Source organism: Drosophila sechellia, chromosome 3L (assembly GCF_004382195.2).
Source record: "Drosophila sechellia strain sech25 chromosome 3L, ASM438219v1, whole genome shotgun sequence".
Lineage (NCBI taxonomy): Eukaryota > Metazoa > Arthropoda > Insecta > Diptera > Drosophilidae > Drosophila > Drosophila sechellia.
The window spans coordinates 5528818-5757501 of record NC_045951.1 but is presented as its reverse complement, the minus strand read 5'-3'; the positions used below and the strand labels follow the sequence as shown (position 1 = coordinate 5757501).

The 228684-nt window shown below is 44.9% G+C and overlaps 25 protein-coding genes and 1 long non-coding RNA gene across 52 annotated transcripts; 12 read left to right on the top strand and 14 right to left on the bottom strand.

Annotated features, from left to right (window-relative positions):
* Positions 1 to 278: 278 nt before the first annotated feature.
* LOC6610925 (protein vein) lies at positions 279 to 31492 on the top strand. 6 transcript variants are annotated; one of them, XM_032718572.1, is made up of 6 exons: positions 279 to 2898; positions 26515 to 26692; positions 26777 to 26904; positions 27150 to 27258; positions 28144 to 28193; positions 31354 to 31492. In XM_032718572.1, exons 1-6 carry the CDS (start codon positions 1572 to 1574, stop codon positions 31392 to 31394), a joined length of 1833 nt encoding a protein of 610 aa, XP_032574463.1. In that variant the 5' UTR covers positions 279 to 1571; the 3' UTR covers positions 31395 to 31492. The 6 variants fall into 6 exon arrangements, with proteins under 6 accessions (XP_032574463.1, XP_032574465.1, XP_032574464.1 ...); XM_032718574.1 differs by having other exon boundaries at positions 28144 to 28197; XM_032718573.1 differs by lacking the exon at positions 31354 to 31492 and adding an exon at positions 29977 to 30146.
* A 234-nt stretch (positions 31493 to 31726) lies between these two features.
* Positions 31727 to 32698, top strand: LOC6610924 (mitotic spindle assembly checkpoint protein MAD2A). The gene is made up of 3 exons (XM_002035445.2): positions 31727 to 31887; positions 31969 to 32115; positions 32177 to 32698. The coding sequence occupies exons 1-3, from the start codon at positions 31815 to 31817 to the stop codon at positions 32578 to 32580; spliced, it is 624 nt and encodes a 207-aa protein (XP_002035481.1). The 5' UTR covers positions 31727 to 31814; the 3' UTR covers positions 32581 to 32698.
* Positions 32601 to 33870, bottom strand: LOC6610923 (uracil phosphoribosyltransferase homolog). Of its 2 annotated transcripts, XR_004361936.1 has the most exons (3): positions 33505 to 33870; positions 32846 to 33439; positions 32601 to 32765 (listed from the first exon to the last, which is right to left on the bottom strand). XR_004361936.1 is itself a non-coding variant. In XM_002035444.2 (2 exons), exons 1-2 carry the CDS (start codon positions 33744 to 33746, stop codon positions 32896 to 32898), a joined length of 786 nt encoding a protein of 261 aa, XP_002035480.1. In that variant the 5' UTR covers positions 33747 to 33870; the 3' UTR covers positions 32601 to 32895. The 2 variants fall into 2 exon arrangements, 1 of the variants encoding a protein (XP_002035480.1); XM_002035444.2 differs by having other exon boundaries at positions 32601 to 33439.
* A 38-nt stretch (positions 33871 to 33908) lies between these two features.
* Positions 33909 to 46211, top strand: LOC6610921 (ribosomal protein S6 kinase beta-2). Of its 2 annotated transcripts, none has more exons than XM_032720157.1 (10): positions 33909 to 34520; positions 36827 to 36867; positions 37536 to 37662; positions 37719 to 37850; positions 37915 to 38048; positions 38111 to 38302; positions 38391 to 38481; positions 38540 to 38788; positions 38851 to 38958; positions 43214 to 44043. In XM_032720157.1, exons 1-10 carry the CDS (start codon positions 34410 to 34412, stop codon positions 43262 to 43264), a joined length of 1236 nt encoding a protein of 411 aa, XP_032576048.1. In that variant the 5' UTR covers positions 33909 to 34409; the 3' UTR covers positions 43265 to 44043. The 2 variants fall into 2 exon arrangements, with proteins under 2 accessions (XP_032576048.1, XP_002035478.1); XM_002035442.2 differs by lacking the exon at positions 43214 to 44043 and adding an exon at positions 44074 to 46211 and having other exon boundaries at positions 34410 to 34520.
* On the bottom strand, positions 36091 to 37227 carry LOC116801312. Its single transcript, XR_004361937.1, has 3 exons — positions 36597 to 37227; positions 36299 to 36410; positions 36091 to 36236 (listed from the first exon to the last, which is right to left on the bottom strand). It is a non-coding gene; the product is annotated as an uncharacterized LOC116801312 (long non-coding RNA).
* On the bottom strand, positions 39110 to 42815 carry LOC6610922. The gene is made up of 3 exons (XM_002035443.2): positions 41467 to 42815; positions 39420 to 40613; positions 39110 to 39360 (listed from the first exon to the last, which is right to left on the bottom strand). Exons 1-3 carry the CDS (start codon positions 41822 to 41824, stop codon positions 39191 to 39193), a joined length of 1722 nt encoding a protein of 573 aa, XP_002035479.1. The 5' UTR covers positions 41825 to 42815; the 3' UTR covers positions 39110 to 39190.
* Positions 46212 to 48202: 1991 nt separating the features above from the next.
* On the top strand, positions 48203 to 50342 carry LOC6610920 (tektin-1). Of its 2 annotated transcripts, none has more exons than XM_032719246.1 (4): positions 48203 to 48321; positions 48435 to 48615; positions 48684 to 49196; positions 49600 to 50342. In XM_032719246.1, the coding sequence occupies exons 2-4, from the start codon at positions 48443 to 48445 to the stop codon at positions 50177 to 50179; spliced, it is 1266 nt and encodes a 421-aa protein (XP_032575137.1). In that variant the 5' UTR covers positions 48203 to 48321; positions 48435 to 48442; the 3' UTR covers positions 50180 to 50342. The 2 variants fall into 2 exon arrangements, with proteins under 2 accessions (XP_032575137.1, XP_002035477.1); XM_002035441.2 differs by having other exon boundaries at positions 48216 to 48321; positions 48439 to 48615.
* Positions 50343 to 50563: 221 nt separating this feature from the next.
* Positions 50564 to 54597, top strand: LOC6610919 (E3 ubiquitin-protein ligase Bre1). Its single transcript, XM_002035440.2, has 4 exons — positions 50564 to 50672; positions 50889 to 52041; positions 52155 to 53044; positions 53097 to 54597. Exons 2-4 carry the CDS (start codon positions 50896 to 50898, stop codon positions 54193 to 54195), a joined length of 3135 nt encoding a protein of 1044 aa, XP_002035476.2. The 5' UTR covers positions 50564 to 50672; positions 50889 to 50895; the 3' UTR covers positions 54196 to 54597.
* A 3537-nt stretch (positions 54598 to 58134) lies between these two features.
* LOC6610918 (alpha-tocopherol transfer protein-like) lies at positions 58135 to 61506 on the top strand. Its single transcript, XM_002035439.2, has 2 exons — positions 58135 to 58346; positions 60228 to 61506. Exon 2 carries the CDS (start codon positions 60310 to 60312, stop codon positions 61282 to 61284), a length of 975 nt encoding a protein of 324 aa, XP_002035475.1. The 5' UTR covers positions 58135 to 58346; positions 60228 to 60309; the 3' UTR covers positions 61285 to 61506.
* LOC6610917 (peptidoglycan-recognition protein LD) lies at positions 61484 to 63177 on the bottom strand. 2 transcript variants are annotated; one of them, XM_002035438.2, is made up of 4 exons: positions 62984 to 63177; positions 62406 to 62717; positions 61911 to 62089; positions 61484 to 61846 (listed from the first exon to the last, which is right to left on the bottom strand). In XM_002035438.2, the coding sequence occupies exons 1-4, from the start codon at positions 63012 to 63014 to the stop codon at positions 61520 to 61522; spliced, it is 849 nt and encodes a 282-aa protein (XP_002035474.1). In that variant the 5' UTR covers positions 63015 to 63177; the 3' UTR covers positions 61484 to 61519. The 2 variants fall into 2 exon arrangements, with proteins under 2 accessions (XP_002035474.1, XP_032575142.1); XM_032719251.1 differs by lacking the exon at positions 62984 to 63177 and having other exon boundaries at positions 62406 to 62962.
* A 105-nt stretch (positions 63178 to 63282) lies between these two features.
* On the bottom strand, positions 63283 to 64645 carry LOC6610916 (transmembrane protein 11 homolog, mitochondrial). The gene is made up of 4 exons (XM_032719253.1): positions 64551 to 64645; positions 64152 to 64300; positions 63913 to 64097; positions 63283 to 63850 (listed from the first exon to the last, which is right to left on the bottom strand). Exons 1-4 carry the CDS (start codon positions 64571 to 64573, stop codon positions 63686 to 63688), a joined length of 522 nt encoding a protein of 173 aa, XP_032575144.1. The 5' UTR covers positions 64574 to 64645; the 3' UTR covers positions 63283 to 63685.
* Positions 64646 to 65114: 469 nt separating this feature from the next.
* Positions 65115 to 67227, top strand: LOC6610915 (membrane-associated tyrosine- and threonine-specific cdc2-inhibitory kinase). Its single transcript, XM_032719250.1, has 4 exons — positions 65115 to 66118; positions 66180 to 66325; positions 66382 to 66746; positions 66803 to 67227. Exons 1-4 carry the CDS (start codon positions 65164 to 65166, stop codon positions 66936 to 66938), a joined length of 1602 nt encoding a protein of 533 aa, XP_032575141.1. The 5' UTR covers positions 65115 to 65163; the 3' UTR covers positions 66939 to 67227.
* Positions 67228 to 67379: 152 nt separating this feature from the next.
* On the top strand, positions 67380 to 68394 carry LOC6610914 (nucleolar protein 12). Its single transcript, XM_002035435.2, has 2 exons — positions 67380 to 67498; positions 67558 to 68394. Exons 1-2 carry the CDS (start codon positions 67437 to 67439, stop codon positions 68285 to 68287), a joined length of 792 nt encoding a protein of 263 aa, XP_002035471.1. The 5' UTR covers positions 67380 to 67436; the 3' UTR covers positions 68288 to 68394.
* A 654-nt stretch (positions 68395 to 69048) lies between these two features.
* Positions 69049 to 75570, bottom strand: LOC6610913 (ubiquitin carboxyl-terminal hydrolase 36). 2 transcript variants are annotated; one of them, XR_004361806.1, is made up of 5 exons: positions 74748 to 75570; positions 72331 to 73076; positions 70638 to 72272; positions 69874 to 70302; positions 69439 to 69529 (listed from the first exon to the last, which is right to left on the bottom strand). XR_004361806.1 is itself a non-coding variant. In XM_032719249.1 (4 exons), the coding sequence occupies exons 1-4, from the start codon at positions 75076 to 75078 to the stop codon at positions 69146 to 69148; spliced, it is 3096 nt and encodes a 1031-aa protein (XP_032575140.1). In that variant the 5' UTR covers positions 75079 to 75567; the 3' UTR covers positions 69049 to 69145. The 2 variants fall into 2 exon arrangements, 1 of the variants encoding a protein (XP_032575140.1); XM_032719249.1 differs by lacking the exon at positions 69874 to 70302 and having other exon boundaries at positions 69049 to 69529; positions 74748 to 75567.
* A 276-nt stretch (positions 75571 to 75846) lies between these two features.
* On the top strand, positions 75847 to 77678 carry LOC6610912 (bifunctional coenzyme A synthase). Its single transcript, XM_002035433.2, has 2 exons — positions 75847 to 76491; positions 76559 to 77678. Exons 1-2 carry the CDS (start codon positions 75933 to 75935, stop codon positions 77554 to 77556), a joined length of 1557 nt encoding a protein of 518 aa, XP_002035469.1. The 5' UTR covers positions 75847 to 75932; the 3' UTR covers positions 77557 to 77678.
* On the bottom strand, positions 77589 to 78842 carry LOC6610911 (thioredoxin-like protein 1). The gene is made up of 3 exons (XM_002035432.2): positions 78328 to 78842; positions 77987 to 78270; positions 77589 to 77927 (listed from the first exon to the last, which is right to left on the bottom strand). Exons 1-3 carry the CDS (start codon positions 78691 to 78693, stop codon positions 77714 to 77716), a joined length of 864 nt encoding a protein of 287 aa, XP_002035468.1. The 5' UTR covers positions 78694 to 78842; the 3' UTR covers positions 77589 to 77713.
* A 367-nt stretch (positions 78843 to 79209) lies between these two features.
* On the top strand, positions 79210 to 82694 carry LOC6610905 (proliferation-associated protein 2G4). Its single transcript, XM_002035431.2, has 8 exons — positions 79210 to 79370; positions 79527 to 79624; positions 79917 to 80053; positions 80116 to 80278; positions 80866 to 81087; positions 81375 to 81600; positions 81938 to 82065; positions 82129 to 82694. The coding sequence occupies exons 1-8, from the start codon at positions 79283 to 79285 to the stop codon at positions 82240 to 82242; spliced, it is 1176 nt and encodes a 391-aa protein (XP_002035467.1). The 5' UTR covers positions 79210 to 79282; the 3' UTR covers positions 82243 to 82694.
* Positions 82695 to 83153: 459 nt separating this feature from the next.
* Positions 83154 to 91623, bottom strand: LOC6610904 (ubiquitin carboxyl-terminal hydrolase 47). 3 transcript variants are annotated; one of them, XM_032720101.1, is made up of 11 exons: positions 91374 to 91623; positions 88241 to 88469; positions 87554 to 88178; positions 86524 to 87499; positions 86071 to 86458; positions 85094 to 86011; positions 84056 to 85036; positions 83865 to 83991; positions 83736 to 83806; positions 83542 to 83675; positions 83154 to 83479 (listed from the first exon to the last, which is right to left on the bottom strand). In XM_032720101.1, the coding sequence occupies exons 2-11, from the start codon at positions 88427 to 88429 to the stop codon at positions 83269 to 83271; spliced, it is 4620 nt and encodes a 1539-aa protein (XP_032575992.1). In that variant the 5' UTR covers positions 88430 to 88469; positions 91374 to 91623; the 3' UTR covers positions 83154 to 83268. The 3 variants fall into 3 exon arrangements, with proteins under 3 accessions (XP_032575992.1, XP_002035466.1, XP_032575991.1); XM_002035430.2 differs by having other exon boundaries at positions 86524 to 88178; XM_032720100.1 differs by lacking the exon at positions 91374 to 91623 and adding an exon at positions 90373 to 90451 and having other exon boundaries at positions 86524 to 88178.
* Positions 91624 to 92451: 828 nt separating this feature from the next.
* On the top strand, positions 92452 to 94479 carry LOC6610903 (dnaJ protein homolog 1). Its single transcript, XM_032719605.1, has 2 exons — positions 92452 to 92737; positions 92989 to 94479. The coding sequence occupies exon 2, from the start codon at positions 92996 to 92998 to the stop codon at positions 94052 to 94054; it is 1059 nt and encodes a 352-aa protein (XP_032575496.1). The 5' UTR covers positions 92452 to 92737; positions 92989 to 92995; the 3' UTR covers positions 94055 to 94479.
* Positions 94480 to 95004: 525 nt separating this feature from the next.
* LOC6610901 lies at positions 95005 to 176003 on the bottom strand. Of its 12 annotated transcripts, XM_032719602.1 has the most exons (33): positions 175875 to 176003; positions 175147 to 175340; positions 174949 to 175067; positions 170772 to 170943; positions 170351 to 170506; positions 169984 to 170288; positions 169347 to 169693; positions 168860 to 169278; positions 168011 to 168067; positions 167636 to 167804; positions 167323 to 167571; positions 167136 to 167265; positions 140373 to 140518; positions 139219 to 139498; positions 137865 to 137996; positions 128135 to 128317; positions 126722 to 126922; positions 123337 to 123564; positions 121808 to 121994; positions 117771 to 117885; positions 115781 to 115932; positions 112779 to 112975; positions 109734 to 109904; positions 108451 to 108645; positions 108277 to 108385; positions 106242 to 106421; positions 106044 to 106181; positions 105834 to 105991; positions 105388 to 105765; positions 105103 to 105331; positions 104717 to 104993; positions 104231 to 104334; positions 95005 to 98117 (listed from the first exon to the last, which is right to left on the bottom strand). In XM_032719602.1, exons 1-33 carry the CDS (start codon positions 175979 to 175981, stop codon positions 98032 to 98034), a joined length of 6270 nt encoding a protein of 2089 aa, XP_032575493.1. In that variant the 5' UTR covers positions 175982 to 176003; the 3' UTR covers positions 95005 to 98031. The 12 variants fall into 12 exon arrangements, with proteins under 12 accessions (XP_032575493.1, XP_032575494.1, XP_032575495.1 ...); XM_032719603.1 differs by lacking the exon at positions 168011 to 168067 and having other exon boundaries at positions 170772 to 170970; XM_032719604.1 differs by lacking the exon at positions 168011 to 168067 and having other exon boundaries at positions 109734 to 109877; positions 170772 to 170970.
* On the bottom strand, positions 130194 to 131058 carry LOC116801259. The gene has a single exon (XM_032719607.1). The coding sequence runs from the start codon at positions 130964 to 130966 to the stop codon at positions 130688 to 130690; it is 279 nt and encodes a 92-aa protein (XP_032575498.1). The 5' UTR covers positions 130967 to 131058; the 3' UTR covers positions 130194 to 130687.
* Positions 148299 to 152917, bottom strand: LOC116801258. Its single transcript, XM_032719606.1, has 2 exons — positions 152588 to 152917; positions 148299 to 148941 (listed from the first exon to the last, which is right to left on the bottom strand). Exon 2 carries the CDS (start codon positions 148699 to 148701, stop codon positions 148309 to 148311), a length of 393 nt encoding a protein of 130 aa, XP_032575497.1. The 5' UTR covers positions 148702 to 148941; positions 152588 to 152917; the 3' UTR covers positions 148299 to 148308.
* Positions 176004 to 176078: 75 nt separating the features above from the next.
* On the bottom strand, positions 176079 to 179076 carry LOC6610900. Its single transcript, XM_002035427.2, has 2 exons — positions 177942 to 179076; positions 176079 to 176194 (listed from the first exon to the last, which is right to left on the bottom strand). Exons 1-2 carry the CDS (start codon positions 178005 to 178007, stop codon positions 176096 to 176098), a joined length of 165 nt encoding a protein of 54 aa, XP_002035463.1. The 5' UTR covers positions 178008 to 179076; the 3' UTR covers positions 176079 to 176095.
* A 2646-nt stretch (positions 179077 to 181722) lies between these two features.
* LOC6610899 lies at positions 181723 to 184244 on the top strand. Its single transcript, XM_002035426.2, has 7 exons — positions 181723 to 181885; positions 181963 to 182158; positions 182211 to 182682; positions 182741 to 183100; positions 183155 to 183453; positions 183511 to 183836; positions 183899 to 184244. The coding sequence occupies exons 1-7, from the start codon at positions 181813 to 181815 to the stop codon at positions 184075 to 184077; spliced, it is 1905 nt and encodes a 634-aa protein (XP_002035462.1). The 5' UTR covers positions 181723 to 181812; the 3' UTR covers positions 184078 to 184244.
* Positions 184245 to 186556: 2312 nt separating this feature from the next.
* On the bottom strand, positions 186557 to 189140 carry LOC116801038 (protein lin-28 homolog). The gene is made up of 5 exons (XM_032718360.1): positions 188819 to 189140; positions 187422 to 187558; positions 187188 to 187336; positions 186968 to 187118; positions 186557 to 186905 (listed from the first exon to the last, which is right to left on the bottom strand). Exons 1-5 carry the CDS (start codon positions 188883 to 188885, stop codon positions 186822 to 186824), a joined length of 588 nt encoding a protein of 195 aa, XP_032574251.1. The 5' UTR covers positions 188886 to 189140; the 3' UTR covers positions 186557 to 186821.
* A 4042-nt stretch (positions 189141 to 193182) lies between these two features.
* LOC6610898 lies at positions 193183 to 212640 on the bottom strand. Of its 4 annotated transcripts, XM_032717889.1 has the most exons (7): positions 201542 to 202145; positions 200173 to 201192; positions 199259 to 199802; positions 199038 to 199154; positions 198595 to 198633; positions 195665 to 198227; positions 193183 to 195599 (listed from the first exon to the last, which is right to left on the bottom strand). In XM_032717889.1, exons 3-7 carry the CDS (start codon positions 199676 to 199678, stop codon positions 195094 to 195096), a joined length of 3645 nt encoding a protein of 1214 aa, XP_032573780.1. In that variant the 5' UTR covers positions 199679 to 199802; positions 200173 to 201192; positions 201542 to 202145; the 3' UTR covers positions 193183 to 195093. The 4 variants fall into 4 exon arrangements, with proteins under 4 accessions (XP_032573780.1, XP_032573781.1, XP_032573782.1 ...); XM_032717890.1 differs by lacking the exons at positions 200173 to 201192; positions 201542 to 202145 and adding an exon at positions 212130 to 212640; XM_032717891.1 differs by lacking the exon at positions 200173 to 201192.
* Between the last annotated feature and the right edge of the window lie 16044 nt (positions 212641 to 228684).

Genomic DNA, 228684 nt, shown 5'->3' with positions numbered 1-228684 from the left:
AGCAGTGGCAACTATAACAATAAAAACAACAACAGTGCAACAACAGCCGGGGCATCTTCATAGATCTTGGCTCTCCTGAAGCAACAACTTCTGCCTGCACTTGGTATATGTACTTATCACATAGACATATATACGCACAGATATATAAAACAAAAACGATCGATTCTCGTGCCAGCGCGTGTGATTGTGTGCGTTCCCATGTTGCATATAGTATATATGCACAAAAATATATATATACCTAGAGCCGACTGTTGCGACGACTTTTCTATATAATCGGCTAGTGAGCACGCAGACATCGAAAAGGTGCACAAATACATCAGCAGATGCGGGTATATATGTATTGCACATATATCTAGCCAAAGCCAAAGTAGAAGATATATATGCGTATAAGCTGAACGCGGCGCACTCTGCTCTGTTTTTTCTTTTATAATTACTTTTGTCTAAAATTAGAAGACGTGTGTGTTGTGTGTGCCCCGTCCGTGTATCCGTATCCGTGAGATACGCGTGAGTGTCCGCGTCTGCTATATCGCACATCATCATCGCCGTACACCATCCGCCGTCCAACATCCACCATCACCATCACCATCATCATCATCATCGCCATCCCCATCATCATCGTCGTCTTCGTCGTCGTCGTCATCAGAGATCAGAGATCTGCAGCGGTGTGTGTGCCAGAAAAGACGACTCGTGAATCAGACTACGGCTACGACTACGGGTGCGACTACGGCTATATAGGCGAGAGATCGCGTATACGGCCAGACAAACATTATAGTATATCTGGCGCCGAGGATTACAATTACAAGAGCAGCAAACGCACCAGCAGCATCAGGAGCGGCAGCCGAAGCTAAAGCCGAATACGAGTACGAATACGAGTACGAATATCCGAGCCCCACAAACGAATACGAATACAAATACGAATCCGAACCCGAATCGAGGCGATACGAAACGATCGCGCGCGTGAAAAGCCTCGTGAAGAAAAGCGCTACGAAAAAAGTGGGGGAAAAATCAAACGCCACGCGACCTTAGGCCCGTCCAATTTGGGGAGGGCGTGCAGCGGGGCGTGGCCGTGCGTCGACTCCTAGCGATCGCTCAAGTGAAACGCGGCGAAATTCTGTTCAGATAACAAAAATGAGTCACCAAAATAAGCAGCAACAGCAGCAGCAGCAACATCAAAAGAAACAGCAACTATCGAGTGCGGCCAAGTGTTCATAAATTAATGCTAGGCATACAGTGTGTTAGACCAGTCCGAAAGACACTATCCCCCTCTCTCTCACTCTCGAACAGTCCGTCTCTCTCTTGCCCCTGCTGTCGCTCAAAATGCTACGAAACTATCGAAAGTATTTGCAGGATAAACGGAAATACGACAAGCCACAACGACGAGGCAGCGAATTTTACATTTGTCACGTTTAGGCAAATTGCAAGGACACAGGACACACCAACCCCCCAGCAGCAGCAGCAGCATCACGCAGCAGTACGCAGCAGCAGCAGCAGCAAAGCGCAGCAGCAACACTCGCTATCGAGATTTTGTACATAAAGTCGGGGCAATAGCAGCAACAACTTTGGAGGACGCCATGTATGCGCAACATTTGCGCAAATGGAGTCTAAAAACAAAAAAGCAACTAATGCCATTGATATTGCTAATTATCAGCTACATGTTGCTACTAAACACATGTGTGTTGTCGTCGTCGGCGACGACGCAGCAGCAACAACAGCAGCAGAAGCATCTTTCAAGATTATGGGAAGGCAGTGCCGAAGAAAGCAGCTACTATATACCACTGAGTTCGGATAATGGCAGCGGGAGCAGTGAAAGCTCCGCCGAGAGCGGTAGCAGCAGCAGTAGAAGCAGCAGCAACATCGACAACAATATCTTAAGTAGGCTGCTCAGCCTCAACAGCAATAGTCTTAGTAGCCGTAGCAATGTTAAGTTAAAGCCAGCAACAGTATTCGATGCCGGCAGCAGTACACCCGCTCAGCAGGAGCAACATGTGGCTGCCGTGCCAGAGCAGCAGCAACAGCAGCAGCAGTCAATGCAAAAAGTTCCAAATACGTTAATCAATAGTCAAATATATAATTTATTATACAATGGCATGCCCAGCGAGGCGGCGAGCAGCAAAATGCGTCGCCACATTCAACCATCACAGCTGCCACATCAGCCAGAGAGCATAGCGCAATTGCCGAGCAATTACAGCATTCGGCCGGCGGTGCGGAGCTATCTCATCGAGTCCTACGAGATGCCAGAGAGCCAGTTGGAGGATCGCAGTCCGGAGCAGGCGGCGCGAAGTCGTCGGGATGGCAGCAACACCAACGGCAGCCGGCAGCAACAGCGCACCGGCCACCGGCAACAGATGCAGCAGGACAAGCGCGATCATCGCCGGCAGCGGCAGGATCAGCAGAAGGAGCAGCGCCAGCAGCAGCAGCATCAGCACCAGAGCGGCAACAAGCACCACCAGCAGCAGCAGCAGCGCAGGAAGCACCAGCGGAAGCACCAGCGATACAACCGCTACTGCTCCGCCCGGGATCCCGCCCAGTTGGCCTTTGCGGCGCCCACCGTTTTCCAGGGTGTCTTCAAGTCGATGTCCGCCGATCGGCGAGTGAACTTCTCGGCCACCATGAAGGTGGAGAAGGTGTATAAGCAGCAGCACGACCTGCAACTGCCCACTCTGGTGCGATTGCAGTTCGCGCTGAGCAACTCCACCGGCGAGTGCGACATCTACAGGGAGCGACTGATGCCGCGGGGCATGCTCCGCTCCGGGAACGATCTGCAGCAGGCGTCGGATATATCCTACATGATGTTCGTGCAGCAGACGAATCCAGGCAACTTCACCATCCTCGGCCAGCCCATGAGGGTCACACATTTAGTGGTGGAAGCGGTCGAAACGGCTGTGAGCGAAAATTATAGTGAGTGGATTTCGATTTTTAACCTAAAGGGTGGGCCTAGAATAAGTTTTTAAAAAACAGTATTATTCAAATGAATTCGAATCGATATATTCGTTGGGTTTGATAAGAAAAGTTAGCCAACGATCATTGAACCCACTATGAGTATGATGGTCTGCAAATCTCGGAAATATTGCATTCAACTAAAAGTCATGATATGAAAATCTCCCGAAATCTCCCTTTCTCTCGCCACCTTTCTTTCGGCTTCCTCCCATTACCTTTCTTTCTTACCGTCTCTTTCGCGCCGTGTCAGCTGCCTCTTTCTACTCTCCACGTTGCTGGTTGTTGTTTAATGAAATTTAGCTGCTTTTTGCAGCTGAATTTCTTATTTGCCAACTTCACGCTCTGCTAATATTCACCAGACCGAAATAATTTTATGCAATACACTCACACCACTGCCACACACACACACACTCACATGCAGGGAAACGTTGCACATGCGCCTGTGCGATTGCAGTTTTGTTGTTGTTGTTTTTTTTTTTTGCCAGTCTAGGCTCTGGTCTTCTTCGGATTCTTCTACTGGATTCTTTTCTTTGTGCCCGGCACAATTTGGTTGCTGTGCAACAAAAATGCTCACATCTAGAATTTATTATTGCCGCTGCCTCGGCTGTTGCTAGTTGCACATTTTAATTAAATTCGCATTAACTTTGCTCGCTGCTCCCGGCTTCTTCTCCCTATCTCCCCTAATCCCCTACTCCCTTACCATCCTCCTGAAAAGTGGGAAAAACTTTGAAAACTCATTTCTGTCCGCCCGTCTTTTTAGCTCCAATGTGCAACTCACAACGTCATCGTCATCGTGGTGGTTTGTTGTTCTTGTTCTTGTTCTTCTCGCTGATGTTGCTGTTGTTGTTGTCTGCATTCGACCTTTGCGGTTGGCAGACCCAACCAAACCCTACGTTCTTCTCCCACTGCTGTTGTTGTAATTATTCTTGCGTCGCGGTTCATGGAGTTTTGCGTCTGTAATGCGACTAAGTGCGATCACCCGGTCCCGCCCCCTGCCGCCTCCCCCGCCTTTGACATGGGTTCTCTTCACACCCTCGAAGGGGGTATTCCAATTTTGGCTAGCAACAAAGGTAGAAATTTGTTTTTCGAAACTTCAATGGACTTTTTAAATATGGTATATAAAATTTGAAATTATGTTATAATTTCACATTATATAGAATATTATAGTTCTTGAACCCTAGGAAGGGCATATAAACTTCGACTACCTTGAGCTAACTTCCTTTCCTTTTATTTATTTATGTTTGTTGCTGTTGTCTTTATTGTCTTCTCCCTCTCGGATTGTGTGCTTTGTTTCATCGCGGGCGCAATTAGATTTTTAATTCATTTTCTCTCTCCACATCGCTCCTTAGCTGCTGTTTCAGCTTCTGGCTCTTCCGTCATGGCTCCCGCACACGGAGTGGGAGAAAAAGAAACCCCCCTCCGGTATTCCCAAGATCCCCAGATATATGGTCACATATAGATACAAACATACATGCATATGTATACCCCTTTGAAGACCCAACCCTTTTCGGAGCTCCCCCCGCATCGAAATCAGCTGCAATCAGCTGTTCTCTCGCGCTTTGTCTTTTTGGGTTTATTATCTGGTGTTTATTTACTTTCTGGCATTTGCTTCCTTCTCTCTCCTTCTGTTTCTCCCTCTCTTTCTCTCTCTCTCTTTTCGCCGACTTCACAGACCTCATCAATGAACATATAGCATTAACAGGATATTTACTTTTTGCCCCGACTGATTTATTTTGACTGCGAACGCAGCAAATGCCTGGGAATCGATTCGCAACTGGTAGCTGGCAGTTCTACAAGCAAATGTATGGTATATTAAAAATCGATTACTCATCGAAATGCATACTAATCAATCCACCCACACAGCAGCAGACCGAATTTTGCCAACTCCTTTCACTTTGCCAATTTCCTCAATGGCCAAGAGCTGGCCAATTTGCATATGAGGTCATAAAGCCTGAAGATCGTTAAAATCTATAGTCCAATCAAAGCCGAGAAATGGAATCAAATCGTTCAGATCAATCAAAATCTGACTCGGATCGGTAATTTTACAACCTGAACTATTTTCGGTGGCTCAAAGACGAGATTAGCGCGGGGGAAGCGAAGGGATTTATTATTATGCATACGCCCCGTGTGACGACGCAGCTTGCGCTCTGCTTGAAACCAATTAAAATGCCTTCGAACCTGACTGAATCGGTAGTATCATGAATTAACTGGTCGCATTTTATGCCCAATTTACACCCACGCCGTGAACGTCAGTCGCCGCCAGCAAGAGTGTGACTTGAATATGCGAAAAAAAAAAAACAAAATTTGTGGCAGGGAAAACACAAAGAAGAGGCCATGTGAAAAGTAAATAAAGTCAGATATTTTGTATTTAGCTGCGGGGCTACTACGGTTTGTTCTTCGCCTGTGCTGGCCATTGTTGTTGTCGAGGTGTTAAGTAAATTAGCTGCTCATAAAACATGATTTGATCTGGCAGCAGTTGGAGTCGCGAAGCAGAATCATCGGCTTAGCTCATGATGTTTGTTGTTTGCTGGTTTGGTTTGGTTTATTTGCTTACTGGTTTGCTTGGTCATCCGAAAGCGGAGACAAACTGGCAGTGGCTGACACAAAACTAATTATATGGCTTACTAAAAGTATACGTATATACTTAAATGTTTGCCGCTGCATTATGTAATAATATAGATATTTGTCACTGCACGCAGCATTGAATATTCATTTTCTCATTGCGGTCTGTAGTTTGTCACCTTGCCAAAGCACCACCAATAATCTCGAAAAGATTTTTCATTGAGAAAAGCAATACCTGGTGTGTGTTCGAAACTGAGAAAAAAGCAAGAAACACCGCAGAGAACCTTGACTGCTGGGATTCCATTACTTGAGTCGACATGGATAACCTGCGACTCTGGTTTCGGTTTCTCTTCTGGGTTCTCCACTCCGGTTGCACTTGCTAGAAAATGGGAAATGTGTTTTGTTGTGTGGTGTTTGGCAAGCGATTACAAAACGGAAAACAGAAAGAAAACGCCAGAGCGGAAAATGCTTTTCAGCAGCATAGCGACACAGCGCAGTTCGCATATTTAGGTCAACGCCTACGAGTGGAAGCGACAAACTTACCCAACGGCACCCACAATTCATCATTTCTCAGCTCATCTCCTTATCTCATCTTTTCTTTTTTTGTGGGGGGTGTCTGGTCTACCTGGTCATAAGATTTTCCACGTCGGTGGGTGGGGGGGGGTTGCTTATTTAGCGTCACGCCAGAGAAAAGACAAGTTTTCGTTAGTCTTCTTGTCTTGTCTGCGATGGCTCTAGTTGATTTTGTTTTTCTTTTTTTATTTCATTTTTTTGGTAATTAAGTATGAATGGCGGCGCTAGATGACGAACCTTGGTTCGTTTAGGTAGTAAGTGTAAAGGGGTTGACTCAGCTCCCTGACCAGACCAGCCCAGCCCGCCCCCTTTTCGACTACTCAGTAGTGTCTGGCACTCGAAAAAATCGTTTTCCAAATAAATTTTATCAATCTAGAAGCCTTGTCTATGTAGAAAAAACAAGATCTATTTGAATTATGTCCATAATTTAACTATGAAGACTTGCTTAACCAATTTTTTTATTCCAATCTGAGATTTTCCTAAGTATCTCATCTAGAACATAAGGGCAAACATTTGCCGCAGGCACCCCCAATTCTTAGGGCCACTGGTGGGTATTTTCTGCGAGTGTAGGGGCCCCTTGGGACTTGGCTGGCGGGCCGTTTGGCATGCGGGAAATAGAAAATTATAACGAAATGAAATTTTCAAATGGCATGCCATGTTTCCTTGCCTTGCCTCGCGACTCGACTCGCTTGCCTCGTTTATGAGTTTTATGCTATTTCTGGCCGCGCCGACAGCAGAGCAGCAACAGCAACATCGGCAGCAGCAACATCACGCAGCTGAAAGCCATTCGAGAGTAGGAAGACATCTTGGTCGCCATAGGCTTGCCAAAAAAACAAAACGCCCCAGTCCCCCTCCCCGGCAACCGAAAAAAAGTAAATTCGAAAAATCAAGCAACTAGAAAATCTGCCCGCTTGTTAGCCCTGCCTGCAATTTGCATTTGCAGTTGCACCGGCAGTCGGGTTTTTCTGGTCCATCTTCCCAAGTGGCGCTAATGGAGCAATCTTGGCCAGATAGGAAAATCGAGAAAAAATCGGAAACTTGGCGATCAATGAGCCCCTCTGTTGTTCCGATCCATCCACATCCACTCGAGCACTCGAGCAGCGGATGTGACATAATCTGATTGCCGGTTGCATTGCCTATGCAACGTACCGCCGAAATGGATAAACCGAATGCCATTCATAAGGTCTCTCAATGGGTCCATCCAGATCTGTGTCGGCGCGATATCAAAGGCCCCCTCAGGTGGCGCTTCCTCAAGCGGCTGATCTACATAATTAGACCAGGGCGAATATGAAATGCCCTACCATAAATAATGCCAAGACTTATGATAATTTGTCACAGCATGACTCTCCGAAGTTCGGTTTCTATTTATAAGTATCTATATATAGTATAGTATAGTATGGTATACCCCCCGTTTGGCAAACTTCACCTCAATTAGCCATTCAGCATTTGCGTTAATTTGCGCGGCACTTGCGGCACATTCCCCAATACCAAAAATAAAAACAAAACGAAACGCCATTCGTAAAAAGATAAATGATAAGAGATGAGTTCGGACGGACTAATTGTTTTGGTTGGCTGTTAATTTCTGCCCGCATAATCGCACTGCCCTCGGCCACCTTCTGCTCCACAAAAACAAAAAAGCGCTTCAACAGTTGCGCACGCGGCCAAGATTAATGGCCAAAAAGTCGGCGACCAACCGATCGACCGTCCGAATGATCGACCGGCCAAGTCGACCGACGCACAGATAGATATTGAAATTGATTGATATTTGAAAAATCATTTCGGTTCGTACGGCTTGGACTCATTATTAGTTTCCCATGGATCATTTTCACAGCTAATGGTTGGCTTGGGAGCACGAGCTTCCCAGCAAGTCGCATTCCAAATTTGTTTTTTTTTTTCGGCTGCCAAGTCAAATCAATTTGCGTTGGCGGCTCTGGCGCTTTGAACTCGGGAGGCAAAAAAAAATCTTAAAACGGTGGGAGGAGTTGGCCAAAATCGTTTACCACTAGTGTTTGAAAAACTAGGCTAGTAACTAGCCGCTAAAACAAGAGGAGTTCAAGATCGCTGACCGTTCTGACCACGGATCCCTTGTCCTTTCCTCGACTGGCTATCTTAATTACGCATTAATTACATCAAACATTAATAATTCCACATGCCAGCCGACCGAGCGGCTGCTCATCTATCTACTTCAGTGGCAGCAACACCTCCTCCTCGATCTGGGGATCAGGATGGGGATCAGGTTGGGGATCGGGTATCAAGGCGGGCACCTCCTCTGTATCTGTATATTAAACTGTCTGCCTGCATCAAATTGCAAGCCATCCTGGTCGTCGTCGTCGTTGAGTCGGATCTTTGGATCGTTGGATCGCCATCGCCGGATCGCTCTGTTCTCTGTCTGCCTTCTGAATTCGCGATGGCAAGTTGAGAAATTTGCCTTTGATATCGACCACATGTGTGCACATCGAACAAATACTAGGTGGAAAGTCGAAAATGTTCCGAATTATTCACAATCTCATCTGCAGGCTTCTGATTTTTAAGACCTTCTGGTATTACAAACACAATATCTTTGTTGTAAATACTTAACTGAATTTGTGTAATTTTTCTGCGTGCAAATATGCAGCCAGTTCTGAATCTTCCGAATCACCCTGCCTCCGCGTCTTGCCCCCCTTCGCTTTTCTTTTTAGCCGACGATTTAGTCCATTTCCCGCTCATAATCGCATGAAGTTGTTTGCCTCCACCGAATGGCTTAATCCGCCAGATCGACGCGCCTGTGTTGACTCAATAATTCCCTAACACCTCTTTTTACGCATTTTATTGAAAGTTAGCGGGCATTTTACTTACCTGCGTGGGAAAATCGACTAATCTGCCACCGCCCCGAGGAGTCAGTTTTTGTTATTAGAGCGGTAACGGACAGGTAACGGGCCACATGTCTGGCCGGAAATTCCCCGTTGACCCCCGACCCCGTGTCCTTATGACGAATTCGTCACTTGGCGTGAGAGCACACCTGGATTTCCCAGCGCTTAGCCAGCGGAAATTCCAGAACACCTCCGGCCCACTGGCCCTCAAAATTGATGTATGCTCTGCTACGAAGAAGCAGAAGCAGCAGTGTTTTATTAGCGGAAGCATCCGCCAAATTGCACCCAATCTGCAGTTTGAAGTGCTTAAAACCCCCCGCCTCCCTGTGAATTTCCGCCGGCCGGCAAGGTGACCGTGTGCTAAAACAAAATTTTTATATCGAAATTGCCGCCGGTCAACGCGCGCGCCTGCCCAATGGCCACTTTAACCACGTTTCAGCGCGTGTTGGCCTTTTTGGTTCCCAAGCTTTGTTTGGCCCACACAGACAGACACTCTACTCTGTTCGCGTATTGGTATGTGTGCTCTTACACTCACTCACACACACAAAGGCACACACAAAAGCCATTTCGGACAAGTTGGAGTTGCATTTTTAGCAGCATTTTTGTTTTTGTGCGGCATTTTATTCATCGCCGCTGGCTACAAATTTGTGGCTGCTGTGGCAGGCTTCTCGCATCTGGGATCTCGACTCTCGAGTCGCCACTGCCACCGGTTGGCCACCAATTCCAGCCTCTCGGCTTCACCTTGTGCACCAAAAGCTATTTAAATGGTATTTAAATGTGTCTAAAAGTAATTTTTTGCGCATTTAATTCGCATTTTTTGTTCGACGAGTATTTGGCAAAGCACTTAACGACATTTATGAGTATATTTCATTAAAAATGAAAACAGCATCGAGTGCCTGACATAATGCGTCATAATTGAGGCGGTTTTTGTTCACTTTTTTGCATTGTTGATGGTCAAACGCGTTGCAAGAATTCAGTTGACAGGCGGCTTGGCTGCAAACGATGGAATCTAGGGGGTTAATTAAAGAGCCTTTTGGAAAACTCAGCCTACGATGAACCGAAAACTATATACCCTTGCTGTGATTTTGGTTAATTTACGTTTAAGATTAAAGAATTCTCAAAAGGGAAAAATATTCGTTAGACCTTATAGCGCATGTTGCATGTGCAGCCAGAATTCAAAATGTTGCTATTCTGCCGCAAAATATTTTCACACACACGAAAATGATTTCAACTTGCCACCAGCAACCATAATAACAGCTAACAGCGGCAACAAGTGGCCAAGTAGTCGCTGCATGCCACACACAGCAAACAAACAGCAACTGTTTTTGCTGCTGCTGTTGCTGCTGCAATTGCTGCTGCTGCTGCCTCCTGCAACAAAGAAGGCAACTAGAAACTATCCAATGGCCACCAGCAGCAATAGCAACTGCAACTGCAACATCAGCATCGCCACATGCTTGACCAGCCGACGAGACCAAAGCGAGCGCATAAAGCATAAAAAAGCGCAAAGCCACAAGAAGTTGCAAGTCGAAAAAGTCATTATATGCGACAACCAAGTCGTCGATATTGGCAGCGACGCCAGCAGCACACTGAGAGTAATGCGTCCTAGAATCTGGACCGACAATATATCTACTGCAATGTAATGTAAATGAAGATTCATATTCTTTCAGATGTTTTCTCATCAAGATAATTTTACACTTTATTTTGCCATCTCATATTAAGATTCTTGGCTGTTTTGCAAACTGCAAGTTTTCTCTCTGTGCAGCTGGCATCAAACGGCGACTTTGGCTTTGGCTGCGACACATTTGCTTAAATAGCAACAGCAACAGTTGCTGCCGCTGTTTGTTGCTTGTTTGGGTGCTGCGGCGCAACAGCGGCAGCAGCAACAACAACAGCAGTGCCCATTTTTTTTATTGCCGCAGTTGGAAAATGCAAGGCGGACGCAATCGGGGGTATCTTGGATTTCCAGTTTTCGGTTCCCACAATGCAAAATTAGGTACGAAGCGTCGTCCCCATGACGTAATTAGCATAGAGCAGTCGTTGTTGTTGCCGTTGTCGGGAGCCCATAAAGCGTATTTACCGCACAACGCGCCAGACGCACTGCATCTGGAATGGCAGGGGGGCGAAGTGGCGGCGAACTGGGGATGTGGAAGAGGGAGGGGGGAAGAGGGGAAAGGGGTCAGGTGGCCAGGTTGGAGGGGCTGTGTTGCCTTTCAGTCAGGTGAGCCATTGCCATTGCGCATGTGTGGCGGCGGGAGAAGGTGGAGCAGGCGGAGCAGCTGGACGAGGACGTTGCCATAACTCATATATGTGGCCTGCTCGCCGGCAATTGTCGTGGCAGTCGGGGCCAGAAATAAAAACATTTCGTTTAACGATCTTTATCGATGCGATTATTGATTGTGTGTTCATGGCCTGGCTGTTGTGGCAGCAACATTGCGGCTGCAGCAACATGTTGCCGGCGCAGCAGCAACATCGCGCTGATCGCAGACAATTTGGTTATAACTTTCAGAGGCAGGATGTGGCTTTATCTATGAAAAGACCATGTCCTCCGTTCTCTCTTTAACCATCAATAATATTTTATTACAATTCAAATTACTATATCAACCATGTTCTATTTGATTTTCTTGGCTTGTGTCATAATATAATGGTGCCAATGACGAACATAATTTAATTCGAATTTGTACTATGCGTGAGATAGTTTTCAGTTAAGTAGAATCCGTCTACTTTTAGATTGACTTAAGTTATTAGATAATTGGTCTGGCAATTTCCATCAGCGAGTTACTCAGCTAGTGGTTTATCTCTTGAGATGTCAGATCGCCAAGTTCCTTTGCCCCACCTTATTGTTCCCGCAACCAGCTTTCAATTATTAGATTAACTTTGAGGCGGCTCACAAGCAGGCTGCACGCTCATCTCAGTTCATTTTCACCTGGCGATGCAGCACCACCACACTCCGCTCGCTCCCCATTGGAAATTCTTGGCATACTTTGGCTGACAGCCGGGCAATTGTCGGCCATCCGAGTGCTCCTGCCTTGGCCACTATCCATGGAGCGGCTGCCTCCTGCCAACCACTTATTACGTAATTATTTAGCCACATCGAGCTGCAGCAGCAGGAGGAGCTGAAGTGCCAGATGCAGCATCGCCCTGGGCACGTGTTGCCAACTGACTTGGGCACCTGTTTCACCCGAGTTCGAGCCCGAATCTCTTAGCTATTTATGCTATAATTTCTGGCATGCAGCCGACGAGAAACTGAGATGTTGCAGCAGCATCAATTCAATTTGCATGCCATGCCCTCGGGCTGGCTGCTCATCCAAGTTCGCCACTGCTGATCCTGATAAGCCATCGCCATCGATTCGGAATTGGATGGCAGATACAGTGAGGCGGCGATCTTAAGTACCAGCCAATTTAGTTGCAGTCGAGCGGTCACGTGGGCAGTGAGCAGTTAACGGCATTTGATAACTGTTTCACGCTTTTGCGTTTGCAATTAAGCCGGATGGCATAGAAACTTTTGATCATTTCATAGACCATAAAGTTGGCTCGACACGCTCTCACCCAATGAAACCGTCAAACGGTGGCTACGACACCTCGACGCGGGCAACAGTGCGTATGAGCAATGCAGCAGGTGGATTTTCGGAAAATATTTAGACATCCTTTTACAACTTATACATATTCATAGTAGAGAAAGGATTAAAGTGAAGTTTTATCCTTAAAACTATCCCTCTCAGTTGTTGGATTGTTCTTCAGGGCGATTATTTTATGCTCGCTCATTGATCGTTCGACCAAGCCAAGACTTTCCAAAACATTTTTCGTTTGTTTATTTATTTCGACATTAGTTAATGCGTTTATAATGCGCAAAGGAAACACGGCGGCCGAATAGCAACAATGACCAGAGAATTTGTGCGCTGCTGCTGTTGGCGCCTGCTTAACAATTGAGGGGCAATTCCCACGCTGCGTATGAAATAAATTCCCCAGCTGAAATTGTGCGCACAACTCTTTACATTTTAATGATGCCACCGCGCACTGGGCGAAACTTTGAAGCAGCCGCGATTCGCTGCCGAGTCATTTACTTGTTGTCGAGCGCCCCATTATAAATCTGCTAGCCAGCCTATGACAGTTTTTTTTTTGTTTTTGTTATTGTTTCGCCTTACTTGCCGGTTTCTGTATCATTTTTCTTAGGCTTTTTCTCGTTTTTGGTTGACACAAGAAATAAACTCACAAAATCACACCAAAATGTGGTTTCTGGGGGCCATTGCTCGACCGGCTGACGCCTGATGTGATTGCAAATGAGCGGATCTGAATGTGGAAGACAAAATCGGAATCAGATAACCAGTATATACATATGTTTTAGCCGTGCACAGTGATATTTGTGTGCTGACGGAAAGAATATAGATAGATAGTTATCTTATCGTGACTATCACACGCAAATTTCCAAGAAATGTGCGAACTTACGCCCATGACGTAGTTATGTTTCGGATGCTCTTCCGACACAAAAACCCACTGAGTAATGCCTACTAGACATTCGTACTTTTTGCGGCAAATATAGTTTCCCTATTGGCAATGTTATAAATAGCAACGTGCAGTTTACAAGTGCGGAATTGGGGACAATTACGTGATTTAATATCATAAATTTATATACCAGTGGCACAATATAACTATTACCAGTTAACCTGGTAATAGTTAACTAGCCTGACTATTCAGTGACAACGAGTGTCGCATAATGATCGTAATTTTTGATGATAACCAAAGGTGCCTTCTGCTTATCCCCATCCGAAAATAACATACTTTTCCCCTCGACGATCTGCACTCGATCGCGGAACGATTACCCGATGTGAAGTGGCCACTTTCGAGCTGCGATTACCCAGGCAGGCAGCAACTACCGGGTTGCTGATGCAGTTGCTCTTGTTGCAGTTGCAGCTGCTGCTGCTGCAGTCGATGTTGCCAGACGCAAGGCATCTTTATTTAGACACAAAAATGTTGCATGTTTCGCGCTTTTCACCAAATGCGCTCGCCGATCCACATTATTATGCAAAGAGGGTTGCACTATTTACCCAAAAATGGCCATGGCTAATGATGATGATTGGCCGGCAAACGAAGAGGAGCGAAGCGGAGTTGCACTTGCCACTGGCAACCAGCAGCATCAACTGACAACTTGTTGCTGCCTCGCAGCAAATTGCGGGGCTGCAAATGTTGCCAGATATTGTTTATATGTCGCTGGCAATTAGTTCATTTATTGTTTACGGCACCCATTGGAGCTCTGTTTAGCTTCTGCTAAGGGGAAAATCTGTCTAAACATTTTGCTATTTTTGGCAATTTTCGGAATTTAATATTTCCATAGAAACTGCGTTGGATTGATGATTTGTAGAGGTGCGCAGTGGAAATCTATCAGATGAGAGGAAAGTTCTCACATGACGAAATATTTATTTGAAATCTTTCATGTTTCATAAATTTATGTGCAATTTATTTTTAAACAACAACCGTCGACGGCGCGACGACAACGTCTGACAAGCCGAAAAGGGGAGAAAGACCCTGATGGCACTCATCTCCCACTCTACTTCTGGCCCCCAAAAATTTCCCTCTAGACACAAAAGTGTGCCTAATTAGAGCTGCAACAACCAGAGGAAGATCTTTCCGTGGCGCCACGTTTGTTGGTTAGGCACTAGAAAAGGAGAGCGCGGCATATGGATGAGCATGAGAAGCGGGGAGCGAAGAGATCAAAGGGCCGCGATTTTCATTGGCGCCCTGTCGGCCTCGATTGCGAAAAAGCAAAACAAGCCAGACGACCGGAGGGTGGCAGAAAATGGAGTTAATGAAATCAAAGGGTAATTACCCAGCCGCCCACCCACACACCTGGATTTTCCCGCTTCGCCACCGAAAAACTTCCATCAGTGAGTCAGACTTTTGGCCAGTGATAATTACAGGTGTGGAGAACAAGCAACCATCTCTCGGGGGTGTCGTTATCAGAAAGAAGAATCTCTCTTAGGGGGGTTGGAAAGTCTGGAGAGTCTAGGGAGTCTGGAGAGTCTGGAGAGTCTGGAGCGTCCGGAGCGTCCGGGGGATTCAGCGGAGTCTGGGAAACTGATATGAAAGCAATTAGCAGCACCGACTTGGCAACCAGCTGGCTTTTTTCCACAGAATTTGTCAAGCTGTGACTTTGATCTGCGGAAATGTTCGGCAGCAACAACTTTGAATTTGATTTGAAAATGCAGCCGCACCTCCATCCAAAAAATAAAAAAAAATTTTAAGAGGAGAAAAAACCGAAAACAAGCAGCAGTAGCAGCAGCAGGGTCTTTTCTTATTTATAGCCACTATTTTTATGCTCCATTTCAATGGGCCTGCGGAGGAGGCGGCTGTGGAGGATTGGGAGGGGATCGGCTGAGCAGGCCGTCGTCGCCCCTTTGAAGATTGTGTGCTGGTGCTACCCCCTAGCCCTCTAACCACTTGATTGCACTTTTCGCAGCATAAAATATACATTTATGTGCGTCTGCAATCGGAGAAACAAGCAGACACACAGTGCCACAGAGTCGCACACTCCCTCACTTATTCAATTGCAGCGGGACTAGAAAACTATATAAAATTGATTTCCCCACCCGCACAATGGCCGATCGGGCCGACAATGAAGCGCCATTGAAGCGCAACCAAATTAATCTTTCAACGACAATTACAATTAATTATAAACGCCCCCGCCGGCTTCTCCGCACCAACAACATACACACTCTCGTCCAGCTCACAAAAGCCTTAGAATTTCCAAAATAAAAAACTGGGGGAAAAAAAAAGAGTCCAATTGGCTTGCTGAAAGTGCGTCTGTGTGCTTGCCACCGAGCATGTGTGTGTGTGTGTGTATCGACAGCTGGTGGCCACCACGTCTGGCGTTTGAATTTGGTTCAAACAGGCCACCTAGACGAAGCCTGAATGTTCTTACCAATTTTTTAAGCTTGACGATCTTCGATTTGCACCCATAAAAACACGTTTTAAAGCATTGCTTAGAAGTTATAAGCTTCTTACAACTAATTAAGGGGTTCCTAAAAAATCGAACAAGCCAATACAGGAGTGTTTTAATATTCTGCTATTTTTATATTATTTATATATATTATATATATATTATATTCATCATATATTATATTCATATATAATATATGATCATTCATTATATTCATATTATATTCATATATTATTGTCATCAAATAGTTGAAATCTAAAAATCAATTCTACCAAGACTCTATGAAATTAAGAAATACAAGTCAATGGATTGGCTGTTTGGGAGCGTATGTGTAAACATTTTCTCGGCTGGTGTTTTAATTTTCATCTGTCTAGCGCTCTGCCCCATAAACAAAGCACCATCGAGTCGGATCCGTATCTGTATCTGCAGCTGTAGCTGTAGCTGTATCTGTATCCATTCCATCCATCGGTCCATCTATCTTTTTATCTATCAGTCTCAGCGCTCGCCTAATTACGAAAAGATGAAAGCGCTGTTTGTGGGCCAGCATCCGTCCATGTGGGCCCACCCACCCATCCGAAGCATCCATCGAAAACAACACCTTGGTGGATCGATCGTCGGTTGGGTGGTTCGGTGGATCGGAGCGGCGGGATCTCTTGTCGGGGGCTGACCTACCGACTGCGCCGCTTGTTAACGGGAGCTACTTAATTTCGTATTAATAAACATCACAAATGTTGTAATAGTTTGGCACTTTATTTATTTATTTTCCATTTGTGGCCGGAAAGCCAACGATTGGCGGCAAACATTCTGATTTCTGAGATATCTTTTCATCGATGCCAGGCAATTTCTTTTCGCAACAACAAACTTTACACACTCAAATGATTGACGGGCAGCGATCGAGCAAAGTTGTTTAAACAAATTTCGTTGATTCTCTTGGCTAGTTGTGCAATTTGGATTTGGATTCGGATTCGTACGCTTCCATCAGTGAAATCGGGCAACAATGTTGATTCCGTTTCGAATTTGGATATTGACTTTGGTTGTTCGACTGGGTGTGGAAACCTTTTGGGACTGAACCTATTGAGGCGTTACTATTTCGAGTGGTTCTACATCAGTGTAAATTTGATTCAATTGAAAAGCTCGTTTTGGGTAGCCACTTTTCAACACATCGTTTAGCTTTGGTCATGGAAATGTATGAAAGACAGATATTTTTCAATTTCGAAGAAATTTTTGATGAGATTTGGCAGCCACAACAATTCTGCGAAGGCATGCGAAGGCATCAAGTATTTTGTTAGCAAATATAAACATAGAAATTTTCCAGGGGTTCCCCGGGCAATAATTATAAACTATTTCCTCCGACTAAACGCCTGCAAAAATCGAATTAAATAAATGTGCATCTAATCTAATGAGCTGTGATAACGAATGGCCTTGCCGCCTATTTATCGCCTGCAGTTAAATGAACTGCAAATAGGATTTCGCGGAAAATATACCCCAAAAGACAAGACAGAATGCAAAGGAACACAAGGCTGTCAGTGCCATAAATATTTCGACAGCCAAAACAGAGCCAAGCCGACTCTGTAAACAGAAAGTATTTCGAAAGATGAATTTATTAAGAGCTCGATAAGTAAATAAAGTAAATGGAAAATGCAGCACCACGAATGTGAATCGCATTTTCCGGCACTGCAATAATAGGACACACCAACACATTTAAATCCGCTGATTTTTCGCCCATTTAAACATATGTATATATATTTCGAGTGTATATATGTGGGATAAGTATAGATATTTGCACAGATTGTTGCCGTCTGCCGAATGGTTTTCCAAGAATTGTGGGCGTGGCTGTTGCCGCTGACGCCCGTTGATGATTGCTGATATTTTAGCTGGAAGAGCCAGCGAATCATGGCCAACAGAAAGCCGTTCTCGTTGCGTCATCGCTGTTCAATGGTGCGTATGATTAATTTCGGTTCGCGGTCTCTTTACCAACTGCAACTCTTTTTTTTTTTTTTTTTTTCCAACTTCAGTCGAGAAGTTCCCACAAATAGCTGAAGTTCACTTTTGGCTGCTCTTGCCTTGCTTTTCTCCAGGCATTTTCACATTTTCCACTCGCCGAGTGCTGTTGTTGCTTGCCGCAGTTGTTGCCCACTTTTGGACATTTAAGCCGCTTTTGGCGTGCGTACAACTTCAAAAGCTGCCAACTCTGGTCTGCAGCAGTTGCAGTTGCTGCTGCAGTTGCATTTGCTGCAGTTGCTGCAGTTGATGTTTTTGTTTTTCCTGCTCAGCTGATTTATGCGCCCGCTACGCGAGTGTAGGCGCTTTTCATGTAATCTGGCGGGTAATCCAAGTGGCCAAAGCGTGAGAACTTTACACATACCAAGTTGGCCCGGCCAGCAGCAACTTCCGTATCATTTGTGTTCAATCAGCGAACATGCACCAAATTTAACTGCCAGGTGCTGGATTGCCCTGGCTTTTTGCCCAGCTGACTGGGTGGGTAGTGGGTGTGAACCGTTAGGCCCGCTCGCTGAAGGTCGTCGATTTCTTGGGCCAGCTGCAGACCCACTCTCTCCCGTTTCCACCCGATGCTCCTCACGCCAGCAAAACAATGAGAAATAAAAAACGATTCTGGCACAGATTTTCTCACGCTGATAAAGCAAACAAAAAGAAGGCTGTGGAAAACTTTGAAGTTGTCGGCTCAGCAGATCAGCAGCTCCAAGCTGAAGGATTCACAGCGTTGACAAATGTCAGTCAGGCTCAAATCCCAGTACGTGTCCAAGATAAGCTCGTCATGAGGATGAGGATGTGGATGAGGAATCATCAGCCAACTGCAGTGGCAACTTTTCCTCCACTCGACACTCCACCACTCTGGCTACCTTTCTCTGTCTTGTGGTAATGTGCTCATTTTCCTTTTACGGCAATTCACCTGAAATTGGGTTAACTTCGGTTCGGTCAAGATTTTGCTCTAGATTCGTTTGGCTATCATAACCAGGATGATGCCGGCTGATGGTGGCTTATTATTGAGTTAGCCATTGCATAGCTTGAGTAATTCTTCAGCTATTTTTAGAGCCTCCAGGGCGCGTCTCCATCGCGATAAGCTGACAAAGACGGAGACAGTCGGACATGCAGACGGACGGACAGAGAGGCAGAGAGGGCCAGAGAACGCTTAGTCATTCCACTTGTTGGCCAAGCTCACCCACGTAACTCAAAATCCAGACGAGGCCCCGACTGCAACCTCGGAGTGCACTGTGAGAAATAATCAGATCGTTGTAATTGTCACGATTCTAATTGGTTTTAGGGATTTCAAAAGTATGGTGTTCTTTTCCCAGGAAGCTACTTCTTTGGCTTGAATACTAAATGTAGTATTGCTGCAATCTTAAACTAGATACTTGCCAAAATTTAAACAACTAAAAATGCTTTTTGTCCAGTGTGGGGATGGGCCAGCAGACATAAAAAATAATGTCGTCGAGGGAAATTGATCGATTTAAAAAGAATTAAGATCATCGGCCACGTTTTGCGTCCTCATCCTGACTCACTGACTTAGTGAACGACTAAGCCGCCAGCTCCATCTGCATCTGTGGCGAGTGCAACTTAATTATGGTTTGTTTATTCTGCAGCTGCCGCCCCCCCTCCCCCCTTTATAGTGCCGCCGTCTGGCAATCTTGGCCCGGCTGGGAGGTGCGCTTTGTCATTGCCAAACAATTGCAGTCAGTCGTCGCGCTCTTGGCCCGATGGCTTCGACCTGGCCCGTTGTCGTCCTTGTCTGCATGTCTCCGTGTCTCCGGGTATTGGGTCTTTCTGCTCTGGGGTCTGCCCTGATGGCTATCAGCAATCAGGCGCTTTGTGCGCCAACGATTCCCAATCCAATCGAAGTGCCTGATGAGCGAGCAGAAGCCCCAAAGCCTCCGGACAGCACGGGTGAATCGTTTTGAGGTGAACTTCTGCAAGTTGCAATTTTTCTCGATTTGCATTAATCAAACAAAGTCGTAAAAATAATACGAACAAAAATACCCACTGCAGACGATAGCAGATAAGAATGGGATTTTGATGACAGTGAGCGTGACAAAGAGTCAGGGGGAACAAAGCAAACTATCTTAACCTTGGGCGCATGTAGACACCCACTGGATTGCATTCGGAAAATATCACACGCTGTCAACATGAGCAGAAAATCCAGCCAAGCAGTTTGTTTATCAGCACTGAAAAGAATTTCTCAGAGTGTATCTTAGAATAGGCAAAAAAAAAATGCAGTATGGTTTTATTTTGTTAAATAATATATTCTTTGATAATAGCAGTAGTATGCATTCCTAAACTAGCTTATCAAAAAATTCCATAACTACCTAATCAGTGGCGCTTCTGTTCGACTTGCAGTCGAAGCATTTTCCAAATGTTAGTCATCTCAGTTTGTCAAAGATATCAGGTGACAATGCAATCTTCGAGCTGATATCACGTTTAGGTAATAGTAGTTAGTGATGATGCCATTGATAAATGAAGTGACTCACCGGCCAAGAACGCACTATTAGTTTAATTTGAGGAGCCCAGCATAACTGGTATGTTCAACCCTGAAGTCCGAGAACAAACACCGCAGTTTTCCTTATACCGCCCCCTTTCGGGCTTATCGGCTTTATCACTGCCGCATTGTTTGGATTCACACGCCCCCAACAAAAAGAGGGAAAACAACACAAACAACACAGGCAGCACAAACAAACAAACAAGCAAACGAAACAACAAGCTGAATTATGCACAGCGAGAAATATTTGGTGAGAGCGCAAAATGACTGTGGAAGATACCGGACAAATTTACATTGAATCGCTGCACAAATATTTGCATAACATTTTGACAGTTTCGTGAAAAACATGCCAAGAGGTGGTCCCAAACAATAACACCAACAATGGCAACAGCAGCGAGAGTAACAGCAATGGCAGTAACAGGAGCGGGAAAAGCGGTAGGTAACAGTAGTAGAACGTAGTGTCAACAGACCCCGGCTACGTCATCTGTCATCCTCTGTTGACGCATCTTCATCACGTGCATCGTGGAAAGTTTGTTACGTTATTATCGTAATGGAGCATTTATCAGTGATTATGGAGCCAGCGGATTGTAAATCGATAGATAAGGTGCAGATTGAATGAGGTTGCTACGGATACCCTTGAGATATCCTACAATGTTTGCTATACACACTGCTTGATAATGCACTTTCAGCTGATTTTAGGTACAATAATATACTGTATTTATAAAGATATAATATTTATCAAAAACATAAGCCAACTACTTAAACGTGAGCAAAATAAGCACAAATTTTAACGGAAAAATTATTTTTTTTTTTATGAAATAGCCCAACGGTAAAGAAAGGTTGTCGAAATGAAAAGATTTGTTGATTGCTCAGACATTATATGTAGGTAATAAAATAAATTCGCCATAAAATAAATCTGTTAAGAATCAAGCAAATTTTCGAAACGCTCGAAGATGTCTAGACTATTTATTTTGGGAAATCTGTGTGTGAACAGAAGATATATTTTTGTAAATTCGCTAAGCGCACGAGTATGCGGCAATTATTGGTGTTTTATTATAACCATAACGAATAAATATAGTTAGGCCCCATTTTGTGGCAATCAGGTTGACAATTATTTACTTAAGCAGCCATATAAACCTCAGACAATTAAAGCATCTATCTATCTAATAATCCGCAGCTTCCTCATATCTGCAAAAACAGCTACAGCATTAGCAGAGTCAACACCACCTGCAGTAGTCAAAAAAAGAAGCGCTGGCAACAGCTGACTTACTGATAAGACTTCGGGGGGCATTAGTCAGAGGAACGTGAGAAAGTGATAAGAAAGAAGTGGGAAGATATGGAGCAGTCGCAGTAGCGCTACGAGGTTGGAGATCGCAGATCTGGTTTTGTCCAACAGCTGGGCGCACAGAAACCGAAACGAGACTGGCAAAAAGATGGGTAAAGAAAATAGAGCAGCGGCAAACAATGAAACGCAGCCAAATAAACAAAACAAATGCGCTATAAAAGAGGTAGACAGAATAGAGCGAAGCGAATTTGTTGGCATTTAGCGGCTGAAACCGAGGCGAAAGACAATTGATGCCGATGGCGATGGCGATGCATGGTGCCAGCGATCTTCGCTCACTTGACTTAATTAAACGCTTCAGACAGCGGGTAAAAATACATGTGAAAGGGGAAGTTCAAATCGACCGCGAAAGGGGCGTGTGGGATATATAGCGCAGATCTGCGAGGGCAAGTGCTTATCGCTTATCTGGTCTAGAGATTACACTGCTCATCCTGCTTCATGAATATTGCGCTTCGTACTGGATCCCAGCAGATTCAGATTCATCTGTTTGTTGCCGTTGACGATCTGGATGTGGCTCCCCTTTCCTTTCACACAAGAACACACGAAATGCTTCTTGTTATTGCTGCTGTCTCTCTATTTGCTTGAGTTGTCAGCGCCAGCGACAAAAACGTGGAAAGTCGACGCTTCAAAGGAAATCACGTTGCGTATACGCAATGTGCAAATAAACAAGACGAGACAAAAATCGCAAACAAACATGGAAAAATCGACATCGACCAAATGGCGACAACGTAGCTGCTATTTCCCCAGTTTTATTAGTTTGGCCAGCATTTTAACCACACGTGCCAGCCATCCAAGCATTCAGCCATCTCCCATTTAGACCTATTCAGATTCAGATTCAGATTCCCCCATTCCCATTACCATCCATCTGCCTTTGCCGAGCTCACAGCTCGCGAAAATCTTTTCGCACTGCCTACATATTCTTTGATTTGCCTGTCTTGTGTCTGGCGAAAGCCAAAGACATCATTCGCCTGTTTGTTGCTGAATCGAAATATGTTTCCCATGTTTGCTTGGGTATTGAATATTGTGGTTAACTTAAACATATCTGCCGGCATATCGTATTTCCTATTGGAATGTTTTCAAAAATGCTTTTAAATGCTGGGAAAATTCACGCATGATAAGCCAAAGTAGATGCTAGTGCTAGAGTTCAAGTCGTAAGGCACCTTGTGCTATTGAGACTACAGTATCTTTTTTCCTGGAAGTCGGATGCAATGTATGAACATTAAAATACGTTTAATTATTTACTCACTCAACCCTATATACATTAACAATGAAAGTAAACAACTACCCCATTGTCGAATAATTATCCCACTGATAAGTTGCATTACACCCCAATGACAATTCTTAGCCAGTGCCTAGGACAACACGGCGTATGCGCAATATTAGTCGTCAGTATTGACACTACAGTGGTTCGCACTTATCTCTGCCTGGAAGCGTAATCATGCAAATATTATCAGAGCCTTAAGTGAAGTAAATTGAAGTGTCGCTCCGCGCCCCAGAAGAAGACGCGTGCTACAATTGTTAAGTTTTACCCAGACAAATAAGATAGTGATACATACATATGTACATGTATGTACATACATATGTGCCAGCGCACTCGTAGTATTTGTTTATGGCCCGATAAATCACTGACGTCGGGGACGAGTCTACGCAAGAGAATCCAGCAGTGACACAATGTCGCGAGCCAATAAAAATGAATCAAAAATAATCAAATAAATAACACTCGAACGCATTCGAGGAATCATAAATAATCGCGTCGGTTAAGGAGGGAAATTTATATGAATTTTATTTTTTGGAAAAACTTCCGCTGACAGCGGCAGCAACATCTCGGCATCTTCTTCTACCAAATGTGGGTCACTCGCCGGGCTGCCAAAATAAATCGCCTCCTTCGTTCGTTCAGTCAGCCACTCGCAGCCAGTATTGGTAGATTAAACAAAATAATATATATCCATATACATCGTCTGTATATATCGGCGACTTGACTTTTGAGGCAAAAATAATAAGCGAAAAGTGCAGTTCACATTGCACAATTGGGATAAACCCGAAGGGAACAATGATCGCCGTGGTAATGACTATGTAAATTGCAATCTCTTGAATGAATGAAGTGAATATTGCATGAATATAAAAGTCTATATGTATATACAGCAGCCAATTTGACCCGGTAGATGGCGCCAGTCGGCGTGTCGCATGCAATTCCGCTGATTAATTCAATGCAAAGCGACTTAATTTCATTTTCGCTCGACAATCTGAGCTGAGCTGAGGTAACCACATGTTGGCGCCCCATCGCCCCAAGTTTCCCGTTTTTTCCCCCTAATGTTAACCGCTTTTCTTGATGGATTTGCATGAATCATTGGCGGCGGCGTTACGCTCGAGAGGAAAAGCGCGTCGGCCCCGAAATGAAATGCAAAAAATATATTATTTGAAATATGAAAAGTTATTTTAATGCTCCCTGTCGCTGTGCTGTCTGTGTGCTAAATTGGGGAGCAGGCAGCGAGGCGACAGCGCCGACAGTTTTCCTCCGTTTTCTTTGGCAGCGCTTCCTTTTCCATAGTGGCACTTGTACTTTTGCCAGACTTTTCCGGAAGCGTCGCGACACACCAGCCTTTTTGACGTAGGCACTGGCCCAAAGTTGTTGACGCACTCAGCAAACGCACAAAAACAGGGCCACCCGAGAGGCCAATGCGCCCGGAACGCCTGCAGGATATCGGATTTCAGTTCGATTCCTTTATCCTTCATCCTTTGCCCCCCGCATCAATTGACATTGCCAAATCAAAAGTGCACGGAAAACAAAACCCGATAGGATGTTATTTTGAAGCAGATTGTTGAGTTGCCAAATCTTTCCTTTTAAACTATTTTATTTGGCAACTACGCGGTTAATACAAATTATTATAGTAGATACGTGTTTTATTTACATTCCAAACCAAACTGTGTTTTTTTGTTGAGTGTAGCCAAAAAGACCAATGGCCCGAACAGAGAGCACATATTTTTAAGCGCATAATTAAGTCATAATAAGATCGGCGGGGGCGGTGGGGGCGGCGGGGTCGAGGCAATATGATATGCCAATTTTTGGCCGAACCAAACACACGCAGAAGGCAAATAAAAATGTTCATCTTATTATTCTGGCTGGGATTTCTGGTTAAATCAAAGCGGGAACCGCTGAGGGGCATTCATATACCATATATGTGGTAGGAGTTGGGAGGGGTGCGAAGCGATCTGAAGTAGGAGCTATTCATGACAATTGTCAACTTGTTTTGCGTGTGCCGGTGTGTTGGGTGCCTTCAATACTTAATCGCCTTGTGTGCCGTGGACACTTGTGAGTTGACGTTTCGGAGCGCTGGCACACAGATACACTCGCGCACGCACACACACACACAGGCCCATGCGCACACACAGATACGCACGAACACACATGCAGCCTCACAATTTGGGAGCGTGAGAAAGTGGCGCGCACAATTAAAATGCTGCTTTATGGCCCGACGCTGGGCCAAACATAAATTATAAACAATAATTTATCTTTTAATATACTCAAAATGTTATAGAATAAATACACCTTTCGAATAATTACACTGGCAAGAAAAGCGTTGCCAAAATATGGGACTCCTTTATCAAACATAAATGCCGAAGACTGCAAAATGAAGCTTTGAATGCTTTTAAAGTGTTTGATTTATTCAAACACTTGAAATGCATTTAAGTATTTCTTTGTCTCGAAATCCATGCTTGCGTGTCGCTTTCTCACAGTGTACGTTTTCGAATTTAAAATCACATTATATGTACAATATACGTACGTATATCCATATGGACAGCTTCGTCTGGCCACGCGATCCTCATCGCATAAATTTACATTTGCCGGGCATTAAATCAGCGCAGACTTTGCAATTAGATATAGTATTAGATAGACTGCGAATATGTATTTCGTATTCCCTGCCAATTGCATAACGATCGGTGTGCTTCATTCGATGGATGTGCACTTTCGTACCGCCACCCACCCAAAACCAAAATAGATCCACCGATCGATGAATGATCACCATGATCACCGCCGCTTGTGAATCACTTGGACAGCGCACGCAGGTCTCAATTAGCATGTGACGAGCACTTAGACAGCACAGACCAGCCCCGCCCCCCATGCACCACGATGCCCGCCCCCGCCCACCAGACACGTGATATGCCGGCTAATTTAAGCATTCACCGGCGGGCGGGGGAGTGGCAAATCGCGCTGCGCAAGAAGAGACACAAGTTTCATTGCCAATTTGTCGGCATTGATGAGTCAGTCTGTTGTGACTCTTTTAATATGTAATTGGGTAACTTGCAAATGAATATATATTTAAACCGCAACTGGGGCCAAATCTATTTAATAAAAAGCGTAAAAGTAGAGACACACACGTGTTTCGAGGTTGCAATTGGTCAAAAGGAAGCCTTTAGATCACTGGATAAATCCCATAGGATATAAAGCTTGCATCTTCCTTGTCATCTGTGCACCGTAAAATTGTTCCACCTCTCGAAAGTGCCAGACAACTTTCAACTTATCGATCTCCAGGCAACTTTAGAATGAAAAAGACCAAACAGACGCGACGATCATAAAAACACAAGGGAAAATTCGCGAGGAATGCGAGTAATTTCTAATTTGCTATTTTGTTTACGGCTGTCTACGAAAATAATTTAAAGTTCAATGGGGTGGGCAGGTGGAAAATTCCGCATTTATCTACACACACACTCAGCCGTATTTGTTGATTTTCCCAAAACGTTTGAAGCTGGAAATCACAGAAATCGGAGAAAACATCGAAATCGGAATGCGAAATGCATGGCCTAATGGTTTGCCTGGTCTTTTTTACAGCACAGAACGCAGAGGTCACGAAGATCTTCTCGAAGCCGAGTAAAGCCATCATCAAGCATGGAAAGAAGCTGCGTATCGTCTGCGAGGTGTCGGGTCAGCCGCCGCCGAAGGTCACCTGGTTCAAGGACGACAAGTCCATCAATCGCAAGCGCAACATTTATCAATTCAAGCATCACAAGTGAGTATTAAGTGAGTGTCCGCGATCGAAGTGCACATATCTAACATCTCCCTCTATGGGTTCACCCACTCTCTCCCCTTGCAGAAGACGTTCCGAGCTAATAGTGCGCTCCTTCAATAGTTCCTCCGATGCGGGCAGGTACGAGTGCCGGGCCAAGAATAAAGCCAGCAAGGCGATCGCCAAGCGCCGCATCATGATCAAGGCCTCACCAGGTGAGTCTTATACATATGTACATATGTATGTTAGATGGTCGGTCCATTGCGAGTGATGCGTGGGTGTTGCAACAGGCATCAATGTATGTCGATGTTATGTTGCGGCCAATTCGGTATGCTCCAATTCACTTGTTATTTATGGCCACATATGTTATGTTTCACATCTTTGATTCAGCTAAATTTATATAAGAATACCTACGCCAAGTCCTTGTAAATCAAATAATCAAATCTCGCCTCCATTTCAGTTCACTTTCCGACGGACCGGTCAGCCTCGGGCATACCCTGCAACTTCGACTACTGCTTCCATAATGGCACCTGTAGGATGATCCCGGACATCAACGAGGTCTATTGTAGGTTAGTACTTCCCTGCTATCTAACTCTGCATAGGAACTTAACATATATAAACCCATCGGTCAACACTTTGTAGCATACATATATGTATGTGCATTCTTCTTGTTAAATATTTCATTAGTTTAATATTAGTTTATATGTTGCTCATTAAACTTGAAAATAACAATGAGACCATCTTAGTGCTTTGGATATTTTCTCGCTGTGCACTCGATACATCCTGCCGCACAGTCGAGCTAGACTCCTCGCAACTGATCCCAAAACTCAAGTGGTTCGCTTGATAAACCTCGCTCATGTGACAGCTGATAACACTGCATGTAAATATGTGTGTCTTGTAATATTTTGGCATCACATTACACGCTCGGCAACCGAGCAATCCGGAGGAGGGGGAGCGCAATTAAAAGGCCACAAAACTCGTGGCCGGAGTGGAGAACTCCACAAAGGCCCACTTGCCGGCGTGTGTGTATGCAATGTGAATAATGTCTTTCAGCGACTCGTTTTATCTGGCAGTGCGAGTGTGCACACGCAAAGCGATGAATCGATTCGATCCAATCGGATCCCAAAAAAGCGCATTTCACTCGCTATCTCGAATGGGTATTTTTTTCTCAGTATTTGATGAGACTTCCTAGGAGTAAGGGGGGAAATGAATTTCCATTTTGATCCCACTCCTTCCGCACTTTCCGTTTTTGCTGAAATTCGCTGTATGCCACACACTTAATTTGTTTGTTTTTTTGTTTATATTTGACCGGATCTTTGAGTGGTCAAGCAAATGCTGCACCGCAGTTCATGGCCATTTCGATTTCCCCCACTTGTGTATTCCTTAAATATAATAATGTTTTGAAAACAAAATACGATCTATACTAAATATGTGCAACCAATCTTGTCTTTCAGGTGCCCAACCGAATACTTCGGCAATCGTTGCGAGAACAAATGGCCCGACAGTAGGTACAGCTCTCCCGAATCATGCAAAAATTATCAGGGAGGTTATTACTGCTAAAATAGGCACTTCTATAGCATCGATTGTTTTGCGAGTCGAGTCAAACGCGAGTTATACACAATACCTAAACCGAATCCAATCAAATCAAATCAAATCAATCAAGCCGAACTCAGTGCCCATACCAAAATAACGAATAACATAAAATATTATAAAATGCAATACGATAACGTAACAGATCCATCTACATAGTACTACAACCTAAAATGGAAGAAAGGAAAATCCAACAAAATTCCCATTGCAAATTTCACAATTCTAGCACATTGAAACTTTCTGCCAAACATCCGAGAAAAGAGAAAGTGAAATAAACCAAATATAGTTGATAAAGCCACAAACACAGCCACACACAATCACACAGACAGAAAGTACAAAAACAGTATGCAGAATCTGACCAAAATCTAAACTCCAGACACCCAATCACAGACACTCCACACACAGAACCCCCAACTATCATCAGTCACTTTGTAAAACGACGAACTAAAAGTTTTATTAGAGAACACATTCCAAAAAGAAACAAAGTAAAGTCTTAGTAATGAAAACAAAGAGTAAACGAAATAAATAACTAACCAAGTTGTTCATAATATATATAATTTTATAAACTAAAAACCATATTAAGAGCAATCATTAAACACGAGAAGAATGCAAATAAATACGAATAAAAACAAAGGGTGCTATAGAAGGTTTATTTTAAATAGTGTTTACATAGGAACTTAATTTAATTTCAATTCACTCATCACACGAACCACACCAACCAAAACCACAAGTAAATGTAAAACAAAAAACAAAAACAGCAAAACAAAACAAAATAATCAAGCAACTCGGACATACGGACGGACAGCGGACGGACACCGGACAACAGGAAAATTTGACTAAGAAAGGACCTTTTCCCCACAAAGTACTGAGAAACTTGTCGAATCCCTTGGCTCAGCCCACATTTACTCAACCCCTCACACACAATATGAATATGAATATCCAGATTTACGATAAAAATCAACAGAGGCTCTCTTAGTTAGATACACGAATATCAACACGCATAAACGATGGCAAGTTAGTTACAAAAAACACTCACCCACAAAGGCATCGAACTGACTAAACATTTGAAACGGGAACTGAATTTTGTTTTGTTTTCAGTGTTATTATTTGTAGTTTGCAAATATTAAAAACAAACCACATTCGATAACCCATTAGAATTTATGATTTCCAATTAATTTTAGTTACTACTCGTTATTAGACATTAACACTTGGCTGTAGATTTTGACAAACCAAAAAAAATCCACCGGAAAGAACCCAATTCAAATCAAATCAAACAAACCAACAATTTCATTCTGCTCCTTGTTTTCTTTTATTTGGTGATTGTTTTTTTTTTTTTTTTGTATTTTTTCTTTTAACTAATCTCCTGCGTTTCCGATTTGGGTAACTCTGTTCACTATTACTTCCTTAGTTTGTGCTCGTTTCCTCCTTAAGTGTAAACTCCACGGCAAAGTGAAATCTTGAGCTCGAATGAACCAAAAAAATATATACATATATCGAATCACTAATTTTCAAGTAGTTCTTGCTAAAGACATTCTCTTCAATATCCTTCTGCATGGAATTTTTTCATTTGAGAGCGCAATTTGATGCTTGTAGTTGCCCCTAATTGTGGAAATGGTGTTAGCCAGCTTTTAGTTAGCAGTAAATGAAGAACTGAAAGATTAATTTTTAATTTTATTTATAATTTAATCTCTTCACAGATATTTTGTTGCAATCTACGGCCAAATACATACCTTAAATAACGACTATTAATGCATAGAATTTTGTTTCATTATTTTTATGATTTTATAAACAAAACGAAAAACAAAAAATCGAACTCCATGCACTCCAAAATGTGGACAATTGTAATTTTTTACGTTTATTAAAAAATTAGAGAATTTGTTGCACCAGCTGACCATGCCCAAAAACCCATCACCGTTCTCAAAGTTTGCAACTACAAAGAATACATATCCGAAAACAGAAAACATTTCAAAATTCGTACAATTCCCCTCGCCTAGAGTTCCTTCTTCCCGAGCGAAAAGATCCAGATCCAGACTGACTTTAGCTACGTTTGTTCTTGTGCACGGTGACAGAATATATTAAATGTATAAATCGGATGTATGAAAGCTGAGCAGAATTTTAAATTATTTATTTTACGAAATATATCACATATAACATCTAAGATCGAAGTTTGCGGTTCAAAGTTCGAGAGCAAAGCATTACCGATTCGACCCTGACTTTGACATTGTTGCGCTTTTGTTGTTGTATCATAGACAATAATTTTAAAATGATAACAAAGGTTGACGTAGCCGAGAACTTTGTAATAAATCCTGTAAATAGCTCTCGTTTTAACTAACGATAAGTTTTGTGTACATTTCAACTAAGGTAATGCAATCCCTTCTTTAACCGTAATTTATTGTATTTAATTACACCTAAATTAAACGTAATTCTAGCTATAAGCTCACACACACACAAACACCCCACACAGACACAGACACCATGGAGCTACTTAATTTCGAAATACTATTTTATTTGTCCTCGTTTTTTGATTTGCGCAATTTCAACACCAAAATATGTAAAATGGCAAATTAGTTTTTATTTTTTCACAATGTGTATGTTGACATCAGTTTGTATGGCTAGACGTAAAGCAAGAAAGTGCGTATAGATTATTTTTAGTTATTTTAAGTGGCAAATTTTTTATATATTTAATTATTGAAAGATTTATACCAAAAATACCATGTAAAGTTTAATTTTAATTTAAAACAAAACATTAAACAAACAAAAACGAAAAAAAAACAACAAAAACAAACAAAACGATGCGTAAGAAAAAAATTAATTAAAAACTTGCAAATAATTCACATTTTACAAAAAATCGATTGCTTTTTGATTTGGTCTAATATTCTGTTCTTGTTCTCTGTGGCTTCTTGTACTTCGTTTATGATTTGCTGATCTGCTTCTGCTGCTCTTTTCTGTTACACAACCAACAAACCAGAGGGCAGAGTAATCAAGGCTCTGACGAACCGAGCTAGGTTTTGGATATCATAGATTAACTGGGTCCTCTAATGTTGTGGCTTTATCAAAGTCTTGTCTTGTTTTAGTCTCTTGGCAGGAATACGATGAACCGGATGGAACCCATTAGGCCGAACCACGCGGAATTACTTTTGCGCTCAGAAATGGATCTCAAGCTTAGATTTAGTTTACACAAGGATGGCCAATAAAATTCCCAATTTGTTGCAATCAATAATTGTGTTTTGATTTTATTACGTTAGTAAATGGATAAATTCAAATTTCCCGCCCTTTGTGAATTTGCTTGGCAGCACTGGTCGGGGTTAGCCATCCCTGTTTCCATCATCAATGGTCGCATAGCCAGCACACACACCAAATATAAATATATACTGAATTTAGCTAACACACCCACCGATACTTATCGATGGATGACAGACGAACGCATCGAATGTATATCGAGCTTCTGTCATCTCTGTTAGTCAACAGCTTTCAAAAATAGCGGCAATTTAGCAAATTGTTAATTTCTCTCTCACTTAAATCGACTTTAATCAAAATGGCAACTGCCCAGGCGACCAAGAACTGCATCACACTCAAGGGCTCCGCTCAGATTATTGTGGAATACCTGAGTGAGTAGCTAGCTGCGCCACGAAAGCGTCTGTAAGTCCGCCTGTAATGGCGTCTGTGGTTCCTTTTTTTTTCCTAAATAGAGTACGGCATCAATTCGATCCTCTTCCAACGCGGAATTTACCCAGCCGAAGATTTTGACAACACGCAGCAGTATGGGCTGACCATTCTAATGTCCAAGGATCCCAAGATCAAGACCTTTCTGCAGAACGTGCTCAGCCAAACTGAAGGTAAGTGGTCTTTTGGGAAAAAGGCAAGCTTAAGATGACCACTGTTTGTATTCACCTATAGAATGGCTCTCGAAGAACATGATCAACAAGATCTCGATGGTCATTACGAACGCCCACACCAAGGAGGTGCTCGAGTGCTGGGACTTCAATATGCAGGCCGAGTTGGGCGATGGCGATATCAGTGATCCCACCAAGCTAACGACCACCAAGGAGCTGAGTCGCATACAGAACGAGATTCGCGACGTTATGCGCCAGATCTCGGCCACCGTGAGCTATCTGCCACTGCTCGATTGCATCTGCACCTTCGACGTAATGATTCACACGCTGCAGAACACCGAATTACCGGCCAAATGGGACGAAACGGGTGCCATTGTCATACAGAATCCGCAGGCCGTCCAGCTGCGCTCCTTTTCCACAGGACTGCACAAGGTGGACACCGTGGTCAACTACAAGATGAGCACTTAAAAGGCAATACCGCCTCATCCTAATGTTTAAATATTTATTTCGTTTCTATATTTACAATAGTGCGTAACGAACGTAACGTATTTGAGAGTTGCATTAAAAGCCAGTTGTGAAAAGCTAACAGTTGCTAAGTAGTAGTTTGGTTGGCCGCAGGGGTCGTCTATTTGTATTTGTATCTCAAATGCAATCTGGAGGACGAAACAGAGAGAGGGTAGCATTTGTTAGTGGAGCGGAACGCAGGAAGGGCGTTTGTCTGGGCGACAGCTACCTATCCTAAGCAGCGCTTAGTCGTCAAGTCTGCGAGATAGACCCAAGTATCTAGTCTGTACCGAAGTATTTCTGGCCAAAGTGATTGGGTGCCACGGGATGCAGCTCGGAGGTGAGGATCTTCAGCTTAGGGAAGGCATTCACTACGGTCCGAGCGGCCATGGGTGTGCAAAACAGATTCGACAGGATGATGCAGCTCTCGGGTACGCCGTGTTCCCGCAGCACATTCACCGCCTGCAGCACAGTGTTGCCCGTGGACATGATGGGATACATGAGTAGCACCTGCCTGCTGCCGATGTCATCGGGAAAGCGGGCATAGACCACGCGGGCCTCATGCGTATTGGCATCGGACTCGACCAGGATCTTCCCAATGCGAATGGAACGACAGCAGTCGCGCAGTCCCTGCTCCATGGCCTCTCCCGATCGGATGATGGACACGCCGCAGTTGCCGGAGCGATACTTCAGACCCTCGTAAATCGCACCGGTGGGCGTTTCCACATCGCAATGGGTGTAGGGCAGCTGGTTGAGCGACTCCTCAATGACCAGTCGGATGAGACGGTCGGCATAGAACTTGAAGTCGCTGCGCGTGGTGTTCCTGGGGGGTAGAATTTTGTAGTACGGCTAATACGCTGCTGACTCCTCCTCCCCAACGTCACCTACTTGTCGCGCAGTATGGTCAGCAGTTCGGCCACCTGGGAATTGCACTCGAGTAGCTTAAGGTTGCTGCCGTACTCCGCCAGGATCTCCTCCGATGTGGCAGCTGGCACCGCGGCATGTGCATGCGTGGGAGTATGCAGCTGTTGCTCCTGCTCCTGGGCTTCCTGCTGCGGCTGCTGGTGATCCGAGGAGCTGCTGCCCTCCTCCGACTGGGAGCCGTTGCTGCTGGGTGAGCCGTTGCGCATGACTCGGCTATTTGGTTCCTATTTTACTGGCTACATAAAATAAATAAATTAAAAGAATTGTACGTAGGTCTTTATTCTACTATCGCGTGCTTGGCTTGCTGCGGTCACACTTGTGACGGCATTGCCGTTCGTTGGGTCTCGGTAATTTCTAGCAATTGGCAGTTAGCGCCCGACTGGCCACACTCAGCAAATCACCTCGTGTTTCACTCGCAAACAAAGAAAAAAGTGCATTTTAATTACTGATTACTGCATTGCGATTAGGCGTTCGCGAACAACAACGTTTTCTTGCACATCAGCGGACTCAAAGGGCGCGCGTGGGCAGGGCATTGAGCACAGTGTCTGTGTGCGTGAGTGTGGGTGCGTTGTGCGTGCGTCGCAGTGTTGGTGCGTGTGCCCCATGTGTGTGTATTTGTATTGCCATTAACTAATAAACAATAACCTTCGGGCCACGACGAAAGCCACGAAATCGGCACCGCTGCTGATCTGTTCTGTACTGTTCCAGCTGAACAAGAGGACTCATAGCCAGAGACTAAAATAAATCGCCAACGCGCTTCCGCCCCCCCACAAGAGGAGCGCCCAGTTCAGGAGCGGACCAGCGGCGATCCACATCCCATATCCATATCCAAACAGAATCGCACTCGCCTACACACACACACGCACGCAATGGCGGACGTGAGCGATCCCAGCGAGCTGTTCGACCTGGAGCTGCACGACCTCGAACTGCAGGACGACAAGGCCAGGGACTCCGACGACGACAGGATCGAGCTGGACGACGTAAGACATAGCCCCATTCCATGCCATCCCGAGCCAATGCGTGCCGCACCATCCCCCGATGCAAACTGCGCAGCAACAATTTCCCTCTTTGTTTACCTTTTCTGCGCTTTGTCTGCCAGTTTTTCTTTCGCTCGTCTGGGCATCCCGATTCCACACCCCCGAGCCAGCATATCCACCAGCCGCACACCCTGCAAACTGGGTTTATCTGCTGCGCAAATGTCTGGCGTCATTCGGTTTCAGTCCAGTCGCCGATTATTCAGCGCATGTACACTAACTCATTGTACCATAAGTTCGACTCGATCAGAGAAAACCTCCTTATGAAACCACCTTCGCTTGATATGGGCCAATCGAAGCCAGTGGTGGTGTCCTTCAAACTAATCAGCCCCAATTGCCCGCCACACTCCATGACAGCCCCCTGCTTGCCCCGCCCCTGTCTCAGCTGATAATGCAACAACTGCAAGGGTGGTGTGCGAGGGAGAGGGAGACCCAAAACGATCGCCGACTCGCTCGCACCGTCGCAAGAGTCTTAGCTTCCACTTAGAAAACGAAATTCCTTATCAGCGTGCCATATAAAATTAGAAAATGAGGAAAACTTCACCGCGCCGATAAGGGAGCACAACAAAATGGAAGGAAAGGGCAGGCAGGCGATTGAGATCGAAATCGAGCGATCGGGCCAAAGCGTCGTTTTTGGGGTGGTGCTATACGGAACCAGTTGTAACTGCACCACAGTGCACTGGAAAAAAAATATTAGTTTGTTACATACATGCTAGAACCCATGAGGTCATTAAGTAATGACTCTTTTGTTGCTGGCACTTAAGGCTAGATCTATGTACCGAATTACTAATTACTAATTGTGCTAATGAGCGGTTCTTAAATTGATAAGTTTGTATTTAAACGCTTAAATTACTTCCCGTATCCAATACTAGTGGCAATAAATGCCATTATGCAAGTTGCTAAAACTCTTAATTCGAATATTAAAAGTTGCATATTGGCCTGAAATATAGTCAATTTAGCAATAATGTATGTATCCCGTCATCTTATGATGTCAATTGATTTATTTTTAGACAAATTGAGTAAAGTAATGGCTTAAAAGTACCGAAATACTCTACTAGAAAGTGAGAATAGCTCTTGGGTAATCATCATTTTCCTTCGTGTATAATTGGTTTTGTCTGCCCGGGGGAATTACCTAGGTGGAGAAGCCTTTTGGGTGTTGATAAGAACCTATCACTGCCATATCGCACACCTTTTCCAAGACCTCCCTTCGCCCATCCACTGACTTTGTATGAGCGCTATAAATTATGATGGATTTGTTAATTGGAATTCACCGCCAACGCTGACGAGGTGAACCAGTTTTTAATGTGCTGCGCGACGAGATGTCGAGATGCGGATTCCTATTCCGATGCCGCCATTCAATTGAACTTTAGTCAAATATGTTCTATACAAATTTTAGGCATGACGAGAACGACGGCGGCTGCGGCTGGTGCTGATTCTTCTGATTCTGCCGCCCCTAACTGTGGCCTTCCCCCGATTGGAGCAGCCGCGTCCGAGGGGGCGGCAGATGGACCCGAAGGGGACGAGGAACAGCGCCAGCATCGCCGGCAGATTATTTGGCATTGTTCCGAGTTCTAAATTTAGTTTGTCATTAAGCGAAAGGTGTGTGTGCGTGTGCGGAAAGTATACGAATGTACATCTGTGTGGATGCCACGCTCTTTCTCTCTGTGTAAATACCGAATAGCTCCGTGTGAGTAGTGGGCAGATCGAAGGGTGGAGAAACTCACTGGCGTCACAGACTCCAAAGACACGGATGCCATCCGAGATCCCAGAGCAAGCCCCTGTCTGCTCCGATGCGATCTCTCCATTCATCGGAATATCCCGCTGCTTAAAACGAAACTGAAAAGAGGGCAGCACCGAATGGGGATTAAGCATGCAACAAGAAAATATAGAAGCACAAAGTATACGATTTCCCATTTTAGAACTGATTTTTGAGCTATTTTTATTGAAAGTTTAGTTTAGATAGTGACTTATTATTTAAAAAAGCATATTAAAATTGTGGGTCAAGACCTCAGGGCAACCTACATAAATATTACTGCTGGCATATGCTGATTTTGAAGTATCTATAAGATTTAGGGCCTTTTGTCTTCGTTGATGCCCGCTGCTGTGTAACTTTCCCTTCCGCTGTTTGCTCCCAAGTTCGCAATAACTATGATTAATTGTTGATTTTTTCGCATGTATACCGCTGGCAGTTATGCTCGCAAGTAGACGCCATCTCACTCACACGCCTCTCCGTCTCTCTTTCGCATTTGCAGGTTGACCTAGAACCGGAATTGTGTATTAATCTGCACCAAGAGTGAGTAATGCCAGTGCTATGCCGCCACATCGGAGGACGTGACTGTGACGTGACTTTCTGAGAATGCGGGGTTGATAGGGAGCCAGATCGGATCGGACTTCCTCTCCAGCCAGCTGAGCAGCAGCTAAATGAACAGCCAAATTGCCAATTATCAGCTCAGACTTGTTTACACACTGCGAACGACGGCAGTGATAGCATATGATATGATTGATTTGGCTTACAGCCTGATCCCGGCCAAACGCAACTCAGCCTGGTCGACTCTGGACAAATCCAGATGATAAGGGACCAATAGACGGACTAACGGACGGACCCAGAAGTGTTTACAACTGCTATTGACTACCAACTAGCTGTCACTCGGCCCCTGGCCGCCGCCTCTTCAATGAGCCAGCTAGTTCGGTGTGTAAACAAGACTCACGGCAAACACTCGACGGCAATAATGCGAGAGCTGGTTGGGAATGGAAGTGCCAGTGCCAATGGATGGGGAGGGAGGAGCTGCACGGACCTGAATGGAGGTGACGATTGGCGCGTGCACGCCATGGGATTTATTTATAGCACGTGGTCTGCTCCTTTCCCACGCTAGACGACACAAACGCAAACACCATCGAACAGAACAGAAGACAACAATTAAATCAGTCCCCTAACCCCAATTCCCTATTCCCAATTAATAGCACTGAGGGCCAGGAGACCATACAGCTCTGCGAGGAAAATGTTAATCCAGGTAAAATCAAGCTGGGACCCAAGGACTTTGAGCTCAAGAAGGTCCTTGGCAAAGGCGGCTATGGCAAAGTATTTCAGGTAAGTAAATATACACTAATCCGGGTTACAGATCACTAATATTCTGGGTATTTCAGGTGCGCAAGACCGCTGGACGAGATGCCAACAAATATTTTGCCATGAAGGTGCTCAAAAAGGCATCCATTGTGACCAATCAAAAGGACACAGCACACACCCGCGCCGAGCGCAATATACTCGAGGCAGTCAAGGTGCGATCGGTCACGGCCTGTTGTCTTGCCATTCCTTTTAACAGCATTTCTCTACCTCCTTTAGCATCCCTTCATAGTGGAGCTAGTTTATGCCTTCCAGACAGACGGAAAACTATACCTTATACTTGAATATCTCAGCGGCGGAGAGCTGTTCATGCATTTGGAGCGCGAGGGCATCTTCTTGGAGGATACCACATGGTAGCTATTAATTGACTAACGACTATGCAGACAAATACTAACGTGCTCCCACTCTTTGGCAGCTTCTATCTAAGCGAAATTATTTTGGCCTTGGGCCATCTACACAAACTGGGCATCATCTACCGCGATCTGAAGCCCGAGAACATACTGCTCGATGCACAGGGACACGTGAAGCTCACGGACTTCGGACTGTGCAAGGAGCACATACAAGAGGGTATTGTCACCCACACCTTCTGCGGCACAATTGAGTACATGTGCGTGCGCCCGCAAGCCTCTTTTAATTTATCTCTCAATGGATTTACCGAATTTAAATTTAATGTATGATTGATGATTCGCTTGCAGGGCACCTGAAATCTTGACCAGAAGTGGCCATGGCAAAGCAGTCGACTGGTGGTCACTGGGCGCTCTCATGTTTGACATGCTCACAGGAGTCGTAAGTGAAAAACCGAATAGTGTTTGGTAATCCTTGTGTAATTGCTGAATTCGCTTAGCCACCATTCACCGCCGAGAATCGCAAGAAGACCATCGAGACCATTCTGAAAGCCAAGCTCAATCTGCCAGCCTACCTCACACCGGAAGCCAGGGATCTGGTGCGTCGCCTGATGAAGCGGCAGGAACCTCAGCGCCTTGGCAGTGGACCCGAGGATGCGGCGGCTGTCCAAATACACCCATTCTTCAAGCACGTCAACTGGGACGATGTGCTTGCCAGACGACTCGAACCGCCTATAAAACCGCTTTTGGTAAGTGGCTTTCAAATGAAATGAAATCAAATGTTAATTCTAGTGAATATTTAACACAACAGAGAAGCGAGGACGATGTCTCACAGTTCGATACACGATTCACAAGACAAATTCCAGTGGATTCACCTGATGATACGACGCTAAGCGAAAGTGCCAATTTAATTTTCCAAGTGAGTAGACAAATTAATTGGGGTATTGAAAAGGATTTAAAAGGGACCAACTATAGTGTATAAATTTTAAATTGTATTAGTAAGCCAGGGCTAAAATATTAAGAAAGCACTCCAAATTTTTATATTTTCTATTAATTTTTAATCTTTAAGGGATCTTTTTGGGTGGTTTTCACAATAAATACTTTTTTAAACATTAGACTAAGCCTAGGCAAGGGATTTTCCGACTGCGTCGCTAGCGATAATCAGCACCGCATTGAAAGTGGGGTTCCTTGAGTGGAATTCCCGTGGGTCCATCCGTAAACTCACAGAAATTCAAACCGATCCGCCGAAAGGGATGGCAATGGCTCTTGGGATTACCCCATTTGCCGCGATATGTCAGCCAATCCGGCACCAGCGATCGACCTTTTGGAATAGTTACAAATGCTTAGCAAAGAGGAAAATAAGTATAAAGGTTTTCCTACCATAGGATCTCAGGTTCTCGTAGCTTATGTCCACGGCCTTCCAAGTGTTCCATGGCGTTCCGAATCCATTAATATCATAAAGGCGTGCCACCTTAACAAAGCGATGCTTTCCTGGCGCGGTCCATAGACCATGTGAACCCTTGGCGGCAAACAGAACTGGATGGTTCTTGAAAGTTGTCACCGTTTTGGGGAAGTTGGGGCGCTGCAAGATACCCTTGCGCGTCTCCTGGCGTCGGAACTCGAAGGATCCCGTCAAACGGTTGTAGCTGTAATAGGCTCCCGCATCGTGGGCGGACACATACATGGCCTGCGGCTCGGCATCGCCGTTGAAATAGAGGCTCATGTGCTCCCAATCGCCCACGTGGCTGCCGATATCCTTACGATTGCCCAGACAATATCCATACACAGCCGGGAAGGGAATCCTTCCCAGAGGACCCAAGCTCACGGTACACATGGTCTTACCCTGACTGTAGGGATAAAACATCCAGTATGTCACATGGAAACCCGGCAGCTTGCCCTTTCCTGAGCCCTCCTCCTTTTCGGGCGGTTGGCCAATGCTGTTCTCCTCCAGATTGTCATCGGGATCTGTGCCGCCGCTGAACTTGACATTATCCGCCAGGTTGGCTATAAAATTGTTCACTGGTACTCCGTTTTCCGGATCTGGCTCGGAATCCTGCTGTACATTGGGCTTTTGTGTGGCTTCCATCACGAGTTCTTCGTACTCGTTGAGTTTATTGTACTGGGGCACGGTTGGTGACTCCCGTTTAACTCGCTGGAAGAGTGGGAACAGCCTGGACGATCTCCGAATAGTGTCATTGCGTTCCTCCAGCGGATCAATGGACACGGGAATGTAGACGCCTCGTGTGGTAGTGGGTGGCGGTGTGGGCACAACCGGCATGACCGGTGCCCTCGTCGAAGGGCACAAGTTGACCACTCCATAGATGGGCACAGCTTTCTCATTAGGATTTCGTCCGTACAGAAAGGATTTGTCGTCGCTCAGCAGCTCCTGGACTTCATTGTTCGTGACCAGGTGGGATTTCGTTGAATACTCTCGAAACGGAACTCCTGGCCGGAAGCTGCTATCCTTGTCCATGGGATGAACATACTGCAGAAACTCCTCCACGCCCAGCGGCATGAATTTCTCCTCCGGCGCCAGCCAGACGATCGGTGCCCACTGTTTGATCAGGCGCTCGACTGCAATGAGATGGAAAGGCCCCAGATAGGCACGGTTAGCACGGCTAGCTTGGCTTTTAATTAGCGCCCCTCGAACCGCATGGAATTAGCCAACCCGTTCGGCCATCGCCCCCTTTCCGCTGCTCTGTACTAGCTCTGATTTTCGTTTCTCAAATTCAAGTGTAATAAATTTCACTTTCACACTCGAAGTTCGGTCATCAAGTTGGCTTAGCTAGGTGCTGCTCCTCCACAAACCACTCCACTGCCCTTACTGCCGGCCCGAAAGCAAGATGGGCGGTAATGTTTGTTGTGGCTAATTCGCAACATTTAATGCCACCCGAGGTGGGCCGACCATTATTCGTCCGGCTACCTCTGTTCCATATAAATACTCACTTGCTGAGCCGCCTGATGGGGCGACTGCCAAACGATGAAGTCGTCCAACTAAATCGTGACGGAAATTTCTCTTGGTCACACAAAGAAAGCAAATTAGTGGGATGGGTAAACAGTGAATGAAAGTGGCATTACGCCGCCCTAAATGATATTTAATCGTTCTTATTATGTGGAGTGGTGGATATTATTTCAAGGTGGATCCATAAGCCAAGAAGTCTGTCTTCTGACTTTCAAAATAAAAAAAAAAAGAGAACATAAGAAATCTAAATATTGGAAGCTTTCGTTATGAATAATTTTCTACAGTTGATTCACATTGTTAATATTACTCCGTTTCCTTTGATTCTTAAGTTTTCAAGTCTTATCTGCACCCCAAATAATCCCTTGTTTGGCAAAAATATGACTACCCAAATATGTAATCCATGCACGGAACCACTTGGACACATAGCGATTGGTCACATCCACTGTTGTTTTGGTTGATGCATACCTACTTCTTTATCTAATGGCGATATATGTGCATATTGCACAGTAGCTTGTTGCTGCTCAAAGGAGGCGGGATTTTCATTGTTTTGGACCATGTGGTTGTTTCTGCTGGCATTGCTGCTGGTGTTGTCGATGAAAGTGGCGGCGACACCAGCTGAAGTCGCGTTCAAGAGTCTCATGTTGCTGCTGGCAGGCGATGTTGTGGCTGTCGTCGCTGCAACACCAGCTGGCAGTTGCTGTTGCTGCTGCTGCACTATTTGCTGCGCCTGTTGTGCCTGCAGCGCTGCCACACAAAACAGCAGCAGCAGCGCTGCCTGCCAATGCAGCAACGAAAGTGAATTTGTTTTCAACTGCTTGGACATTTCGCGAATGTTGCCCACTACGCTTTTCTTTTATATATTACTTTAGCTTGTTGTCTTATTGGTTTTTGTTGTAGCCCGTCTTGGCTAGTGCTTATTTATTGGCTAGCTGCGTTGTTTGATTTTCGGTTTTCGGTTTTTGGTTTTTTTACCCACGATTCGCGAACAAAGCGTGGCTTTTGTGTTATCGGCTGGACCGCGTTGTTATTATTTTCACACAACTCGAACGTTTGCCAATTTTACCCATGGGTTTCTTACACATTTTTCGTTTATTGTGTTTAGTTAGTTAGCGCATTCATGTGGCTGGTTATGTGATGCAATTGTCATTTGTTCAACCAACTTAACACTTCCGCGCACCCACAGTTTGAGCAGCATGTGGCCAAGTCTCGTTCTCGACCCAGTTTCTCCAGTTGGCCAACGGAAAGGCTCAAAGAGAAGACTCAATGGGCTTGAGTGACTTATGCACGTGGACGCATGCGCGCCGAGTTTCTCTCGGCGTTCAGCTGCTGGTCTCGTTGCCCTTCAACTGGTTTTTGGGTCCACCAACTGGTAATCCCGATAGCCCTGAACCAGCGATGACAATGCACGTTGGCCCCAAGAATCAATGTCACCGCATAATGAATAATAATCGGTAGTGAAATGTGGCCGTTTTGGTCTGTTGTGACTGCTGTGCGTGGCTTGCAAAAATGCAGATATGCTTATGTGCCGTGGGTCTACTAGGCCTTTCTCCAGCACGAAAGTCACTCCAAGTTGCCTTTTCTTCGGCGTGTTTTCTTTCTTATTTTGTTTGTTACTTTCTTGGCTGGATTGGCTGGGACTCCGCTTGGCTGGGCTGACCGAACGCTTTGAGCGCTTCTGTGAGACTGGCGATGAGTGCAGCCAGGTGGCCAAGTCGGTGGATTGGTTTGTTCGCTCTCTTTGCCGTGCTGCATTTCAAGCCAATTGCGCACCGAGCAGCAAGTGGTCTTTATCCCCACCGCCTCTCTTAGCCGCGTTTTGTTTTATTTGTTTACAAACATCTGAGTTGGCCCAGACCAGGCGAGTCGAACGACCCTTGAGCTGCTTTCGTTCGCTGTTTTGAAGCTCACTAAGCTGTGTAAAGTGTATTTTGCTTATGGTCTTATGGGATTAGTGGGCTAAATGTGACGCTAAATATTGCCTAATTAAGGTTTTCGAGTCTTTGGACAGCCGGAAACGTAGTTTTTTAGGAACAAGTTGGAAAAGAGGTGTAAGTAAAGTCAGAAGCTTTCTGGGATGCGAAAAATGGGAATGTAATTAGGTGCTAAAGAGTTAAACAAACAAATGTTTTGTCAAGTCATAACAGCGGCTTATATTACAACTATCTATAACATAACTGATTTTTGTGAAGATTAAAGAAAACCACTTTCTTAGATTTCGCTACAAAACGAAACTGGTTGCCATGGAGCTGACTGTTACCATTAGCAAGAACTGCCTTTCTGGTTATCACATCTCAAATTGGATAATTGCTCAATGATGCCTGGCCAATCATCGCGTGAGAGATCAAGCTCCAGGCTATAAAACCGTACCGAGAAGCGGATGGATTTATTTCGCACCAATTGGGATTCTATTAGAACATATTGCGGCTAATGGAAAACTTTCTCATCGCTTCGCGGCACACCTCGAATTATTATAACGCCTTAGTGGGTCAGCAGTCGGTCGCGGTTCCAATTAACGCGACTGTGCTCTTACGTACATTTCACCTGGCGGTGACAGGTGCAGCTCCAAGTCGCGGAGCTCAGCTTCTCCTCCTCTCGAAGCGGCGTCACGCATTTGTGTCCAGCCTCCGTGCCGGGGGAATTTACACAGATGAACGCACGGCAGCCGGCGGCTTTTAATTATTTTATTGCATTTGCCGGTGGATTTCGTCAAGGCATATATATTTAATGAATGTCTCTCGCTCCTCGGCGGGTCTGGAAAATTATGTAAAATGTGTGTTACATCGATGGAGCACAGCTCTGGCTCTGGCTCTGGCTTTGGCGGGCGGCTTGCATAATCCCTGCTCCGACAGCCAGTGGGGCGAGGGCATTATTAGTATTCAAGACGGGATTCGGATCGAATCGAGCTGGACTAGCGCGAGGGGCAGTAGTTGCCCGATCCAAATTCAATTGCGCACAAAAACGGCGGTGGAGCAAGTGGGTCAGGGATTTGGGGAGCTATCATCGAGTCACACTCTAAATGGCAAGCAACTCAAAGTGCTCATTGTGTTTTTTCTTCTTTCTCCTTATTCGCAGGGTTTCACCTACGTTGCACCCTCGATACTGGAGGACATGCATAGGGCCAACCGGATGCCGGCACGCTCCCCACGACGCACTCCTCGCCAGCTGCCGGACAGCAGCTTCCGGCTACAGTTCCCATCGGCCAATGTGGGCGCCAATGCGCCGTTGTCCATGCACGGTCATTCGCAGCGATCCGGGATGTTTGCACGGGCCACGCCGCCGCATCACATGCAGACATTCGCGCCGCGTCCCTCGCCGGCGCAGGACGAGATGATGGACGTGCAGGGTCTGCCGATGGTCTAAAGGCTGGAGCGATTGCTTCCCAACCAACCAACCCATCCCATCCCGTCCCGTTCCGCCGCAACCCAGCAACTGCATCATAAGCTTCCTCTCCCTACCCCGAAAAAAACAGCAAAAGATTACAGAAATTGACAGTTACTATTATGACGTATGTGGAGTGTGAACTTGGTTAAGGATACGGAATGAGCAGGACGATCATCAGGAGGTGGCAGAGGAGGAGGAGGAGGCTGAGCAGCACGAGGAGCACATGACCTCAGTGCGCGAAATTGTTTTTGTTAAAGAGAAGCGCGCTCGGATCGCGCTTTTCGATGTTTATGATTATGATTATGATTATGAGGCAGACGGAGAAGATGATTGTGCTACGCGAAGGAAAGCGTTCGTTTTTGGATACACCTAGATACTACAGTTAGAGACATCCACATAAGCATAAGCTATAGCAATTACTATATACATACACCTAGAGAGATGGTACCCGACCCGGATCCCCAGCCCCAAAACCTATCCGTGTTTATGTATAAAGATTATACTTACACTTATGTTTTATATAGGCAAAAAGGTTTACACAACTTAGTTCAAATGTACACGCAACACTTTATTTTCCTTTTACACTTATTTAACGCCAATCGAAACAGACAGCAGCAGACCATTAATATCGCGAAAAAGTTCTGTTCTTGCGAGATAGCTCTACCTAGAAATCTACACGCACTGATCGGGTGTAATAACTCCGGCTAGAAGCGTCGCGTTCTTCACAGCCTATTTTTTATTGTTGTCGAAGAGTTTTCCAATTGTTTTTGTCATTTCGAACACCTACGGTAGGCATATAGTGACGTTAGTTTTTAGGGACAACTGCAGCGTAGCCAACAACACAAACTTAAATGAATTGTAAATTATAAACTAAACTAGAGCATTACAGAGTAAACTATAATATATATTAAATAAAGTACATAACGTAAAGTAAAGGTTTCCCAGCTCGATTATAAGGAGTGGCCCAAAACTCCATTGGGCCAAACTCCAAACTTGCTCGCATAGCCAATTTGTATTCAATGACCTACCCCCCGAGGAACTCCGCCTCTGTTTTTAGTCAGCTCCATGCAATTGGTCTAATTCGATTCGATTTGAGTTGCATTTCTGGATTCAAGCTAATAGAATGGAACAAGTAAATACCGCGTACTGAAAAGCTAAACGCTGCCACCACAAAAAAAAAAACAAAAAAAAAAACAGAAATAAAACCCGAAACAAAATGGGTAGATATGAGAAATGTATACAATCGATTAAAGTACTTTGATTATATTCCGTTTCAGTTTGCAATCTGAATCATGTTTTTGTATTTGCCTAAGGAATGAGAGAATGTCAAATCTCTACAGAAATAAAAAATTAAGATGTGAAATATAATCAAAAGGTGCTTTGAATTGTTTAAAAAGACAAGACAACTACAGATTAAAAACGGAAACCGAAATAAAACGGAATAGGAAACATGAGAAACTATGAAAAACGAAAGCGACTAAAGCCTAAAACTAAAAACAGTTATGTGTATAAAAAATATATATATAAACAAAAAATAAATACCTCAGAAGCAATTATTTTTGTTACAAGCAGCTAAAAAAGTGTGCGATGCAAATAAAGAACTTAATAAAACGATAAACTACCAACTAAAGTACATAAAGAAGATACTATTAAAAAATAAATCGAGAAATTAGGAAACAGAATATATAACTACATATATTTTTTTCAATGTACACTTGTTTGTCCTTGTGTTTGGTCTTGTTTATTGCTAAATGTATTTTGTATTTAATTGAACAATCATTTCCTATATATAAGAAACGAAAAACAAAAACCCTAACAAAAACCAAAAATGAAACTGTTTTCATTTGTGGACGGAAATGTCTTATTTTTATTGTTAGTAGACCTAACAGAGACATGTGCTAAAGCCAAGAAATATGTAAAAACCAAAAATCTAAAACAAAACAAAGAAAAAAAAGGGGAACCGGAACCGGATGAGAGAATATCTATCGAACAAATAACCCATTATGAAAGAAACACTGCCTACACCCAAGAGGAAGCAAGAAGTAACGAAACGAGAAACTAGCAACAAATTATATTACCAACTACAATAAACAAACAAATCGCAAGTAAATGAATTTAAACCAGACCCAAGATCATGGGCGAAACCAAAACAGCAGAAACACTAAGTGCAGAGCGTTACACAATTTCGTAGATAGCCAAGTTAACCAATTGAAACAGATCCTCCAGCACAGACCATCTGCCGTTCAGAGCTCACATTGCCAGGGTGCAGCTGTGCAGCTCCTCCAAGAACCGAGTTCCGGTTCAGGCCAAGTGCCCCAAAAGTGTACAGTCCAGAGCTAGGCGGTGAACTAACTAATTACCTAAAAATCCCCAGTGAACTCATCCCCGAGATGAAGCTACACAACAGAATTCGAAGAGTTCCAAAGTTCACTGTTCATAAGCCATGAAAAACAAAAAAACCACACAGGCTTGATTATAGTTATTTTGAATTTCGTAGGCGGAAGTACTGTCCGAAGGGGGCGTGGCCAGATCTGTTGACAGCCCACTAAAGCGGCACTAAATGCGTACACACCAAAACAGCCCAGTCAATAAGAAGTTCTGGATGAGAGCTGCCACAAGCCATAAGATCGTTGAAGCCAAACGAAATACGAAACTCGAGAATCCGAAAGATACAAAGCGAGCATTACAACGTCGACAGCCAGAGATCCTAGTTAATTAAAATGTAAATTTCTATCGTTTAGCTGTAAGCGCAGTGCGTATATGCGACTATGTGGATATAAAAGATGTATATGGCAAATGTGTATCGTAATATATTAAAACTTAATTTTACAAAAAAAAAATATAAACAAAATGCTTGTTTTGGAGGTCTCGATGCGAAGCTTTGGGAGCTTTTAAGCGCCGTCAACCAAAATGGGGGCTCGTCAGCGGCTCTCAAACTGTGTCGAGGAGGTTTGAGAGCCTATGAAGACGGGAACTAATTAATAAATTTCCCTTTATTAACTCATACCTTTTAAGTTTTAAACATTTTATGAGTTTGTAAATGAAAGTGAAATGTAACTATTATTTGTTTGATTAGATTTTTCCCTTATTCAGTGGGTTCTATTTATGCTAGTGCCCTTCTTACCCTGCCATTTCAAATGGCAAAACCAATCATCGACGTTTCTTTATTTTTAGCCATTCCCACCTGGGCACGCAAATGGCAATTGATTAGCATAATTAATGGCAAAAACTTTGCAATAAAGTAAAAAGTTCGAAGGGCCGCCTGCAAGTCAAAAGACGGAGGCGCAAAAGCGAAAGTATGTTAGCATAAATCGATCAAGGAGGAGCAGCCGCCGGCCGAAAGGGGGAATCCCCCCGAGGTGGAAAACTATTTATAGACATGCCGTAAGACGGGACCGCAAGGTGCAGGAGCAGTTGGCGGCACCGCCGGCGGCTCCTTCGCCGGATTTGAGCGCTGTGTGCCCAATTGGACTGACTGCCAGGTGACACACGGCACAAGCGCATTGGACGAGCACATGCACACGGTCGTATGGCTTGGTACACTGAGAGAAAGGGAGGCTGGGAACTGAAAACATGTAGGATAATATATCGTTCTACAATTTGAAAAAGAGGGGCATTATGTGCGTTCTCAATAATCAATTTATCTTATCATGCTAAGATGTATCATTGTATTACGTTAAGAACCCCATTTTTGTGCAGTGTATGCTAAATTCTTGGGGGGTGGGAGCTGGGTCTAGTCAGCAACATAACAATAAATACCGCTAGGCAACCGTAAATTCCCTAGCATGAATCGATTTAACATGCCCGCGGGAGCGGAGGGCAGGCCACTCAGGTCGCCAGCGAAGCTCCTCCGTCCGACTCCGGCCGAGATTCCGAGCCAGGCAGCCAGCCAGCCAGGTACATACGATTTCCTGCCCGGTCTCCAGAGAAGTGTGCCAGGTGGGTACAATCGAGTGTAGAGATTTGCAGTGACAGTTCCACTTTTTGCTCAGCGCTCCTTGCATACATTTCTTATATACTTCTTATGCAATCTTAATCGCACCTAATCCAAGACAGAAACATGTTGCCCAACCTGAAGTCGCGCCGCATCAGCGGCCTGCAGCTGGCCGGGAAGCACCTGGGTCCTGTGGCCAAGTGTCCGCCCAGATATTCCGAGGAGGACTGGGACTATAACAACAAGATTAAGTTTCGGATCACCTGCGACCAGGAGAAGCTGGCCGAGCGGATCGTGGAGTGAGTATATCGGGCGGGTGGCGGATTCATTGGGAGCGGATTCAAGTTGGTGACCCTATTCTATGCAGGGAGTCGCGTCGCGTGGTGGACGAAACGAAGGACACCACCAAGAACTGGCAACGGGAGGTGGAGCACCATATGCGCGAACGGACGAGCGAGATCCGATTCCTGGTGGACGAGTTGAATCGCCAGAAGAAGACCGCCGCCCTGGAGGATGAGGCCTTGAACACCTATCGCAATCGCGTGCTGAACTGCATCGAGTTCCTGAAGGACAAGTCGCTGGCCATTTGCAAGCAGTGCCTGATCCTTCGCGAAGGTCGGATCGGTGTGGATCTGTGCGACGACGAGGTGGACCGCTCGCTGCGCCGTGAGCTCAAGGTGATCAAGGGCTGTCAGGGATTGGCCGATGCCGCCCTCAAGGAAGCCGAGGAGCAGATCCGCAAGCTGCGCGCCGCCATCTATCTGCTCGATCAGGATCTGGCCGCCAAGGATAAGTCACTGGCCATCGACGAGAAGAACCTGAAGCTCAAGGAGTTCCAGCACGACCTGGCTAAGGGACAGGATTTGTCCAAACAGCATTGGTAGGTGTTGGCAAACTGGGTTGCATGTCAATCACAAAGGTAGGGTTTCCTTTTTAGGGAATATTGAAGTAGGTCGTTTTTAAATATTTTTTCTTTCACTTTTAAGCGTTAGTTAGGGTATTTCAATTCGGTGTTCATCAGTACAAGAAGTTTAAAAGGATAAACATTGATTTGTACAAATTCCATTACAAAGTCAAGTAGCTGTTCCCCTTTTCAGTTAGGAATGGAATTGAGGAAGGTCAAACCTAACAATGAAACCGCAGTTTCCTAGGTGATATTGGAAAGAGTTGTCCTGGGACTATTTTAGTACATTGGAATTAAGTGATTTATTTGCAACCACTCAAATCGACCTGATAGTTGCCATGACTTCACCATGCCTTTACCCCTTCTCTTCCTTCCCCAGCCAATTTTCGCTGACCGAGTGGCAGGCGCAGACGTACGAGAATCTGGAGGCCAACGCCAAGGCGCTGGTGTCCGCCGGCCAGCTGCGGGCCTACATCGATCTGCTGCTGAAGCAGGTGTGCGAGGACATGCAGAACCAGACGGACAGGACCAACGAGGCCTTCGAGCGAAGGATCTCGGAGACGAAGCACGTGAAGCAGTGTTTGGAGAACAAGCACAAGGACACCATGGACCACATCCATCAGGTGCAGCGCAACATGACCGAGCTGGAGAAGGAGATGATGGACAAGCAGCGGGCCATTACCCTGTGCCAGACGCGGCTCAGCAATCGCGCCCACCGTCCTGGCCTGGAGCTGACCTGCGACATGGTCCAGGATGCGCTCTACAACGAACTGCAGGCGCTGAAGGCGTCCGTGTGCAAGCTGAACCAGAAGCTGAACGAGAACAAGGCATCCATGCGCTACCTGATGCACGTCCAGGTGATGCAGGAGGAGGAGATCAACATCAAGGCGAACACCTGCAAGATCGACGAGGTCGACTGCATGACCCTGCGACAGGCCCTGAAGTACCAAACATTTTAGTCGGGCAGCACTACATCCAGTACAGCACCAGTCCAGTAGTCGCCACACAGCCCAGCCACCAATAATCAAATTAAAATCTAATTATTAGATGCATGTGCATTTCGTGTTCGATTCCAAATTACTTAATAAATTGAAATTCACTTTCGATTTCCAGTTACCAAAACTATGCCTTTTTTATGCGTTATTAAATTGTTCATTTTATTCAAAATAGTTAATAATATATTTCTTCTGCATAAATTTCGTAAATTTAAATTTCCCGCTTTCAATCTAGTATTTTTAGTTTTAGCTGCCTCTATTCGACACAGACTTACAGTTATCGATAACGTGAACGCAATTGCGAGGGAGTATTGTGAATGGTGTTACCGTGCTGCTGTTTAAATTCCAGGTGTGACCGCAGCCCGCATTCGATATTGATGAAGCCAGGCAAAACGTAGAAAAGCAAAAGAAAACCTTAATTAATGTTAAGTTAAAAGTGTATAAACCCGAGATTAAGGTAAGTGGCCCACCATGTTCAAGATTTTGAGTACACCGAAGGCATGTCGATGCTAGCAGTGGCGGGAGCGTTACGCCTCTGCCGCCACCGCCTCCACCGCACACGATAAAAAAATGGAGTACAGCCACGAATGGGCAAATCAATAATTTTCAACACTCCAATTGTTTTTACAACTGTAATCAGTCCTATTCGACATCTCTGTCTTGTTTTCCGCAGTGCAAGGATGTCGAAACGGAGCGCCGACGACGCCACCGGCAGCAGCTGCTTGGTGGCCGCCGCAGCCGCCGGCCAGCCGCCCATCAAGAAGGTGCACTTCGAGCCCCATCTGATTGGGCCGGTGTCCACGCTGGAGGAGATGGACATCAAAGTGCTGGAGTTCCAGAACAAGAAGCTCGCACAGCGCATTGAACAGCGGATGCGAACGGAGGCGGAGCTGCGACATCGGATCGAGCAGCTGGAAAAGCGGCAAACGCAGGACGACGCCGTGCTAAACGTGGTCAATCGGTATTGGAATCAGCTGAACGAGGACATACGAGTCCTGCTGCAGCGCTTCGATGCCGAGACGGCCGACGAACTGGAGAACCGGAATGAGAACGAGGTGACCACCTCGTTTCTCGCCCAATTGTCCACCTGGGACAAGGAGGAGCTGGACGAAAAGCTGGCCAACCGCGTCCAAGTGTCCAAAAGGGCGGTGGCCAAGATCGTACAGGTTATTGATAGGTTAATGCAACGCAATGAAAAGATAACTCATGTCTTGAAAGGTGATAGTCTGACTTCAGCTGGCTCCGGTTCAGGAGCGGGGGCTGGCGGCGAGGAGGAGCAGCAGCAGGCCAGCGGCGATGCGGAGACGACAACGTCATCGGCCGGTGTCCATGCGCTAGAGGAAACTCTGAAGCAAACGCACATCGAGATCATGAGCGAAAACCACAAGCTGCAGAATCTGAATACCTCGCTACACGAGAAGTTCCACACCATGTCGCTGAAGATGAAGGAGTACCAGGACGCCCATACCGCCAAGGAGACGGAGAACGCCGAACTGAAGAACCAGATAGACGAACTGCAATATGACCTAGAGAAAATCCATTGCCGGAATGATAAGCTGGAGAACCACCTGGCCGAGGCCATTGAAAAGCTGAAGGCATACCACCAGATTTATGGTGATCCCAATAAGAGCACTAATAGTGCCAAGACACCCACTTCCACAGGCAGCGGCGGCGCCACCACCAGCGTTAATAGCCAGCTCTTGGAGGAGCTGCAAAAGGAGCTGGAGGAGTACCGCGAACTGGCCAACAACCGACTGCAGGAGCTGGATAAGCTCCACGCCACGCATCGCGAAACCCTCAAGGAGGTGGAGAAGCTCAAAATGGATGTAAGTTTTGAATGAATAATGTATTAGCTTATCTGCAGCTTTCCTAATTATAGTTAGTCATTTGGGTTATATTTATTTGTATTATACTGATTCATCCCTAAAATCCATTCCAGATACGACAGTTGCCGGAATCGGTAATTGTGGAAACCACGGAGTACAAGTGCCTGCAGAGCCAGTTTTCCGTGCTCTACAACGAGTCCATGCAGATAAAGACCATGCTGGACGAGACCCGAAACCAGCTGCAAACGAGCAAGAACCAGCATCTGCGACAAATCGAAGTGATGGAAAGCGAGGAACTTATCGCCCAGAAGAAGGTACGCAGCGAAATGATCCAGATGGAGGACGTTCTAGCCCTCATCCGCAAGGAATATGAAGCGCTACGCATTGAGTTCGAGCAGAACATGGCAGCCAACGAGCAGACGGCACCCATCAATCGCGAGATGCGCCACCTGATCACCTCTCTACAAAACCACAATGGCCAATTGAAGGGTGAAGTGCAGCGCTACAAGCGAAAGTACAAGGACACGTCCACGGACAACTTGAAGCTGCGTCAGGAGCTCGCCGATGCACTAGCAACACTCGAAGGCAACAAGTTACAAGCGGCGACTGGTGCGGCTGGCGAAGAAATCAAGCAGGAGAACTCTACAGGTGTGAAGGAGGAGAACTCGAACAACGTTTCTGCCAGTGGACAAACAAACCAAACGAATTCCGGCAACGATACCAACGTAGCCATCAAGGAGGAGAACCATATATCGGCTGAAGATGAAGCTGATGACGAGGCCAGTGGTAAGGACGTAAAGGACGGCATTAAGCAAGAGAAGCTTGGTTCTGGAGACGCGGCGGCAGCTGAGAAGAAGGATTCCCCTGGACCCGGAAACTCAACAAGTTCTGCTACCAATTCTGTTCCTGTCAAAAACGAAAAGGATTCCAAGGATGGTGTCAAGGCCAAGGATGTGAAGGCAGTGGAAAGTGAAGCGGTGCGGGATCTGAAGGCGCAACTAAAGTAAGTTTGTTCAGCAATTACGATTATCCATGTAACATTGTTTGATTTACAGAAAAGCGCTGAACGACCAGAAAGAAATGAAACTCCTGCTGGATATGTACAAAGGCGTATCGAAGGATCAGCGCGACAAGGTCCAGCTGATGGCAACCGAAAAGAAACTGCGCTCCGAGATCGAGGAGCTCCGCCAGCAGCTAAAGAAGCTGCAGGAAAGCAAGCGCGAGGAACGGAAGAAGCTGGCCGACGAGGAGGCGTTACGTAAGATTAAGCAACTGGAGGAGCAGAAGTACGAGCTGCAAAAACAGATGGCCAACCACAAGCCCACGGATAATTCTTGGGGCAGTGGAGCGCCCGGCACAGCGAACTACACGCGACCCTTTGTCGGTTCCCACGAAGAGGAGGCACTGCTGAACGAGATGGAGGTTACCGGCCAGGCGTTCGAGGACATGCAGGAGCAGAACTCCCGACTCATACAACAGCTGCGTGAAAAGGACGATGCGAACTTTAAGCTAATGTCGGAGCGCATCAAGGCCAACCAGCTGCACAAACTTCTGAGAGAGGAAAAGACGGTGCTGGAGGATCAGATGGCAACGGCGACCACGCAAATCGAAGCCATGCACATTGTGCTGCGAAAGCTCGAGGAGAAGGAACGCAGCCTGCAGGCCACAGTCGCGTCGATTGAGAAGGAGTTGATGCTGCGGCAGCAAGCCATGGAGATGCACAAACGCAAGGCGATTGAATCGGCGCAATCGGCAGCGGACCTCAAGCTGCATCTGGAAAAGTATCACGCGCAAATGAAGGAGGCGCAGCAAGTGGTGGCGGAGAAGACCAGTTCGCTGGAGGCGGAGGCCTACAAGACCAAGCGGCTGCAGGAGGAGCTGGCGCAGTTTAAACGCAAGGCGGAGCGCATGAAGAAGATGGAGATGTCGGGCACCACCATCGACGAGGTGATGATTGAGGAGATCCGCGAATACAAAGAAACGCTCACGTGTCCCTCGTGCAAGGTGAAGCGGAAGGATGCTGTCCTGTCAAAGTGTTTCCACGTCTTCTGCTACGACTGCCTGCGCACTAGGTATGAAACGCGGCAGCGGAAGTGTCCCAAATGCAACTGCGCCTTCGGCGCCAACGATTATCATAGGCTATATCTGCAGTAGATAAGCGATAGACCCCGTAACGATAATTTAGATACGTTCCGGTCATGTCCTATTCATACACAAATCCACCCACGGCACACACCACTCCCGCACACCCAAGCAGAGACAGTCAGTCACACACACCCAACATTCATGCCGGATTATTATTCATTATGCATATATTACATACGTACTAATATTTGGTTAAGTAGTCTCCGAATAACTTTCCTCCCAGATTCCTCATGGCAATTATTTGAATTTGTTCATTCTGGCGCCAAGTAAAAGCATCTCATTATGAGTGCCGCGAGATCGTCACGCGGTTTTGTAGCTTCTAGTTTTTGTAAATCAAACTATTTTTAAATGATTTAATTTGAAAACTAAATGTACGAACACTAATAAATGGCTAAAACCTATTGTTTAGCATGCCCCGAGTTATTCAGATACCCCATATACATAAGTGTAGGTTCTTTGTCTTGCATTCAGTTAGCATTAAGCATATTCTAATCTTAAGTTAACTATTACTATTGTAATGATCGAACGTAGCATAGATATCAAATGTATAAACTTGGCGGTGAATCCGTTTAAAAGTCGCGCTTTGCTTCGAAGGGCTGCTAACTTGGTTATAATTGATAAGTAATTGTAATAATGTATGATCGAAAATTGTTGTTCAGCTGAACAAAACGAGTTTTGATTGTTTTTTGTTTGTATGTAAATGTGTTCGTTCTTTATGTGTACTGTTTAACGAATAAATAAACTAATGATCAGAAATCGTGACTTTCAATTCATGTTATCTCTCTACATGAAATCCACCTGTTAGCGCTGTTAGCACCTACGCATTCATGTTATTAACCGTTGGCGCGCAACAGGTTATCGGGTTTTGAAAAGCTACGCTTGTATTTTGTTCTCTACAGAAAGTAGATATTGCGCATACGCGGTGTGGCAATAACTATATTTTTTTATATATACAGTTTGCTTACAGCAAAATACGATATTTAGCTACAAAAATACATAACTCCTATTGTATAATATTTTAAATTTCTATTTCTATTTTAAAAACATATTTATATGATTTAACTCAGTTAATTTAACTCAACTGGTATAAATTGGCAATTGTCGTTGCCTATTTTCTATTTATAAATATTTAATTGCGTTCAACTGGTCCAAAGTCTTTTGACCAATTGTCTTAAGTCTAATTTGCATCACACTTTTGCTGGCGAATCTAGTTTAAGTTTGCCGTGTTAGGTTCCAATTGGCCAGAACAGCCCAGTTGGCCATTCCCCAGTAATTATGCTACCTAGTATTTATTACAATGGCTCAAGAGCAGCGACATTGTCTTGTGCAATTATAATTAACAGCTGACGCAATTCGGCGACCAAAAGTGAGCCAAGAATTTATTTACCTTGGGCAAGTGGGCTCGTGGTAACTGCGCCAGTATCAACAAAGTGTGTATTGCGTATTGGCCAAATAGCCCCCTCATCGATGCCCTAAAAAAGCTTAGATGATAAATTATTGTTCTTTAAATCCCCAAAAATGATATGCAAATTTTTAACGAAATCAAACATCTGCCATTTTTGGCGGATCAAGAAAGACCCGAAAATAGCCAGCAGCCAGAAAGAGAATGTATGGATGGATAATGTGCGTGTGTATGCTGGAACTCGATTCATTTTCGAAACCTGTTAATTATGGCTAAGACCAAAATCACAAAAGCACCGTAAAATCTTGTGGGCCGAATATTTCGAAAAAAGGTTTTACCATTTACTGCCATATCAAAAAATTTACCCAATCCAGATGTACCAAATGTACCCTCTCGATTCACAGAAATTGCAAATTGTTTCGTCCGCTTTGCGCCATGTAATGTGTTTATTAAAAATTATTATTATTGTTCGCATCGAGAGGTGGCGGCATCTTTATGAGCGGGCTCCTGGTAGGTAACCAGCTATCAGCTGATGTGGAGCAATTGGACGGGTATTTGGGGCATCTGCGCCGTAAACTCGTTATGCGGCAAGCCAGGCTAAAAAAAAAAAACAAAAAAATGAGGAAAATGAAACGAACACGAAAAAATAAATGTAAAAAGAGTGAGGAATTAAAATCGTGCCAGCGATGAGTGAGCAACATTACACTGAGCACTTGGCGAAGCGAGTGCGGTTATTACCAACATAACGAATCCGTTTAAGATCTGCCTGCGCCGGCGGAGCGCTGGAGTAGGTCAATCCGTGCTGGTCAGGGGCACCAGCGAAGGTTATCGCTGCAATCGGGGAATAACCGAGTCGCAAGACTACAGGAGATACCAACACGGAAGTCTCCATAAAGGATGTAACCACTTTGGGTTATACTGATTGATTTAAATGCCTTTCATTTAGAGATTTCTATACTTTTTTGGGATGCAGCGAACAAGATTAAATTTAATTTATATTTAATATACAATTCTTTATAACTTAGAAGTCAATGAGCTCAAGTCATTAAGCCACAGCTTTAATTCATGAGCAACTAACTACTTTAAAACTTGCAGTTGAGATTTATACAGATTTTAGTAAGCATTTAATATTATAATCCTAGATACAAAACTTCATGTGTGGGTCAACTTTTTAAGCTCTTAAAAGAATGCATAAGATAATTGATAATTTAACAGAGAAGTTTCGAAGTTTTGCAACAATTGATGGTCCACCTATCCACATAGCCAAATGCTAATGAAACCACCAACCACCAAGGTTGCGAAGGGGAATCTATCTCAAGCGACCTTCTCTCCGCCATCAAGAAACGAATAAACGAAATTGTCATTGAATCAAGGCTCATAAATAGATCAACATTAATTATCATGGAACAAAGGCATTTTCACACTGCAGTTTAATGATTGTTTAGCACTCAGGGCAGGGCGTGCCATCCATCAATCCATCGGTTCATCCAATCAACTCGCCCACGGGCGAACGGAAACTAATCATTGTATTAGCATGCTGATGATCGCAGCTCAATGAATCCCCACATGCATTTGTGGACCTACGCCCTTCGGGTTGGAAATGCCGAAATGCCAACGCTACTCAGATGTCCAAATGTTCGAATGTCCACATTTCCAAGCCCACGTCATGGCCCTGGAGTCCGAAATAGCCGAAAGGGCCAACGCATTTCCCAGTCGCAATTCCAACTGGCACTGAAACTGGAACTGGAGAGCTGGGGAGCTGGATAAACATCGCCATATCACCCGATCGCCAGATGACGTATGCGCCGGGTGGTAATTAGGTGTTTGGACTATTAGCAATGGCGACAGCATCATTACGAATGGGGTATTGCATTTTCAAGGTTGGACACCATTCTCGCTTCACTGCCACCTCAAGTCGAGCCATGAAAATGCAAATTTTTTTTCAACCAGTCGCGTTTTTAAACAAACCTTATGAATGAAATGATGGGCGTGAAAATGAGTAGGAAATACAGTTATGAATTCACAAAGGTGAAGAAAACTGTGAAGAAAAGTCGAAAATAAACCGCTAGCGAACCTGATCCACAGCCACTGGTGCCAAGTGACCGAGTGAGCAAGTGACTAACTGCCCAACTGACATTGCCCAACAACAGCAGCTCTTTAATACTTTATGGCTGCCTTTGATGGCTGGGGGATCAGGCTTCCAGCCCACAAAAAACATGTTGCCAAAAGGTTCGTGTACTTCGTACTTTCAGTTTCGGCTGGCCAAAAACTTGTTCCCTCCATCTCCAGCTCCAACTCAATCTCCATGCAGCCGCAGCAGCAGCGGCAGCAGCATTTACCCAGCGAACAAACCGATCAGATTGCATTCGAATCCCGCGCTCAGCCACTCGGCTTAGTGGGCTATACACACATAGTGTTCGTCTGTAGTGGTGTGGCATGGCCATTATATAATCCAGTTAATTTCTTTAACAATTTTTGTTTCTCCTCGGGCCTTTTCGTTGTTTTGCTAGACGAGGCCTCTCCAGCCAGAGTCATTCGTTGTTTGGACCTCGCGTTGCTTGGACGTACATACATTTCGATCGGCGCGTCGTCTCTCGAAGATCGTCCGTCTGGCACAGCTAAATCCCAACGAGGTGCTCACATACAAGTCGTGGTCGGAGAACCCGTATCAAGGATTACGAAACGGGCGTCTGGCATTGCTCATACGCAGCGTGTGACGTGCTCGAAAACAACGATCAAAGGAATCGAAAAAAGGAGTGTAAGTGTCAATGTGTGTGTGTGTGTTTGTGATAATTTCGAGAGCAACTGAAAGAATGTAGTCAAAACTGAAACGGAAAGGATATATGAACAGGATAGCACAAGCATACAATGATTAATCAAATCATTTACAGCATTTCATTCAACATTTTTAATACTTTTCATAGCATAACAATATGAAGAAAAGCAAAGAGTGTTCATGCACAGCATTTACTAAAAATAAACAAGGATAACCATATGTTTTAGGATAATAATCCAAACTTATAAGCAAACGAAACGCCCTACTCCTACTCCTACTTGTAAGTTTTAAGCTTTTCATGCGCAATTCAATCGAATGGTAATCAACTACTGCAAGATGTATCAAAATCCAATTAACCTTTTTGCTCAAAAATGGACTTGCAATTGTGTGCTGCCTTTGAAAAACCAAACATGATCAGCCTGAAACCTTTTCGAAAATCAATCAGCGCGGGGAATAAAGGGGGCTGTGGAATAACAATTACCAAATAAGCCACGATTGCACCGCCTGTTGCATTATTGGCCTGTTCAGTTGGTCACACAAAAGCCACGCAAGCCACAACGAGCTCCTAATAAACATGTTGAAACATGTGGAAGAGCGGGCGAGCGAGAGAGAGAGAGGGGTAGCGAAAGAGATGGCAAACAGGATCCAACGGGCGCATTGCCCAATGAATGACATTTTGAAATCGCATTTCCAGTTGAGCGAGGGGAAAACCGACAAAACGAAAATTGAAAAGCCGACAAAAGAAAAAAAAAAAGCTAAACAAAAAATAAGCAAAATCGAATGCAAATTTTGGACCAAAATCGGAATCAATTAAATGGCACAGAGTTCGCAACGTTCGAACCCAAGACATATGTACGTATGTATGTATGTACATATGCAAATGGGTCGATGTCATGGGAAAACGGATTTCGATCTCGATTATCTGGCGGGGGGATTCGACGAGGTGCGCAGACACAAAGGGCCTTAAAACAATCAAAACCCATCCGCAGCTCGGATCACAAATTGTGTGCAAATATTGGTATAAATGGATGTTGGCACTTTGTTTATACGCAAAAGTCAAACAGTGGCATTGTTCGCTCGCTTTCCACATACTTTTCTTTGCTTTTCACGCTCTTTATTGTTATGCAATGAATGCTCGATGCTCAAACAGTGAAACTCTTTCTGGCTAATTACGAACATACATACATACATATATTTTTTTGACCCGCTTTCTGTAAACAGTTTTGAACTTGAACCAATTCGCCTGGTTTCTTTTTTTGGTTTTTTTTTGCCATACATATTTTATGTGCGGCCATAATGGCATTTGGTGGTCGCTTTATGGTTCCCCTAACAACAAAGAAGTGAATAATTTATACTTTTTTTTATTTCGTCGCTTTCGCAGCGCTGTTTTAACAAAAACGCGTCTCATACGCGAGTTTTAATTAGCAAATATTTGCAAATTACAGCGATCCGTGATCCGGTGGCGTTCGCCTTGAGATCACTGGGACCTTGAACTAATTTCGAGGGGATGACCACTAATAAATCTCATTGATAAACATATGCAGAATTATTAAACAATAAGTTTAGCTGTGGGTGATTCCCTACTGAGTTTTGCTTTTGATTAAACCAAAGGTTTGAGCTTGTATTGGTTACTTTTTATAAAGAAGTTGGAGCTTAACTTGGTTATAGATAATATATTCAGAATACTAAAGCTTTCTAAATCAAGAAGAAAAGTTATTCTTATTTTATTTAATTATAAGTATGTAAGTAAGTAAATCCAATCTCAACAACATATACATATATATTTATATATATATATTAATCATACAATGTGGATTTGAGAAAACCCTGACTAATCCGTGCACTTCTTATCATTCTTTGTAGTGACCGCAGTCCATGCCAATCGCGTGATCACAGAGCAGCCGCAACGAACCGCAGATCTTCCAGCGAAAAAGGAGAGCAGAATATGGTGCAGGATCAGGGGGAGACGACAGCCCTGCCGGAGGCACTGCTGAAGATTGCCAAGCGGGAGCTGCGCGAGGATCGATGCACGCGGGAGCAGTCGCTGGAGCAGCTGCGCAACTGGGTGGCCAAGAACGAGGATCTGCAGAATGTGCGATGCGACGATACCTTCCTGCTGCGCTTCCTGCGCGCCAAGAAGTTCAGTGTGCCGATGGCCGAGCAGACGCTGCTCAAGTACTTGAACATCAGGAGGACGTTCCCGCACATGAGCACCAAGCTGGACTATCTGGAGCCGCGACTCGGCGACCTCATCGATCAGGGATACATATTTGCGGTGCCACAGCGGGACAAGCACGGTCGCCGCGTGGTGGTCATCAATGCCAAGGGGTTAAATCCGAAGATCCACACCAGCTGCGACCAGGCCAAGGCGCATTTCCTCACCTACGAGTGCCTGATGGAGGATCAGGAGACGCAGATCACTGGGCTATCGCATGTGGGCGACTTCTCCGGCGTGACCACGGCGCATGTGACCAACTGGAATCCCACGGAGTTTGCCCGCATCTTCAAGTGGGGTGAGCAATCGCTGCCCATGCGTCACAAGGAGATCCACCTGATCAATGTGCCATCCACACTCAAGTGGCTCATTGATTTCGTGAAGAACCGCGTCAGTTCCAAGATGAAGAACCGCCTGATCATCTACGGCAGCGAGAATGAGCTGATGAAGAGAGTGGACCAGGGCTGTCTGCCGCTGGAAATGGGTGGCAAGGTGCCCATGCGCGAGATGATCGAGCTGTGGAAGCAGGAGCTGGCGAGCAAGCGCGACCTGATCCTCGGCCTGGACAAGAGCATACTGCTCTCCGATCGCGGCATCCAGCGGCGCAGCAGCTTCAATGCCGAAAAGGCCTCCACCGGCGGACCCAACTTCGTTTCACAAATCGAGTCCATCGAGGGTAGCTTTCGGAAACTGGAGTTCGACTAGCCGATCGCCAGTTGTAGTTTAAGTTTATAGTCCTTAGTCTTAGGCAACATCCAATTAATTAACCCAATGCGCAACGCTTCGCCGGTCCCCCGATCCTGGCCAGCGCCCGATCCTGGGGATCCCTGATTCGCTTATCGGTGGCAACCGCTTTACTCATCCTGCGCTTCTTTGTATACTGTTTGTGTTTGGCGTACAATAAACGAGAGGAATAATTTGAAATGATCTCTTTGTTGCTTCACTTGGACGTTTGGTGGCTCGCGTAGTGCGTCCAGTGCCTCAGTTCCCGCTGCAGTGCGTCCGTATAGCTGCCCAACACGAAGAGTTGGTACACTGGCTGCAGAATCCGACGCTTTAGAGATTCAAGGATCAGAGCCTGGGCGGCCATCAACTGGCAATCGATGGGTGGCCTTCCGCTGAAGTTACCCACAAACGCCATCACCAACGCGTCTATTCCAATTAGATCCCTTGGATACTGGCTCCGATAGTGCCAGCCTCGTGCCTCAAAGACCTGACAATCACCGGCGACCAGGAAGTTGTAGGGCAGCTCGCCAAGATGCGACCTCTATGGAGATGAATGAATTTAGCTTTGATTGCTATGTACACAAACTCATGTCCGATTAACTCACTTCCAGCTTATGCAATACATCCGGGCAATCATCGTGGCATTCATTGCTCCCAGTGTGGGTAAAAATCACTGTGTCGACACCGATCGGATCGGAAAGAGTTCCCCGACCCTGGATATCCATATCCGACCATATGCCATGACCCACGATACTGAGTCGGTAGCCAAAGTCCGGCGTTTGGGCTGCAAGCAGTGCAAAGTGATTGAGTCATTAAGTGGCTTTGTCCGCCTATAAAGGCGAATTTCCAAAAAATTTACAATGAGTCATGCATGCATACGAAATATGAAACGAATCTTAAGTTTGGTTTGCTTAAACTTAATGCCAGATACATTATCTCATGAGTATAGATTTCATAGATAGATTTTTGAGTACTTTCGCCTGCCCATCAAAACGCACATGAGCAGCTTATCATAACTCACAGCTAATTGAGATTTATTTATTATGCATATGTAACAATAACGATTTGAGCACGTACTCGTCATCAGCGGGCAAACTCACTTTGTCTCCAGAGCAAATAGGCGGCCAGTGCCAAGGCGGATGCACACATGACCAGCAGTCCCACCGAGCGCCAATTGAAGCAGTCTTCGTGGAGCGTCGGGTTCCTCCGGCAACTCGAAGGCGTCGAGGAGGAGGCGGAGACTGAGGCTGTGAGGGATGAGGACGTCTTGATGGACCGCTGAGCAGCTGCCAGCAGCGGAGTGGATTCGCTGGCAACGCCATCCCTGTCCACTCGAATGTGTATATCTTGGCTGGAACCCAGACTGCCGTACGACGACTGGGAGACGGCGGCCGGCGAGGGACTACGACGTGCTATCGTAGCGAAATATAGAGCAAACAACAAATTATGGAGTTTAGCCAAGATAAAGGCGACCAGATGATTAGTCAAGTGGCACAGTTTGTCCAGGCCACTCTGGTCTTGGTGGGCATAGTATTTGCTGATTGCACGCAGACTGTAGGCGCTAACAAAGATCGGCATCTTGCCACTAACTGGGCTGGGATATCCAGCCGAGATGTATATATCTCACCCCCTTAACTGTATCTTATCAAGACAAGGGCTTATCTATCGCCGGACTTACCCACTCGCACGGCTATGTGGCTGGAGTCCATGACTGCAGCCTCGGCATCAAGGTGGTGCTGTGGAGTGGGTCAGCTCCTTACCGGATCGCACTGGAACACACCACTCGATCGATCGGAGTCGCCGCTGCCAACCACTGGCAGCAGAATGCACAAAACGACTGAGACGAGAACAAGGGAGAGAACCAGCCCGCATGAAGCACAACATTTCCATAAATCATCAGCTACGAATTTTCAAGGGGTCTCTTATCGCACTCACTCTTCGACTCTCTTAGCTCTGGGTTAACTTTAAAGCCGGGAGTAACATTCGCATCGCGTTTATTTGACTTTCGTTTGCTGATATCTTCAACTAGACTCTAATAACAATCATAAATGGGTTTCGCTTTATACACAGAGGTTGGCTTTGCTTAATTTACAGTGCAGAGGCTGCTCCTCTCTTAAGACTAACTTGGGCTTGGGGACCGTAATAAGTTATGAGCATGCTAGCCACTGCAAGTGGCAGCCACGGGAACACTAGACATGGACACTGGTTTTGGGAACATTTAAAAGTTTCACGAAAGACAATACATTGTGTTAAAATCATTCGAAAATCTAAAAGAAATGCATTCGCCTATGTGCCTAAACTTAACTTCTTAGGTATTACGCCTCCGCAGGGGACAGGCCTAATCCAGCAGCTGGCCATATCAGGGGCTCCTTTGCGACCCCTACTTGTAGGACCTCCAAATCTGCCAGGCGCACAGGGCAGCCGAGAGAAAGGATACGCCACGGTGCAAGTATTTGGTTTTTGAGTTGGGCGAGTAGCCCAAAATCACAGGCGAGGAGACATCTGTCAGTGGCAGTTTCTCCAACACGGCGTCATTATTTTCCACCTGGAAAGCACAACCAAAGTGAGCTGCTCAATCGAGAATATCCAGAACTTTTCCTTTCATACCTGATATTGACAACAAGGATCATAGTTCCAGGAGACCGTGTACAGTCCTGTGCAAAAAATCGAGAGTGCACAAGCGGGAGCTGCAATGATGGGGCGATCCCGCCACAGCAAGCTGGCCACCAGGGAAACCACTCCAGTGGCCACCGCCGTCTTGTGCAGGCAATTGCCCACCCAAATCCAACGACCTGTGAAGATATGAAATCAATACTGTGCTTTCAAAGGAAGCTCTCCCTAATTACCAGTTTCGTCGCCCAGCCGAGGCGGCTCTATAACGATGAAGTCCACCTTGGCTTCCAGCGCCTTGTCCAGTTCAGCCTCGAATCTTTCGTGGGCATTGGAGCTGTCGTAGACCTCGCGAATGACATGGAAAGTGGGCACCTTACTGGTGCTGCACAAGTAGAACAACAATACACGAATCAATCATGGTTATCTTGATGTGGAGCTCAAGGTTAAGGTCAAGATCAAGCGCTCAGAACAACCGAAGCAGAGAAGCCATTGTCCGGACGAGATAAATGAAGAAGCCGCCTACTAAATTGCATAACCAGGGCAGGTGCACTTGGGAACTGCGATTTGGCTGCACGCAGATGGAATGCGTTGCGTAATCCCACTGCATCCGCGTAACTGGGCGCCGTATTTACCTTTCTATATTTCTGCTAACCATTTTGCTAATAAATTTGTTGTTTTCTATGTTGTTAATAAACTCAGTGCGGCCGCAGCTGGACCGTTAAAATATACCAAGTACCTAAGGGCATAATACTGAAAATACCATTTGTCTGTTGCAATGATCCAAAAAAATACCGCATTTGGGCGGCACACTTGAATTATATCGTATTCGCACATATCATAATTTCCTTGAAATAGCGGCCTATACATAAAGGTATGATTCCACTATATAGCTATTTAGGTAATTTTTCACCAATATTCATTAAGGAAATTAGATTAGATTCAAGTTTTTAAAACTAGTTCACTGCTTGTTTTGTTCAGTCACTTACTCATCTCTCCCATCTCTATTTACGATATATGATTATTCGAGGCATTTAAGAATCGTTTCAAGTGTTTGTAATAACTGTACACAATTACAGGAGCTGGAGTTAATTGAAACAAATAATTATACCCCAATAAAGATCATAATAATTAGATACATGTGAATTAGCCGGCTCTTATTGTCCCAAGCGAAGAAGCCAGGATTTCGCCGGCTGTCCGATATGGTCACACTTGCCCACTCATAAGAAAAGACACCCAAAATTGAAAATGGAAAAGCATCATCGACTGCCCCTCCCGGAATTGCACGACGACAAACACAGACACAAACAGTGCAATGGGGAGAACAGCAATCGCTTCCGGCCGCCCAAGTACAAGACGCGTGGCTACGTCGCCGTGGACAACAACAATCTGAACCGAAGCCAATCGCTGGGCTCCTGTAGCACCAACAGTTCCCAGATCGCGCACGCGATCTCCTTTCGTGACGCCGGGTGTTCGGATTCCAGTACGCTGCCCTCGTCGCCAGTCCAGGCCGAGCTGAGCACCCTGTCCCTGTCACACTTCGAGCAGTGCTTCGAAAGGGTGGCCAAACTGGGCGAAGGATCCTTCGGCGAGGTGTACCAGGTGCGCGATCGCACCGACGGCCGGTTGTATGCTGTCAAGATCTCCAAGCAGCTGTTCCGCGGCGAACAGTACCGCGCCGAGCGGCTGGAAGAGGTGAGGCGCTACGAGGAGTTCTCCGGCCATGAGAACTGCATCCGGTTTATCCGCGCCTGGGAGCAGTACGACCGGCTGTACATGCAAATGGAGCTGTGCCGCGAAAGCCTGGAGCAGTACTTGCTGCGCTGCCAAAGGATACCGGAGGAGCGCATCTGGCACATTCTGCTGGATCTGCTGCGAGGACTCAAGTCGCTGCACGACCGGAATCTCATCCATCTGGACATTAAACTGGACAACGTTCTGATCGGTGAGGACGACGAAACATGCAAGCTGGCAGACTTTGGACTGGTCATCGATGTGGACAGGGCCAACAGCCATCACGCCACGGAGGGAGATTCGAGGTATATGGCTCCAGAAATTCTGCAGGGTCACTTCTCCAAGGCTGCGGACATCTTCAGTCTGGGCATCGCCATGCTAGAGCTGGCGTGCTACATGGATCTTCCTTCCAATGGCCCACTGTGGCACGAACTGAGGCACGGCATCCTGCCCGAGGAGTTCATAAACAGTGAGTTGCGACTAGCTTCCTACTTAAATGGCAGGTTGCTAAAGCCTTTCTCTTCTCACAGAAAGATCACTGGAGCTACAGTCGGTAATTAAGTCCATGATGAAGCCCGATCCTGCGCAGAGGCCGACGGCCGAGCAGCTACTCTCACATCCCAAGCTGCAGTACCTGCAAAAGAAGCGCAAGTCGCTAATGAACTTCAGCATGCTGGTAAGCATTCCCAAGCACATCTTTGAGAATCAATCTTAACTCTTGACAACTTGCAGTCGCGTAGTTTTAGGCGATCTCGCCGTGCCGTTTGGGGAAGAATGTGCAATTGGAAAACAGCCGCCTTTCGCTACCTTCTATACTTCCTGGAGGTCCTGCATCTATGCAAGCCCATAACGGCCTCACAGCCCAACATTAACATAGTGCCATCCTCGCCTTCGTCAAAGGGAGTGCCTCTGGTGCCTCGGGTGGAGTTCCAGCTGGTAGGATCCACACCCATTGCCAATCGTGACTGCTATGCCTCCGACTTCCTTTCCGGCGAGGACCCGCTGGACCTCTCCAATCAGGGTAGCCCCAACGTAATAAATTCCACGCCATTGAACACAAACCAAGGCAAATCCCGTCTGGATTTGCTAAAGAATAAGTGAGTACCCTTAATCGCTTACCTCATGGACTAGCATGTAACCCATCCGCTTTCAGTGTGGATTCAATGGGCAGGTACGTTCAGGTACACGATTTCGAGAGTCCATGCTCCGCCCTGTCTTCCGCCAAGGTCCTGGAGACCTCATCGTTCCGACGCAAAAAGCTCTTCGTCCTGGAATATGACGACGAGTGAGTGAGTACGGTGCCAGCGAGCATCGTAAACCGAATGAATTTATGATAAACCCAATATATATCAGTTACGAAACGAATACCAGATACATATGGCAACAGAATATATCGTTAATTGTATTTTGATTAGTTCTAGATCGTAGTGTTGTACGAAGTTCCCTAGATATAGTCTTACGATTGTGTAATGTTAATGCTTCTTTAGAAGAACTTGTTGAACTTGAACATATAATCATGTGATATATATACGAAAAGCGATTTGAAAAGTTTAAAAATAAAACTAATTGAAATTAAAACCTGCACTGAATCCTTTCTATGACATATGATACCAACAAATTAAAGGTAAAAACCAAGAAACGCATCACTATAAAAATGGCTTTTAAAACATTTTTGAATTTTAACGCACCTTTCGATTCGGGGAAAAGTATTTTGCCCATCTGGTAACACTGGCCGCTCTCGCACATGTTGAAAACGTAAACAAAAACGAATAGCACAATTTTTGAAAATGACCAGGAAAAAGGCTCCCAAGAAGAAAACCGAGGTTGTCTTCGACAACAAAAAACGCATGTAAGTGAGTAGGCAAGGAATCCCCAGAGGATACTAATGCCCACATCCCAATCCCGCAGAGAGTTCCTCAGTGGTTTCCGGAAAAGAAAGAATGAGCGACGATCGCGTGCAAAGGCGGAGCTGGAAAGAAACCTCAAGAACGAGCGGAAGCGCATACGGCAGGAGGTAAAGGATGGCTTCAACCACCTAAAGAAGTCCTTTGAACCGCTGCGCGAACTCACCGAGGAGGACAAGGCCGAGGAGGCAGAGCAGCAGGAGGAGACCTACGAAGATGACGAAGTGCAAGTGAAGATCGTGGAGCTGACCACCAACGATCTGGCCGCCAAGCGCAATATGTTGGGTGCCAACACGGCAGAGGAAAGCGAACCGGAGGAGCAGCCTGCCCAGAGCGAGGAGGACGAGGCCGACCAGGCCAATAGGATACCCGGCATGGATTTCGATTCCAACGCCCGCAAACGTAAATCCAAGCCGGAGGACGAAGAGGAGCCGAAGGCCAGGAAGGGCAACAACTCCACGCTGCCAGACATCAAGAGCAAAAAGGATCTCGACCGCCTGATGAAGACCAAAACGCTGAAGAAAATGCACCAGAGCAAGCTGTTCAAGCAGAAGGAGCGCCTGGACAAGAAGAACAACCAGAAGAAGGCCAAACGGGACCGCAACAACACCATCAAGAGCGTTCCCAAGCACCAGCGCAAGCAGCTCAAGTACGGAAAGGCCAACCAGACCAAGTACCGAAAGGGTCGGATGGTCAACAAGAAGGAGCTGCGGCGCAAACGGAATGCCGACTAAGTTTAGCTTTTAGCATAGTTTGTTTTACGGTTTATTTACTATTACTCTAGTTGATCAAATAAACTGTATAATTCCTGGCTTGTACAATAATTTTGCTAATACGCTGATGCGCTCGATCTTTTCTTTCACCGCTCGCGTACACATTTCTCCGCCGTATTCATGGTACATATACATCCAACATACTTTATTTTTTTTGGGTTATTAACATTGGCAATATCGCTGCTCGCCGCCGTTCGGTTATGCTCTATAAATAAAAGGGGGTCGCCGCTAAAATTACAATAAATTTTTCATGGGTCCTAGGTCTAGTCTCGAAATCTATGTACAAATTTTGCTTGCATGCTGTTTAGGGATAGGTTCTTAACGTATTGGGTTGCTTTATTTCCATTCTGCGCAGTTGTGCAGACTGTTTAGTGTTTGCCTTTACGGGGTTAACATTTTTTAAAAATGAAACATTAGAGCGGTAACCTTGTTGCTTGATTATTGGCGCCATTAAAGCGGTATCCCCAGCACCCGATTGGTGCAAGGATACCGATCCAATGCAATAAAAACGAATTCAGCCAAACACAATCTTGCATTTCTTTTTATCGTACTTAATGATAGCCTTAGTTTCTAATGGGGCTGTGTGCTTGGGTGAAGGTTGGGGATGATTTTGGGGGCAACAATTATGCTCTAGCTTATAGCTTACAGTCCTACGCCTACTCCTACTTCTAATATGTTCATCATCAGCAGTTAAAAAACGTTTACAAAACTCATGCGAAATTGAAATCCAATAACAAATGCACACGCCGTAGTCGCATCGGCGTCTCCCTCTTCCGCTCCGTCTTCTCTTTCTCCTGACCCTTGCCTATCCGCATCCAGTTAGGTTTGCTGCTGCTGCTGCGCCGAAGGTTGTCGCCGACTGAAGCCACCGCCGGCGGACAAGTGTCGCTGCAGGGCTCGCTGCTGCTGGAACTTCGCGCTGCCTGCTCCTCCGAAGCGGTTGAATTTGAACTTGTTGCGCTGCTGGAAGTTCTGGCGATAGTTCTGATTGTAGAATCGCGAAAATCCTCCACCTCCGCCGTTCTTGTTCCAGCGCTTCTGGCCCTCGTACTCCTGGAATGGATTGTAGCCGGGCGTGCTGTTGCTGGCATTGTTTCCCTTAGCCGAACCGGACTTCACCTTCCGCTGACGTCCACGATCCATCTCGTTCTCTTCGTCGTCGTCGAGGTCCCGCTGCCGCTGCTCGCGCGCATCCACCAGTAGCTGCGGAAAACAGAATATCAAGCATTAGGCTAGAGTTCGGACCTTGTGAATGGGCAGGCTGGTTGGCTGGCTGGCTGGCATGCGCTAGGTAATGGAGCTTATGCAGATGAGTGCGGTACGCTCGCGAGCAAGCACTGGGAATATGCACAGTCTATTCGAAATGGGTGAGTGGCTTACGGTTTACGGTTCACGGTGACAGGTTATCAGGCAAAACGGTAACGGCACAACGGTTGAATTTATGGCGTATCAGGCGGGTGAAATGAAAGAAACAACGTGCCGGCCAGCAGTCAAATCATAAGCTTCATTGCACGGGGACACGGATGCGGAGTCATCGGGTCAATTACCTAGGCTCTGGTGCAGTCACTCTCTCCCGCAATGACTTTTGCAACTCTACACTTTTCACACTCGCTGAACGGAGGACGCGTTGTGGTGCCCGACCGGTTGGGAACGGATACCAGCAACGCAGTCATCACAGACTATTCGGGGTAATCGTATTGTTTGTATTTGTTTTGTGTGGTATGTGCTTAGTGGGGAAACAGAAGAAGCGTCGCCTCTGCCGCCGCAGCTTCTGCCTCCTACCGGCCGTTCGTGAGACGATCCGGATCGGGTGCGTCAGCGGTCGCGTCTGATACCGCCACTGCAATTACGACCACGTCGTTACTGTTACTGCTACTAGTCACTGCCGCGTCGACTGCCACCGAGCCCTCGACGATATCGCTGCCTTCCACACTGCCGTGACCAGCTATCCGTTTCGCACAAACCAACTCAAAAGGCTAAATGAATGGGGATAATGTGGAAACAAATGCAAATTACAAACAAGTTCGTTTAGTAAATCAACTCAATCGAATTGCATTTTATGCAACAGCTAAGCGAACGACATAGAAAACAAAAAAGAAGACCAAACAGCCAGTTAAAGAATAAAGATTTAGGTAAAACCGCAAAAGAGAACCAATTTATGTACGTTTCCATCGTATTAAACCCGCAACTTGTTATTTTTGAAGCACAGAGCCAAAGAAAGTGTTAACCATGCATAGATTTAGTATCAACGTTAGTGACATGGTTACAAGGGATAGATAAGCACTTCAAAAAAATGCCTCTCTGAACTCACCTCCTTTTCGAGCTCCGCGGGCTTGCCATTCCAACTGAGCACGGAGGCGCCGTATCCACGATACGATTGCTTCAGCAGCTCATTGACGGTGCTTCCATTCGAGGTGACATTGCTCTGGTAGCCATTGCCCACCCTTGGCTGCTGGTGCGACTTGAGCGCACTGCCGTTGAGCAACTTTTGGCGCTTGGCGCCTGGCGTTGCGGGCGAGTCCGTGGAGGGTTTGCTACTTGAGAAGGGATTGCGATGGGTCTTGTTGGGCGTCGGAATTTTCACTGGCGCTCCCTCCACTACCACGGCGTCATCATCATCGTCGATGGCATCGACCTCATCTTTACGCGTAACTTTCCAGATACCCGTCTTCGATTTGATGACCGCTGGCGAGGGCGGCGTCTTGGGCGATGGTGGTGCTTTGCTTTGAGACTGTGATTGCTTCTGTGGGTGCCAGCCATTTGTTAGCTGAATGCTGGGCTCCTCCTCATCGTCGTCCTCTTCACTGTCTGCGGACTTTTTCAGGCTCTTGAATATCTCGTCTATGGCATCAGTCTTTTGTTTGCTGTTGTTAACGTGAACCGATGACGAGGCTGAGCCGTTGGTGAGGCTGCCATTGGTTTTACTGTGACCATTGGTCTGGCCAGATTCTTGGTCCGACTCGCTAAAATCCTCCCCTCCTGGACTCTGGCGGGGATTCGGTAGAGGCGCCTCCTCCTCCTCAGAGGCGGATTCGTAGGGCACTAGACTTTTCAGTGGCGTTTTGACGGGAGTCTTTAAATGAATCTTTACAGGAGACTTTGCCTTAGGCTCCGTATTATCCTCCGTCATATTGGGCATGCTCGGTAGCTGGGCTGTCGTTGGCCCGGGCTTCATCTCATCATCGATGTCTTCATCGTCCGAGGAAATTGGCAGATATTGTTGCTGGTTTATTGATTTGTGGTTGCTGCTGCTGTTGCTGCTTGGGGAGGAACTCTTGTTACCATTTGCAGTGGGAGCTGAAGTAGCTTCGCCTTTAGCGTATGCGCCAACCAGTGGAGGCTTCGCAGTGTCCTGAAACTTTCCGGTCCCCAGCTGGAGTCCGTTCTGCTGGTTTTGCTGCTTAAACTGGATGGCGGTTTTCTGGGCATTGCCATTGGTGTAACCGTTTGCTCCACCCGGCGGCAGTTGAGGACCAATGAAACGCGTTGGTGAAGGCGAAGACACAGTCGCCGCCGGCACTGGCGTTGTGCTGTGTCCGTTGGTCAAACGCACTCCATTGGGCCTGTTGGCCGGCGGACTGGCAGCCTGTGAGAGATCCAATTCGAAAAACATAATATAGGCATTTGTGTTGCACACATTCTGCATTGTGATTGGCCGCACGTAGCTGTCGTCGAAGTTGTAAAAGCTGCCCGTATCCGTGGATCCAATGGCCGTGTAGTGACCGCAGTGCTGGGACGCTCCCAAGTGAGTGACCATCGACACCAGGCGATAGGTAAGCGGTTGAGCCTGAGCCGCTGGTGAACGGGCTGCGTATTTGCTCAAATCGATGCGTGGCTTGAAGGAGATCTGCTTGGTCAGTTTGTTGCCGATCATGGAGAATCGCTTCAGCTGTATACAAAGCGTGATTGGGGCACGCTCCAAAGAGAACTGCTTTGTGGCAGATACCTGCAAGCGATACGATTAAATAAAAATGAACTACAGAACAAAGGTCACAAAGACCTACCTTCTTCTTGCATCCCTCGCACTTGTAGCCCATATCCTCTAGCCGTTCGCGAGAGAAGTGTCCCTCGAAAGCATCCTCCAAGGAGTCTGCCTTGCGGATGTCGAGCAACAGATCCTGGAAGTGCTGAAACGTGATGGACACATGGTTGCAGCTCAGGCACCGCACCTCGCTGCGCAGATAGCCCCCAAAGATCTGTCCCAGCGGCGTAGTCTCCTTCACCAGCTGATCCAGCTCTTTGTAGTTGCGGAACCGCATTAGATACGCCCGCTCCATGGCCTCGACCAGGAAGCGCAGGAACTCGTGCGCATCCTCCTGTCGACCAACGACCATGTGTTTGCAGATCTGCTTTAGCTTCGAGTAGATGAGGAAGGGCCTGACGGCCGACTGATTGCTTTGGGTGGCCAAAAGTGTTTTGGCCATGGCGCAAATGATGCAACCGCTGCCAGGCTCGGCCACATTGCAGTCAGCCAGATGCGCCTGCTCCGAAACGAGCCAATTGGCCAGGGCGGGTATGTGTAGGAGCGCCTGAAGCGTTGAGTTGAGGTAGCAGGTGTTGCCCACATTGATCATGCCCGTGCCCACCTGCCATTTGCGCTCCGACTGCTTCCAGCCAATGCGTATGTTCTCCCGCGGATAGAGGACCCTCTTCGGCTTGGGCAACTCATTGGGATTGCTTGTCGGATGCGGATGATTGTGGTGCGACTGATTGTTCGGGTGCTCCGCTTGCTTGCGGGCGCCGTTATTGTCTGCAAAGGTAAAAAGGACGGTAGACAATTTAAGCACGTGCCACAGGAGAAGACAGCAGGGAGACAGGAACAGTTTGTAGAGCAGCCACAGGGCGAACCCGTCCATCATTATCACAGTCATAATGCATTTATTGGAAGGATTCCCTTCTGCAGATTAAGTCACTTGATCCGCGCTGCTATGAAATATAAATAAAACGAGCAGTGCTCGCTGTGGAAACTGCTGACACACAATCGCACTTCCATCACCTGTTCGCAGTGTTGGAAAGGGTACACATTTATTGTACCTAGGCACCAGACTGTGCAGCATTAAGATAGCTATTCTCAATAGAACAAAGAAACTTGAACACAAAGTCTATGCCGAAAAAAATGTCTAGTACTAAATTTTGAAATACAAATCCTTGAACATGTTTACAGAATGTGATATGACCAGATTTTATCTGAACATATTTTCACAGCAGTCATCTCAATCGTAAATTTATATTTACCCAAAATATGTATCTTGCAGCTTTGTTTGGGAAATTGTACCTATTCTGGTACACATATCTCAGATATTACCCAGCACTATCGAATCTTTGATAACAGCTAGCGTGTGAGCGGGATGGCGACTGGCAGAAGAAGAAAATTTAAGCTGATAACAGCAAGCGAATGAGAGGGATGACGAGTGGTGAAGCAGTCGAAGTGTCTTCTGCCGACGAATACAGTGTACTCACTCTGGCCTAGGGGGTTGGGGCGGCACAGTGTTGCCAACTGAATTTTTGGCGCGACCTAACAGTGGTTGTTGTTGGCCCAATGCTCCCCCCTTTTATTGTCTTTGTAACTGTGTTCGAGGCATTGACCAGGCCAAAAAAAGAAAAGAAAAGTCGAAACATCTTGTAACAGCTCCTGCTGCTGGGCTTTGTGTCCACTTCCTGCTCTGTGTGAATCACTTTTGCGAGTCTGGCCTTTGTTTGTGCTTTTTTTTATCACGCACAAGCAGATTGCGGCGCATTTACCGCATTTAAAAAATAAAACAAAGCCAGTAAAAGCACCGCTGGGGCTGGCCATGTGTGCGGGGGAAAGAGACGGAACTACGGAGGGGAGCCCTCGTGCTTTTTGTCTCTTTTTACATTTGCCGCTGGAAATACAGCACGTTTTTTTCCGCCACAACTTCTGTGAATCAGAAGTTCGGAAGAGGCGGCTTTGTTGTTGCTGCTGCTGCTGTCACTTTCCTAGCTTACTCTTTACGGCGTTGTACTTGTTTTGCTTTTTCCGCGTATTCCTTTGCATTCTGTTTACACGTACACCACCCAAAAACGCCGTCACACACGCACGCACACACATACAGAAGCGCCTAAAAAGTACAGGTATGCTGCGCTGCCGACGTCGACTGCACTGCCGACAAAATGCAGGCAGAGCAATAAAAAAAATATGTTTGCGGAAAAACATCACACGTGATTTGTGGAGGGATATTCCCAAAAAATCTGGCAAAAACAAATGGGACGAAACATATACATATATATATATATATATATATATATATATATATATATATACGAAGATATAGCACATGGAAAATTGCGCAAAAAGTGCCACACAAAGAAGAAACACAGACGAAGGCGCAGACGGAAAAAGCCACTTTTGAAAGCAACTTTTGGATTTTAAATTTGTTGTATCTTTACTCAGTGTACTCACCATGTCCATTTGCGCCCACAAGTTTGCCTGTATTGTTTTTGCCACTAAAGCCATTGATGGCGCCTGGATTTCCCGGCTTGATGACAATATATTTGGACTTGAGGTTCTCCAGCACCGATTCGTGGTAGTTGGGCACCTCCTCGTATTCGATTTTGGCCATCAGGATGCGCTTAGCATTGGCCACGATGTGATTTTGCAGGCTGCCGTTGGTGTCCTCGCCGCTCTTGGCCTGGTCAGTCGACGAGCCGGCGGAGGAGTTGCCGCCAAGGGATTCGCGCAGCGCTGCGTTGACTACATTCGCCGTTTCGCATACGGCCATCGAAACGGGCATGGCGATGCTCCGGCTGGGGATTTGCGGTGGAATTTTGAACGGGTGTGGGGGGCGTGGTGTGGCGTGTGTTGGTGGTTTTCGCCACCCAGTTAGCTAATGCACATGGGCGTGCGATCCAAAGCAGACTCTGGAGATCCTTCTGCCCTGTCCACACGTCCTTCAAAACTCTCCTACTGCTTGGTTGCTCTACGCTCACTTTTCTCCTCGCCCCGCTCTCGAACACTCTGCTTCTTGCTTCACACACCGACTGCGACACCGACACACGCACACAAACGCACTCGGGAGCACTCTTCTTTTTCTGGCTTTTTCGCGCTGCGATCTCGATGTGTTGGCCTACTGAGCATTACGATTAAGAAACGTTCACTCACAAATCGATCTGTTTCAATTTCGTGCGCGGCCAGGCATTTTAGAACGAAAAGTCTGCTTTCGAAAATAATGGCAATTCCTTCCCTCGTGTTTCTTCCGACTGCGGATTCTCTTTTCGCTTCATTTTCGTCGTTTGGGGCTGCCAACTCGCGAGCGGCCCAGTGACGCGGTAGGCCTGTCGAAATGTCCTAAAGCATTTCACGATATTTACTAAAATGTATTTCGATGTTTTCTTAACAATTATAAATTTTTTAAATTTAATAAGACATATATTACCTTGATAATGTAACCAATATCTTATTGAAAGGCTTGCAGCTACATTTTTTATTTATGCCTACTATTCGAGTTAAAAATTTTATTTTTATAACGGTATTTTTACACCTTATCAGAACGTATCGATAATTGTAATTGTGAACGACAACCCCTCGTCCAATGCTGATGCAATTGTTGAGCTAGCCTTCACAATTAGTCGCAATCAATCGAGCAGAATGGCCTCATCCACAGGTCTCCTGGTGGTGTCCAACATCAAGCACCTTGGCAAATCCCTGCGCGCCATCGAGAAGTACGTGAATTCACTGTACATCCACCTAAATGTGACGGGGTCAACGTCCACGACGTCACCAGTGCCACCGCCTCCGGTTTGGGGTCGTCTAGTCTCGCAGCTGTACGCCAACAGCAGCAGCTATGTGGGCAACCAGTTGGACCTGCGCGTCCTTGTCTCGCCCCTACGACCAGGTGCCAGTGGATCCTTGAAGTTGCGCCAGCCCGTCGACCTAATCTTCTCGGATGCACATCATCCGGAGCTGTGCGACAGGCTCCGGGCGGATCTTAACATCAGCAAGCCAACAATCTTCTTGGAGGACTCGATCATCTCAGATTTAGGGGCCCAGCAGGATGACACCCAGCCGCCGAAGGTGTATCCCTCGGTTGTCCTGGGCGGGACATTCGATCGCATTCATCTGGGGCACAAGATATTCCTTACCCAGGCTGTACTGCGCACCTGCAAGCGTTTGGTTGTGGGCGTAACCACCTCCGCCATGACGAAGGGTAAGAGGAGCATGAATTGGCAAAATAAAAAGCTTATCTTAACGGCCATTCTTATCGCTGTCTGCAGGAAAGACGCTGCCGGACTTGATTTTGCCCGTGGAAGAGCGCATCGCCCGGCTTAGGGAGTTCCTAATGGACATAGATGGTACGCTGCAGTACGAGATTGTGCCCATCAATGATCCCTTTGGTCCCACGCAAGTGGATCCCGACCTGGACCTGATTGTGGTCAGTGCGGAGACGTTGCGAGGAGGGCAGAAGGTCAACGAGGTACGCTCGGCCAAGAACCTGCGCGAACTCGAGATCTTTGTGATTGACATGGTTGAAAGCAACGTGCATGATGGCATCCACGAGACCAAGGTCAGCTCGAGTAACACACGCATCGATCTGTTGGGATCCCGCTGGAGAAGGCCGGAGCCACGACCACAGCTCCCTCCGCGCCCTTACATTATTGGACTCACTGGCGGCATCGCATCTGGCAAGAGCAAGATGGGCGAGAGATTGGCCAACATGGGCGCCCACGTCATCGACTGCGATAAGGTGGCGCACGATGTTTACGAACCTGGTCAGGTGTGCTACACCCGAATTGTGCAGCACTTCGGAAAGGGTATTGTTTCAGACGATGGCCGCATCGATCGGTCCAAGCTGGGACCCTTGGTGTTTGCCGATCCCAAGCAGTTGCAAGCACTCAACGGAATTGTCTGGCCGGAACTTATTGCGGAGGTTAACAGGCGTCTGGATGTACTGCGTTCCCAGGCTGATGTACCGCGTGTGGTGATCCTGGAGGCAGCGGTGCTGCTGCGAGCGGGCTGGGAGACCAATTGCCATGAGGTGTGGTCCATGATTGTGCCACCGGAGGAGGCTGTTCGGCGAATTATTGAGCGCAACAAGCTCAGCGAGGAGGAGGCCCAAAAGCGACTGGCCAGTCAGGTGCCCAATTCGGAGATCGTGGCCAAGTCGCATGTGATATTCAGTTCGCAGTGGGATCACGAATTCACACAGAAACAGGCGGAGCGTGCGTGGAAAATGCTCACCAAGGAACTGGACTATTACCAGAGCAGCCTTTAACCCGATGGATATTTAGATTTCTTTGTTGATCCTTATTTTGTATGATTCTTTATGCATTTGTTGTGTATTGTTTAGTTGTAAGTCCAAAGTTTAAAAGAAATGCTGCGACGTCATTGGGAAAATCGCTGAAAATTTCAATGGAATCCTAGTGGGTTACTTAGTGGCTCTCCCCCTTCTTGCCGGCCACTCTCTTGAAGTCGTTCATCTTGGTGGTCATGATAGGGGAACCGATGAAGCCGATATAGTCAATCTGCGTCACATCACCACCTGACTGATTGTTCTTCACGAAGATTTGGATGTTCTGCACATTCTGGAACTTGACATAGCGCAGATTCACGGGCACTCCGCTCTCCAGCTCCTTCTGAGCCAGGCTGCAAAATGTATTAAACAATGAGAAGAGCTGAGCAGCCATAGAGAAGGGAATATCCACCTCAGGTCCTGCACACTGGTCATAGACTCGGCCATGTCAAAGTCAATGGTGCGGGGCTGGTTGATGAACAGCTTGACATCCTTGGGACCCAGGTGCGAAGGTGCCTTGAACTTCAGGGAGTGGATCTTTACGGCCTGATTAAAGGTGATGGACAGGATGAGTTGCTCATCGCAGTCGGACTGCAGGTAGCCACCAGCGGAGGCCAGGGCGTGCTTTAAGTTGTGGTCATCGGCTTCGTTGAGGCACTCGCACTCCTGCTTCGAGATAAAGGTGTTCAGTTCCATCTGTAAGAAGGATTAGGGATTATTTTTGGAACATTTCAAAATGTTGCACTATTTTACCAATCCCTGCCCGTAATCCTCGCCTCCCTCATCACCACCGGAGGTGCCGATGTGCTCCTGGATCTTGGCCTCGAGCCCATTAACGTCCGCACCCTGGATGCGATCGATCTTGGTCCTGTTTCTGTAGAAGATGAACGTTGGCATGGCCGAAACGCCCTGTCCAGCAGCCGTGTCCTGGCACTTGTCCACATCCACCTTCAGGAAAATGGCCTTGGGGTACTTTGTCGGAAACGTCTCGAAGATGGGCGCAATCCGCTGGCAGGGACCACACCAAGCAGCTGTGAAGTCCACCACAACCAATTGGATGCCCGCTTGGGCCAACTCCGCCTGGAAGTGGGATTCGTCGTTGATCACGCGCACGGACATGGTGACAGGATTAGATTTCTTTTAGTTGAGTTTTTGTTTTGGTAGCCGAATTAGATTTACGCAGGTAAATGGTATTATTAACGTTCAGTGCGAATTTTTTTTTGTTAAAGATGACTTGTAATATGCATTTAGTCCAAATTCGTGCTCAGAAAAATACCGAATTCGGTATTCCAAAGGCGGTCACACTGCTATAGTATCGATAGCTCTTCGACTTCCTATTTTTAGAGTGACCATTAATATGTGACAGAAAAAATACTGAAACTTATTATTTGAATTTTTATTGAAACATAAATATTAATACATAAATATACAATATGTTAAATTATGAAATATTCTCATTAGACATATCTTAAAGTGTCATTCAAAATTCATTCGGCGTTTGCGACTAGCAATCTACGCCGTCACGCTCATCTTAAGTTTACCGCCCATTTGGCCAGGGTTGTCAAGGCGAATCAGCGATCCCACCGTCCACGCAACTGGAACTTTCGATACCTGCGCGGCGCCTGGCCACACTTTCATTACCTCGTGGTGTTTCAGTCGGTCGCATTTTCATTAAGTCGCCATTTTAAAATTATTATAGTCAAGTACAATGGCAGATGTGGAAAAGGAGCCCGAGAAGACCATCGCCGAGGATTTGGTGGTGACCAAGTATAAGTTGGCCGGCGAAATCGTCAACAGTGAGTATTCCTTGCCCGGAAACAGCGAACGCTGGCCGATTCCTGGAGTCGCTGCTACGTGGCGCTTACACAATGCACCGAATGCCGCTTTCCCTTGTGCGCCACGCGTTGGTTAATCCGCCTATTTCTGGACACCGTCTGCTCGTTTAATTTTAGAAACCCTCAAGGCGGTAATTGGGCTCTGCGTGGTTGATGCCTCCGTGCGGGAGATCTGCACCCAGGGTGACAATCAGCTCACCGAGGAGACCGGCAAAGTAAGTGGTTGCCACCTGGCGGTCATTGGCGCCAATTCCATGTCCAATGATTAAGACTTACACCTTTGAGGGTTTCCCTATGGCGAACCATGTGCTGTGCGGGCTGGGGATCACCTCGTGGTCGCCAGGCGCACGCGGGGATTTCAATGCTCCACGTGCCCGGCTTGTGTGCTCGCCAAAACGGTCCCGAGGATTTACAGATTATGAGATCTGAGGACAAACCGCGCACTATCATTGATATATCATAAAACGAACAAGCAATCTAATGCTTTTATCGATCTTTCACAAACAGGTATACAAAAAGGAGAAGGACCTGAAGAAGGGCATCGCCTTTCCCACCTGTCTGTCCGTCAACAACTGTGTCTGCCACTTCTCGCCAGCCAAAAATGATGCTGACTACACGTTAAAGGCCGGTGATGTGGTCAAAATGTAAGTTATACCTCTTATTCCACATATACCGCCACAAAATTCGTAACCATTCTTCTCTACAGTGATCTGGGAGCCCACATTGATGGTTTCATTGCCGTGGCCGCTCACACAATTGTGGTAGGCGCTACTGCGGATCAGAAGATCAGTGGTCGCCAGTCCGATGTCATCCTCGCCGCCTACTGGGCTGTCCAGGCTGCCTTGCGTTTGCTCAAGTCCGGCGCCAATGTGAGTCCTCCCTTACTTCTAAGTACTCCTCCGTTAATACCTGCAAGAAACGGATTGTCTGCCGCGATTTTCCAGCGACTGAACATCTCAACACTTGCATAGATCAACTGTGGCAGCTGGTAATTGCCCTGGCCCATTATTCAGGACTGGAGGCTTCTTGTCAGTTTGTCCACAAGGTTACTTCTTCTGCAGGCAACGGATTGACTGCGCTCAAACTCTGGCACAGCTCAGCTTAATACCTGCGGATAGAAAACGTGTCAATTTCGTGAACTGAACAAGTTCATTCCCTAGAAGTGTTAGGTCTTTAAAGTTGTCCACATCTCCAGAGTAAAGATAGGTCGGAATTGTAATTTGCAGGCAACGGATTGTCTGTTGCCTTAACTCGTGGCTCAGCACAGCTCAACGTCTGCAGAGATCAACTGTGTCGATTTCGTGAACTGAACAAGTTTAGATACTTGAAATGTTCGGTCTTTAAAGTTGTCCACAATAGCAATGATAATGCCGATTAGTTATTGTTTTATTTTTTCGTTATCTTTAGTATGCTATTTAATACTTAATGTTTATGTTTCAATCCTGTATCCTTACAGAACTACTCCCTCACCGATGCAGTGCAACAAATCAGCGAGTCGTACAAGTGCAAGCCCATTGAGGGCATGCTTAGTCACGAGCTAAAGCAGTTCAAAATTGACGGTGAGAAGACGATCATACAGAACCCCAGCGAGGCACAGCGCAAGGAGCATGAGAAGTGCACCTTCGAAACGTACGAGGTTTATGCCATCGATGTTATCGTCAGCACCGGGGAAGGAGTGGTTAGTAATTCATCAATTGACACTACATCTCCACTAATTTGTTCTATGATTAAAAACACGCGCTTGAGGATGACTTGGTTGGAATGCGGTGTTTGTTGCGAGAGTGAATTGTTTGCTCGGCGTTTTTTTTTTTTTTCACTGAAATGCGGCACGTGCAGACACCAAGTTCCGGCTGGCTGTTGTCCGAAGATTGCAAGATTATGAGATCTGAGAACGCCAAATATAAGCTGGATCCATATTCATCGCAGCCAGAAAATTATTGCTAACATTATTGGTATTCGTTGCAGGGACGCGAGAAGGACACCAAGGTCTCCATTTACAAGAAGTCTGAGGAGAACTACATGCTCAAGATGAAGGCATCCCGTGCTCTGCTGGCAGAGGTAAAAACGAAGTACGGAAACATGCCATTCAACATCCGCAGCTTCGAGGAGGAGACAAAGGCCCGCATGGGAGTTGTTGAGTGCGTCGGCCACAAGATGATTGAGCCCTTCCAAGTGCTGTACGAGAAGCCATGTAAGTATGATGCATATTATCCATCCTATTCCTATTATGCGAGTTGGCAGAACTTAATTCCGGACTTGGTACACCTTCGGGTGCTAAGTGCGGCCAGACATTTTGCCAGAACAAATCCCAGGCATTGTCGTCTTCAGCAGTTGCCTCAGTGTGGCCTCTGTCTGAACATGGCACTGTCACAATCGTGTCCAATCTATTAATCTGTTTTCCTATACTTATTAAAGTAAATGCATTAATTAAGAGACTAAACTAGTTTGAGCAACCTTTATAAAGTTCGCATTTTAGCCGGAAGTCATAGCAAAGTTAAAGCAAAGTTTCCTTATCATTTCCATTACAGCCGAGATTGTGGCGCAGTTTAAGCACACGGTTCTGCTCATGCCCAACGGCGTCAACTTGGTCACCGGCATCCCATTCGAGGCGGAGAGTTATGTGAGCGAGTACAGTGTTGCGCAGGAGGAGCTCAAGGTAAGTTGCAAAAATTTCATTGATTTCACGATGGGTACTCAACGAAATCCCAACTTTTTGCAGACTCTGCTCGCGCAGCCTTTGGGTCCCGTGAAGGGCAAGGGTAAGGGCAAGAAGGCAGCAGCTGGAGCGGCAACAAAGGTGGAAACGGCGCCGGCCGTGGAGACCAAGGCATAGGCCAGCCCGCTGATGATGATCCGCACCGCCAAGCCGACAACGGAAACAAAATGAACAATTGCGCTGCCTACCGCTGCCGCTCCACAGATTTTTACTATCGAATTCGTTGCGTATTAGAGGACCCCTTTGACAACAGAACAGGACAGAAGAGAAGACGGCAACAATTTGAGGATACGTTTCCCCAAAAATCCTCCATCCATCAACAGGGCGGGCGGTCGGTCGGTCGGTCAGTCCCGCGCCAACTTTACCTCTTTATTTCCGTTACTATAAGCTGCCTTCGTTTATCGGTCTGTTCAACATCATCGCAACGAAAAAGCAAAGCAAGAACTGTCATCAAATTGTAACAATTTTAACGCTAAATGATCTTAAAATATAATTCAAGTGAAACGTTATTAACACTGCGTAGTAGGTATTAAATAAAATTAACATTTTCTATAAAACAGCCGGATAAATGCCAAACGATTTTTCATTTATGCACACTTTCCGCTGGCGCCCAATTCTAATACGAATTCGATACGCTTCTCATTCTAATAAATGCACTTGAGAGTTGTGTTTATTTTATACGTTTAATTTAGTTTTGATGTTCACATTCACATTATACAATTTGTAATTTAGATTTCTTGCGTTTTTTATGTTAAATTTTACAGTCTCATCTTTGAACTCTTGTATTACGAAAGTTGCAAGAATAACTTCGTTATGTTAAACGTCACTTAGTGCTGCGCCCACTTGGCCACCCCAGTTGTCCATCCCAGATCCAAGACCAGACCAATTCGATGCCGTTTACGGCGTCTTTGCCCAACTCGCTGACCTCTTCCCTTGCGTCAAACAAAATAAAGAACAACAAAAAACGCAATTGCTGCGGATGAAGTATAGAAAACACGAGCAGCACTTGCAGACGACAAAGATATGTGTCCGCTGTTTAAATGAGGATCTGGGATTTAATGGTCTGCCGTTGCTTACATACATGGTTTGGTGTACTTTTTTTTTTTTTGTTATGATCGCCGCGACTGTTTCCTACTCGCCAGACTAATTATTGACATGCACATCCATCGGTGCGGAGGCGGTCACGTTGCTCGACTTCTCGGGGGAGTCCAGGTATATCTTCAAGGCACGTTCCCGGCGCTGCGCATACCGCGTGGTGGACACGCAGCCCACCCGATCCAGTCGTGCCTTCTCCTTGACGTTCATCAGGCGTCGCTCCTCCAGCGTCAGCTCTCGCGCAGGTACCGTCCTATCTCTGTTGAATGCATTAGTTAGTCTAGGAACTTAATATACCACTGCCGCTTGCTCCACGCTTACTTGTACAGGTAGATGTTTCCTGTCTGTGTGCTATTAAGCGGATATTTGTCCAGGGTGGTGGGCACGGAGTACCAACTGCTGGACTCGTTAACGCTTAACGCTGATATGCTTGTGCAGGGGAAGTTGCTGTTCAACTGCAGAAAAGACCAATGCAATTTAGATCAATATACCCAGTGGAACGCAATTTTACGAACCTTCATATAGCTCAGTTTGTCTATTGTAATGTCGCTGATCTGTGATAATGAAAGTCTGATTTCGCTGTCCTCTGCAAAAGATACGAGTTCGATTTACTGCTTACAGGTCAATATACAGATTAAACTTACGGTCCAAAGTGATTTCTTGGAACTTTCCAAACTCAAGTTTAGCCGGACACCACCGCCTTACAAATAAAGTCAGAGAATCGTCCTTGGGCTGCGGGTTCACTCCCTCCTCGCACTCTTGCACAATGAACTGAAATGGTGTGATATACATTCAAGTTAAGTTTTTTTCTTATCACAGAGACAGGGGAACCCACCTCTGCTGCTATGCTGGAGCGCATGTCGCAGTAGAGCGTTTCATCGTCGGACAGAATCTTGATGGGAATACGTCCGCCCTTCAGCCAGATGCGACAGTTTTGCACCAACAGTGTGGCGTACTTGGCGTCTATGCGATGCAGCTTGGCCACCAGTTCTTTCTTGGCCTGCTCCGCCGTGGTGTTGGCATTGTAGACCCACTCGCATACGCAAGGCAGTTTAGATGTCTCGTTATCAATGTCCGCCAGTCGCAGAAAGTGAATCTTGGCCTTGAACTCGTCCGCCTCCAGCGTCTTACCCAACTCAACCGTCAGTGTTTCGCCTTCTATGAGATGTACCAACGAGTTGTTCTGGTTGTTCGACAGATTATTATCGTGCTTCCGCTGCAGTTTAAAGTGGGCGGCGGGCACTTGGATCAGCTGCTCGATGTGTTTCTTAAAGGCCCCCATTCGCATGTGTGTGCCCACCAGCAGCTTATAGGCCCGCGTGGGCTTACGCAGCTGAGCCTCTTCGTCGGACTGGTGATCAGAACTGGAACCGGTGCCAACCACATCCACGCACTCGACCTTTGTAGCGTAGAAGAAGTGGTTGGTGCTGGTGGGCAGGAGCAGGGGATCCACCACATCGGCCGCCGCATAACTGCCGTTTCCATTGCAGTAGGCATGAACGCGCATCATGGCATCGTGTGAGGCGGCTTCGTCCTCCGGACTAGACAGCTGCGGCGAGTGACTGGTCGAACTGACTTGGCTGTCGCCTCCACCGCGATGTGCAATGTTGTCCGTCTCCACCAGAGTTCGGTCTCCGTCGCTCAGACTGCTGTCCTCCGAGTTGGACTCGTGGCCGTGGCTGGGACTGGGTTGGGACATGGGTTCCAATATATCTCGCTTGTAGCGCCTCCAATCGCAGTCGTTGCTGGATGACATGTGACCAGGTGCCACGCCATTCATCATTGCAGCATCCACTACATCACCTCCGCTGGCGCACTGAAAGGACCGCCAAAAATGAACCTTTGTTAGAAACCCAATAGCTGAAAAACCTACCTCGTTTGACTCAACGGTGGGCACACCCAGCATCTCAAGGGTGGCGGCGTCCGTGTTGGGCACGTTCAAGTAGAAGTATGTTATGGACTTAAACTGGGTGTTGGCCATGTTCTGGAGGTGTTGAAGGGCCTCCGGCGACGGATGGGGATCGTAGGCCACGAAAGCCTTCGGCACCGTGCCGCGCACCGTGGCGAGTAGGAACTGCTGCTCGCTAATGTGCAAACGGAGGGCGATCGAGCGGCGAAGGACGTCGCTGGCTTCCCGCTCCCGCGCTGCTGAGTAAACCAGGAAGGGACCGTCCATCGCCATGGTCGATAGATCTACCTTAAACACATACCACGTAATGCCGTCCGGCGGATAGACCTCAAACTCTTGGTCCTCAGCCCGGTACTCCAGCAGGAAGTCCAGACTGTAGTTCTGAGCCGCGCGCAGTTCGGTCAAAGCTGGGTCTGTGCAACTCTCCAGGGACTGGATAATCGTATCCATCGAGGAGTTGTAAGCCACCAAGCGACAGCGGGAAAGCGGCGCGAACTGTTCCACATTCAACATCTCATAGGCCGACATGAGAACCAGGTTGATGTTGAAACTCTGCGATACGTACACTCTCGTAATCTTCATCTTCTTCAGGGAGGGATTATAGAAGTAGACGCGTGGCTTGTACAAATCCGGTAGAGCCAAGTCCGTAACCGTGATATGCCTGCCCAGGCGGGACACGCGCGTCTCCTCCTCCGAGTGCAGCTTTGGTAGCAACGTTCTGATATGCTCAGGAAAGTCGGCCACCTTGGCGACCAGCTCGTTTCTTTTGGGATCCACCTGCCGGTACATCAACATGTATGCATTGGTGCTGGAGGTATAGGCACTGGAGTAATAGCTCCCGTTGGGTCCGCCAAACGAACGTTGGATGTCCTCTTGGGTGATCTACGGATAGATAGTCGTTCAATATTTTCATAAGTTATGAATGCATTGCAAACACCTACACTAGTCACGTTCTGATCGTTAAAACAGAACCACTCGTTGTTGTCGAAGTCCTTAATATAAGCATAGTAGTGGCCACCGGAAGCGCTGCCCGAATGGATCATGATGGCGAACAGTTCGTAGATATACGGACCGGATCCCTGCTTTGCGCTCTTGCTGGTGCTGCTGCTCATGTCGATGCCCTCATCCTCGTCGTTCAGATCGTTTTCGTGCTGACTAGAGCTCGCTGTGGTCACCACGCCGCTGCTCAAATTATCGTCCTCCATGGCGGATCCACTATCCGCCGTGCTGCAATCGTCCACGGTGCCGTTGAGCTGAGAGTTTTGCTCACCGCTGTTTCCACTTCGGTTAATGAACGTGTTCAGGTTGAGCGTCTGAGGGAAGGTCACTCTGAAATAGAGGGCCAGAATAGAATTAAATTTTTGTGGATTATGGATTATTGCAAAGAGACTCACCTGTCGTTTAATTTGATGCGGTGCATGGTCTGGTAGTCAAAGTCGAAGCGTTTAAGGTGCAGCGTGAGGATGTAGGGAAAGGACTTAAAGTGCAGTCCCTTGTGGGCGTCGCATTTCTTCTTGCACTTCTCACACAGATACTGGTTATTGCCATCGAGCGTTTCTGGCTGGACGAAGGCGCGCAGAGCTTCCTCGATGCTGCCGTATGCGGAGCTGCTTCCAAAGGGCCGCACAGGGAGCGGGATATCTAGGAAGGTGTCCTCGCGCGTCTTCTCAGTATTGCACTCCAAGCACTTGACGTAATCGTTCATCTTGCCCTCGTACAGGTTAGAGATGAGATTTGCCTGCTTAGTGTTCTTGAATTTGTGCTCCAGAGCGTCGAACATAACTCGGCACAGTTCCTGGATATCGTGCTGCTGCCAGGCCTCCGTCGAGTCCCACCCAAAGCTGCGGGTCAGGTCAGTGGTTTCTACCGCCGTTTTGGGCGAGGTCTGCAAGTTGAGGAAGAGCTTTTGCAGTTGGTATGGTATGTTCTTGGCCTCGTTGTCATTGTCGAACTCCCAGCGGTAAAGAGCATTTCTGAACTCGGGTGTCATAAAGAGTGCCTGCAGCAAGCTGTTTAGATAGCACGTCATGGCTTGGTTGACCAAACCAACATATCCCCTGGGACCCACGCTCGTTTGCCGTGCCTCTGCCTCAGTTTCTGTGGTGGCTGAGGACACGAAGTCCGCAGCCGGTGTGTTGACTCTCTCCCATGATCTCTGCCATGAATCGCCTCCATACTTTCGACGATAGAAGTTTGACAGAGCCGGGTACGTACCATCGTCTGTTCCAGTTGTAGATGGGTCTGCCACTCCGGTCCCACCCTCGGCGTCCGAGTCACCGGTCGGAGCTCCGTAATCGTATCCAGGTCCCAGCATTGTCGGACTAGCAGATGCTCCTAGTGCCAGGTCGTCGTCCGACAATTGTTCAGCATCTGAGATGAAAAGATCTGAAGGAGCATCGTCCACCGGTGAGATTAGGTTTCTACCTTGTGGATACAGCTGCAGTTGCTCAGAGAGCTGTTGCTTGCTTAGAGTGTCTACGGGTTCGCAGTCCAACTCTTTGATGGGTGATGCCGGCTTAATTGGACTCAGCAACTCTAGGGCCGGCTTGGAGGTGACCTTGGCCGTTTTTTTGGCCACAGGACTCTCAGAAGAAGGGTTTTTAGAGCTTATCTCTGTAGACAGCTCGGGGCATTCTTCAGGGCTAGCCCTGGGAGCTTTTTCCAAACCGGGCTTGGAAATCTGTGCTTCAGTAGTCTTGATCTTGGAAGTCTTTTCGGGACTTGATTCCGAACTGATGCTGGTCTTAGCCAAAGAGTCCTCACACGTCGTTTTTGTCTTGCTTGGAGAGGAAGCTCCCGAAGCTGGCTTCTTTTTCGTTTTCTCGCCAACTACGCGTTTCTTCTTCTCGCCGGTGGCAGGACTCTTGGCCTTCTCGCCGTCCGACTTCATAACCTTTTTGACTACCACTCTTTTAATGGGTAACTCAAAGCGTTTGGTCACGTCGCCATCCCAACTGTCGGAGGGCAGCAGGATCAAGTGATTCTTCAGCTGGGGCTCAAATCCAGCCACTTCGTACATCAGCTGAGATTCCAGGGCATTCAGATTGACCTAAAGAAGAAGGGTTTCCATTAGCATTTTATTAGAACCTCTATATGTACAGATCTTTTTACCAGATCCTTGTTATCGTGTGGCTGCAGCAACAGCTCGAACTTTCCGTACGAGAACTGCGTGCCGATAAGGTCAATCACGCGTTTCACAGTGAAGTGGGAGCGGACCACTACGTTGATCTTCTTTTGCTCCGAGCCGGGTGTCTGGTCAAAGACCGAGACGGTGCACTGCTCGCTCTCCTTGTCCGTCATGGCCAGGCTTCGGAATAATCAAGTGATGGTGGAGAAAACCCTGCAAATAGATTGTAAGCGAAACGTTGGCTTTACTTATGAATTTTGTCTGGAGTTTCCTTTTTTTTAATTTCCTTATTTTAGAATTAACAAGGTGACACGACACCTTTGACGTCTCCGGCGGGGCCAAGTTCCTGGACATGACGATGCTTCTTGCCCCATAGTAAATAAGGAAGAGATGCCCAGCCCCAAATTACTGCGAAATCTTCTTGTTTTCGACCCCATTCGCGAATAAAGCGGCAGAAACCAAGAAGATTCCGTCCGCCTCCCGCAGCCGCAGATATTGACGTGCTCCGGGTTTGCTTTTCGCGCCTTATTTGTACGGTCCAGCACCAGTTGCCGTACAAATATATATAGATAGATATACACATATAGCACGTACACACAATCGAGCATCGACTGCCCCCCGAAATCGACGTCGTGACTAACGCGCAGCGGAATTTCGTAAACAACCGACCATCAGTTGCCTCCGGAGGATGCTACGGGAATTATTATTTGCCTCCAATGGGCTACCAACGTCATCATCATCATCATGACCATAGCTATCACCGTCGGGCGTACCGAATGCATAAATTTCAGTGCAAATGTCGCTCCATGTTTCTTTCTGGCTGGCTTTCTTTGTGGCTCCCCGCAAGACTCTGTAACGGAAGTGGTGGCTATTATACGAACGAATATCTGGCGCCTCCAATTCGGCAGTGCGCATATTGCAAGTGGGCGGTGGACACATCCATATGTACAAATTTATACTTATCGGATATAAGCGAGAAACTGCGAATTATTCTAGAAACATTTGTAGAACTCGACAGATTTAAGGAAAGCAGATGCTGAATATTAGGCGAAAAGCGATTGATCTACTCCACAATATGCAGTCAAAAAAAGCATCGATTCGCCTGTCAATTGTATCTAACTATCTTGGCAATAATTTCTATCGATTCGTATTGCTCAGCATTTAATTGAGTGTCGCAAGCAATTGCGGCCGGGGTATTTGCAATGTTTTTCCAATTCGCTGCACCGAAATAACCACAAAACAGACAGCCAGCCAGCCAAGATATTTTGGGTCTCCTCCGAATGGAGGATGCACATCCACGGTGCGCGATGTGAATGCGCTGCAGTTGGCCGTTCAAACACATGTTGGATGGTCCAAACACAAACCGCATTGCCCGGCAAGGGAGCGAGTGAGATGCGGATCCAAAAATGCTAATACACGTCGGCCAGCACAAAATCAAAATAAGATGCTGCTAAAAATAAAAACTGTCGGCGGCGACACAACGACATATCGGAGCGGTCGGAAAAAGCACACAGGCGAGTGGAGGAGCAAGATATAAGACAGCTTTGGGAGCGTCTTGAATACGCGTATATCTGGCTATTTGTGAATGCGAAGGTTTTTGAGATATTCAGAGATTCAGAGAAGCGCACAGACTGGTCGAATGTGTCTATCATATTCATCAGAATGGTCAGGCACTTTCAACACATTGGCCCCATCCATTCCACTCAATATTTACATGATGACGATGATCTTTTGGTCAATGTTTGTGTTGGTCGGGTATTACAGAAACCGATATCGCGAGTTATCTATGCTATATACACAAACCAAAGGGGGACGGCGGGAGGGGCACAGTCATGCTCGCATATATTTGTGCTATTTTTGAACTATTTGGGTACTGCGAAATCTATGTGATCTACAAAAGCCATGAGATGACTGAGATATGACTGCTGCTGGGTGCCGGAAATTGTAGGATTCTCGATTCCCGATCATATAATGCATTCTCGAACACAAAATCTCCATTACGAAATGCCTTCTATTCTTAGGCGTCGCACAACTTTAATTGGAGCTTCCAATGTTGTGTGAATAAGTGTGTACATATCGGTGGTCTATATATGCAACGGATTTTGATGAGTTTTACCGTCTGTGTCTGATCTGAGTGTACCGAAATCTTTCCGAACTAGAAGACCGCACCGTCAACGCACGGCATAGTTCACGCGTGTACTGGCCGCTTAGGATGCCGATGCCGATGCCGATTGCGATCCGAAGATCCACCACCCGATCTGGCGCCCGATCTTTGTCGAAGCGAGCTACGTGCTAAGTTCTCGACGGGTTGCACTATAAAAATCCTATCTTCGATAGGAAAACATTACTTTTATATAGCCTCTATAGCTTCGGGATGCGATAAGAAATATACACCAACACTCTACGAACTTGAATAAAGATTGGAACAGCACCAAAGCCACTAGTTCTAAACAAATAACAGGATAATGGGGAGCAATTGACTGGGTTGCCATCAGGGGTCTAATAACAATTTAAGTTTGTGCAGTTGCCTTTTGCGAATATCAATGACCACTCACGAGTTGCAACTGATAACGATTATCGCCGCACAATGCAGTGGGCGGGTATTTCACTAGGGGGAACGTTTTAGGCCCGAGAACCTAGACGGATTACTCAATGAATATAGGCGATATGTTTGGGTTTACAGCGAAAGTGCTATTAATGTCGACCGTTTGCTCTCTTGGATGTGCCAGCTCTCTATTTGCGGGAATGAATGACTATTTTTATGGGTCTGCCGTCGCTGCTACAATGCTGCATTAATGCAGTAGGACATCCTTTGAACAGGCGCCATGCCAAAGGATATTCTTTGCGGAGGGGGGGAGGGCAAGGGTTAAGGGTCACATTCGTTTGCGCAATACTTCCAGCGATGGGGAGGTGAACGGTGGGCGGGGCGATCGGTCAAGGCTTTGACAGTAAAACGTGACACGCATATGTCGGCCGGAGTTTGGCCCAAAAAGTGGCCCCAAATGCATGTCCTTCGCGCTGGCAAATTAGTCCTTAGCGAGGCGCGTCCATATGTCGCAAAAATTCGTGGGGCGCCTTGTTTTCTTCTCTCTGTGTGTGTACCTCCGTCTCACTCACCTAAAGTGTGTGTGTGTGTATGGAAATACTGCGGTATACGGCTGCGTTTGTGTGTTAGTGTGGGTTGCGGCTCTGCTCGCCCGATGATCCTGCTGCTCCGGTCCTAATCCCGACCTGCTTGGCTGCTCCTGCGTCCTGACTGCGCTCGAAATTCGCTTACAACGAGCCTCGACGGGTCATTTTTACAATTGTTTTTTGTTGCTCCGTTCGGCTGTTTTGCCAGACTTGCTCGTTCCGGTGTGACTGCACGCCGCTGACTGCAAAATACTAAACGCCTTGCAGCGGCAATGGCCAAGTCTGCGTCCTACGGCCACACTGGCAGGGCTTAAAAAATTTTTTTATTTTTACTTTCAGTTACTTTTCTAAATTACTTATAAGTTGGCTTGAATATTAAACTAAGAATTCAAATAAATTGTTATTATTAAAATGTTAGCTTTTAAGTACATTTTTTAAACATCACATTATTCCACACCTGTCGTATGTATTATATTATATATCATATAAAGATTATTTATTATTATTTATTAATTTCTCCTGATCTTTCGATTATAAATTATTTAGTTGAACAATATAAGTGCAAATTTCTCCATCACTTTTCTATCTTTTTATAATATGCTTACCTCGTCAACGGTTTTTTTCTAGTTAAAATAAATATTTTATTTTGTTTATGTTTCTGAGTGTTTTTAAGCAATTGTAGAGAATCCCTTTAGGATATCAAAATATATATCCCCAAAAATAGATCGATCTATAACTAGGAATTCGAGGACTTTCACGAATCATTCCAGAACCGATAGTTTACTAACTTTTTCCCACGTCGTTTACAGTCACGCATTCGCAATCAAAGAAGCATATAAATAAGAGTCACCGCCATCAACATGCGCAAATTTATGTAAACGATGAGCGATTTAATAACAGTGCACAGTGCTTGAAACATCGCCAGCTATCGATAAGCATATCGATATTGACATTCGCAGTCAAACGTTTTCGAGATACAACCCTAAAAACCGAGAAGCATCCAGAAATTTCGACGGAGACGAGTGCGAACCTATAAAATGAGGTTGACGCACGAATCCCGCTCATTATCAAACAAAATTTTGAAGAGAAAGCAACTCGAAAGTAGAGTGTGTTTTTAGTGCGCAAGCCACATTCGGTGGATAAAGAAAAAAGCGAAAAAGAACAATTGAATCAATTGCGAGAAAGAGACGAAACTCATAAATATTTAAAGAACATTGCCCCGTGAAAATATAAATAGTGTGAATAAACAGTGAACAATACCAACAATTGCACATTGCCTCTGCATTTTGCACTTTTCCACTTGGATTTTTGGACTTTTACGGTTTCCCAGACAATCGCATACATTTGAGGTAAGTTTCGTTGGACATATTGCCACATGTGGGCGCATCGATCTGATCTGCTGAAGGCAGCACATCGGGTGAAAAGCTCTCTTTAGTGGGTGACTATATACGTCACTCGCATGAAAACACGGCAGTTGCACAACTGTGCTGTGCTTCTAGCACTTTCCATCGCCAACCCAACCCAGCAAGCTGGCAATCAGTATTCAGTATTCATTCTAATCTATAGCGTTCGTTCGTTCGCTTTTCCCCTATATTTTCAGCTGAGAGATGGGTAAAGACTTCTACAAGATTCTGGGCATCGACCGCAAGGCCAGCGACGATGAGATCAAGAAGGCCTACCGCAAACTGGCACTCAAATACCATCCCGACAAGAACAAGAGCCCGCAGGCGGAGGAGCGCTTCAAGGAGATCGCCGAGGCGTACGAGGTGCTGTCGGACAAAAAGAAGCGCGACATCTTCGACAAACACGGTGAGGATGGACTGAAGGGCGGACAGCCGGGACCAGATGGCGGCGTTCAGCCGGGAGCGTACACTTACCAGTTCCACGGCGATCCGAGGGCCACCTTTGCCCAGTTCTTTGGATCGTCGAATCCGTTTGAAGCCTTCTTTACCGGCGGCGATAACATGTTTGCTGGTCAGGGTCAGGGCGGCAATACCAACGAGATCTTCATGAACATTGGCGGCGACGATATGTTTGCCTCCTTCCCTGGCAATCCTATGGCTGGAGCCTTCCGTTCGCAGTCATTCAATGCACAGGCACCCAGTCGAAAGCGCCAGCAGCAACAGGATCCGCCCATCGAGCATGATCTGTACGTGTCGCTAGAGGAAGTGGACAAGGGATGTATAAAGAAGATGAAAATCTCACGCATGGCCACCGGAAGCAATGGACCGTTCAAGGAGGAGAAGGTGCTGAGAATCACAGTGAAGCCAGGCTGGAAGGCCGGCACCAAGATTACCTTCGCCCAAGAGGGTGATTCGGCGCCAAACAAGACGCCAGCCGACATCGTCTTCATCATACGCGACAAACCGCATGCGCTGTTCAAACGCGAGGGCATCGATCTAAAGTACACAGCCCAGATCAGTCTGAAGCAGGCCTTGTGCGGAGCACTGGTCAGTGTGCCCACGCTGCAGGGCAGCAGGATACAGGTGAACCCGAACCACGAGATCATCAAGCCCACCACAACGCGCCGGATCAACGGACTGGGTCTGCCCGTGCCCAAGGAGCCATCGAGGCGCGGCGATCTGATCGTGTCCTTCGACATCAAGTTTCCCGACGCACTGGCACCCAGCCTGCAGAATCAGCTGTCCGAGCTGCTGCCCAACTAGGCAGACACATACACTCACAAACACACACACACACACACACACACACACACATATAATTGTTATCACTTTAGTTAAGGCCTATATTTAGTTTACCGTACGTACTCGTAAGACACCTTAGCCTAACCAATTGTAGCCCCAAGTTAGTGAGTGTGCCAAGCGAACAGCTGTAGATATTGGCCGAGGATGCAAGCGTTGGAAAAGATTAGGAAAGAGAACAACACACACACACTTACACAAACAGCAGCCCGTGTAACCCGTTTCGTGTTGGAGACTGATCGACTATTAGCTATTTAACATTACCCTAGTATACACAAATTCCATAACTTGTTTTGTTTACCGCCACATGGATCGGTGCCTCAACATCTTATATTTAATAGTCCAAAAACAAACTATGAAATAAAAGAGGTATTATAAATTTAAAGTAACCAATCATTTTTCAAGCAAAGCACATGTTCGGCATTCCAACACGGGGAGGTTACATCAGTTAGAATAACAATTATAGATTTGTACGTCGTAGGACATAGTACGTTTTAGTACCAATTATATTATGTTTAACAATAAAACTTACTTATACACACATCAAGTGTCGTTTCTGGGTCAGTGGGTTGCAAGCATTGTGGAAATTGCTAGACTTCACGTGGTGGCGATCATGTGCAGCCAAAAACAACTTGTATTTCTGTCAATTTTTTTTATTTTAAAAATACTTGCTAGTTATGCGCGCCAAACAATTCAAAAGTCTCCGCATGTGTACAGTTCCAGAGGGCAACACGCCACCTATCGTGAATAGAACGTAACTTACATTTCACAAACCATCTGGCATCACTGGAAACGTATTTTTAAAACGTCGAGTGAAAAGATGAAATTCAAAATAAAATCGTAGCTTAAAATCGTTTTTCTAAACCTGAAATCCCCAAATGCCCAAAAGAGAACCAATGAAAAGCAATTCCATGTTGGTTTCATTTTAAATTTCACATTTTATTTTAATTTGTTTTCACTTCAAAAGGATTTCGTAATTTAATCATTTGTCACACATTTTCACTATCCTTAGGTTGAGTGTTAAGTTGCATTTGCAATTGTATAATCATTGTGTATTTCTTTTTACTTTCTTTACTGTTGCATATTTGTTTTTTTTCTCGTTCTCAAAAAGTATTAACATCCATTGCATGTTCGTTTTTGTTGTAATATATTTTTGTTCTTCTTGTTGCAGCTGCTAATTAGGTTTACAATAAAAATTGAATTTCAATGTTGCTGTCTGCGTTGTCCATTCGTAAATGGAAACATTTGTTTCCAATGCTGCTGCATTTTGCTATTAATTTCTGTTTCGAATTTGGTTTGAGTGTGTGTGTGTGGCTGACTTATAAATTGTATTTAATATGCAATTGTTACCCTCGTTTTTCCTGCTGCCTCGTTCGCTTGTCGAAAGGAAAGTTTGATAAGAGATACATGTACATATAACTAACAATACGCTCAAACAAATCAAATATCCGATAACAATTTGTTAAAAGAGATTCCAGTGCATTGTGTGCACGTGAACTTAATTAAATGAGTACATCGTTTGGCTCTCAAACATTCGTATAATAGTGACTATGTATGTATATATATTTAATAAAAATGCTTTAAAAATAGTCAAATGCGTACAAAAAGTTTCACGCCACCATTTCATTCGCCATCAAATGAGTTTCATAATTTAACTATTTCATTTCGCTAAAGTCTTCCAACTGACCGCTGGCTTTTATTGTTAATCATTATAATTATTATTTATGTACGTTGCCTCTGTCGAACTTATACAAACTGTAAAAATTATGTTAAAATGTTGTGATTTGGTATTTGGTAAATTTCTCCTTGTTTTGTCCCGTGTTTGATTAGCATTCATCCTCATAATCTTCCGCATCGACGATGCGATCGATAAAGATCTATCATTAGACTGTTGTATACATTTAGAATTTCTATTTACTCCACATCATATAGCTTTCTATGGTCTGTAGTTTCAATTATTACGTTTTTCTTAGTTTTTCTCATTGTTTAATTCGAGTTTATTTTTGTATATTTAATTCAATTTGATTGGAAACCTAAAAAATGTTTTCATTATGTTTCGATTTGTTGCTATATGGTTTAATGAGTTTATGACGTTTTTCTGAGGGGGGGTTGGGGGGTACAAAATGAATGAGTGTGAGCAATGCAACTGCAAGTACACTGAAAAAAAAAGAAAATCGCCACTCGCACGCACACTGCTGTGTGCGTGCAGAAGAATAAACAAACGTTCAGCAATTGGGGATTTCATTGTTCCTGAATCGAATTAACATCCAAGCTGCATTCACAACCAATTAATTATTATTTCGCATCTGGTAGAATTTTTTCATTGTATTCGACTATATATTTGCATCTTCTTGCTAAAAATTCGTCCTACTTTGAAAACCATAGGGTATTGAGACGTAGGAAAATCAAAAGTATCCTTTTAATCGAGTTCTCGAAAACTGTGCCTTTGTCTATGGGATTTTTTTGGGCTGGGAATAGGCTGCCCTTATCGATATATCGATATATCGATTAGCGTGTTCAAAGTGAAGTTCTTAATTGTTATTGTAATTCTGCTAGAAGGTGTTGTCTTTTTTTTTGGGTCTGTCTTGCTTTTTTATGCTTATGTACTTTCATTTATTTGGTTTTCTTTGCATAGCTTTATAGTTTAATTTAATGTTTGCCCGCTTTAACGTGTTGAGTTTGCTTTGAGTTAATTTTTTTTTGCTTGTATTTGCTGATTGGATTCTTTGTGGAGGCTGGGAGCCCAATTTAATTGCATGGAATCGTTTGCTTCGTTATTATTATTTTGGTTTCTTTTAGTTTACCATTTAACATTTTGACTAAATTTTTGCTATTTTTCGTTTATGTGTATGTGGATTTTGTATGGTATCTTTATGTATTTTTTCAGTGTACTTCCTACGAACTAAACATTTTCATTGCTGTGTTTTCATTTAAATTTTCTCATTACGATTACGAGTGTGTTGATTTGCTTCAGTTTGTGTGTGTGTGTGTGGCTTAATTGGCTAAAATGTTTTTCATTCAACCCTTTGGTTTTGCTTACTTTGCATTTGACTTTTGTTTCTTCTGTTTTCTTATATTTTGTTGCAATTATCTGGGGTCTTCGTTTGTTTTTTGTTTTTTGTGTTTTGTTTTCTTTTATAATTTAAATTCTCTAAGCCTAAATACTATGGTTGCAATTTGTTTACGGGTTTCCCTCCTCGTCGCTTTGACAGCTGCTTCTTCGTCTTGTCCTCAATAAATGTATTTAAATCGAAATTTACTTTCAAGTCTTTTCAGCGACAAATGCATTTGAATTTGTTCTCGTATTTCTTAATCTTGTTAAATCTGTTCACTTAGTTCATATTAAATCTGCTCAAAATCCTTTGCTTTAATTATGCTTTTATTATATGTTTTGCACTTTAAATACAATCAATATAAATGAAAGTCTTCTCTTTTGGTTTTCATTTATGCTTTAGGTTTTGTTCCGTTTCTTTTTTCGTTTCTCTCTTTCTAAAAAGGATCTGTGACATCCTTTTCGTGGTGCTTTTCCCGTTTAAAAAACGCAAACGTAAAAAATGACAAAAACTCTTCGATGTTTTATCCATTAAAAAAGAGCGAAAGCAAACCGAAGCCAAGCATTCTTCAAAAAACAATCACATCCATTCACCAAACACTGGTGATTCAATGCATCTTCATGTCGCAGAATTGAGCTTGAAAAATGCTTTTGGGTTCGCCTGCTCGCCTGCTTTGAACTTTGAACTGTTGCTTCTGCTGTTTGCATTCTGCTTTTGCTTTCTGCTTTCTGCTTTTGCTTTGCTTTTGCTTTTAGCTGTTTCTGTTGCCGTTGCCTTACACTTGATTAGGTAAAACTGAGAAATCGAACAGAGGATTTGAAGTTGTGGATTAAGAGTTCTTATGCTTGCTTAGCTTGATACTAAATGTTTTGCTTTGCTTTTTCTGATTTAATTTTTCACATCGTCTTTGCGGGTTGTTGACTGTGGATCTGTGCCTAAATTTATCATGTCTCGTGGTTTCCACACCGGGGACCCTACAATTAAATGAAAGAAAAGAAAAGATACAATGGAAACCATATATGAAAAATTATGAAATATTTTCTTTTCGGTTTTGCAGAACTTAATTTGTAGTTTTGGTTTTTATTTTTCTTCTTTTTTTTGTCAGATAGAAAATATAGATTTAGAGATCGAAAGAGTTAGAAAGAGCAAGTGGGCGGAGGGTAGCGCCTCCATTTGGTTATATACAATTGTGTCGAACAGATTTGAATAAGTAAATGGTGGCCAATTCGGATTTAAAAAGCATGCAAGCAAAATTTGTCGGTTAAAAAATATAAGCAAAACTAATTATTGTATAATGTATAATGAGCACTACTTCAAGCGGCTGGTTTCTCTACTTGATATAGTTTTTGGGAGACGGGGACTGGGTAGTGGGAGTGATTAACAGCTAATCCAACTAATAACTAATATTTGCGATTGGGGGTTCTTTGAATAGAGAGGGAGTTGTGTTGGCTAAAATGTTGACATCGCTTGGTTCATTTTCTCGTTTGCAGAGTTTAGCTTCTTGTTTTTTTGTAAAGAGCTTCAGTTAAGACTAGGCAATTTTTCCAATTTTCGATCAAAAGTTTTGCATTTTATGCCAACATTTTCCGTTCTGCCTCTTCTGTTTCTCGTGTGTGTCTTCATTAAAGGAGTCCAATTTTATTTGCAAAATGATAGCGAGAATTTGGTGTACATATTTATGCGGGTGGAGAATGGGGTGTTTATAATTTGGAAAATTATGGTAGTGTAAGTGGTGAAATTGAAATTGTTTCGCATTTCAGTTAACCCACTTGCTAATTTGGAAATTAGTTTTCCAGATGCAAAAGTCAAGAGCGTGATTCAAAAATGATGGATAAAGTTGTGCATAGATGAGAGTTTCATAAAATTCAATTCAATTTCATTTTGTTTAGCTTTGGCACACAAAAAGTTGTACGGAAAACAGAAAATTAAATTTCTGGAAAATAATTGCGTTTCAATGTGTGAAAAAATGCCGAATAAATTCTGAATACTGGATTCTGGATTTTTGGGGGGTGGTGAGGAGTTGAATTGAGTTGAGTTGAGTTGAGTTGGTGGGGCTGGTGTGTGTAACCATAAGACATATATAGTTAGATAAATATATATATATACATAGATCGATTATAATGGACTTGGCATTGCTCTCTTTCGGTTGGCATGGCATTCAGCAGTACAAGATTTGGCATTAGATCTTCGGCACACTCTGTCCATTAGTCGTGATATTGATAGAGAAAATGCAAAACGTTCAAATTGAAGTGGGGGAAACTTGCAAAGTTCATTGATTTCGATTCGAATTTCGGTTGGTTAGTTGTTTGTTAATCAAGCGATGCCAACTAATAATATCAAGTGTTTGTAACAGACACAACAGATACACAGATACGCTATAAAGAGATACACACAAATGCATCGAATGGGCGGGTAGTAATACCTATTAACTTAACATGCCTAATACTTATATCTCCAACTCCATCTCCGACTTAAGAGTTACGACTAAGTGTATGTGCTATGTCTAACTGAGTTCAACATTATTCGAGTCAATTTTCCATGTTTTTTTTGGGGATTTTAGTTATCTTTGAGATAATTGTGTGTAGACAAAATGAAATATCACCCGTTAAATTGTTTAATTACTAATTCAATTCAAGTACTCATCGTTCGTGTGCCTAATTACAAATTAATATCGCACTTACCTGCTAAGCAACTACTAAACGAACTTAAATGCATAACTAATCGAGGGTATGTTTTCTTGAATCGAGAGAGGATTTTCTTTGGATGGGCCAGGAAATCGGTGCATAGACTACATAGTGTATGTATGGGTGTCCTCTACTTGTCGCTGTTCTTTTATACTTATTTACTTTTGCGTACTTTATGTATTTACTTTAAACTCATGGGGCAGTTCGTTAATTGCGTTGGTTTAGTTAGCTTAGTTTTAGTTAGTTGCCAATATTAGTTATGTACGTAGGGGCTCGCTTTAGTTTTGGTTTTTACGAATTTGATTTTGAAGTTTGCATTTAGTGTGTTGATTTTTCGATTATTTGTTTAGTGGATTTCAGTGTGTTTGGCCGTGTGTGGGTTGTGCACACACAGGGATTATCGGTTAAATTTGATGTTTGTTTTATCTTTATTTAGTTTGCATTTATTTTCGCGTATTTTTTGGATTTCGAGAGCTCCAGTTTTTAGTTTCGTTTAACATTTATGCTGTCCGTATATGCTGCTGTATATATGTATGTATATGCCACATTTACGATGAATATTTGTTATCATTTCTTGTTTTGATTTTGCTGCTGTGAAGCCCAGTGTAAACTGTAAACTGTAAATGTTCTTGTAGCTTAAACTTAGATATTCTGATTCTGACTTCGCTTTTTCTATACTGCTTTGAATTCTCGTTACAACAACCTGAAATTTGTTTGATCTTAACCGTTTTCTATATATTTAGTCGAGAGTTGGCGGCTTGGATCGGAAAATCGAATAGGATTTTCCGACCAGCGCCTCGAAAAGGGAGGATATATATATATATATATGCGTATTTCCAGAGCTACCTAAGTGTACATATATGTATAATATGATTACCCATTACTGAACATTGAGGTACGACTTACGATTATCATTCTCTGAATACATTCCCATTTTGATTTGTATCCCTTTTATTGTATGCTTTAAATATGCTGATTTAATTGGAATGTGAAACGGAAGTGGTGGAAAATCCATGCGGAAAATGCTTCATTCGATTTGCCCGTCGAGTTTGTATATGCATGTATATTTGTTTATATCTATAAAAAACCTATAAAAATCATATAAAAACCATATGCATATATGCAAATTATTTGTCACAACATTATTGGTACACACACCGATGCCCGATATAGCACAAACGTGCAAATTGGCACAATTTTCTAACTAACTAATGTTTGATTTTGTTTTCTGCTAGTTGTCCTTTTTGTCCTTTATGTAAATAATCCCCATATCGATAGGTAAACTCTTGTTAGGTATATTTTATGTTAACCCCTGGAATGTTGGCCTTCGATTCGACCCAAAGCCCAGCTCAGTAGCAGATCCATGTCGCCAGATGGGTAATTAAAAATTTTTGATTTCATTTACGGAAGTGACACAGTTTCCACATAGCTAATAGTTAGTTAGCTGGCGAACTTTTTGCCGAACTTTTTAGCTGTGCTCGGTGTCTTTTCGTTTTGAATCTGCTCCTGGCTCTTGGCTGTCTTATTTCCCCATCTATATGTGTTTCAAGTTGAGTTTGCCATTTGTTTGTCTGCCTGTCTCTTAGTACATAGTTTACTTGAGTGCGAGTATGAATTTCAACTTTAGTTTTAGTTGTTGCTGCTGCTGCTGCTTCTGCCCTAGCTACTACTGCTCTTTTCTGTTGTTTGCCCTCGTAATTACGGCACTTGAGTATTGTGTGTGCAACGCGGCGTATACGTAATATTTCTACTTGCCACCCGAGGCGAGCGGAACTTCCGCCATTTTGTTCGTTAATGCGTGTGGGTGGGTGGGTGGTTGGCTTGAGTGAGTGAATGTGGGCGAGTGTGTAAATCACGCCGAAATGTTCGCGCCCAACTCGGCTGCAACTTAAATAATTAACTGCAAAACGGTGGCACACACCCATTATGCAACCTTTCGCCACCTTTCGTTTTAACCTTTGATTAGTTTTCGGTATGAACTACATATGCTGCGCTAAAAGAGCTAGCTACGCTCAGGTTCGGTGACTTACGGCTAACACTTACACAACAAATACGAGGAATGGGGACTTCGATTGGTTATGGTAACGTTGGAGCTATTTTCATCTAGTTTCAAGAGTGCCTTGCTTCTATTACCTATGCTCGTGGTTTTCTAGTAAGTAGATTGTATATAACCTGTAGGGTAGGTCTTTATTTTGATTTCAATCCCTTGTGTTGGAAGTTCGTGTTCGGTATTTGATTACTTTCGTTTATAGTTTGCATTGTGAGTTTACGTATATGTGAGCTGAGTTCGGTTAAAATTAGTTTGTTTGAGGCATTTCGGGTTGTTCGTCTGTTATCTTTGGTTTCAAAATAGTGGAGGTCTTTTAGTGGAGGTCCTTGAGTGGCGGAGTTCCCTTACACATGGATCTCGAAGTAGTCGTGACAGTCCACACAACCGCCGGGTGCCTCGGAGGAGCCCATCTCGGGCACGAATCCTATTCCCCCGGTGGCCGTCGGCTGCGCACTGACCACCACCATTCCGCGTGGCGTCTTCTTCCGCGTGCGACTCTGCCGCACGCGGGACTTATGCTAGGAGGGTCTCTTCTGGTACAGACAGTCGATGCATGTGGTGTACTCCGGTGCCGACGAGCTGAGCTGGTAGCCACCCTGCGGATCGTGCTGGCAGCCAGTGTATCCTCCCATCTCGGGGACATAGCTCATATATTGCTGTTGCTGCTGCTGCTGTTGTTGGTGGTGCATCGGCGGCTGATGCAGTGGTTGTGGTGGATGACGGGGCAAGGGATCGTATATGGGCTGCGAGGAGAAGGTATTCTCAGCGGACTGCGATCGCAGTGGCCCGGAACTGAAGACCACGTAGTTACGGTCCGGGGAAACCCCATATGCTCTGTGACCATAGGAGCTGCTAGTGGTGGTGCTATCCCTGGAAGTAGAACGCTCCAGGGATTTGCTTAGCCTGCTCCTGCTACTAGGGCCGCCACCATATCGCCCAGTTGGTGCGGCAGCCACATAGTGATCACTGCAGGTCTGGTTGTCATACACTGGATAATACTGATAGGTTTCCTGGGCCCTTGGCCGGGTGCCCGTCTCAAAGCTGCCGTGGGCAGACATACTCCTCTTACGACTGCCATGTGGCACATCCAAGTTGTGATCCGACTCACCGTGGCTATCGAAGCTGCTGCGAGGGGAGTGGCGCAGACAGGAACTGCTGGTCATACCGCGATCGGACGACAGGTGATCCATACTGCCTCTGGGTGAAGCCCTTGGCGATAGAGTCTCCACGCTGCAAACATGCGATGGTCCGCCCTTTTTGAGGCAGCTCCGATCCGGACTCTTCGACTTGGCTGGACTGGATGGTGGCTTCAGGATACCAGAAGCCGGTCCTGTGGTGTGCTTCAATATGCCACCGCCTTCGGAGGAGCGGCGAGGACTCGGTGTCCGTCGGCCGGCCGACAGGCGATCCTGTGAGTTGTCCCTGGAGGAGCATACACTCAACCGTTTGCCCTGGTCACTCAAACTGGTGCGAGGTGACTTAATCTTAATAATCCTTACTGGGGAACTACCCTGAGACTTGCACCGATCTGGCGATATATATATCTGCCTTCTACCACCTTTGACTTTGGTGGAAGCTGGACGCTCTGGTGACTTGGCCTTGAAGATCTTGTCCACCTTCTTGTCAATCACCACGATATGCGAGGCCAACGAACTGGTGGTGGCCTCCTCCTCCGTTTCATCTCCCGATCTTTCCGAGGGCCCGGTTGTGTTGCCAGTGCTATCTGATTCAGTGGCTGGCCGAGAGGGCGACTCAATATCCACCACCACGGTCTGCTGTGTATTCTCCACTATGGTCTGTGGCTCCGGCGAGAGGCTAGAGTCATTCTGCTGCTGATCGCCAGTATCTTCGGCCAGATCCTGCGGATCGAAGGCCTTCTCGCGCAGGCTCTCCATGTAGGCCACAATGTCACAGGTGCCATCGGCCAAGTTCTCCTGCTCGAGGTCACTCAAATGCTTGTCCATAAACCGGGCTGTGGCGTCCGTCTCAGTTGGGTTACGGTCTCGGTCACGTCGCTGTTTATGCCCGGATTCCCTGGCCTGGTCCGCCGGGTGCTGGTGGACGACGGCCACCTGCTGGGAAGCGGCCAGTCGTTCCGCCTCGCTCTCGAAGATCTCAATCACCTCGATATCCTGCTTGGGGGACTGTCGCGGCGATTGACGCGGCGACTGACGAGGTGAGGGATGCAGGGAGTGGGTTTGGGATTGGGTGCGGGACTGTGTCTGATTATCTCTGGCATCAGAGGCGAATAAGCTACCACTACTACCTAGACTTAAGTTAAAGGAGGCCGCCACCTGGGCGGCATGCACCTCCGACTCCGACTCGAGCTCCGATTCATCCGGGCTGGGCTTACCTAGGTCCTTCATCAGCACCGGCTGGTAACTGGCCGGCGGATGCGACGATTGAATGAGGCGCGCCTGGCTGCCGGTGCTGCCCACCGAGAGCGTCGATGTGGTGCTGCAGGATTGCACATATCGTGTGTCAGAGATGCGGGTCGAGCAGTAAGAGAAAGGGATAAGTTCACAGGGTCAAGCAATAGTCGAGCATACTCCGAGAAACTATCACTTTCGGTGTATATTCTCAGACTGACTGGATTAAACGCAAGTTATGAATAAGAATTTAAGTCCCCTTTTCAATGCCAAACCATAATATTATTAATATTAAATAGAATTGTTAATTTTAAAGTTTATAGAGCTGGCTAGGAATGAAATAAACCAGCTAAAGTAAATGCAAATATTTTATATAGCAGTAACGATTATTAGTTGCATTGGCTAAATCCAGTTAGTCAGCAGAATACCAGTTAGCAGGGGTTATCAGTGGGAGGATTAGCCGGACTCACCTCAGCGTCAGGTGATTGGGCGTTCGACCCAGTGTGGCCTTGGGCCTGATTGTGCCCTGCTGCGAGTCCTCCTCGCCCTCCGATTTCGTTCCAGGATCGATCCTTTCGATGTCCGAGCTGTGGTGGTGCAGATGTGGCTGCCTGATCGGAGGCGGCGGTGGCTCCCTTGGATGCGGATGGGGATGTGGGTGGGCATGGGCGTGTCCCTGCTGCATCAGCTGTTGCTGTTGTTGCTGCTGCTGCTGCTGATGGGGTTCTGGGGAAGAGCAGGTGATTTCTTTATGGTACGGCGTGGGATGTCAATGATGTCAATGATGATAACAATGATGCATTGTTAGCAATCTTCTCGACAAAAGCAGAATCATCTGGAATGCACATCAACTCACCTGTAACATCGCCCACCGTCTTGCTGCGACCACGGAATCCAGCTGGCTGCATCTGCTGGCCGTGGGCGTGGCCGGAGGCGTAGTGGACCACGCCCACACTGGGTGGCAGGTCGTCTGCCTCCTGGCTGCCCGACAAATTGTCGTAGTCAATGTTGCCAGCCGAGTGGCGCTGCGAACCGGACTTCTTCTTCGGTTTGCCCAGAGTGTGCGAGCCATGAACGATGGTGATCTGTGGAGCAAGGTGGCATAGTAATTGGGACTTCTAATATAAGCTTTATTGCTTACCTGCTGCTTGGGACGTTCCAGCGTCTGAGAGTTGCCCGCATAGCCCATGCTGCCCATGCCCTGCGAGGAATGGCCGCAGACGGAGCCGGAGCTGCCGCCAAAGTTCTTCATCGGAATTGACATGTTCCGGACGCTCTCGCGGATGATCTGGCGAATGGTCTTCAGGAAGGCGTTGCGGAAGTCGGCAGTGCTGTTCGACAGCACGTAGACCTTCTCGGAGCGGCGTTGCAATTGGGAACGCAGATGGATGAGCTCCCACAGGAAGTGGGAGTCCATGTCCTTGGCCGAGCTGGCGCGGACTTGCACCTCGGTTACGGGTATGAGCACCTGGTAGCGAATGATCTCGACCTCATTGGTGGCATTCTTGCTGGAAACGCCCTGTGATATGCGTACATATAAATTGAGTTAAGATTTGCGAATGATTTAGTAGGTTCTTTCTTTCTTACCATCAACTTCTTCTTTTGACGCAGTCGCTCCTTGCACAGGAACACCACTGCCGACTTGAACACAAAGCACATGGCGTGCAGTTCCAGTCCCTTCTTGATCTTGCCCAGAAAGTCCGAGATGTTAAGCCATTCCACTCCGCCATAATACAGAAGATCTCCTAAAGATTTAAGTAAGTAGAAAGTCACAATAGTTGTGAACTATGTATTTACCTGGACTTAGATCAATGGGTTGTTTGCATGACTTCTGGTGCTGCCGGAACAGGTGATCGAATATGGCACCGTACTCCTCATGGATGCGCTGCATCTCGTTGATGTGCTCGGCGACCTTTTCCATGCCCTTGAGTGCCTCTGTTCGAGTTGCAATCCATGAGTTCATATGCCAAATGGATACATTTGCCAAATACATACCACAAAGATGCACATGCTCATCGGCCCGGGTGTCGGTGAGGTTGCGCATCTGCTGCAGGAGCAGTGGATACTTGAGGATGCGCTGAATGGGCTTGATCAGATAGGATTCCAGGGTGCTGCTATGCTGCTGCTTGGGATTCCTGGCTGCGAGGAACTCCTGCAGGGCGTGATTGCCCTCGTCTGTTTGAATGGTGGACAGAGATGGAGATGGGTAAAAAAATTGAAATGCAAATTGACACATTTGCCAAATGATTCGATTTCAATGGACGCTCGTTCGAGTCGGTTTAATTAATTGCAACGTTGGCCCATTAGAGTCAATGGTAGAGATTGGGTGGGACATTCGGGAGGGTATTGTTCCGTTGCAGGGCGCACAAGGATATTACAGTTACAGCGTCACAACGTCGACAAGAAAATGTCATTAACTTGTTCTTATTGTCAGCCGAGCAGCTTTTGATAAAGGCAAAGTCAAAGCCTGTCTGCAGCAGGAAAGGCAGCTGGATGGAGATGGAGCTTCAGCCGGAGCAGATTTACGTCTAATAGCGTCTGTCGTTGGCTGCTTGTCCTTCTGCCTGCCTGCCCGTCATCCAGCCATCCATCCAGCCCTCCAATCCGCAAACGGGATTCTCCTGCTCTTGCACGTAACGAAGGCACTTAAGTGCACTTCTTGCTATAATTAATTATCCTTTCAACTTTTTGCATAAAATTTCATGCAACAGCCGGGCGTAATGCCACCACCCAACCCCTTGGAGTGGATGATGCTTGCAGGACTCCTACCCCCTCACTGGTTACCTTGACTACACCTTCCCTCATTGATTGTAAATATTGCGCATACATTTTTTTACCTCTAACGCTTTTGATTAGCTGCAAATCCCAACCCATCATCGTGGCACCAATCAATGTGCTGCCTGCGCCCAACTTCCATCTGGCCATCTAGCCATCTGTTTGCTCGAGTGTTTTTAAGCTTAGACTAAGTCTAATTTAATTATGACATGTTGTCGCGCCACAGTAGCCTTTTATCCGGCTCACTGCAAGGCGGGCTTAGTGGAAGTGGTGGTAGTGGAGCACCCAAGTTCCACCACCTCCAACTCTTCGCACCCCAAAGGACAGAAGTTCTGAAGCCCTGGCATAGTTTTGGGTCGCCATTTGTAAGCGTGTCATAATTCTACAAGTTTAATTAACAAAAGATACTTGACAGTTGCCGCTGCTGCTGCCACTGCTGCTGCTACTGGCTGCCTTGGCATGAATATGAATATGCTGCTGCCACCACCACATCACACCCTTTTTTGGCCCGGGAGTTTGCCTTCAGTTTGCGGTTTCCACTTTGGGGGTGTCACCATCTCCGTCGTCGTCGGCATTTGCGGTTGTAATTATTCATTTAACTTGCAAATCATTTTAAAGTGGGCGTGTGGGCATGGGGCGCAGGGCGTGGGGCGTGGCACAATTGAAGCGAATAGTTTGCCAATTGTTCGCTCTGTGGGTTCGGATGGGTTCGCTTCGGTTATTTGACTTTTACAAGTTTCTTGCTCAACTGAAACTCAAATAGACTTTGACGCTTGACGCTGATTGCAATAGTTCCGTAGTATGTGTGCTCGAAAAAGGCTAAACACACATGTACAGTGCGTTTCATGAGGGTAACGCACTTGCTAATTTGATAGAGCAAAACTTTCGGGTTCAACCTTTGAACCTTACATTTCCATTTTACTAGAAAAATACTCCGCTTAAATTACTCAATTGTTTCAATTTAAAAATACAAATATATATTCCCTGGTCACTAACATTGTTACTTCTGGTCAAGGATACATGCTAATTTGTTTCTTCAATCTTCAATCTTGTAATATGCAAATACACATCTTGTGATGCGACTAATAAAAGTTGTAATTTAATTTTCTCAACATTTCCCTGCATCTTGTGGACTGCCTTCTTTTGCCCTGCTGATGTATGTAAGTGAATGTCCATACTTTGCGAGTTTGATTTGTCCGGGGGATTGGGATTGGGATTCGGCGGGTAATGCCGAATGCTAGAGGGAAATACTCACTCGGATGCAGGACTTTCTGCGCCTTACTGTGACTGGCACAGAACGAGGAGTAGAGCTTGAAGTGGTTGACGTAGTACAGGAAGGCCGAGCCAATCGCGAAGAGCACATTCTGCGAATCGCAATGAAATGCCATTACTATAATGCAACACTTAAATTACCATTTGCGAAACGCACTCTGAACTGGCCGCAGAGCTCGAACTTGTTGAAATCCGGCTCCAGGTCCAAGGACTCCTCGAGATTCTGCAGGAACTGGCGCTGGAATGTGACGATCTCGTGTATGTTGCCGAACAGAGCGTTGATCTCGGCATTGGACAGGAATGTCTCGCGTTTCATGGGCTCCAGATAGTGCTCCAGCAGGTTGTTCAGGTGCTGCAAGGTGAATCGAGAAGCGGACGGTTCAATAAAGTCCAAATGATAATACAGAAATTAAGGCAAAGTATTTCAATTTTTTTTCGCTTTTTAGGGACAAAAGCGAAAATGCATAAATTAAATTAAAAAATCAACGACCGACGACGACTCTGCGCCTTTGCCATCGCCACTGCCACATTGCTACCACACCGCCCTTTTTGGCCACAACAATTCCCGGCGGAGTTGGCCAGCAGTTATGCTTGGTTGGAGGAAACTTTTTAGTTTTGCCAACTGGCGCAAAACATGAAACAAAAAAGAGCGGAGAAATACTGTAGCATAGCCACAGGCGCGCGCTTTCATTTGGAACAATACTTCCGGGCAGCGGGGGTGCGGTGGTCGGCGGGCGGTAGGCGGTAGGGCGGAGCAGGCTATGGGCGGGGCAGCAGTCTGGTCGCTCGCCACAGATAAGACCCGGAGCCTCCGTCGTTGCCGCAGCGGCGCTTTACATAATTTCTAAATTATAATAATTATTTGTATACTTCCTAGCCCAGACCAACGAAAACCAGACTTGAAGCTGGCTTAAAGCAAACACTGGCAAGTAGATTGGGATTGGGAACAGAAGTAGAAGCAGAAACAGAAACAGAGAATCCCAAACAGAAGCCGAGCGACACAGTTAAAGGATTAAAATTTGCATTTTTAATTGCAGGCGAACTTTTTGCCGCCCCACTCTAATGAACACAGGTCGGTTTGGTCGATTCTGGGATTTGCATTTAAGTTGGATCTGGGCACACTGAACAAACAGAAGTACTTTTCCGATAGGATCAGAAATATTTCATTATGCTACGAAGCAATTATGAAAACCAAATTAAAATCGAGATATACGAGTTCGTTTTAATGTGGAAATACAAATCTTTTAAACTTACTTAACCTTTGAGAGATATTTAAAAATGTTTGGCTTAAAATAAGACTCGCTTTCGTATTTTTGTTACAAATAAGATATTATATATGGAAACCAACAAAGTTGTCTAATAGTGTGCCACAATGCCCTAAAGCCTTTGAGGCTTCTATCCTACAGATATCATAGACATTTTTTCGCTGTGTAGACTTACCTTCACATAGGTGCGTTCCGTGTCCACCAGCTCCATGACGACTTTGCGCAGTTTCTCCGCATCGGTCAGCTGGCGTGATGGTGTTAATGCCGTGGTCGACACCGATGAGGTGACCGAGCCGGTTGGGCTCGATTTCCGCGTTTCCTGGGGTGAACGACAAAATCCGGTAACCTTAACACGGTTCACAGGTCAGGTTCAAGTTGTAGTTGTTGTAACAGTGGTGTTGTGTGGTTGTTGTTGTAGTTGTTGAGTTGTTGTTGAGTTGTTGTTGTAGTTGTTGAGTTGTTGTTGAGTTGTTATATTGGTGTTGTGTTGATTGTTGCATGATGAGGAGGAACAAACCCAAAGGAAGAACAGAACGAAAAGAGATGCGAGCGCGTGAAAAGGAGACACCAAATAAATGACAATAAAAAAAAATGAAGTTAGCCATGACAGAGATAGACAAGAACAGTGATAGTTTATAACACCAAGGGGGTTGGATCTAGTGGGTGGTGCCAAATGGGTGGGTTATTCAAAAGGGGTTTGCACTGGGTTTTGGGCGTGGCAACAAGCCCGCGGCCACTTTAAGGAGACACGGAGACAGCTGCGGTTCTAAATGACTGTCACGTCCTTGTCCGAGTTGTTGGTGTTTTGTTCTTTGTCCTCCAAGGGTGTTCGCGTTGTTGGTGTTGCGGGCAAAGTGTTTGTGGGTCTCAATCTCAAGTCCCACCATTCCCCCATCCCGAGATAGTAACTATCTGTTGGCCGTGCCACCCACAACCTTCGCCCTTTCTCTGTGTGTTTGCGGTTACAAGCACATTTGGCACTGACAGTTGACGCTTGACATACACAAAATACATACGGACATGTCGTTGCCCCATCCCATGTGCTCTGCCCCCCATAAAGCACCCTACTTTTGCATTAAGACTTAGTGGCGGCAGAGACTTTCTTCGTGGCTCTTTCTCTTGGCTTTTCTCCTATTTGCTTAGCTCTTCAGCTTCACCTACTTGTGTCTTTGAAACAGTACGAGAAAAAAATGTTAAATGAATCATTCCTGATAAATTGACTTAGCAAAAGGAGCGGCAAATGAATTTGCATTGTAAATACCTAAACAAACAGAGCTCCGAGCTCAAGACCTTGTAACTTGCAGAACAAAGGATAATGCATGTTAAAACTAAGGATTAAAAAACGAGGTAGTTATAGGTAAATAGGAGTACAATTTGAGTGAAGCCGCATAAAAGGACGTACGAAGAAGTATATAACAGAAACTATAATTTGATTGATTTATAAAAACTCGGAATCCTAAATCCTGCTGAAATATCCATTTGTCACGTTGTCATCACTAGGTCTTAGTGCCGTCTCTTTCCCTTCCCCCCATTTGCCTCTCTTTCTGACCTGCTGCAATTGCAGTTGTCATTGTTTGGCGCTCTTGTTGCCCGGCATTGTGGAGACGTTTCACTTTTATGCAGTTGCACTTTGTGTATTGTTAGTGCCCTCTCTTTCCTCGGCACTATGCCCCTCTCTTTCTGCCTTGGTTCCCTTGGCTGTTGCAGCTTGTTCTTGCCTACTTTTAACTGTTTTATTGTTCTGCATTCTGGGGCTGAGCTGAGCTGCGCTTCTGATTTGCATAAGCGACGCCGACCCAAAAGCCAAAACGGCAGACAGGAGGCAGAGAAAAAAAATGAAGTGGGTGGTTGGTTGGGGCTGGGTGCCTTGCGGCAGGTGAAACAGGTGCAACAACAATGGCAACATCTGCGGCAGCTTCTGGCGCTGAGTGCCCACATTGTTGCCGCTGGCCTGGCTCAAAGATGAAAAATTTGAAAATGTCTTGAATTTTGCGCCCAGCCTCTTCGTTTCGTCCTGTGCGAAATGTCAACTTGAATTAAAAGGATTCCTTATATAACACAACACAACACCTCCCCGCACAAAAGTCCTTCGCCCTCAACCTCTTTTGGCTCCCCTCAGTGTGTTTGTGTGTCACAGTGTTCAAGTATCATTAAATGAAGTGGGTTTCTGCCAGTTTCGAGCACACTTGGGGAAAGCATATCCAGAAAACAAAGTGCATTCTGTGGCATCTTTGCTTGTTGTTCTATCTGTCCCGTCGCGCCCCTTGCCTCAACCCCATCGTCTGGCCACCCACTGAAAAAAATTATATACTCATTACGATAGGGAACATATTAAGATAATGCTCAATGTGCTTAACGCGGCATCAGATATGCATGGCATATGAACTTCCGAATTAAAATAAAGTGGCACATTATTGTTCCATACTCTGTTCCACTTTTCTTTCTCTGTAGGCATATCTCTTGTCCTGTGTGTATATATATAGAGATATCCTTGATATTTTTATGCCTGGCACATTGCTATCCGTGACGTTTTTTTGTTTGCTGCCTGGAGGAGAAGGAAGCGGCGCAGCGTCGGAGGATCTCGTCCTCTTGGCGGCAGTGGCGACCCAATAGGCCAAATTTGCCATGACATCTTGAGATGTGTCGAGACACGCCCTGGGGCATAGAGCTCTCGGAGATCTCGCTTCCTGCTACGAGTGTTTCTTGCCACATCTTTTTGTGCAAATTTCAATTTGTGCACATTTCAATCACAAGTGCTCATTGGGGAATGGAGGAAGTCGGCCTTCCGAAAGCCACGCCACATCAACTACTGTATACAACCCATTCATATAGTCCAGCCCCATCCCCATTCTCATCCACACCCAACACAACCACTACACCCGCCCACCCACTGAATGTCGTGTTTGGCGCTCGTTTTAATAGTTTCCGTTTCCGCTTTGCGAGTTCAAAGCAATTTGATTTGCCTTCCAAGTGGCAGGTTCCTGTGGGACAAGGCTGGGGGTAAGTACATACTAAAAGGGGTGGGATTTTGGGGGGCCGTGCTGGGGGTCATGGGGGGTCGAACAAACGAGCGAGGGAGCGAGAGGGGAGAGAGGGAGTTGTGTTTGCGTTTGGTTGTCCCCATTCCCAGTTTTCCAGCTTCAGGAGGTCATCCTCCTGCCACCAACCTCCCTCCACCTTCCTCCTGATCATACCAACGATTTTCGGGCACTGCACTTACTTGCTCCGCGGTCTTTAGCAGATTCTCAATCTCAAAGCTGCTCGTACGCGACGTTGGCTTGGCCACGCCCAGTCCGCCCACGACCACGCCTCCCACGCCGCCCACCGCCAGCTGGGCGGCCATTGCGGCAGGATCCACAAAGGAGGTGGCCGGCGAGCTTTCCGCCTCCGGCGAGTACAAATCCTTGCTAGTGCCATCTGAAAATTGCAGGGGAGATAAGCGAATGTTGTGATTAAGTATTATTAGTACTTTTATTATTATTAGTTTTGCCCTGCCTCGTAATTAGTTGAGTGTGCCGTTTGTATATGTGTGTGTTTAAATGGCGCCTGGAGAATATCGATTAAATGCTCGTTTTTTCGGTTATTTGTTGCTTGTTAATTTTAAATTCCATGTTTGTGCAGTAAAAAAGGCGAACGAAGGAATTTTAATACTGGCGAAAATGGCACGCCTTCAGCGCCCTGCCCCCTCGTTTTTTACCCTGCCTCAAAGCCGAAAGTAATAACGACAAAAAACAGCCAGTAGCAACAACAAGCAGTAATGATTATTGCTGCAATGTGTTTGCCACAGCGCTCACACACTAACGGCAGAAAGAGAAGGACACAGGCGGCGGGAAAGGGACGGAGCGAACCACGCTCTTAACCGAAAAAAATTTATGGCCCATACATATGAGGCCAACTCACAGAGAAACTCACTTGCACTTCCCAAAAAAGAAGCCGCAACTATTTTCGGAATTTTTAATCTTACAACATGGAATCGGCAATTTCTTCAAGGCTGCTATTTTTTGGCCAAAAACTAGCAAAGATTCAGCTAGACCGCAAATACTATACATATATTGTTTTGAGCAGCCAAAAAGTTGCATAAACTTTTTAAATATTGAGTTCGTTGGCAATAAGTTCGCATAAACAAAGTTCGCAATCTGAAGAGTTCAAAAGTTTGGATCCTTAAATGAACATTTGAGTTCAAAACATTACATGTTTAAAAGTTCATTCAACGATCATGTTCCAGTTTATAAACCTACATTGTTTTTGAAAATAAAATATTTCTTTTAAATTCATGTTAAATTGCAGTGTACTTTGGTATATTTTTCTTGTGAGTATTTTTGTGGCATGTAGTAGAAGTAGTTTCGCCGGCACCCGGGAAGCGTTTAAGTATCATGTCCTTGAAGACCGCCTTGGTGTCCTGGTGTCGACTATCCTGTTGTCTTGGCCCTTCTGCATGCAAATTTGCTGGCAACAAATTTTATGAACATTTTCCCTAAAATTTGACACCACACACACACACGCACTGCGTGCGAGTAGTTATTGGAAATTGCCGTCTTATAAATTTCAGTTTGCGGTCTCCCTTTGCAAGCTGCACGTAGTCCTGGTTGTTGGGTTTTTCTAGGGTCCTGGCAGAAGCCTGAGCTAATAACTCGTGGACGTGCCAAGCCGAATTTGTCGATGGCAAATAACTTGGCCAGTTTTAGTGGCTTTAAATAAAGTAAGACTTGCCGTTGTTTATGGCAGGAAGATACGCTCGAGGAGCCCTCAAGTTGGGCCAGTTTTTTGTTTTTCTTCCTGTTCGGTTACTTTTTTTTTTGCTTTATGTGCCAGGATACTAAACAACTTGGCACAGGTCCTGCATAGTTTCCTGGGGGTTAATGATCCCTTGAATGTTTGCGAAGTTTTTCAAGGAAATCCGACTACTTTTTTTCGCTGCGTTAACTTGGCTGGCTTAACTTTTCGCAATTTAATACAACTAATTGGCTTGATGGCAGACAAGGTATCAATGAATTCGTTTTTTTTTATGGCGAACAAACTTAATTGAAAATTGGTGGCTTTGGCAAAAAAAAAAAGTGGGAATACTCCCTGTAATCAGTTACTCCGCTTTTGTGCGCTTTTGTTGTCCCTTTAAATACCCTTCTCTTCTTTGGCAAACTTTTTTAGCCACCAGGATGTGTGTCAACAAAAACAAAAAAAAAGAAGAGAAATGCAGAAATAAATATTAATACGCGCACACACACATATGTGTTCGTATAAAGAGAGTCGTTTAATTTCTGCTACAATTTTTGTTTTGTTGGTATATATTTTATTTTAATTCTTTTTTTAGTGTTCGTTCTGTGCCTTTTAATTGTTTGCCGCAACAAAAAAGTTTCATTTTGTGTGGCGCTGTTGTTGTGGTTGTTGTTGTTTGCCGCTGCTGCGTTTGTTGGCTTTAATTGTTTTGTGTTCTTAGCCACTTCGGCTTTTTGAGTGCAGAGCAGCGTGTGTGTGTGCGTGCGTGAGTGTGTGTGTGAGCGCTCGAATGTATGCTGCAGTTTGTAATCCTGTAATTATGTAGTTGGTTGTTGCGAAACGACACACACACACACACATGCACGCGCCTCTCGTTCCCTCTTTACTTATTGATGTAATTGTTGTTGTACATGTTGTACGCCCACATTCAATGGCCCTCACTCTTTCGCGCACTCTATTGCCATCTCTTTCACTAGCCGTTGTCTAGAGCCAGCATTTAATGCGGCTCAACTCAACTCAAAAAAAAGAAATATAAATTACTTTAATGAACTTTACAAATTCGCATGCATGCCCGGAAATGCGCTTTTTCGTTTCCTGCCGCACACACACCTACACACACACGCTCACATGCATACACGTGCATGGATTCAGGGATAAAGGATAAAGAGAGGCAGAAATACAGGGACGACGCACCTCAACGTCAAGGCTCGTAAAACCGGACCCCAAGCCGTACATACGGATACGGACACGGAACTGCAACCATAGCCGTGATTAGTATGCTTTTGTTGTACGAGTGGCTGATGAATGCTGCCTGTGGTTTGATCCCCCCTTTATCCGCACTCCCCTCAGTTTTCCAGCTTAAATGTTTAAAAACGGCCGAATTCGCACACAACAATTTCGAGGTTACCCGGGGTAGAATTCTTTCGGTTTTGTATGGGTGCATTGGCCACTGCGCTTTTGCGAATCGGGAATTGGGAATTGGAATTTGGGCATTGGGGTGGTACTTACTCCAACCGGGGGCCGGAACAATCAGTCCAGTTATCATCTCCTCGCTCATCACCGGCGGATCTGTGGGCGGCGGCGGACAGACCAGCGAGTCAATCATATCGTCCGTTACCCTCATGATCCCCACTAGATCTGGTGGCTCCGTGCGCGAGGACCTGCGGAATGAGAAGGCAATCGGTAGAAAAAGAGCAGATTATCGTCGGGTAAACCAGGTATTTGCATAATTTTCATTGCTGACCCACTTGATAGGGGAAAAAATGTTAATGCTTAACCCCACACACAAACACATGTGCGTATTCCCATGACATCAGTATTAATTAAGATGTAAATTAGGTGAGAAGAAAAAATATATTTTAAAAATGCGATTTCATCTATAACACGCTGCATAATATTTTCTGTTTTACTGCAAACTTGAAATTGGATTTAATTGCTACTCATTTGAATTCAAGATGTGTTAAAACTGGGTGAATCCTACATTGTTATACATATCTTCCTGGAAAATGCATTACGCAGCATTTAAGTAGCCCATTTTGCGCCGTGTAGTATTTGCATAATTTCCGTTTGTGACCCTCCTGACAAATCCAAACAAATGAACGTGCAGCGACACCTGGAATGGATTCCGGACTACCGACTAAGGACTACCGACTGCGGACTGCCGTGACCTTTTTCTGTGTCAGTGCGCGAAATTAGCAAAAGATGCGGAAAATGCTTCCAACGTGCATAATTTGAATGGTCGACCGGCTGACTGGGGGTCGGGAGTCGTGGGTCAGGGGTCAGGGGTCACGGTACAGGCAGGAACGGGCGCATTTGGCTCTACAAACGCTTAGCACAAAAGCTTTTCTGTTTTCGTTTGCCATAAAGAGAAGCTAATTAGGCTATCAAAATGCCGTTCGGCCGCCCGAAAGGTGATGCAGTGTGGATGGGGCTGTGTTTTCCCAGATTGGGGGGAATGGTTTGGAAAAGGGGGTGGGGCAGGGTGGCGCTGGGTGACTGGTCAACGAAACGGAACCAAGGAAGCCAAACGACCACGTTCTAACTGCATGGCAAGCGAGAGAACGTGAAGTGGCAACGTGTTTGGGTTACGGCTTGTCTCCCCAATTTTCCCCGTTTTCCAAACGTTTTTCTTTCACCCCCCACCCCCCGCTACACGCCACATTTACCAGCTGCGGCTTGAACTTGTTGTTGACTTTGCTGAAAAACTATAAACCAAAAACGGTTCGAGAATGCATGTACATGGAACATTTTTCGGTTCAAATATCTAGTTTTTTTTCTACTCCCCTCCACTTTCTTTTTACATTTTTTCCGATTTGTTGCGAAACAATTTCTGCCATTGGTTTTTTTTTGTATTCTGCTCTTTTGGCTGGAAAACTTCTTATGGTGTAACATCATCAAAAATTGGCAAAGCTTGTCGATTGTTGACATTCTGGGTTGTGTGAATTTGATGTGGCTTGTGGCCAGTTGGTTGAGTGATGTCAGAGTTAGAAAGCTCTGCACGAAAATGTTTTTAATTAACAAGCATCAGCATCAGCAGCTGCAGGTTTCGGTTTTTATACAAATTTCGTTTTCAAGCTGGCATTGGACATTAATGAAAGATTTTTGATGCCGTCCGGAATATTGCAATGAAATCAGCTAAAATGTGTCAGTCAGGCGATATGCCTTCAACTTTATGAGCCATATAAACGGGGAAATGAACACAAAATGTCCAAACAATGGTTGAACAATGGTCGAGATATTGCATTACGCTGTCACAGGGCGCCCTAAAGCTAATTGACGGTCTGGCCTGGTTCGGTGACTAAAATAGTTAATTAATCCGTGTAACTGAAATTTAAACAATGGCCATCGTGTGCGCCCACATGGCGAGCGGCCGGCCACACGGCGTATACTTTATCGCCGCCATGCCATTCAGGTCCGAACGAAACATCGAAACAGATGTTAAGCAGGACATAAACAAGAACAATGATGCTCCACAGAGAGAGAGCCTGTCATAACTTACCGCATCATCATGCTGAGCGATTGTTCCTCCTGCAGGACGCTCTCCAAGTACATCATATCTAGATCGGACACAATTGCGCCATTGATGACCATTATTTCGTCTCCTTTGATAATGCCTGCAATTGGTGGAACAGCGTTAGTCGTGGATATTATACATACTACATACTATCTACTACATATTGTTGCACATATCTATGTAGGTTGAGTTTTTGCCACGGTCATTGTTATTTTTCAGTCGAAGCTCCATTCCCCTCCAGCTTAGACAATGGGTTATATTCTGTTTGGGGGGCGGGGGCAGTTCTAATGCTGCCTAGCAATCAAGGATGTTATATGGGTGTGGAATCAATGTCTGACAATTGTGCGGCTCCTGTGGACCACTGACATCTTTTATGTAACAAACGATAAGCGGAATGTCTTCAGCTGGCGGTGCTGCTCCTGCTGCAACTGCAACTGCAACTGCTACTTCTGCTGCCACTGCAGCTTCAATGCTCGTAAAACAATAACAACAAGAGCATTGTGGTATCTTGCATTGTTCATACGCCACGTTATCCCAGCGCCATCGGTGCACTGAGCAAAGAAACCTCTGGATAAATTCACAATATGTTGTTATTTCAGATTGAACATAATATATAGTATAACAAATAACAACAAGCTATGAATAAGCGATTTTATTATATAAGATCTAAAGATCTATGATCATTGAACTATGATTTGAGAAAGATTATTTCCGTTTCATCTTTTTAAGAACGTTATATGATTCTGCATAGATTTTTCTTTCTGTGTACCTCTCTATATCTCCGCTGCGTTCGTTAGCATTTTCTACTTTGTCTGCATGACTCGTCTATCATGTGTCTTTTCTCCAGCATTTATTCTAGCCATGATGTTGGTTATTCCTTGTTGCCTGCCTCGACCTGTCTTACCCCCTCTTGTTGCCACTCCTTTCTTCCTGTTGACGACATGCATTCAGTTGCCTGCAGTTGCAAGCTACCAGTGTCGCTTATCATTGTTGGTGCAGCAGGAGCAACATTTTCTTAAGGCAAAAGTTCGATAGATAGATAGACAGATGTATGTGTGTAGTATGTGTGTTCGGAGCCCGCCTTGTGGCAATATTTTACCTATGTTACACCATCGTCTGGGTTCCTCACTTCACCTAGGTCTGTTTTTTTTCGGGCGGAGGGGAAGAGGGAGCTTGTCCCCTATGCATTTGTTACAATTTAAACGGATTTTTACATCTTAATGCTGGCAAGGCATGACACATGCGATTTACCATATAAAGTGCACATACTTCTATATGCAAGTGTCGTTCTGTACTTTATCCGGAGGATTATTTTTGGCCCTGGGAGAAAGATACATTTTATTTATATTGCGGTGGCTGCTGGGCTGCCTTAACCCCCATATATATCCTATATAAACCCTTTTTGCCCGATTTGGCCCAGGCCTGGCATATGCGTTGTCAACACGTTCGCTTGCTGTTTTCCAGTTGGCCTGGCCCAAAAGAAGTCGAAGGCTGAGCAAATTGTTATTCCATGTTTGCCAAATGCTTTGCCACGCTTGTTTCGCCGCTAAAGTTGCGCCACTCCAAAAGTGCCGAACTTTGTGCACCCAAGATGAAGATGCAGTTACAAGCTGGCGGCGGATGGATAGCCAAAACTAAGGAATTTAAGATCTGTGCTTAAAGAAGACGAGTCCCCTAGATTACTGCCTGAGTTTTCCCCCGCAGCTGGCATCTTCATCAGGCCACCGCATTTCCTCGCAGTTCGTTACGATTTTACAATTAGCCCAGGAAAAGTGGCCAGAATTTTCCGCTCCCCAGCCACATTTGCATTTGAAAGCTGCGGTCAGGATTTGTTCTTGTTTGTCCCGCTCCCCTTTCATTGGGGTGGGAAATTGCGAACTTTGTGCAATTCGGTCGTAAATGCTGTCCTCCAGCCTGTCCGAGCTTTGTTTTGCGGTTGCTGCTTAAGAGTTGCGTCTTTCGACATGCTAATAGCCATTAAATTCAATTGCGCCCCGCTTATCCCGCTCACGCTCCCAGTCCCTCAATCATCTCCGTTTAGCGGCGAAAGAGGAGCATGAGGCTGGGGGCGCCAAAAGTTTCCTATTGCGTTTTGCGTTTTGCAAATGTAAATGCGAGTCCTGAGTCCTGGAGTCCTTAATTTATGCATACACACGCCACTACAATGAGTGGGGGATATTCTCGCAGAGAGCCGGCCAGATAACGCTGACGGTAGAGGGCTTAAAGCCGCACTTAAAGCTCAACACATTGTATACGCAATATTTGTGGCCAAATGCTGGCAAAGCCAGGCAATCAGCATAGATTGCCATATACGCTATATTGATACTGGGGAGAGTCAGAAACCAATAAAAGCTTTATCCATGAATCCCGGCTGAATATGCATTGAACTAAACTAAGTTTGTATACGGAATTGATATTTGATATAAGCAGATTAATACCTCGAATGTAGGTATCTATGAAATCAGTATATCATCTATCATATCATTATGCGCAACGCATGCACAACGCGTCGTATACGTAATATTTGCAGGTAATTATTTTTAAAAGGGAACTTACCTAATTGACCCATTAACTCTGGCTAATGCAATAAGATCAATGTTATAACTACTTCAGTGCCAATTCGCCGTAATTTAATTAAGCTAAGGCTTCCTGCATTTCCCTGCCAGCGAATGCAACATTTGCTCAATCGTAAAACTCATTAGCACAACTTCTTCCCCACTTTTTTGTTTTACTCTTCCCGTTTTTCTTCTGTTTTGGCTTGCAGTCCAACTTTTCACCCCCTGTGGTTGGTTTTCATTTTTGTTTTTTTTTTAGTACGGAGGCACTCCTTCCGGGGAATTTCATGCGCATTGTTTCATGGATTTTTTGATTCGTTGTCGCCTTCAAAAACCAACCAAATGAGCGCCACTCGCACTCGACGTGCTTAATGAGTTTTCTGCTGTTACTGCAGCATGAAATGTTCTTTCGGTTCATCACTTTGCCAAGTGCAGCACTGCAGTTTTCCCACCTGGCGGTTGCGAGGAGGGTGAAAGGGCTTGGGGTTGGGGAAAAGGGTTCGGGAAAAGGTGGCTCTGCCTGTCAGTTCCATAATTTAAGGCGCTGTTCTAGTGGCATTTCGACTACATCCACTTGACTCCATGGCGTTGTCGTCGCCATCGTCGTCGACGTACCCGGCAAATGCAAATGCCAACTTAAGTTGATTTTAAGTGATAGAAAAACAACAGGACGTAGTGGGGGGTGTGGGGTGTGGGGATCTCGGATGCTGAGACGGCTTACACTCGAGGAAAACCCCTTTAAGGACCTGGAAGCCGCCGTTGCCGCAGCAGAAGTAAACCGTCGCCCACACCTGGCAAACATTTCGAGTGCGCTGCTCATCACCATCATCGTCGTCAAACCACCTGGCCACCCACCCTCCCATTCACCAGGTGGAACAAGCGCTGACAGTTGACTTTTCCCATTGCACGCCCCGAGGAGCTCCTCTCGCTCCTCCGGATCCCTCAGCTCCTCCTCCTCCTCCCTCTCTTTCTTTTCGGGCTCAAACTCCACTTGACTCGACTCGGTCTCCCTTGTAGACCAAAGTGAGTTTGCTCAAGTTTCGTCTTGTGCTCTTCACTTTTTTGCGTTTTTTTATGACATAAAAGTGAAAAGCATTTAAATATAAAAGCAGCAGCATGGATGTACAGAAAAGAGCAGGCGGCAAAGGCAGGGGGCCGACTACCTGGGCACTTTATAATTTAGCTCGGCAACATTGGGCCACATTGTTTCGCTCGGGGCGCCAGTTGAGTAGTAGAGTAAAGTGGACTGGATGCTGGAGGCTGGAGATGGAGCCACCAATCCTTGGAGACGAAGACAAAGACTCTATTTCATTTCCTTGCGTACCGCTGCGTCACCTCAATGGCATAAATTAAATGCACGATTTCATCGCCTGAATGCGATTTGTGTTAAAACCCATTTTCGTCCTGTCATGTCGCCTGGATGATGAACTCAAAGGCAAAGAACTCGTCCTTTTCTTTTGTACTCACCATTGTGCATGGCCACACTCTTGTCCTCCACGCGACTCACGTAGCAGCACAGCTCGTCCTGCCGTTCCGCATTCTCGATCAGCTCAGCCTCCACAGAGAAGCCCCACATCTGCTCCAGAGTCGTGCGCTGCAGCTCAACCTGGTACAGGATCTTCATGCAGACCTCCACGAACTCGTGATTATGTAGCTGTGGGGAAGATATAGTTTGCAACTTATTAATACTTTAGCAGTGAGACAATTATATATGATATATGATATATGTGAATATTTTATATATTTTCTATCCCTGTAGAAGGACAGATGGCTGGAAAGTGAATTTGAGTGCCCAAGTTAAGTGCCAAATTAGCCGAGTTTCGCTGGCAATCATTTTGTGAGGGGCAGGGGCAGAAATTGATTGAGTGGAGTTACTGCGAGTTGCTCAAGTTGTTGTCGAAATTTATTGAACTGCCACCGGCGAATGGAACTTTTTATCAAGCCCACCAAAGCTGCCATCCCCACCCACAAAACCAAACCCACTCAAATTCCAACTCCATTTGCAGTTGCAGTTGCACATTTTTGCCATTTGCCATTTGCCAATTGGCCTGGCTGGGCCAATATTTACTAGCTTGTTGTTGAGGTCGAAGTTCAGATTTCGGATTGTTAGGGGTCTTCGGTGGAGCGAAGCGGAGCGGGTCGAAAGTTTTCAGCTAGCGGCCGACTTGGCAGCTGGCTGAAGTCTCACCTAGACTAATCGTGTGCCAAGTGAAGGCGAAAAGGGAAATGGCCAACGGGAAAGTTCATAATTTATAGCACTATGTTTTTGGAAATCGAAGAGAAATGGGCGTAGTGGGTGTGGAGATGAGCTAATTGTGAAATTGGGTACTTTGTTGCCAGTACCTTTTTAGCAGCAAGGAAGGGATTTATGCAACAACCCAAACTACCAACACACTATTCGGTGTGAAAATTGTTGAGAGTACTTTGAAAGAGTTTTTCTCTTTTAAGTAAAAACTAGACAGGGCACACAGCTCCTGTCTACTTTCAATTTAAACTTAATCTTTTTTAATCCTATTTGCAAAGCCAGCTTAAAGATGCCTAAAAGGAATAGCTTTATTATACCTAAAATTAATTTAAAAGTATCACATTCCGAGTTAAGCCTCTTTGAATTTTAATGATGTGCAGTAAAGAAGAAGGAAATGCACTGAGCATCGTTTTCCAAAAATAACAACAGCTCACTTTATAATGCATTATTGATATGAATATAATCAAATATATATAAAAATAATAAGGAGCAATACAATTAGAGCCGATATGTGTATTTAAAGTGCAATCGAAAGCAGTGATTCCGAGTCAACTCCTTGAATATTTCACCCAGGACACGTTTCAAAATTCCATTTGCACGGCTCCACATGCAATTTCCAAGTTAAATTCGATAAGTTGAATTGAACTTGGAGTTGGCGCGCCATCAGGACCAAGACGAAACTCCATGGAATTAAGTTCGCAGCTGGTGGCGGGATGGCATATTCACATTCTGGCTTTGATTATGTACTTACATAATTTTCAATCAGATCGTTGCGATGCGGCACAAAGTAATTGTGATCCTCCATGTCACGACGCTTCTTGACGCGCACAAAGTGCTCCATGGGATTGAGGTTGCGACGGGCGCAGGCGCTGGCGAGGAATTCCTCCACAGACATGGCATCACGTAGATAAACTGTCGAGTAAGCATTGTCGGGCATTGCAACTTTGAAAGTTTTTTCCGGTTCGTCACGTGAATTCATCTGGAAAAAGGCAGAAAATTCGATTGGATAAACAGACATATACTCGTACTCACACACAAGCAAACACATGCGCTCGCATACATAGCCACGTACAATGTCATTAAGCAGTCAGGCACAGACATTTGCGAGGCCCGCACACAGATACATTTACGGTTACAGATACAGATACAGATACAGCTATACTATATAGCCCCCATACACTCAATCCATCCATAGTCGTGCGCATTCTTGAATATGGCCACACGGAAGTGAAAATTGAAAAATAGCAAACACACACATTGGTACCCGCAGTCGTAGCCCCGCGACCCTCTGAAATGTAATGAAAAATGTCGCTGGCAGTAGCTGAGGCATCGGTAAAGGGTATACTGAGAGAAAAAGCGTTCAAATTCCATAGTTAAGAGGAAATCTGTGTACATTGCAAGTTAGTACATTGCAAGTTACATGGCATAAGCTTAAAGATTTGACTGCTCATGTTTTCTCTCAGTGTACGTGCAGAAGCAGTCGCGGATCTGAAACTGCAGGCGGGATCTGCTGCCGCATCGAGTTGAGTTTGAAGAAAACTCAGTTAAAATGCTTAACCGTTTCCACAACGTCATCGTCATCCAATGTTAACTCCGTGATGAGGCTTCCTTCTGCTCCTGCCCCTGCTCCTTTGCTTCCTTTTCGTCCTGCTGCCAACGAACTGCAACTGTAAACGAATCAGGTGGCCCAGCTGCCAGTTGTCGGCTACTGGAAATTGCATTTGTATTGGCAGCCATTGGCAATGGGTTCGCCCAAGTTGGCAGCAGCAGTTCATCCACGGCACGAGGTCCTGGTCCTGGACCAGGTAATACACCCCCTCATACACGCAGGACAATTGAATTAGTTTGGCAGTTAGAAAAGGCAGCTTCTCACTTGGATACCCCAGCTACAAGCTACAAGAAGTGACGAGGAACCTCCGCATTTGCATTTGCATTGCATAACAGTTTTGCATATCGATTACGGCATCATTATTGCCCAGCCAAATACTATATATCGACTTTATATTCATAGAAAAATACATACATATGTGAAATTCAGCTTTCATTTCTCAGAAGTGAAGAGCTACAAAATGGCATGTTAGCTTAAAAATTATATGGCTTAAATGCCAACATTGTTTATTATTGGGTAAACCGATTGAAGACCGACAATGGCAGCAGTTGATAAATTGAGTATGTGCTTAAAAATCAATTCTATGATTTCCATTGTGAACATGGCAAATTGTTAATCTATCTGTTCCTGATTTCGAGCAGCAATTGTCATCAGATTTGCACTGTTTCTGCCGGAGAGCTTGGAGCCCTGAAAGACGATTAATTCTGCACGAACGCCTCTCGCACACTTAACTCTCCTGACTAATTAACTTTTGATTGTCCCTGACTGAGCCTGAGCCCCCTTAAGGCCAGTAAAATTTCAGCTTTCTGGCCATTGTCGATGGACAGCTTAATTAAATTTTAGCCAGGGTATTTTCAACTTTTGCGAGTTGACTATTTCGGTTGCCTCGTAGTGGCGTTGATAATTTGCTTTGGAAAGCTTTAATTTTATTTGCCATTTCTGAATTGCAGTTGCAATTTCAGCTGCATTGCAGTTGACATGTTCGGTAAATGGCCAAGTGAAATGCAGTTACACGACAGTAGAGATAGAGTTTGGGCAACTGGGCCGAAAATATATATGAACCAAATCAAATGCACATTTTTCAAATTCATTGAATTTGCAGGGCATTTACAACGCAACGGCGCACTGGGTCCTCTCATTTATGATATTTCATTTCATTTGTTTTTCCCTGGCCATGCCGAATGTGAATGCATTTTCCTCCCTGCCTCCTATTTTCTTTTTTTTTTGCTTTTCATATCCGAGTGGCAGCGTGACTGCTGATAGAAGGTGAAATGCAGGGGGTGGGGTGTGTGGATGAGAGGCAATTGTGCAGCGTTGGCAAATTTAATTGGAAATGAAGTGTATGCCGGGCAGAGCGAAGCCGAGAGTGAACGCCACGAAATCCGAGTTGTGCACAAGATTATTTTGTCAGTAATCGAAATAAATTGAATTTATGAAATGAATTTAATTACAAACACGAGATATGCACAAATTGGTTATAATAATTGAGGCTTAACAAACGGCACAAGTGAGTTCTGTTTCACAGCTAATCGACTGTCGACATTCGGGTTTATTATATAATATAGCATAATGCCTGCGAGCTATTTGCTGGAATTTAAACAGCTCCTTTCGCATGTCCTGCCAACGGACCACTTCTCGACTTGATTTAGATTTGATTGTGTTGAGGTCATTAGCAGGGGTGGGGGCGGCGGCATCTGATCACCATTTGAAATGGACTCCTGCATTATTCACTTAAAATATGCAAATATTTTCTTTGCCAAGTCAACTTGGGTTCGCTTGCTTTTTGTTCTCTTTGCCGCGGCTTTTCTTTTCGAGGGGACCAAAAAAAATAAAGGAGAAATAGAGAAAAAGAGTGAGAGACCAGGCAGACCCTTCATAAATTTCATTATTCTTTTTGTAATTTTTGATGGCCATTAAATGCAAATTATAAAAGCCAAAATACACAAAAACAGCTCAGTCTAATGGACAGGGGCGTGGCCGGACGACATATTTTTTGGTGGCCATCCATTTAAGCATTAGCGCTCAATTTAGCTTTTAATGCCGTTTCCGTTGCCTTAAATAAAAATTCAATTACTCGCACACATATACACTACACGCACACGCATACACACTCGCACACACACAAACGGACGCACATTAAGAGAGAACAAGCCATAAACTCACAAACAGTCACGAGCTGCGCCGTAAATGCGTTTAAAATTGAAATAATTTTATTACCCATACGCCCCGTGGCCACACATAAATGCACACAGACATTGATGCGGCGACCAAACGTGAACACACATAAATGTTTATATACATACACTCATCAAAAAGTAAGCCTAAACTGAAGAAAGTTTCGTTAAATGTTACTTTGTAGAAATTTGAGGCAAGCCGCCATAAATCGGGGAATATTAGTTAGAAAAGTGAATGATTTGTTGTTAAAAATTGTAAGAATTTAAGTTGTAACATTTAAGACTTTAACGACCACTTTTCCAGTTGGTGGGCTACTTTTTTGCCAGAGTGTCTACCTGTAGATTGGACTCACCTGCATGGAGCGTCGGCTGGAGCCGCTGTTGGACCGCGACAGCATCGGCGGTCGCCGCTTGGTGGCCCCGCGTCCGGCGAGCAGGTTGTTGAGCAGCGAGGGCGAGCGGGCGCAGATGAAGGCGTGGAAGGAGGAGACCGTGAACACGCCCAGCTTGTTCAGCGTGTTCTTCGTGGGGCGCGACACGTGTGTCAGCAGCGACTGTTGAATATATGTGACGAATGCGAGAAGTTTGAAAATGAAATGTGAATACAAGTTATATTTGGCATATACATAGTTTCGCCGCCAGTGCCCCTTAACTAATTTCGTTATATTTACGATCCTTTCAAAGAGCATTAAAAAGCAGGCAGAGCATCTACACACACTCGTAAATTCGTACACCTATGCAAATAAGCCTTTGGCATGCTGCAGTCGACTGAAGTTGTTCTCTTCAAAGGTGCTGAAGTTGTTTGCATTTTGTGGTTATTAATAATAAATAATGTTGCTTTTCAGGCACACAACTGCACTTACCACCCAGCACCCGCCGGGAACCCCCAGCGTTCACCCCAGTTTCAGCCTGCCATTAAAAGCGCAATCAACTTTCAACCCTTTCAGTCAGTCAGTCATTCAGTCAGTCAGTCAGTCGGTGCTGGCAAATCCTTCTAAGGTTGCCAACAGTTGGCGCCAGCGAAGGTTGCCTTTAAGCCTATTTAAGACGCTTAAACTTTTGTTATGGAGATTAATTGTGCATGTTTGGGTTTTGATTTTCCAAAAGCGTACCAGTGTGCAAATAGGTAGAGGTAATTATAGACTACTCGAACCTGTAAAGGGTTTTAAACGGAATTGTAAACGGGTTTCGGGGTAAATTGTTGTTAGAGCGATTTGGGCCGATGCCATTGTCCCGGTCTTAAGCTCTCGACAAGGTTGTAAATCTGCTTTTGATGTTTCTCTGAAGCGTGGTTAATTTAAGCCTTGTGGTAGCTTTTGGGGCGGAATTGTACAGCCATTGAACAGTGATTATCATTTTTATTGTATTTTCCCTTTTTTTGTTCAAAACAAGGAAGTGCTATTTAAAAATAGCTGAAACTTATAAATACATCACATTGTTTTTTTAATAAGCTCACAAATGCCTTAGAATATAAATATAATTATATCCTGTCTTATATTACTCTTAACAAAAAATAGGCTATACCACACAACTGGCCTCTATGCCTCTCTTTCAATAAATGGCACCCAACGCGGGGCACGCTCTATAACAGCCGCAAAATGTAGGCAATACTTTGTGCCCCAACTAGTGTGCTCGTTCTGGATGAATTATAAAGCCGCCAGCCGGCAGTGCTTCCGCCATTAATTGCATTTGACTTATCTGTCTGACAGGTTGAATTTGGGGGCACTGGTCGACGGCAGTGGCCGCTTTTTGGGGCCATAACTCACCTTCGGATTGGGCAGCTCGCCACTTTGCAGAGAGGCCATGTAGCAGCGCAGCCGGAACTGCTCGCAGTGGAGCCGCTCCAGATTCTCCTCCCACTGCAGTATCTGCGTCTGGATCTGATGACGCGTCTCCTGATCGGTGACAACTGATTGCTGCAGTTCGGCCATGTGCTTTAGCTTGTGATCCTGCGGGGCGAAAGGACATAAAACCGGGTTAGTGCTGGCATATGCATATATGGAGACAGGGCACTGGGCTACATGTATATGGTATGTAAGCGTGTGTGTGTTCGGTTGTGTGCATGAAAGCATCCGAGTCATGGCATCATTAGCATTTCATGGCAGCTTTGTCCCACTGCTGCTGCCGCTGCGGTGGCTGCCATTTGACGAAAATACATAAATCACGCGTCATGTGCAGCTAAAATTTTGCAGCTTTCCCCATCGCTCCCCGCCCCTCAACCTGCGCAATTCAAATATCTCTCGCCTGCTCTGGCCTCCTGTCCCTGATACTGAAGTGCGTTGGCAATGCACCAAAACTGCAAGGAAAAAAAGCTCCCTTTTGGAAGGGAAGCGAACGGGGAGCTGCATATACATGCCCCTGTTTTCATTACAAATACCGTTTGACTTCCGCCGCAGCTGCCGCCCCCCTTTTTTCGGTGCTGCAACCAGAATTCAGCATTTGAAATCCCCACTTTGGATCCCACTTTCACGTGCATTTATAGCACGCTTGCATAGATCTCACGGAGCACGTGATTGTTTCATTTTGGTTGCCGTTGTAGCTGCATTGAATGCGAGTCAGTAAGCTGACAATTATTTGCAGATGCAGATGCAGATGCAGTTGCTCGTTGTTGCTGCTGCTGTTGCTGTTGCAGTTGCAGGTTGCCAATGCAAATGCAAGTGTGTGTGTGTGTGCGTGTGCCGTGGGCGTGGCAACAACCTGAATAGGCACTTTCGATGTTCGACATTTTAATGAATGTGTACACATAAACAGGCAGCGACCAAAAGGACGAAAGGATCGCTGGATGGAGAGGTCCTACCTGGGATTACGTAGCTACAGCCCCCCATCTGCGTGTATTTGAACAGTGCCACGTTGAGCCTTTTCAATGTTTGTTTTACGTGGAAATAAATCAAAGTTTTGTGCATTTTATTTGCACATTTCGCATACGTATGCTCGATGTGACAATGTGTGCGTTGTGGCGGCAATCGATATGAGTGTGTGTGTGTGTAACCCCACTTAATTCAATTCCACTAAAGATGGCCAATGATTCCTAGTTGTGGTCTAAGCCATCTTGGTCGTGTGCTCCGCTCTCTATTCAGCAGACATAAAGTTGGTTAATTAATAAACCAAAATCCCATTATGCACTGCGACCGCACACACACACATACATCTGCAGCAGGATATTGGGGGTGAGGTACCATCCTTCTCGAAGGAGCAGTTCGCCGGGTTGCTGTCAATGGCACTTGGCACTTGAGGAAAGCTGCTTATTTGACAAACACAAACCGGAAGGAGCCTGGGCGGCTCGCAGTGAGACACTATCCCGGGGACCGAGAGAGTTTTGTGATTATTTACAACACAAAACTGTGAAGGCGGGTAAGGGAAGGGGTTGGGTTGGAAGGACACTTTGCTGGAGCAGGCAACAGTTTGTCCTTGTCAAAGTAATATGGGCTCTTCCTGGGCCATAAATAGCTCTCGCCTGCTTGACCATTAATCGCTCTGGCCATTGTAGCCATTGTGCTGCACTCCATCTCGGTGGCTGCTCTCGTTGGAGGAGGCACTCCAAGGGTTAATGGCAATGTTAATGGACATGTAATTGCCATGCAATTGGGAGTGTAAATCACGCAAACGATAGCTCCCCGCCAGCGATCCTTGAACTGCGATTCGCTCCAGGGTGTTTGAACTCCATTGGGGTGTCCGATTCAAGAGAGTGAAATGCTTGCAGCACATGCAATGGAAATATTTGACAAACACGCACGGCTATCTGTTCCACGAAGATATTTTAGCTTTTAAATATATTACAAACAGGAATGCCAAGCATAAAATATGATATTGTGTCATATCATGGAAGTGGACCTGCTAGTAAAGTGGAACTGGTCAGCAATCTATTTCTATAAGGTTACTTTAAGATGTTCTTATAACAACATTCTGAGTAAATTTTGCATTTTTGTTGTAAAAGTCCTTCAGGCTTGCAGCGGTTTGTGTTCTGAATTTAAAGTCAATCTCCTTTTGGTTTTAGGCTGCTTCCGCTTCGGCAACTCGCACACTGAGTGCCACCACGCCCAGGTTTTCAGTCTGCCACCCGCCCAAATCCATTTCACCGCTACTGCGGAAGGATATTAACAGCACTCCCACTCCCACGATGGCGTGGATGCACTTGTGCAGCAGGCTAGGAGGCTCTGGTCACGGTCTCGCTGCGGTTGCCGCTTGTTTTGACACATGTCACGCGCTAAGTGACAGCCCCAGCCGCAGTTCGAGCGGCTTCTCCTCCTCCTCCGGAGCACCCACTCCGGATCCGGCATCGGCTTGAGGTCCTTCGGAGAACTGTGCTCACTGCTTTCATCTCAATTACCGTGAATTTTATGATGGCTGCATAGTTGGATTCCCCATCTATTTTCCCACTTTTCCCTGGCCGTATCTGTCGCTCCTTGACGATGAGTTTTTGCGGTTCGCCTATTTAGTTGTCCTGTATCTACTGCTCTTACACTTGTTCTCCCTGTCCGTGTCCCTGCCTGCCCACGTCCATGCTGCTGCCCCTGCCCACGGTTCCCCCAGATCCTGTCCCGCTCAGTTGTCGTGTGGTCGTGTTCCTGTGGTCCTGCCGTTGTCTGTTGCGCTTTCATTAAGCGCCACTTGAGGCTGCCTCTGCCCCCAAATGATGCCTCTGCGTCCTAGAGCTCACATTTGTGAGGCAGCTACACTGGGGGAAAATAAATCGAAGTATCTGCAAATGTCATCATGACATTAATCTGATTGACATTTATATTTCTTGCTCATCGCTCAAATTTAAAGTACTCCAGGGAATAATTATTTTTGACGCATTGAAATATGCTTCATTTATAAATATAATTCTGTCAAAGCTAATAGGGAATTTCTGATATTTGTACTTTTTTTTACTACTGGGAGATATATATAAAATTGATGTATCAAGCAATTGGCATGGGAGTAATGCTATTAATAAAATATTTCTTGGCATTTTGTTTCAATCGAAATCATTAGATTGTTCCTTGTTCCCCTGCCTGCCTCTGTTTTCTAATTTAAAAGCTCACTTTTTTCTCTCAGTGTGTCAAGTGAATCTGAAGCTGGTCGGGAGCTGCCATTGCCATTGCTAGATGTACTTGTTATTATTATTGCTAGTCTTGTTGTTGGTCTCTGGTCTGCCATTTCCGGTTGAGAGTCGAGAGTTTGGAGAGTTCATGGTTCTGGCATTGTTTTTGCTTTTGCTGTAGCCGTGCTTTGGTTTGATATATGTTTTTACTCGGGAGTACAATTAAAATATACATTTTACCATTGTTGTTGTGTCCCCGTTGTCAGCGCTGAGCATTCAGTATTCAGTACTCAACGTATTCTACGTATCTCGCATGACAAGCCAAAGATGCTTGAAATGGCAAAACCACTAGCAAAACAACAATAACCAAAAACAATGGACTGAAATAATAATCATGTGGCGGCAGTGAGGCAAAAGGACTCGTGACCCGGGTATCAGTTTATTTTGTTTGCCACTGCTAATGGCCCCTGTCCTTGCCCACTCCACTCCTCTGCACATCCCGACACTTTGCTACCATGATAACAATCAATTAAAGTGGGTGGCTGAGGTGGAAGTGCAGGGCCTGCATTCAAAAGGATATTGAGTTGTTCAATGGCACGGCGCTACCCTTTGAGCCACCTGCTCAGATGACTTTTGACATGGCTTGTGCATTAAATGGCTGCTCCATTGCAGTCAAAAGTCAGTGCAGGGGTTCACTCTACATAAACCGCAACGGGTGGGTGCGGGCCACGGACACGGCCATGTCAACAAAAGGCCTGAAAAATTGTATATGGTCTGCATAAATGCTGACCACAAAATGATGCCACATTATATAACGTGTGAGTGCTGCAGTTGAGCGGTGAGCCTGGCCTGAACTGGCCAGGATCCCAACAAAAAAGATGCTAAGCCCGGAATGCACCAAAACTCAAACCTCTAAACTGGCGCCTAGCTCTGTGGCCACAGGATGAGCTGGCCTGGGTGTTGGGTGATTGGGAGCTGTTGGATGCTCGGTGCTATTCGGTGTTCGGTACTGGTTGCTGTTGACAATTGAATTGAATTTTCCGCCCCTGACCACAGCCACGCCCACTGTGTCAGCGCCTACATAAAGCATATTTTCGCATCTGCATGCAGCAGGCTCGTTCGAACAGACGCCTCTGTTCTCCTGCTCCTGCTCCTCCACCAACAACAAAAACAAATCAAAAACCAAAGCAAACGCATTCTGCACAGGCTTAGTTGGGGTAAAGGGGACGGGGGAGGGCATAGGGTCCTGGGATTAAGGGACGGCGCTCCTATTCCACTGTCCCAATGTCCCCGTGTCCTTCTGGCCACGGTGGCAACCATATGCCAGACCCATTTCCTGTGCAACTTTGGACCAAAAGTTGCAAAAATATTCGCACGTTTGGTCAAAAACAAAGCTGCAACGAGAGGGGTCATACCCCCTCCCCCCACACACACACTAACACACACATGTGTGTCCACACACACATGTGTGTCCATGCCTTTTGTGCCGGACTTTGCAGCTCAACCCGTTTCTCATATTTCTTGCCATAAATTTTTACCATTTTGGCATTAGTTTATGAAATGCCACGCCCACCCACAATCACAGCCGCCCCCTCACTATATACGTACATAATGGTTTTGCGGGTGTGTGTGTGTGTGCCAGGTCAAACTAAAGTTTTTTTTTTTTTTTTTTGCCCCCATCATGAAGAAACCTCAGGACAAAAACGAACCGAACAAGTAAATTTTATGGTAATTATAAACTTTATGGTTTCATTAAAAAATATTGAAGAGAGAACAGAGCCGGAAAAGTAAAAAAAAAAACACCGAAAAAAATTACAATACGAGTGGAAAATGGGGGTTTCTTCTGGAAAAAGGAGGGGGTCCACATTGTTTACCCCTTTCCCGCTGCCCATCGAAGTTTCTTCACATTTTGTGCGGCTTTAAGTTGGTCTAATTAAGTAAAGTTTTCGGTGTAAGTTAAAATTAACTAAATATGCATTTCATTATAATTTTGGTTTACAAATTTTCGGTTTATGGACACGCCACACCATGCTGGCCAGCAAAAAGTCAAGTAAAAGATATAATATGTATATATGAGATGCCTGGAAGTGCGGTTGAGTTTCAATTTAATTATTGTAAAATTAATTGCACACTTTGGGGCTTCCCTTGAGTGTTTATCTGTATCTGTATCTTTATGTGTTCGGTTGCTTGTCCAACTGGCGGAGTAATTTTCGCAAAAGGAATTTAAATCTTCAATGCTTGCGGAACATTTGAAATGATTGCCTACTTTCCGGCTGAGCGGTCAAGAAAAACAATTTTCATTTACTAAATGTTTTCATAAAGCGCAATTAAAATATTTTACTGCCACACCCCGCCGAGTGCAGAGAAAACGCATTACGCTCGCCATTCACGACTGTTGCATCATTTAATTAGTGCAATTATTTAAAATCGATGGGAGGCGCAACAAAACCATTTGGCCGCAATAAAAACTGCGGTTAAGGTATTTAAAAAATGTATGAAATAACTGAATAACTGTGTGAAAAGTGAATTTAAAGGCATAAAGCCATTCATTACTCTGATGTGGGTGAAAGAGGTTGAAACGATCCGATGCTAAAGATTTAAAGGTGATTCAATTAACTTCAATTAGAAAAGCCAGCCACAAGGGCTGTGGTTTTAATTAAAAAGTTGAAATGTTTTAAGGACTTTAAATAGATTTTTTTATAAATCACTTACGCAATTTGAAAAACCCTTTCATTTAAGGAGACTTTGTAATGTTTTTGTGGATACGTGCCGAATATGAATACCTCTGAATAATTTCATATTCTCCGCTAGTGAAAACAACTAGTTTTGATTGTGCGATTTGGGGTGTTATATATTTTTGAGCCTTTGAGCAATCGTTGGTTCGTTACGAGCGGTTTTTTGTGCCATAAGAATGTTTATAAAAAAAATGCAACAGCAAACAACAATTTAAAACCTGGCCGGGATTGGTGCTATTGAGCTGAAATGACAGCAGCCATTGCAAATTGAAAGCATCGAGGGGAGTCGGTGGGTTGAAAGGGAGGAGTAGCAAGTGAGCCTTGTTTAGACAGCGCCGCCATGGCAATTGCACATCAGGTGCAAAAAGGTGGACGGGGGAGAGGTGGATTACAGGTGCAAAGGTGGAGGAGGGGGCTGCTGTCGTAGGAGTCGTAATTAGAGCGTAAAAACCAGAGCGTACGAAAAACCAAACGCGCTCGGGCAGCTACTACTATTTTTTTACGGTCCTGCATTGTGTATCTGTGTGTGTGTGTGTGTGTGCGTGTGAGTGCTTTATGCGAGAAAAAAATAGATAGATAGAAAAAGAAGGAGCAGCTGGAGGATACCAAATGTGCATACATACATATATAGGTGTAAGGCAAAAAACTAGAAAAGCTAAAGCAAACGAAGCGAAGTGCTGCCAAAACCGCCCACTCGACCCCACACGGCCACGCCCCCTTAGTAGCAACCTAGCCCCTCCCCGCTGACACATATATGATTATTTCCGAAAGGTGACACCTATAAAAAACAGCAACAACAACAAGCTGGCAGCTAGTAGCGTAGGCGTCACACAAAAGTAGAAGAAGGCGCCACAGCAACAACAACAACAAAGAGGGGCAGAAAAAAGGGACAACACTGTTGCTCTTTTCACAGAAAAAATGCGGTGGGCGTTTGGTGACCCACCCACACGCAAACACTCACACACTCACACCTACACACACGCTCACAAAAGGAGGAACTAGAATGATGCGTTGGTGTGACACCTTTTTCTTTTGCCTTACTGCCTAGTGTATCATCTTTCTCATAATTTCATTCAGCCCAGCGACCCTTCTGCTATTTTTCTAGAAAATTAATTAACAACAAATGCAAGAGCGCAGTAATGCTAAGTACTAAATGCTAAATGCAAAGCAAACAGCAAATGCATTTATGGGCGGGCAGTCCTTAGGCTCGTTTAATTAATATTCATCCAACAAGTTTGGTTTTTGGCCAAGTGCAGTGGCTGCAAAATGGGGAAATGAGAAAAAGCGGAAGCAATAGGACCCAGGAGCACTCTTATGCCAATCTCGGACTTCCGCCCAACGGTTTTTGTTTTCTTTCCCTGCTGTTTATCTGCTGCTGCCTTCTTTTCCGAAAAAAACGAAGTAAATACAAACAGGCCGAGAGAGATAGGGAAACGGGGCGAAAAACGCTGCAGTTCAAGGAAGTAATTATGGTTTATCCAAAGGGACAGATAGTGCAAGATGGATGAAGGAGCACGGCAAACGCAGGCCTTCTCGACCTGGTCATCAAACTACAAGTTTGCGGAGGAAAAACTAAATTAAAAAAGGGCGCCAAGAAAAAGTATCGCAGTAACTGGGGCACAGCAAAAAAAAGGGATATACAATTCAGTTTAAATATATATTCGATTGTAGTTAAATTAATCACAAAGCATATTAAAAATAAAATGTATTAAAATCAATGCAATTGTTTTATGTTCTATATGTTAAAGATACATAAGCTAAAATAGTTTTAAAATACTTCAAAGTTATTTGCCGGCTATTAATTATGAGCGCTGAGCAAACTTCTGCGAGTCACTTCTTATAGTAATTTGAAAAACTTTCTTTTTGTTGGATTTCCCATAACCGGAAGTTGTAATTTTCCGGCAAACACTGTAGCAACTGAGGCAGTGGAAATAGAAAAACAGCAGCGATGCCGGCGACAGAGACGAATGAATCAAGTTGTTGAGGATAGGACAGACAACATAATTGTCTTTCGGAGTCCTTCTAACTAACTAACAAACACAAAAGCGAAGAAAAACAACAACGGAAAAGTGGGTGGAGGTAGGGAAGTGGGGGCAACTGAAAATGACATGATGAAAAATAAATAAACAAATAAAGTTTACTTTCCATGACGGGGCCACTGGATGGGCTCCATATCTCTCTGCCTCGATTTCCAGTTTACTGGTTTATCCACAGCATTTATCGTGGGCCAAGTGCAATTTCTTGTAGTTTCAGCTCGAGTTCAATTCTGTTTGCTCTTGCGATTCGTTTTTCCATCTTTGCCTGCTTTCGCTTTGTCTTGCGATTTGCGCCGCGCAAAAATTTTCCTCACTTTGATTTGGTTTTTCCAGCAGACCTACTAAACCAGCAACCCACTCAGCTCCCTTCCCCTTTCCGCTTTTCTTTTTACAAAAGTTTTCGCTGGAGAGGAAAATAAATTGCAGTGCAAGGAATTTTACGCTGTTTGCCGCGAAATTGATGGGGAATTGATTTGAAAGCAAATACATAAATAGTTGCAAGTAGAAGCACTCTCCCCAGACAACCCCATCCACACCGCACTTTTCGTTTCGACAATGGCATAAATCTTTGGGGATTCGCCTGAGACTGAGGAATTGGTTGGGAATGCGGAAAATGCGGGCGGAAAATGCGATTGTTGTGTTCCGTCGCCTTTTGTGCCGAGTTGACTTCTGAGTTGACAGCGCGATATTGAGAAATTGTTGTCCTGCCGAGGATATATTTGTGGGAATTTGTTTTTCAAGTCGATTACATTAGTCAGTGCGTCAGGTAATGGAGTATCGAAAGAGTTATGGAGCTGTACAGTGTACACCAAGTTTCCTCTCTCTTAACTTTCTTAAAATTTAATTAGAATATGTATTGTATTAGTATATGTATGTAGACAGAGCAATCTTAGTCTTAAATGTAGGGCAACGATTGTTAGCCACTTGGCTAGGTAAATGATAAGAAGCTCTTCAATTTATGGGTCAAATCACTGGCTCATCAATATTCACAACATTTGCCAGGCGCAACAACATGTTTTCCCTGCTGCGAAGAAAATGCAAGCACATTGCTGCACTGATGTGCAGTTAATCCCCATTCGATGGGTTTCCTAATTTAATTCGCTTTTCATCTGCCATTCAACGGCGTTCAGCATTCAGTACAGTGCGATTCATAATAGTTCAAATCCCATTTGCTATTTGCACAAATGCCATGCTCGATGATGCATTCGTAAGCGATAGCAATTGATGGGTTATTTGTTGCATATGCCATTCAGTGGGGCTTAGTCGGCCTTACGGCGACGAAACGCAGCGTTATCCCTTTTGACATGACTGTATGCCTGTATGCGAATGGCTGTGTGGGCCCATTCATTTTGCATTGCAGCCACTTGGCAAAATTGACTTAACTGTCGAGCAGCAACAATTTCCTGGGCCAACAAAGCGGCAACAGAGTCTGCATCATCGAAATGCAAAACGCAAAATGCAAAATGCGAAATGCAACCGAAATCCAAGCCCGTGCTCCTTGGATTTCATCCTGGCATTCTCCAGGTGGTGCTCGGTGCACCGAAAAACCGCAACGAATACTTTTACACGCTCGCAAGCTCACATTGAATGTGTATGGGGAAATGTATATTGGTTTTGCGTCTTTGCGGCCTGTACGTATGTATATGTGCGCATATAGATGATATATTCCGCACTTGATGGCAACATATTTATATTTACTTACCGACTCAATGGCCTTCTCCAGCCGGAAGATCTCCTCCTGGAGCAGGTGTAGCGTTCCAGTTTTTCCGCGATGCCTGGCAAAGGCGGCGGCACAGGCGCTGTGTATGCTGTTCACCCAGTTCTCCAGCTCAACCTGCGGATGGATACAGAATGCGGATGTTAAAGAGGAAACATTGTAACAAATTGCAGACCAAATGCACCGCAAGCAATTTGACATGGCTCCCCAGCGCCAAACGTCGAACTTGTGCCCCAAGCCGAATGGCATCCAGGCTATCCAAGCCATTCGGAGCCACCCATTTGCAAAACCCATTTCATCCCCGCTCATCGCTGGCTATCAGTTATGCAAATTTAATGACAAATCACGTTGGGCCATGGCAGCGAGAGTTGGCAGCACCCCAGCAGGACGAAAAGGACGACGAGGGCCATGCCGAACGTATGCCTTTGAGACATGTAACAGTTTAGGGATGCCACAAGGATGCTGCTTCTGCTGCCACTGCAGCTGTTCAAGGCAATCTGCCAGTTGGCAGTCAGTCAACGCCACCTCAATCATGGCTCACACTTTAAGCCGCCCCCGGGCCCTTCTATCTCTTGCCCTCTCCTTCGTTCGGTATATGTCTGGCTCTTTCTCACTCTAGGAGACTTTTGCGGGTTGCGTCAGTCAGCGCCTTGCCAGCGTCCTCGTCCATGTCCATGTCCTCGTCCTCGTCCTGTATCTGCATCTGCATCTATGCACACTCGCAGAAATATGCATTGGACTCGTTTCTGTAAATTGTGCCCCAGTTATGACTTTAATGAAAAATTCCTGCCACAAGCTATCGACTTTAAAATTTGTAACCCAAGATTATGGAAGGCTTATCTAAGAAGATCATATAAGACCGATACGGGAAGGAATTTAGAATTTGTTTATATTTGTTAACAAACTAGCAATGTCTTCACTCAATCGGAAATGAATAATAGGTCCAAAAGGGCTATATATTTTTTAGAGTGCATCTCCATTTGCGGTTTCTTTATGGCATACATTTCAGTGAGGCTGGCGATTATGAGGGAGCAGGACGACTCGGACCCGCGAGGGCTGAGCTCGCCTACGTCCGCCTGCTCGCATATCCTTGCATATCCTTGTGCAAACAAATTTGCGCTGCCATCTTTATAATGCTCCGACTTCGTACGCGGCAAGGCCAGTCTTTCAAAGTTTCCTTGAAGGACTTCCCTTGGATATTGACTGCTCGAAATGAGAGCGAGCATATCCTGCGGCACTCGCATCCACCCAACACAACGCAACGCAAGGCAACGCAACTCACCCCAAACCGACCCAATTCATCACCCACACCCATCCGCATTGCAATAAAGATACTCACCTGACAGGGCGCCTGGAAGAGATAGGCATCGCCGAACGCCGTGCTCAGACAGAAGATGTAGTCGCGCTTGGGATGCTCCGGTATCGGTTGCATAATTGCACCATCCACGATAATCAAGTGCTTGGGCGCCGCCTCCACACTCCGGCCCTCCCGGGAATCGCACGGATAGAAGAGCAGCGTGGTGCCCTTCAGGCACACCCAGTAGCCCTTCCAGCCCCGCTTTCTTGCCAGCTCGATCTGGTGCTTCTTGCGTAGTAACCATTTCTTTACCGATAGGAAGCTGCAAGCAAACATTTCGATGTGGTTCACATTGGTTAGTGGGGGGTACAAGTGGGGGGTTTGTGGGGCAGAAGGACCAGGCAGGAGACTGCCACTCGTAATCCCTGGGAGAACTTCAACAGCTTCGCCATCAACCCATTAACCTTCCAAGTTAATCAAGATACGGCGATATGGGAGGGGGCATGTCCTGCGTACAAAAGTCTTCAAGCAGTTTATCATAAGAGCCTAGGTGAGGTATATAAAGAAGGGGTCTACTTTGGGCATACCCTGGCTTAACATTTCCTTCTATAGTATGCTAAGTATTACTGCTAGAAAAACTACTAAAAAATATAGAATTAATTATACAGTTTTTATAAATATAAATAGTATTGCTTAGGCAAGAAACTAAAACTTCTTTCCTTTTAATCCTTTCAGCCACAATATTTGTTAAAAAGTTGATGAAATTAAAGCTATCTAAAGGACAGTCACGTGCGAAAATACAGTGTTATACAGACCTGGCTGCTAATACTAATCATGATTAAATGAAAGTTATGAGCTTTTACCCTAATCTCGCTTCAGTGCTTACCACCAGTGCAGGCTCCTTCGCAACTCTGATACCCTCTATACGGACATAATAACGTTATTCCCCAGCCACTGCTTTCTCCACCTCTGACCAAACCCTTAATCACTGTGAAATTTTGCTCGCCGAGGAGCCTCCCCATGGACTCACCGACTGGTATGTTATTTATGATGACTTGTTGGACGTGAGCAGGTTTGGCCACAGCCCAGGAACACCCCATCACTCCCCCCCATTCTCTATCCCTATATATCTCCAGCTGCCAGATTACATCTACCGGGGGCATAAATTCCCCGATTCCCAGGAGCAGATCTCTTACCCGGCTTTGCGAACAGCTCCCGTGCAATTGAAGGAGGATGCAGCGGTGCCAGTTGCCTTTGCTTTATATGGTGACGCCATGACACTTTCCCCATCATCTTCATCCGAAACGGCGGTAGTTAGGCTCATTCGATCATCGTCCGAAATCTGCAAAAAAGAAATAAGAAATAAGAAATAAGCCTCAGTCTCAATCAAGAATAAAGAATCAAGAATGTGGACAGACAATTTAATTAAGGCGCCTGTGCAACAGCAACACACGTACGAGGTTTCGGTTGCCGGCGATAAAATTCAATAAATCGAAGAGAAAATAATTGAAATAATTAAGTCATAATTAGCTGGCAGCAGCAGCGGCTTGGCAGGATGGCATACCCCGGTAAGCCTAGCAGGACGAAGCGCCATTTGAAACCAATAATGGGCAGGTTGCTGCTGCCGTGCTGTGATGTTGCTGCTATGTTGCTGTTGCTGTTGTCAGTGCTGACAGCAACATTTGTTACGTATGTCGTCGATAAAGCAATTTGTCTTCTCTTCTCGCCTGCATTTTTAGTGGACGAAAGGATGAGGCTAGAGGCGGGGCAAAAGGACCTCGACAGATAGAGATAGGGCAGGCCCAGACAACAATTGACAAAATGGCTGCGAGAATCGCTGGCAGAGAAGGGAAATAAATGGCGAAAGGCAAACTGTTACTTGGCAATGTTATTTCATCAAAAGCCGGGTCGTCCGACTGGCTCACTCACTGACTGACTGACTGACTGACTGAATTCTGTTTGCCTTTGGCCCGGCTGGCCATCTACCATCTACCATCTCCCAGCTTCCTTCCGTTCGCCACTCAGCCATTTTTGCCTTCTCTGCAGGACGATGGGAGGAGGCCAAAAAGGATGAGGACGAGCTGGAGTCTTTCGGTCCATGTGGGAATTCAAGCCAAGACCAAAGTCGATGGCTCTGTGCGCTTGGGCTACGTGTCCCGCGTGGCAATAAAAATTGGTTTGCCCATTCATTCGTTTCAATCGAGGTGGGCGTTGCGACCGGGGCCACGCCCATTTTGCCCATCGCCCGAACTGTCGCTCACTTGCTTTTCATGCCATTTTTATTTCAGTTCCCAAGGAAATCAATTTACAATGTGTTTATTCGTTTCGTCTCTGCTTCCTGTGACCGGGGTCCTTCGACCAGGTCTTGGAGTACTCCTCCCTACTCATACTCTTCCTCTCCGGTTTCCTGGTTACTCCTGGTTACAATACTCCAGCCTGTCAGTCCACCCACCCATGCTTACGTTTTGGCAATTTTCAAACACTTTTGCTCATATGCATGTTTTACAAGTTATTTATTTGACTGCCTCCTCTTTTGCTGGATTAAAATGGGGTTGGGGGGATTGATGTTTGCTTACGGGCTGGGAAGTCCCACCCGTGGAGCAGAGTCACCGTCTTTTGCCAGCCGGGGTCATGTGTACTTAACCCACAGCAGCATCGGTCGGAGCGACCAAGTTTAATAAAATTTTATATTAATCGAAGAGCAGTGCAAAGGCATGCAAATAACCAAAGGAGCCCAACCTGAGACGTGGCTTGCTTAGCGACTGAGGGGTTGTCGATGATGTTGACGATAGCCAGGAAGCGAAGGACTCCCTCCCACTCAGATCAAAGCGGTTACAAGCTGCTGCGAGGGCCTGGGTGGAATGGGATATGGAAGGGAATGGGCATGTCTACCCAATCGATATCTGTGCGTGTCACTTTAAGTGGCTCGAAGAGTTGGGCGAAAATTTAAAAGGAAACTTCAAAAACACTCCCGCACCTGCACTCCGCGCCTAAACGAAATAGTTTCCGCTTGCTCAATGAAGTTTTCCATGAAATCATCAAGCCGAGCGGAAGCTGTCGAGTGGAACTGTTGCAGGATGGGTCAGGGAAATTGAAATGTGGGTGGGGTTGTGGAACCTCTAGTATGTATATGCCACTTGAACTTAAAGAGTGACCCAGTGAAAAATATATGAATATTAAGGAAGCATTCTTTGGATACATCTTAGTTAAAGGACTAATGAATGAAAATATATGAAAATATACTGTAGTCAGGGCCCCTTTCTTTTAATCAAATTGGGCGATTTAAAGTGGCCCGGAATTTGGGTACCCTTTTACAGCAGATTACCACGCATTTGGCATTCCGGCTGGTTATCCCAGAAGGGTTTGGCCTGAGTCCAAGGAGTTTGTCAAATGATTCATGAATTTTTAATTGGCCCAAAAGTGGCAGGAGGTTGTAGTAGATCAACTAGCCAGCCAGCCAGACAGCCGACTTGTTCGTTGAATTTCATCAGGCGAGCAGAATCCCTGAATCTGACAATGGTTCTCATCCACCTAAGGACAGTCCCCTGCGGCTGCTCCCTTCCGATTTGGCCCAAAAACACTCACATGGGTAAGCCTAAATGGGCAACCCAAAACACGAACACGATTGCGAACACGGCCAAGCAACAATCACACAAAAGATTAAATGCCAGCCAGTCCGGGGCATTCCCCAGGTATCCTTGTTCCTTCATCACCACTCCCCATTCACATCCCCATCACTTTGGCCATCTGATTACTTTGGGGCCTAATACGCCATATCTCAGCATCGGTGCAAAATCAAAATTCAATTTACGCACAGACGAACCCGCCCACTTAGGCTCACTGATGGTTTCCCCATATATCCCTCCATATAGTCCATCCGAGCATCCAAACATCCCAGCTCCAAGCCCCCCACCAAACTTATCCGCAAAGGTGAGCCAGGTGCTTTCGTTACGATTTCTAATCAAGAATTGATTGTGATCCCTCGATGCGGCTGTCGTTCACGTTTCAGCCATAATTATCAATGACTTTTGAATGTCAAATGTGGACGAGATGAGCTGGGGATGCCATGTCATTGCCATTGCCATTGTCACCTCTCCCAGACCCCCAGACCACCAGACTCCCAGACATCCACACTCTCAGACCGCCAGACTTCATCTTCGTTTTGATGGGGCAAAATCTTTTCATATGTCGCTGTCAAAAATTACAATATTTGGTAGAGTGTTTATGCAGGGGCTGCGACGTCGAAGGAACCCATATAGCCATAGGGATGGGGGGCATGTGGCAAGGTTAGCTTGATATCCATCCTGCTACCCTGTCGTCCCTGCTGGGAAAAAGTTATTCGGTGGCTGTGGCACGTTTCTGGCATTGCTGCGATTAAGTGAGGCATTAAAGAAGTTTTCGTTGCCGGCGCAAATGTTGTTAGCCAAACGAAATTGATTCAAACACGAAGAAATCTGCCAGGGTGAGATATAGATGGTAGGTGGTTTGGGCCAAAATCGAAAGATACAGACAATATCCATCAGCGCTCCCTTCGCTGCTGACTTGTAAAGTTTCGTTGTCTTTTTTTTTCCATCGCTCAGTCAAATTGCTGCATTGCAATGCGAAAATCAATTTGGAATTATCCCACAGCTCATTTCGTTTGGGGGTTTCCACTTGGTGGGTTGGTTTGTTGGTCGGTGGGTGGCAGGCAGGTGGTAAACCTGCAGTGTCATTCCGATTTGATTAAATATTCCAGCCAGCGCTGAGCTGAGCCACCTAATTGGCTGAAGGTGAAACTGTTTAGCATTGAATCAATCAAAATTAACAAGCGACTCGGGCAACCTTGGAATTGGAATGGCATGGAAGGGATTCATCGTTGTGTGTGTGCAGTAATCACAGGACATGAAACATTTAGGTATTCAGATCATGTGGACAGGTAACAAGCGTTAATTAGAGCAACGGGGCATGGAAACGGTGCAACTCACGGATATGCCACCTTTAATCCGGTAAATCCAATTCGCGCCATACCCTCCTCTGATTCGGGACAATCTCTTTCAGCGAAGCTCTGGCCATTAATTAATATGCAGACCCATTCAGTGGATAAGCCAACTGAAGCCCCTCTATTGAAGCTCACTCATTTGAATATGTGTATTCTCGGTATCTTTGTGTGCAGATTCAAGCATTGCACGTGAAACCCTTGACCAATGTATCTATTTGCTTGTTAAGTTAACCAAACGTTGCTACAAGGATGCAAAGTAAACACGCACACAGCCAACATGCGTGCGTGTTTCCAATGAATTCTGAAGTTGTTACTCACATTTAGAATCTATACTGTACTATCACTGCACGGCATACTTTATCTACCTATTTTCAGATACTTTCCTGCATCGCTACCCATATTCCCATTTCCCAACCGGGGCCACGCCCACTCACACCGTAGCTTTCTCTCTCTCTCAATTTTCCATCAGGTTTTTCGGACAAATGGCCTTTTATCACTTTGAAGCCGTTTGATTCATGCGTATTGCAATCAATGCCATTCATTACCGAAAAACTAAATACAAGTACCAGTTTTTCCCACCCCCCAATTCCCATTTACACCACCCGCACCGCCCCCCCAAAAAACGAATGCTATTTGTTCGTGTGTTAAGAGCTTTTCTCAAATGCCGTTGGCTCGAGGGGGGATGGGTGGCTAATGCTCTAATTTATTGCTCCTTTGTGGAGCCAGAAAGGAGCCCAGGAGCAGCTCGAGCGTGAAAAGGATGCTTTGGCTTTGATCAACGTTTTGTTAGGCAGCCCAAAATGAATTTGTACCAGACAGACAATACACTTAACTGAAGGAATTCGCGGTGGGATGAGCGTGGGTACTAGTATGAGTTCGTGGCTAAATTGGTCCCTGCTCTTTCTGCCAAGGCGACATTTTCTCACGCGATTTTCATTCATTACCACGGGAGCAAAAGTTCAAAGCAGGTCTGACAAATGTATCCAACGAAAGCGATTGGCATAAGGCGTTGCGAAGATTAGAAGTAAGACTTTCTAAATGAGTATCCTGGATTAGGGGACATGTTTGCAAAACAGTTGTCATTTCATATAGCAGAATTAAATATGAATTAATCAGTAAAGATGTGTAACCCTTAGATCATTCATGAAAAGATTACAAATCCTAGAATAAATGTAGTGAATCCTCTAGAGGATCAGCACCTCCTACCTTGCGAAGGAACATTTCGTTGCACTGCTTGGCGGTGCTGCGCCAATGGCGATGGCGATAGCGGGAGTTGCCCAGTTTCAGTGTGCCCTGGAGGTCGGCAGCCTCCTCGACAACGCGCCGAATGCACTGGTATCGCAGGCGGTTGCATCTGTGGATCGGTTGCATGGGCACCACACCGTGCTCTGGTTCCGATTCCGCACCAGAGCGCACCTGATCCTCGTCGTCGTCCACCCAGGCGCTCAACACGCCCTCCACGAAGTTATACAGCATCTGGATGTTGGCCTTCATGGGCGCCGAACCGGAGGGCACTTGGGCCTCCGTCTTGATGAGCTTCCTGTTTTGGCACACCTCCCGCAGAAGATTCTCGCCGAAGTGCACGGTTTTGTGACGCCGTCGACGGGAATTCAGCGAGGCAGCCGAGGCGGACTTCATCAGCTTGCCATTCGAGTGGTGCACATAGGCGGGCAGTGGTTGCACTAGCGTGGTTGTGGGCTCCAGCCAAGCGAGTCCCGATCCCGGTCCTCCTAAGCCACCATGTCCTGCCCCTCCGACTCCAGCACCCATTCCTGCGGAACTGGCGGAGTCTCCTCTCTGGAGGGTGTTTGGCTGTGAATTGCTGCGGTAGTGATGGTGCGAATGTGGATGCGGTGGCGAGGGCAGTGGCTGCATCTCCAGGTCGTCCAGTGGCGCCGGTTCAATGTCATCCAATGTGGTGGGCGGCTGGGCCAGCTGGGTGCGCAGGCGATTGAAGTCGGCGGCACAGCGAGGCAGTGAGTTGCACTTGGCGGCATTGAGGCATTTGCGATTCCGGCAGCTGAGCAGCGGGGCACAGGATCGACAATCGTGGCAGATGACCAGGCGGCGTTCGCTCGTCGCTCCAGCTCCTGCTCCGGTTGCTCCCACTCCTATAGTTCCACCTCCTGTTGGCGGCGGAGGTGTGGCCGTTGTGGATGGTGTCGTCGGCACATCGGAGCCCATGGCTCCAACCAGATGAGCCGGCACTGCATGCAGTTGCACCTGCGCCAGTTGCTGATGCCTGGCCAGATTTACCGAGCTCACCGACGACGTAATGCACTGCCTCGCCTGGCACTCCTGGTACCGGCAATGCGGATCCGTACAGATGGGCAGTAGTGGACAATCGGGATCCGTACAGGGTCCCGGGGATGGTGAACGAGGAGCCCTCTCCGCACTCGAGGACTTGCGCTTATGGCCACCGGAACGCTGGGCGGACATGTCAGAGACCGTGGCGGACCGTTGGGTCTGATGGCGCCGGGAACGCTCCTTACGACCACTTGACTCTTTGGTTTTCGGTACGTATTGATAGCGTTCCTTGTGCGGCTTGGCATACAGCCGTTCCAGATGGGCGGTGTTTGATGTGGATGCCGCTCCTGCCCCACCACTCCCCACCACTTCGCTGGCTGAATGCCGCAGTCTTCTCTCCCGGGAACGCTCCTCCCTCCGCTGGCATAGGGGAGTGTGTGAAAGGGCACTGGGCACCGCATAGCCACTGGGAATGCTCATTCTCTCCGGTGGTTGAGCTGGAGGAGGTTGCTTTCCGAGGGATTGCAGCTTGTGGAGAGGATAGGCTATCCAATCGGCAGTGAGCTGTTGCTGTTCCTCTTCGCTGACTGCTCCACTGTGTCCCAGGGAGTGCCTCTTCCGATGGCTGGTCTTCGACTGATCTTGGGCATCTTCCTGGGAATTGGAACGGGGCTGGGCGTCGCCACCACTGCCATTCCGGCGATGATGCGACCGACGGGACTTGCCCCTCTCCGTTCCACTGCTGCTCTGCATCTTGGTGAGCCACTCCACAATATCAGTTTTCAGCAGCGAGAACTCACAGGGTCCGGAACTTTGTCGGGACAGCGGTTTCTTAAGAAGATCCGCCAAGGCCTTGGCATACGCAGAACCCACAGCCTTGTCCGCATCCGAAGGCAATCGATCGCGTTCCCGCTCCTTCTTGCGCGGCAGATGATCCAGCAGCCAGTCGGGCAGTTCGTCCTTCAGGACTGTGATCTCACTGGGTCCCGAGGAGGTGCGCACCGGCTGGATGGGACTGGCAGTTTTCTGGAGCTTGAGCCACTCCATGGTCTCCTCCCGCACCTGGCCACCTTCAGCGGATCGGGCGGAGTGGCGCTGTTGAGCCCGGCGATCGAACCACTCCAGTTGCTCGGGCGGTTGGCGCAGAGCACTCTTTGGCATGGTGGCCACTTCCTCGGCACTTTTCTGCCGTCTCGGTGGCAACTGAGGTCTCTGCTCAATCCGCACGTGGGCGTGACCCGTGGGTTCCGTTACCCTCACCGATCCCTTCCGCCTGATGCACTTCTGTTCCATGGTCTCCTCATCGCGAGCTCTCACCCGGCGAGTGATTTCAAAGATGTCACCGTTGATCTGGTGATAGAACTTCTCCACCTCGACACCCCGATCGAATTCCTCCTTGGCCGTGGGCTTGGCATGTGACCGCGAGGGTGGGCGTGGCGGTGGCGGCAACTGGTTGCCCTCGTCCAGTTTCTTCTTCTTGTCATCACTTTCGTCGGAGGAGGCATTGAGCAGGGCACCAGAACCCGCCGCCCCACCATCCACCACCCAGCTTATCGAGCGCTCGCCACTGGTTGCTGTCCCAGTTCCGTCTCCCTTTTGCAACAATCTGTCCAGGCTGCCATGATGGGTCTTAAGCGTGGTGGCTCCCAGGCTGCCTTGGGTCTCGCCCAGCGATTGCAGCCGGCACTGGGCATTGCATATGCAAACGCCTGGACGCTTTTTGCTGCCAAAGCGAAATAGTTGACTGGCCAACTGGGAGACATTCTCGCCGAGGCCGAGGCCCAAGCCACCGCCACCACCGGAACCACCACCTCCGCCAGCGGCGGCTCCACCCGCATCCCTTCCCGAGGCCGTTGTTGCCGATGTCAGGCGTCCTCCTGGATGCGCCACTGGTGTGATGTCGACGATCACGCAACAGCAGTGCAGCGAGAAGGTCTTCTTGGGATCGCCGTCGCTGCTGCAGTCCGGCCCGCCAGCACTTCCGTTTCCGCTTCCGCCTCCGTTTCCGGTTCCTCCAGCAGCACAGCCACCTCCACCAACTCCCCCGCCGCCTCCTCCTCCTCCGCCGCCTCCCGGACCCGCAGGATCGCCTGCAGCCGCACCACCAACACTGCCACCACCACTAAGAGATGGCGGTGCACCACCGATCGCACCACTATTGCCGCTGTGATCGCCGCGCTCGCTGTTGTTGTTGCCTTGTTGGGCGGCCAGAATGAATCTGAATCACAGCGGCAGCAACGGGGGCGAGGTCCTTTTCGTCCTTGACGATGCCGATGTCCTGTCCTCAGTATCCCATACATCCGGCGCTAGTCCGCCATTTGTGTGTGTGTGTGTGTGCACTTTGCACTTGCCACTTTTCCACTTTCCACTGGCCTCAACTATTTAGTGCTGATTATTATTCATTTGATTAATTAAACTAAAAGCTCATTTTGCGGCGCAGTCATTTATTACATCGGCAGCAGGGGTTGTTTTTCGTTTTCGGTTTTGCTGTTGGCTCTGTTGCTTTGCCAATTTATCTCACACGCGTCGCACACATTTATCTATAATTAATTATTTTTACTTGTTGCCAGCAATGCGAGTGGCAAAAAAGAAATCACTTGGATTGTGTGAGTGTGTGTGTTTGTATGTGTTGTTCATGTACATATTTATTCAAGGATTTATTTAATTATATTTGTTTTGCTCTATAAATCACAAAGTACCCGAAGTTTTTGTTGTTCGTTCGGGGTTTTGCGAATGAGTTTTATTATTCTGCAGTGACCGAATTAAATTTGTATTTAGCTTAAAGTGTTGTGGTTTTATTTTTAGCCTACAACTACAGCAAAATCTTTAAAGTTTGTGCTGCTATTTATTTAAAATGCCTGTTTCACCATTAGCAAAACTAATCTTGTGAATTTCAATGCAATTGAAATAGCTTTTGAAGTGATTATTAATTAAGCAGCATTACTGCAAAGTTTAAATGGACAGAAGGAGAGCCAACAATACGCCAAAAATTAATTTATGTCGAAAAGGCAAAAAGGATTTACTGAATTCGAAAACAATTTTTAAGCCTTCGCATTTAAGTTGCTCTTCATTTGACAGATGCCGGATATTTAACAGGATTACCCAGGCAGAGTGAGATCTTTTTTTAGACTTTCTCATACTTTACAAAAACGTGCTGCATACGAAAATAATCCCTGACAAATACACTCATATGTACACATATATGTATGTCCTAGGCGTAGGCGCTTTAGTTAGCATATATGAGGGCTAAAAAAAAAGCAATGTTGCATGCGGCCCGCTTTTTTACTTTAGGCCAAATTCTCGGAGCTTTTCTTCGGTGTTATTTTAAAGTTGCTCTGCGAGAAAGTTTTTGCAACTCGTGCGCAAATATTTTGTTTGTTATATTGCTAGCATAAATTTGTTGGCTATCTGCACAGACACGCTGTGGAAGTGGGGGGCATACATGCATATATATTTATAAGCGCATACATAAATACTTTTTGGGCTGGCAGCAAATGCATAAATTTCATGTCTACATCTACACGGAGATATGACTCGGCAACTGCTGCTCCGCTCTCTACGGTCATGTTTGTGTTTATGCAAAGGAGTTTGCCAAAGTTTTTTCCTCTCGTTTCGTTTCGTTTGGTTTCGTTTTGGATGCTGCTAAAAAGTTTGCTTGTTAAGTGAAAGGATTATATGATCCAGGGGCACGTGGGGGAGGGGGTAGAAAAAAAAAAACTTAAAAATACACAGCCGAATAGAACAACAAAACTTTTCCTATTTCTATGTTTTTAGCTGTGCTGCACCTAAGAAGAAATCCCATACACAACAACTTGCCACAAAACTTGAGTTGTGTTGATAGTTTTTATAGCCTACTTTTCTGGGCCGCATGAACAATGCGAAAAACAGTCGAGGGGGGGAAGGGGATGAGTTGTCTATGGGCTTCCCAGTTGCGAATTAGTGTCTTCGGCGGGCGGGGGCAAAAGTTTTTGGCCAGCTTGTCCCGTTTAGATTAGAGCCGTCGATAAGTTTCAAGTTTGCCACATTTGCCATGTGTTTAGTTGCCAACAGTGTGTGCGTGCTGGAGATGCCGCACTGCATGAGCGAGTGTGTGTGCGTGGTGGAGTGTGGATGCGGAGGGCAGGCAAGGCTCAACTAGTTGGCAACTTGGGAAATGAGAAAATAAGGATGGCCAGGGCTTTGGCCCAAGTCTCGGCTTAAGCCACCACTTGAAAAGGTGCTTGGGCGCATTTGTTTAGCGATTTTCGCTTGATTCGGCCAATAAAGTTAATTTCCTTCCACCCCAAAAGAGGAAAACTTTTCGCTACACTCTCCGACTCGTTTGGCGTGTTAAATGACATTTTTATATCGTTTCGATTGTTGTTCCTTGGCCAAAAACTTTTCCAAATTGCCAAGTAGCGAGGTCCCAACTCACAAATTTCCCTAGCACGCGTGGGAGTCCTGAATAAGTCAAGATGGGATCAGTGAGATAGTAGTTTGGCCATCCAAACAGGTAGCAAAGCTCCTTTTCTCAACTTAAACGGCTGAAGTCTTTAGCTAAAAAAGTTACTCTTGCTCTTAGGGCTTATGAGGAATGAGAAAATGTGGCAGCAAATCCACTCGAGGACTTTATGGCAGGATGTGGCTCAGATAAATTAGATTTCCCCCTAATGCCTGGCCAGCCACAGGTCTTTCGACCCAGGATCCATCTATCTCGATCTCATTCTCTTGCAGAATTATTTACTTTTAGTTGAAATTATTTTTAATAGATTTATCCGCATCGACTGAGGCTTAAATGCGTTTAGCACAAGGAGACACCCACGAGGGCCGAGGGTCCTGTATCCATAAATATAAATAAGTTTAATAGTTGGTAAGGACAAGCAACAACAAAATGTGCCACACCAAATGCAGCAGCTACCTATCTCACTCTCTTTGCGCTATCTGTCTCTGTCTTGCTCTTTTTATCTGAGACTGCACTTGTATTCGCGTGTGTGTGTGTTTGTGTGAACTTCGACAGGCATGACGTTGATAATATCCTTGCACATGTATGACGTTGCTACTGCTGCTGCTGCTTCTTCTTGCTCTCGGTTATCCTTGCAACAGAAGGCGCAGCCTTTTCAATATGCCACCAGCACGATTATTATTCTTGTTGTTCGCTTATTTTTTTTTTGTTTTTGCATTCGTATTTGTGGGCAGCTTGTTGATATTTTATTAGCCCGACTTTTGTGGGCCAAAACAGCACGCAAAAAACAAAGCACACATACACGCACCGAGTTCGTAGCTGTTTGGGAAAAAGGTTTTTCTTTTTTGCCTCAGCATTTGTGTTTTTATTCTTTTGCCGTTCGATGGCGATTTAAATTTTCGCCCGCGTGCTAAAAATATCTGGGCAATGTACATATATATCTACATATATATGCAAAGGGACAAAGGCGAGAGAGAAGCAAAACAAGTACGCAATATAACATGGAATCTCGACACGACTCGAATCTCTGGCGCGTTTCAAGTTTTCCACTTTTTTTTTTACTTTTTTTTTTAGCCAGTTTTTCCTTTTCTGCCCTGTTTTTGTTGTGCCCCCAAATGACTGCGTGCGTGTGTGTGTGTGTGTGTTTGGGTGCTGCCGCTGTGTTGGTAAATATGTGTTAAGTGCGTTGGTATTTGCCTGTACCCTTGTAGCCCCTACAACGTCCCCATGCCCCTCGAATCCTTCACAGCTGCTCTGGCATTTTTCAACACTTTTTTCTGTTATTGTTGTTGGGCGGGATTTTCAGTTGGTGCGCCAGGTTTTGCAACTTGTTAATTAGACTTTAATGCCTGGCCTGACAATCGAAATTTTCGTTTGATTTTCCCCCGCTCACAAGCACACTCTCTCACACACACCAATACGGTGCTCCCTATTTTCATTTGCCGTATATTTTTTGTATTACGAGTATTTGCTTTTCCTTTTATTTTGTTATTGCGCTTAACTTGTGTGCTAAATTATATGGTCTATGGTCTGCGTCAATTTCAGCGCTGCGTGTGTTAGTCCTTCTGTCGACACAAGTGTTGGTGTATCTATGTGCTCTTGATTCGACGTGTGTGCCTTTGGGTGTGTGTGTGTGTTGCTGTTTTGTAATTTGATTTCTTTTTTGCCGCCCGCCTCCCGCTGAGGCATCAGGAATATAGCTTCGGCTTGAGCTCGAGCTTCAGTTTCAGTTTCACTGCCTCTACTTTCAGCGCTGATGATGCGATGTGGCTGCTTCAACGGCTGCTGACGCACTTTTCTCGGACTTTTCCCAGCTTTCCTGACCCGTTTTGATTTGATTTTATGCGATTCGATGCGATTCGATTCGATACCGATTCGATACGATTGGCGGCGGCACACACGCGCTGGAATTTATGATTTATTTTAACGTTTAGCGTCGACGACGTTTGGCGAAGGACGAGAGGACTTGTGGACCGACACAGGGCACAGTAGCCACAGACTGGCTATTGCGTTCGCGTTACAAAATGGCGTTAAACACAGCTGCCAGAGAGCGCTACCAAGCACAGCTCGCGACGACGTTCCCGTTCTGACTGACTTTTCACCACAAAGGATGTGGATATGCCAGGCAGCCGGAGCAGCAGGACTCTACCGTACTCCCGCTCTCACCCGCTCTCTCTCTCTCTCACTCTCTCTTTTGGAGAGCTTCCAGCAGCGCAGCGACTGCTCTGCTCGCCCCATTTCGTGTAGACACACACGGGCACACGCACACGAGCGAAACAGTGGGATTCGGGTCGCGAAAAGCTTCGGCTCGGCTCCTTCGGCTGACGAGTGTGCCTTCGGGTGTTCCAGTGAAATTGTTTATAACAGTTCTCACCGCACACATTCCGTTGGTGGTTGTGTTTTTCGCTCTCGGCTGCCAGGCTTCGCCTTTATTTACGTAATCAGCGAAAATCAGCAAAGCTCCCCGACCAGCATCCTTGCTCTCTTCGGCTCTCTCGCCAGTCACATGGTTGGGCAAGGTGAAAAGCTACGACTAAAGCTTGCGCTCTTCGAATATCCCGAAGAGTTATGTGCCCAACGAAAGCTAAGAGATCCCAGCGAAATCCCTGTGAACCAAGCATAATTTACAAATCAGACGACGATGGTGACGACGTCATCAAAACCAAAATGCAGTTATAATGCACTCGGTGCGAGAGAGACGGAGCAAGCGAGGAGAGAGAGCGAGAAAGAGAGCGAGTGTGGTAGAGCTGGGGGAAATATAACGTATACAACCCGTGTGACAGCTGCCAGAGGGCGAGGCACCAACTCAAAGGTGTTTAGTCAACATGAACAACGACAGCAACAACGACAACGGCAACAACTTGGAGTTATGTGCGGTAGGTCGGCCGCAGCTAAAATTAAATTTATTCATTGTTGTCTTTGGAGCCAAGCAAACGCAAGTCAAACCACAGCAGATGCTCAACAGAGCGAGAAAATGTGGCCACTTAATGTAATGTCTTCATAAGGATTATAGCTGCTAGTAATTACAATTAAATAATTGGGGTGTTATGTGGATTATAGTAGTAATCAAGCTCAAAAGTCTTAAAAATCCTACCAAATTAAAAGACTTGCATTCTCCCCCCCAAACTCTGCACTCCAAGATCTTAGCAAGTACAGTCCTATTTCTCCGAGTGCATTTGCTTCTGATGCCGCTCCAGCTGGCTGGATAGCTGCTCCTGCTGTGTGCACTCAGGATTTGGCTCTAGGGCGTATTAAAGCTTTTACAAATCGTGAGCATAATTTATTTTGCTACAACTTGGCTCATCGCGGCGGCAAGAAGGAGACATTTTGTTTGGGGGATAATGGATAATGGAATGGCCGCAGAGAGAGGCAAGTTTTTGGATTAATTTGTAACAGCTTTCTGTTGTCATCTCGACATCCGGAGAGAATGTGCGGCTGAGATTGTGTGTGTGCGTTCCGCATTTGATTGAATGGATATAAATATTTGATTATTACGTGTGCAAACTTAATTATGTTAATTATACGACAAACCTAATTATGTGGCTTGTGGGTGCAATAAAGCGATCTAGTTGCCGCTGCCTGCCAGCCTGCTCATTTTTGTCCAGGGGGGCGAAACTCTGTTGCTTGAGTCATAAATCCAGACAGGCGTTAAATCTGCGCCTCAAATGGCCCCATAAAGTCAACACCTCAAAACTCAAATGTCGCCAGGCAGCCAGAAACACACAAACACACCTCCATATACAACAGTAAAAGTACCCCCTACTATACAACATAGGCAATCACAACAGCACAAATGCTTAAACAAGCTCAAATAAGTCACATGGTGGGCGTGGCCCACACACAAACAATCGCACACACGTACACGCACACGCACACGCAAACACCGAAACAGCCATAGACACGAAGGAATCGTAAAATATAACGCATACGCAGCGTTGGCCCAGTCCCGGTCCCATGGCAGCCATAAGAAAATAGCTCGAAATATGTTAATAATGAGATGTGAGCGGGCGCTGACTGCTAAATATTATACAAATACTTGCATATATGTGTACTCAAATATATGTATATAAATATATAGTGGCAGTTGGCGAGGAGCGGTGGGCGGGGGGTGAGCAGGGTATGCAGGGCGAAAGAAACCCACAAACACACGCAGTGTAAAGCCTTGCAAATCTACATAAACTCGGTCAAGGACACTGCAGCTGATGCTGAAGCGCTGAAACGGATTTCGAGGCGATGAGGATGTGGATGAGGATGTAGATGCAGATGCAGATGTGGCTGCGGCCGGAGGTGGGGACTGTGCCACCCAAATTGCCTTTAAATATAATTATTTTCCTTTTATGCGAGTGAAGGATTGCCGCCCTGGCAGCGACATTTAAATTTAGACCACCGCATCCTGCTTGTTCCATTTCGCTAGCAGATACGCTGCCAGATAAGAAAAGTCACTTTTATGACGTCAGTAAACTATTTTAGGCCGTTTTTCTTTCGTTCATCCGCTTGTGGCAACACCCCACCCCCCTCCCTACCACCGCTTTTTCGTTCTGTCCCCGCTCGTCCTTTTTCGGGTTTTCCTTGTGTTTCAGAGCGCGCGCAAATGGCAGGCAGGCAAGAACAAAAGCAGGCATCAAAACTACAATAACAGAGCGAACGAAGGTCCTTCTCTATGGTTTCAAAGAGAATCGCAGGCATTGAAAGCTTCGTTCGTCGTCCTTGCTCTTTGCCATCCTGTCTGTCTCTCGCATTCCATCTATTACCATAAAATCAAATCACAACAATAACCATAACCATATAGCAAAGATTTAATAACTGTGATTGGGATTTGAAAAATGAATTTTCTTTCTCTGGTTTTCCCTCGCTTTAGGTGAGATTATTTAATGGCTTTTGCCATTTTATCCCAATCCATTTGGCATAGAATTTCACGAAAACCGAGCGCTTGTAAATGTAATTGAAGTCTGACGACTGGTAAAACAGAAAAATATTGAAATTTGTTTTGCGGCGGCAGCTCAAACGATTTGGAAAATGATAACCCAGCTAAATAAATTTCCATTAAATTGCCTTCTGCTGCCTTCTGCCGCTGCCTTCTGCGGCCCGGAAATCTGCATTTGAGCGTTTTTATAATTTCCGGTCTAGGGTATTTGGCTTTTGTTGCTTAATTTCCGTCAACTAGAACACATAAACAAATGCCTGTCGATTTTTTCCTCTATAATTTCCCACACCTTTCGTAATTATCAAACTGTTGACTTGCCGCTTCAATTTGGTTTTATGTCAGTTCATTTTGTTTATTTGAAGCGTCGCCCTCGCCTTGCTTTTTGTTTTTTTTTTGTTTTCAAACTCTCGGACTCTCTGTTTCTAGGCCAAAGCTCTGCCGAATATCCTGCCAGGCCGCCAGCCTCCTGCTGGACACAAAAAAAAAGCTTCCTTGCGGCTGTTGGCGGCATTAAATACAGCCGACACACAGAGATTCTGAAGTCTGGACAGGGCGAAGTGTTTTCAAATCCAATTACCAGCGCAAATTTAATTTGTTGCTGCACTCGAGGAAAAGTTGCCAACACCGCGCTGATAGCCTATGAAAATTGTTTAGCTGCAATAAAGCTATGTCCGCCGTGATGAAGGGCGGTGAAGTGAAATTTAGTGAAGGCGCGGGGGAAAATCGGAGGAAAAGCTGGCAAAAGCGGTGGCTATCAGTGTGCCGCCGAGTTTGTATTTTTCCGGCTGAACCGGAGGGCGGCATCATCAAGTGGTCACGAGTGAAAGAGAGAGAAACGGAGAGAAAACTCGAGCGAGGGCTGGCAAAAGTTTAATTTGAAAAAGGTTTTCTCGTTTTCGTTGTACTTTTGTTTTGTTTTCTTTTTTTTTTTGAACCAAGCCCCTGCCCCCGCCACTTTTTATTTTTATTAATTTTGTTTGGCCCGGTCTGCTGGAGGTGTTGAATTATGAGCAAAGTTCACGAGCCTGGGAGCCCCGGGACTGCTAACAATTTTGTAAGCCAAATAAAGCCATGTTATGGCCAAAGGCGGTTTTAACAGTCGCGCCGAGCGGGTGGCTCAGATTTTCTAGCCTTTTGGGCATGGCGAAAAACGCCAGCTAATTGCCTAGAAATTGCCTTAATAATGGTGCAAAAGCAGAAATCACAAAATATGACTGGCAACAATTTGGTTAAAAGTTCTTTTTTTTCCTACTCTCTCTTTCGCTTTTTTGATTAACCTTTTTAATGCGGGCCACGCTGGCTCTTCATTTCGCATGCAATATTCATAAAAAGGTCGCAATTTCATTTCGATAAATTCTTGGAGGGCTCAACTGGCCAGCTTGGCATCCCGTTTCCATTTCCATTTCCTCCTGGCATGGCCAACAATTTTTCCTCTTTTTATTGTTGTCGATTATTGTTGAGTTTGCCCAGCATTGTCTATGCTTTTGTTGCTGTTGTTGTTATGATTGGGGCGTATTTCGTATTTGAACTATGCCAGGACTCTGTTAGTTTTCCACTTCTTTACTGGCCAGCTCCACAAAAGGATTTTACACGCAGCAAAAAGCTGAAGGGGATCTTCTCCAGGCAATCAAATCAGCTGTATTCTATGGGCTATTTCGCTCAGTGTTGGCCTACGGCTCTCCAGCTGCTGCCACCTAATTGTTGGCAATGCGAAAACTGAGAACTTGTCTATGAAACTGAAGCTGGAAGCTGTTACTTCCCCGCCTCTGCTCCACTGCCCCTCTGCAGGCAAATAACAATTGCTCCACTGACAGGCCTTCTGGCCAGGATTCGTCCTTCCTTCCTTACCGTCCATCTCCACCCCGCCACTTCGCAGCGCACACGCCCCCTTTTCTGATGGCCCACCCATGGCTGATTCCCTGGCGCGTTTTGACCAGCACGAAATGCCTCGTGCAACTTGAAACTAAACTGGCTGCGGGGACAGGGGGAGGGGCAGGGGCGTTGGGTGTGTAGAAAAGGGGGGCAGACAGAGGCGTGACTGCTGGCCACTGCACAATGGGGCCATAATTTCAGAGCGAGACAGCTGGCGAGTGGAGCGAGAGGCTGCGAGAGGGAGCCAGGGCAGCAAACCGAATGCGAAACCGAATTGGAATCTGAATCCGAGACTGGACGCTTAAGCACAATGCCCCACTAAATTACAGTTAATGTTTATTTCTTTTGCCACCCCGCAGACTGGCCTTCTTGGAAAACCAAGACCCCCCTTTCTCTGCTCCCTCTGCTTCTGGGGGAAGCCCCCTTAACAGAAGTGGAGAATTGTCGACGGCTCTCCTTGGCTTTGTTTACATTTCTAATCTCCCGCCGCCCAGTGGCTGTTCAAGTACCCCCCTTAAAGCAGCCCCTCTCCGCCCCTGGCTGACTGCTAGTTACTGCATTTCGATTGTATCTTTGACTGCTAAGCCCCCCATCGAGAAAGCACCCCCCACTCCCCTCCGACGATCTACGCCCATTTGAGCTAGCTTTGGTTTTAGTTTTGCCTTGGTTTTATATTCTTTTTTTTGCGTCTTCCTCTTTGGCTGTGGACAATGGTTTATTGAGTTATGGCTTGCATGCGGATATCCGCTTCTCTCACAAACACACAGGCAGTCGCAGGACACACAGATACAAATACAGATACAGATGGACAGGCATATGCACATGCACACGCACACATATAGCTGGCACATTTATATAACTTTGTTATTGGCTCCCATTGAGGTGTCGGGCAGAGTTTTCCCTTGGATTTTACCCTGCCTCCTGCTGCTGTGATTGCCAACTATAAATTAGCAACATTTTCATGTTCGCTCATAAAATGTATGCAATTTTCTTTTATACCAGCTTCGCTCTATAAATTTATCGTTTACTTACCACCGCCACACAAGGCAAAAATGCTGAATATTAGCTTAGCTTACCTGCAATGGCAAAATCAAAAGAAGAAATTGAGAATGGTTACTGTGTGCGTATAGATATTGATATCACAGTCAAACAAACATACACACACACACACATAGGTGTACAGGAAAAGGTAACACACACACACTCGCATAAAGTTTACAATCTCCTGTGCAGATAAATTGGCATTTGATGTGGTCCAAAAAGTTATGCAAATTGGATTTTTCAGAGCTTGTTTACAGAGCGGCCAACGAGGGAAAAATATTAATTGCCCTAGAAAAGTAGTCAATCGAATTTGCATATATCATTGACAGATCTTTATAGCGATATCAATTTGCATTTACTGACGCTTACAGCGGAATATAATGGATTTAATTACAATGAATCGGAAATGTCAGTTAAAAATCTGTAGTCCGCCTAACAAATCAATTTCACATGTGACAAATTTCTTTGTAAGGCAATAGATGTAGTATTTTAATATTATATGTAACAGTTTATAAAGAATATTTTAGAGAAATTCTCTGAAGTTTAAATAAATAAATTATTACTTGTCATATATTTTCCTCTAGTTTTTACACAATCTAGCAACTAATGAGGACACTCGTTTAACATTTTCCTAAGTTTTCATTCGAGTTCTCGTTAGTTGGCCCTTGCAATCTGCCGCTTTTCGCGCGCTTTTCTCATTAAGAACTTTGTGGGGTAACTCAATCTCGGGCATTTCAATTTCAACTTAATTTCTTAACTTATCTGCCGCTGTCATTGCCCTTAATTGTTGACCAACAACAATAAGAGTCGAGCTAAATGGAATTCAAGTTTTAGACATCGCTGTCTTTCTGCTACCTTCTTATATATATTTTTAGCTGGGGACCCGACCAATTTAGTTGATGGCTTTATCCTGTCTTCGCTTCTCCCCAACACAAACAGAAACACCTCAAAGGACATTTTGTGCGACGCTGGTGAGTGAGTTTCAGTTGAGAAAACATCGCTTTATAAGAGATGCAAATATGTAGTTGTAACATTTAATTATATTCATATCTTTAGCCCCATTGCCGACCAGGTAATCTGAGCGGGACGAAGACGAGGGCGTGGCATTTCTGCGAACTGTGCGAAAAATGTACAAAATGCTGAAATGCTGAACACATGCCAATTACGCGGGGCAACAGCCAGCCAGGCGGCCAAAAAAGGAGCAAAGCTGTCGAGGTGCCAAAATGAGGCCTGAGAAACTGTCGAGGTGAAGAAGGTCGTGTTCCAAAACCCCGCCAAACCCGCCCCTTCCTGCCGCTTCCTTGGATCTACCCCTTCTTTTTGCACCTGCCCAGGTGGGTGTGCGTGTGTGTGAATTGTGAGGTGCTGAGCAGTTGTGGGATGGCAGCTTTAAATGCGCGAATGCCGAAACGACATTTACATGTTACACACAACAAAATGCGTATGTGGGGGTTGATGATGGGGGTTGGGGGTTGGGGTGTTGTGGGGGCTCTGGAGGAACCCATTTGTGCGCTCATGTGAACCTTGGCAAGTTTACACCCCACAAGCCATACCCCTCCACTCCGCCGTGTAGTTGTGCGTTTTTTGCACATTTTATTATTTTTTATGACTGCACGAGTATAATCTTTTGACATGGAGGTAAAGGCAATAGCAATAGCAACGGCAACGAAACGAAAACGAAACGGAACGACATCGTTTGCCATTTCAGGACCTGTTCCCCAGCAGGAAGGAAGAAATCAAGAGGCGACTGAAGGAAGGAGCCAGCCCGAAACAAGCCAAATGGCAGGCAGGAAGCGGCTTTTTATTCGGTTAACTTGATTTGCACTCGAGAGCGCGTGTGTGTGTGTGTGCGTGTGTTAAAGTGCCATTTCCTTCAGCCCAATTTCAGGAGCTCCTCCTGGCAACCAACTCAACCACCACCCCACGCTTTTTCTTTTTAACTTTTTCTGTATGATATCATCTTACGTGGTTTGCAGCTCGCTGCCTCCCAGTTTTTACTTTATACTCCTCGATTAAAGTGCTGAAATGAAAATCTTCTCGATTTCATTACTCCGACCCCCTTCATTTGCCTTTCATTGCAAGTCAAGCCTTCGATATTTTACTCGGCGTTATATTTCTGTGAAATTTGCAAATGGACACGCTGAATGGTGAAAGCGCAGGGAAAGTTGTACTCCAACTCTGCTTATGAAGCATGTGCAAAGTTTACTCTTTTTCTGCACTCGGGCCACTTTTTTTCTTTCATTCGGCCCGGCTTGAAACTTCTCGGGCGTACTTAAGGCGAGGACTGTGAGTGAAAAGTTGTGTAAGTGTTTTTAAATCCCTTTTCAGAGGGCGCCCGAGCGTCGAGTGCATCTCATTGAGTTGTTGAAAGACCCCTAAATTATGCCAAAGTAGCCAAGGACATTCAGGTAAACTCGTATCTCACTTATTCGTTTGTTCGTATCCCGGGGCAATTAATGAGATACTCCCATCAACGCCCCTCTACCACCCCTTTTTCCATGTCCATCAACTTGAACCGATTCGTTTCATTATTTTGGTTGGCCGGCAAAAGAGCTTAAATTCCATAAGCCACATGGCAGCATTCTGAGCTGCTTCTGCTTTTTGGCCACCGCAAAGGGGCAAATAAAAGGGGCCACTCCCACGGCACTTGGCCATGTGCTACTCACACATACACACACTATCTCACTTATACCACATGCGGGCAGCAGCCAAAAGAATTATCGAGAAATGAAAATGAATTCCAGGCATCTCCCACTCCTTTGGAACTCGGGCTTGCTGCGCTAAACCAAACGAACCCACAGCAGCGGCTTTGGTACTTGGACAACTTTTGGCTCAAGGCTTTTAGCATTTCATAATGTCATTTGGCATGAAGATGGCAGCAGCAGCAGCAGCAGCGGTTGCAAAAGGACGAAAAAATAGGGAATGGAATTGAACACAAGCTGACTGCAGTTTATATCCGCACTTCATGACAGATATGGCATATAGCGGCCAGCTAAGGATCCCCAATGCATTTGTGCAAAATGGTTATTTAAGGCGAAAGAATGCCTTAAAAATAACTAGTATTGACAAGAATCTTAAGATATAAATATATTTAAACCTGATTCGGTTTTTAAGCAGCAATAAAAAAGAAGATAATGGTTCTACCTCATTTCACACCCAATCCTATATATATATATATTTATATGACTATATGGTATCCCCCATATGTTACCAATGCGTGTGTGGGTGTCGCAAACTTCTGCTGACAGCTCTCTTTTGCCGTTGGCCTGAGTATCAAAGCTGCTGTCTAACTAACCGGTGGCAAGAAAGAATACAAAAAAAAAAAAACTAAAGGAGACAGAGGAGGATGGAACTTAGTTCCAAAGTTTGAGCCAGAAATACGTGGCAAAAACTGAAATAAAAAAGAATCAAACTAGAAAAAATAAATGGCAAAAAACTCAGTTCGTTGGTCAGCGGCAAATAAGAAAACTGTTATTTTTGTGTCAAATAGTTTGGCCAACTGTCCACGTCCAACTTTCGCTGACAGCAGCAGAAGACTTTCTTCCCCCTTACCCCATTCACCCACATAACCCCCAGCCATCCACCGCCCCGCCCACTTGCCCGTCCGCCTTAATGCACTCGCTGCAAATTAATATTGCACTTTTTTCTTAGCCATCCTCCGCCTGCCTTGGCAATAGTTTGAAGATGAGAAACTTTTTCCCTGAGAAGCTTGTAATACAAAAATTAGTTTCTTCACTTATTGAAATGTCAATGGAATGTCAAGCGTGCGGGGAATGTGGGGGGGTTAAAGGGGCAACGTCTCCAGCCAAATTGTAATTTCCACATCTGAACATTTCTTTTTCTTAGCTGGGCCCTTTTTATCCGCCGTGCAGATATATTCCTTGCTTTTTCCCTTGGTCTTCCCTCTTTTTTGTGCTGCCTGCTCTACGTCAATTTGCTTGAAATGCTCAGTGCCAAATGATTTACCGTTGCACGGGGATTCCCCCCACACACACACCTGCTACAAAGTTTACAGCTTTTGTTTTTTGCGTGGCCTCAGCTGTTTGGCAGCGCGCTCATCAATTTTCCCTAATGATATCAGCGAGTGGAAACGGCGGCAGCGGGGAAGTGACTCAGAAAAAAAGGTGCGAAAATGAAAATTAAACAAAATTAAAAAAGGGAATTCCCCCGATAAGGACATAAAGCTAATGAGCATAGCCATGCCACAAGAAGTGGGTGGCTTACGAATCCCGAGAACTGGTCCAAAGTGGCTTATGTGTTTACACGGTTTTTCATCTTTCAAAATCGCCTTCAGGTCCTTTTAGGTCCTCTATAGCCGTTGGTCTTGGCCTAATGAATGTCATCCTCCCCCAGGATTCTGCGTCCCCTTCGTCTCCTTTATTTTGGGGCAGCTCCTTTCTGGTGTCAGTCAGGAAAACCACAAAGTCGCATAAATTAATGTCTTGCCACGCATTTAAAATGTGTTCAATTTGGTGTTGTTTGCGATGTTGCTTCATGGGGGGTAATTAATCAATTTGATTGATCATTCCGATGGCCGCAAACTGCCCGGGGACTCGTCCTTTTTGGTCTTTTTTTATCTTCTTACTTTGGGGTGAGCGAATGCAAATAAAGTGAATGTCAATATTGTAAATATTTAAGTACTTTAAATTATGCAAGCTCATTAAGCCAATCGAGCTGAATGCCAAATGCACAAGTTGTAATCAATACGCAGCGAGTGGTTTGCAAAACTTTATCATTCAATTTTCCCTACGAAAAAATAAATATAATTATAAAAAATGGAGGAAATAAAGTTTGGCCCGCCAAAGTGTCATGAAAACTTTCGTGCGCTGTTGGCGAGAAAAAATGTTGAATGCACACAATGAGCTGACAGTTTAGTCAAATTATATTATCAGCAGAAATTTTCGGGCACCGAAAACTATTTCCAGCCAGGCAAAAATATGTTGGCAAGGGCCAACCATACAATGTTATCAATATTTCAGCTACTAATGATGTTCGTAGAACTGATGAAGTGGGTGGCAGGCACACGAAGAGAATTGTATCGAAAATTCACAATTAAAAGGGAGAACGTCTCTTGAAAATTCATCAAATGGCAGGAACACTTGCCCACGCCAATGGACAGGACTCTCCTCTCTCTCTCTCTTTTCTTTGGCATATCCTTTGGACCAACTGTCCCCCAGCCCCCACCCCTGCTCTTCACATTGCCACATCCTGTGGACAGCGCAAAGCTTTTAAATCCCCCTCAAAGGACAGCGGCCCCCTGTTTTTGGTCTTTCTGGCTCGCATTTTCCTGCTACATTCGCTCGCTTACTTAACAGAAAAGCTTTCACGAAGCTTTCAGCGGCATGTTAAGTCTGGCAGCAGGCGATTTACATTATTGAAACATTGCCCAGCACTTTCAGCTGTGTGTTTGTGTTTGCTCAGCGCCCGAGTACAGTGATCATTGGCTAGCAAGGAAGTCACACGGCGGAAACGTGCCTGGGAGCTATTGTCACTAATGGCCAGGCTTAGTCTGCGTATCAATTGGGAATAGTAAACCTTTCAGAGCGCCTTTCGTCCTCTTCATTTCCATTCAATTTATCTAATGGCTTCATCATTATCATTATCACCATACTTATTTATCAATGGTTTCCGTTTTTCGGGCAGCCATAGAACCATCACATCGCCGGCGGCCACAAACACATTTGCGATAGAAAACTTGGCTGTCTTATCAAAACACAACATCTACACACACACCCACACACACACGTGATGGAGGAAAACGTGGTTTCTTCCTAATCGCATTTGGCCAAGTTTTTGCTCTATTTTGCACAGAACCTTTTCTTGGGGCTTACTTTTGCAGTTTGTCGATTGTGGCCGGGAACTAATTGAAAGCTGGCCTGAGCTGCATTAGTCCGAGATTTGTGCTCGCATCACGCATACGCCACGATGGCCCCCTTCCTCACTCCTATTAACATTACGCATACGCACTGTGTGCTGTGTGGCAGTTTTACTTTTATTACCATGTGAATGGGGGGCATCCCTTTCTGTTTTCTTTTCAGGCAACTGGGTATCCGAGTAACTGAGTAACTGCATAACTGGGTAGTAACTGAGCAACTTGTGCGGGTCTTGAGGGGGAGATTAACCAAGCTTTTAATCGCAGCTTGACACACAAAAACACATAAAACACTCACTCACTGTCTGACATTATTGGGCCGCTTTCGCCCTTTTTTATTGACATTTACTTGCTTAACGTGCTTGTAGCTCTCCTTTTATTGTTATTATTATTGTCGCGTTGAGTTCTGGTTGAGCTGAGGCTGCTTGATTGTTGTTGCTGCTGGTTCCTGCTTGCTGATTTCTGCTTTCTGCTGCTTGCTATTTGGCTGTCTATCGTTCACGTTCAACGAAATTGCAATAAAGTGAATTTTTCCACACGTTGCATACTTTGGAGCGCCGCTCACTCACACACACACACACACACATGCTGTATGCATGTACATGAGAGAAAATTGCAGTTACTGCCGCTCGATGGCTGAATTTTAAAACAATTTTTTATACACAATTTTCCATTGTGTGGCGGCGGCTCGGCGAAGAAAAACTCTTTTCGCAGCAAAGTCTGTGGCGCTGGCTACCCCGGAAACTTTATTTATTGCAATATTTTCGTAAGTTTCAAATCTGGCACGCACACACACGTACGGTACGTATACGTACGCAGGCAGGCATTTAGGCAGGCACACACCCACACACGCTTCCCGGAATTTCGGTTGATTATAAAACGACAGAGCAAAAGTTAGCGCATCGCCAGCAAAACAGCAAAACAGCAGAGCAGCAATGACAGCGGCAAGCGGAGCGGAGCGCGAACGGCACTGGGAAAATCGCAGCAGCGGGAAAATCGGCAGAGCAGCAGAAGCAGCCGAAAGCTTCTCTTTCGCAGCTGGAAAACTGAAAAGCCTGGAAAACCAAACCGAAACGACCAGAAAGCCGAGCCGACGAGAGCAGGCCAATGCGCATGCGCCGCAGCAGAAAAGCTGGAAAAGTCTGTGGGGGAAATCGAGGGGGAAAAACTTGTAGGGAAGCAGTAGGAACATCGAGTTCTCCCTTTTGTGTGTCAGTGTAACAATGGAATGCTCCACCAAGATGCAAGTAGAGTTGCAGGCCTCATTAGTGTCAAGGCGACATATAAATTTGGCACTAACTAGACAAATTCCTTGAGTGGCCAATTAATATGCAAATGCCACGCCCACTGGGCGAGGGCGTAGGCGGAAAGAGGGAGGATATATACTATCATCATCATCATCACCATCAACACAGACCCATCTATCATCGCAGGAAGTTGGGCAAAAAGGAATCAGAAGACCAAGAGAAAGTATTTCGGGGCTTTACATCCTGTTGTTGGTTGGGGAGTCCTGCGCCTGTCGTCCTGCTCTCTAGGTGTTCGACTGTGTGTGTGTTAGATTGTGTGTGTGTGTGTATGGCAGTTTGTTTTTAATCAACGTTAACTGGGTCAGCTTTGGGGCTGCAACTAAAAATATAATTTGTGCTGCATTTGACTTTCCCCCGCTCATTTGCCGCGCCGTTTTTCGGCTTTGAATAAGCAAATACACATAAAATATATACCTATAGCATATTTATACTCATATATATATATATTATATGTATATATTATATGTATATATTATATATGACGGATATAACAGCGGCTTGTGCTCTGCCAGATTTAACATTCGAAAGGTAGAGGAGTCGGTGCTGTTAGTGTTACAGCTTCTGTTGCTACTGTTGACCCAGTTGGCTCTCTATAAATAGCACAGCCCGCAAAGGGGCGGGTCGTGGGGTCAAAGGGCGTAACGGAATGGAAAGCGGGGAGTTCGTGGCTCCGCCGCCAACGAGAATTTGAATTTGAGCAATTGATGTCGGATGCTGGCTTATGACGAATGCTGAGCGCTCCGCTTAGGAAACTGCATTCTCTGGGTATGGGAAATTACATTTCGAGGCAGTCCGTCGGGAGTGGGTAATGCAATATTGAGGAGTGACTGCGCTGGGGACTTTTACTTAAGGTGAATAATCTAATATTTATGTAGGAGGTCAAGGAAGCGGGTTCGTGGAGATACTTTTTTTTTAACCTCTCTGTAAAATTGTATTTAGAGTTAAATTTAATATCGTACAATGGCTTCGAAAAGGAAAACTGCATTTAAAGGGGAAGCCAAAACATATAAAAATCAATATACCCTTTTTGATTTTTGGAAATTATTTAATTTATAGTATGTAGTCTTAAATTCACCAAGTATCTAAAGATTAGATTTGTGAAAGCTTTGGAGTCTATAACGATGCTGTTAATTTTCTATCAATTATCTGACTTTTTTCATTAAGGTTAGGGAATCAAATAGAACTGCTTTCTAGATACCCTTATAAAAAGGGTATGATTTCACATTCACACAACAGAGAAAAATCTAGATATTTAGATTGCAAGGAAGAGTACTCACCTCTGATGATGTTAGATAGCACATCCTTGAATCGGTGCTCTCAATGGAAGCCTGTTGAACAATTCCGTAGCGTGACTCACGATCGCTCAAATACTCTGATCGCAAACTATCCTGACGTATGAACTCGGCACTGAAATGTATGATTATTATTATTTATGATATAGTATGAAAATATATGTTAACTCACCGTTGTTCTAGAGAATCGGCACGAGCACTCTTGTAACCCGAATCGTTGAGACTGCTATCCTGTCGCAATGAAGGCAGCGAGTCCCAGGGCGAACGTTTGTGCCCGGAGCCAGGAACCTGCTGGGTCATCATGCCGTGACCCGATCCGGATCCAATAGTGGAACTTCCGGAACGCCAACCATCCGAGTGACGGAACCACTGGGCCCGAGCCGATTCGCCAATGCAAGAGGCGCATCGCGAGTTGGAGAAACTGGAAGATAAAAAGCGAAGTTAGTTTAGTAATCTCATTATCTTAGCTTTTCAATTTAACTCACCTGGAATTGTGATCCGATAGATAGCCACGATCGCGTTCGCGTTCCCGCTCCCTGATCAACTCATTGCGATCACTGTAGTAACCATCGCGATCGCGATCCCTTTCCTTATCGCGAATGGTAGACAATGGTCGATGTGGCGGCAATGGCAGCGTGGAAGATTTCGCATTGGCTGTGGATAAAGATGAAATGGAATGGGATTAGTTCAGTTCGATTTCCAAATCCAAATTCAATCCTAATTGAAAGCATTCCAAAATCTATGTCAGGCAAATGCAATCGACTTATGGCTTCAATTCGCATCGAACTGAGATCGGATGAGTACAAGCTAGAGCATTAAATCTGGAAGAGATCGTGCGGAACCGGAATGGAACTACTTACGCCTACGTAGTGGATATGGGCTGCGCTGGTTCGATCCGGGTAGGCTTTCAGCGAATTCTGATGATTGTTGATTTGTTGAATTGTTGTTGGGTTGTTGTGGTTGTTATTTGTAGTTGTAGTTGTTCGTGGTGTTGTTGGTTGTTGATGTTCATGTGTCGTTGGGCAATGCGAGGAGAGGTAATGAATGAGCATTTCATGAAGTGACATGGATAGCAATTATGGTATATTGTTAAAGAATGGGATAATAAATATTGACAAAATTACGTACATTTTAGGAAAACGAAAGATAAAGTTAAAAAGTTTGAAGTGAAATGTAATAAATAAGCTGGATATTAGTATATTAATTCTGATAAAAATCCTTCTGATCCCATTTTGTAAGTTCAAAGACTTTAGACAATACTTCAATGAAGTAGTTCAATGAATTGATTTTATGATTTAAACAATGAACAAAAATTAACCTTACAACACTCATTTAAAATTCGTTGTTCCCTTTTCTAGCCTCTGCCAATCCTTCTCAATTACAACAGTGAACATTCCATCTCCGCTAGCATTTTCATTCCCATTTAATCAGATTATCAAGCCATTCCGAGGCAATTCACCCAACCCCAAACAAAGAACCTGACTTTAAAAGGCCGCTGACATGGGTTCGATTGGCCAACTGACAGGTTGATGTGTTTCCTAGTGAATTTCGCTACCCAAAAGCTAATTAAGAAAGAAATTCAATTAAGCGAAGCAAAAGAAACGGAATAACAAAATGCTCAGCTACCACAACAACGAGAACATAAAGAGCTAACCAAAAAAATGGTAACGAAAACGTGGTCAAGTCTCGTGACTATCGAGTTGGCTCACCCAGATTCTCCATGCTCTGCGAGAGCAGGGCTTCGAAAGTGTGCAGACTGTAGGATTCGGCATCCATGCCCTTGGCCAGAGTGTTCCTCAGATGCATCTCGTACTCGAGTAGCAGCCGCGAAGTGGGTGAGCCCGGAGTGGGTGTCACATTGGGAGCCTGCTGATGATGGTGCTGATGGCGCGAGGAACGCTGCGGTGGTCCCTGCTGCTGCTGGGAATGCTGACCCGATGATTGCTGCTGTCCGTAGGATTGATCCTGATCCGAGTTACCATTGCTGGAGCTCGGTGTGGTCGCATAGCACTGGTTGTCGAACATGACATTGTCCGAGGGCGGCGAACCCTCGATGCAGCTGCGTTCCCGCTCCAGTTCCAAGTACAAATTACGCGGCGGATAGCCGCGTCCGATTTCATGCGAGGATCTGCATGGACAGAAATAACAAGCTCCGTTAAGCAAGCGAAATCCAAACAAACAAACAAGTACACCCACCTCGAGCCGGAGAATCGCGACGACTGACTGCTGGCACGGCCCATCGTGTTGTTGTTCATGATGTGGTGGCCGCCGCCTCCGCCGCCACCCATTCCCATCGACATGCCATGCTGGTGCATGTGCGGCGGGTGGCCCAATGTCTGGGCCGCATTCGCGTTGTAGTAGTTATAGCGCCGACGCCCCATCTCCGGCGAGGTCACCGGCGACTCGGTGCTGGGCATCGGCTTCAGCATGCGCTTCAGCGTGCTGGTGTCCACGTTCATGTCCTCGGTGCTCTTGGTCTTCCGCCGGGTGTTGTTGTTGATTACATTATGCTGGTGCATGTCGTGCGAGTGCGCGTCGCGTGTCTGTGGACGGAGAGTGGGTGTGGCAGGTGGTTAGTTAGTGGGTGGCAGAGCTTGTTTGCGGCACACAGCGAAAAGATGGCCTAAAATGCCTATTCAGCCTTAAACTATCTGTGACTTTTTCTGGAATTATCTGATTTGATTCAATGGTTTTAGAAATATTAATGTAAATTTATGCCAAGGAATATGTTTTTGATGATTAACGAATATTGAAAAATGATTTTATATATGTATCCTGTAACTTTCTAGACTCCTATTTCTGTTCCGTGTTTCGTATCCAACAACAAACTAACCATATCATCGCCAAAGTCCTTGTTGCGGGTTCCGGTGCCCTTGGAGGAGGAGGTGCATGTGCCCACGCTCTGGTGCAGACCGCCGCCGGCCTGTGTGCCCTCGCTCTTCGAGAGATCCATGTCCATTTGGCACGCGGCCGGGTCATCGTTGCCCACCTGTGAGCCCACGTGATTCTGGCCGCACATATCGGAGCCGACGTTGCCCACGCCGGTGACAATTACGCCCGGAGTGTTGGTATTGACTCCGCTATTGGCCACATCCTGTCTATCCTGCTGACCGCCCTTCATCTGGCGCGGCAGGGTATCTAATGGTTGGATATTCAAATTAGGCGGGTTCTGAATTCATAGATGTCGTGACTGGACTCACCTGCTCCCTGGTTGGTACCGGGACCACCGCTGGCCACGTTGTCGTACAGCGAGGTGCTGCTCACCGCACTGACCACTTTTCCGGAGCCAACCTGCTGCTGGCCGTCGACGTCGGTGATTCGGTGCGAACCAACGTTACGCGGCAAAGTGGATGAACCTGCAATGAGGATGGCGGTGAGTTTTGATGGGTGGGGATGCGGTGGATCTTGTCGCCTAGTCGCTAAGCACTGAGTTCGCAAATGTTCGAGTTACAAACTGAGGATTGGCTTGGGTGTCGGAAACTCAAAATGGAATCAAATCAAGAATCGGGCTAACTCGCTGCTGGCGAGCACTTTCATCGGGGCGCTCTATCTCTCTTGCATTCTTTGTCTTTATCTTAGTGTGTGTGTTTTTCTCGGGGTCTTATGGAGTAGTAATCTCACCTCTAACACGGGGATCGGTTCGCAGGCGCGCATACTGCTCGGCGGACATGCAGGTGCACTGGGGCTCCTGGCGGACGCGCGACGGCGACGCCGGAGTGCTGAGCGGCTTTCGCTTGGCCTTCACCTTGCCCTTGCCGGGGGGATCCAATTTCAGCGAGTACGACGACGAGGCCTTTCGTGAAAATTTGAAAGAAGGCGACTGTAAAACGTCGCACTATCATTAGGTTAGTTGATTGGGATTACAAGGTTCTGTGTGTGCGGTTTCTCCTCACTCTCAATCTAATCTCTGTCTCCTCTCTAACTATTCGCTTAACACCCAGTTTGGGGACATACATATACATGTATATATATCACCTGGGGTTAACTCTCCTTGGAGATCTGTGGCACGAGTCCAGAACTCGGCGAAGTAGGCGTGTCTGTGTGTTTTGCTTAGTAACGAAAGGATAGTGTTCTGAAATATCTTAGAGAACTACTTCTACGAGTAGCAATAGTAGAGGGTGCAGATAGAAGAGTTTGAAGCTTGACTTTGGGTGCTGAAAGCCTGGATCTACTTGCGTACAACAATATATCTAGATAGTGAAAGCAGTTTATGGAAGTAGTAGTAGTAGAGTGTGCGGGACACAAACGAGCTTTTGATTGGTTCTTGAAGTTTAAAGCAGTTTTGCCATTGGGTATCTTCTCTCAATCTCTTTTTTGGGCGCTTAGCGCAGTTTGGTAACTGATAGCTTGATAGTTATGTAAAGCGATATAGCTTCTCTTAAGCTGAACATTTACTTAGCCTAACGTTAACATTTCTTTTGATTATACAACTTTGATTGGGGTTAACTTGAACAATTTATTGTAAGCATGTGCGTTTGCTTGAATATAACTATTTTCGATTCGACTGGATTCGATTTGGTTTCAGAAACCTCCATGGAAGCCGCCTTCGAGGCGATAAATGATGCTCCAAGAATATATATATGCGCAATATCTTCAACTACTGCTGATCCTAACTATCAAATCTAGCTCTCACTGGAGTGACGCTGATTTGGACTTTTGAAAATTGCTTCGATTCGTAAACCGCCCACTGGCATGGGATCTTGGATTGGGGGAGGATGGATCAGGATTCTCGGGATGGGGGGATCGGATTAGGGCTCGTCGGAAACGGATTGTAGGGGATAGGTAACGGTATTGTAGTAGAGGATACGTGCGATTGTTTTAAAGCGTTTTGCGTTTTTCTTTTGCATTTTCATTTGTACGATTCCACAGTTATATACATTGTTTATCGATCATCATTGCGGTCGAATTGAAATTTTTAATTTACATACATTTTTCAGACATTTTCATTCAGTTGTTATCGGAAATTTAGTTCGGGTTTTCAGTTTTTGGTTTTGTGGCACACGTAAAATGCAAACGAATCGATTTGAAAATATATTCATACATAATTATATATTTAGAGAGTAGTTAAATAAAATTATTGTTAGATAAAGCATTTCGAAGTAGGGGGGAAACGAGGGGTTCATATATAGAATAGATTTCATATAGAATCGAGGTGTACATTCAGAATGTTTTTATTCGAGGCATTTTTTGGGGGTTTGTTGTTGTAGTTGAGTTGTTGTTGAGTTTTGTTTGTTGTTTGTTGGAGTTGAGTGTTTATCATTCATAAATTTCGAAAGTAACATCCGTCGGTTTTTTTTTTTTTCATTTTGGTATTGTTAGTTTTTCAAAATGTTTCGAATTGAAGTACGAAATGAAATGCATTTAAAATGAAATATTTCGAAGGATTTATAGTTTTTGAGGTTTGGCGTGTTTCGACAATGATTTCGAAAAATGATTAGAAGAGAGAAAAAGAAATGAAAGAATATATAATATAAATACATTTAACAAATTTTAGTGTGTGTGTGTGTTTGTATGTGGCGTGTGTCTGTCTGCGTTCAGTGTTATTGGATAGTTTTCGTTGTTCATCTTCGCACTTGGATGAATCACATTTACAAATGAGTCCTGTGACCAAGAACTTCAGGTGAGAATTCTGAACACTGATAGTGAAAACGAGAGTGGGTGGAAAACTGGGGCTGGTGGGTGGTGGTGGCGTTGGTTGGGTGGTCTTTGTGGTGGGTGGACACATAGAGCAGAAAAGTTTACAACAATTACGACACTCAGTATGTGGTTGTTGTGGTGTGAAACACTTATGGAAGGATCTTACACATGCCCGACATTGCGGATTGAACAGAGATATTCGTTTAAAGGGGATGTAAACTTTAAACATTATTATTGTTATCTTTTTTCGGCGATCAAACGACACTTAGGTGAAACAAGAATTATTCAGTGGTGGCTGTGTATTAGGATGTACACTGTACACAGTGGAAAAGAAATAATATGAAGCGATACTAACGTATTTTTTTACAATGTAAGACACCTGCAACAAATGATGCGCAAAGTAAGAAAAGAAAACGAAACAATTATTAGACTTGGCTAGTCCAGATAGTTCATGTCTGACTACATTATACTAGAATCTATATATTAATAGGCGTATGATAAGTGTGTTCATCGATGGGTTCTAGTTTCAGTTTGAAATATATCTGTCAGATGATAGCGTTATGAGTGAGTAGGTCAGAAATTAAGTACCACAGCGGGGTAAAGTATAGCTTATTATAAGTTTTTCATTGTGATATTCTAGGAAATTTATACAATTTATCTGTTAGATCCAAAAGGAATGATAGGTTATATACATTATTTGAGTTTTTGTTAAGTTGGATGGGTGTTTTGGTAACGGACAAAAAATCCTTTTTAAATTCTTTAGCTTTCTTTCTCAATTTCTGACTATATTTTCAATGTTCTTTTCAGGTACATGTCTCTGTATGCGTGTTGTGTTTTCATGTGTGTGAGTGTGTCTATATAAATACTACGATTATACTTTACTTGGCCAAGTTTCTCAATGGGCATAAACTAGAAAATGAAAAACGCAAAACTTTCACATACAACTCAATACAAATTTGGAAATGAAACGCAAAACTTGTCTTAAATTTGCAGTGAACCAATTTTTTCAAATCGTCTGGGTTTTCAACTAATTAGCGAGTACAAGGACGACGAGTTGTAACGGTGAGTGTTTTCGACAGTTTTGGATATGCAGAGGGATATTCAGTGTGATGGCGATGGTAACTGTGTTTATGGAAAGCCGATATCACTGTTGTTTGTTCATTTAAAGGTCTTAATAAGATATGATTGCATACAATTAAACACTTATTTTTTAGATTTTGATTTACAAGTCAATAAACATAATGAATATTCTCTTTTAACAAGGATGAATTCAATTTAAAAGGTTTAAACGTCATTTGAATTTTATTTTACTGACACATTCTAATCATTGGGATGTTATTGACCTGCCATGGTCAATTAGAAATTGCAAGTTATTTAATTCGTGATTGGCATAAACGTAGTTCGTGACTGTGACTATGACAGTGACCGTGACTCTGCGGTGATAGTGAGCGAATGAAGAGCTTAATTATGATTTCATCTTCAGATTGTTCGAGTGTTTGCGGCACTGAACCTTGAGATTGATGATGGATATTTGGAGTACATAGCAGCTAGAGAGATGGGTTTTATATGGAAAGCAAACATCAACTGGCTCGTAACCATCATAAACATTATTATTATCATTATTATCGTCGTCAGCGGCAGCAGCAACATCATAATCATAATCGTTATCATTTTAATCGTCACCATCTTGGTCGCCACCTCGGTTCTCTCAGTGTTTTCTAGTCCTAGTCTCTGTGTGTGAGTGAGTGTCATGAGTGTTTTGTGGGTGGTTGGTTCGGTGGTTCTGGTGGTACTGGTGGTTCTGGTGGTTCTGGTGGTACTGGTGGTTCTGGTGGTTCTGGTTTTGGCAGTGGTTCGGGGTGGGTGGCTCAGCTGAAGTGCTCCAGCTGGCGGGCATGATTACAGCTCGCCGCCCGAACTCTGTTAGTGTGTTTGCTGTATTAGTTGTGGGGGTGGCTGAGGTTTATTTTTTCGGTATCGGTATCAGTTGAGGTTGGTTTTGAATTAATTTTCATATAAAGGTATATATTTATATATTTTTTTTTGTTTTTCTTTTGGCTGTTTTTTGTTTTTCAAATATATTTTTTGGGTTTTGGCATGGTTGTTGTTGTCGTCGCTATGCGAAAATGTTTGCTTTGCCAGACCGTAAGAGAATACTTACACAGCACTCGCGGAATTGCTTGGCATCGATGGGCGAGGTGAAGTTGAGGCCCCAGGTGTCGTTGGTCATGGGATCCTTCCAGTAAACGAAGCACTCCGATGCCTGGCCAATGCGTGTACCTAGAAAAGGGGTGGTGTTTGGTTGGGGATGATCGAATAAGTTAATCACGGAATTGGCGCCCAACTAATGTGCACTCACCTGGCTGCACAAGTCTCACGTCGAGTATCTTGTCCACCTGACTGTTGTACGCGGTGATGTGAAAGATGCACTCGGGCGAGTCCTGAATGCAGGTGATGTTCACAGGAACCAAATCCTCGGACACTTGTTGCCATTTGACGGTGCCGGCTCCGCTCGCTGACACATGGAAGACCTCTGCCCACAACCTGAACGAACTATTGTTGGTTAATTAAGTTTCAGCAATGGATGGTAGTTGGTTTTTAGGTGGGTCGTTCCGAGATTCGATTCCGATTCGAATTTGGATTTGGATTTGGTGCACAATTGTTACATTTTAGTTTTCGGGTTGGAGGGGAGAATATTGGTAAAAACAAACAAAGGAACACATTTTGTTGTTATAGTTGTTGTAGTTGTAGTTGCAGTCGGAGGTAGGAAGGAAAAGTTGAAGCAGGATACATTTGTAGTTGTTGTGGTGGTTTGGAGGTTTGGCCGCATCAGTTTGTGTTTTTTTTTTTTTGTGGTTTCAGGTGTATATTTGTTTTGATTTGGTCGTAAGTTGGTAAATTGTTTTGAAAAGAAAGAAAAACCAGAAGAAGAAACAATTAGTTGGTTTGAAACAAGCTATCGAAAGAGCGAATTCAATTGTGGTTCAGTTGTTGGTAGTGGCGTTGGTGGTTGGAGCCCTCGTTTTCGGCAGTCAACAGTTAACATAAAGTAGTGGTTCTGTTCCGAAAGTTAGGACCATAACCCACCTCAATAGATGGCCATCGCGACGACGGGAACTTTGCCAGGGCGAATCCTCATAGCGATAGGCCTTGCGCATCAGCGGGGCACAGGAGCAGCTCAGTTTGTTACCCATGGCGCAGTTGGCGCAGCTTGCCGCAGATCCTGCATGTTGTATTAGTTTGTTATTAGTTTCTGGCCGGGATCGGGCAAGGAACATGAGCTCACCTTTACCAGAGGCACCCCGATGTCACCACATGCCGCTCACGTCCGCCTGCGAGAGCGCCTGTCCGCGATTCAGCGACTGTGACCGCTGGTTGTGCCGATGGTTGTGGTAGCGACTTGATCGCTGCAAAAGATGGAAAGAGGTTATTCGTTTTTAGGTTACTATCTTCAGATACTTTATATATTCTTTGCTTCATTTAAGAAGTGCTCATGGGGTCATTCCACTTTAATCAGCTAAGACATACACTATTTTTTCGATCTATATACTCTAATAACTATATAGCTAAACAAAGAATGTATCTCAACAACAATTTAATGCTCTAAATTTTCTTGAATTGCATATTAGCCAAGGCGATCGGTATAAATCTCGTGGGACGTTAAAGAAGTGTGGTAAATACCATCTTTAAGCTGCAATAAACTTGGGAAAGACTCAAGATATCTGCAACGCGGGCCGCACAACAAGTTTCAGGTCTTTGTGTGCGCGTATCTGTGAGATTAAACCGTTGAAGCAACCCACGCCGCAGTTTATTATCATCAAGACGGCCAAAGAGGTGCGAACGCTGGTGCAGCAATATTTCCCCCTTCGTTGCCACAAAAGTTGTGTAGGTGTCAAAAACAAAAGCGATGCATAACTCAAGCCGAACGATGAAAAGCGGAAAATGTGCTTTGAAGTTTTCACGTTTGATTTTCTTGGCCACCTCTGCCGCCGATGAATTGCACTCCCCAGCGAATGCAAAATCCGAGGTGAGTTGGAGCAGAATTTATTTTTATGTAGATTAAATTCTTATAAATATTCCCAGACTGGCCCATATGTCGGCCAGACTTGTTGTTCACTGGCACGGAAGCACATAATAGCGATATATGTATATATTTAGGTGATTTTATTTATAGCTATTTTTGTTTACATCAGTTGACCCAGAGGGCGACACACACGGACACCTGTTTGTTGTTTCTTATGAATAGGTTTTGGCCATTCATTTGCCGGCTTCCAAGCGATTCGAATTGCGGTTTACGGATCGGGGCTGACGAGATCTTGAAAAAGCCAAAACAACATCACAAATGCACGCCGCAAGCTCAACTGACTGAAAATCGAAATCCAAACGAATTTTCATCTCTGCCGATTTCTAGACTCTTTTTCCCAATCTCTTGGCGTCTCGAGAGCGCCCCATGCCGCCCACATATATATGTATGTTTGCTTCCAAGCTCTCCGGCCGCTCGAGAGATCGGATCTTTGAAGAGATATGGTCGAGCAACATCTGCACATGCGATCATCAAGTGGACCAGCATACGACAATGGGCATGGGAACGTGAATGGGAATCCGGAGTGGTTATGGGAATGAAAATGAAATTGAAATGAGGAAAATGGGAAAATGGAACTGTCTTCTCGGACTGAGAGCAGTTCGCGTGCTTGCTGCACGTGTTGTTGTCTAATTTATTTTTAAATCAATCTACTCTCACCACTCGGCACCCTCATTAAAGTTGCAATTGGGATCGTCGGTCTGACACACTTTGGGGCGATGATCGACATATCGAAAGGGATCATCAAGTTGTTGACAATCTAAGGGGCTTTTCTTTTGATAGTTTCGGGTTGATGATCTTTAGAGACTCTTGATAAAATATATACATATTTCTTGATTCTTGTTTGGGGAATTTAAATTGATAGTCAACAAAAGATACAGAATAGAAATTATACATATTTCAGTATAGAACCCTTTTACAATATAGAGCCATATGTTTGATTTACTAATATAACTCCTTAAATAAAACCATTTACTCATAAAAATACTACTACTGCTGGTGAGTTTGGTGATTTGGGAATTTATGACTGTGTTATTAGTTTGTTTGCTTTGCTTTTTATAAATAATACACACCTCCACATGGCCCCAACCATCGGCGTTCATTTTGGCGGCTGCCTCGACACTTTCCTTGGCGCCCATTGTTTTGTTTTCGTTGTAGGATCGCGTTCAAATTGGTTGGTGTTTTCAGAGCGAAATTGTATCGCCACGCGCTTTGGCTCTGCTTCTTTTTTAGCCCCTAACCGCTGAGTGCTCTTTCAGGACTCCGAATTCAGGACTCTGGGCAGCTGTCAGATGTTATTTATTTTGGGCCCCAGCGGAGGTCCAGGAGCATCTGCGTTGTGAGGGCCGCAAGACTCGTGGGCCTGGAGACTCGGTTCAATGTATAAATATTGAGCGGATTGACGTTGACGTCGCTCCTGCTGTCGCGAACACACGCACACACACACACTGGCGCAGGCACAGGACTCGCGCTCTCGTTTTCCTTTTTGTTTTTTGTGTTTGCTGAGAGAGAGGGATGCTGTGGCCGTTGAAGGCGGCTTTCAATCGACTTTCGTCGGGTTGAACGCGGTGCTGACGTTGAAAGCAGTTAAATAATAGAACAGGAGCACGTCCTGCCCGTCCGTATGTGTGAGTGCGTGCGTGTGTGTGTGTGGTATATCTTGCTGGTATGTCCTGGCCTATATGGCGTATACGTATGTCGAGTGTATTATTTATGCAGCAGAATGTTCTTTGCTGTTACTGCTGTTTTCTGCTGTTTCTCTGGAGAGTTTTACTCCTTTGTTTGTCCTTTATTTTTGCGTTGCGTTTTCCTCTTGTCAGTTTTTCACTTGGTGCTTATTAACGGTGCGTATGATTAACTTTTGTATAGCTTAGTTGATTTAATCTTTTGTAGCTAAGGATTTTCCTCTTGCTCTAGTGCGTGCGTTTAGGATTTAGTTTGAAATTTAGTTGCGGATCTGTTGTTTTATCCTGTGGCCTTTGATTTGGCAACGCCTTTCGCGGCCCACCGAAAAAATGTTCGTTTTTGGCCTGCTTTTTTCGTATGTTTTCGAAATCAATTTCGTTAATTATTAACTGATCACTTTTCACTTTATTTTTAGGAATTTTCGGTGCGTCTGAGTGCGATTTTCGACTGGAAATAACGATATATTCCGTTTTTCGCCACGAAACCGAGAAGGATGAAGGCGCTGTGTATTTTCGTGTAGCCAAAATACCTACAAAACTTGACGAAGCCGAAACGAAATGTTTTCACTTGACGAAACGGGAGAGCAAAGCGGTGGCGAGAAGAGAAAGCGGGCAAGAGCGGAGAAAGAGAGCAAAGTAGAGCAGGAGATGAGCGTCGAATTACAGCGACAGCCGAAAATTGCTGCCCCTCCCCTTCTCCATCACTCCACTTTCTTCTCCCACAGGCTTATATTTTAATTTCGATTTCTTTCTTGGTTTTCCGTCGTTATCCTTTATTTTGTATGCCCTCAGCCTCTGCTTCTTCTTCTGCCTCTTCTCCTGCTTCTCTCCCTGCGAGTGTGTGTGTGTGTGTGTGTGGGCTTAGCTTAGAGGTATGTGCAGTGGCTTCAACGCCCCCCTTCACCCCTCTCTTTTCGCTGCGTGTGTGCCTCAAAAAAGTTGCATAAATCACCACACCTTAATTTACTTAAATGTCTTTTCTTGTTGCGGAATGTTTGTTACTTGAATTTTACTTGATTAATTCATTTTCGTCTGCCTCGTGGGCGTTTTTTCCACTGAGGCTGAAAAGTATGCTACGCTTTTTCCGCTTTTTCAAATTACTTTTCTTAGGATTGTTGTTATTTTTTCAGCTCGTTTATTTACTTAGTTATTTTCTATTTTTTGTGGTGCTAGTTAAAAGCTTTATTTTGTTTAGATTAGTATTTTTTGGAAGCAAGAAAAAGCGACAAAACACAACCGTCGACGTCGACTTCGAAATTCGTTTTGAATCGCTCAAATGCAGAGGGATGCTGCGACGCCGACTGCGCAGTCGACTGAGACGTCGCTGCAACTGTTGGAATGTGTGCCACACACACACACTCCCGCTATTTTTTTGTTTTTTTTTTTTTTTTTTTGGGGTGGCTTAGCTCTTGTTGTTTTTGGCCTTTCCGTTACATGTGCTACTGTGTGCGAAAGTTTTAATGTCTCCCCAATGCATATGTGTATGTGTGTGTGACTTGGCGTACGTGTGTGTTAATGTAATATTAATGTTATAATTTGCTAGGCGGAAAGGACAACGAACGTGCCGAGTTAGCGACATCAATAATGCAGCCAAAAAACATAAAGGAGAAAGGCCAGTGAATTTAAAGGGACTTGGTGATAGGGCTGGTTTAGTGGTGTAGGGGGGTGGTGCCTTTTCTTTTGCATCATGCCAATCAAGCGAGAAATTTCGAGATTAGAGGATCAAGCCCAGCGCCCCTCTGTTTTCCAACACTGGCAAAAGTTCTTGAACAGCACGTTTCCCGACAAAGTAAAAGTGAAAAGCTACATCAAAATTAATAAGTATTAAAGGATGCTGACGCCGGCGTCTCTGTCGCTGTCGGCAGTGGCAGCGGCCGCAGTAGCGGCAGAGGCAGAACCAAAGAGAGTAAGGGTTCTTATGCCCCTGCGCCAATTCAATATTTATCGAAGCTTTCGTTGAGTTAAAACAGCGACCAGCTGCAGCTTCTCTAACGGTAATTATTCGCTCTAGCCGCTTGCACTTCAAAGTTTTTAAGGGCTTAACAAATGTTTTTTCATATTTTGAATATTGTTAACAACTCGTTTTTAATCGCAAGAAATATTTAAAAAAATATATTTCAAAAATAGGCGTGGCATCAAAGCTTGAGCCGCCCACTCGCGTCGGTTAAATACCGTTATCTCTTGCTGTCTCCAAAAGACGTCATTAGAAAACTGCAGTTTGCAGCTGACGTCGGCAGAGGCGGCAGCAGAGCGCCAGACGCACGTCACACAGTCTTGAAAAAAAAAACATATTTAAAAACAAAAAAGCCAGCTTAAAAGTTAACCAAAAGTCAAAAAGTAAAATATTGTATCTCGGCTCACAAATGCATTAATTGGCCGTCTATATGTACACATGTATGTACATATGTGTGTACTTGGCTTTTGTTGTTGCGTAAGGTTTTTAGGGCAACTAGAGGGTGTGGTTTAGGGTTGCCAAAAACTGAAGGGCATTAAAGGCTAAGGGTTGACCCTTGGAAATGAATAAATCTGTATTTGATGGGAAAATAGAGCTAATATATTTTAATCTGCCACTAAAACACTTCAACAAATATTTAATTGATGTTAAGGCTCTATTTTGAGAGGGTGTGGTTGCTGCGCAGCTTCCGCTGCTCATCCTTATTTAGGTGGCGTGGCAACCCTAACATCTGTTTTCCGGCCAACCTGCAATCTCTTGCACCTTTTCATCTTGATTCATGTTTTTATGAATGAACGACCGCAAACATCAACAAGGGGAAAAGCTTTTTGCTAACAGCAAAACAACAAAAACGGGTGTACTGAAAGCTATTGTGCCTTAAATCGTAACCTTATAGTTTATTAGGCATAGGATGTTATAAAATGATTAATTCATTAAAATTAAATAAATATAGTCGTAAGAATTACAAGTTATCAGTAATCAATACTGCCATTTTATTGTGTACCCAATTTGCTTGCAGAAAAGCAAATATATTTATTCATCTTTTTAATTAAATTTCATTAGTGTTAAAGCTTAATAACCTAATTAATATTAAGTACAATGCTTTTTAGGATAATAACCGCGCAATTCAAAAAAAGTACTAGAAAATACCACAAAGTGAACTAGTTTCCTATCGCACATCGCTCTTCGATAGCTCAGTGTTGGTAAAGGCTACAAGGCATCTATCGATATCGGCCGAAGAGGAGGAAGCAATTTGCGGACTCGAGTTTGAAAATAAACATTTAAGTAAATAATAAATACCAGGAAATGCTGGAAACCGGTGGTGAGGTTGAGATGCTGGCCGGTTTCTCCAGTGCAGATGTTGGCCCCGAGGCGAAGGGTAACTATATAAACAGACCCAGAAATTGCGGAATTCCCACCGCAACTACACGATGTTATGTTAATATTTATCTGCAGAATATAATTTACTGCGCGCCGATGAGGAATACCGCAATGGCAATGTGGAGCACTCCATTTACTACCAGGTTAAAGCCCAGTTCCAGTCCACCGATCTGCGTTACCTTACCGAATCGGCGGAACTGGAAAATCAGCGTCCTACCCCAGAGGAACTGATCAAATCAGCCACTAAACTGGAGAAAAGGGACTACAAAAGGTGGTATATTCTAACGAAACGCTTTTAAAATTCATACAAACATTATTCTTAGCAAAAAATTTCTGCAGAACATTATTAAGTACCTCCAGCAAATGGAGCATGAGAAACCCGAAAAGAAGCCAATTAACGAAATACCGGAGTATCTGGACTTCCTGGAGGATGTGCAGGATCCTACAGAGGGTCTAACTCGCATTTCAGAGAAATGCAATAGTCTGCCACAGGAATGGTGTGTCCTCCAGCTCTGCAAGAGCTTCAATCCCGCCACCACCTACTCCGTTTTTAATGAGATCATTGCTAGCGATGGAGCAATATATCTCACCCTGCTCCGACACTGTAGATCCCCCCAACTGGGACCGATTTGCCTGAGAATTTCCAGCGAAAATACGGTCAATCTCTTTCGGGAGTATAGCACTCTGGTGGAAAGATTTAGGCGAGTGGTAACAGTGGATCCGCTCAACATGAAAGGTAAAGAGGCTAAGCAGAAGTATTGGGAGGAGCTGAATGGTTTTGACACTTTTCTGCAAGTAAGTACTACACATTAATGTCAATGTATCTTAATCATCATTACTTTACCTCCTCCAGAAACTACTCGCCGACTTTCGGGACATAATATCTCCATATTCCTTTCTGTTCTTTGGCAAAAGATATGACTGCACTGTTGTCCAAAAGCAAATCAATGCCACATATACTCGTGTTGACGATTTTTGTCTGGTTAATCAATGGGGTAGCCACCAACGTGTTTTGCTTTCTCAAGCGGCCCTGCATGCCAACCGACTGGACACCGCAGATCTTAAACTCATCTGCTATGAGCTGTCGAGCAACGAAAACGAGATCCAGTCGGCATACGAATTGCTCAAGGGATTGGCCAGCGACTGGACGGAAGTGGAGGAGCTCCAGCCTCTGGCGAGTAGAAGATTTCCCATCATCCTGGTGGTCGATGAGGTTGTTCATTTGAATTTTTAAACTATAATCTATTATACCATATTATTTATGTAGCGTCTAGACCACCTCCATTGGGAACAACTAGTCACAGTGCAGGAATTCTCTCGCGTCAAATCACTGCACTGCCTATGGCGCCTGTTCCAGAATCACAAATCAAACATAAAGCATGGCTACTACACAACAAATATTAAACGTGGCATGTGTGTAATAAACCCAGATGCGGATTTGGTCAACTCCGGCCGCAGGCTGCGCAGCTTTTTTGAGTACTGGCTCTCCCAGTGGCAGCATCTTTTTGAAACCGTGCCCAAAGAGGAGGTGATGGTGAAACAGGCCCTACAGGCGGATTGCTTTGTGTAAGATATGATAGCAAGCGAACAATGGCATTCTAATACTTGTGGCTTTAATTTTAGATACGCAGGTCACGGTTCTGGGCTGCAGTACGTCAATGGTCGCATAATTTGCCGGGCTCGGGTACGCAGCGTTGTTTTTCTATTCGGCTGCGATTCTACACGCATGTTGGGCACGGGCCTGTACAGCGCATTGTATGGAGCCCATGATTATTACCACGGAGCTCTTTGTCCTTCGATAGTGGGCACTCTCATGCCCGCCTTGGATGGGAATATGGATACAGTTTCGGTGACAATATTGAGTCTTTGGTTGGCCCCGGGGGATAACAAAGTGATGCCGTGGACACATATTGATCGGGTGTCCTGGCTCAAAAATGGCATTATAAAAGGTAAGTTATTATTTATATTCAAGTTAAGTGACATATTTAAGGATTTCTTCTATTCAATTTAGGAAAAGAGGAAACCACGCCCACCATGAGCGATCAACCCAACTACCACCTGGGCAGCCTGTGCTCCATCCTATCTCTCGTACAGCAAGGAAAAGTGGAGCCGAATATCTACAACTGCTGCATTTACGTGTGTCGCGGACTTCCCGCATGGAATTTAGCCGTGGAAAAGCTGCCTTTGTAGCTAATTTCGTCATGGAGTCGATCTTCCTAAGCAAAGTTTAGCGTAAGAAACTGTGTACAATAATTGAATTTAATTGAACTACTTCATTCAAGTGGAAAGTGGTGCTCAAAGTTTGCATTAAACGTTAATTGTAACACTCAGAATAGTAAAAATAAACTAAACATTTATATATTAGGAATAAATTCCAGGGCACTTACCTTTTCTTAGTTTATTTGGAAGATTGAGTGATGTTTCCTTATGGATTTAGCACTTTAACTGAAGTGTCCTTGAATTCGGTTAAGTTTTTAGTTTTAAGTAGGAGTTTTAAACATGTTTAGACTTTGTACATCGTGTTGTTGGAACTTTAAACCGTTTGAGAACTATTTAGATTAATTGATTTAGGTTAGAGTTTTCGTTTTCCTTAGTTGGAATCATGCCAGATACAGAGTACAGTTTCATTCTTACATTTGCCTGTGCAAGAGTAGGGAGTGAAAAACATTAATTCGAGTACAAATCGCAATGTGGGTGAGGTAAAGTAAAAAGTGAAAGTGTGGTGCAAACGGCAGTCAGAGAGAAAGATATTGAGTGGAGGAAACATTGAGAATTTATAAAAATGCAATATAATTGAAATGCGAGTCGGGATTAGCCTAAACCATAGTCCACGGGGCGAATGTGCAATAATGCCTGAATGGCCAGAAACGCCCATCTATTTATTTACTCGCACTCGTACTCGGGCTTGTCGCCCAGTTTGCTCTCCAAAAACGCGACTCATCTCACCTCGTTCCCGTCCTCGTCCTCGGGTTGCCCTTTTGGCCAGAGCTTTTCCCCCACCGAACCTGCGGCGACCTCCAATCGCCCAGCATCGCATCTACTTGACCTACTAACGCCTGTCGCATTATGACACACATTCGTTAATTAGGCCCAACCCAATAACTTCTTTTCTTCCCAGCCATCTCATCATCGAGCACGCGGCGTATGCGTAATATCCGTGTGCTTTTCTTTCCTTTTTTTGTTATGGCCTCGATTTGCATGCCATAAAAAAGGCACGCGGTGCAGACACACCTTGACGCGTCCCTATTTTTATGATTTACCAATAGCTGGGATGGGCGGCCAGTGTCCTTCGTCCTTCGTCGCGGTGTCTCAATGCCGTGCCCATGCAGCGAGTTAAATCAAATTAGCACCCGTAGGGGCAGCGAATCCGAGGTGCATGCCATGCCACACCCCCAAAACACACACATACACGCAAGCAGACACACACACTCACACGTACGCGAGAATCGGGAAATCGAGAAATGGGGACAGGGAACAAGGAACAAGGACTTGGAACATGACAGGAGACAGCGTCAGAAGTAGGATATTACATAACAGGCGCTCACCATGTAAATCTGGTTGTAAATTCCCAGTGTGTGTGTGTGTTTGTGTGCCTCTGGGTGTGTTGGTGTTGTTGTGCTCTTGTGTGTGGGTACGAGTGTGTGGTTTGGCCCAAATGAATATGCGATGACGTTGACGCTGCTATTGTTATTGTTATTGTTTTCTGTCAGTGGATGCTGATGCTTTATTATTGTTTGCCCAGTTAAAAAGGTAATTTTCTGATTTTCTCTTAACCTTGAACTCTTAGTTTTCGCCCGCATTTTTCGTTTCCATATTTGTACATCTTATGCGTTGAAAAACTTTTTCATTTAATGCAAAAAAAAATTTTACAAACTTTTTCCGTTTACTTTGGGTAATTTTAAATTTTTTAATTGTATTTATTGGTTTTGGGGCTTGTGGGTTCTTGAAAATTTGTTGCTGAAACGCTTTGTTAACTTTGTTGAAATTCTTTTAGTTGTCTAAGTTATTGTTTTTGGTTAAGTTTGATGATTGGACTTGAGTGTCCTTTATTTTTGGGTCTTCATATTTTTCTGTGTTAAAATATTGTAAATGTAAATTCCGCCGCGTTGCACACAACAATTCTCTGGCAGAGATCAACTGAGACTGAGCTCGACGCTGGCCTTAGTTGCATCCTTTTGGGTATCCTGCTCCTGCTTCCTTGGCGAAGGACAAAAATCGCGAGAGAGCGAGCCCGAACAAAATGTTGCAAACTAAACCACAACAAAAACAGCCAAAGGGCCAAGAGCCAAGAGGCAGAGAGGCAGCTAGAAAAAGAGAGAGAGAGAGAGAGAGAGCGACAAAAAAAAGGCAGGACTTTCCCTTTCCCTGCTCCTCCTGGCCATGTCCTCGCCCAATCCGTTTGTTGTTGCTGCTGCTCACTCTGTTTCACTTTCAGGGGGTGGTGGGTGGCGGCTTCAGCGCCGGGAGGGCGGGTTTCAGGTTTCCAAGCTTACACAGTGATTCTGCGTTTTCATGGTGATTCCGTTTGTAGCTGTTTGTTGTTGCCCCAAGGAAAGCTTCGTTGTTGTCAGTGGCCACGTGACTCGCGACCAGGACTTTCTTATCAGCACAGAGCTTTCAGTTTGCCCCAGGGTGCAAAAGCTCCGATTTCAAAAAGCAGACCAAGGGATGCTCTCTAGCTTAATTCGTTTACTTGTACTCTAGTGAAAAACCTTAGTAACTATGGTTCCTAGAAAATAATGTTAAAATAGAAAATAAACTTAGGATAGGATGGTTTCCGGGTGCGTCTCATCCCGCTAATATCTAAATGTAGTAGCTAGTTTTGTTGTACGTGGGTTTCTTTGATTTGATGCGTGTTTTTCCTTAGATTTCCATTTTGTACTTGTCAACGAAGTTTGTAACTTCCAACTACCAGTCCATGGACCAAGGACTTCCTAGGTGGCCTCCTCGCTCTTCTCTTGGGCTGCACTGCTGCTGCTATTGTTGCTGTTTCTTTTGCTATTACTGTGGCTTTGGGTCTGCGAAAGGATGTGGGCTTAGTCCTCGAAATGGGGCTGGGGAAGCGTAGAGGAGCACTTACCACATTTTTGTGCGGGCAGTCGGCATGGAGATGGTCTTCTCCACGGCAGCGATGACAGCGCTTCGGCTGAGGACCCAAGGCGCATTCGGAGGCAATGTGGTTGGCGAATTCGCCGCAGTTGTAGCAGCGCATGCGGCGAGTCCGGCGATTTCTGTTGGGTGGTTGGTGGGTAGGTGGTGAAAATGGGGAAAATTAGTTAAAGGATTGGGTATGAGCTCACATTCGCGGCCTGTAGGTGCTGCCTTGGCAGCTACCGCCATGCCTGCTGGACACCCTGGTGGCCTCCAGTCCGCGCGACGTGCGCTGGCACTCGAACTCCACCTCCTCCTGCTCGCCTAGTGATCGGAAACCGGACATCTGGATGACGCTCTGTGTACATATGTTTATTATAAGAATTATAGTAAATTATTATACAGATTTTCCATAGTCAACATTCCAAGCAAAGAGTACCCACCTGATGGACGAACACCTCCTGGCCGCCGTCGTTGGGTGTAAGGAAGCCCCATCCCTTGGCCACGTTGAACCATTTGCATTTGCCCAGTCGCACACAACCGCATTCATCGGTGGGACTCGCAGGATTTGCCGGATTCGCTGTAGGGAATAGAAAATGAAACTTGAGTTCGGAGCCCAATTCGATATCCTGTCTGGGAATCCCTCTCTCTGTTCCAGGTTTTGTTATTCAAATGACCAAGCGGCAGATAGGCAGCTGAACAACATTCATCGTGTCCTTGCCCCATTTGCCGCGAGGCAAGTTCAACTTGGGTTAGGTTCTTCTCTAGCCCTCCACGTCCCCATCCCAACGCCCATTGAGGGCAGAAAACAGGTTTCGTTGTTATTATAAGAAATTTTCGGAAATAAGTGAACGAGCGGCGCGGCGGAGTGGATTTATTCCATTATCTAAGCAGGGGCTCATCTTACTCACACACTCGCACCAGCCCATATCCATTTGTGCTGGCTCATTCATTCATTCATAAATTGTTTTCACTGCGCTCGCTCCCATTTCGCTGGCAGCTTATCTATGTATGTCTGTATTTCCCGAAGTGGGCCCTAGTACTTGAGTACTCGTAGTATCGCCCAGATGCCCAGATACTCGGAATGCACTCTCATGCTGCTCTGGCTTATCTGGATCTGGAATCAAAATTTTCATTTTCGGGGGTTGCGCTGGCATTTCTAGGTCGTTGTGCTGCTCAAGCATTTTCTTACTCACTTCCAGCGAGAACGTGAATGGACTTTTAAGATCTTGGAATTTCTTTTGCGTCTGATAAGAAACCCAATTGAATGAAAATATTTCAGTTTGCTCAAACCACCACCACATTACACGATTATCCTTTTGGATGGTTGGGTGTCCTTTTCCTTTTCTTATAGGTAAGCCGCAAACTGGTTTACCCGTTCAATTAGCTTTGTAAGTCTCGCAGATCTAATGCCTCAAATGCATTGAGGCGAGGATAATCCTCAACTGGACTGCCTGTGTCCTTGATCGAAGTGTGATGGTAAGTCGGTCAACGTTCGGGGGTTGATGACACCTCCGTGTATATAGAAACCCCCCAATTTGCCAATAAAAAATCAAATCAGCGAATGGCAAAAACACAACAGAAACCGAGAAAAACATACGCCAGCGAAAAAAGAACTGCGCAGTATATAAAAAAAACCAGACAAAAACAGAAACCAAATATTAGGGCGATCGCACAGCCAATCAGCAATCAGTTTGATAAGATTTCCTATTGAATTTGTTGTCGCTTTTTTTGGAACACAAAACACGTTTGTTGTGGGCAGCGGGGAATGTGGACGTTCGTGTGACGTTCATGCATTAGCTGGAAATTAGTTTCACTCTACTCCATATTCTAAACAAACCTGATGAAGTGGAACTCTGGCTGGTGGTCCTCCTTTCCAAGCCGTTTTCCAGCTGTTGGTTCTCCATGCTGACTTCTTGGGTTTTTAGTTTATTTTTCTTAGTTTGGAATCCAATTCAATTGTTTGATTTTCGCTCCAAAATTCGATGTTGCTTAAAACTTCACTGCAAATGCATGCTTTTCCTGCCAACGAACAGACATGTGGCCAAAGATCCGTATCTGTATCTGTATCTTTCACTTCCCGCACTCACACAGCTACAGCACTTTCTCGATTTTTTGAGTTCAACGAAGGGGAAATTTGGAAAACGCTGCCGCTGCGCACGACGCACTTCGTCACACTGACTCCGCGTTGCGTTTGACTATTTCTAGGAAGGTCGCAGCAGGCCCGAAAAATATTTAGCTCAGTATCTTGAAAACAATATTCGACTCTGCGCTTGTGTGTGTGCTTGGTGTGTCGGTGAGTGAGCGTGGAAAACGCCGAGCCGAATGTTGAGTGAATTCGCCCCGTTTCGGTTTCGATTTGAGTTAAACGTGTAAATGTATCTGACAGATACTCGACATGACGATCACGGGGAGAAACACCGAAAAACGTGCAGAGAGAGCGCTAGAGTGAGAGCCAAATTTATCTATGTCGAGTAAGCGCCTCAGACCCTAAATGACGAGCACACTTTCGGATTCGGATGTATCTGCATCTGTACAGCACTCAAAACGTGCGTGAGACTAGCGCACTTCAGGATACTTGAGAATGTAAACTGTTATACAAACTAGATTGAATATGTTTCAATTAACTTTTTTATGAGTATTTCATAAATTATGTTGTCTTTTTTGCCTTATACGATTATATTGTTAGCCTCATAGGCAAGCACTTACAGTTCGAATTCTAAAATATTTAAATTCAAATTGGAAATTAGAGCTTTAATTGTGTCAGCCATTTACTCATTAAAATGGCCATTCGAGAAATTATTGAAACTATAGCCAATCTAGGAACAAATTTTTGTATCTCCATTTTTCACTCAAAGTGAAAATAGATTTAATTTATAAAATGAAATACTTAATCACCCCAAATCCTGCTTTATCCTGATAGGCTGATCACTTCCCTAAAAAAAAGGTGCCGCTAAAAAGCGAACTATTCCCATTGGTGACTGCCAAAAAATTGCACTAAAAAACTGCACCACAACTGGCGTTCTGCAACCCTCGCTTCAGTCGCGTGCCGGGCAGCTGCGAATCCTCGATGCATTTCAACCCCTCGCCGACTGATATGAAATATGCACCCCCGAGCTGCATTGTGCAACATATTTGCGAACGCTCGTCCTGCCTCTTCCTCCCTGTTTGGTCCTGCGACTACGGATTGTAGCAATTAATTTCGGCACGTGCCACGCCGGCGTGCCAAATCGATGACCAATGCCATTGATGACAGGGGATCCGAGGGCGGAAACTGTATCGAGGATCAAATGCACAGGGGAGGCATCAGATGAACATTTTGTGGTTCGTAAATTTGGCAAAGGCTCGATCGATTTGCAGTGAAAGTGTTTTCGATGGATAAATTTAGGCGAATATTTTTGTAAAATTACCAGAAATTAGTAAGGCAAATAAAAATTAATTTTACGATCTAATTCATAAATAAATATGCCGTAAAAATGTTTTTGAATATTTATTATTTGATATTATATATCAAATGAACAACTGCTGCTACTGAAAACATTTGGATACATGGAATATTTGATATAAAAAGGATTTGTTTTTAGAAATTGTGATTGAGATAAGTAAGATTTTATGTTTCACAGCATGTTTTGGTATCGAATAAAAAGGTAATATGAACCAATCGAGGGCCAAAATAGATGAAAATCATGAGAAATTTCCGGAGGGCGGGTGCTTTTAATGCCTGAAGGGTCACTGAGGGTCAGTTTGATGTTTTATCAATAGTAAATAAATGCTAAAAAACCCAAAACAATGCATCGCGAGCCAGCCGTCGCACAGTCTGTAATCAATATTTTGGCTGCCCTGAGCCGCTCCCAATCTCAATCCGCTGGCCAGTGGTCGATGGACAAAGCCGGCCAAAGGGACAAAGGACGCGGCGAGAGCGAAAGTGCCCATTAGGGATGCAGCCGATGGAATGGGATGCGATGGCAGGCACTCACATGTGCGTAATTGGAACAGGATTAACAAGGCGTCCTGCCATTCACACAGGCAATGCAATTGAAGTTTGGGGAAGTGCAGCCGGGCATTGTCCGAGGGTCCGAGGATCGGTTCAGCTTGGTTCGAGACCATTGTGGACGGGGGCGCAGGCACAATGGCCATGAAAATAATCGGCTTTAACTATAAAACGTTGCCAAACATAAAATCAAGGCTGACATGAATATGAGGAAAATTCCAGACCGGAATTCTATGCAAAATCGCAGATGAAAGAGCGCGTGGGGTGGGTCGAGGCACGTTGGGGTGTAGGAAAACGGCGATGGGATGGATGCAGGCATTCGCTCCATTTAGCCATCCATGTGGCATTTCCGCACAGCACGCGTTTGACCCGATATGGCACCTCGTCTCCCTCCGGGGGTTTTCTCGTCGATAATCAGGATAGGTTTTTTGTTGTCATCGCACACAATTTGCATGTCCAGGGGGGTTAACATGTGAGCGCAAGCATTGAAGTGCCCTACTTTCATTGTAGATTGACATGTGACTGATGTTTCCATTTGCAGTGACAGACCGTCAAAGAGCTCTTAGTCGCGATAAGCTGCCTTCGCACGGAGCAATTGAACTTAATCAAATTGTATGCAATGTAGTTGCATTAATCGCAGTATGATTTATAAACTAAATAATAGTGGAATGCACTACATCTAAAAAAGTTAACATTCGATCCCATAGTTAAGCTGTTCAGCTTAAAGAACATGATAAGAAACCGCCCTTAAGAACAAAATCCCCCAAAAGTATGCCACGTTTTTGTGTTTAACTCAAGCATCAAATGATTTTAGTATGTATATATTTTTATGTATATTTTTTTATTTATTCATTCTTTTCGTACTGTTATTAATTGTGATTCTTTAGAGATATTTTATAGAGATATTTCATATATAATTAATAGGAATTTAAGTTGCATTCAAATAATTAGATAATTCTTGCTTTCCGCTCGATTTTTGTTTTTAATGCTTTCTTTTAAGATGTCTTGCATGTAATTGGCGTATAAATATGCATATAGTCAATTATTTCGTTTATTGTGGTATAAGAGGTGAGTGATATATAAGCGTGTATATACCTTGAGGCTCGTATAAATCAACATTTATTTTGTTCAAGAGGGTTCAAACAGAAACTCAATCTCCATCTCGAATATTAAAATGATTACATTTAATTGCATTTTTAATTGGGCTTCGCTTTGATTGCAAATGAAATTCGCTGCGTTTTTGTTGTTTCTTTTTCTAATTTTTAATTATTTATGAGAACCAATTTTGTACATTTTGTGTTTATGAGAGAGAGTTGGGAAACAATTTCATAGGACATACATACGTACATATAACAAAGGCTCTACATGATCTATATAGGGCTGAATTATAGATAATTGTAATTATATAGATTCATACATTTGAAATATTGATTGCAATAAAGGTATACGATAGACTTATTGAATATATAATGGAATATATATTTGGATTTGATTTCTAGAATTGATCCTTGAATCATTTGTGTTTGTGTGTCTGTGTGTTTTTGTGTGTGAGTGAGTGTAAATGTGTGTATATGTGTTCGACCTAAATCAAAGTCACTTATAACACTAAGAAGCAGTCATTTATTCTCCATTTAAATTTACGTTGTGTCGTCACGTTTCTTGAATCCTGAAACAGATTTCAATTACTGTACAAAGTTGGGCGCTTTAACCATAGGCCATAGGTTGTTCGTATGTATAAATAGCTATAGCTATAGCTCTCTACGACTACGTATTTATGTAAGTGTGCTTTGTATAAATATATATCTATATGCCTAGAAGTATCCATATTCGTATCGTAATATATTACAATGCTTGCTCAAACAAAAGGTTCGGTAAAATATATATCGAAATGTCTGGGTTTCCGTAGAGTCCACTGCAAACCCTCTATAAGATGGGGCTGCTGATGGAGCTTTGATTTGTTTTCTATGATTACGAGTACGAGTATTGTATATATAGTAATTCATTCAGTCTCACAAATAGGAAAGTATTATGTGTGTCGCTTATTTTAGTAGATTCCTAAAGAGTTTCAAGTCGATCAAATGATGGCGAAGAGAAACAAAAACATAAATTCGCGAACTATTGCACAAAAAACAAAAAAAAAAAATAATTAGATGATTGCACAACCAACAAATGTGAGTTTAAAACCAAACGAGAAATAAAAAATCAATTTTGTGTTTTTTTGTATAATTTTGATTATCTTCTTTTATATTTTCCATGTATGTAGGCTTGTCTCACCTTTTCTGCGTTTTGCTTTTCTTTTTAGAAATATTATGCGTATAAATATTGCATATGCTTAGAAATCTTAGGGCTAGCTTAAACTAGACTTTACGTGGCTAAAACATCTCATCGTCACTCGTTTCCTAACTCCTGCTTGCTTTGTATCAAATACAAAAATACAAAAACTTTTGCATAGTCTTAGTCTCAATTATCGGGATTCTACAGAATTTACCCGAACTCCCCACCCCCGTATCTCGTACTTTACAAGACAAATACTTAATCATTACGAATTGGTGTTGTGTCTTACAGATCGAAGCCGAGTTCTGGACTCAGCCTTTAATATACAGACCTTAGTGTCTAATTTAATTAATATGCGCTTAATAGATTTACGTGGATACTTAAAGCTAGTCAGCCTCATTAAGATTATAAGCTTATGTTTAGCTAAAGATTTTATATATATACTATATATATATATATATATATATTCAGACGAAAACGAAGACTAATTGAGAGCATAATTTTGGTAAAGTACAATACGAGCAAATTTTTTGGATTCCGTTGTTTTTTTTTTTGTTTGTGGTGAAAGGAGTTAAAGGAGCTGGAGGAAGGTTGAATGATTAATGCGCAAAGTAGTTTGTGGGGAAATATCCTAGAGAGTTATACTAACGTGTATATATTTTATATATATTTTGTGTGGTTTACAATATAATTCATATGTTTCGAAATACAAATACAATCGTAAATGTAAACGTGGACAAATGGAAACAGTCAAAAGCACCGATTTTTCAGCTAAGTTTTCTTTACGTTTTTTTCTTTTGTTTGTTGCTTAGTTTTTATATCTTTTTTTCCGTAATAATCATAGTAATCATAATAATGATAAGGGTAATGGTAATCCCTAGAGGTCTACGTAATTATATATAGCTAGGCGATACTAGTTCAACAGATGCCGAAATAAGATTTCCTTCTATGTACAGTTTCGCTATCATTTGTTTGTTGCTGCATTTCCGGTTGTGTATATATAATAAAATACATATAAATATATATATTCGTATGTATAATAATGATATATTCATATATAAAATACGTATATAAGCTTTGCAGATCTGTTCTTACTGAACAGAGATAATCGAAATGTTCTTTCCGCGGATCTCAGTGCTAACGAAATTCAAATAAGGCAACTTGAATCTATGTATTGTATGTGTAAATGTATCCTTATTTATCCTTTAACTCTTTACTACGTAATCTACATCTAAAGGTGCGCGCCTCAACAAACAAACAAACAAACAAACAGCGAGGGTGTGAGAACAAATCAGAACTGGAAAATCATCGAAAGTCAAGTGTAAATGCATTTTCTTTCTCTCGTTCTCAGTTTTCCGCAAAATTCTCATCTGCTGCCGGCTCCATTTATTTTCCCATTAACAATCGCTTGCTGTTAACCAATTTTGTTCACTTCGTTTTATATGTTCGGTGTATATATATAAAATATTTATCAAAAATAATATGCCTTTAGTGCTCTCCTGCCATGCTGATAATGATGAGAAGAAGAATTCATGGGATTGCCAATTGGTGAGATCTAGATTTCATAGCGCGAAAATGAGTTTTCAATTTCAATTTCAGGGTTTGAGGAGAATCAAAAATTTACGAGGGGAATCTCTAACTATATACAACTATATAATAATACCGTTACGTTTACTTGTGCTGCGTTTTTGTTATCCTTTTCGATTTTTGTTTAAAAAGGGGTATCGTCTGTCTGTCTGCCTGTCTGTCGCTTAACTCTATTTAACTTTATTGCACTTGGATTCCATCACTTCCTGGTCTGGGCTGCAGCTGCTCTATGTCCGTTTTGTATGCCATGTAGCATGTACCATCTACGTGCATTCGATGATCATGGGCTGGTTGGAGGACTCAATGACCGATGGTCTGCTCTCCTGAGCCTGCACATTATGTCCATGCAGATACACCCCCGATTCCGGCAGGGATTTGAGTCCCTTGGGCGAGTGCTGCTGTTGCTGCTGCTGTTGCATCTGCAACGGATGTGGGTGGCCATGTTGCAGCAGGCGGCTGGGCGAGTTCTGCTGATGGTGTGGCGGCGGTGGTGGCAACTGGCTGGCGGTGGTCAGCAGCATGGGTGCCGGACCCACCGAATGTTGGGTCATCAGCAAGTGGGGCGGTGGCACGCCCTGCTGCTGATGCTGCTGTTGCTGCTGCTGATGCGACTGCTGTTGTGGCGCCATGTGATTGCCCAGGGGTATCAGGCGCGGTGGTGATTGACCCCCACTCGAGAGGTGCCTCAATCCCGGATGCACAGCAGGATGCATGTGCTGCGTCAGTTGCTCGTAGGCTTCTCGGGAGTCCGGTTCGGGATGGTCTTTATCTGAATATTTAAAAATTGAATTGTTAGTTAAGTTTAACTAACAGCAGTGAGCCATTGAAACCTACCCAAACACTCCGATGTAGCCGCTGCTGCCATGGCTAGCTCCTCCTCCAGATTGTTGGGCTTGCAGCTGGTGGTCTTCCAGTGGGTCCTCAAGCCGGATGCACTGATGTACTTCTTGTCACAACCCTGGCACACATAGGGCCTGTCGTTCGTGTGCAGTCTCTTGTGCAACTTCAGATGCACAAACTGTGTGAACTTCTGTGGGCAGAGATCACAGGCATATGGTTTCTGACCACTGTGCAGCCTCAAATGGGTCTTCAGGTTGGAGGTGCTCGAGAAACGCTTCTTGCAGATGTCGCACTGATGCGGTTTCTCGCCCGTGTGCACCAGATGATGCTTCTGAAGGTGCGCCAACTGGGTAAAGCTCTTCGTGCACACATTGCACTTGAAGGGCCTTTCGCCGGAATGGGTTCTCAGGTGCACCTTGAGGTTGCTCAACTGGCCAAAAGTCTTGCAGCACACATTGCACTCGTAGTGCATCTTGCCATCCTTCTTCTTGAGCGGATAGGGCAACGATCGGTAGCCCCTGGAGGCCAAGGAATTGGGGCTCAGGGGGCTGCCGCTGCGGGGACACGAGTTGCCATCAGGACTCAAGCTGCTGGGTGGGGAAATCCTCAGCGGGGACAAGCGCTGCAGGGGAGTGAGGGGCTGCATCAGCGGATGGTTCAGCATCTGGGTGCTGGTTTGCAATAAATGCAGATTTGTGGCCGAACCCGCACCACTGGAGGCATTCGACTGGCGATCGAACGGGGAATGGGAACTGTGCGGTGGTGAGTGAAAGGTCGAGGTGGCTGCAGCTCCATAGTGGGGATAGCCAGGATAACCCGGACTCGGCGAGTGGCCACCCGCCTCTCCGGCTCCCAGATAAGCAGCATGTCTCGAAGGCGAGAAGATGACATTGTGATGATGGTGGCTAGGCGGTGGTGGTGAGCACTCTCCCTTGATCAGCGTGGCTCTGGTCATTTCCTGTTCACCGACCACCACTGCCGACGAGGAGAGCTGCTCGGGATTCTGTCCCAGGTTGGAGCTACTATCCGGACTCACGGCATTGCCGTATCGCTGGGACTTCTTGTAGCTGTAGGCCATCTCCGTGGGCGATGTAGGCGGTGGTGTGGCGGCATTGGCCTGTCGGCAGGCATTTGCCGCAGCAGCTGCCGCCTCCAAGCGATGTTGGCTGGTGAGGATGGTCTCCAGGATGCTTGAAGAGGGCTGGCCAAATCGCATATAGCGTTCACTGGAAGGATCTGTTTCGTAGTAGGGTTTACTCAGTGGGACAATTGTGCGGGCTTGACCGCCGGAGTTGTGTTCCAGTACGATGACCGTGGAGGAGGCGGGCTGCTGGTTGGATGGTTCCCTTTCCTGGATCCTTTCGCGCTCCCTCTCCCGTTCCCGTTCCATCATCAGCATGTGCTCATCGCCCAGATGGGTGGTGGTCGATGGGCAAATGGAATCGGGTTCCGGATGCATCACCTGATCCTCCTCTTCCTCCTGCGGCAAGGACATCTCCTGGTCCACTTCCTTAAGGCTTGGTTCCTGTTTCACGCAGCTCTTGTTCTTGAACTCGTACTTCAGCGGCATCTTCACCTTGAACTTTCTGTACTCGTTCTTGTCCGTTTCGCAAATGGGCGTCGCAGTGGGTGAACTGTGGCTAATCATTGAGTTGGTAGTCGTGTTGGCCATTACCACCGCCGGTGGAGAACTGCTGGGCTTTTGGGCCTGGGCAATCACTGTCTCTTTGGGAGCAATCGCCTTCTTTGAGCAGTCAAGCACATAGTTATGCTCACTTTCGCTGTCGCTGGAATCCTCCGGTGGTGTGAGTCCATCCTCGTGGCACTCGTTGCTGTGGTAGCCCTCGTCCGATCTCACAGACCTCACGCTGCCATCCTGCGGGGTCATCTGATGGTCCAGACCGGAAAGGGGAGATCCCGCCGTATCCTTGTCACTGCTGGCCATAGGCGATCGATCCTGGCCGATGATCACGGAGGCATGTCGACCATGCTGGATGTGCGGGTGGTGGGCGTTGCAGGTGGAGGTGGTGGTGCTGACGTGGGCGGGTGGACTGGAGCGGCGGCAGCATGGCGTGGCAGTCGGGGGTGGAGGTGTGGCACCGGAAACGGAACCCGCAACCGATCCATTCGCTGGACCACTTCCCGCTCCCACAGGCAGATGGAGACCCATGACGTAGGTTATGTGACTCACGGCCACATCTGGTGGAATTTCCGGAGCTGGCATCGAGTATCGCGGCTTTCCGTCCTCTCCCTCCGCCTCTTCCTCCTCTTCGTCCGCCTCCTCCTCTGCTTCCACAGCCTGCTTGCAGGCGCCAAAGATCGTCGTCTCGGGATCCACATCGTAGCCCAGGCGACTGGCGAAGTCCTTGCAGTACCACACCATCAGCTCCTCGTTGGGCAGAATGTCGCGGGTGGTGTAGAAATAGATGTTATCCTGGTGCTGGCACGCCACCAGGTTCATTACGGATAAACTATACGCGGAGGCCACATAGCGCATCCAATTGGACTGCGAGCGATCGGAACCATCCAAGTAATAGTAGTCGTCGTCCTTGAAGATCTACAGAAAGACAAAAGAGCGGGGGAAATGGGGATATTTAGAAAAATTCTGCAGAAAAACGAATGAAAGCATAACGACACAAGACGCACAACAAGAAAGAAAAAACATAGCTCATTCTACAAGGAAAATAGATTGAAGGATGTGTTTTAGAAAAATTTTCATATTTTTAAAGGTATTTTTTAAAATACTCTTTAATAATCTTAAATTTTTGTAAAATACACAACAAGTATAGATTAAGAGAGCAGTGCAAGGTTAGTTAGAAAGAGGGTTTGTGCTGATCAGGGATTAGCTGGGAAAGCAGGTGTATAGTTTTGGGATTCAAAGACAACAAATAGAAATCAAAGAAAGCATAAATCGTGAGTGGTACCTTAATATTCCCGTAGGTTATGTGGCGTGTTCCCTGCACCTGATTTAACCACAATCAAATCGAATTCGTTCCAAAATGCAAAAGTATAATTTTGAATTTATGATCGGTTTTGTTTTTTTTTTTGGTATTATACATATTTGTGTTCATTTTGGTTGGGTAATTGTGGGATGGTTTAAGATTAGATCACATGAAATAAAAATTAAAGAGAAACGAGTTGGTTAGTTGCATATTTCGATTTTCTTTTCGGCTGGATGATTGGATGGGGGAAGCATGTTTTTAGGTGATTTTTATAATGACTCATTTAAGGCAACACTGAAACCTCCGTTTTTAACGAAGGAGCTGTGACCAAAAACAAAGGCAAACAAAAGATGCAAATGAATTGAAAGCCCACAACAGATGCTTAACCCTTCATTTAATGTTAAGAAAGTGATGAGGATGCTTACCCGCCAGAAATAGCGCGCCTTATTCTTATCATTGGGATAATTAGAGGTTGGAATGCCTTCGAATGGGCCAAAGCGAGTGCCACGTGGGATGACCCCGCTGCTCCAAACTCCTTCAGTCTGCAAGTTAAGAAAATAATGAAAAAGCAAGGATTAGTTTCTCATTCTTCTGTGAATTCTTTTGAGCTCTTTATGGCTTTCCATTTCTATGGATTCTTTCTTACCTTAACATTTGGCGTTGAGTAGACCATGGATGACTTGAGCGTCAGGCTGCGCGGCAGCGTCTTGTCCGCCCGATTGGGCAGTCCCCGCTCCGCCTGGACATCCGGCACCAGGTAGACGGCCAGCCGCTCAAAGTCCTCCTCCCGCATCCTGGTCACATCGTAGTCCTGATTGCCATCAGGCGACGGACTGCGACTTCGACTGCGACTGCGCGCCCTTCTCGCCGACAGCTTGTGATGCGGATGCGGATGTGGATGCGGATGTTGCTGGACATGCTGGTGCGGATGTGGGTGATTGAGCTGATGGCTGTGGGCGGGATGGTGGGGCTGGTTGGCTGCCTTCATGATGGCACCCGCCTGCTGCTCCTGCGGATTTTGTGGCTGCTGTTGCGGCAGATGGTTGTGGTTGTGATGTCCATGCATGGCGACTATAGCTAGATTGTTGCTCAGCTAACACTGTGTATATATGTGCTGGTTTTATATATATAGGGGGTTCAGTGGTTGCTGCTTATTCTGCTAGTTGTTTGTGGTTGAAATTTTACTTGATCTGGAATGGCACAAAGGTTGTGAAAATGCGTTTTAAAAATAGTCATAATTTGGCGCTATAAATAGAGGCGCCTATCACCCTCTACACCTGAACCCCTGCGCTACCTCACCCTGGAAAAGCTCCTCAGAATTTTCACAGTGTTGCATTCGTGTTATCGCCACTGCTAAAAGCTAACTGCAAAACGGCGACGAGTAGCGAGTGCAGGGGGTCATCCAGAAGGAGGGGTGAGGCACTGGGGTTGGTGGTGCAGTTCAAGATTACGGCCTTAGTGGAGGTTACACGTTCACGTTCAGGGGCATGGCCACCCAACGCCCACCCACCGCATCACCGGTGGAGAAAATGAAATGAAAATTCCTCGAAGACAACTCACTTGAATTATTCTTCTTCATTTGGCTGCCGTTTGCTGCGCTTTGTACTCTCGTTTTGCATTTGCACTGGTTTTTCCCTCACATTGCTTTCAATTTTATTGAAAAGAATACCCGTTTTCTTTTTGTATGAAGCTGATAATTGTTTGCTGGTTTTGTATATCGCCTTGCACTGATTCTGATATTTGTAATTTTATTTGAATTTTTGTTGGTTGGGCCCGCAAATTACGCATCACTTTCCGTTTCGTTCTCTCGTTACGCATACGCCGTGTGGTCTGCCGCCCGCCCCGGAATAATTTTCCGGCTGTGGCCGTCCAGCTTGGCTTGACAAACTACGACTACCGAGCTCCTGCTGCTCAGTCAGCATTCTACTATTTGCACTGCGACATTCAAGATTTCCGTCGAAATTCGCCAGGCGGAAACAAAATTAAGACGCATCTGCGGCAAACGACAACGAAAATACGAACAAAGATTGAAGTAGAAATATTTATTAGTCTTTTTTCGTTCGGTTGCAATGTGTATTTTTGTGAAGAAGAGCTAGGGAAACGTTGACGCCGCCAACCGAGAGTTCCTACTACTGACCCACATCCAACCGGCGTAGACCCCAAAAAAGCTCAAAATTGCAATTTCCCATACATAGAAAGTCGCATACACACACACACACACACAACAACCGGCATTGCACCAATACCCACTGCACTGCCATACGAACGCATCCCGTTAAAGATTCTCAAATTCTCGCTCGGAAAGTTCTGCGCTAGAGAGGGTTGTGAAAGCGCTTTTTGCTGACGAAAAGCTTCTCGTTCGGTGGCTCGATGGCTCGGTGGTGCGGCTAGTGGTTGCAGCGGTGGTTTATTGGTGGTTGCTTGTCGATTATTTAAAATGATAGTTTCCCTATTTTTTTCTCTTTTCGGACATTTTCAGCTGCGCAATCAAGAATTTATTGTGTAAGGCTGGCCATTCAGTTCCTTCCTAGAAATGGGGAAGTTGCATTGGTTTCGCCTTGAGGGCCCTTGAACAATTTGCTGTGAAACATATAATTGCATGATCACTTCACTTTGATTACATAAATTAGGGGGGAGTTCTTGTGGGTATTCATGGTTATGGAAATAGTTAAACCCCAACTTGAATAAATAAAATGTATTTAGCGGCAAACATCCGCAAGCAGATTAGTTTAACTAGGGATTTCCCTCGCTAGAAACCTGGCATATTTGCAGCAGGAAATACCAGGAACTCTTCTTATCGCCACCCCAAGCCCAACTATTAATACAAAATGATATCGCGCCCCCCAATCAAGTTAAGTGCAATCCCATAACCAGGAAGTTCACTTTGGAGGTCGTTCGTGGGGAGTGATGGTTGTGGTTGTGGACTCACCCAATCGGTACAGATATATGAACAATAAGTACGCTTCTATATTCAACTACCCCGGTAAACCATTCAAGTGGCCAAAAGGAGCTACAAAGTGGCTCGAATTCCGTCCGCTCGTCGAACTGCACGCACGTAGAATGCGAAATACAAATGCGAAGTACGAAATACGATTTTCCCGAGCCCCGGCGATCAAATGCGACACGGATGCAAAATTGCAACACTACCGACTATGTGAATCTATCTGAATGTCTGTATGTCGGCTTGTGTGCACTGAATGATGCCTAATGCACTTGCACTTGCACTTGCGAATTGCATTTTGATTCTGTTCTGCGAGTGCGGAAATGTGCGAAAACGATCTGCAGAAAGTGATTTCTGGCTGCTCGTGATTTTCCCATCCCTTGTCTATGTCTTTCCACAATTGTGTGTGGGTTCTTGCCAGCTGGCGCCGTCAGCCAAAAATATGCAGACGAAATGAGGAAGAATCGAGCTGGTGGGTTTCACGAGATACTTTCGTTTTTCAGAGGGGGGTGGCGGCAACCCTTTGCGCAATTTACAGATGCGTTCGACACACAAGGAAGCCATGCACGCCTTGCTACACAAAAATCAACAATATTCTAGTTAAATCAACAAACTGCATTCGTGAGCGTGAAACTGCAGATAGCGCGCCAAAAAAGCTTTTCGCTATCGCTGCGAAAATGAAAATAAACAGCTGCACATACAGACATTCGAAACAAAAAGTAAAAATCGCTTGGCGCTTTGCGTTTCTAATCATCGCACAATTGCATTTGAAGGACACACACTCGACGGGAGGGAAATTAAAAATAAATAAAGTACACAGACCAAGACATACTCATAAAAATCAACACACAAAAAAGAAAAAAATATAGAAACAGAACGTAGCAAGAGGCAATTGATCAGAGGCATTCAACATTCAACTTGAACGCTGACGACCCGTGATAAGAGCACATTGCGCATACGCCGTGTATGCCGCGTACGCCGCCGCCAGTGAACAAAAACTTCCGCGAAGCTCCTATGCTCTCGCCATGCATCGATCTTTATCAAATTGCACTGAGGGAAGCGATTGCAGCCGAGCCAAACAGAACAGAGCCCCAAATGGGGTCTCATGCCGCTTGGAATCGCTCGCTCAAGGACAAAGTGAACTGTACTAACCGCATTAGCGCTATACCAATATATATGTACATATATGTATAAATGTAATGTATGCACTTCTATATGGCACTTTTTGTGTGTGTGTGTGCACGTTCAGCTGATAACTGCACTCTGCCAAAGCGGCGCAGTCATAAATTGTTCGCCATCTCGCTCTTTCTAAGTAGGAAATCGGCGAAGCTAAGTACTTTCAATGAATAAACAAATTTAACGATGTTTTTTCAAGTGTAATGTAAATATTTATTATTTAGCCATATGCAAGCCATGGAAGTGCTTCAAAAGTAGAGGCTTCTCAATTTAAGAAGATTGTTAAGTTATGATTAAAAGAGATTTCATATTAGTTTTCTAGAGATTAGCATTACTACATCTCCCAATCATTTTTTTTTTAATTTTAATAAAATAATCAATTTATTATGTGTCAATTTTTTTTGCTTACTACAGTTTAAAATCAGTTTCTTGCCAATGTGTCTGTGTATTTCTAATAATCTAAGCTATAATACCTATCAAATGCGGAACCAGGAATTGCAAATTTTTGTTTACACATTCTTAGGTCTTTTTGCCAAGGCCAAATCTATTATGACATCGAATTCGCTACACTTTCGACTCAGATACAGTGATTTTAGCCTGGCACTCGCTTCGCACTTACAAATGCAGCACACGATATTACCCGCAGTTAATCCATATTTTTCATTGTTGGCCGAGATGATTTGCAGTCAGTCAGTGCCCAAATACAGGGTGTGCGATGGAGAGGGGGCACAACCCGGAAATGTAAAAATGTAAAGGGGTGGAAAATGGCGGGGGAATGGCGGGGAGTTTGCATTTAGTTTTATGTGCATGCAAAACGAAACGAAAAGCGAAAAACGAAACGAGCGGGGTGGTGAGGTGGGGCAGCTGATAAAATAAAATTGCGAGCTATTTGTTTATTCTCTCGCTCTCTCACTCTGCCTGTGTAATAATAATTTGTGTGAGCTTTTCAGCGTTAAGGGTACCAGGGAGGGTGGTGAGCGGGGGAGGGGGCCGTGGGCGGGTGGGGCGTTCAGCTAGAGCATCATCATCATCATAACCTTGAGTCACAAGTCGAGAATGTGCATGCGAATTGAATGCGAAAACAACAAAATTTGCCGCATTCGTCTCACTCATCCGCATTGCAAAAAAAAGATAAAAAAAATACAATAAGGAAGGGGTGGGGGTGGTGGGGGGATGCAGGGCGCACAGTGGGTGTGAGCAGGTGATTATCTAATCAGACTGTCGTGAAATTAATATCAGCATTTCAAGGACACTAAACAAAAGGTATGCCAGTTATTTTTATGCTGATGATTCTGTGTACACAGTACCCTCCACCCACCATTCACCACCCACCCATAATCCACCCCCTTTTGGCTGGTTAGGTATTGTGTTGCGGTTTCGTTGCACTTTAACCTTGAAAATATTGTGCATTCTTTTGTTTTTGTTGCTGTTGCCATTACTTCGAAATGCGCATGTGCACAACGAATGCAATCTCCACCCCACAAACGAGAGTGAGGAAAGGCGATTGAACTGCTCACACTCCTGCAAAGCACTTAGCCGATGCCCACTGTACAGTCAAGTCGTTGGGGATTTTGTCAGTTAATAATCGTAAATTATAAATCAATTACAAATTCAATTCGAACGCAAAGAAAGCAACACAGCTAAAAGCGAAAGTATATTAAGTACGCAAATTTTACAAGCAATTTTTAAACATTTAAACATTTTTTGTGCCACATTCAATGCAAATTCTCTAAAAACAAAAACGAAAGTATTCAATTAAACAATTCCCAAGAATTAAGTTCAATAATTTGAATGCTGAAGCAGGTAATTGAAATATATGTGCAATGTGTTCGATTTCGATTCGTTTTAAAATTTGCATAATTAAGTGCACATGACATTCGCAGATAATCAAATTAAAAAAACACACTTTTCGAAATTCCTTCTCATGCATTTTGTTAAGAAAAATAAAAGCAAATGGGAATTGTTGTTGCATAACTTGGTTTGTTGCTGCTCTACTGAATTATCTTTTGGCGTTTGACTAATTGTTTTTCCAACTCTAGCAGCTGTTGCTTTTAATGGCAATAAATCAATAGGATTTTTTTATTGTTTCCCTATTATTCCTGAGTGCATAGGCTTTGCCCTTGAGCATTTGCTGATTGCATGTATTCTCCACTTAGCTTTGACGTAGGTCAAATAACCATAAATTAAGTGCTATTTTCGAAGGGCATATTCCCAGCATTTTCCTTATCAATGCAGCTTCAAGTGTTTATTTTGAGTAGCTTTGCTAAGCTTTTCGTTTGCACTTTGTTGCTTCCTTATCAGTTGGCAATTTTCGCCCTACTGCGCAGTGAAAGTTTTCCATTTGCATGGTATTGTTGTTGCTATTCTTGATATAATTAATGTATATGTGTTTGTTTGCCGTTTAAATAGTAATGATTATACTTGGAAACTTATATTGCCAATGGAGCAAGGGCGTTTCTATCTTTAAGTGCTACCCACTGTCAAGCAAATATTTATTTTAAGCTTCTGCTGCAGGTCCTTCAGTGCCTTGGCTTACATCATCTAGCGTACAAAAGGGTTAACGAACCCAAAGGTCAAATGCTTTTTACCCAGACTCAGACACAGACGTAGACGTGGACGCCGACGCCGGCAGAGGATGAGGCAGAGGCGCAGCAACGATGAGGCAATGCAAATCCAACTGCAGCCAAGTGATTTGGCTGATGATGTCATGGCTACCAAAAAATACGATATGGGAAAAAGAACTGCGGAAAATGCCCATCTATCCTGTGGCGAAAATCAATGAGCAACAAATAAAAGTGCAGAACTATTAAGTAGAAACCCCAACCGATCCGTCAAAGGAACTCTTCACTGGTGTCCTTTGCGCCGACAGGCGGATCAGGACACTTCGCAGGGAAGCGGCTTAAATCCATAATCCTGTGGGCGACACATTACCTTGACGACTATTCCGAACGGAACGGAACGGTACGACAACAAACAACAAACACGACCTACGACAAAGCGATTGAAAATGCGCATAAATTCGACAAAGGAGCAGCCACTGTCTGCCTCCCATTGGCGAAAAGGGGGCGGGGCCGAGAGAGATTGGTTGCCAGACCATGACAACAACAAAAAAGTCAAAGTAAAAAAGCACACATACTCCTATATTCGCACAGGGCAAAGTGAAAAAAAAAACAAGAACAACAAGTACAACAAAAATAAGGGCCAGACAACAGAAAAGGCGAACGACCCTTTTCAGGCATTTTCAGACGCCAGACGACGCCATCAGTGTGGATGTGAGTACACTGCAAGAAAATGTCCTTTTCGATGTCATTGTGTCTGACTAACAGACCAACGAAATAGTTGTATACAAAGTAATCGATTAAATCTCATCTGTGATATAGAATTTGATAAGATTGATAACACCTTATCTATTTTTATATATGCTAACTTAGAATATCATAGACCAACATTTTTTTTTGCCCAGTGCAGTCCGTTATGTTGGGGCAGGGCCCAGGCATCGAGCTCAGTCGACTTCGGCTCATTATCCTTTTCGCTTTCCATACATAAATCGCTGGAGCTGCGGCTGGCGTTCAATGAACTCCGCCGGGCACGTACGGTCGTCGTACCCGGGCAATCGGATACACACCCAATACGGAAAGCGAAACACACACAGGACGATGGCGATGCGACGCGATGACGTTGACGACGACGTCGAAGGATGCAGAGCAGTCGGCGGCGGCAGTGGCAGCGACGCAGGCAGCTGACAGACAGACGCGAAGGTCCTGCGAAACTTTGGGTTGGGTTCGCAGCTCCTTCTGTGTCCTTTTTGCGCTCCTCTCGTGAACGTGGACTTGACAGTGTGCAGCGTGGAAAACTCCGCTCTGCCTCTGTTTCAGTTGCTGCCTTTGCCTCTGCCGGCGTGGAAAACTCCGTGGGTCGTGCCTGCGCCGCTGCTGCTGAGGGCAAGGACCTCCAGACTGCTGACTGCAATTGAGCCGAGCTTCTGCGCCGACGTCATCGTCTGCCCAGGCAGGCGCAGCTAAGTTTCACTTTTAATTTTTTCCACCCATTCAGCAAAAGCGCCGCACGACCAAGGCCATGCGAGCGAAAGAGACAACGACTGGTGTTTGTGTCTGGGATATAAGGATATATGGTTTGGGTTCGCTGTGGGCTGCTTCTGGGTTGGCTTTCGGTTGCTTTCGGGCTGGGCTGGGCTGGGTTGCTCCTCGGAACGGAGTGCATTACTGAACTGAACTGAACCGAACCAAGCCGAGCTGAGCTGGACTGAACTGAACTGAACTGTGTGTAGAGAGAAAGGTTGTTGAACTGCGTCGGCAGCGGCGAACTTTCACAACGAAAGGCGGAGCGGGGGGAGTCAGTGCGCTAGGACATGGTCAGCACAAAAGCAAAAGTAGATTTTATGCTAAAAAAAACCCTAACCCTAGCCGGTGCTTACTTCTCAGAGGCTATTGCACAATCCTATTCTAGTAGTTACCTCTTTGATTTCGGTTGTTGCACAATTCAAACTCAGTCTCACTGTTTTGCGGCCTCAGTCTTAATGGCTCTGTTTCAGGTGTTGGCCAGTTTTTGATGGCTCTTTAAGCGCGACTTGAAGAAGCTGATGTTGGCGAAGGTGTCGCGAAAGTAGATGCGATCGAAGTATAATGGTCTGCGCTGATCGACGTGTGAACACATTGCACCAATTGGTGGTATCTCGGGACACTTGATTAGATACATTGACTTAGGGCGAGCTTAACACTTAACTAACGCACTGAAGCACTGGAGCACTCGATGTACGCTATTCTAAACGCTTCTCGTTTGCTAATTGAACACATTTGTGGCGGCGGCCTTAGCTTGTAGCTAATATATATATATATAACTATTTATGTATTGAACTCAGTGCACGGGATGTCCTGCTGGTTTTCTTTGCCGTTCTTTGGTCCACGCAACGCGGCTGTGCCATGAGACATGACCTGCCCAACGCGTTAACATCCCGAGTCAGGACTGAAATAACGAGCAGCTGCAAAAGCTGCCAGCTCCCTTCGATTTCAGCCAAATGCGGCAGCGAAGTTGGCTGCAACGTCGGCTTCTCTGCCCGCCGACTGCAGACAGTAAACAAGGTGGTTCTGGGTGGCTCTCAGGGGGCTGTGGGGGGTGGAGGCCAATGCTATTGGCACTTGCACTTGGCATCAACTGAACTCGCCCAGTGCGAAACAATAACAACAACAGGGCCAGCACGACAGCGGCAGCAGCGCAGCAAGGGCGGCCCTTTTCAGCAGAGCTTCGTTTTGCGGATTCGGCCAACATCGTGCTTTTTTAAGTTCGGGAGTCTAAACCTAAAGAGGGTGGATCTCTGCAGCTCGTTCTGCTCTGGGCCGAGAACATCACACAGTCAGGGTTTATTTTGGAACACAAAACATATTGGGTTAGGTCAGGAGAAGGATTTTATGGGCTAGGAAAGCATTTGGTTAGGATTTTCATAGAAACTTACATACTTGTTAGGGATTTTAGTCTTGTTATCTTAGATCTGCAGCATTTAAATGCTTTTTTATTATGATTTTATGTCATTTTTCAAAAGCTCAGCTACCGTTTTTTAAAGTGCATTGCAGACGTTGCTCACTGCATCTCTCGCTGCACTCTCTTCTAACCCAAATTCGCTCTCTTCTTTCGCAACGCATGCTCTGTTTATGGGGGTTGTGCTGCCATTCGATTGCAAATTGACCGTTGACAATGAACTAGAGCTGCAGCCGGAAGTCTCGGTGCCAGGGACATTATGCAAAACTATTCGAATGAGCTAGACCTCTTCAGAGTTCATTTCGGCGTTGTCTTTGTGAATCTAACCGCCAGCGAAATAGTCATAAAGAACGCGAATCACGTTTTTTAATGGCCAGCGCGACATACAACTGTAAAACCGAAAAGTAATAGGTGGAGTACAGCCAGTGAATGTACCGTTAGGTTAATAAAAAGCCATTTTGTCATAGTCAAATTACGAGTGGTCGGCAAATTGGGGGATTACGTATTCATGGCGCGTAAATGAGCATAATTTGATTTCCAGTTCTAAAGAGAGAGGCCTAAACAAATAGTGGGAGAGCTCCAAAACCCCCTTTCCTATTATAACCGCCCACTCTTTTATCTGACGATCAATGATTATCAATGCACTGACAGAAATGGATTCCTAACGTATTCGTATAAATAAAAGTTTTTTAATGCTAAATTCACATTCAGAGAATGTGCGTAGTTATCTAATCAACTTAGAGTTGCCTGATACTTTTCGCAGAGTGCTCAATGTCACAGTCTATGCACTGCCAACAATAACAACAATGTGGGCATTTACAGCTAAACACGTTAGTGTCAAAGCAGCAACAACAAAGGCGACAAAGACAACAAAACAACAACATTGACACAGAACCTGTCGCACCAAAGTTCAACGTCAAGTGAGGTTCGTACCTCGGCTTCGGCACTTAACTTCGGCTTGGCATCGGCTTCGGCTTCTAGCTGTGCGCATGCGCATGTGCTCTCTCCTCTCTCCGCAGTGCGTATGTGTATGCATGTGTGTGTGTGCGCGCTTTGGTTATAACGCGCTTGAGTAGGTCGGTCATTGAACTTGTTTTCTTTTCATCTGCTGCTGCGCTACCACTTCTTTCGCTCCATTCTTTTGCTTGGCCACACTTTCTTCCTGGTTCGCTCTTTCTTTCTACCTGGAGGTCCCACCTGTGCGTCGGCGTTCTCTTTGCCGGCTCTCTTAAGCCTCTTATTAGTTTTGTGTGTTACCTGGGAAGCTGCCGCGGATGACTTGGCAGCTCCACCTCTTCCTCAGCCTCATCCTCTTGTGCGTGGCAAGTGGCCAAGGCAGCAACAATTTCAAACGAAGATGCAGCTCCAGCAGAAAGCAAAAGGCAGGAAGAACTGCCCAAGGTAAGACCACGAGCGAGTCAATAACCCTGGCTCAAGCCAATAAAAAAAGCTGGCCAAGAGTAAGAGTGATTTGATTCCCTTTTCATCAGGCCTTAGAAGTGGCAGAGAACCGGGCATAAGAACACCGGAAAAAAACTTATAACTGATATTTGATTTGTTATGTGCCCTAACTAGAACTCTATCCATAATTCAATATATTTAACTGAATATGCTTATAAGAATCCTAACTAAGCCTTTGCGATTGATTGTTTAGCAGATAAAAGATCAGTTAGAAATATGATAAACGTATAGCAAATAGCTGGTAAATTTGTAAATCGTTTCTTCCATTTCCGATGCTATTTCCTTTTTTAGCTTCATTTCTTTAAAATAGAGCACTTGTTAAGCTCTTGTTTCCAGTGCAGAAGCAGAAGAACTGGCTGAGTGCAAGAACCTTTGGCTTGCTTCAGTTGAGCACGCCATGTGCCCATGAGCATTTGCCAGTTGAACGCCCTTTTCACGGCAAATGATTCCCAATGTGCGATGCCTGTACCATTGGGAGGTGATCCGGGGATCCGGGAATCAGGAGGAGGTGGCTGAGATAGAGGAGCTGGCTGTTGCAACCTGCCCCAAACTCAAACCGTGCCCCTGGCCCAAGGATGAGGCGATCTGAACTGGTTTCCCCTCCTGGTCATTGGCTTCTTCTTCTGCTGCTGCTAGCTGAAGCGGCAGATTCACTTTTTGAGGGGGGATTTGCGGAGGGGATTCTCTAATTCTTGGCCTAGGTCCTTGGCCTCTCCCTAACGCTCTGTCTCGCTTACGCACACAGCATCTTCTGGTGCTCGAAATGAAAACGAAAACCGAACGAAGGCAAGTTTGTTGCCTAAGTCATTTGTTATGTGGGGTGGGGGCATAGAGTGTGTGTATGTTTGCGGCTGACAGTCAATGAACTCTCGGCATGCGTGCCAAAAAAAGAAACAGCAACAACAACAAATGAAGAAGAGGGAAGAGCCATAGAAGAATCAAAAGAATTGCTTTCATACACAAACTTAGACTGGGAGCTCATTTAAATTGCAAAACGAAGCAAGCTGTTTCCAAGCTATATAAGCGATATATGGTCGGATAGAGATATAACTCATTTCGAATGCCATTCGGAATCAAGTCAGGAGGAGACTGACAGCTCTGTGGGAGCAGGTGGCCAACGACAGAACTTGGACAGCTGCAACTGCTAATGACCTTGATATTGAAATGATCATCGTGTGATTTTGAATCGCATTACAAATTCGCAATGAGTTTTGATTTCATTCGATCGGCTCGTTGTGTTCATTCATCTCATCTCATTTCGATTTCGATTTCAATTTATTTGTTTATACAATATTTTATTGCCGCTGCTGCTGGCGTTGTTGCTTTTATCACCGTCTGTTGGAGCGTGTTAGCGTGCGATCAGTTGTCGAGTCATTTAAAGTCAAAGTCAAGGTTTTTCTGCCTTACGTCGCCAATTATCTGTCGCCATCTCGCTCCATCTGCTATCCAGCCTATAATTTTCTCTCTGTCCCTCCGTCGGCGTATATTTACCCCCATTTTGTTGTTTGTGCGATTTGTTTAAGCCCAAACTGGTTTTGTCTAATTATTTGTGTTGTGAGTGCTATATTGTTGTTTTTGCTGATGTGATTATTAAAATATATACATATATATATATATATATATATATCATTCTGCCATCTCCCATTTGCGGCTAAGAAATTTTAGCTGCTTATGCCATTTTTCTAGCCTGCCTGTAATTAATCATCATACCATGTTTTATCCGCATTTTGGGCATTTTGCTGGAAACTTGTTCTCGACCAGTGCGACGTACTATTATATAACCTTTCTATCGAATACTTATGATTAGCATAAATTGCATGTGAAAGTCTTCTTCGTGGTGTTAAGAATAATAAGATGTTGCGGGCTGCTGTGTAACATCATGGTTAATTTTAAACGCTAGTCATAAATTATGGTGGCTTTAATGTGAGATTTAGTGAAGAAAAAGTTGAAAATCAGGAATAAAACCCAAGCAATTAAGATGTCAATAAAAAAGTTGAAATAAAGAAAAATTATCTAAGAATAAATTAAAAGAGAAGTTTTGAAAAAAGTTCTAACTGGAAATTAGAAATTACCTAAGAATTTATTTGAAAGAAAAGATTTAATTACCAGTGGCCAGTATGATTTATTATGCAACTTATGGGAAAAGAACAATTCGTATTCATTCTCAACTCTTATGACCACCTTCCAAAAAACCCGCTCTAAAATTTCCTGAACCTTCTCCAACGAAGACAGTCTTTCGAAGAAAGCTTTCTTTACAGAACTTTCGGGAACTGCTTCACCAAGACAATTTCAATTTGTAAACTCAGACCCATAAAAACCCTTCGACGAATTCTATTAGCAAGCTCGATCGTTAGCTTGTCGGCTATATAATTGACTTGGGGCAATAAAAAGGCAGCTAGGAAATATTACGAAGTTTATTTAAGGTAGATAATTTAGAAGTACTTACCATGTTCAGTGTTTAAATGCATATCCGTTCCGTGTTGTTGAGGTTGCTCCTAATGTTGCGGCTAAATTTAAATCCATTACGCAATAAATCCAATCCGAAGCCGAAAAGTGCTTGCTGGCTGTTTAAGTTTCGATCATAATAGACACTTTGTTATTCTTAAACTTTTCGAATATAGTTGAGCAAACTATATTTTTGAAACACAAGTGCACTGGTTGGGGAATTGAACTAATTGGCTTAGGTCTAGTGGAATTTCATTTGCATAACTAGGGGCAGTCTTATGTGTATGTCACTTTTTTGTCAGTTTAGCTGATAGACACAAATCACTTTGAATTGGGGGTTGTAGCTTCTAGATACTCTTAGTTTCAGAACTTTTTGTGGGTGGGTGTATGTTGCAAAGTCTGGTGGATCAGTGGTCTTTTTGCTGTCTTGAAGCAAGTAGAAGCGTAACGCGTGCGTCTTACGAAATCATGTCTCGATCGTTTTGTTGCTTACGGGAAACTGAAACTACGGATGAGTCGCGGTGCGACTTCAATGTCGATGTCGTTAGAGGCTTCTGAAGGCAGAGCAGCGGCAGCGCGGCGACTGCGCAGACAGATAGACTTTTCAGCATTTCATTACACGGCCTTACGCACACACTCGCACGTCCAGCACTCTCTTCTTTCTCTTCAAACACAACAGCGCACACCAACACACAGGTAGGGCGCAGCTCAGGTGTCTCAGGTTCTTGATCGCAGTGCCATTTACACTGATCACAACCACATCTCGGCGCTCTCTCAGCTCTCTGCCCCTCTCTTTCTCTTTCTCCCTATCCGTCTCTTTCCCTCTCGCGCACTGAGCGCAACAGGCCAGAACTTTCATTCAAGGTGAGCGCGCGGGCGCAGGTATCTCTTTGGCAGCACCAATACCCTGGCAAATACCGCCACTCTTTTTCGCACAAAATACACGGACATACGTAGTTCTAAACTCTTCTAACACACAAAAATAAAAAAATTATACAATATTTTTAAAGCAATATAGATGATCATATCGTTATCTTAATAGAAGTAATATTATAAAAAGAACTTTGTCTTGAAATATAAAAATGATATGAAACTATTCCAAATATTTCAAGTCTAATAAGTACTTCTTTAAGCCGAGCTGAGCGTGAGCTTTTTACTAGAGACTGGGATGATTTTATTTTCAGTGTACCCGCAGTCTGGCCAGCGAGCGTAAATTGAGCATGCGAGCGTAAAATTACAACACCACTCTTCTAACAAGTTTAGAATCGGCGCAAGCCAAGCGCAACAAAATGCCGTCCGTGGGCCACTTGTTCTCAATGCTCTTAACCCGTTTGGTGGGGCTCTCTCTCTTGGCCAGAAGTTTGGCACGGCATGTAATTGGTTTGTTCATGATTTGTTTCTGTTTCAGTTTTATTTCTGTTCCTGTTTTTTGGGTATCAAATTTCATGATGCCATAATTGCATGCAAACAATTGGCAAACAAATGTCGCGCTCGCAAAATGGGAAGTGAGAGCTTTTTTGCAACACTTTACAAGGTTATTTATCATTGTGATGGATTACTTGATTTCTGTTTTTAAATTTATGCAATACTTTCAAGGAGTTCTCCACTGAATGGTGAAACCACTTCGATTTCATACAGATTTCCCTTTATGTTCTTTTTGAACTATTTAAGTTCGTAATTCAATTCGTAATATTAAAAAAAAGAGTTCTGCAATTAAAATAAAGTTAAGTTAAAAGTAAAAGTATAACTTTGAAAGCGGCATTAGATCAATGGACATCTGTGCATAAACGCCAGTCATTCCATGACTCAAAATCGCAACCATTAATGATCTAATCGAACTCTATAATATTGCGCTATAAATAAAGTGTAAAGCACTTAGATACCAACTTCCTCTCCAACAAGCCTAGCCGCAGTCGTAAAAATGGGTGAGCATATCGTCAAAAACCTGGAAGGTTAATAAATATATAATTAGTGGGGAAAACACTTAAAATTCCGTAAATGGGTATTGCCATTCTATTATAATCTGCCAAGACAAAAGACTTAACTAAAAACTAATTGAAAAACGAGCATTTACATAATTTAAAAGTAATTGACCACGTGGTGTAATCAATATTTTAGCTGGCCAAGCCAACCTTGAACTTAACGCCCGATGGAAAGACAAAAGACGGAGGATAGGATGCGAATCAAAAGGTAAATCCGCATCCGTTTGCGGCCGGGAATAAAGGCCTAACTCATTAGTTTCTGCCACACTCGACTGCCGCTGCCATCATTCTCTATAAATAACAATTGAAGCATTCAAAGTTGGCTTGGAAAGAAGCGAAAGACTCTGTGCGGCAACTGGGATTAGAACCTTTTTTGTTTAGCCATTAGAACTCTGAAAGCAAAAACCAGGCGCGATGGGGTCAATAAATTCTTAAACACCACACGAGCATGAATTTTAATAGTTAATACATCATCACTCATTTGGCCATGGAGGGAAACAAATTTTTAAGCGCTCGAAAAAATAAAAGTGTTCTATGTAGACGGCTTAAATATATTATCATCGTGGCAGAGAATCAATATTAAGTTTGGATATGTAAGTAAAATTGTTATAAGTACTTAAAGCAAACTTCACTAGGAATGTATAGGTATATAGGAATTTATAGATGACGTAATTAATGCGTAATCTACGCTCAGGGATAAGGAACGCGCTTTCAAGTTCAACATTCAGTTAATTTGAATAACAATTTATTAATGCGAATAGCTTCTTCTTTTTAATCGTGCATCATTAATTTTCAGCCGTTCAGAAAAGGAAAGAACTTTCAACTAAACGAATAAACAAAAGTGATTTTCGGAAATTTTTAGCATAAAACTATTGCGTCTTAGGGATTGGAATCCCGATCGACAACAAATCCCGCGTATCCCATAATTGAAAGTTGAGAAATGGAAGAGGAAGCATTCTCTTTTAAATAAATATGAATTCGTTGGGGCTAAAAGCAAAAGCCTCTGACCAACAACAAGTGCCTTTTAGGCGGTTGTATTATTTAACACCCAAAAGAAAAAAAAACACGAATACGTACGAGGGTTTACCCTCACATAGTTAATGTGAGAGACATACGGGTATATGCGTAGGCCCAAAAAGCCGGCATCTACAGCTGGCTTGTTGGCCCGGCTTCTTGGCCAACTCATCATCGTTTTGCCCGCTTTTGATGGCTCTTTCTGGCCGTTCCCGCTCTTCCCGCTCAGTTTTTGGGCGCAACAATCATTTCTTTCTTTACATTTCATTTCGTTTTTTGGTTAGCCAAGTTTATTTCAAGCTCACGCACACACGCAGTTGGCCAGGTTCATTGACTTCTTACCAAAAAATAAAAGGGGGAAAAGGAACAACAATTTTGGTATCTTTCGGTTTCTGTTTCGGGCTCTGTCGCGTTCTTTGGTTCTTCTTCGTGGCCGCATTGTGTTCTTGTTGTTTTCGTTTTTTATACATTTCGTTTTCATTGCTGGAGTTCATTGGCCACCAGTTTCAGCACCATCCAAGCCAAAGAAGCTGCCGGCCGCACTTCAACAAATAAATGATGGCTGAAATGAAAAGGCCCAGGAAAGTTACCGGTGGTAGCAACATACATAAGTACATATATATATATATTCATTATTTATTACATTGGTTATCGGTTTTGCTTTATTTTTTGGCAAGAAAAAGAAATTCTTCCACTTGCCTTTCCCGATTTTTGTTTTGCATATTTCTCTTCGTTTCGAGTTTGTCGCCTGAGTCTTTTGTTTTTCGGGCGCTGTGATTGATTACCGGGATTAAGGCATAATAATTCGAAAATTATTTTGCATGACACAACATCAAAAACTAGTTAATTTATTGTATTCAATCTTCACGCAATGGCGGTGCAGAAATCGTGGAAAAAAGGCTAAGGTAGTTAAGAATAATTGGACACTGAGCTGCGGTTGCGCAACTCAATTCGATTTGCATTTCAAGACGCGGGATTTTTTGTTGGCAATTAATTCCTCCTAATTGTTGGCAATTATGCTTTAGTCAGGGTGGAAATAATGAAGGTCATTGGCTGTCATTTATTTTTAACGTTTAATGTGATAATGCATACTAAGAATTAAACACAGCTGTTAAGAGAAGAATCAGTATAAGTGAATTTTTTCAATCTTATTAGCATTCTCTTTAGTTAACGTTTTTTAAACTTTAATCAAAAAATCCAAAAATCAATCAGGAGTCCCAGAAGGACTCAAGTACCAAATCAATCTTAACCCAAATCTCATAAAGACCTCCGATTGTTTGTTTGTTGGGTGTTTTGGTCGGTTGGTTTGCTTGGTCACTCAACGAATTAAGGAGTTCGCCTCAGCTTGCCACTTGTTGTCAGCTGCTACCAGCAACAACAATCTCAGATCTTGCCATCAATTACCGCTCTGTTGGCAAAAAAAACACTTTTTTTGGCCTTCCCAGTGGGTAAGTAGTTCAACTGCTGCTGGTAATGTTGCAGCTGCTTCTGTTGCTATTTCAACTGCTATTGCTGTTGCTGATGTGAGAACTTGACTCTGGGCCCACGCCAATAGAACACCACAATACGCCAACTAAAGCTCGCCTTCTTAACTGTTCCTCAGTCTCCACAGCAGCCAAATGGTGGCCAACAAGTGCACTGAGAGAAAGCAATCTTAAAATCAGAAATTGCAACCAATTATGAAGAGCCCTTTTTCTTATACTATACAACAATTTATTGATAATGTAATTGTGATACTTCTTTATTTGTATCATTCTATTCCATATACCTTTAAAATATAATAATGTTTAACTGATCCACATTTTACGGTGCAATTCTTGGCTTCGGGAAAGGTGTTAAACACACGCGCGAATTTTGCGGTAAAAGCTCTCACCACGCACACACAATCACACAGATGGAAATGGAGATAGAATTAGAGATGGAGAGACGTAGACTCATTGATAGCCCGCCACTTGGCGGAGTCTCAGCTCAAGTCTTCAGTCTCCAGTCTCCAGTCTTCGTTCTTGAACAGTTGTTGTTATCTATGTGCCAAACCTGATTTACTTCATGATTATGTTTGAAAAATTAGGTTAGGAGCAATGAACTTGCCATTCGTCAGAGGCTGGAATGGCAACAGAATCGGGACCGAAGACTGAAGACTGGAGGCGGAGGAGGACCTGTAGAATCGGGCGGAGAAAGACAGAGAGGCAAAGTGAATGCTTTTCTCTGTTTGCCTGTCAGTCTGCGTTCGCCTGTCCGTCTGTTTGTCTTAGTAATAGACACCTGTACAGGTCAAATTGGTCGGCTGTCTAAGAACCATTCCGCTGAACGGACTCGACTGGACTTTGATTGGTCGGCCGGTGAATGCCTGTGCCCAGGATTGAAAGGCTGCTCCAGCAGAAGTGGAGGTGAATACTATTTGAACTTAGCCGAAGCTGCCATTTCACACAGACCCATTTAAAGTTCAACAGCAAAGTGGCGGTAAATGAGAAAATAAAGTGATCATAGGACATCGAATCCAAGAGTTTAGACATGTTGAATTTCTTGACATATTTTACCCAAGCAATTAAGCAGGTCACAATGAGCAATAACCTATAATTTCAAGCTTACATACATATATAAAGGCACATTATCGAACGATATAGCTATTTACATAATGGATTGGTTTCTGAAATTTAAAGTATGATATTTAGGCAGTGGGTTTGTTCTCTTAATGATAATTAAGGAAGATTGGAAAATTCCTGTTCATTAACGCCATGAATGATTAAATCGAAACCGCAATTACGCGCGCCTGCTAAAAAAAAAAACAAAAAAAAAGTATTTCAAGGTGCGCTTTGCCATCCGAAGACTGTGAGAATCAATAAGCGATCCGATCCGATCTGCCGATCCCAACTCGCTGCAGGAATTCACTCTTTTTTCCGCAACGAAATGAAAAATGTGTGCTAAGCCAATGACCGACAGAAGCGGTACGCCAGCAGCAACAACAACAACAGCAGGAACTGAGCCAACAAACAACCGAGCCAGCGGCAACAACAATAACAACGGTGCAAGCAGAGCGCACACAAAGGCAGAGCTAACTGTTAACACGAATTCGTGTGTACGGCATATTCGCAAATCGCGACGAGGTGGAAGAGACTGAAGATTGAGGAAGAAAGAGGTGGTAAGAATCGTGAATCGGCCAAAACCCCCCCCACACTCCTTTGGCCCCATCGGATCGACTTCAAGTGTTTGTGTCAATCTCAGCTGCCTACGTCGCTGCCAACGCCTCTGCCGCAGCGGCACTTTATGCTTATGATTACTCCACCAACACTCGAAGCTGCAGGAAAAAAAATGTAGAAAAACCGCAAGGCAATGCTGGAAATGTTCTACATTTTACTTAATACCAATTAAATGCGATTTGGCAGGCCAACGGTAAACGATAATGCGTGGTAAGAGTGTTTGTGACATTTACTTAGCAAAGAAAGACAATATTTTGGAATAGTACGGAACCCAGAGCAATGATACTTCAAATATTGTGAAAAATAGTTGAACAAAATCAAGATAACAGTCTTTGTCCTGTGGAAAATCAAGTTAATTCCCAAATTGGCCAATATCCTGTTTGCTCTTTCAAATGCGTCCACACATAGCTGACCCACAAAACGTTTGAAAATTATTCATATCCCATTGTCGGAGGATCCTCATCTGTTTACCAATGGCATTGTTGGCCATTGTTGTAGGGTATAATTTGCTCTGCATTGTCTGGCCATTGTGTGTCTTTGTATCTTTCTATCTCCGCAGAGTTGTTTACTGGCCAATTCCGTTCTGCTGCCGCCGATGGCATCGAAAAAGTTTATAAATTGTAACAATGAACTCTTAAGCTGTTGTCGCTCTTGTTTTCGGTTTGTGGACTAATGCTGATTGATGATCGAACACATGCGAAATCGGATATAGTGATGGAAAAGCATATGTCTTTTTGGATTTGGCGTGACAAGGTACTTGCATAATTATGAACCGTTAGATCGGTGCTTAATAGCGCGGCTGTATCCTGTAAAGGGAGCGCTCCCACGATCCAGGACTCCCGATCCTGGTCGTAATTGCCACGGCATCAGCGTGCAGTAACTGTAAACATGCAACAAAAGGATTTCCTTTATTCCTACCACCGCCAACAGCAGTGGCATCCTCGGTGGGATCATCGGGATCACACCTGACGAAATCAAAAGCGTTCACAGTTATAAGGACGAGATCCCATGATGATAATCAGTGAATCAGTCCCAGCATCTGTCGAGGTTTTTCATTTCGACGTGTTTTTTCACCGCTTTCTGGGGTTGGAAACAATAGTCGAATGGGAAAATTTCCCATTCCGCGCGAAAATTCTCGAGTTTTTTATGGGTTTCCGTGTCTTCGTTTTTTAAGGGTTCCTCCCTTTGATGTGTTTGTGTTCCAGTACCCAATAATTATGTAATTTTAGATTCGGGATAATAGAGGAAAATACGAAAGGCGCATAAGGAAGTGTCAGTCCTGGATGTGTGTGCTCATTTCATTGAGAGATCACTTCGATTGCCATTTGAACGGAAACGATGACCTGGAAAAGCGCAGGACAAGGAAAAGGATGTGCTGACCCAATTAGTTGGGAAACGGAACTACTGATCCACTTCAGCAAAATGGGCACAACACATATCCCTACAAATTCCTTTAGCTTTATTCCATTTCCTTTGCTCATTCCCTTGAGTGCGGAAAATCTGTTTATGGTCCTGTCAAAAACTAAGAATTCCCGATAAGGAACACATTTTTTATGCCGGCCTCATAAATTTGACGGATGGCTGACTTAGCTGCGTAGGGACAATTTCCACGGATCGCAGTTTGCCACAAATGATGCAATATCTCGTCACGCCGTCTCAGGTAACACAATCCTGACCAGTCCCAAAAACACAAAAACTCTGACCCATTGTCCTAAAGGAGCGAGACAGACACGCGCAAATTTGACAGGGATAAACAACGCATAAAGAACACAGTTCAAGGCCTTTGACTTGCCATTACTTTCTCCCTATCCGCTGTTTTTTTTTAAGAAGGTTGCGGTCATAATTTTCGCCAATCTCAGGTAACAAACTCGGCGAACAGCTCAAAATATTAGCCAACATTTAGGGCTCTCCTTTGTGAAGAAAATGGTCTCAAATTTACCGAAAATATGCGTATGTAATCTTCAAAAATAAACAAGATTATAATGGCTAATTGTGTGCGGCTTTCTGGCATCTGGTAGTTTTCATCATGTATTTTAAAAATGATGAATAACCATATTTCGTGACGTTCGTGGCTTACTCATCCTGGGAATCGCAATTCAGTAAGTTGTCAGAAGGCAAATCCCATTCCCTTATTTTTTACCGAGTTCCGCTTGCGTATTGAAAATTAAAAAAACGAATTCAAATCCGATTGAAGCACAAAAGAAAGCAACACCGGGAGCAATACGCAGCTCAGAACTTCGGACACAAAACACCTTTGAATTTCATACCCGTTTGAACACACCTTCTCGGGCCCCAAAAGTCGCAGGTGGGCGGTGGCAGGTGTGGCGCGGGTTGGGAAAATATGTGGGCTTTGTTCGAACCTCCAACTCTGTTTGCCCAACTCATTCGACACAATTTAACGAATGCGAAAATAAACAATTCGTAGCCTCATTGCTGCGGGTTTTTGCTGACGATCGTCGGTTGTTAATCAATGTTTGACTCGGTTTCTCGTTTCCCTTTTTTTCTTCCCGAAATTCTTTTCGCTATCGATAACTGCCTCCATAAAGAGTGAATGAGTTAAGTTCAAAATTACTTTAGTTTATATATTGATATTATACGAGCAATTTATTCTCCATACATTTCTCGTAAATCAATTTATTTTATCCTCCGAAAATTCCATCTCGCTTGCTAAAAATCTATTCCTTTTATCCCAATTTCGTAAGGTCGTTTCACATCATTTCAGCTACTGTGCATGCAGAATTGGGGAATTGAAGTGATTCACTTCACTTTTTAACAAAAACAAAATGCCCAAAAACCGATTCAAGAACGGCAGAAAAAGAGTTGTATACATATTTACTCTCTCGCAGCCGAAAATTTTGACAGAGGGGCATAAAAAAGCGCGTGTTCGGGGCGAGAGTGTTTCGTGGGTTTTGGGCCAACTCGCTCTTTTCCATTTCATTTTCGGCTCTGGCCCAAAATGTATTTAACCAACCAGCAACAACCAAAAATACACAATAACGTACAAAATCGAGAAGGTCAACAAACTGAGAGCCACGTTAAAAATGGACTGGGGGTGGTGGGGGAAAGAAGACCACTGACTGACTGACTGTTGGTAACAGAGCATGCATTGCTGTTATTTTCATTATATATTTTGTGCGTTCGTTGAACTCCGGCGGCGTTTATATTTTTTTGGCAGTTGAGCAATCTTTTTTTGGTCATTTTATTTTTGTTTTTCATGGTTTTTCGTACACATCTTCGTTTCAAAACGAAAGACTTAAGCGACGAACTTCGGAAAGTGGGCGCGTCGCGCCGATGGCCTCAATTTTTCGCAGGAAACTAAACTGATTTGCCTACCGTGCAAGGACGAGAATGGGTTGAAGGGAATTCCTTGAAAGGAGAAAGCCAGTTAATGGCCAAGAATCGAAACGAACCCTTTGACGGATGATTTTATGGCTTTATGGCCGTGTCCTTGCCATAATTAGGGAATTGTTTTCGGACAGTAGCCGAACTGCTGCTATTTCCGCTGAGCAAGACGGAGTAGAGTGAGTTATCCTTCCACATCCTGTGTGCGCAACATGTGCGTTACAATCGATTGTCTGGGGTTTGTATAAACACTCAATTTCTATATCCTTTCTTTGCCCGCTATCTTTTCGGGGGTAAAATATCATTTTTCTCCATTTCACGCAATCAAATTGATTGAGGATCCACGCAATCCTATATTCCATACCTTTTCATTAGTTGATGGAAAGAGGAAAAAGAAGCACCTGACGCCGCTAAACCTTTTTCCCCTTGGCGGGTTTTTAGCGGTACCTGTGCCCTGTGTTCCTCTGATGATATTCAAATAAAGCAGACTCATGTCCTGACCCAGGTAGCGCAACATTCCTTAATCCTTCCTCAATCTCGTTTTCGACCGAATGAAAATAGCTCTGGGATGTGCGCATGTGTGTGTTTGCTTCTCAAGCGGCTCAAAACGAAAGGATTACGGTAAAAATGTTGTTTTCCAAACCATTCTGCGCCTGTTTATTGTTCTATTGTTCCCCAGGAGCATAGAATACACACGGGGTGAGGTGTGTTGGAGTAGGAGAATTCCATGCGGAATATCTTTTGGTTTGTAGGCGTCAGAGGCGGAACCGAACGTCGCTCCTTGGATTGCTTCATTTCGTTTTATTTCACAAGTGAGAATTGCGAGAAATGGAAAGGAGCAGCCTCCTCAGCGACATAGCGGGTTTTTCTTACTTTTTTTTCTTTTTTCTCCCACCGTCGCTGTTCATTATTTAAATTCACACAGAGACAGGAAACTCGTTTCTGGGTCTCGAACGTGGGCATTATGTCAAAAGGATGCATTGTCGCGGCTGCCATTGCATAACTGTAAATGCAAATCGAGTGGGTTAACAGTTGTCTAAGAGGATGTCAAGTTGGGCAACCGATTCCGGCGGATATCAATTATGACAGCATGTTGAATGAATATCTCCGAGCTGCAAGGATCGGGAAACGAGTAGTTGGAGCAGCTGACGCGAAATGGATTCACTTGGAGGCACCGTTAGGTACCGTCTTAGATTTTATTCTGGTAATCATGGAATCCGAGAGGGTTGTTATTCAGCTTTGTTGAGCAACAGGAAGGATGGATACCTCCATCCTGAATAAGCGTAATTTGTTTTGTTGGGGCTATGTAAATGTCAGGACATCTGTTTGATAATCAATGTTACCCTTAAGGATACAAAGTTAACTGTAAAATGCTATTATAAAGGGTAACTTAAATTGAAAGTAATATACATCGTCTGCTGGCTGTGAGGAATTTCTTTAATTTTTTTATATGTCTATGTCTTAACCATGCGAGCACTTTTATGCGAGGAATAAAATTTATAGTCATTGGCACTAAAACTGGAATTGCCATTTATGTGAAACTAGCGATTTGATGAAAATCGAAATTGTTCGCAGAGCAATCAAAGATCAATTCCCTCCAACGATAAAAAATGCAAATTAAATTCAGCGCAAGTTGCCGAAACGATCTTTGATTAATGATATGATCTTTGCTAATTTCCTAGGATTTTTATGATACGTTCTATGCCTTAGAATTACCATAAATCAAAACGTCCATATCTAATGACCGATCCCCCAACCCCAAAACCATTATTCCAGCTCTATGTTGGGTACGCGTGTTATCCAAATTTATGCACGAATTCTCACAATAGACTCGCACACGAAGTCAGAGAGTTCTTTGAACTTTGGCTGCGACTATAACGATTATGTCTTCATAGGTTCAAAAAGCTAAGCTAGGGCTTCGAGCTGAGCTGAGGAAACGAAAACGAAATAACATCATCATGACATAAAGGCAAACTTCCAAAAAAAAAAAAACAAAAACACTAAAGACTAAATACTAAGAGAACTAAAACCCCATAGAGACCGACAAAAGTTCATTCGCCTCACGGTTAGACAAATTAGAAAAATTAATACGCTGAGTTTTCAAAGACCCCAAAGAACTTTCCCCGCCCCTCGGCGCAAAAGTGCGTTCAAAAATTTGTTTCTGTGTTTTTCTTTCGTGCCTTTTCCTTTATTTAAGCGGGAACGTAACAAAGTTTGCTGGGACTGAACTTTTGATTTGCTTTCGAGTTGTATATGTATATAGTTCTGTTTTTATTTGGGCAGTTCATTGACCAGCAGACAAAAGAAAGACAAGACCATAGACAAAGCCAGCCCCTAACCAAGAATGGCAATCTAAAAAAATGAACTTTAACACAAAAGCCAAGTTTCAAGATGGAGTTGGGAGCTAGAATCCAGCCAAAAATTACTCAACTGCTTAGAAGCGGGAAGCGAGATGGCAGCAGAGTTAAAGGGAGACAGAGAACGCGACTCACTCGGTCATACTTTCAAATTGCAATAAAGACCGGGAAAAAAACTGCAATCGCTGGCTGCAGTCAGCAGAAAGAAATAAAATGCAAAGAAGAAAGACTGAAAGAAAGCCTTTCCTTTTGCAATGGAAAAACTGGTTGGCTGCTGCGAAAGACAGAGAAGGAGAGAGCAAAAGAGAGATGGCTGGAGAGACACGGTGATTGGCAATGAAAGTATCTGGGCAGAAAGAATTCTTCTACTTAGATTTTTGCGGAAATGTTCCCTGTCTTTCCATTCCATCTCTCCATCTCACTCTTCTCTGCAGTTCAACCGAGTGCGTTGAACTTGGGTTCTCCACTCACACAAATACCCACTCACTTACCCACGGACACAGAAGTGGAGTAGCAAAAGAGATGACAAATAATTAAATGGCAGAATGCTCCTCTCCAGCATGTTTCATTAAAGATTTCGGCTAACTGATAAGGCGGCAAGATCATCAAAATGCTATTACGATTGCAACCGATGCATCCGATGATGATTGTGGATAATGCACCACGCGCTGGGAATTCTAATGCGTTTCGTGTGCCTCTGCCTATGTGCGTCCTCTCCCCGTCCCTTTCCCACAGTCTTTCTTCAGCTACGGCAGGTTGAACTTGATGTCTTAGAGGATAAGAGCTGGCATTTCTCGTGGTTTGCACATTCTTCGAATGATTGTTTTGAAGTAGAACAAAACTGCGCTGGAACTATAGCGAGATAATCTATGAAGTCCAAAGGAAAGTAGGAATATTAAGCGAATGCCACAAGTTGAGACAATTGTGGGTCTTGGGGAGCCATGATAATTGCTTCTTTCTCGGAGGGATCTCAGGCGGCTGTCTTTTATGTTTTATCCACAATAATATCTTCAAATATAGCACTGTACGGACTGGACCAATATTTAACCGACTTAAGAACACATATCTCGAAGACACAGGATATCAATTGATTTTTGTGTGTACCCGCAAGGCAAACTTTAACACCAAACATCCTCGAAATCATTAAAAATATACTAGCGTACTCCAAACGGCATAAAATAGCCGTAATAGAATAGTTGTGGCCCACTTAACTGGAGAAATTCCCCTACCCATCGAAAGAATTCCCCAGAATGTTTACGAAATCTATCAAGTTTTCTTCTGGACGGCCTGCAGTTCACTCACATTTGGCCCTAATCAAAACGGAACAAAACAAATGAGTCAGAGATCTTGTTTACATGGATGTTGTTATGGTGGTTACAGTTGTTAATGCCATGGTCAGAATTAACATGTCGAGCGAAGAAGAAGGGGGCTTCTTGTTTGCCGGTTTGTTTGTGACTTATTTTTTTGGCCAGTACACTTTCGGTTAGTTGGCTGCAAGTCTGAGTCAAGCCGTTAGCCCAATTCCATATGCGCGATATTCCCCGATTCCGATTCCAATGAAAAGAAACTCTCAAAATGAGTCAGTCGCTTTGTTATCGCAAAAGACGATGATGAAGTTGCTGATCAGCACAGAAGTCGTTGACTTCATGAGGCCTCCGTTGGCTGTTTACACGCCAAATTATTACAGATGAACAAAAGGCGAAGAACCGCAGCTCCGGCGCCGCTCGAGAGTTGGAGTTTTCAAGTCTCCATCAGCAGGTTCAACGACCGTTTTTGTAACACGAACGAAAAGAATGGTTCGAAGAGAACCTTCTTTCTGTCCAACGTTTGCCGTTTGCTGTTGTTGCGAATAAGAACGCGAATATATCGCAAAACAAAGCGGGCGACGATGGCCAACAACTTTCACCAATTTGTTTTGCTTTCGCAGTTCTGGAGACGTCGACAACGACGACAGCAAACGAAAGACTTCGACGACAAACAATTGACAGGCCAAGTCAATGAGCCAAGTTGTCAGTCGGCCAATGCGAAAGGCATCTCCCACCAAAGAGTTCTACATGGATTATGTACATAGGCACATAGGTATGTGCACGGCAAAAATGTATCATCAATTATTATTAATGATTATTTATTTAATATAATTAATATGTATAATGCAAAATAATATTTTTTATTAAAAAAGTTTAAATTAAATATTTTTTTGTTTACTTCAACTTTCTTCTTACTGGTCTGACCATTCTATATATTTTATTTCCATACACACCCACCTCACTGGTTCTTTGGCTTTGATAACTTTCCCATTAAAAACTAATAAAGGCGCTTGCAACTTCCGTTTGAGTCGCGCTTTGCCTTCATTTGATTAGCAGACAAATAGAACGTCACGTTCTGTTCGGGCCAAGTCTAGATCCACCCCCTTTGATGATATTTCTAACCCAGCTGGCCGTGCTCACTAATCAAATGCCTCGTTCAATGTTCTGGAAGCCTCGTCTTCATGCGTAGCGGTTAGCTTACGGTACTTTTCGTTTTCATTGCACGTCAGCAGAAGAAGAGGAGGAAGCGCAGAGGCAGTGGAAGAAGAAGCAGCAGCAGCAGAGCCGAGAATGTTTAGCCTAGATTCGAGCGCTGGTTCGTTGAACTGGCTGCTGACTCTTCTGGCTTCGTGCGCCTTCGCTCGACGAGTTCGCGTCTGCGGCTCTTCTTCTTCCTGTCTTCTTCTGCCGCCAGTTCGGCCAAGTTCGTTGCCTAAGTCTTTCGATTTTGCCTGCTATTCGAGCGGAAAATTAAAGGTAATCGATAGCAAACAAAATCAAAGTAAATATGTATGTTACCATTTAGGGTTATTTAAATTTAAGTCAAGTATTCCAAAAATATATTAGGCTCAACTTTTACCTTTATATTTTCACTCATAAAAAAAATAGAACACAAATGATTATTAAATAATTTATAAAGTTAGCTGCAGCATATGCCAAGTTTGTCGCCTAAGTCATTTGATTACAATTAAAAGCAAATAACTATTCTTATATTATAGTAATAGTTATAGTATAGTAGTTTTAACGTAAATTTTGGCCAAACAACAAACCAGCTCAGAATAGAAAGAAATTTGCGAAAATGCAAGCCGAAGACGCGGCAATGGGAAATGCAGCATAAAAAAAGTTGAAGCAGTCGGCCGCGAATGCAGTTGTACTCGAAGAAAAAGAAGCTGAAGTCCAAGTCAGCAGAGGAAGAAGAAGCAGAAGCAGTTAAAGCCAATGACCGCAAGTAACTTACATTTGAAAAATGTGTGCAAAAAGCACAGCGAAAGGAGACTTGCATACAGATGCACTTTAAAGAGAGAGGGAGAAAGGCGGTGGCAGAAAGAGAGGCAGAGAGACAGATGCAGCAGAATATAACAGTACTCCGCGGTAGCTTCGCGATTCTTTTTGCTGCCCAAAGATGCAAACCGGTCGCCAAGAAGCATTTTCCAAGAAAATTATCGAGGGAAAGGCGCAAGGCAAAAAAAACGCCAGTAACAACTTTTAGGCAAGTATCGGAAAAGTTTTCCAGCACCAAAAGTTCTTGGGGAAACATTCACCTAGGCGCACTGATGAAAGCAATCTCCGAAATGCAATTATGAAATACATTACACCTAATGAGCTATTTATACTTTAGATTATGTTTTGAGCTGGCCAAATTAGGTGAGATCGTCGGGGAGATCGTAAAGTGACGGTCTCAAGAGTTTTTTGGACATTGTGTTAAGAAAATTAAATGGCAAGTTTTTCAAAAATTACTTAACAGAGATTTTTAATGTGTTAAAAACAGAAAAATACACATGGTATCAATTATGCCATAAAAATGGGATCTTAATTTTTTATTATACGATTATTCCAATCTATAATCATTTCATTAAATCGAGAAATTTTCTTGTATCTGCTATAGCAAATGCTTCATTTATGGAATACATTTTTCTTGACCTCTCATTAGCGCAACAATAACCTTAATTTAAGAGTCTCAATCAAACTCTCCTAGATTTATCTATCTCCAACCACAACCCACATATCACTACTATCTCCCGAGAATCGCCCATCTTCATCCTCACCAAAATAACCTTCCAACGACCGCAATTGATGTCAAAAATGCATTTTGTTAACCACAGGAAAAGAAAAACGGCAACAAAAAAATTGCAACTAATTGAAAATTGGCAAGCAAAAGATATTTCTTGGCCATAATCACACTCAGTACAGAATGCAGCTGGGAACGCTTCCCAAAACAGCAACAGCAGCGAGGGAAAAATAAAAGAGCAAAAACGTTAGGAAGAAAACGTTCTAACCACAAAAACAACGGCAGCAAAATGTTGCACAAAAAGAATTCCCAGTGACCTGATTTTGCACTCAGATGCAGTTGTTGCAACTATCGGTTGCCATTGTACTTGTTGTTATTGTTGGTGCTGTTGGCGTTAGTTGGCCATTGCCTCTCATTGCTGTTGCCATTTTTTCTATTTTTCGTTTTTTGTTCTCGGCCCGGAAGTTCTTTGCCCATGCGCATGAGAGGCCGAGGAACTTGCAGCTTGCAAATAACTGAAATTATGCCCACTCTGCCTCTGCCAATTCTACTTTTCTACTTCGACTTCTACGCCAGCCAGCAATAAAATTATAGAGTACAGGAACCGATCGAATCGGCGGGAAGAGGCC

What these genes read in the sequence shown, in the direction of transcription:
- LOC6610925 (XM_002035446.2), top strand. Translation starts at nt 1,572, where the DNA reads ATGTATGCGCAACATTTGCGCAAATGGAGTCTAAAAACAAAAAAGCAA. An exon ending in TATCAATTCAAGCATCACAA is followed by an intron (nt 26,693 to 26,776) that starts GTGAGTATTAAG and finishes CTCCCCTTGCAG; the next exon opens with AAGACGTTCCGAGCTAATAG. An exon ending in AACAAATGGCCCGACAGTAG is followed by an intron (nt 28,198 to 29,976) that starts GTACAGCTCTCC and finishes ATCTCTTCACAG; the next exon opens with ATATTTTGTTGCAATCTACG.
- LOC6610924 (XM_002035445.2), top strand. Translation starts at nt 31,815, where the DNA reads ATGGCAACTGCCCAGGCGACCAAGAACTGCATCACACTCAAGGGCTCC. An exon ending in GATTATTGTGGAATACCTGA is followed by an intron (nt 31,888 to 31,968) that starts GTGAGTAGCTAG and finishes TTTCCTAAATAG; the next exon opens with AGTACGGCATCAATTCGATC. An exon ending in CGTGCTCAGCCAAACTGAAG is followed by an intron (nt 32,116 to 32,176) that starts GTAAGTGGTCTT and finishes ATTCACCTATAG; the next exon opens with AATGGCTCTCGAAGAACATG.
- LOC6610923 (XM_002035444.2), bottom strand. Translation starts at nt 33,746, where the DNA reads ATGCGCAACGGCTCACCCAGCAGCAACGGCTCCCAGTCGGAGGAGGGC. An exon ending in CTGACCATACTGCGCGACAA is followed by an intron (nt 33,440 to 33,504) that starts GTAGGTGACGTT and finishes TCTACCCCCCAG; the next exon opens with GAACACCACGCGCAGCGACT.
- LOC6610921 (XM_002035442.2), top strand. Translation starts at nt 34,410, where the DNA reads ATGGCGGACGTGAGCGATCCCAGCGAGCTGTTCGACCTGGAGCTGCAC. An exon ending in ATATACTCGAGGCAGTCAAG is followed by an intron (nt 37,851 to 37,914) that starts GTGCGATCGGTC and finishes TACCTCCTTTAG; the next exon opens with CATCCCTTCATAGTGGAGCT. An exon ending in GTGCCAATTTAATTTTCCAA is followed by an intron (nt 38,959 to 44,073) that starts GTGAGTAGACAA and finishes CCTTATTCGCAG; the next exon opens with GGTTTCACCTACGTTGCACC.
- LOC6610922 (XM_002035443.2), bottom strand. Translation starts at nt 41,824, where the DNA reads ATGTCCAAGCAGTTGAAAACAAATTCACTTTCGTTGCTGCATTGGCAG. An exon ending in GCCATTAGATAAAGAAGTAG is followed by an intron (nt 40,614 to 41,466) that starts GTATGCATCAAC and finishes ATCTCATTGCAG; the next exon opens with TCGAGCGCCTGATCAAACAG. An exon ending in CGAGAACCTGAGATCCTATG is followed by an intron (nt 39,361 to 39,419) that starts GTAGGAAAACCT and finishes CTATTCCAAAAG; the next exon opens with GTCGATCGCTGGTGCCGGAT.
- LOC6610920 (XM_032719246.1), top strand. Translation starts at nt 48,443, where the DNA reads ATGTTGCCCAACCTGAAGTCGCGCCGCATCAGCGGCCTGCAGCTGGCC. An exon ending in CTGGCCGAGCGGATCGTGGA is followed by an intron (nt 48,616 to 48,683) that starts GTGAGTATATCG and finishes TATTCTATGCAG; the next exon opens with GGAGTCGCGTCGCGTGGTGG. An exon ending in GATTTGTCCAAACAGCATTG is followed by an intron (nt 49,197 to 49,599) that starts GTAGGTGTTGGC and finishes TTCCTTCCCCAG; the next exon opens with CCAATTTTCGCTGACCGAGT.
- LOC6610919 (XM_002035440.2), top strand. Translation starts at nt 50,896, where the DNA reads ATGTCGAAACGGAGCGCCGACGACGCCACCGGCAGCAGCTGCTTGGTG. An exon ending in TGGAGAAGCTCAAAATGGAT is followed by an intron (nt 52,042 to 52,154) that starts GTAAGTTTTGAA and finishes AATCCATTCCAG; the next exon opens with ATACGACAGTTGCCGGAATC. An exon ending in GATCTGAAGGCGCAACTAAA is followed by an intron (nt 53,045 to 53,096) that starts GTAAGTTTGTTC and finishes TTTGATTTACAG; the next exon opens with AAAAGCGCTGAACGACCAGA.
- LOC6610918 (XM_002035439.2), top strand. Translation starts at nt 60,310, where the DNA reads ATGGTGCAGGATCAGGGGGAGACGACAGCCCTGCCGGAGGCACTGCTG.
- LOC6610917 (XM_032719251.1), bottom strand. Translation starts at nt 62,883, where the DNA reads ATGCCGATCTTTGTTAGCGCCTACAGTCTGCGTGCAATCAGCAAATAC. An exon ending in CTATTTGCTCTGGAGACAAA is followed by an intron (nt 62,090 to 62,405) that starts GTGAGTTTGCCC and finishes CACTGCTTGCAG; the next exon opens with CCCAAACGCCGGACTTTGGC. An exon ending in ATGTATTGCATAAGCTGGAA is followed by an intron (nt 61,847 to 61,910) that starts GTGAGTTAATCG and finishes TCATCTCCATAG; the next exon opens with AGGTCGCATCTTGGCGAGCT.
- LOC6610916 (XM_032719253.1), bottom strand. Translation starts at nt 64,573, where the DNA reads ATGGTTAGCAGAAATATAGAAAG. An exon ending in GTTAGCAGAAATATAGAAAG is followed by an intron (nt 64,301 to 64,550) that starts GTAAATACGGCG and finishes CTACTTGTGCAG; the next exon opens with CACCAGTAAGGTGCCCACTT. An exon ending in ATCCTTGTTGTCAATATCAG is followed by an intron (nt 63,851 to 63,912) that starts GTATGAAAGGAA and finishes TGTGCTTTCCAG; the next exon opens with GTGGAAAATAATGACGCCGT.
- LOC6610915 (XM_032719250.1), top strand. Translation starts at nt 65,164, where the DNA reads ATGGAAAAGCATCATCGACTGCCCCTCCCGGAATTGCACGACGACAAA. An exon ending in TAATGAACTTCAGCATGCTG is followed by an intron (nt 66,326 to 66,381) that starts GTAAGCATTCCC and finishes GACAACTTGCAG; the next exon opens with TCGCGTAGTTTTAGGCGATC. An exon ending in CTGGATTTGCTAAAGAATAA is followed by an intron (nt 66,747 to 66,802) that starts GTGAGTACCCTT and finishes ATCCGCTTTCAG; the next exon opens with TGTGGATTCAATGGGCAGGT.
- LOC6610914 (XM_002035435.2), top strand. Translation starts at nt 67,437, where the DNA reads ATGACCAGGAAAAAGGCTCCCAAGAAGAAAACCGAGGTTGTCTTCGAC. An exon ending in TTCGACAACAAAAAACGCAT is followed by an intron (nt 67,499 to 67,557) that starts GTAAGTGAGTAG and finishes CCAATCCCGCAG; the next exon opens with AGAGTTCCTCAGTGGTTTCC.
- LOC6610913 (XM_032719249.1), bottom strand. Translation starts at nt 75,078, where the DNA reads ATGCCCGTTTCGATGGCCGTATGCGAAACGGCGAATGTAGTCAACGCA. An exon ending in TGTGGGCGCAAATGGACATG is followed by an intron (nt 73,077 to 74,747) that starts GTGAGTACACTG and finishes TTACCTTTGCAG; the next exon opens with ACAATAACGGCGCCCGCAAG. An exon ending in GCGAGGGATGCAAGAAGAAG is followed by an intron (nt 72,273 to 72,330) that starts GTAGGTCTTTGT and finishes TATCGCTTGCAG; the next exon opens with GTATCTGCCACAAAGCAGTT.
- LOC6610912 (XM_002035433.2), top strand. Translation starts at nt 75,933, where the DNA reads ATGGCCTCATCCACAGGTCTCCTGGTGGTGTCCAACATCAAGCACCTT. An exon ending in CACCTCCGCCATGACGAAGG is followed by an intron (nt 76,492 to 76,558) that starts GTAAGAGGAGCA and finishes CGCTGTCTGCAG; the next exon opens with GAAAGACGCTGCCGGACTTG.
- LOC6610911 (XM_002035432.2), bottom strand. Translation starts at nt 78,693, where the DNA reads ATGTCCGTGCGCGTGATCAACGACGAATCCCACTTCCAGGCGGAGTTG. An exon ending in AGGATTACGGGCAGGGATTG is followed by an intron (nt 78,271 to 78,327) that starts GTAAAATAGTGC and finishes TCCTTCTTACAG; the next exon opens with ATGGAACTGAACACCTTTAT. An exon ending in ACCAGTGTGCAGGACCTGAG is followed by an intron (nt 77,928 to 77,986) that starts GTGGATATTCCC and finishes TACATTTTGCAG; the next exon opens with CCTGGCTCAGAAGGAGCTGG.
- LOC6610905 (XM_002035431.2), top strand. Translation starts at nt 79,283, where the DNA reads ATGGCAGATGTGGAAAAGGAGCCCGAGAAGACCATCGCCGAGGATTTG. An exon ending in GGCCGGCGAAATCGTCAACA is followed by an intron (nt 79,371 to 79,526) that starts GTGAGTATTCCT and finishes GTTTAATTTTAG; the next exon opens with AAACCCTCAAGGCGGTAATT. An exon ending in TGCTCAAGTCCGGCGCCAAT is followed by an intron (nt 80,279 to 80,865) that starts GTGAGTCCTCCC and finishes GTATCCTTACAG; the next exon opens with AACTACTCCCTCACCGATGC.
- LOC6610904 (XM_002035430.2), bottom strand. Translation starts at nt 88,429, where the DNA reads ATGACGGACAAGGAGAGCGAGCAGTGCACCGTCTCGGTCTTTGACCAG. An exon ending in ACGATCAGAACGTGACTAGT is followed by an intron (nt 86,012 to 86,070) that starts GTAGGTGTTTGC and finishes ATCTATCCGTAG; the next exon opens with ATCACCCAAGAGGACATCCA. An exon ending in CCAAGAAATCACTTTGGACC is followed by an intron (nt 83,807 to 83,864) that starts GTAAGTTTAATC and finishes TATCTTTTGCAG; the next exon opens with AGGACAGCGAAATCAGACTT.
- LOC6610903 (XM_032719605.1), top strand. Translation starts at nt 92,996, where the DNA reads ATGGGTAAAGACTTCTACAAGATTCTGGGCATCGACCGCAAGGCCAGC.
- LOC116801259 (XM_032719607.1), bottom strand. Translation starts at nt 130,966, where the DNA reads ATGAAAGCGCAACAGACAACGGCAGGACCACAGGAACACGACCACACG.
- LOC116801258 (XM_032719606.1), bottom strand. Translation starts at nt 148,701, where the DNA reads ATGTATGGGATACTGAGGACAGGACATCGGCATCGTCAAGGACGAAAA.
- LOC6610901 (XM_032719593.1), bottom strand. Translation starts at nt 175,981, where the DNA reads ATGGGTAACAAACTGAGCTGCTCCTGTGCCCCGCTGATGCGCAAGGCC. An exon ending in CGTGAGACTTGTGCAGCCAG is followed by an intron (nt 175,068 to 175,146) that starts GTGAGTGCACAT and finishes CCCCTTTTCTAG; the next exon opens with GTACACGCATTGGCCAGGCA. An exon ending in CCCAATCACCTGACGCTGAG is followed by an intron (nt 104,335 to 104,716) that starts GTGAGTCCGGCT and finishes GCAATCCTGCAG; the next exon opens with CACCACATCGACGCTCTCGG.
- LOC6610900 (XM_002035427.2), bottom strand. Translation starts at nt 178,007, where the DNA reads ATGGGCGCCAAGGAAAGTGTCGAGGCAGCCGCCAAAATGAACGCCGAT. An exon ending in ATGGTTGGGGCCATGTGGAG is followed by an intron (nt 176,195 to 177,941) that starts GTGTGTATTATT and finishes CATCTTTTGCAG; the next exon opens with CGATCAAGTCGCTACCACAA.
- LOC6610899 (XM_002035426.2), top strand. Translation starts at nt 181,813, where the DNA reads ATGCTGGAAACCGGTGGTGAGGTTGAGATGCTGGCCGGTTTCTCCAGT. An exon ending in TGTTGGCCCCGAGGCGAAGG is followed by an intron (nt 181,886 to 181,962) that starts GTAACTATATAA and finishes ATTTATCTGCAG; the next exon opens with AATATAATTTACTGCGCGCC. An exon ending in TCATCCTGGTGGTCGATGAG is followed by an intron (nt 183,101 to 183,154) that starts GTTGTTCATTTG and finishes TTATTTATGTAG; the next exon opens with CGTCTAGACCACCTCCATTG.
- LOC116801038 (XM_032718360.1), bottom strand. Translation starts at nt 188,885, where the DNA reads ATGGAGAACCAACAGCTGGAAAACGGCTTGGAAAGGAGGACCACCAGC. An exon ending in CCAGAGTTCCACTTCATCAG is followed by an intron (nt 187,559 to 188,818) that starts GTTTGTTTAGAA and finishes TATTCCCTACAG; the next exon opens with CGAATCCGGCAAATCCTGCG. An exon ending in ACTGCCCGCACAAAAATGTG is followed by an intron (nt 186,906 to 186,967) that starts GTAAGTGCTCCT and finishes ATCCTTTCGCAG; the next exon opens with ACCCAAAGCCACAGTAATAG.
- LOC6610898 (XM_032717890.1), bottom strand. Translation starts at nt 199,678, where the DNA reads ATGCATGGACATCACAACCACAACCATCTGCCGCAACAGCAGCCACAA. An exon ending in ACTCAACGCCAAATGTTAAG is followed by an intron (nt 199,155 to 199,258) that starts GTAAGAAAGAAT and finishes CTTAACTTGCAG; the next exon opens with ACTGAAGGAGTTTGGAGCAG. An exon ending in GGCTACATCGGAGTGTTTGG is followed by an intron (nt 195,600 to 195,664) that starts GTAGGTTTCAAT and finishes TTAAATATTCAG; the next exon opens with ATAAAGACCATCCCGAACCG.